The sequence below is a fragment of the Boleophthalmus pectinirostris genome, unplaced genomic scaffold (genome assembly GCF_026225935.1).
Source record: "Boleophthalmus pectinirostris isolate CB_2022bp ecotype Guang Dong unplaced genomic scaffold, ASM2622593v1 HiC_scaffold_16, whole genome shotgun sequence".
NCBI classification, from domain to species: Eukaryota; Metazoa; Chordata; class Actinopteri; order Gobiiformes; family Gobiidae; genus Boleophthalmus; species Boleophthalmus pectinirostris.
The window spans coordinates 11,625,851-11,914,208 of NW_026571095.1; the positions used below are offsets into that span (position 1 = coordinate 11,625,851).

Sequence of the window (288,358 nt, forward strand, 5' to 3'; positions counted from 1 at the left end):
GGTGATCTGGGGGACCAATTTCCAGTTTCATCATTAATTCATGTATCGTTTTTTTTTTTATTTTATTGCGAGTAATATACACATGTTAAGTCATGGTAAGTTATTTGCAACACTGCAGGGGACCTTGGTCACTGTCATACATGTAAAAGTAGGGCATTTGAACATGAGTTTAGGATGTTGCTTTGTGTAATATGAATGATCCCTCCCATAACCTTCCTCTGAGCTGATATTTGACAAATTTGAATCTTAACTTCTTTTTCAGCACCTAGGAGAGCAAACAGCTGTCACATGGGGCATCAGTGGTTTGAATCTGTCTGTAATAATAACAGCCTTGGAATGACTGGATCACCGCAACTTCAAACTGTAGAGTATCTAAAGCTTTAAAACAGTGGTTGTTCAATGGTCAAATATGTCACCATGTTTAACCAAATTACTTAAAAAAATAAAATAAAAAAATATGGGTTGTTGGTTTAACTCTAACTCTTGACTTCGAACTTCAAATGAACTGTCTGAAATGAATTATATGTATAGTGAGTGTGATGGTGTTATGTACTTTTGTGTGATTGCTGCTGTACTTTCCCCTGTCCTGCAGATGATTGGACTGAAGATGGAAATTAGCCACACTAACTATACTCTTTACATGTTTACATTTTAAATATTCATTATTATGTGCCGTCCCTTTACAAATAAATAAATAAATAAGACTAAGAAGGGTGAATGTGGGTATAGGTTGACATTATTACCTTATTTATATTTCCAAATTGTGTTGAAGTCAAAATAAGTCCACTGTTTTGTCTACATGTGGTTGTACAAAGTGTTTTCTTGTTTCATAATCAGGATGTGTGTGTTAGCATGCTAGTTGCACTGGTCTCCGTGAGCATGTGAAAAGTACTTTAAATCAAATTCATATTGCAGTGAATAATTAGGATGATCTGAATGCATAAGCGAGGATGAACTTTGGATAACTACAAACAGAACTAGGTCTGTTTTTCCACATTTTTAAGACAGTAAAATCAGGTTAAGTGTTGTACGTCATGCCAAGTGTTGTACATCATGCCGTGGATCTTTGCAAAGGGTGATGCCATAGAATACACATGCCCAAAAACATGAGACAGAAAAACAGCCCAATCAATCCAAGATGTGACCTTATCTTAATGATATAAACATGCTACTTTTATTTAGCCAAATGCCAGAGGAGATACAAAGCTGTTATTGTATCATTTGTTGTGCTCTGGTGCTGAGAGAAGTTCCTGTTTGGAGCTTTCGTTACAAATGAATGGCCATATTCAGGCTTATACTTTTCTCTGATCCCTCACTGTGTAATGTTTACAAAGCAGCTAAGGTTCAAAATAGCACTTACAGCAACATAAATGATTATTTTCAAACTAGAAGCTCTACTGTTACTAGTTGGATAACATTCTCAGTTGTGTGTTGAAGACGGTTTTAATTGGAATTGCTAAATACCATAAATATATTTTAAAAGTTGAATTCAAATTCTGTCATTTCTAAACCATTTGTCTACAGGCAATACTCTGTCTGCAAATGCATGTGATTTGGAGAAGAATTCAGATTTCAAGAGAGATACTGAAAGCTTTTTTTCATTTTTAAAGTCCGTAGTTATTACTAATTTACCTTATGTATTTCAAAATCATAATTATTCGTTGTGATTCATTTAGTCAGCTCTCCGAAACCATTGCGGAGTTTTGCTGTGACAGTAGAACAACCAGCATGCTAATGTTCACTTCCTGATTCTCTGGCAATAAAATGCTTTACAATTTGATGAAGGCCCCGGATTATTTTGACCTCAAGAGCTGCTTGTACAATATATCTGCTGGGGTAAGAAGAATATACTCAAACACATATGAAAAATACAGATCCTTTAAAAAGCCAAAATAAAATTTAAAATGTTTTATTTTTTTCAACCCTAATGCTAAGAATGAAGAATCTACAACATACCCAACACACACCCCCTCCCTCCGTCCCTACTTCAAACATGGGCCCACTCCGCTTTGCACTACAAAGCAAAACAGGCCATGCACATGTACAAGTGTGAAAATTCCTGAATAACTACCCGTGCAGCATTTTTAGCAATACTATTAAGCGCTTACAGATGTGGGAGATGTCTGAAATAGCAGGATGGGAGGTGAGGTGTACAGTTGCTCTTGCTTTTAACATTTTCTTGGAAGGCCATGTCCAATCAGCTGCCAACAAGCTCTGGCCTAGTGCCGCCTGGTAACAGACAACTCTACAGCGCTGCACTGGAATTCCAAACATTTAGTCTCATATGTTGGGGGAAAGGGGCTGATTTCCCTCCCCACCTGTGCATATTCCCCATAGCAGGAAGGAGCTGGAAGAGAGTGAAGGAATGCCGTCTAGGGTGACCACCTCAAACTGAAGCAAAAGAGGGGCAAGTGTTCATGTGGACGCTTCTGGCTCTTTCGACTCTGGCTCCAATGGACTTTACATGAGAAAATTGCCGCCCCTCTCTCTGTAACTGCTACAGTGAGCCTCGTCATTTTTGTCTTAAAATATTCCTTTTATTAACCCTCTCTACATGATCCTGGTGTTTTTATGTCGCTATTTTGTATCTAAAATAAATTCCTATTCCTAATATGGACCTGGCTCCAATTTCACCCCTTCATTTGACTGAACACTAGGGGCAACCAATCATAGTGCAAGCACTAGTTAATAAGGGGGCGTGTCCAGGTCAGGCTGTACTTCACTGCTGGAGGCTGGAATGGGAAGGTACAGGTACACATATGGTGATGACCAATCTGTGACTGCTGTGGCATTTAAAATCTCTGCCACCGTGGGTAATGTCTGCAGTCTTTTCCTCATTACCAGACAGCAAAGAGGGGTGTGGGGAAAAATTATGTATGGGTACAATAAAATGGAGCCACATGATGCAAGTATGCACCATTAGAGGCACCAGGAATATAGAAATTTGGATGGGCCGTGACAGAACTGGCTGAGTTTGTGTTCCGAACATTCTACGTGCTCCTTTCACGCACGCACACCCCTATAAGCCTGTGCACGCACATCACCCTTTTTAGTTTTCTCTGCGTTCCACTGTTCATTATGCAGCAGACCAGTGTCTATTTCAATTGCTCCCCATCGCACAGCAGACCCGCTGACCGCTGATGAGTTTCCACCGCTGCTACCTCTGACCACTCACATTTTCATCTCACAGATGTCCACTGCATTTGGTCCCACACAGGTGGATGTCTCACTGATTATGGAATACATTTATTGTCACATAAATGTTCCTAATGTTACCACTTTGCACACAGACATGGATTAAACCATTACCACAGGAGAGGGTGACTGCACGACCTACATTTGCCCTGCACAAGTGACTGATATGTGCCATGAGCGCACAGAGCAAGAGGCGCAGGTGTCTGTACAAAGCAGTGCTCATGTGCACTATACGTCTCTTAAACCACTGTACAAAGCTCTACCGAGTGCTCTACCGAACATACGAGATGTTCGTTTGCTCCACTTAATTGTCACAGCCCTGAGCTCAATGAATGCGTGCTGGGGTTACTGGGACCTCCCTGAGCAAAAAAAGCGAAGACCTGTCCACCCCCCATGAACTGGCACCCCAGGCGGCTGCCCTGTCTACCCATGCCTAGAACCACTCCTGTGTATACTTTATTGTCCCTGGAAATTTGTCCTCTGCATTTGATCCAACCTTCCATGCTAGGGGCAACCTGTCAGGAGAAGTAGGTGTGCAGCGCCAGACTTGAGCTAGTCTTTTACCTAGTGTTATACATTTTAGTTTATCTGCATATATATTACATTTTAGATCAGATCATGGGATGGGGCAAAGATAATGACACCAAGGTAAAAAAAAATAATAATAAATTGTATCAGATTGATATCATGATTCTTGCCATCGGAATCAGATTGAATAGCAATAGGTGCCAGTATATTACTTATATTACATTACAACCCTGACAGTCAGAACACTTAAAAAGTCTTGATTTCTTTGAGAGAGAAAAAAATCATGCTTGAGCAACCAAAAGAGGGACATTTGCCCACCCTAATGCCGCCAGCTGCACAGTATGGAGTATAAGTGTGAAGTGAAAAATGTACTAATATTTCTGTAATTGAACATAACAGCTGCCTGCAGCTCCAAACTTAGTTTAAACCAAAATTTTCCACAGTTTTAGACCCATTTGAACATATCAGCCACGCACCATGGAGCAGTGGACATCGGTTCCAGTTGTTAGCCTCGAGCGCCTCCATCTCTTTTAGTTAAATATAAACCAACCAGCCTCTGACGAAGTGCATGAATGCATGTGAGCTGCATACCTAGGCTATGCATTGGACGGCCTCTGTCTGGCTGTGTAATTACTGGAGTTTCAAGGTAGAATTTGACTGTTTCTTGTGCCACTTTAGAAGACTTTTAGAAGACAGCACATACGCAAGAGATGTTGATGTTGAATATAACTTGTTCCATCAGTGAATCTAGTCAGGTTTTCTAGTCTTCTAAATATGTGCATGGTGCAGATTAGAAAAGAAAAAAATACTGGAAATGGAATTTGAACAGTGGATGCCCTAGAACAGTTAGTTCTCAATTTTTTCACATGTAGGTTTACCTCCAAGGAAAATATTTGACTCTGAACTACCTGAATTAAACCAGATTTAAACTAGGGCAAAAGCTGGTTTAACAGAGAAACAAAATAGACTCACTTGCACAGCTTGAAAAATCTATTAACTCATCAATCAAAATAATAATAATAAAAAAAGCTATGTGACATTTCTAACCCTATATGTATGTCTGAATTGTTTAAATAATCACAAGTAATTACAGAGACGTGTTAGGGGGAAAGTGAAAACAGACATTTTCAAGCACTCAAGCCTCAAATCCAAGTCAATACAAATATACTCAAATGTGCTACTGGGCAACAATAGCTCAGATGGTAGAGCGTTTGTCAACTGGCTACAGGTTGGCAGTGTGATTCCAGCTCCCACAGATGAATGCTGTCATTTTGTCCTTGGGCAAGACACTTAACCCACTTCACCCCCTGCGGCTCCGTACACTAGTACATGAATGTGTGTGTGAATGGGTGAGTGGTGCCTTGATGTAAAGCGCTTTGAGTGCTTTGAAGGTGGAAAAACACTATATAAAACGTCACCATTTACCATTTAGGCATGGTTTAAATCTGAAATATATATATAATACGTCACTTTTAAGGTCTTGTACTCAATTTTTCCCATGTATTTGAGCAAAATGTTCCCACTACAGATGTACTGTAAAAGCAGCTCTTCAGTTCAAAGAAAGTCTGCTCTATACTAACAACATCAAATTATTAACTGCTCTATTTTCCGATAATCAGGAAGTATACATTAACATGCTAGTTGATGCCACATGATCTCATGTGAGTTGGTTACACAATTCAGTTTGACACATCCTTCTTGTCTGATAGCTTGCAATTATGAAACCAAAATGTGTATCAGACTGAGCAATAACAATACATCTTTGCTCTGAAAATATATATTTAAAATAGGTTTCTTGTATCAGGTAAAGTCAGGCTGACTACCTCCACTTGCACATTTCTTCCTTTAGTTTGCGTTCCTCCGTGGGCCACCCCCGGTCTGGCCTTGAGTGAGGTTTCAGGGGCCAGTGCATATAAAGAGAGGGGGTGTTACTGCAGTGACAGAGAGAAGCTCAAGAATCTACAGGCCAGGCCAAAGATCACACATTATAAGAACGCAGCTGGAGCACGATCCCAGCAAAGCTCATGTTCACAGCAAAAGTGGGTCCAAGCTTCATTTTTGTCTGAACAAATGAACAAAACAAAAAAGGTCTGTTCACTGAAGAAACATAGGAGTAGTTGCTGTATGTAACCCAGTCAATCACTTTTGGCCAACTTCTGCTGGAAGTCCCCAGAGCCAGGCTTAAACACTGGGGTGACTGACTTTCTCTGTTGCTGGCCCCAGACTCTGGAACTAACTGGCCCCTGATATGCCACTATTACTGACTTTGGCCCATTTAAATCCAGGCTCAAAACTTATCTATTAAGACTGGCTTTTAACACTCAGTGATGTAGTGGCACTTTACACAATCTGTTTTATTTCATAGTTGCTTTTATATTGTATTAATTTGAATGTAAAGTACTTTGGTCACCTTGAGAGTTATAAGGGGCTCTGTAAATAAAGTTTGATTGACTGACATGGTTAATGAAAAATTCTTGATTTGAAATTACTAAAAATTTATCAAAACTGACACATTTATTTAAGAGCTTTCCTACCCAACAAGTGTTTACATAAAGAAACACAGGCTCAAGAGGTGAAGGTGAAGTGCATTGCCCAAAGAACCAACAACAGTATAGTATACATACATCGGATCTGCCTGCGCTACCAAAAATGTGTATGAACTGTCAACAAACAGAATGAACATATATCTTATCAATATAAAATTGAGTACCACTTTATAATAACTACACATTAATGAATTACTTAATTAATATCCTAACCCTAAATCCTAGTTATTGTGAAGAAAATTTGATCAAAACAACCTTAACTTTGTACATGTGCCTACTACTGTATACAGTATGTTGTCTGGAACTTCAAAAGTACATGAGAGTGGGCACATATAGTGGGCTTAATACAGAGCCATGGCCATTATACCTTTCATTTAGACTAGTGTAGGCTGATTAAAGTCCACCATTTCCTCTGTATCTTTCCATACCATGTTACTACTTATGTGGGTAGTAGATTTATATTTTCTTTAGTAGCTTGACTCTTACCCATCTCTTAGATTGGTCTATTCAATCCACCATAGCTGCACAGTCTCTTCTTAACCATATGTTTTAACTTTGTTGTATATTGAAGGTCCCTATATTTTACAAAATTTACTCTTTTAAGCCATGTTTGGATGTTGTTACCTCATCAAAAACAGACCCAGAGTTGTATTTTGTGTCATTCACACATCTTTGAGTATCCGTGTATCATTTATTCATTAGTTTTTCAAAATAATACCAAAGATAAGAAAATAAAAAAATAACTCTTTTCTTCATTATTTGTCTCCAAAACCAAAATGGAAAAACAGGTGAAGATTTGTTTTTTTTCAGTTTTCGATTTTGTATTTCAATAAATAATGGAAAAACAGATGTCTGTTTCCCGTTTCCGTGACTTAAACTGCGATGTTGGACTTTTGCGTCGCATACGGACTGAACCAGGACTGAACCAGGATTAAAACAGGACCTAACCAAGACTGAGTGTCAGGACGGGCCTAGAGGTGCACCCGCGTAGACTCTCGGGTGATCAGGACTGAGACCAGGACCAGACTGGGACTGAGACCAGGACTGAGACCAGGACTGAGACCGGGATTAGACCAGGGCTGAGACTGGGACTAAATCCAGGACTGAGACTGGGATCAGACCAGGACCAGACCAGGACTGAGAGTGGGACTGAGACCGGGACTGAGACTGGCACCAGATCAGGACTGAGGCCGAGACCAGGACCAAGACTGAGAACGGGACCAGACCGGGATAAAATCAGGACTGAGACCAGGACTGAAACCAGGACCAGACTGGTCGGGACTGAGACTGGGACCAGACCAGGACTCAGACCAGGACTGAGACCGGTTTAGTCCTGGTTTAGACATAGTTTAGTCCTGGTTCAGTCCGTATGTGTTGCAAAAGTCTGGCATCGCAGTGTAAGTTACAGAAACGGGAAATGGCAGTTTTTTCCATTATTACAAAAAAAAACTTAATTTTTCATTTTAATTTTGGAGACAAATAAGGAAGAAAATAGTTTTTTTTTATTTTGATGATGCATGATACATGAATTAAAAACATACTCAGAACTGTGTTTTGTGTCATTCACATTCATTGAGTAATCCTTTATTATTTAGTCTGTCTCCATCTTCAAAGCTCAAAATGCTCTGTTCCATGTTGTGACGCCATGTAGTGGTAGTTTTTAAGTTAACAACTACCTTTTACCTTGAGGTCAGAGATTGGCAAGCCAAAGGCTGAAATGATCCAAATAATTCAAGTGAAGATGTATGGAGTTTAAAAACACAGTGAAGAACTTCCTGCATTACCACATGACATTGCATAGCTGCAGAGCACGCTAGCGAGCAGCTGATTTCTTTTTTCCATTTGTACTTACACATATCACAGTTTAAGAAAATAAAATTTGAGAATGAAGTACAGAGCAGTGGTTGAATGCCAGACTTTACCAGTGTTAGTGAAAAGGGAGTTGACCGGCAATACGGCGTCTTGAAAATAACCAATTAAACATTGCTCAAACATGCATGATTCATTCCAAGTAAATGGTGAGGAGAAATTACTACAACATGTTTTACAGCTGTAAAAAGTCCATTTAAAAGTCAAAAATATCAACATTTTCCATCAATAGAAATATGACACTGACAAAAACTATGGCAAAAATTAACACATTGTCCAATTACACTCTGCAGCCTGTTTCCTTCCTTCTACCCATACATTTCCATCCCACATAACTTCATCAAACTGAATGACAGGGAAGACAACGCTTTATGCAATTTTCTCTTTATAAAGTTGCGTCAATGTCTGTTGGACACAAAACCTCATCAAAAGTTGTGGAGGAGGCACTACCCCTTCATGTGAACTCTGCAATTTGTCTTAAGTGAGGGTTGTCTACAAGTCCAAGTCGCGGTTTTGGCGTTCCGCGTTTTATTGTTCTTTTTGTTGACCATTCATAAAAACAAGGAAAGCCATAATGATCAAACAGAGAGAGAACATGGTGCTCTTACCTCACAGACAGGAGGTTGTGGGTTCTATCCCCGGGGAAGCACATGGACTCCCAGACGGATTGGCAGCTCACAGTTCTCCCTTTAAAGAAGAAATGTGAGAGTTAATAGAGTTTTAATGATGGAAATATCTTAGAAGTAGAAGATTTACTTGTGAAGGATTTTATTATTTCAGTAAGTTGCACATTGAGAAGTTGTTCCATCTCACAATGACCATTTTTATGCAGCCACAAATTTGAAGAAGATTTACTCAAAATGTCCTTGTCTCTGTCAAAATGGAATTGGTCTAGTTGGGGTTTTTTTGTAAGGTTTTTGATGAGGGAGGAGGTCATTCTGTTTTCTGATTGATAATGAAGAATGAAAAAACAATATGTAAACATAAACATCTTTGGCATAATTTAAAATGGTTTTGTAATTGTGAAAAAAATTAATAAATACAAGTGTTACGAGGAAAATCAACATTGCATTTGCACGTTAATATACGTAAATAAACATATTCAACAGTTTTGGCTTTTCTTTTACCCCTTTCAATAGATAAAATATTTACTGTTAGATCTTTATTTGCTATGGCTGCAGTCCTAATTTGCCATCATTCTGAAAACCAAGGATAGAGTTTTGAAGAGTTTTTGATTACTACTATCAATAAAAAAATCTTTACAAGTTTGAAAACTATTTTCAAGCAATAATCTATGGTTTAGTCTCCGTGATTTACAGGTAATTTTAATATCCTATAACCTCATTAGACCCCAGGACCTTGTGCAAAGTTATGGCCTATAAAACTGAATCTAAATAAACAACTCATTTGGAGGCTCAGCCCAAACACAGTCACAAAGAGCAGTCATTATCACTTTATTATTGTGCCACCTCTCATTCCCCAGAGGTCACCACAATGCAATAGCCAGGCTGGCGCCACCTAGGGCCTCCGCTCAATTTCTTGTCTCTCCAGCGACTAGGTCAGGAATCAGAATACACTAAACGGTTTGCAAGAACCCCAGAAGTTGTAGACCATGCACCAGCCAATCAGCCAAGAACTGTGAAGCCGGCAATTACTTAGACACCACTGAGCATTCTGGTGCATTACATACATCTCAACCAAATAGCAGCAATTGGCTAAATAAATAAAGCACCTGCTCCTTCAAGCAAATTAATCCAATGCTGCAATGTCAGATGGTTTCCATGAAATGAAACCAGCTAATGAATAAGGCTAACAATGCAACATCTCCACATAGAACATTTATTCCATATTGCAGCAAAAAATTTGACTTAAAATGCCTTGTAGTCCTCATCTCTGTCACAAAGGATTTTGCCAATTTTTGAGACTATAGAGATTCTTATTGATTAAGAAATAGCCACAACTACTTAAAAACAATCATGAAATAACAACTGAACCTGGGATGCCTTTTTGTAAGTGATGGAGTGAGGAGCTCATTCTGCTTTCTTCTCTTAAATATATAAACAACTTTGGCATAAACTAAAATATTTTGTGTACTAGAATTACTAGAATAATTTGGATTATTTAAGTCCTGGAAATGTCAATCTCTATTCAACTAAAGGTAAAAGGGTGATGTTTACTTGCCACTACATGTCATCACAAGGTGGAACAGAGCATTCTGAGCTTTGGACATGCTGATAGACAAATAATAAAGGGTTACATAAATAAAACAAAACACATAAATGAAAATGAAACAAAACACAACTCCAGGTATGTTTTTGATGAGATAACAACATTCAAACATGGCTTAAAGTTCACAAGAGTCAATTTCACATAATATAGGACCTTTATGTAATGATACTACTGTCCACTGCCATGAGTCTCTTGATTTACTTATTTTTGTGTCATCTAATCTTAGACCTTCTGTTATGATGGCCTACAAAACTGAATCCAAATAAACATCTCATTTGGACGCTGGACCCAAACAAAGTTGTACTGGGTCACCCCTCATTCCCCAGAGGTCACGCCAATGCATGAGAAACACCTCTAATGGTAGCTCCGCACAATGGACAATTCTGTTACGCAACCTGCCCGTGAACTGAAGCCATCATACAGGGGCCTCAGTGTGGTCATCTGAATGCATCATCTATTTTTAGCACCTTCTATTGTTGTTGTGAGAGAGATGAGAGCAGAGACGGCTTTCTCATTAAGAGCACAGTGTAAAATGGTGGACCGTAGGGTTTTTGTGGTCAACAATCAAATCAAAGGTTTTCCCCCGATGGTGTTTGGATATGAGGCTGATTTGTCAGGTCGGGCTCTTAGAAGTGACTGTGGCAGAGTGGCTCTGGGCTGGGATGTGTGTGATACTGAAGACTCTCTGGGTTAAATAGGGATGTGCTTGTACTAACACTGGTAACAGCTATCGGCTCTGCTCCAGAAACATGCTGGATTTTTTAATCTCTGCATTTGAATTGAATTGCTTTGACTGGAATGTTCCCCTGTATGGCATTACAAATAACTTATCAGTATAGAAAAAGCAAGTGATGCAACCAAAGCATGTTACAGGTCAGATCTGCGGAAACTTTTGATGAAATCAATGCGATCAGTAAAATTTATTTAAGTCAATCTATGAGTTTAAAGCTTCCAACTGCAAGTTAATGAGATTTCTTTTTTTTACCAGTAGATGGCAGATGTGAAACCTGTTCCCCCTCCCCACACCAGTCCTATGTTCAGTTTCACCTGTGCTCTCTGCTCTTCTTGTCAGGCCAAAGCTGCCAGACTGTCAGACAAAAATAATGTAGAGTGAGAATACAACATGGGCAGGTCGACCAATCTAATTACAGATGACAGCTTTAATGCCATACTATGGAACATTCCAGTCAATCAATAAGATCTCCAGCAGCCAGACTGGTCAAAGTATTGATATTCTATTGAAAAATCTGCAGCTGTGTATCTCTAGTTTAGAGTGCAAAATCAAATCTGACAGAGGATTATATTAGAATTAACTGTAATTTAGCAGGATATTAAATTTGGAAGTAAATGGGCTAATAGTTAATATTTTTACTTTTTAAGCATTCTTAACAAACGTAACCGTTTTTCCTTATTAGTTAAACTATTACTACAGGTTTTTGTAAAATAGACAAATAGGCCTAGTTAAGCTTAACTGTTGAGGTAACAGCAAATAAACTAAATACCATCCTCCTCACCATGTTTTCGATAGTAAAGACAATTCTGTGATGAAATGCCTGTTCCCCTCTCCCTGTTATTAGCCCAGTGAAATACGGCCTCTGTGACACTTCCCCCGTGCTCTAATCACGCTGCGCGCCTTTTTGGACTTTCCCCAACCTCTTTTCTTGCAGCCCTGTGCGCACGGCTCCACTGCAGCGCACACACCGTAAATAACAGAGAGGAGAGGAGCACGCAGGCAGCCACCGTGCACTCCCCACACCTGGGTCCGCTTCCTTCCTGCCCTCCCCGGGAATTCTTCACTTCCACCACCTGCAGCACCGCGCCGGGCCTCCGCTCCCATCACAGCGGCCTGTCCGGGCTTGTGCGTAAAGCTGCAGGTGGTTACTGGTCTCAGGTCTATACGGTGTTACACGTGTAAAGAAAATTGGACCATGATGCAGCTTTAGCCTAGTCGTTTTGCATAAGTGTTTAGATTGGGACCAAAAAAAAAAAAAAAAAAAAGACTGGCATGAAGTAGTGAGGCTCTACTTGTGCAATGGTAGTGCCCTCTGCTGGCCATATGGAAAATGTTCCTTTTTATTTATTTATTTATTTTTTTTTTTTTATGTATATATAATTTTGTTGTAACAGTGACATGCATTAGACCGGTTTGCTTTTTCTTATAAATAAAACTGACATTAAATAGATTAGCATTGCCCAATATTGTTGTTATAGAATATTTTATGGGTATTCTATTTGTATTCTGGGTAGTTCTGAGATACTGAGGTAGACCATGCAATAGGGATGTTATTTAGTTTTTGCTCATATAAATCTAAAAACGTCTAAAAACAAATCTACAAAATCTTGCTAAAAGTTTATATAAGGTATTCAGGAGCAAGAACACATATATTTTGAAGGGGATGCGAAATAATTCAATTCAAAAATTTTTGACAAACATAATTACACATTTCACATGTACCTGCATATAATGAATAATATTACTTATACTATGTAAGAAATAATGACAATAAAATCCCATCTTGTTTCCAGTTTATTTACATTATATAAGATCAAACAACTCTTGGTCAATATACAAATGTTATCACAAGTTATTAACAGAGGCACAATATTGTTGAAGACGGTAACTGTGAGGTACAAAGAATTAAAATAACAATTGAATTTTATGACGGTGCCCAGTACAAAAGAATACATATGGCCATTATCACATACAATTCAGTGAGCAAAGATCAGAGGGAATGATGGGAAATGTAGTCCTGTCCCTGCACTATTGTATTGTATGAGTCAACCGACCTCACTTAAAAGCATATTAAAAACTAAAATGCATTGCAACAGTGTATATTTATATTTTGCAGCTGATGTCATCAACGTTCCCTGGGGATGTGATGTTAACTGTAGGCACTGCTCTGTCTGAGGCTTTGTTAGGCTTAAATCTGAGCTTTATTTTAACACAATTGATCAGAAAGAGCTTAGTTAGAACTACAACACGTGCGATAATTTGTGCTATTAAACAAGTCTCTCAAACAGACAGTCACAAGCTTCTTTAAACTTATTTGACAGTGTTGGCTAATGTGTTCACCATAGTAACTGTTGGGCATTCTGCCATAGACATATATGCAGAACACCCCCCCCCCATCACGAGCCTATGGGCAATACTAATACACTGTAAAAAATATATGAAAAAAGTTGTCTTATGTGTTCTTATCAAAAAGTACTCATTTGTTCTTATGTGTAAGTCAATATATTAGGGTTTAACTTTAAATATTTTTATATGATGCACATTCATTCAAACACATTACTGGCCGCTATAAAAGTGGTCATATTCACATACCATAACAATGACTGAGATGACAAGATTTCTTTTAAAAAAATCTACACGACATGATGGTTCAAATGATTCAGAAATAAACCTTTACATTGCATAGTATAATCCTGGTTTTATTGCCTGGAACGTTCCACAGTATGGCATTAACATTTCTGTGGATTAAAATGGTCATCGGTGAGGATTACAACCTACTAACAGTATCACCGGAACAGTTATAGTTAAAACATTTTAGATTAAATAATAAAATGAAAAAATAAACATGCAACAATAAATGGTTCTAGTAGCTACCATTAGAATATATAGGCAACAATATGTACAAACCAGTTAGTTTCATGGCAACACAACATTACAGAAAATAACAACTTTAAATCTTGAATATTTTGAACAATATAAAAATGAAGTATTTCTATCTTCAGCCCTGGATTTTGGCCCACAAGTCTTTTTTGCTTAGTCGTCCGCTCTACTTACTCTTATGTGACCCAATCATCACCTTGGAAACGAAGTTAACAATAGCGCTGGCGGGCTGCTCTGGGTCATGCTCCGCAAACAGATGACAGATATTGTCCGTAGAAGTGCCTGTTTTCCTGGCCACAAAGCCGAAGATTCTGCAAAGTAAAGCACTGTGGTTAACACTAGCACTGTCATCTGTGTTAAATTGGCCATGTCCTTTTAAAAATAGCTGTTAAATGTGAAATTATAGCAGAACAACACAGCAGAAAATAGTCGTTTACTTACTTTGCTGAGGGGTAGCCATCTACTTTCCACCTGCAGGAGTTGAAAATAGGGCAGTGATGTAATTTGGCTGTACAAATATTTTAAGTTGAAATATTTAAGTGATACTCACTTCCTGTCTTGAGGATCCAACGCACAGAATATGACTGTATTTACATTGTAGTGCCTCCGGAAGAAAAGCCTAAGACAAACAAACAAACAATAAAAACATCATTATTTCATTTCTAAATTTGTGTTGAGTTTTGACAGTATTTGACATCTTACTTTCTCTGGTTGTCCGTGAGTGTGATGCCCTGGGAGGACACTTTGAAGTGCACCACAGTGGAGATAACAGGAGGGTTGGCGTGCAGTGTCATGGTGGTGGCCTTCTGCACGGCCTGCGTGCCAGTCAGCGACTCCATCTCTACCGAGCCCAGGTACCACACATTACACGCTGTGGACAGACCATCATCATACATTCAGTTACAACAGACTAACATGCCATGTCACTACTAAAATGATTTTGATAATATACTGATTTTCAATACCTGCGCCTTGTTTTAACAGTTCAGCAGCAGAATTGGAGATTGATGGAGACGTACTCTCTACGACATCTTCTAATGGATCTAAACAATGAAAATTCTGTGATTAAATGTGTCACCAGTTGTTTTTTTGAGTCACATTTATAAGCCCATGGTGAATGAATAATTAGAACTATTTCATCATTTCATATTCACCTTTGTCTGGTATGATGAGTTTGCAGGGCAGAGCCAGAGGAGTGATTGAATGTTGGCACACTAATGCAGTTAAGCTTCCTATGTTAACAAAGACATACAAACAGAGTATTTGTCATTATACATGTTAAAAATCTGTCATTCGTTTACCAGTTTATTTCAACAGTGCCAGTGATGTTAAATAGAACATTTGGGTAGTCATGCCAAACCCCCACTAGAGGGCACTGCTGTAAGCCAATAGACCCAACACCAGCAGAGAGGGCACCAGACTGTATGGCCAGTGTGGGAGAATGGACACTCACCAAAGTAGGGCTCATTGGGACAACCCTTTAATCGGACTCCCTTCTGTGTACACTCAATCAGGAAGTGGCGCACCAACTCATTTGACAGATCACCTCCTGTCGAAAAGCATATACATATCTTAAACATGGTCCAGTGTATGCATTAACTAAAACTATCTCCTGAAATTTAAAGAGCCTGTTCCTAACATGTTTTAGTTTGAACTTTTAGCCCCGCCCACTCTCCAATCTCTGCTGACCTACTATGGCAGAGCAACAATGTTTCTGACTGGATGAAAACAGGTGACCCTGACAGTAACTGTTAGTTATTATATATTTTATTTTGATTAAAATAAATTAAAATCAGGTACAGGACTGTTAAATGAGAAACAAGTTAGTCCATTGGTTTTGTACTAGAAAGGCCTAATGGGATTATGAATACACAGAGCTGCTATGGGGGGCTCGGGGGGTTGAGTTAGGAATGCCTTGACACAATAGCGTCTCCTTAAGGTGGCTTGGGTTTCACACGCACAGGGATCGGAGCGTGAAGGAGCATGTCATGATGTCACTACAGGTGCCAGTGGGTCCAAACAAAAGGGCAGGTGGGAGAACTCCAGGGTGGGCTTGGGCAGGGAGGACTTAAACAACTACATGGTGATTGCTGATGTGGAAAATTCTCACTGGATCTGTTCAGTTAAGAGTAAACTAGCAATTATGGCTCCATCTGTGCATCATTTTATTGGAATCTAATCAACATTGATTTGATTTGGCACGATTGTCAATTCCCAAAGGCTGGAGTTAGATAATTTAGATAATAGAATGTTCTCTGCTAAGAACAAAATGTCCTGTCTTTAGACTAGTAGTTCCTCTACTTATTATTACGTATCAGTTCATATTTGAACCTTCGCAATTACTCAATTAAACTTTTATATTGGTTTGAATTGCGTTTCATCACTGGGGCAAATCAGCTCTGCTATTTTAAAGTAAGTAAGACAATAGCAATGGCTGTAAAAAGACCGTAAATGTTGGCTAAGAGTGTTATGATGTATAGCATTGCAACAGTGGACATGCCTGTAATATTTACTTTGGATTGTGCCTTATTGTTGTGGCTTGAAAGTGTGTTTATTTCTATAATGTAAGCATAATTAAAATGATATACTAGCTGTAATTGTTGGCTTGTTAAAGGACATTTAGCTATTAAAAAATAGAGTATTTTGTTTTAAATTGTTAATTGCTATGGGAATGGCCCTAATTTTTCATAATTCTAAAATCCATGTGGAACATTTGCAGGTTTTCTTATTCAAACTTCTTATTCAAATCGCTTTTACATGCCTTTTATTTATATGAAAATATGACAAATGAAAAGAGGCTGCATGACTAAAACTGCACCAAAAACCTAAAAAGCCTTTTCTGAAAGTCCCTGGATAGCACCTGATCAGGTTTATGTATGACAAAAGTTTCCCAGGAGAAAGTGGCTGGATCAGAGCTGGCTTATGGACCAGCACAGCTTTTGTTATGGGCTGAAACATTAGCTGAACATCTAAGACTATCGGGCAATAGGGTCTGCTCGCTCTGTGGCCTCCATGCCCAGGAGAGATGCTCCCACACACAAACACCAGGTCAGACTCTCAGGTTCCACCAACACAGTGGACTGAAACTGTAGTGGACTGAAACTGTAGAGGACTTTGTGTGATTTCAGGACATCTCTGCTTCTGGCCTACTGATATTTATGTATGAAATAAGAGGCAATTCAAATGGCAAAGACGGGGTATATATGCTTGGTTTGTTGAGTTGGTCTCACCTTTTTTGGTTTGCTGGAGAACAGAGGGTGGAGGTGTTGCCACTTTCATTGCCAGTCCATAAGCTCCTTTGAAAGAGTGACTGTCCCTCACAATAAATGAACCAGGCTCCTTATCCTTTAGAACTGAAATAGCTGAAAATATAGAAGAAGAAAGTCCAGTTTCTTTTAACATAAAAAATTTAATCTCGCAATACGTACAAAATTAATTAAATACTTAGTAGTTTAAATCTTGATGTAAGTAGTTACTTTCAAGGCCATGATTAATTGAATCTAATTAAGATTTCAAGATACTGCGGTGAAGAGACCGCAAGAACTCCAAATAATTTAAAGTAAAGAGAGGAGCTCAGAGCATTGCAGTAGAGGCTGCGCTGCTCCAGATTCATTCTGTTGGAAGTCTGTTTTGACTTCATTTTAACACAAGAACATAGCTCCAATACAGCAGTTACAGTCTCTCCAAGTGCAGTCTGAGCAAGAAATTACAGCACTGGCAGATATTTTTTAATAAAATAATAATATAATCATAATAAACACATCAAAATGATCCCTTAAATACTCAAACCAAGATTAATAGTTTGAACTGAAGTAACAGCAGCAATTATTTAGATAACAAAGCAGGCCTGTCACCATAATATCAGTTTATTGTTCAATATATGAAAGCTGGAACAATACACCTTTGAGCTCAGTATTTATCATGGGTACACTGTCTTTGCAATAGTGGAGAGATTTTCCCATAACTTCTGTGGCTAATTATTGGTTAATTCTGACATTTATTGATTGCAGATAAAGTTTTTTTGTGATACCATCTATTTATTGGTTGGTTTACTGGATTAGTGCCTTGTGACAGTGGCATAAAGTATTTTCAGTATTATAATTTATCGCAATATTTCTCTATATCAAACTATCGTGCTTCAAAATTCTGGACAGACCGATCACAGTTTAAAGAAACTATATTGTAACATACCTTGATCTCTTGAAATGTCAGGTTTGTACCAGAATTTGGATGTGTCCTGTACAAATTTGACTGTGACCTGCTTGCTCGCCAACACATCTACAAACAAAGAAACAAAAAATAAACATAAAAAATAAAAAAGTTAACTCCCATTATGGTTATGCATAAACCAATCAATCTATCACCTATGACATTTACCTGGCAGTGGTGACGCATTACCAGACATTTGCATGGAAAGATCTGGTAGAACATTGGGAAAGGGAATACTGAGTGAACTCCCGCTGTGAGGACTGGAAAACCCGCTCAGAGCTGGAGAGGCCGTGCCCAGAGAATGCTCCCCGTCCGACACCCTCTTCTTTTCGGGCAGGAGCGGAGGCTGGTGGTGCCCCTCCATGATCGTCAGCAGGTTCCTGTCTCTACCCGTGTTCGCCATCATAGTTGAGTCCATACCGTAGCTTAGCCCAGAATCCTCTTGTTCTTCGAAGCTCTGAGCAGGGCAGCGGCTGAGGGCGAAGTGGGCCATGCGACTGCGCTGGCTGCTGCGCGGGGAGCTGTGGCCATTGGGGGCCGGGTGGATGTGGGGGTGGTGGAGGAGAGGGGGTGAGTGGTGGTTGTAGTCCAGGGCGACGGCGTGATGGTGGGGGAGTGGGGGGTCTCGGGCGGAGGAATGGGGGTAGCTGTTCAGGGAGGCGTGGCGGGTCAGGGCTGGGTGCTCGGGCCAAGGTGGACTTATAGAGGAGCTGATAAGAATAGGAAAAGGATTAATGTAATATAGCAACAATTATTTATATATTTTTATATATTTTTTAAAAACTCTAGGCTAGGGATGCAACAATGTCCAAATGGCTCTGTATGACAATTACTTCCATCAGTACTATATGCTATGAGGTTAATTATGGTATTAATTACTGGAGTACTGTCAGTATTGTCAAAATATTCCAATATGAATTCTTTCAGCATATTTTTTTTGTTATATTCTTTACGTAAACAAAAGCTTTTAAAGGGACAGTCTGGAATTTTGAACATAGGACCTCATTTCCTAGTTAACCAGAGTGTTGGAGACATGTAGAGAAACTTTTTAAAATATTCCATCCAGTCCTTGTATTTTCAGAGGTCGCTGGTGCTAGACTAGCACATGTCAATGGCCATAGTTAGCCTGCCAGTAAAACAGTCTTACACACTCCACAAATCACACGACGCAAAACAATTATAACTCCAGACTGTGGATATGAATGTCTGAGTCGATAGAATAATTTTAGAAGTAAAACCAATCTTGCATTTGAAAGATTTATGTCTGAGCAGCAGTGAGTTGTACTTCCTGATAGAAAGCTTGGCAGCAGTGGACTGATATCACCTCTCACCTATCTTACCGGCAAAGTAAAATTCCGCTACTGCTGAGAAAAAAGTCCCTCAACATGCGACGATTCATGCAATACAAGGTTAGTTTTATTTCAGACATTATACTATAGACACAGACATTCACATCGACAGTCTGGTGTAATAATTGTTTTGCTTTGGGTGTTTTGTGGAGTGGGTGAGACTGTTTTTATTGGCAGAATAACTATGGCCATTGACATGCGCTAGCCTAGCACCAGTGACCTCTGCAAATACAAGGACTGGATGGAATATTTAAAAGATGTCTCCACACATCTCCAACACTCTGGCTAACTAGAAAATGAGATCCTATGTCCAAAATTCCAGACTGTCCCTTTAACATTAAAAAGTATCTTTTTTCCTCCTCCAAAATGAGAACTCTGCTCTCAACCACATGTACTGGCAGGATTGTCTCGGTACAGCTCAATAATTAAGACAAATCATATAACAAGAATTCAGTTCCTCTTTTAGTACTCTACAGCAGAAAAGATTGCATTTAGTAATAGGAACTTGCAATCTAACATAAGTCCATGGCAGGCAAAGCAGGTGAAGTGTCTTGCCCAAAAACACAACAGCACAACAGCAGTATGTATTGTCAGTAGAGGGGATCGTACTATCACCTTTTGCCATAGTGGGTGATTGTGTGTACCAGCTGAGCTGCTGCTGCCCTATACAGTGAAGCATTGTGGGTATAAGTAATGATAGGAGGGGCATCTTTGTACCTGTCTGTCCGCTGAAGTGTCCCGACGACAGATGTGGAATGTGTGAGTGCTCTGTGACAGCTGATGGAGGGCTCCGCCAAAGAGTCGACTTCAGAGTACCCCCGGGGCTCTGGGAACAAAGACATATTCAGAGTAAGTATTTTTAGCGTGTACAAATGTTCTGTGATGTCCAAACTAACTGCTTTATTATGGGGACTAATATTCCTGATGAGGTTATTATGTCCCACTTTTTACCCAAAACAAAAGAAGGAAAATGAATTATTTTACAGATATGTTACAAACTACATGAAAACACTGTGGTAATTTTTTCCACCCATCCATCATGTATCCATTGTTGTTAGCATAGAAAAACACACACTAGAACCACACCAGTAAATTCAACCTAAAACATACAAACTTCAGTGAGTCTAAGCACAATTAACATTTTTTATTGAGCCATTAAAGGTGCACTATGTAACTTTTCTGCCACGTCTCCTATGTCTCACAGTACGGTATTAACGTAATCTATCTGATGGAGAAGCACGCACGACACCACTCATGTAAGTTACAAGTCAGATCTGTGGAGAGAGGACACCACTCAGAGTAAAAATGCATGATTTTCAAGCTATTTTGATACCATGTTGAAAAAAAATGTAATTGAATACATGCAAGACAGAAAAGTTTAAAGATATACTGTGGAACATTCCAGGCAAAGAAATGATCTTTGCACTGAAACAAACAAGTGGCAGGCTCTCCATCAGAAAAGTTACATAAAAAAAGTTACATGACCCATTTAAATTAAAAGTACACCAACACACATTAATAACCATGACACTTTAGTCCTTACAATAATCCTTACAACCACGTCAACACTGATAAACTGTTGGAAAGTAGCCCAAAGAATGTCTTCCCTGTCTCTCCTATTGTGAGACATAGACACCGCAGTAACCATGGTAATACCACAAGACTTAAGCTAGCAAGAGGCAGCAGGGTTCCCAGGCTCCTCCAACTTTACATGTACAACTCATCCCTATGGCAACTTAAGAGTCAAGTTTGGAAGTTAAGTTTATGGTGGGAATGGTGCATCTCATGTGGCACAGATCCTTAGAATTAGCACAACAACAAATCTACAATTACAAGAGCATATGTATGTTAGATTTAGATAAACACAGAAACCATGAAAGCATTTTTGACCATGCATCAAAGCTGACAATAGGGGAACCAACAATGTTCTACCCAGGGCGTGTACCACCTTCAAACCACAAAAATGCTAAATGTATATATATGGCAGAAACGTAGACAGTAAAATCCTTCCACAAGCCAGGATTAAGGGTCAGGACTGGTTAGGAATCTCTCTGCTTAAGAATTTTATGGGGCTTCTTTGTTTTGTCTCAATTGGCCAAACTACTCAAAATCCTTTAACAATGTCACCATTATAAACGTAGAGCCACGAAACCTGGTATAGTGCATTTCTAATGAGAGAGAATCCACCATGAAGGTCAAAGGGCAAACATGAAAGAAAAAAAAAAAGAAAAAAAAAGTCTCTTTTCTCTCATTCTCAACTTACTCTGAATTTGATTGTTCTGTACATCACTTGAATCGCCAATGTGTCTTACAGTCATAGCACTGAAATGGTATGTACATTTTTTTCATAATAATTTTTCATAATTCTATTATGAAAATGAAATTAAAATGACTGAAAAAGCAAGTAATTTAATAAGACAGACACACAAACAAACTAAATTTCTACTCAAAGGAGCAATGAGTAACTTTTTTAGTGAAGGGTACACCACCTGTTGTCTCAATTGAGTTGTGATGTCTTGATTGCCCTAGCCCTAGATTATTCCACAGTATGACATTAACTAAACCATGTCCATAGAGACATGCAAATGATGGCTCCAGGACAAGTTACAGGTCAGATCTGTGGGTAGGCAACCTCACTCACATTACTATTGACCTTTGACTCGAACTAGAAAATACACACACACAAGTCCTGTGCTCAGTTCTCTGCTCTGGCTTCCTGTGTGAATAGACTTTAAAGCAGCTCTGCTTGTGTACAAGTCTGTCCATGACTGAGCACCAAAGTACATCTGTGACATGTTAGTGCCATATGAACCATCTGCACTCTGAGGAGCTCAGGGACCGGCCTCCTGCTGGTGCCCAGAGTCAGGACTAAAAATGGGGAGTCAGCGTTACAGATTCATGCAGCTTAAACCTGGAATAGTCTTCCTGAAGATGTGAGACAGACCTCTATTTTGACACTGTTTAAATCCAGGCTCAAAACAGTTTGGTTTAGCTGCATATGACTGAAAGGTTTTCATTTTTCATTCCGTACTCTTCTCTCTAATTTAATGTCTCTCTCTCGCTCTCTTTTTAATTTTATAATGATTATTTATGTTTCGATTTGTTTTTATTGTGATGTGGTATATCTTCTCCGAGTTACATAGTGCCCCTTTAACAAAAAAACTGACTACTAAATACTATAATAATACTAATGAGATATTCTTAGCCAATAGCAGTCTCAGAATTGCATGCATTCATTGAAAACGTTTGTAAAACAGTGTGATCCAACTTACATAAAATATAAGCTTACCGTGTTCACTTTTGTAGCCAAAGGAATGCATGTTGAAAGATGGAGTTTGTCTTAGATTAAATTCAGACATGTTTTTCACTGCAAACAAAGTTAAATATTAAATAATTTTCACAGCAGCAGTCTAAAAATGACACATGGGATAGAACATTTACCATAAGGAGTGGGAGGTGAGATGGGAAACGCCGGAGTGGGGGGAGTCATGTCACTTCCTGCTTCGACCCCACTATCTATGTCTGGACCCTGTGATCTGTAATCTGTACTGTCACTCCTGTACAACATGCTCTGAAAAAGAATAATACATTTTCATAGACTGAATGCCACCCACAAAAATTTAGCTAATAAAACCTATGGTAATGTGTAGTATAGGGCTGCAACTCTCTATAATTACCTAGACTCTAAAATATATGCTGGAATAATTTATAAAACAAAGACAGATCAATGAAAAACAATAAAGTACTTGTGAGTGAAATTTTAAATCTGCATTGTGTAACTATTCTGGATTAAGAAACACTAGAACAATTCTCCTAAATATATGATCAAAATATTCTGCTAAACTGCACTTATTCTAGGTTACAGACTTTTTTCATACGAGTGACATTTTAAAGCACACACATGCATTTTATCTGTATTTATTCAATTGTTCCAACCTTATTTGCTTGTATTTGTGTCCAGTTTTAGACGTACCTGAGACTGTGGTACACAAGGTGAGTATGTCCTCTGGCTCCTATAGTCCTCGTTCCCGGCCCACCCCGAGGTGCAGAATTCTTGGTGATCTGTGACATCGTTGTCCTGGCGACTCAGGCTCCGTGACACTCCCAAACGGCTCTCACTGGACTGGACAGCTGGTAAAGAACACAGGGAGAAAGAAGAATGGTCAGACAGTACTTATTCAAAAATTGAGTCCTATTTTGTTAGTATATGTGAAAAAGTTAAATAAGAAAATTGACTTATCACCTCTAATGGCATTGTTGTGATTATTTAAATTTGAAAGTTACTAAAAATTTATAATTATTTTCACAACATTGACAAGTCATGATGGGTGGTACATTTAGGTGTATTTTGTCATTTAATTGCCTAAATTTGATAAAGAATTTGTGCTTCTCATTCTCAGACATAACACTTGTACTTCGACTTGAGTAAAAAAAAATTAATGGTGTAGCAGTTTTCTTAGTTTTTATGTTGACAATATTAAATGATTTGAGCATTTGTGTTTTTTGTGCTGCCATTTCAAACACGAATTTCTCATTTGGGTGGTTTATTTTGTGCTTTTTTAATATTTTGTCTTGACAGTTATTCTTACTTGAGTAGTAGATCACACCAAATACTTTTTAATTTTACTTCAATCATTTCTTGGTCTACTGTAAGTAATATTTTGAAGTAGTACAATAGTATCTACTGTACCCAGGTGTTATTTTGCACGTAGAGCATTGGGACCACTTCAAAGGAGTACTTAAAACATGTCAAAATCCCATGATAAAAAGTTGTTAAAATAATTTCAGAAGTTTACATTCTCAACTTGTGCTTATCACACCATTTTGAAGCTAGTAGGTCAACAGTTTGTGAGATTGTCAATACAGATGCAGCCCGCAGTCGTGTTTTGAGAGCACAGCTGAAGAATGCTGGGAGGTCTTCTTTAGTGGAGGGGGGAGGTGAGTAGAGTCGAGGGGGCAGTGTTGGGAAGTAACTGAATACATGTAACGAGAATACGTGTCCTGAATACTAATTTTGAGGAACTGTATTCTGCAGGGAGGGGACGAGGCACATGTCATAAGATTCGGTCCACAAGAATGAGACAAGATGAGATTCTGATCAAATTTTAATAAATAAATTGTATCATTCAGCTCACAATTTTTCCTTTGCAGTTTTGTATTTATTTAATTGTAAAGTTTTGCTGTCATTTTAGCACAGATTTTTGGTATTAAAGCTTCTCAAGAGGAGTTTCTTAGTAAAATTAACACATTTTTTTTGATCCAAGGCAAGTGTAAAAATATGAGGGGAAAAAAAATCTCACAAGATTTTTCGCATGTGTGCACAATCTTATGGCAGTTTTGTCTTGCGAGATCTTGTAGCACGAGATGTTGTGCCAAGTATTCTGGTAGAGTTACTTTTTCATTTGGTGGTATTAAGAACAGTTACTTTTCTAAAAATCATAAGAATACATGGCGATACTTGATCACTCAATTAAATCTTCAAACTGAACAGAAAAATAGTGAGACAATATAAAACACTGCTCCTGTAGTGCATGGAAGTGTGATTTTTCCTTCTCTAATCAGCGATAAATAAATGCATAACAAAGCAAACAAATATACAGCAGTTTTTAATCCTGTGTTGCATTTTTTCACCACCATTGAAATGCAACCCTGCAAGAAAGTATTCAAAATATTCAGAATACAGTACTCTGATTGGACCATGTATCAGCATATGCTACAAAATAGATTTTAATGCAGGTATTCAGTATTCTATAACTAAATACATTTTCAAAGTATTCTTCCCCTCACTGGTCAGGGGAGGGGGGGGTGTCTAATGTTGTGACTGCAATGAAGAGTATGGCTACTCAGCACCAGGGTGTCACTCAGCCCTGAAGAATGCTAACGGTGCTAAAGCGCTAATGCCCCGGGATCATTATGCACATTGTCAGTGGCCAGTTGTACAGATGACACACACAGGGTCATACAGGATTCACGGTCCATGCCACTTACTCATATAATACGGTTGTCTTAAAAGGCGTTGTAGCAGATTTTTTTTCCAGTGTGTTTGAGAAAAATTTGTCTATAACCCCCGGTACAGATACATATTGTTTAACATACCTGGATTTTTGTTTTGTATCATTCACACAAGTTTAAAACACAAACCCTGCATATTTGGATTGAGTTCTTCTATCAAACGGAAAACACTGTTCCACCTTGTGATGTCATGTGATATCATGTGCTCCACTATGTTTTTAAACTCCATATAACTTCATTATAATAATTTGGATCATTTCAGCTCAGTAATTGCAAATTTGTACAGGACTAAAGGTAAAAGGTTAGCCAGGCTGGTGCCACCTAGTGCCTCCGCTCAATTAAATTTCTCTCCAGTGAGAAGGTCAGGAATTGGAATACACTAGACAGTTTGCAAGAACCCTGGAAGTGCGAGTCCAGGCACCAGCCAATCAGAGAAGAGCCAGAAATTCTGTGTTGGCAATGATTCCTGAGATTGTTTCGGCTTTAAATCCTCAAAGAGAATGTTTGGTGAATTTTATCAAGGGGAAAGACGTGATTGCCCTTCTTCCTACAGGATTTGGGAAAACCTTAATATAGTATACAGTTAGCCCCGTTAGCGGCTACATATGTCACGACGTCACGAATAGCAGTGATTGGTTAAATTAAAAACAGTACCCACTTACCGCCGAGCCGAGCGAACTAATTCCAATGCTGCGAGGTCAGTCTGATGAATCAGGCTAGTAAAAGGTAGCTGTTAATTTGAAAACTACCACTTCATGATGTCACAAATGTGGAACAGAGCATTTTGAGCTTTGGAGATGTAGACTAAACACGCAAGGTACTCAAACATGTGTGAAAGAAACAAAACACAGTATGTTTTGGATGAGGTAACAATATTCTAACATGGCTAAAAGCTCACAAGGATTATTTTTGCATAATACAGAACCTCTTCAAAACTCCATACTACATGTTGAGGCAAAGCTTTACATAACATATTTTGTAACTTGGGAAATTACGGTGCATAAAAAAAATGCCTGAGAAGAAATGATGAGGTGTTGCTCCAAGTTTAAGCAACAGGAATTGAAGAAGAAAAGAGGGTAAGTACGCTTATTGCTTTGCCAATTAGGCCAAACAAAACTTATATTTTTATATATATATATATATATATATATATATATATATATAAAATAAAAAAAACACAGTACGGGCCAGATAATCACGTTTTCACAATTTTCTTTCTATGTATTATATTTGATTCAGCACATCAATATCATAACAGTATAATTGTATAACTTGAAACTACCAACAACAAAACTCACAATAATCGTTTTCAATATATTATATATGTATGCTGGCATCACCCTTTTAAATGTCCAATATCACGAAAAATTTACTCTTGTGAGCTGTAAGCCATATTGAAATGTGGCTACCTCATGCAACAAACCCACAGTTGTGTGTGTGTTTTCAAGTTAAAAGCTACCTTTTACCCTTTATTTAATAGATAATGGAAATTGCAGAGCTGAAAGTATCCATATTATTCCAGTGAAGGTGTATGGATGAAGTTTAAAAACACAGTGGAGCACTTCCTATTCACCTTATTCCAGGTTTCAGGTTGTATTATTTTGAATGGGGCTGCCGATCTTTATCACAATTAAGTTCAATACATACTGTAAAGCCGTTTTAAAGCCAAAGGGAATCAGTGGAGTGCTGATTTGTTGGTGCACATAAGAATTTAATATTTTTCACAAATGAATCGATGTTATGTCATATTTATGATGCAAAACTTTCCCCAAATTCTCCACTGACATGAATGGGATCCCCATGAAACCGGAAGTGACACAACAAAAGCATGATTTAGGAGCACTTGGAGACAAAAGTGGGCAGGTTGGAATAAGGTGGGTATTCTCACATGAAATCACAGGGCAGAATAAAGTGTTTTCTGTTTGAGAGAAGAACTCAGCATAAATATGCAGGATGTGTGTGTTAAAACATGTTTGTACGAAACAAAACATAATTGCAGGGATGCTTTTCATGAAGTTACAATATTATAACAAATCTTTAAGTGCATTTCTAAGTTACTGAGCTACCATCACTGAACAAATTCCCAAAGCAGATCGTAAATGCATACGATTCACATTCTTCTAAAAAATATGTTTTCATCTAACAACTTATAATAATAAATGATACAGCTTTACTATCAAGAAAAGCTCTCATGACCTTAGCCTTGAATTCTATCACACAATGTCACTGAGCCATTATCTTTAACGCCATACAAACTTTTACTATCTCCTCTTAAACCTCCACAATTGTCCTACTTTAACTTCCTCCCGCCTCTTTGCTAATGAGTAGAGCAGCACTTTGTTTCTTGGAATGACTCGGAGTAGCTGATTTGCACAGACAGGCATGCCTTTGGAATCAAAAGGAAAAATCTTACCCTCTGGGCTCACTTGTACCTCTCTTGGAAATTCCTCAAGTCCTCCCTCTATTGTGGCCCCCCAAGCCACAATCACTGTAGTTTATGTAGTATGAACTGCCAAATTAAAATGTTTTTGCTTATTCTGAACTAAAAACATGTAAAAACATAACTTTAAAAAATAATGTCAAAATGTAATAATAGATTTCTAACTTTAATTTAGCATGGTTTAGTTTGGTGTAACACTGCATTTCTATCCTGGGTTCATCACCTGCTTATCTCCATGGAGACATTACTGCTTACTTTGCTTAAAATGCTTCAAAGTATGGCATTAAACTTCTAAATCTCCATGGAGACAAGACAGACCAAGTCAAGTCTGTGAAGAGGCGATCCCCCTGCTCCCAGTAAAAATGCATGTTTTCTGAGATATTTTTGAATAATAAAAATACCTATAATTCAATAAATGTAATACACTTCAAAGCCATACTGTGGAACATTCCAGACAAAGCAATATAATCACTCTAGAGACAAGCAAGAGGTAAACTGTCATCCCCAAAAAGTTACATCTAAACCTTTAGTCCACCTTTAAATATGCTGACGACAACTGCTCTGATTCTGTTTTGTTTCTTCTTAACCACATAGCTCCACAGACAAGTCCGGGCGGCCCCTCTCGCGCCGAAACGCACAGCAAACATCTTAAAAAGCTGGCAACAACCCTGCTATTTCTCCCAGAAAAGAAAAAAAATAGGTCTGCAAGGAGAAAAGGTGCGTTTGGTTACGAGAACAGAGACAAAGAAAAAGTGAAATAACTACAACGGAACTACTCCATTGTGAAAATATGCTAGCCTGTTGTTTAATTACAGCTACAATTTTAATAGACGTTGTTAGAGGAAATTGTGACTAATAGATTCCAGACTTTGAGGCTAGCTTACCTGTCTGCTGCGTGCTTTTTAGAGAAGCTTCATTGTTATCACCAAAGCGGTTGCCATTGGTGTATTTAGCGGATCCGTTCACATGCGAGCTCTCACTCCTCTTTAACACGCTGTTCTGGCTCTTCACTGGGACAAAAGTTGGGTCCAAGTCCATTATAAGTTGATTTAGCTGATCGATGGAGTTATCAATGTCCATAGTTAATGATTTGAACTCCTCATCACGTTTGTTGTTGTTGTTAATATTGACAGTTGCGTTTTCTTTCTGGGTAATCCTAATGGGATCGGTTATGTCTCTGGCTGGGGGTTCGCTGGTAGATCCTTGCTGCTTGTTGCTTGAAAATCTCTCATTTGTATCATCGGGCATGTACGCGATTTTCTGCGCGGCGACCATTTGCTGTTGCCGTACCCAGGATTGCGTGGAGTAGCTTCCCTGTCTGTAGACATGCTGTTTGGGCATGGCAGTACTTGGGTTAGAAGATGCTACAGAGTTACTTCTGGAAGTCATGCAAGCCCTACGATTGTCACTATACCCCCTGTCAAACTCCTCAATGGTTGGGTTATGGATGTGATTTGGGGTTTGACTCACATGGTCCTCCGCGCCAGGACTTCCAAAGCCATCAGATAATAAAGAGTTCTGGCTGCTTTTGTGACAAGAAGATGACAATGTCCCCAAGCTGTCCACGCTATGGAAGTCATGACCAGTATTCACCTCATCGTCCAAAATGTCCGTCTCCCTCTCTCTAGGACGCGGGTCTCCATTCATATGCACCTGCGCCGGAACTACCTGCTGTACCGCACTACCTGGATCATCCATCTCATCCAGGGAAGGGTCCTCTAGTCCGAACCCGCTCAGAAGGCGCTTCAGCTGGACCTTCTCCTGCTGGCTGGGGCCCTGGTTTGGTCGGATGGTACCAGATGAGATGGTGGTAGGTTTGTCTGCCCACAGAGAGGTACTGGACAAGCCTGAATCGCTGCTGACGGACAAGGCGTGGTCGCTGTGGTCCGGGCTGGAGGTGGCGGAGGTGGTGCGTGCCCCGCGACCCAGAGACGGCTCTCCTCCGCTGGGGTCTCGCCTCTTGTTAGCACCCTTGTCCTGGTTTAGAGCCGGAGCGCGAGGAGGGGCTGGAAAAAAAGAAGATGTAGCGCTTCGTAAATGCACTCAGCGCGAATGGGAACATATATTATCGTACAAAGAGACGACAGACATAACACGAAACTCGAGACAGCCCACCACCATTGACAAAGCTATGGACAAACCAACAAACAGGACATTTGTACAAACAAAAGACAAGAGACAAACACCAAAAATACAGTATGTAATGCATTCACTGAAATAGATAGAATTCAAAATATGAACATTGTCGTGTCTAATCATAGTTGCAAATTGTGGATTAGATTAACATAATTTATATGGTTATATTTGTTTTACTAGTGTTCCAATTGATCAGTTCTGGATTTGAGAAAAAAAAATGCAGTTGTAGTTAGATGAATATCAAAATGAGATTGAAGATTTGGCTCATGAATATTTTTTGCAGATATTTAAATGGCACTGGAGTCAATCAAAATGTGACTAAAAATCAAAACATTAACAACTTACCAAAATCTACCACAACTAAAAATGAGAATAAACAAGGTCTAAAATTCGTCAAACTTTAAAAACTGTTTTTGACAATAGAGTTACAGACATGCAAAGCAGACATTGCATTGACAAGAACTTAAATAACACCTGACTAACAAGTTCTAACTGCAGTCATATCAGTCATGGACAACCTCATTTGCTCTTTTCCATTTTATCGGAAAATCTGCTCCCCAGACACGCATGTCCTCCTCTTCCTATCCCCGTATCAGATGGCATAAAAAGATGCTGCGATTTCCGTGTGGTGCTAACTACTCCTCTCCGCAGCCTGACCCCGGAATTCCTCACCACACCGCGATTCAGCCTCCCCTACTCCATCTCTTCTGCCCTTTGACCTCCGGCATATGTCCAAACAATCTCCTTAATCCTCAAAGGTAACAGGAGAGTCTTGGAGGTTAGTCATTTTGAATATCCCTCGTGACAGCAGGAATCACAATACACTGCTAACAATAGATTGGACAAGATGGACTTAGGCTATGAAGCACTTGCCTTTCAGTTAGAGAGCAAGTATAGAAACCCACAACGCGGCGTATATGATTAAAGTATTAATTTTCCTTGCGTGGAATTTAAGCAGGTCAGATCCAGCGGGAGTATCTTTAACAAATCCTTGCATTCCTTCTGGCAAGCAGGTTGGGACATAGATGTTTTGCTAGAGCAATGACTATCCCATCTCTCCCTGTCAACGTGTGTCACTGGCTTCTTGTCCAGCAGCCCTCCCTCCCGCTCTCCTTAGCGACCACCCATTTGAAACAAAGTGCTCCTACCTTCGTTGAAATCTCCAGGTAAGAATACAAGATCAACTCCATGTTAGTAGCTGCAGCCTGAAAAACGGCGTACAAATGCATGGTTTGCACTGAGTGGATAGTGGTGAGGGTCAACTCTTCGGAAGAAGTTTGGCCTCTGCTCCTTCTTTCTTTCGGAGAAGGTGAGAGTATTTGCACAAAAAGGGGGGGCCTTGAGACTACCATATAAGGACAGAGGAATGTAAACAAGTGGGGCGGGGCTTAAGCGAGGGGGCGGAGCGAGGGGGAAGCAAGTAACCCGACCTCTTGCCCCGATTCGAGGGACTACCCCACTTGGGAGGAAAAAAAAGTAGAATAGAAAGAAATGGGGCGGCGCAGAGAATGAAAACAACATTCCTGTACCTCCAAGCTTTTAAGTCGTTTTTTTAATTAGACCAATTTTTGCCTTTTACTTGAAGAGCTTGGCAAGAGGCGGTGAAGGTGTGCTTTTGCCCCAACTTGTGTGTCATGAAATTACACGTCTCTCTCCCTCTCTCTCTTCAGCCTTGCATTATCAGCAACAAAACAGATGTGCTCCCCTCACCGTAACTCTGTTCTTCAATTGTTCTATGGGGGAATACACAAAGATTAACAAAAGCTGCGAATGGTTAACCAAGAATGTTCCTAATAGTGAACTTGGGAGAATGAGTCAATGCTTTTATACGGCAGTGGTGCGGTCACGGCCCTGGATAATCGGCCAATTACAGAGTAGAAAGACGTGAAATTGGAGAAGGTGCTAACTGCTCTAGTATCACAGGAGGTCGAGATGAGGACTGTTGTTTAACCTGTCAAAATAATTACCCTAGTTATATCCTCGTATGGTTGAATATATGAGGAAAAAATGCAATAACTTTATCTCAACTCACTACAAAGCTCAAAACTATTACTTTAATTTTAATACTTTTGGTTACTTGTTGACATTTCTCTTCTTGCGCTATTCTGATTATACTTCGCTGTTGCAACACTAGAATTCACTCACTGTGGGACTAATAGTTATTTATGTAGTACAATTTACCCAGAAATACTGCCAATGACAGCATAACATTATCATTCTCTCCCTTTTATTCACAGGATTCAGAAAGATGAAAAATGATGACCACTGTGAGATAACAATTTAAAACTAAATATTATATCTTTAAGAAAAAGTCCTCAAAATGTTGCATATAACAGGAAGCTGAAACCTGTAAATAAATAATAAAAAAGTGAAAATAGCATTACTTTTATTGATAAAGTAATGACTATAAGTTTTTTGAAATACTTTGATTAAAAACTCTGAATGCATAAGGTAAAAGAGGAATAACTTTAAACCACACAAACTGTTTGAAATGGACTAGTTCTGCTTTTTTTTTTTTTTTTTTTTAAACTTAACTTGAACTTAAAATTAAAAAAGCATGCCCTACTTTTGCTGTGATGAAATGGAAATGCAACCACTTTTAACTCAATCCATTTTTGGTTCTTTTGTGATCTAAAATCTGGTCTGTTTTTATTTAGATTTGAGGTCTTTTTTTTGGTTGAAACAAAACAGCAATCACCAAATCTGTAACTGTCGCCCTGAACATTTTAATCATGTGTTTTGAATATGAAAACTCAACATCCATTTCCCAGGCTGCCTTCAGTAACAGTTATGGAGCCAGCACTCATCCATTTGAGGTTTCCAAACTATGAATTACACATTTCCTCTAGGAGAGCATCTCACCAATACTGGCAGTGGCAGAAACTATCCTAGTATTACAACTATTTCCCATAGCTATCTGAGAATCATTATCCATTATTGGCTTTTGAAGTGGATTTTGAGCAATTACAGTTTTATATGCTGCTGAAATGATATATCGAAACTGAGGCTATGTTGTTGATTTTATGAGTTGTTTTCCAATAGGAGAATACAATTATGGGGGTAAAATGTATTCTGGGATGCCATGGAAATTACTGAGGGGTTTCACTAACCCAAATAATAAATGTTGACATTTTTGAGCAATGTTGTAATTTTCAACTTTAAAATAAAAAATATATATTTTAACTAAGTAATTCACAATCTGCAAAAAGAACATAATTTGCCTTGCCCCAGTATAGACGCATTGTACAAGCAACACATAGTTTAAAAATCTGTCTCCTGTGTGCGGTCTTATAAAGCACCGTCTTGTCCAAGAATCAGGGAGTGTGTCGTTAGCATGGTAGTTGTTGCAAGCATTACAATTACAGCTAAATTTTGCAGTTGTGCAGAGCGCTTCTAAATGTCTTAGAAAAAAAAAAGTCAGTCTTAGAACCTTTAACATTTACTAGGGATATAACAATAAAAGAAATATTGTGAAATCGTATCATCAAAGTTCTCACAATAATATCGTGGACCATCACAATATATCAAATTCCAAGTCTCTTTGCTTAAATTAAGAGTTATGATGCAGCAATAGCTAAAAAAGACAGAGAGAGCTACATAGACCATGATCCTTTGCTCCATTTCAGTGTAGACTACAAGAAGAAATAACAGTTCTAAGCACTTTTAAGACTTAGTTTTTTGGATTAAGTCTTGTCAAGGCATTTTAAGAGGAAAAAGTAGCATATTAACAGTTTTGTTAGCCTCCACAAAATATTGCAATAACTATGGTACTGTGAGATGTATATTGTGAAAATATACCAAGAGATTTGGATATTGTTACATTCATAATCGTGAGCCTCCCCACCACCCATTGTGAGCTTTCCCACAATATCGCAATAAATATCGTACCGTGAGGTTCATACTGTGGCGATATCTTATCGTGAGACTTGGATATTGTTACACCCCTAACATTTACACAATGCAACTGGTAATCAGAACAAGGCAAATATACTTAGCCTTTGAAATGATTCAGGAATGTCTCAAAACACAGCCCTATAAATGTTTACAACATTTTATTTTCACTCCCTAACTAAATTAAACAACCGCTGAGATCTGGTTGACAATAAACCCAAAACAACACCCAGTCTGGAAAATCTCTGCCTTCTATTCACACAACGGGATAAGCACACACCGTTAAGGAAAGCCATTGAAGTAAATTAAGTTTTCTTTTCACAACTTTAGCACTATAGTGGTAAAGACTTCCTCCACTGTGACGGACAGCTCCTCTGAGGGACTGGTAAGTAGATGTAGAATTTGAACTAAGCTCCTCTGTCTCTTTCCTCTCAGATGTTGAGTTTACATGACAACACAGTGCTGTAAATATCCCACATGAATGCTTCCGAAAGCCTGGAAGAAAGAAATGGCTGTTTTTTCGTTTGTGTTTTATCTTCTTTGATTCCCCAAATTGGTGCTTGAAAGTTTTAGTAGCGCAATTAGACATACAAAAAGAAAAAAAAATTGCAGTTCAATTCCATCCAAACAAATTGTAAAACTAGTGAATGGATAGTGGGAAAGGGTGGATCGGGCTCTATTCTGGGAGGCTGTTGTGAATTGTGTGGTTGAGTGGAGAGAGGAGACCGCAATGGGGACGTGAGGGCCCGGCAGGGTGGCTCTTAGGCACTGAGACTAGTATGTGTGTGTGAGTATTTATTGCCTACCGCGGACCTGACTCCCTTATGGGCACAAAAATCAGTTTCCCATGTCGTCAATCCTTTACTATTAGATATTATTAGATTAGCTGTGGGTAGAAATCGGTTAAGGTTAGGGTTTAAGTTACACTATGTAATGTTTGACCATTTGACCATTTACTTATCTATGGTGATAATCACGTAGCAGATGCTCCACTAGAAGGATTCAAGGTTAGCAAAGTAATAACTATGATTAAGGCTAGGATCAGACTCCAGCAAATAAATGTACGTCAATGTATCGTCCCCAAGAAGCCTAGAAACCCTAAAGGAGAATGAGTGTGTGTGTGAGAGAGAGTGTGACTACATGGGATGGTTTAAAGCCTGCCTTTTTATTTAAAGAAACAACAAAATAGACATGTCCTGAGAACCAACTGCTGCAGTCTGAGTCCAGCATTCCTTTGACTGTGCAGGCCTGGTGCTAAAACCTCTGCGCTTCAAGTTCAATTTGCTTTAAAACTAAAGGCCATTTCTCTCATTATTGGATACAACAAAAGCCACAAAAGAAAGACAATCCTGCAATAATGTCCCAAAGCTTTGTTCCTATTTTTTTATTACAACTGAAAAAAAACAAAACAACTGAAAAGTATTCTTTAGTAGTTCTCTGCTGCCATGACAACAAATTTACCCCAGATTTGGTAAGATTTTGAACACTATTGTCTTTGCATGCCGTATGTAGTTGTTGACAGTTTAGTATTTAACCAGTAAAAATCAAGACAATTGCTTCAGTATTTGCAATATGCAACAGTGTTATGACTCTCCTCGCAGTAGTAGGACCAGATAGCGCCTACATACATCCCCATGTTGTCTGGTAATCAAACAAGATTGCAGTTTTTATGAGCCTAAATAGAGCAATGCAATTATAATTCTAATAAATACTTATATCATATATTAAAGACGCACTATGGAGGGTCTGCCTTCTGCTTTTCTCCATGGAGATAGTATTGTTTACCTAAAATGTTCCACAGTATGGCATTATAGTGTATCTATGTATCTCCGTGGAGCCATCGGGCCAAGTTACATGTCAGATCAGTGGAGAGACAACCCCCCCCCCGACAATAAGAATAGATGTTTTTCAACAAATGCAAGAAAGGCAAGTTTAATATTATACTATGGAACATTTAAGGCAATGTAATGTTATCTCCATGGAGTCGAGCATGTGGGATACCCAGAAAAGTTACGTAATTGACCTTAATGGGCCCATACACTTTATTTTCTTATCTATGTTATAATGTTGTTTCCACATCACAGACATACCTGGAGTTGTGTTTTGTTTCATTGACAGAGGTTTAACTCACAATCCCTTTTTCTCTCAAACAGAAAACACGCTGTTCCACCTTGTGATGTCATATGGTAATACAGGAAGTGCTCCACTGTGTTTTTAAACACATACACCTTCAGAAGAATCATTTGTATAATTGAAAATCTGGAACTGCCAATCTTTACTGAACAAAAGTTAAAAGGTAGCTGTTAACTTGAAAACTACCACTTCATGACATTATAAGGTAGACAGACTAACAATAAAGGATTACTCAACATGTGTGAATGAAACAAAACAGAACCCCAGGGATGTTTTTGCAGAATTATACATTATAACATGAGTGCATTTTGCGTAATATGGGGCCTTTAAAACAATACATATTCTGGCCCGTTTTACAGCAACTACTTTTAATACACAGAATGAGTCGTGTGTGTATATATGATGCATGTAGCAGTTATGAATATTGCAGTATAGTGACAGTACCTTCCAGGTCACAGATGTTTTGGTAGGAGTCCCAGCGCGTGAGAGGATCTGTGGTGTTGTAGTCAACAATAACATCTGCCCCATTCTGCCACCTGTCGGCACCTGGAGCCAAAAAGCAACATTAGAGTAGCTACTGTATATAGATACACAGGAAGGAGCAAAGGCACTGTAAGCTGGTATTGTTGAGAAAGTAATCGGAGAGTTACAATGGAATTTCAGCCATCTTAAGTATGTTATATTTAGGATTTAAACTGCTTTTGCTGTGGCCAATTTAAATCCAATTTCCATTACAGCTGTGGTAAATAGCAGTGACTGAAATTACTGAGTGGGAGGATGAATAGAGCTAGGAAAATAAATGAAAAAAAGAGCAATGTAAAAGAAAAAAAAAACAGTTTGAGGCACCATTATAAAATTTTGAGCAACATTCAAGCGCAACTGACATGATAGAGGGATTGAAGTATGTCTACATTAAAGGTGCTGTAACTTTTAAAACTTGAATGTTCTGTTTTTCACGTTTTATTCTTAAATTTCCTCACTAACTCATTGTGAAAGCATACTAATTATTGACCAAGACGAGTTTATAGCCAAGTTTTTTAGGCCAGAGTGGAGTTCAGCCGTCATGGTAATACTAACAAACATTAGCATGCCAACAGTGCACTTTGTGGTTCTCAAAGGATAAAGTGCTTTATAATTGGATGCAGGCAACACACAGGGGTCTTATGGCTTTTAATAGGCCACTATAATAAGTTTTCTTAGTAACACAAGTGGCATTAATTTCTCAGCAGATTGGTAGTTAAATTTTTCTTAGCAGCCTCGCATCCTGTTGCTGTGCTCTTGAGCTAGACACTTTTTCAGTCCAAACCACATATGCAATGCAAGGAAAATACTTTCCCTCCCGTGGAGCCAGACCCGAGGCCATGCTGAGTCTTTGCCCAGTCTGTCAGCACACACTTCACACTACATTTACTCGTCTGCTGCATTCCACATCCCCTCTCACCGGGGGAGGGAGGGGGAGGGGTGACATAGGACAGCACCCAGGGGCCAAGGCCAAAACCCGATGTTCCCCCTTTCAATCACCCCAATGTAAGCAAACCTACCTGGGATCCTCTCTGGTCCCTCGGAGAAAACTAGTTCCACTTTACCGTAGTCCGGAAATCTTGGATCTAGAAGACAGATGATGTTTTATAACTGGTAAACTTGCTTAACATTTTGAGCATGTGAACTTTAACTAGCTGTTCAAAGACATGCAAATTAACAAGGGATTCTGATTCAATAGCCACTTGAGAATGAATGTAAGGTTATGCAGATAGTAGTCTGGCTTTGTATGGTCAACTCCAGTGGTTTAGTTGCACCTGTCATAATTCTAAAATTCCAAACTACATTCAAAAAGGAAAATGCTTGATACACAATGTACATTTCTGTAAGACAAATATAACACTTTTTTGACAATAACATGCAACTTTAATATTTCTATGTGGTGCTAACTAGGGGTGAGCATAAATATTGAAATATTGATATATCATATCATTTAATGTGATCGACATCGTGGGCTGCTGTATCGATATATTGCCAAAAGTATTATTTTTCGAATCGATTTGAAATATATCGCATTGAATCAAAAGCACACTGTATCAAAATATGTATAGTATCGTGACCTATGTATTGAGGTATGTATCGTATCGGCAACTTCTTAATGATCCCCAGCCCTAGTGCTAACATAAAATTAAGGCTGGCCCTAATTATAATTCTTTTAAAATTTTTCAGCAAAGGTCCTATACTTTTTTCAGTGTCTACATTTATTTAGTATTTAAATTAGTTTTAGGATCATTTAGTATGTGAGTATCAATTTATTTGACAACCCTACCTAACAAGATGACAAGGACATTAAAAAAGCATTTTATTTCCAATTTTTAAAAAAAATCTCGTTGTTGAGAAATGTGGCAGATCATTATTTTTTTTGTCTTTAACTTTCCATTATTGATTTTTTATGAGTGAAATTTACTGAACTTAATCACCAAATGATAAAATTATAGAACAATGTACTGTTATCCATTAAACTGTGTGTTTAAATCAATCAGTGTTTATATTCAAGGTTTGTAAATGCATTGAATGTCTGAATGGGAGTACCTTTATTAGCGTTCTCCATATCCTCCTTTTCAAACATGAGATTATAACCCTGCACAGCCCCTGTGTGGAACTGTAGTCGGAATATAACCTCACGTTCAGAGGGAATTTCACTTTTGTGGTAGCACTTGATCTGAAAAAGTAAACAATACAGTTATTAATATGCAAATATAATCTATAATAATATTATATAAGTCAAATGTGAGAATGTGTTTTTACCATGATATCGCCTTTTAGAAGCTGAGCCGGTTCTAGGGCAATACAAACTCTATCCCTGTGGCTTGGGCCGATATGACTGGGAACAGAAAGTACACAATTAAATACAGAATGAAATGTGTTGAAGGTACACTGTGTATCTTTTCTAATAGAAGATTGTCTGCTTGTCTCCATGGAAATGCTACTGCTGAAATGTCTCATAGTATGACATTAAATATCCATCTTTGTGGAGTCAAGCATGTGACACTATGGGGACAAGTTACAGGTCAGATCTGTGAATAAGTGCTCTTAAAATGCATGTTTTTCAAGACAATAATCAGTTTAATGCAATACTGTAGAACATTTCAGGCAAAGTAATAACTTCTCCATGGATATAAGCATCTATTTGAGCAAAATGTTAAAATCCCCTGTGATTAAATAAACGCAAGTTAAGTTTAAGGCAATACTCTGGAACATTTCAGGCAAAGCATTAACTTCTCCAAGGATATAAACATGTATTTGAGCAAAATGTTTCTACCCACCGTACAAATATATTATATAATCAGCTCTTGAGGTCAAAATAAGTCTGTTGTCTACATCTAATTATAGCGTTATAGCGTTATATCGTCAGAGAAGTTAGTTGTTGTTAGCATTGTTGTTGCTAGTTGCTGTTAGCATTAGCATGATATCAAAACTCCACTCTGGTCTCTGAAAGTTGTGAAAACAATTTAAAAACTAACCACAGTTAATGATTAGAAATCTCTGAATTTATAAAGTGAGGAATAACTTAACCTGCAAAGCTGTTTTTCATGCAAATTTTGTTAAACTTCAGTCTTAAAAATATACATGAGACATTCACTATTCACAGTGTTTTGAATGGAAATTACTGTAAGCCCCCTTTTACATAATAACTTTTATTTACTTACTAGATTGCAGATGAATAAACTGCCTGCATCCCCTGGTACACTTTGATATATGGTCGACACACTGAAAAGAAAAATAAATACAACTTCACAAATCTTGTATGTGGGAAATTTGCCAATGTTGTAATATTGTGTACACAGCGAGCTAATACAAAAGAGCTCTTGTTTTGAGAACCAACTTGAGAAAATTCTTATTTACTAGCTGTCATGGGTGGGAGTTTCCATAGGTTTTAATGGAAAGCCACAGTGAAGACTTCAGTAGCGTTTATGTAATCCTCCTGTACATGTGTGTGTGAGAGACACAGAGCTAAGATAAGTCCCCATCTTGTTTACTCCTCTGATGTGGTCACGTCTGGCTTCTCAAACAGCGCCAGTCCCAGTATTTTGGCTGCAAACTGTTAGCTGTGTAGTCAACAGAGCTACAGTAAATAGCTACAAGTTTCACCTCCGGCTGCGTCAAAGTTGGGTATTCCATGAAGGATAATGCAATGTAGGAACAGCGGGGAGGCGTTGATCTTCATCGAACCACTCAAGAGGCTGTTGAGTATCCAAACGTATCTGGAGAGGAGGAAAACAATGAATTACATAAAGTCATTTCCAAAGTTCAAAACGGCTACATACATTTTAAAGGGCCCATATAATGTCATTTTCTTATCTACTGCATGTTATAACGTCGTTTCCTCCCCAAAAACATACCCAGAGCTGTGTTTTATTTCATACACATATGTTTAACACACAAATCCTGCATATCTTGGCTAAGCTCTTCTCTCACATGGAAAACACTCGGTTCCATTTTATGTGATCATTCAGGAAGTGCCCCACTGCGTTTTAAAACTCAGTACAGCTTCACTAGAATAATATTTTAGCTCAGGAATTGCCCATCTGTACTGAACTAAAAGCAAAAGGCAGCTGTTGACTTGCAAACTAACACTGCATGACATCACAAGGTGGAACAGAGGATTTTGGAGATATAGACAAATACTAAAGGGTTACTCAAACATGTGTGAATCAAACAAAACACAACTCTAAATAGATTTTCAATGAGGTCATAACATTCTAACATGGCTTAAACTTCACAAGAGTTAATTTTGCATAATATAGGACAAACTTTACTCGAAGTACCACTTAAAAAAAAAAAAAAGATTTCAGAGCACAACCAGATTGAATTGAGGTCTAAAACATTATTCAAAGTCTTAAAACTAGGTCTAGACTAGGCCTGAAATGCATTACTGCTTTACCAGTTTTAAACAAGGACTAATCCACATAAGAACAAGAAGAATTAGCTTGATTCTAATTCAGTAAACATTGTAAGTGCAGAGGAATCCCTGTATACCACCAGAATAAGCCTATATACCACCAATGGTACACACCACAGTTTGAGAACCACCGATAAAGGTCAAACTAGGTAAAATGTTTCAGTTAGTAGTTTAAGAAATCTGTGTGCCATTAAAATGCTTTATTTAAAAAATTTACGTTGTCATCTTACATTTACGTCATTTCAAAATGCCATCACTTGCATCAGTTTTAATCAGCCTACCCTTTCACTGTTTGCTATTGTGAGACTATCTTAAAGCATTAAAGTGATGTTTGGTAATATTAACCCACTACTACCTACAATTACTATAGTATGAGTGTTTATTATAGTATTGTCTTCTGTTCTCACAGTTCTTTTCTAGTTGTTTAACATATGATAAGAACACAACTTGGTTAGGATGTCAATTGTCACCGAGGGGCCTCTTAAGTACTACAATTACCAACAGAAAGTCGGTTAAACACATGTAAACAACATAGAAGCCTTTGTATTGAATCAGGTGTGACACCACAAAAAAAAAAGAACTTGTGAATGGAGGCTACAGTACAGTGGCCCGGTCAAACAACAGCTTACCTAGATAAACAACCAGGGCGTGCGCATGTTTTGGGTGCTTACCGTTTTTGCGAGGGTGTCATCAGCGCCAAGACCTTATCATCGTAGTATTTCCTCATGGCAAAGCGGTCCAACGCCTGGTCAGCACTTCGGAAGAGAGAGAGACAGTGTTAGGGTAATTACTGTAATGTATGTGCATTTAGGGTTAGGTTAAGTTAGGTTAGGTTGCTTTATTTGTACCCATAGGTAAATTTGTTTTGCAGTTTGAGCAGTTGGTCCCACATTTCACATTTTGCTCATTCACGTTATAGACAATAGATGCATATGTAAAATAAAATACAGTGTTACAGTTAAAGGGACTGTACCCTGTGCATGAGATTTTTTTTTTTTTTTTTTTTTTTGAGTCACCATGTCACAATCTGCATGTAGGTCTGCAATATACAGGGCTACATTTAATGTCTAAATCGGCAACTTATGGATACCTTTTTATCGCTGATTCAATGTTTTTCATTGTTTAAAACTTGAATAATGCAGAGAGACACGGTCACTCAATCAACAATAAAATATCCTCATTAATATTCAATAATAATGGTCACATCCACCTTTATTTTGTGATTTACGAATAATTTCTATTGACTTGGGTCACGAAGGTTTGTGACTTTTAAAATATGGGTCCCCAGGAAAAAGTTTGAGAAACACTGAAATAAAGGACTACATTCTTAGCATACGCCATACAACTGTACAACATCTCACTCTCACAACGACCTCTTGTATATAGCCAAAATATTAGATTAGATTAGATTCAACTTTATTGTCATTACACATGTATAAATACAAGGTAACGAAATGTGGTATAGCATCTAATCAGAAGGGCAAGGACCAGTAAGTGATATATACAGTGTGCGCAGTATATACAAATAAACAATACAGTGTAGACTGTAGTGAATATATACAAATAAATATGGCAGTATGAACAGGAAGGAAATAGATATAATATACATATAGGCAGATGTATATTTGCATTGCATCCCTTATTTGACACCAGTGTCTTGCTATTTTTTGCTACTGTTTTGAATTTGCCATTACCATTTATATTTCTAATCTTTGTTATTATAATATATTGTGACATGGGAGCTACTGTATCTAAATAAATTCCCTTGTGGACCAATAAAGTTTATCTAAGTCTAAGTGTGTCATTAGCATGCTAGTTGTCATGTCATCTTTACCATCCATGACCATAACAAAACTCCACTCTGTCCTCTCAAAGCTGTGAAAAGAGTTAATAAACTAATTGTGATGAATAATTAGGATACTGTGAGTGCACAAGGGGAGACCGAAGAAAACTGCCACTTAACCATTTAACTAGTTCTGTTTTTCACGTTTTTTTAAAGACAGTACAAAACAGATACAGCACCTTTAACACCATCTTGAATCGCAACTACATAGACAAGCTCATGCATACAAGAGTGAAAGTAAGTGGGGAGACAAAGGCGTCCAGCGGAGAGGAAGAGAATGCTAGATTTAAGCAAACAGCGATGGGGGTCAGATGGAGGCGGTAGTGTGTGCTCAGCTAGCCTATTCAGACAACCCTAAAACCAACAAGGCCTTTTCATTACGGGTCTGCTGGTCTCTTCCTCCATTCAAAGTTCACCTCATTGTTTTGCTATCTCTTCCCCTACCTCTTGCTTTCACGTTCACCTTCTCGACCCCGTTATTCTCAGCGGGAAAAAGCAACAGGGGAAGTTGGTTGGTTGGTTGGTTAGGCTCGATGTGGCAGAGTGTGTATTGTAAGGGCACAATGATTGCTTTGTGTTGGAGGGATCTACATAGTGGCAACTCACAAGGTCTTCACTCCGAATGTTTGCTACATGTTGTGACTTAAGGGATTAGGAAGGATGCAGTGGACATTTTGTTTGAATGGTGATTGATACTAACATAGCCTAAGGATTTATACTGTGTCTTACAAATAATGTTACAAGTAGAAGAAGATATCCAAAACTATTACTCCTTTGGTTTTCTTTACTTAAAAAAAGCCTGTATCCATTACCCCCATGTATTTGATTAACTTTCCACTGAGTGTATAAAAAAGAATCAAAGTTTAGTTCTTAACTTCCTCCAAAAATGAATCATAACTCAAGATAGTTGGTTGATGGTTACATTATTTGGGTAATATAAAAAAAAAAACTGTTTGAGATATATAGTTAAAGTCCTTCATTACAGTCAAATATTGCAACTAATTTCACTACATACAAAAAAGTAGGCTGTAATGTAGAAGCCTGGCAATTTGAAAAACTCAATATTAATATAATTATGTTAATTCTAATTAGAGATAGACTGATATTTGTACTTTGTGTATCAACTATTGGCGTTAAATTGCCAGCACAGGCTGATATTTTGTTTTAGCTCACCTGCTGCCAAAAGAATTAGTATAAAGCTTTATTTGAACTTTTTACTACAAAAAGACAACTTTACACGTTACTACACAACTCCTTTTGTGGTAAAAAAAAAAAAGGGCTGTGGGGTTTGTGTAAGTTTATAGTAAATTTAAATTACAGAATTTGGAGAAAATAATCAAAATTGATCCTACATATCAGACTAAAATATCTGCAGATGTTATCGGTCATAGGTTTCACTGGACTCTAAACACTCAGTATCAGCATCATTCATTAAAAAAATTAAATAAAATCAATCTCTAATTCTAGCAACTGTTTATGCATTTGATAGCAAAACAATATGGCATGGATACCTTTGCTATTGTGACTTTAAGGCTTTGAAAATCTGCAGCAGCCATATTAAATTAAGTTGAAACACAATGCCCAGAGAATCGGAATAGGTTTTCTCAAAAGATGAATAGAGTCCGTGACACTGACACTGTGGCCAGGAGCGCTTACAGTAAGTCGCATGTTTTCATGTTTATTCATGAAATTCTATACAGGATGATTCATGGCCCATAGTTTGTGGTTTCTCTGGATTTCAAAGGCTCACTCTGAGTCACCTTGACCCAAAATTAAGAGGGGTAAATAAATCTGACGTGGTTACACAATGACTTTGCTTGTGGTCGCTGAAATGAGTCTTCAGAAATGCTGAGGGTTGCTAGGATATTCTTATAAACAAAGTAGTGCTGGGCAGTATGACAACACATTTATCAAAATGTTTTTGCAATTTCCAATTTGATTTTGTTTTGTCTTGCTTAAAAATGGCTTTCGATATTAATTTCCTGAACATAAACAATAAGACTTTTAATCACTGCCAACACAAAACATTTCAATTTCTTCCTCCAAATTTTTAACTCCGCTCAAAACCACATGCTTATAGTGACAGGTGATTGGCTGTAGACCCCTCGATTAAAACTGATCCAAGCATAACACAGACTATTAGAAATGACTAAATATTGTTTTATTGTCAGGGAATCAGGAAGTGTGTGCTTAGCATGCTAGTTGCTGTTAGCATTACTGTGTTATAAAAAGCGCTTATAAACTCATTCCTGTGTAAAATTACGATGCCCAAAATGCATAAGGTAAGTGGACCACTGCAAACCATTTAAACAGAACTAGTGGAGCTTTTTGCAATTTGAAACAGTAAAAATCAGGTACAGAGTCTTTAAAACCCATCATCTCATTTTAGTATCACAAAAACATTGAAAACATTGAAAACATTGTGGTTACCTGGCTGACACATCCGTGAAGTGGACAAATGATGATATGACTACACCAATGCGCCCCTTTCCACCCTGAAGAAGACACAATACCAGGATATGATTCATCTCATATAGAGTTACAGTATCTAAGCCCAGGAAAAATACTTTTGTTATTGCAGAACCTGAATCCTTGTTCTAACTTACCCTGCAATGTATAACCACCACATGGAGAGGGTCTGCATTCAGCCAGCCCTCCATGGCCTTGCAGATGGTACAGATCTTGTCCAGAGGTGGAGCGTGTTGATCTGGCCAACCAGTGTCTAGTGTCTTAAAGATAAAAAAAAAGAAAAGAAAAAAAATATTAAATGATGTTGTAAATAAGCAAATAAAAAGAAAAAAAAGAAAGAAAATGTTTGTTTAGTTTTGTCAAATGAATATGAACTTTTGGATGGATATTAAACACTGCACCAAAATGTAACATTCACTATAAATTGTAAAACTGATATATGTATATGTATATGTTCTTTTATATTTTACAAAGCACTTATAACAACAAATCAATTGATGATAATGTAGAAATAATAATAATTCAACATATCTCAGCATATTCAATTAGCGGTTTTACCATTTTACATACCTTGGGGTTCATTCTGGACAGATCACTCCTCCTCTCTGATAGGTTGATAATCTAACAGAAACACAGATGTTAAGTTTTGCCTTTAGCTGCACATTTATCATAATCAAACGACTTTCAACAGATAAAGATCTCCATTTGAAATTCCCTGAAAACTACCCCATGACCCTCTGAGTTCTGACAGTGAGTGCAGTTTGGGTTGGACACTGACCAGGTAATTATCGGCGTGTTTGGACTTGAGCATCCGGGTGACATCTTTGAGGTTGTGGGCGTAGATTTCCTCAGAGCACCCTCTCGGGAAGGACACGGCGATGATCCTCTCTGTGATATAAGTCAGGTCAAGTTCGTATCCCTCCTCCATCTTGACTCTGGGTCAGGCCTGTCAAATAGAGCCAAACACAGACAAAGATGTGGTTCACTTCAGTGGGAGCATTCACACGATTTTCAACACATTCGAGTCAATATTTGCTGGTCAAAGTCTGCATTGCATTACTGTTGAAGTTTCCTACAGATATCTTTAGAGTAAGTAGGACAACATAGGACAGTGGAGTGCCTTGTTTGCAAAGTGGACTGTTACCATGTATGTGCTTAGTATGAGTCATCTAAGATAGCGGGAAAGAAAAAAAAATAAATCTGTGCCTATAACAAATGATGTGCAGTTTTGTGCAGTAAAAGAGATTATAAAAGAGAATAAAAAAGTATAAGAGATTTGTAGGTTTAAGGCTCACCATGTAATTTTTAGCCAAAATGTAGACAGAAAAATTATGTTTTTTATATTTGGGATTTTTTTTATTGTACTGAAAATCTCTAAAAATATGCATCCTCACTTTGAGTGGACTTGCATTCTCCACAAACCTGACTCTTGGATCGCGTTCACCTGCTTGTTTCCATGGAAATAGTGTTGCGTTGGCTATAGAACTTCAAAGCATCTATCTTCATGGACAGTTTCAGCTTTCATGGAATCATGCAGGCGCTGTGCCATTGCCATAAAGTTACACAATGTTACTTTAATGGATATAAGAAGTTATAATTGTCCAAGAACTAGAAGGTGCCTAAGTAATAGACCATGTATTAAAAAGAGACTGAAATCTTTAAAAATGTGCAATAAATAAATAGAAACTATTTCCGATAATTTGTGACTTTGTCCATACATGTTTTAAATCCTAAACCTATTCAACCTGCGTATGATTCACCTTTTCTGTAAATGACAAAAACACTTCATGAGTGAAGGGTTAATCCATCAGCGAACTCGTGAAAAACAATCCGGTTCAAACCAGTAGCTGGAACGCCCACAGTGTTGGCATAGTCCTGAACTTGGTGAAGCCCAGAGAGCCAGTGTCTATCCAGGCCACAATACCACACCCACAGGCACGCACAACCCCTTCAGTCTTATCTAGTCATCTTTGGCTGACCTCTGCACTCAACTAATGCGCCTGGGCAAAACAACATGAGCTGTAATTACATGTGATTTAACAGAGAAAAACTGAGACATCGTAAGTTTCAAGTTTCTATTACAATTCTAGTGATGTGTCAGTGAAATGAATGGTTTGGAAAGTTTGGCAGGACTTGGTTATTCTGGATTCTGGATTAGGCAGATGGAAGGAAATGTTCACTGCTGTTATTATAAAATGAGTGGAGTGGGTGAAGACAGCTCACAGTTATAAGTCACTACATGGGTGTTTTCTAGTGTTATGAAACCACGTGTAATAAAATATTTTAGGACATGTGGGAAACTCCTACCAGTACAAGTATATGCAATTCATTTTTGGAGCCTATTTTCTGTACAGTTCACCACTTGCTTTTTTCTTCATGAATATGTCAGATCTGTGGAGAGGCAACCCTGCTTACAGTAAGAATGCGTATTTTGGAAGGTATTTTACCAATAAAAACATGTAGCTATGTATGCCATACTGTGAAACATTTCATTCAAAGCAATAATATCTCCATGGAGAGGAGCAGGTCATCTAAAGGTCAATTAAGAGAAACGTTCTATTGATTAAATTACTGTTTATCAATCCAGGCTTGGGACTGGCCCAGCATAGAACTAGAAAAGCACTCAGAGAGCGCAGACCTCCGCCAAGGACTACCCCCATTTTTATATAAATTGCGATAAAATCAGTCTTCTGGATCAGATCTGGATCAGCCTTTGGAATATGAAAGAGGATCCGATTGTCCATCCCTGAGTCAAATTTCATGGGGTTTGGTCAATGATTAACCGATATATTGAGAAACAAAATTTTTGGCCCCATTTACCACAATGTTAACTAAAATTTCAAAGTGATCCAGAATCCAGGATTTCTTCCGGATCACCCCCAAAATGAAATCAGTTCTTCCTTTTCCAACAAATCCTGAAAATGTCATCAAAATCGGTCCATAACTTTTTGAGTTATGTTGCTAAAAGACAAACAAACAAACAAACAGACAAACGCCGGCAAAAACATAACCTCCTTGGCGGAGGTAATAAAACACCATTATGCCAAGTAAATTTGCACTGCATAGTTATACTGCTGTTGGTGTGTCTTTTGGCAACACTTCACCCACATTGCCAGCATTCATTTGTGTCTGCATGGTAGCTGGTGGTACTAAAATTAGTAGCATGACATTAATCAAGTAATGTAATACTAAGGAGTGGATGAAATTCAGTTTTAAAACTTAAAAATTATGCAAAAAGGACGCTTGTGGATCTAGTAACAATACTGAATCGGTGCAGTAAATATTTTAATAAACAGACTGCAAAACGGTGTATCTTTGCATATTAAGCGATTACATAAATGACTTTAAAGGTGCATTGTGTAACTTTTCTGGTGGAGGATCCGTCATCTGCTTGTTTCTATGCACATTGCTTTGCCTAGAATGTTCCTCAGTATGACATTAAATAGCTCTAGCTCTACCTTATATTTATTCAATTACAGTTTGTTGTTTTATAGCTCAAAAGTACTGCCATTCTTATTGTGAGCAGGGTTGCCTCTCCTCAGATCTGATCTGTAACTCGGTCTGATTTGGTCTCCACAAAGATTGAACGGTTTAATATCATACTGTGAAACATTCCAGACAACACAATAACATCTCCATGGAGAAGACCATTTGACGGACCCTCCATGCACCTTTAACCAACACATTCCAGCTGCTACCAGAGATACTGTATCACCTCCCTCCTCCTCCTGAATAACCCTGATTGTTTGTTGTGATTAAACACTCCTCAGTTAAGAATGTCTGTGTCAATTAAGAGAAGGATAACTGCAGGCTATGAACCCAGCACTTCAGAAGGAGAAAGACCTACAGCCATAAAAGTGGAAGCAATCAGAAAACTATCCTAGTGAGCAGAGCGGGGGTGGTCTTGGGGGTCTGTTGAAACTAATAGTGGGTTTAGTCAATTTCCCTGGAAAGACAGACGAGAAGAAACACATGACTAATGGGGAATTAATGAACAGGTTGGCCAGTGCTTGATAGCCTAGTGCAGCCTAGAGTGTATCTCCAGGCTAGAGGCAGTGGCATGAAGAACGAGCTTTGTTGATGTTGTGGAAGTGTCAGAGTACTGTGCAAACTCATTATTAAAAGGGAGGGAGCTTAACATTTGACCCCTGAGCGACCTGGAGGTGTTAATCAATTTCCCACCTCTGGAATTCAGTGAGCTGGGGTTCAGGGGCTGCCAAAGGGGGTCTGAGTTTGGAAAGCCACTGTATGAAATGAAGCTCCACTCTGCTCTAGCTCCACAATATCCCATTTGGTGTCAAAAACTAAATTTTAACAGATGAAAACAAAGTATTAATTCACAACAACTAAAGGTCCTATATTATGCAAAATAGACTTGAGCTTTAACCCAAATTAGAATGTTGTTATCTCATCAAAAACATACCTGGAGTTGTGTTTTGTTTCATTCATATTTCATTGTTTGAGTAGCCCTTTATAATTAATCTGTCTACATCTCCAGTGCTCAAAATGCTCTGTTGCACCTTGTGATGTCATGTAGGGGCAGTTTTCAAGTTGCCAGCAACCTTTTACTTATTCTTCAGTAGAGATTGGCATTTCCAGGACTGAAATCATCCAAATGATTCTAGTGAAAGTTTAAAAACACATTGCAACACTTCCTGTATTACCACATGACATGACAAGGTGGAACTGAGTGTTTTCCATTTGAAAGAAGAATTCAGTCTAAATATCCAGGATTTGTGAGTTAAACGTGTGACTGAAACAAAGCACAACTCCAGGATGTTTTGAAGAGGAAACAACATTATAACATAGATTGGAAAATAGTGTAACATGGGCCGTTTAAGATTTGGACCAAGTTTGAAAATCAAGTAGTCCATTACTTCACCCAGAAGGGGAGGTAGAGCTTCAGTTAGCCTATTTAGAGTCAGACCTATGGCTACACTAGCAACTATAAATACAGTGATTGTAGTATGGATGTTCTGTACAATACTTTTTGAATACAGACTTTCTTTGTATTCTCATTTGTATGACCACAAAGAAGAAATGTGTTTGTATTTGTAATTGAATTTAATGCCACGTGGATAAAGTTAAACCAATCTCATTCTCATATGTGGCCAATTTGTAACTTTAAGATGTTGCACAAAACAGTCGCTTTTGTCTTGGAAACAAACAGTTTAAACCATGTTAAAACAATAGCTTTGATTTAACAAGGCCTATCCCGTCTCGATGAACCACCCGCAGCTCATATGGTTAAAGTTAAAGTTGCATAACGCAGCTGACTTTGTTGTTGTATGTAGTGGAAGAGTAAAAGTAGTTATAATACATCAAATTGGTAATTAAAAATAATTGAGGAGTATACTATAAGTATTTTTAGCACTGCGGTAACCAACAAGCTTCTAGCTCCTTCGGAGTACCTCTCACTTCTCCCAAAATGAGCGGCCTGCCCCAGCACGCACAAAAGATAATTGGCCTTTAATTTGCACCGACTTCTGCTTTTGTTCCTGGTTCGAGACAGGACTTACTAAGACGTCGTGAGCAGTGCCACCAATCCCAAATCCCCATAGCCCACCCATGGCACATGTAGAGTGGGGGCTGGCGTGGTGGGTACGTTAGGCCAAATGTGGTTGCCAAGTCCATTAGGAACAAGCGGGGACAGGTTTGTGGAGGTTGGGGGATTACAGCTATACGAGCCCTGCAGGTAGAGGGCTTCACGGATGAGCCACGTTCACACTTGTAAGGCCGCTACACTGTGCGCCCACTTCAAATGCCTGATGTTAAATTAGCCAGAACAATATCTGTACAAAAGCTAATCAGCCATTACTGTGAAGAGATGTCGAAGATTTAGGCAAGATTGGACAAGAACTATTTTTTAAGACTCACTTTTTTTTTTTTTAGTTTATATTGTTTTCTTTTTGAATGCTTTTTTTGGTGGTGGTGCAAGATGATATATAAAATCGTTATCTTTCCATTTGTTAAAATTTAAAACAGGATGAGCTAGTCATCCATTCCTATAAAGAGTCATGAAAGATTTAGGCAAGATTGGGCAAGAACATTTCAGACTCAATTTTTCACCGTATGTTTATATTGCTTTCATTTTGGATGTTTTTTTTTTGTTTTGTTTTTTAGTGGTGCACGCTGAAAATACAAAATCTCTCTTTCTTTTTTGTTAAAACGTAGAATAGATTAGATATAGCGTACTGAATTGTGGCTGATTTCATTTGAGTATGTTCAAAATGGTGGCATACTATTATGATCAATCCATTCTGTAAATTTTCATCCACTTGAAAATAAAATTGAGTAATATATCCTACTTCAGTTGCTTATGTAACTAGACATTAGTCATCAGATTATATCATACACTATACAATTTGTGGTATTTTGTGTCTATCGCTAATTTCTCCATAACATAGCCTATAATTAAGTCTATGGCATAATTCATAACCACTGCATATACCAAAACGTTGCACCACTGATGCTTCTCGCTTCTATTTTTGTAGCCCCACCCTCCTCCACCTGGCCCTAGCTGCTGGAATCTTCCATTAAACGCACGCAGGTGGAGATGAAAGCGGGAGGAGGTACCGCAACGGAGGTGCACGGTCTGGAAAAAGATAAAGAGCCTGGAAATCGAAAAACGCTGAAGGGTTAAGTCCTGGCCTAATCATGTCAGCGGTGATCTCATTGTTTTCATTTTCGGAGCCCATTGTGGTTGGAGTAGTTGGCAAAACCCTGCATTCTTCTCTTTCATAAATAATAAAGTTCTCCCCAGTTTTGGACACGCCACGGCAACCAAAACTATCCTTGTGGGGGTTTGTTTGTGTGTGTGGATGGGAACGTTGCTACATGTTCACAACTGTATTTTCCATTCGTCAATTTGGGTTGGCCATCATCGCACTGATTGCTTTTACATACTAGTGGAAACCTTCAAAGAAGAAATTAGAAGAATCATTTTGGTAATTGGTTTAATTAGCTGTCAGGAATTTGATCGCAATGTGCCTCAGAGTCCACATAATTAAAGGGAATATATTACGCTATCTTCTGCTCTATGTTACAATGTTCTTTTCTTGTCAAAAACATACCTGGAGTTATGTTTTGTTTCATTCACACATGTTTACAAGAACTGTTCCAAGGTGTTTTTAAACTCCACACACCTTCACTGGAATCATGTGGAAGATTTCAGCCCCGGAATTGCCAATCTCTCCTGAACCAAAGGTAAAAGGTACCTACTAACTACCGCTTCATGACATCACAAGGTGGAACAGAGCACTTTGAACTTTGGAGATGTAGACAAACTAATAAACGTTTACTCAAACATGTGTGAATGAAACTCCAGGTATGTTTTTGATGAGGTAAAAACATTATAACACAGCTAAAAGCTCACAAGAGTCACTTTTGCGTAATATAGGACCTTTAAACTGGGGACAATGAAAGTCCAGAATTCATGATATTGTTTTATTGCAGCCTATTTTGATTTCATACCATAATTATAGGTTCCAAATGACACTTATATTAGTAACAACACTAAAATGGTGCATATGAAAACAATATATCTATTCCTGCCATGTTTATATTGCAAAACTCATAGCAAAATTGCACCTAAATTGGTTTTAGGCTGTAACTTTTGAGTTTATGAATGATATGCTATGGCAACAACCACCAGTCTGTGACAGCTGGGATATGTTTATTGCCCATCAAAGTTTAATTGCGTGTCTGAAATGAACGTAGCTATGCCAACATACTGTATACTGAAGTAGAACAAGAAATACGCTGCAATATAATACCACTATAGGCCCATTTTACATGTCAAAGTAAATTTCTATATCTGGTACAAAATTCCGTTCAGCTCCAGTTAAGATTATGGCTTAAGTCACTGTGGGGTGATAAAGGCCAACCAACCCAGTGTGTGCAGACTTGAATGTGATGCCAATGGAAAGATCTGGTTCCATAATAATGTGTCTTTTTGGATATTAAATATATTCTGGAAGTACTTTTATTCCTGTGGTTAGAAACCCGGATAGTTCTCTCAGTGGGTAGGTTTCCTGGAGGCTCAAGTTGGCTTGGTTGACCTAGAAAGCATGTATAGTAGGCCAGTAGTAGGCTTCCAGTCAGGTACTCCTGAAAAATTCTCAGTTTAAAGGGTCCATATTATCCTATGTTTAATCTACTGTATGTTATATTGTTGTTTCCTCATCACAAGCAAACAGCCATGCAAATTTAGAGCTGTTCTCTCAAACAGGAAAGACCCTTTTCCACCTTGTGATGTCATGTGGTAATACAGGAAGTGCTCCACTGTGTAATAATAAAGGGTTACTCAAACATGTGTGAATGAAACAAAACACTACTACAAAACACTATTTTTGAGGAGGTAACATTATAAAATGGCTTAAAACTGACAAGAGTCACTTTTGCGTCATCTGGGACATTTACAATAAGAATAATTTGATGTAGCCAGATTTAAAACGATCTTATCTATACAACTAAAACTAATACCAAACCTAGATAGTAATTAGAAAAGTATCAATACAAGGACAAAATGTGACCTATCCTGAAAAGTTTTAGAATTGTCTTCATTTATATCAGAACCATAGAGAGAACATGATGATAATACTAAAGAAAGTGCTATTGTTCTGTGTTGAAAAAACATTCTATTGTCTGAAAAAGGAGTGTTTATTATCACTGTGGTATCGAAATTAGTTTTGAGTTTTCACAACTATAATATACTAGCCTGATTCATCAGCCGTTTTTTCTTCATAGAAACCGTGATCTGACCTCACAGCGTTAGAATTCGTTCACTCGACGGTATGCCGGTACTTTTTTTCATTTAACCAATCGCTGCTATTTGGTCATGTCGTGATGTAATGCGCTGCTAACAGGACTAACTAGTATATTAAGCTTTTCCCAAATCCTGTAGGAAGAAGGGCAATTTCCCCTTGATAAAATTCAGGGAACATTCTCTTTGTTCCGGCTTTAAATCCTCGATCTCGGAAATTGTTGCCAACACAGAAAGTATGGCTCTTCATTGATTGGCTGGTGCCGGAACTCACGCTTCCAGGGTTTTTGCGAACCATCTAGTGTATTCCGATTCCTGACCTAGTTGCTGGGGAGAAATTAAATTGAGCAGAGGCAGTAGGTTGCGCCAGCCTGGCTAATAATATACACAGGTTTGGCTCAAATCTAGTAAATGTTTAGTTTTATTCTTTTAACAGTCTGAAATAGTACTATTTGGTGGCTAGTACTAGTCACACACTACACATCAACAAGTTTGCAAGTTTGATTTTGTGTCCCATTACCCCACCAACCTACAACAGACACCTTCATCCCCCAGCTAGCTACTCCTAAAATCTGGAGAGGCCAAACCAAGCTCTGCAATGCGGCTTCAGCCATTAGGTGAAAGACGGGTCAAACAAGCCACAGTGCATCCAAACCTACCCTTAACCTTCTTCTAAACTGTTTGCCTGTGAACCTGAGAAACGCCTTGAGTGCCATAAATTCTCCAGGAAGTCCAGAGATAGCTTCGCGTCTGGAAAACACTAGTCCAGTTGGTATTTCGCTTTCACGAAACGGCCTTGTAATCACGGAGATACCATCGGTGCGGCTGGCTGTCCCAAATTGCTGTTTCAAATTACTGCTCAGTTTTGGCAATAGTGCGAGGCTCATACTGGAGTGGGATAGCATGTCCACGGTGACATAACAGGGTCCGGTTTAAGGGCCTGCAGGGGGGACAACAAGGCCACAGTTTGTTCTAGTCCTTTCCTGTCTGGGGCACCATGTGTTTACGCTGTGGCTTTGACACCCATTCACTGCACAAGAGCTGAAATAAACAAAACCAGAAGTTCTATAGAAAAGACCATAGAAGAGAAGCGGAGATGTAATACCTTTATAATACAACTGATAAGGATTGTGAAAAATTAGAAGGTGCGCTATGTAACTTTTCTGGTAGATGGTCCTTTCTCCAATGCTTTTCTGAAAACTTTTCTTTCTTGTATTTATTCAATTACAGGAGTTAAACAGTAACCTAGAACAACATGCATTCTTACTGGGACTGGGGTCGCACTTTGGGTTGTGTTGGTGGTGTTGCTTGCTTGTTTTGGTAATTATTCTTTTCTATCCTATACTGGACTGGATTGCTTTGGTGTTTGCTAGCCTTTGAGCTTGTTATATCTAATCTTGTAAATTTAACTGCTTTGACTTCCTTTCTTTCTATGTGTTCATCTCTGGATAATGGTTTACACATGTTAGCCCAATGGGACACGTTCAACTGTACATACTTCCTGTCTCGGCCTGAAAACAGTGGTTCCCAAAATATGGATCAAGACCAAAAATGCTACTTTGTCTTTCTAAATTTCTATGTTGACTTCCAGAATCGATCCTGAGCCAAGTAGCGATTTCCGAACAGCGATGATGATGAAAATTTCAGTGTTGATTAACTTTTGGATCATTCAAGTTTCCAATGAATCTAAAATGTCATCTCAGCCTTCTTTGTTTACAACTTAACTTTTCCGGTATTTTACTGCCCTGACTGAACTTTTGGAGATGTGTAGTGGCAAAAATTTCAAAGACAGTATGTTTTGCATTAATAGTAAAATAAATTATAAAAATAAAATGGTTTCTACACACAATTGCACTCTGTTTTGTATGAGGTGGAAGTATAGATATAAATCAATATTACACTAAAGAAGAAACATCGCTCTGTAAGAATTATTCACAATTACTGACACCATAAGCAAACTACAGGGAAAAATCTCCATTCTTCTAGTATGTGACCATGATAACATAATGTTACAGTGACAAAAGTAAATAAAAAAGAACTTGCTTCTAATTCCTTCAATATTTTAGTACAATAATTACAATTGTACTGTGACCTGAGTAGTCATCATTATCTATTAACCAAATAACGTTCACATCTTTAGTTGGAATATTAGATTGATAGATTAGAACAAGTGTGGCCATGCGATGGGTTTGTTGTTCATTGGGAAGTAGGCCATAAAATCCATCCAACAGAAAAACCAATTAAAGAGCACTGCATTTCTTACAGTACACCACACCTGCCCACCTGTCCAAACCTCTTTATCACTACCTCCATTCATGCGTTGTTCCACCTGCCTCTGTGATATCCTATCAGTGAAGAAGCCCTTTGAATCAGCAGACACTCCACATCGAGCTCGCATTAAGGCGTAGATACAGTTCTGACCTCTTTACACCAACAAAGCCCTAATTGCAAGTTTTGGACTGTTTTCCTAACTTTCCAAGCCTGTAATTACAGCCAATCTTGAAAGCCACCACTCTGCAAAATGTTCAACCTGCATGGCTAGTGTTGCTTGAAAGAGAAGATGGAAGAGGGTGTAAATTCAGGTGGGTGTTTTGTTTTTTTTTTGTTTTTTTTTTAAGTGGAACTGTGTAACCCCTAACCCTAACCCTAACCCTAACTTCTGTTGGTACCTTCTTTTCTCCATGTAGATATTATTGCTTTGCCCAGAATGTTCCACAATGCGCCGTCAGTTTATTTATCTTGCATTTATTTAATTACTAACACTGAACAATAGTTTTAAGAACATGTATTGTTAATGTGACTGTGAATGGGCTTGCCTTTCCACAGATCTGGTTTGTCACTTGGCCTAGTGATGCTTTTAATGTCAGAGACTTAAGACAAAATTAACTGATCCACAAGGGAAATAATTATGACAGTGGCTCACACATCAAAATATAATATAATAAAGTGCAACAATATAAATGGTAATAACAGATAGGTAGGTAAGATAGGTCAGTTTAAAGCCATATGGTGGAACATTCTAGACTAATTAATAACATTGGCATGGAGACAAGCAGGTACAAGCACCACAAAGTTACATAGTGCACCTTTAACGTAGAAATGAACGGAAGGAAGACCTGTTCAGGTAACTGTGATGTAAAGCCACTTGTACATGTCATCAACAATGGCTGCCTAAAAAGCAAGAAAGCACAGCCCCAGGGCCAGAAATACCACACACCAGCTGCGCCAAGAAAACCGCCTGTATCCCTTTGCTCTGTTTGCCTGTCTCCACATTTTATCCATCTCCAAACAAGCAACGTTTCTTTTGGATGTCCACAAACCAGAACCAAGACATTCCCAAAGAGTGGCTGCTCCATATGTTTCACATTAAAAAGCTCCCCAGAACTCCAAAGCCCACAAAAGCTACGTATACCCCCAAATTATAGTCACAACATAACTGAAGTAAGGCATTTTAAAGTTAAGAAAGCAGGTCAGATTGGAGTAACTCAAGCTTCTTACAATGATACTCTTGTAGCATTCAGAAATACCAGATCACTGCTAGGGGCTGCTTCAATGACTATGTTCTCTGTCTGTGAACTGCTGGCACAACAGTAAAGCTGTCTTGACTTCTCACACACACACTCCTGGTTTAAAAAGGACTACGTGCCAAGGTAAACACACAGGGCAATGCCACACACTATGCCCTTTGGTTTAATGAGCAATGAAATGAGATTGGGGCTGACGCAGAAGGTTTGATTTCCGTGCGTAAAGGTAACTTTGTAATCCACGTCGTGCGTAAATATAGGAAAAAGAACGCGTGGTTTAACTCCGATAGTCGCCTACCTTATAACTGTGAGACAGTATTCCGTTTCGTAAGAGTTGAATGGAATAGATGGAAGCAAAGTCCTCAGCCGTTCATTGTAGTATGCTGGAATGCTCGCCTCCTTGTTATCTAACTTCTTCCCGTTTGGTCCAAAGATGAGAGGCGTCGCTGCTACTACAGCTTGTCCCACCACTCCTAACTTTCAAAAACAAAGTTAATTGCTTTCTTGGAAGTGTTGCTGTTGTCTGTGCGTTTACTGCTCTATCTACCCGCGCACTTCCTTCAGTCCGAGCCGCTGCTGTAGCCACCACAAGTCCTGGCATGGGATACTCCTCCTCCCACTGCGCCGCCGGGGCTGGCTGTCTCCCATGGTCCCTCCCCCTTCCATCCATTGGACTTACCTCCCCGCTGCTGCTGCCCGCCCGGCCTTTTCTCTCCCCATCGCTCGCCATTTGTTCTCACCCTTTATCCTTATCACGTAGACGGGACTTCCTGCAGTCGCCACCTTTTGGACCCCCTCAAATTGGAGTAAATCCTCGTAAATCTGCTGTAGTATTATGGTCACTTCATAGTAAAAGTAGTAAGATTCTTCTCAAATGCAATGGACATGTCGGGAAAAGCTATAGGCTACTCCTACACGAGTTGTTACTTCAAAACAAAGTTGAACAGCGCTCAACAATGATTTAAATATTGAGATAAGTTTGTAGTAAGCAAAGGACATTTTATAGCTGCTAGTTTTAATATATTCCACTGTACATTTCTCCTTACCTAAAAGTCACCAAAGTAGTTATTTCCCATATTTCTAGTAATACAAAGTTAGGGTGACGTTATTTATTCCAGTTCACTTTACTATTGCCTTAATAAAGCAAGAGTAAAAACGTCAAAAATTCATAATGAACTAATATTTTGGATTCAGACGTAGAAATTCTTTATTAAGTTATTAGTGGTTATTATAAAGTGTTACCCATACACTACTCCTATTTATATCATTTCATGGATGGTATGACCTATACAATCTTGCATTATCCTGTCAGTATGAAGCAGACAAGGAGACAGTTAAATTTATGTTAGAAATTCAAAGCTTTATTTTCCAAATCATAAAACAGCATTTTATTTAATTAACTTGATGTATATTTCCTAAACATAAGCATCTACCATACATAATCATTATATATTCTCAATTCTTGCCAAGCTGTAGTGTAATAAAAAGATAAAATAACACAAATCTCTTGGTGTGTAAAGCTTATTCAAAACAAGCCCCTTTTTAAAAATACATTCTACACCATACATTAAAATAAAAAAAACAAAAACATTCAGCAATACATTGTTAAACAGCGATGCTACAAAAGTGTCATTAAAATCTTTAACACCAAATCACCCATATAGCAAGCAATTACACAAGTTAGTATATGAAAGCTCTGTTCTTTACATCATATCAAATCTGTTACAAAAAGTGAATTCAAACTGCATAGCACAAGGATGTCTTAGATACTGTTGTATTAATAGTGCATTAAGATAAAGAACTGTTGCTAAAGTTGGAGCTGCTGGTGTAACTAAAGGTGTATGTAGAGTAATCCACACTGCCTCTGCGAGATCCACTTAGGGAGCCAGTGCGAGAACCGGCTCTGGATCCAGCCCTGGATCCAGACCTTGATCCTGGGTTAGAAACATTATACGGACTGCTTATCCCTTTGGTCGACACTGAGGAAGCTTGCAACATCTTCATGCCATTGCTTTCTTCAACCATGCAGCTATCCATGGCATGTTTGTAGGAGATCTTGAGTTTGGTTTTGGGGCATGTTAGGTTCTTCTGATGGTTCTTTGTATCTTGGAGCTTTATGGCACCTTGTCCGTCCAGCCAGCCTTTGTGAATGGCTTCTTCAATGGAAATACGCCTTCCAGTGCCAGGTTCGATCAACCCTCCAGTGCAGTATTGGTACTCCAGGAATCTTTGACCAGCTTCATATGGCAGCCATGTTTCTTTAACTGCTTCTGCTGCAGACATCCTTCTCTTGGTTTTCACATCTTCAAATCCAACGTATGCTTTCTGTGCAGCTTTGAGCTTAGTGGCCATGCTGTCGTCAATGATGCCTTGATGAACTGCGTCCTGCAAGGAAAGCCTGTCACCAGTGGCGGGGTTGATGATGCCGCCAGTGCAAGCTTGGGCTTCGAGCAGTCTCTGGGCAGTAATCGTATCAACAATACCACGGCGGAGCGCTTCTACAATTGTGATCTTCTCCAGTGTTTCTGTGTCAAAAATAGCTCCTACGGGACTCTGGTCGTCAAACACGGCAGGCGGGGAAACTGTGATGGAAATGCTGTTGAAGCGTTTCCGTACAGTGGGGGAGGATGGAGCGGCTTGAGTGGGGCTGCTACAGGTAACCACGTCCTCTACAGAGCTAGCAGCGATGGTCATTTCTGTTCCACTGGTTCTGCTTGCGATCATATCAGCAAACTGTGTTAGCGTTAGCGTTCCACTGCGGTATTCCTCCAAATTTCTTTTCTCAATGACGCCGCGCTCCATACAGTCTTGGATGTCATACTGTGTTCCTGTTTTCCTGTCCACTATCACCAGGCGACTGGAGCCATCAGACCCCTTGATGGTAATTTCTTCCCATTCGCACTCTTGCTCAGACAGGTCAAGGAAGGTATCATAGTCTATGAGTTCTTTGTGATAGGCTTCCCTTACAGACATCTCCAACCCTGTGTCCGGGTCGACTATAACAACACGCCTTTTGCGGAGTACATTGGTGCGGCTCGTCTTTGTTGGCTCAACTTTCTTTTTATCTTTTAGTGGCAGCAGAATTAGACCAGTCTTTTGATCAGTAATGCACCTTTCTTTCAGTTGAAGATAGGTAAGGTTTTCTTTAGTGTTGGGGTCGAAGAAACCTTTTGTGTCATCTCCCTCGTAAGACAGGATCTCATTCATCTCTTTATCAAAATATCCTCTTTTATAGGCCACATCTACATCAATCCTGTGACTCTCTTTGGGGTCAATAATCCCACCACTGGCTATTTGGGCCTCCAGTAAGCGGATTCCGTGACCTTTTTCAATAAGTTCTTTTTCTATAGCTTGGAAGAGGGAGATTGTCTTTCCAGTGTGTGGGTCAGTGTATCCAATTACTGCCTTTTCTGCGGACAACAACTTATTTTTAAATTCTTTTCCAACCAGACCCCTCTTTGCAGCCTCTTCAACAGGGAGGAAGAGATTGTTGACTGGATCAACTATGAATCCAGATGCTGCTTGGGCTTCCAGGAGTTCTAAGGTGGTTCCTCTCATGAGCAGGCCTTCTCTCATCGCCTGATAGAAGGGCATGATTCTGTCATTGACCTCATCATAAATGCCTGCAATGCAAGTCGAACCATACAGATAGTTCTTGAGTTTGTCTTCGATATCTCTGCTTGTGAGTGTTCCTGCATTTATCTTCTGCAAATCTGTCGCGGTCAACAGTTCAGATCTTACAAGCTCATCAACGCTGACTTCACCTCTCAATCCTTTTACGGTCATAGGTTTGTCTGGGCCACGCAGCAAAAGTAAGCCAGAAACTGGTTCCACTGTGCACTTCTTTCTTAAGTCACTATAAGTTATCTTTGCCCCTGAAGAAGGATCAATGTAGCAGGCTGGCTTCTTGTTCAAAGCCCTGTACATATCTTCGTCAATCAGATTGCGATCCAGTGCCACATCTTTTGGAAGGAAGACACCTAACACGGGATCTATAATGCCTCCTACAGCCTCCTGAGCTTGGAGCAAACGGAGAGCGAGATCTTTCTTTATCCGTCCTTGTTTGCAAGCTTGGCCAACTGACAGAATTTTTCCAGAAAATGGATCTTTGAAGCCCGTGCTAGCCGCTTCAGCTGTTAGCAAGGTATCTCTGTCATCTGTGTCGACAATGCCCCTAGAACAAGCTGTATCAACTGGCATCCTCTCATTAAATGTTGGGTCCACCATGTAGCCTGTAGCTGCTTGGGCTTCCAAAAGCAGTATTGCACTATCAGAGGACAGGAGATTTTTATTTTTAGCTTCTGTGAATGGCATTTTTCCGTGAGAGCCAGTTGTCATGCCAGCAATAATCCCAGTGCCTTTAAGATTGACTTGGATGTCGATTGCAATCTCTTCCACAGTCTTCTTGCCTTTCAAAAGCAGGTCTAGGGTGTGTTTGCTGATGATGCCACAATCACAGAGCTGGTGGGCAGTGACTTTGCGCCTAACACCATCAAAGACTAACTTGGATGGATCGATGGATGATCCTTTCTCATCTGTTTGTGTCTGTCTGCACAGAGTGTCAGGTCTTTGCTGGAGTCTTTTGATTTCTCTTTCCAAGGCCTCTCTCCTTAGCAGCAGCTCAGATACCTCCTTCTCAGAACTCATGAGACGGCTCTTGTATCTCTCCTCCACAGTTCTCAGCTCCAGCATTAGCTTCTCAATCTGACTTTTCAGTGTCTGTCTCTCACGATCGCCCCTGTCTCTGTCACTGTTTAGCTGCTTAATTTGACTATCTCTCAGCTCGTACTGGCTCTTAATGTAGGTTAATTCCTTGAAGATGTTGTTCTTTTCATCCTGGAGCCTTTGCTTGTTGCGTAGCTCGGTTTCCAGACTGATCTTGATGCGGTTAAGTTCTTCTTCGGATCTGCTGCTGCGGCTTTTCTCTTGTTCAAGGAGTTTGATCTTTGCAAGCAGGTTGTCCTTCTCCCGAAGCATTTCGGTGTACTGACTTTGAGATTCATGAACCAAGATGGTAGTCTGCAACAAAAAGTAAAAATACAATCAGTTAAATTATAAAATTAATTTAAATCAAAGGTCATACTACTTCTAGCAAATGTGCAAAGCCCTTTCTTAGCTTGTCACCTTCCTGTTTCCATGGAAATCATATTTTGGAACATTCTCCATGGAGATAGATACATTTTGCACCTGACTGTGTAATATTATAACCAAAGGAACAGTATTTCCATGGAAAAAGGGAGATGGAGGCCAAATAGGATTCATTTAGGACAAATAGTTTTGTGGAAATGCAAGCCCATTTTTTCTGTGAAAATGTTACATGGTGGGGCTTTAATTACAGATATATCTTTATTCATGATATTATTCTATATATTATATATTTATATTTAATTAATTATAATAAATGGAATTAGCTTCACATGTTAAGGCAAGTCATTTCATCAAGTTAAATGTTATCAGTTTCATCCAAATACAAATTTAACATTATATGCAATGAGCAATGATTAATTATTGTAATGAATTTTAGCCATAAGGGCAGTTGGAAGACCAATATAAATTATGAAAAATAAACATCAAATATTCATAGGGTTTACAATGAATTGATGGTTTGAATTGTTTAGGTGAGTTACTGTCAGTGATTACACGTGCAACATGCAAAATGCCACCCACAGTGTGTCATTAAAACTCATCTACAAATTAAAGTGAACTCTACTCATGCCAAGCAGCAGAAATGAATTATGCTGAGCCATGGAGATGATCCGTCCATGCATTTTACAAGTACCTCAATTGACTGCTTTTGGATTTTGTCTATTTCCATTTTTAGCTTTTCCCTCTCCTTGGTCAGATCGTTGATGAGGGCCTGGAGCTCTGCCGTCCTCTTGGTGCTACTCTGAAGCTGGGTGTGCAGCGCCGAAATCTGGGCCGCGCTTTCTCCATCAGCCGCATTCTTTCTATTCTTCAGCTCATCTCTCTCCTGCTTTACTACTCTCAGCTCCTCCTCTAACCTCAACCTCTCCTTAGTCAAATTCTGTGTCAACGTTTTCAGCTTCTCAATCTCAATTGTGTATTCGTTCAGCAGGCGGCTCTTCTCCTCAATGGTTTTGTATAGGGTTTCATTGCGTTGGTTCAACTCCTGAACTTTCACCTGCTCTTGCTGCAACTTGCTTTTAAGCGCTTTTATCTCTGCTAGTGCTGCGGCTAACTCATCCTTTGTTCTCTTATGATCCCTTAGACTCTTCTCAAGTTCCAGTTTTAAGTTCTTCAATTCCTGCTCGTACTTCTTCCCCACAGTGGTCGACTCTATTTGGATGGACTTGAGTGATGTAATAGTTGTGGTGTGCTCTTTGCAGACTTGGTTCATTCTTTCTAGCTCGGCTTCCATTCTTTTCCTTCTGGTAAACTCCTCTTGTGTTGTCTTCTTCTGTCTTTCCAGTTCAGCTTCCATGTTATCTAGTGAGCACTGAAGTTCACGGATGCGAGTTTGAAGTTTTGAGGAGTTTTGTTCTGCTTTAGCCTTCTCGCTGCTCTGTTTCTCCAACTCTACTTTGGTGATACGAATCTCATGTTCTGTTACTTTCATCTTGTTAATGGTGTCAATGTAGGAGGCATTCTTGGCTTTCAAATCTGCTTCACTCTGCTTCAACCGATTCAATTCCAATTCCATTGCTCTCCTCTTTTTACCCTCCTCTTCTAGGTTAAAGGTGAGGATGCTTATTTGTCTGCTCTTATCCTGGTTGCTCTTGGTGGCTTCCTTTAATTTCAAATCATCTTCTTCCCTTTCCTGTACCAGGCTTCTAATCTGCACCTCCAGCTCAGTGCGGGTTCTGCTCTCCTGGGTGAATGCCGCCCTCTGCTGGTCCACCTCCTGCTCCACTCTGTTCTTTTGCTCCTCAATGTGGGCAATTGACATTCTCAGCCTCCTCAGCTCCTCCTCTACATCTCTCTTCTCCGCTGCCAGTTTCTCACATCGCAATTTCCATTCCGTAGCATCTTCTTCACGCTGCTGGGACTCCTTCAGGATGGTTGTCTTGGTCACATGGATTTGTGTCTCGTAAGTTTGCTTAAGTTGGCTAAGTTCCTGGTTGCACTGTGCTCTTACCTTAGACGATTCCGTCTCGGCAGTCCTGCGCCTTGCTGCTTCTTCCTCGAGCAGTATTTTCAACCTCTCCAGTTCACGTTCTTTATCTTTCACAGACTTTTCCAGATCAATCTTGGTCCAGTTCAGTTCTTCTAGCTCTTTCTGTCTTCTACGGACAGCAGCCTCATATTCTTCTTGTTGGCTGGTATAGCGTTCTTCAGCCAGTCTCCTCTTTCTCTTCTCCTCATCCAACTGGTATTTGAGGGTAGTTAGCTGGCTATTAAGATCTTGAAGTTGGTTTTGGGTTCTGTCAAGATTGTCCTTGGTAGCGTTAACTTGTAGCACGGTGGTGCTCTTGATTTCTTCCATAGAAATGAGCTGATTTTTGTATCCGGTGAGCTCCAACTTTAAACGTGCCAGTTCATCCTCCAAGTTTTTGTTTTTGATGTTACGGTCATGGAGATCATCTTGGAAACGTTTTAGTTCTTCTTCAAGCATTTCGATTTTGGTGTTTCTGATCTGTGAAGAGAAAAAAACAAACCAAAAGTGAATTGATTACTTAAATTGTGAGTACTCATAACTCAAAATGTGAGATTATATAATTATTTCAAAATGTTTGTGGTAAACCTAAAAGTGATGGTAAAACTTTATAGATGATAACACTTTATGAAAAGATAATTATTTAGATTTAGTACATAAAAAGTGATATAAGTAAATAGTAATTTAAAATATAGTTTTCATCTACATTTTTATTTTAATTATTAAGGTTTGACGAAGATTTGTAATTTTTTTGTTCAATAGAAACCATTCTTTATCTTTTTTTTTTTTCTAGCTGTTTTTATATGTATATTTTTGTTTGCTTAAACTATGAACATGCTGAAAATAAACCCTCGGCCATTTCAGTAGATCTCAAACTATAAGAAAAAAAATATTTTTCTTTTCAGTCCAGATCAAAAAAGTAGTGGGTTGAGAGAGTTGAAAGTAGAGGTATTGCTCTCAAATGTACTGAAGTAAAAGTAAATAAGTATCCAATTTACTTCAGTAGAAATACTTAAGAACAATACTTTTTACTTTTACTCCACCACTGATATACAGTAGTTTAATGGTTTAGATGAACACAGTACCTTTAGCTCTTCCATGGTCTTGAGCAACTCTCCAAGGAACCTGTAGTAGTCTCCAGAGCGGGTCAGTAGCTCTATGTAGCGAGCCTGAAGTTCATTAGCCTAAAGAAGTACAAATATCAGATATATCAAAATGTTACATCATTACTTCACAACATTACTGACAGAAGATATTGAACTGTCATACCTCAGTTCTCACAACAGATGCTGGGGACTGAATCATGGTCTTCTTGATGGGAATGTTGAGCAGAGTTTCCAGACCAGCGCTGTAGGAAGCAAGCTGCAGCTCATAGTCCTAAAATATAATATATCCTTTTATAGGTTTGGATCTCACATCTGATCATTTTGTATACTGATTTTTATTAATTAACCTTGATAGAGGAAGCGCAAGTGTCAGCATTTTTCTGCAGGTCCTCCACTTTGTCCTTCTTGCTTTTGATTTCAGTGTGCAACGTCTGGGGAACAAAATAATCCAACATAAATTTTACATATTCACAACATGACATATAATTTATCCTTGCATTATAATTGATCTGATCTATCTTGCATTTATTTAATTACAGCCGTACTATGGAACATTCCAGGAAAACATCTCCATTAGCAGAAAATGTCAATATGCTATTCTCTATTGGGTGCCACAATGAAAGAAAACCCAATATATGTGTCACCTAGTCACTGATCATAATATTATGCTTGATTAATGGATTGATGGGTTTCAGATGACATCACAATATTGCATAGAACAATAATATTAAATTGGTGGTTATCATATTCTAGAATGTGATAATATTCTACTCCAAAATGGGGGAAGAGTCAATTCTTCCTGTTGATTATATTGTGTTTTGCAGTATAATATCCAAAAGGTAAAATTCACAAATGTTGAACCTGATCATTTCTATTAGTTACTAGACCCAAGAACTCATGGTAACAAAAATCTGCCTTTTAACAATATTTATGTTATCTGTCCACATCTGTATTAAATACTATTAAATAGAATACAATGTTGTGATGTCATGTGAAAACTAGTAATACAGATGGGAGCAGCTAAAATTAATATTGTTGAAGTGCTGATTTTTGCTGTAATAGACTGAGGTCTTGGGTGTCATTAATTTAAATGATCATTTGTGAGTTTACATTTTGTATATTTCATGGCAAAATGCAATACATACAAATTCTGCCTCTTGCCCCCCCCCAATCTGGCAGTGTGACATAATCACATTCTGGAATCTGAAAACCACCTATATCTATGTATCTTCCAAACAATTCCCCCATGTTTTGTTTGTTGAGGTAAGCTGTTGCGGACGTGCCTTCTGCTGATTGAGGTGCTCGGTCAGGGTCTGGATGTCATTGATTTTAACCAGCTGCAGATTGTCCTGGCGCTTCCTGGCATTGTCTATCCACTGGTCCAGGGAAGTGCTCGTGTGCTGATAGTGCTTCAGCTGCTTCTCCTGCTTCTCCAGATCCCAAACTCTAAAGAGGAAGAGGAAGATGGAACATTCCAGGTTATTCTTAACTTTTTTACCACAAGTGACCCTTACCATCAAGGCTCCAAGGCTGCAACAATTAATGGACTCATTTTGATAATAGCGTCATCTATACAACCTGTTTTGTTTTTTTGTTTTTTTTACATTTTATTTTGGATAAGTTTATGCACTGAAAAACAAAGAAAACTATCATGCAGGTGACATGCCACTTCCAGAACTCAACTTTAATTCAAAATGACAAAAATAATAAATAATTTTAGATTTTCAGCATTCATAAACTCTGTTTCTATATACTCACTGTTTGGAAGCTTTTAATCACTATATTTCATTCTTTTTTGGCTGATAATGTGTCTAAAAAACTCTACTGTATAAGACAAATAATCATCTGAGTAGTTGAGACTTGTAATATATCGAATTACAAGACTCTTTGCTTAAATTAATCGTCATGGTGCAGCAACAGCTAAAAAAACAGAAGGAACTACTTAGACCATGATCCTTTACTGTTTCAGCGCAAACTACATGAGTATTAATTATTTGTATTAAAACAGTACCAAAGGCTTGTCAAGGCATTTGAAAGGAAAAAGTAGCATATTCACAATCTGGTTAGCCTTCACAAAATATTGTAATAAATATTGAACTGTGAGATGTGTATCGTGAAAATATTGCATCGAGAGAGTTGCATACCATTACATCCCTACTTGTGAATCAGTAAAGCTTGTCTAAGTCACATATACAGTAGAATTATCATTTTACCTGCTGTCGATCTGGGTGTTTATACGACGCCAGCGGTCAGTCATCTGGTTGACCAGGTCGGAATATTTGGACAGGTCAATGTCACACTTGTGGAAGCCATCAGAGACTTGGTTGTTCCAGTGCTGAGCCGTGGATAAATTGGACTCCAAAGAATTCAGCAAGTCTCTCTTGTGCTCCAGATCACCCTTCATTTGCTAGAAACAAAACAAAAACATAAACAATGATAATGACATAGTACTAACATGTGTTTGGATGTGGAGTGTCTAGAGGTGGGCCTTTTGTTAAAAACTGAAATCTAAAATCAAATTCATAATTTTTTGCAGTATCTCGATGACAAAATTTTAAGGATGCAAGAAAGACAGAAATGTGCTCAAATGTGCAGAAATATTACTTTATACCCTTGTTTGGGTGATTACAGTTTATTTAACAGTTTCAATTATACATGTGTTCTAAAAATGCATTTAAAGATTGTGTTTTTAAGCACTTTTTAAGCATTAGCACTAGTAATACAAGCTATATGCATCACATCAGCTGCATGCTCTGCCTGTGACTATGTGCGACTGCATTGTTCCTGTCAAATAAATCAATAAAATTAAAATAAAAAAAAAAAGAGTATCATGGTTTATTTTTCTCATTTAGGTCTGTTTAACTGCAACTACTGACTTTTGTACTAATTGTCTTATGCATTATAGTTTAGAATGTGTTAGTAATTCAGTTTTTTTTTTTTGATACAATTATGAATGCCATTTCAAATCTAATCCTTGTAATACACAAATATAAATGTAATACTGTATTGACTCATTGATGTAAATATAAACACATCGGCTAACCTTCAAAGTAGTGCGGTAGTTTTCGATCTCATTTGGGTCCAAAGAAGTGGTCTCCTTCTCGGTCAGACGAGCTTCATAAACTTTGATCACATCCTCAGTCTGAAGAAGACTCTGCAGCAGGGCCTTCAGAGCTGTCAGCCTGTCAGGACATAACAATATGATAAATTAATTATAGTGGATCCAAAGTACAACCTGAAATATATCTGTCACATGCTTCTCTGTACCTTTGCAGATAGGCGGAGTAGAGTCCCTGCAGTCCTCCAAGTTTTTGGTTGATAAATTCTAGTTCGGCTCTGAGGAACTTGGCCTGCTCAGAATCGGTTGGGATGCCCTCCAACTGTTTGATGATGCACTCCCGAAGGCGCAAGTAGTCATCATGCATTACGTCCAGGTCTTGGTGCACCAGCTGGAAAACAATATGGTGATTATGCTGAGCACTAAAGGAATCTTAATGGTATTTTGGATAGAATGAGTTTAAACAGTGTGATCCCACTGCAGCGGAGTGTATTTGCTTTGGCCAAATACATCACAGTCAACATAGATACAAGGGTTAACAAATATACAAAGTTAAAAAGTGTGTCATTTCATGAAATTGTTATAACAAATGTCTATCCCTAATAGTCCCATTTTGTTATGGTCCATATAGATACATAGTATGATATATTAATGTTAAATCAAAACATCTTAATTTGTACATGAATGAAGTACAACAGAAAAGTATTATAGTGGATTTTTATGTAATCACCGACATTAGACATTACCAACATTATTTATATAGTACATTATAGTGTATAGTTATACATAGTTTTATGTATAACCGTAGTCTTTTAAACTGAGCTCATTAATCCTAACACATACCGTAAAATTATGTGATAGTACAGAAGTTGTATACTCATATGATAGTACACACACATGTTAATGAGATAGTACCTGTAGTTTCTGGATGTGCACAGAGCACTCGTGCAGGCTGTTCTCCCCCGGGAGAATGTGCAGGTGGCTGGTCAGGTCAGTCTCAGCCAGCTGCAGCCTGTACCTCAGGTCGTGAAGGCTGTTGAGCAGGGCCATGCTCAGCTTGGATGTGGGAGGGGTCTTGACCACGGTCACCACGGTCTCCGTCATCTCTCTGGAAGTATCTGATTTGCATTTGACTTCTTCTTCGACTTTTTTACATTCTTCTTCTTGTTTGAGCTCTCCAGCTGCAAAAACATTTATTTCATTTATTTATTTATTTATTACCTCCACCAAGGAGGTTATGTTTTTGCCGGCGTTTGTCTGTTTGTTTGTTTGTTTGTTTGTTTGTCTGTTAGCAACATAACTCAAAAAGTTATGGACCGATTTTGATGAAATTTTCAGGATTTGTTGGAAATGTGAAAAGGAAGAACTAATTTCATTTTGGGGGTGATCCGGAAGAAATCCTGGATTCTGGATCACTTTGAAATTTTAGTTAACATTGTGGTAAATGGGGGCAAAAATTTAGTTTCTCAATATCTCGGTTAATTATTGACCAAACCCCATGAAATTTGACTCAGGGATGGACAATGGGATCCTCTTTCATATTCCAAAGGCTGATCCGGATCTGATCCAGAAGACTGATTTTATCGCAATTTATATAAAAAATGGGGGTAGTCCTTGGCGGAGGTCTGCTTTTCTAGTTTAATTTTATTTTTATGAGGTATACAGACAGAAATTGGTGGAAGAGTATGTTACTGAATTCATGAAAGTACTGAGTTACTGTTTTGATGTAACATATGTCTTATGATTTAGAGCAGTGCTTCTCAAAAGAAAATATTTGCCTTCACATGAGTACTAAACACCTAAACTAGTGCTAAACCAGGTCTGATAAAATCAACTCTTAATTAAGTTCAAACTAGAACTTTTTGCGTAGAGAAAACATTAAATAATGCACACAGATTCTGTTATCTCCATAGAATTTACAACTTCAATTGTAATCAAGCTTGCCACTCATAAATTATTGTGGTGAGTATGAAGTAAAAATAATTTTGGCAGGAGGAAAGTACAATTTCTTAAAGAACTGAAATTAAATCCTGTCCATAACTCCTCCCTCTGTGTACAAGCTTACTGTAATAGGGCAGTTGGATGATGAGAGTGTCGTAGTGGTTCTGGGCCTTATCGAAGTGTCCCTGGATGTTCCTCTTGTCCTCCTCCCCAAACATCTCAGAGCCCTGGCAGCTGCGCAGGAACTCCTGGTAGTGTGTTTCCAGTCTTTTGATGATACTGCGATATTCCTCGGGACGCATCTTAGACAACTGGGAAGAAAATAATAAATTATATCAATAAATGCCTTCATAATCAACACTTGTGGAAATTCTCTATTTTATAGTAAATAAATAATTTAAAAGTCATTAAAGGTGCACTATGTTTGCTTGTCTCCATGGAGATGCCATTTTTTTGTGTCGAATGTTTCACACTAAGGCATTAAATTGATAGATCATCATGGAGATGAGCAATATGAATGGGCAGGTATGTTTTTCACATTTTAGGGCAATAAACACACTTTTAGTCAAGTTAATGTCATAAAGTGGAACATTCCAGTTAGTGGGCACTTATTAGTCAAAGTTACAAAGATGCAGATTTATTTTCTGGAGAGTCAGAGGAATGTAGGATGTGGTGTACTGTATTATGTATAAAACTGTGTTGGCATTTTCATTATCAATTTCTCAATTTGGAATCAATAAAATGAATGCATATAGTGCATATTTTAGCCAGAAGGATCAGTTAAAACAGTTGCTCTTTTGCTCATACCATGCTCACAGTCAGGGAGTTGATGTAGTTGATGTCTTTGACACAATATTGCCATGAGATCAGACTCTTGATGTTGATGTAGAGCTGGTTCCATATGCCCATAATGGCCTCATAGTACTGCTCATTCCTGCAAAGAAGATGGCAAAACGTCGACTTAAAAAAAAGCTAGTAAGTTAAGTTGTTTTTAGTTAAATTTTCTATCTTAAAAGCTGATCTACTGTTATGCTGTATTTTCCTTACTTGTTTGCAACTCCAATGCTGAGTGGGTTGGGAGGTGGGATGAGCAGACACACAGATGGAATTAGCATGTCCAAGCCTCCAGGTCCAGTCACCAGCCACTTACTGCGCTGGGAGTTATCTTTCAGGATTCCCTCGTTTCCTTTCAAAATCCCTTTCTACGAAGCAAAAAAACACTAAATAAACATGTATTCAACATAAATTGCGTATGACAGGTTAGACTGCACATAGGTAACATAATAATTTTAAACATTTTATTAATGAACTTGCTTAAAAGGTGCTCTATCTGTATATTTAACACGAAAAACAGTAAGTAACAAAGAGTAAGTGAAATTTAAATGGTTTGCAGTGGTCCAAAGTTATTCTGACAACTCCCAGAGACCGCAGCAGAGTTTTGCCATGACGGTCAAATTAACAACGAACATGCTAACTGTACACTTCCTAATTATTAGACAATAGAATGCTTTCTAATTAGCTGCAATATTGTGTGATGATGACATAGGTAGAAGAATTCTGTTTTAGAACTCAAGCGCTACTACCTTTATTTACTTATATTTTTTCAAACTTTTCTTCACAAACTGCCACATGGCGTAAAACTATGATAAATATGATCAATATTTCCCACATGTACTATCCCACCAAATGAAGTATAATTACATAAATATGAAAACATGTTATATGCACATTAACACAATATACTGGTCCTGGACTTGTTTGTTACCTGGTCTTGCTTGAAGTCACACAGCGCCTGGACTATAATTGGACTGCTGCTTTTGTCCTCTGGGTTACGAGGCTTCAGACGGACAATGGTCTTGGATTTATTCACCAGGCTTTGGACTTGCCTCTTGTTCTCCATAATACGCTCTTTCTCCCTCTGTAGAACAAATGAGACATAAATAAAATGTTTAAGGTGATTCTAACATGGAAACAACTGTTGTAATAAGTGGAAAATACAGGAGCAGAAATTAAAAATATTTTCCTATTTATACAGATGTTACAAAAGCATACTGGTGAAAAACAGAAGTACGAGTACAGGCCCCCACAACCACTGAAACACATACAGAAGCCTGTTGAAGTTACACCTAAAAAGTAATGTTTTAATAGCAATTAGGTAAAACAAATTATTATTTTTTGTACATTTAAGACTGATAAAAAAGGCAGTTTCAGTGGATCTTATCACACTGAGAAAAACAAATTGATGGTTCATTGCATGGGGTGTTTAATTAAACTTGGTCGGGGCAGTGCACTTTCCTTTATTGCAAAATGTTGTGTTTATTCTGCTTGCTCTTATTATTTGCAGAGTAAATATTGCAAACAGTACCTCCAGATTTTTCAGCAGTTCCACCAGGTTTTCCATCGGGGTGTTTTTGTCACAGGTGAACTTGTTCCGGATCTTCTCGTCCTCCTTCTGCAGTTTGGTGTACGTCTCATTGGCCTCTTTGAAAAACTGTAATGAAAATCTGTGTTTAGAAATACAGTACCCACACATAGTATATGATATTCAAGGGGTAAAGGTCTAAAATGTTACCTGGCTATAAGCGGCGTTTTCTTTCAGATGGACATGGATGCACTTGGTAATTTGCAAAAGCCAGCTCCACTGAGTTTGTAGAGTGTCCATGTAAGCCTATGGAACAGACAAAATATTCCCAAAGATATTTTATTTGTCTATTTACTAAGAATAATAATTGAAATGATTAAATAAAATATATAATAAATAATAAATCAATAATATAATATGTAATTAATTAATTGAATCAACCGTACTTATTTTAATCACAGTATGATGCTATTTTGTTTCCGTAATTTTTTTTTAAATAAATGTATTAAATTTAATACACAATAATAATAATAATAATAATAATCTAACCAAAATAATATACTCTGTCTGTTTATTTCACATATTTTATCATTCAGAAAGTTTGATCGTAGCATTAAACATTAAACCGTAGCACTAAAACTGGCTGCAAATGCTGTATTTTATTTTTTTTTATTTTTTTTATTAGTTTCATATGATCTAAGCCATATCAGGCAGGCTTGTTTTACCTTATTGGTTAAAATAACTTGTGTACATTGTAGTCATAGCAACCCACCTCTATCTTATCTGCGGCTGGGTGGTTACTGGTCAGAAGTCCATCCGCCTTGACTTTGATTTTGTTCAGCTCCTTCTCTTTCTCCTCCAGATCTCTCATCAGCCTCTATGAGTACAAAAATATAACATTAGCTAAAAGTTCATTCAGGTCTATTTTATTTTTCATTTTAGCTGTAGATTCTCACTGAGTAGCTCTCTTGTTTCTTGGGGATGTAGTGGTCTATGTTTTTGTCTCCCCAGTCGAACACCAGCTCCTCCTCTTCTCTCTCGTTCACCCACATGATGGCTCTGGACACCTCCTCAATGATGTTCTGAAGCTCACGCAGCTGACTCAGGCGACTATGGGACATTTTCTATAGAAGATACAAAATTAGTATTAAAATTTACATAAGAAAAAATGAATAAATAAATGGTAACACTTAACAATAACTACACTGTAATTAGCCTTGATGAAGCATAAACAAAGACAAAGACTTTAACCCTACCTCTTAACCCATAATACCTTAATTAAGTAGTTACTAAGACTGAATCATTCTTAATAAATTATTTGCTCATCACAAATATATTAATTGTCCATGCTTTGTTAAGGATAAAAATGTATTCTACAGTTACCTGCAAACTGTCCCATTCTTGCTCCAGGGTGTAGAGGTTGTACTTGTCATTTCTCATGTTCTAAATTATAAATAAAATGATCATAAATAAACATTTCCACGCGCATATGTTGCTTTATTACATATATTGATATCGATTAGGGTCTGACCAGGTCGTCTCTGGCGGTCCACCTCTGGGCTCCGCTGCAAGGAGCTGTGGATCTTCTGGTGACTGGAGATCTGCTTGTCGATGGTGGCTGAGTCTTCCCCGAACGGAGCAGTTTCAATCATGCGCTGAAAGTGAAAAATAAAGCATGGATAATATTAAATGTACAACAAATACGGCAGCCCAAGGTTTATCTATGAAAAAAAAAATAATAACAATAAAAAAACATGTTGCATAAGCCAAGATATTGAACAAAAATGTGGTATATTTAGTGTAAGCATATAAAATTAATGATAATCATGAAATACTGAATTATCTCTGCTATCACTGCGTTGATGGTTTGGGTCAAAGTTATTATGGCAATAAAAAATAAGTAATTAACGCGACACTTTCTCTTCCTGTTCTCACCAAGCCACTTTATACTGGCCTCTCTGGCGTTTGTCCATAACCTCTGACATCAGTGTTGTTTACAGAGAGAGCTCCTTAACCCAGGTTAGGTTAAAATCTAAAATCTGTGCACACAATTACATGGTATTCTCATAATAAATACCTAAAAGGTAAATTCAGAGAGGAATATTATGATGTCATATGAAACTTAATCATTCTCTACTAATCTTTCCTAAGCAGTTATGGTTTTGGTTGCTCAATGGATACAGAATTTCAACCACAACAAGTGCATTATGGGTTTAAAAACAAAGCCCTGATGTTATAATCTTTTTTATGTGGAATTTAAATTAAAATTATAGGCTAATTTTGGTGAGTACTGTAAACCACAAAGAACACCACTCTATTAAATCTAGTACATTATATTGTCAAACCAAACTAGTACATATGCTACTTCGAAGCTACACGTCCAACGCCTTTCGCTTTGTGTTGTTCCTAACTTTGCCCTCTAGATGTCAGTGTACACCCTTATAACCGTCACTAGGCTGGAAACTATGCCAACTATTCCCCCCTTGTTCTCTGGGCAGTGCTTTTGATAAGACCTTTCTGTTGTGGAACCAGGCTCAGGCAGTCTCTGCACTTTGCACACACATTTTTCCTCCTCCTCTGCTCTCCGGGCCTTTTGTTCTACGGCCACTCCCTTCCTCCAGGCATACTTGGCTTCAACTACACAAAACACATGATTCTAACTTGTCCTCTTTTGAATTAGAATGTCTAGGTCAAAATGTTTGGTCTATGTTTTGTTTTAAGTCGAGTTACAGTGTAAGATAATGCTGTAGAAGGTGGGGTTAAGATAGTTGGGGATCAGGAGAGAACCGAAAGGGTGGGTTCGAAGGGTGAGGCCGTAGCGGTGACAGAGTGGTAGGGTGTGTTTTGGGTTGGGAGGGAGGGAGAGAGATAGAGAGATATAGAGAGAGAAAAAGAGAGAGAGAGGTAGAGTTAAGGGCGTTTTCCCATGAACGTGTTACAGATCGACTAAACCAGCCTGTCCCATAAAAAACATACTCAGTCAGAAGGGAGAATCAGATTTCAACACTCACTTTTGGTTTTGCTGAAATTATAATTCAAATTAAGGCAGGAGAAAGTACACGAAGAAGAAAAACCAAAAGAAAAGAAAAGAAGCACTTAAACTTGCACTGGAATAAAGGAAAACATGCACTGAAAAATAAATATATCATATACTTAAACAAGTCTAATTTATAGTATTAATATAGTAGTGGGCAACAACTATAACTAGAAGTACAACTTAATTATGACTTATTATGAATTATGACGACTACTACTACTACTACTACTACTACTACTACTACTGAAGTAATAAGCCAAGATCTTGCAGTGAAAATATTCCCATTCAAAATTTAGATAATGACGAATCTAAAATGCTATGCTCATTTACCGAATGCAAGCTTATGAAAAAGTCATGTAGTACTTTAGAGTACTTTTACAAAGCATACAATACCTACCATACAGTACAATTACTTCAACCCTACGTTTGTCCCTATCTCATCCTACTGACTCCATTCTCACATAGCAGCTCCCCCTGAGTCTCCCTTTTGTCTCAGGCCCTGCGCAGCCCGCTTGGCCTCTTTCGCTCACGGATCAGGTTTAAACTGTGTGTCCAGATGGTTTCAGTTACACCAGGTCAGAGGAGTGATATGCTAACTGCCCCCCTCCTCTCCTCCTTCCTCTACTCCTTCCTTCTCCTCCTCTTCCTCCTGTATCCCTTATCCTCCTTCCCACATACAAAAAAAAAACCAAACACTGATGCACCAACACAGACAAGTATTCACAGGCAGATGAGACTATTCGGACTGAGGTAACCAGCAGAACGGGGGACACGGCTCGCACCAGTAGTTTGCCAGACTTGATGATTGTGTGTGAGGATTCTAGCAGGGCAGTGGTTTTCAAACTGTGGTTCACGGACAGATTTACGTGGTAGTATGATGATGATGATTGCAGATATTTTTGATACCAGCCCTGGGTTTGTTCTCATTAAGTTTTACTTTCTTATAATTGACTTGTTACATTGCCAAATAAAGATTAAAGTTGTGCCAGCATAAAAAAAAAAAAAGAAGCTTGTCACGTGATGTTTAATAATCTTTTGAAAGTAGATTTTTTAGATTTTTAAAACATGATGTCAAAATTATTACATTTTAAAATAGAAAGTTAAATTGAAATGTTATAGTCAAAGGAACAACAATTCAAAGGCAGGTTAGGTATGAGTCAGGTTTGTGCAGGTGCAAGCCCGGTAACAATGAGGACACGTGTTGTTCTTTACTTTTGTCTATTTTGGAGCTAAAAGTTCTATGATGGGTTTTTAATTAACTACTTTAACTGCCTGAAGAAAAGTACATATTTACATAATTTACTTTATTGAATTGTTAATCTATGTTTGTGATCTGTCGCACTATTCAAATAAACCATAAATAAATAAAACATTTTGTTCTTATTCCTCAGCTAATTCTAGTTTTCTTGTACTGTAGACCTTGTTTAGCTTTTTATTGAGTTCAGTTCAGTTCAAATACTTCCTGGTGTGGATACTACAAGTTTTACCTTCTGTTGCGCGATCCAAGCCATGGCATCATTGAAAAGCCTTCCCCCGTCACCAGACCCAACGCTGGTCCTCTTTCTTCGGGTGCCCATGCCCCCTGCAAACTGTTGTTGCATGGATGCGTGCATGTACTGGAACTGTTCCAAACTGCGAGGCAAGACAAAACAGACAAAACAAACTATAAATCTGGGTGTGAATTGTTAGTCCCTGAAATGAATGCTAATGTGGCTAACGCTAAAAGGTGCCATGAGGCCAAGAATGCGGGTTTGTGCGAGTTGCTGCAAATGCGACACAGACGGGAAAAATTAACGGCAGCTGCTCAAATGTTTAATATCGAATGTGGTGTATGGGAAAATGCTGATTCAACAGTATTTAGATTGACAGGTTAAGTCAAGTGTTTTCGATGTTATCTACTATAATAATATTTTGTGCAAGTAGTTCCATATGCCAAGAGGTAGGATGTGAGGTTTGAATCGAGAAGGGCATCTGACATAAAATATATATAAATGGGTAAATACTGCATGCACAGAGTATACAGTAAGTCAGGTTTTTTTATGAGTAACAAAAGCAAAGAATAATGCCTCGTGACTCATGGCACTGGCTGAAATAAACCTTTAAACCAAATACCTTCCCTGATGCAACCTCCTATAATAGGTTTAGAGAGCACAAAATCTGATTTTAGTATTTCATAGCATACAATTTACGATTTTAGGATAGAAAAGATCATTATTTTTCTGTCTGTGTTAAAAATGCTTTGCCTAAATGTATAACAGTGTAGCTTAAATATGTCTAACTCCGTGGAAAAAAATGGATGCATATATTTATTGATAAAAAACGAATAATGAGTAAAAGTGATATAGATGGGTTTAATGCCCTACTGTGGAACATACCAGTCAAAGCAATGCATTTCCATGATGGCGAACCTCCAACCAGTAAAGTTACATAGTGCACATCAAGTATTCATTATGCTACTACCAAGTTTTATGTGTTTGTTATTATTACTGGGTGTGTTTCTTAGCCATAGGCATTGTCTTTAGAGTTTATGTAATCATGCCACGCCAAGCCATGATTACTACAATAAAATGGCAAAGGAACCAAGCTACTGGATGCGTCCTCTTACTTTTTGGAGATGTCACTTGGGATTCGCATTTGCTGTAGTTCTATGCCGCACATTCTGAGGTGCTCCATTGATTCTAGGGCCATTGCCATCCATTTCTCTGCTTCCATGGGCGGGCCACCCTACATAAAAGGACAAATTACAATTAACAACACAATCTGGTAATCTCCAGGATCTGTAATAGAAATGTGACCTAATTCTGAAATAAATAAAAAATAAAAAAAACTGCACACAACCCAAAAACAGACAAAGGGTTTATTATGGTCTACTTACACCCTGGAGGACGGTCTTTGCTCTTTGAAGATACTCCTGGCACTGATTTGTGAGATATATAGACCTCTGTTGGATAGCTTGTGCACTGAAAGTAGATTTTTAAAAAGTTATTAAAATAAATAAATAGATTCAAATTTGAAAAAGACATATAAAACAACAGTGTAAATAAATCAGTTTAGATATGTATAGTAATGTGTAACTTGTAGCAAAAAAGTCTTTATGATTATGTGCACGATAGTAGGTGAAGGTGTTACATTGTGGTTGGGGTCACCATGGGGTCATGATGATACACAACGCCGCCATTTTTCATGGTAAATTCCACTGTAAATTTAGAACTAGTGAAAACGTCAAGAGCCAGTGAAATTACTTGTAAAAACATGACATTTGAAGATGACATCACGACGGGAAAGTGGGAGTTACGGTTAGGGGTGTGTGCGAATAGTTATCTGCTCTGAATCAGATCATTTGGCAATAGTCCATGTGAAATCTGGATAAAAAAAAACATTGCACACAATTTTAAATGAGACTAGTTCTTATCATAAAAGAATGTGAAAAGGAGGTTTTCACTGGTAAAGTGGATCCACTGGCTCTTCCAAGGACGCCATGGCGACTGTAAGCTATAATCTTTTTTTTTTTTTTTACTCCAATTAACATAAAAACCAGTTGGATTGCATTTTGATTTCTCTTTGCCCATAACCATTACCTTAGTTTTTTTGAAAAATGTCCGGACTATGCTACATAAAAACACAGTACCTAGAGTTTTATTCCAGCTTTATCAAACTTTAGTGACTTCATTTGACGCACTTGCATTCCCCGAGGACACGTGAACGCAACAGGTGACAATCTTAAAAGTGTCCTTACCTGTGTACCCCTCCTCCTCCGCCCCCCATGCTCATCGCCATTTTCGGTCCGCCGTGGCCCCCTCCGTGCGCAGACGTCCGGGAGAAGGTAGTGGTGGCGTACCCTCCGTATCCGCCGGCGTCGTGGTATTCTCCGGCGTAACCGTTCCCACCGACAAAAACATCGTTCCGAAAAGTTGACAAATCCGGTCGAGAGTTACTCCTCTGTCCCAGCGTGGCCAGTTTGGGGTTCGAACCGTACATACTCATCGCGTTGAATTTGGTGAAGTGAAAGCCGTGTTTTTGTCGTGAATAGTTGTGAACTGCGCGTCGCCTCCTCCTCCTCCTTCTCCTGTTGCGCAGATAGTGAGCTCTGGAGTGAATAGTCGGAAGCAGCTCGCTTTTGGACTGAAACCACACCTTTGCTACAGTGTTTACGAAACAGCAAAAGCCTGTGTGATAGGACTGTTCTACGCCCGTCACTCACTCTGTAGTACCTGTCTATTTTAATAACGCTTTGGCACAAACTTAGAGACAATGAAATAGTTATGTGGGAAATGGTTAAAGAAAGATGGGTCACATTAGGTTACCAGCAGGTGCCTAACCTAAACTTTGTATCATTAACTCGAATATCTTAAAAAGAAATACAAATGTAACACATGTGCACAACTCTCCTTAATTCCTAACACATTTTGGACATTAAATCTTCGCGTAAACCTTAAAAAAACACAAGAATTCAGCCTTTACGCACAACGTAAATTCTTTTTCTTAGCCTACTTAATGCACTATTTATTACACTTCCCTTGCCTTATCTGTAAGTCATATTACTTTCATGTGTATATGATGCTTGGACCTGTCTGACTCCACACATAATATTTAACTTAAGATAGGAATTTAACTCAAACTTTATTACATGATATATGATACCGTGGACTATCCAAGGATTTCAGATTAATGATAAAGTAAGACTGTTGCCGTAGTGATTAACAATTTAAAACAACATATATCTTCTGAATTTGGAAAAAAATGATGAAAAGAATGTTGTATATAACAGGAAGCTGAAATCAGATAGTGATAAGAATCCAATTAGCAAAATGTCAGATACAGTCTCAGCTGTACTTTTGTGTGCTGTATAGAAATTATGATGTCAGTATCACTTCAAGCTATAAATAAATATATACAGTAATGGTTAATTATGTGTAAATATTCTGTCTGTTTACAGGACTGACAAACAGCAAGCACAAGTCTTCTCAGTGCAGGAAGATGCTACGCGGTCAAGTGAAGAATTTGCATCTGGGGTTCAACATTCTTGAGGTCAGAAGTGTCCCATTTAAGAGTTCATCCGTCTCTTCTGGCTGTAAGTTATTTGACACCACTTCTCTGCAACACTAAGCTCCATATCTTGTATCTTTCTCACTACATTTGAACCTATTGGTGACTTTCTTTTTTTTTCTTTTTTCACCTGTGTACCTGCTCATACATCATCAAGCAAGGTGTGTCTGTAAAAAAGTGAAAGGCGGGGAATGTTATCATGACGTAAAATGACGAGTTTTAAATTTTTTTTATGAGGATTCGCCACACGTACCCGGGCATACTCATTCATTTAAAAGTGCAGTTATAAATGAAAAGTACTAAAAACAAAACTCCATTGTTGGCCCTATAGTGTTTGGGCTTAAGGCTGTTTTGGAAAGACAACTTGAAAAATCACTAGGAAAACACTTGACACATCTACAGACAACGCCCCACGTAGGAATTCTAATAGTATTTCAAGATTATTCCATAAAATTTAGCTCAACTTGTCAACAGTGTATATATATGTATATATATTAAAACATTATGTGTATTACTGTGGCTAATTAAGTATTTTGTCCATATAGTATAGTTCTCAAGGTGGCACTAAAGGACCCACCCTTAGCATTTTTGTACTGTAATCCTTGTGCGTTTAAGGTTTTATTGTACGTTGTTTAAACAAAGCCGGTTGCAGGACAGAACTTGCAGCTCCTAACATCTTTTTTGCACGGAAAAGGGAAGGACCAGGAATTGTTGCCAAGATCATCATGTTAATTAGAGAGATTAAAAGTAAAAACATGTTTCTATTCCACAGACCTTGGCGAACTGCATTCTACTCTTGTACTAGCACACAATATGTAATTTCTCTAGAGGAGCGTCAGCCATTGATCTGTCTCCATGGAGATGTTATTGCTTTGCTTAAAATGTTACACAGTATGTCCATACATTTATTTACCTCCATGGAGACAAGCGGGTGACATCGCCGGCACAGGTTACAGGTCAACTTTGTGGAGAGGCGAGCATGCTATCTAGTAAGAATGCAAGGTATATCTAAGCAATAAAAACATGTGCAGTTAAATAAATGCAAAATAGATAGAGCCATAACAAGGGAAAAGTTACATTGTGCACCTTTAATTTAATAGTTTTTTTCCCGCATAACTCACAGTAAACCTCTATGTTTGATTTGGCCTTATGTAAACTCTAACAACAAATGATTCTTCATGGTCTTTTATTGACTATTATTGGTGCTATGGGTGACTGGAGCTTGTGGTAGATCATTTACTATCATAATAAGCATTTCATTGCTACTATCTCAGCAGGATTTTTCGATGTATTTATATTGAGGCTGGATAATAACAACGTATTCTAACCACAAGGGATGGGTAAATAAATTATAGGTTTTAGTGAAATTGTAAGCTAACAGGAAGATTATGTTGTCTTCATAGTTTCTTGTCACTCTCTTTTTCTTGTTGTGGGATACAGGGATAATGTTTGGTGCACTGTAAATTTTTTGGTGGTGGATCAGCCCTTGCTTGTCTCTTTGGTAATTATTTTGCCTGGAATGTTTCACAGTATGGCATTAAACTTTTATGGCTTGCATTTTTTCCATTTGGGGTGTTTGTATGGCTCAAAGATCACCTCTCGTTGACTTAGTGGCATCATCTGCTGGTCTCCGTGGAAATAGTTAGGTTCAATGTCGTATTGTGTAACATTCCAAGCAAAGAAACAGTATCATCATGGAGATAAGTAGGTGGCAAACCCTCCACTAGAAAAGTTACGTAGTGCCCTTATATTATACATCATAGCTACTACTATCACTGCTACTACTTTTGCTATTTGTCATTGTAGATAATTGCAGATGTTCAGTACATTGTCTGCTTGGATGATTTTCCATACTATTTTAGCAGAAAGGGGTGTGGCTCATCAGGTATGTCCCCATCGTAAGTGCCTTTCACTTTAACTTTTAACTTCCCTGCCATCTGTTTTGCACTAACTGCTACCAGCCCCTCTTTCTGCATTATTCACATGAGGCTTTTTTAAACCCACTATAAAAGCTCTGTCCTCTTCACCTAGCTAGTCAATATTTAACTTGATGTTCGACTTTTGGACTATTTACTTGTTTCCGGGTTGTTGTAGGATATAGAAATAAAAAAATAAAAAAGCAGACATGGAGAGCGACAGGGCCATAAAAGGTCGCGGAAGGAGGAATCTAACACCTGGTTGAGTGTGAGAAATAAAGTGCTAGGCTAGTCCCTCCAGTGATTCATAGACATAGTGATCTTTTGACATTAGCAGACACGCTCCTGATATCATTTCCAGACATGGTGGCTTACATCATACCCTGAGAGAGCACAGTCAAAATGCCTCACAGGTGCTTATTAACTGTACTGAGTCACAGGCAAGTGGCATTGTCGTGTTTATTGTGATTCATTCGACTTTCCAGCGTGGTGATGGTGAGGGATACTAGTTTCTATAGAGAATATTTTCTCTGCACGTACTTATACATTCGAAGTGAATCAGTAGGCCTACTTGAGAGTATATTAATAACTTGTACTAAGCTAACGAAAAACTAGTAGTAATAGTAGTGGAGGTCTGTGATGACTGTGCTGTAGGCAAACACAATAGTAGTGGTATGCAAAAAGTTTAGCATTTCAAGGAATAGTGATGAATGGTAGAAACTAGTACCTGCTGTGTTTTCTTGTATTACTATATTTGCATATTTTACATACACATTTATATAATTATATCATGTTTGACACCAGTCTCTTGTTATTTTTGCTATTTATTTAGAATTTATTATTACCATTTATATTTTTGCTCTTCCAAATATTTTCCCTTGTGGATCAATAAAGTTTGTCTAAGTATTAGAGGAGTAATAGATAACATAATTTAGGCTTGTGTTTAGTAGTAATAGCTGCATATATTGTATCTGCAGCAACAGTACTGTTTGTAATGCAATCACACTTTAATATTCTATTCTATATTCTAGTAGTACAGTTATAGAAGAAGTATACAGTTACTAGAAGTAGTAGTAGGGTGGAGTAGCAGAACCAGTATAGTGGCAGTGTTTATTGAAATTACAGTGTAAACTAACTATACTAAAAGTGCAATACTTCCTTAACCTTCTTTTACTCCTATCAATATGCAGTAGTTGTTGCTAAAAGGGACGTAGTCGTAGCCTGTAGACTTGAACAAAATATGGCTCTGAGGCACAAACATTAACCACTAGTAATAAACCACATTCCTACTAATGTGTCTATCTGCAAAGTCAAAGTGCATGTGTCAAACTATCCATGCATACTTAGAACATCTTTCTATGATAACTATTATCTCGACAACTTTAAGACCTTATACTGGATGTTATCTTAAAAGTGAGATTTTTGCAGCTGACCACACCTTAGGGCGGTGATTGTCTGCACCTCGTGTGTAACGAAAAGGTGACTTGTAGACAGAAGACTTAAACGTTCACACACACAGTCATTGCATGAGTCAGAGCACGAGGCGGGGCACCTGACACACCTGGTTGTTAGGGAGGAGATGGATAGGTGCATTTGAATGATACCGCATGGTTCAGAGAGGGAGAGGGAACAAAATGCAACTGACATAAAAGGGTTTCTGTTGGCATGCAGCCACTTGCAGCAGCAGTAATGCAGGGAAATGTGAATGTTTAGGAAGTATAGCTGATTATATAAGTAGTCTGCAAACATATAACTGTCGTTTCTGAGTAGGAAGAAAAACAATAAAGCAAAATAGATCCTAAAGGTAGATTCTTTATTAATCGTTTTCAGAATATGACTTTACTTTTTATATTTGAATGTCATAAATGTTTTTTATTGGTATTTTATGCTTTTATTGATAGGCCTAGACAAAGCACTGAGAGTGAATTGTATTGCTGTTGTTGTACTGCTTATTATCAACCGTTGTTGGGCATGTGGTTTTCTAGTCATCCACCAGGGGTCATCAGCGCACTTGGTAAAACAGTCTACCTGTTAGGTCGGCTACAACGACACATGAATACATTATTCTTGTTGAAATTATAATAATCATTGAGATTATTACTGGACTAATGAGTTGTTGTTTTTTTAAATGTGAAGGAACAATATACTTAATACAGTAAAGCATAATAGGCTATACGTGACATCTAAAAGTTGTATATTTAATTCAGACTGATATAGGCTATTATTAGAGTCACAATTTTTACATAATTATATCAGTACTGTTCGTACATTGGGGCCGTCATAAAAGTTCTACTTGATTCTAATACATGTAATCTTACGTTTCGTCCAGCAGGAGGCAGCATTGTTAAATACGATCTTCACTCAACGCAGTGGGAGACACATGGTCACATGGTCAGGTAACTAACAATCCTCAAAATAATGTTTATAATCACTTGTATTTGTCTCATCTGACTGTTTATTCTTATTTAATATGATTATGGTTATTTTTAACATTTGAGGTGGGTTCTCTTCAAAAGCCATGCATCTATTATCCCTTATTATTGATATCTTAAATTGCTTTATATATATTATGGGGTATTGGGGTATGAAATGCACATGGTTTAAAAAAAAAAAAAAAAAAAGTTTAATAATTGGGTTTATGACAGACTATATTGAGCCTCGTGTTTTACTCTGTAGTCCCAATCCTAACACATTTGTGAGCTGCTGTATTAAAATATGCTGGAGCAGAAAAAGGCGGTGGCTGAGCTTGTTCTAACAATGCCTTCTATTATTTCAAAAATACAGGCGTGCGTCTATGCGCAGTGGAGACGTTACGCGCAGACAACAACACCACTTGACAATGTAATACTTCTTCTACGGATATCCATAAAGGTAGACGCGTAGTATTTACAGGTGGCCATGTTTGGGTTGAGTCAGCTTCAGGGAGGTTTTATGGTCAGGTGAGTTACCTGTAGCGCCCTTGGGGAAACTCACTCGTGATTCCCAGGGACACATCGGACGGAGAGGGAATCACGAATGGATCACGCGACGCCGGAGAGGGCACCCTACCTCCCCCCTTCGCCTCCTCCTCCTCTTTTTGGCCGCAGTTTGTTTTGAAGTCAGCAACTAAACGAGGCTGGCTCCGGGCGCACGCGGCAGGCACAGGGGAAGTGCTTCCTGATAATAGAGAGAGGTGCGTCTTTCCCAGTCGAGCCGATTGACTGACTGCGCACACGCGGCGTTCACTGACGCATAGTGTGGAGAGACGACAGGGGGTAGCACTGCAAACCCCCGGCTTCTCCTCCTCTCCTCTCTCCACTCCTCTGCGCAACGGAAGAAGCATCTATCTGTCTACCGGCGTGGGGAGAAAGAACGAAGCACGAGACGAGAGAGAGAGATGGCCGTGGTGCAGTTAGACACCGGCGGGGAGGACCGTCAGCAGCAACCGGAGAACGGATTCGTGTCCCCGGAAAACTCGTCTTCGTCGGCCGGGCTGCTCACACGCATTGACGGTACCGTGCTGCCTTTTCTTGGGGGATTTGGGAAGTACCAAAAACAGCTGATCGTGCTGACATGGATCCCGGCGATTTTCATTGGATTCAGCCAGTATTCAGACAATTTTCTCCTGGCGCAGCCCAACAACACATGCGTGCAGCCCCTGACCAACCTGACCAACGTGACGAGCGCCGCCGGGTATGCCTCGCTCCTGGACTCTGCGTGGAGAAATAGCAGCAGTAATAGATCGTCTTATGCCTATGCCAATGGGAGTTACAGCAGCAGCAACGGCGGCCACCACAATGACAGTGCCAACATGCAGTGCAGGTGCAGTGAGTGGACGTTTGAGCTGCACACGGGGCTCGTGGAAAATGTGGTCACCAAGGTAAGAATCAAATGATGGATAAGACACCATTAAAGCCCTCCTGCTGTTCTGATGAGGAAAGATTGTCCTTATGAATAATTAAGAGAGGTGTACCGTCCACTAAAGCATTGCAATTTCCTATGCCATGCTTTTAATTCTTATAGTTCCTTACTAAAGACTTAAAATCAATGCAGTTGTATTATTACGCCTCCATTACTCACCTCATGCCATGACATAACACAGTGTAATTGACAGTCTAGTTGACATAACATTACCTTTCCCACATTATGTGTGAAAATACAATTCATGTCAACAATACCATGAAAATATTAAAGAACCCTAACGTTTTGCAACACAAATCAAAGTTTGAATGCTGAAAAAATCTTGAAAATAGCTTATGACATTTAAAAAGCTCTGGTGAAAACTCTTAACAGATTTGGCAAGTTGATATTTGTATTTTTGGCAAGATTTCAGTGGTAGTTCTTTAAAAAAAGTGTTGTCAGATACATTGTTAATACCATTCCAGTATTAAAGATCCCAACATTTTGCAACACAAATTGTAGATTCAGTGTTGATAAAATGTAACTAGAAAATTGCATATGACATTTTTTAAAAAGCTCTGGCGAAAGCTCTGCAGATTTGGCAAGTTGTTATTCGCGTTTTTGGCAAGATTTCAGTGGTAATTCTTGAAAAATTCTTGTATTGTCAGATACATTGTCGATCTCTTTTACATATAAAAAGAACCCAACACAAATAGAAGGGTGAAAGTGGTAAAAATGTAGCTGGAAAATTGCATATGACATTTGAAAAGCTCAGGAAAAGACTAACATATTTGTCAAATTGTTGTTCACATTTTTGGCAAGATTTCAAGAGCAATTCTTTAAAAATGCCCTCTAAGCTTATGATGTCAGCTACATTGAGTTACATATTGAAACTGCTATCAAACTTGATTATGGCATTTCATAGACCAGGAAAACCCCTCGCACAAGCAGCTGCAATATTCAGAGTTTGGCATTCTTAGTCTAGGTCATACTTGTATACAATATCTATTCCTGGTAATATTTGTATTTTTCTCTCACAAGATGCACAATGTTCACACTGAGAGAATCTGTCACTGATAATTAAGCATCTATATCCCTTTGGGCAACACCAAGTAACTTGCTAACAATGAGTCATTCAATCAGTAACATGTTAAAGTGCCCATTATATGCTGTTTTCTTTCTTATCTTTATGTTTTCTCATCAAAAACGTACCTGGAGTTGTTATTTGTTTCATCATTTTCATTTTTAACACACAAATCCTCCCTGCATATTTAGGTTGTATTCTTTTCTCTAACGTAAAACACCCTGTTCCACGTTGTGATGCCATGTTGTAATACAGGAAGTGCTCCACTGAGTTTTTAAACTTTACACACCTTCACTAGAATCATTTAGGCAATTGCATCCCTAAAATTGGCAATCTCTACCAACCAAAAGGTAAAAAGTAGATGTTAATTTGAAAATTGCCACTTCATGACCTCACAAGGTGAAACAGAGCTTTTATTTTTTATTTTTTTGGATAGATAATAATACAGGGTTACTCAAACTCGTGTGAATGAAACTAAACACAGCCCCAGGTATGTTTTTAAAGAGGTAATACCATTATAACATAAAGTTCCCAAGAATCCATTTTGTGTAATATGGGGCATTAAGTACACAGATACATGGTGCAATAGTTTTAGTTCCTATAATAGAATCAGCTGTTTTTAATGGACAATTTAATCACAAGAGCATTTGATTTGGAGCAAAGGTCATCCTGGTGCACACTCTTATGATAATGCAACACCATCCCTGACCAAACACCTCCCGCCCTCATGACCCTAACCAAACAAGAGGATCTAATCAGGATTTCAGGTCTGCAGAGTTATTTTTCTGTTGGGTGGGAAAATGAAATCTGCATCTTTTGTATAGAAATATGATCATTTCTACATGAGGCATACCAAACCAACTATGGAGCAATGTACAAATATCCAGCATTTTATAGAAGAATAACATTTATGTGGCTTTACTCAAAAGTTAGCCTATCCTGCCCCTATTTTTTCAAACTTTTTGTGGACATTTTCATAAATAACATTGGATATAATATGCTAGGTCTGGGGGACTTGACAAAAACAATATATTTTTTCTCTATATTGATCAATGCAAAATGTTGTATTATATTAAATTATTATTCAAATGTTTTCCAATCTCCTGAGCATGAACAGTACAGGGTTTAAATCACATTTAATGCAAAAAATACTAAAATTTCTTCTTTTCAACTCTGCTCCAAACTACTTGCTTTTAGTGACAGAGGATTGGCTTTAGATCTCTCTTTTAAAATACCCAAGCTTATCATGATGATTAGAAATGAATAGAGGTGGGACTAGACAAGGCACAAGATTGTGTCCACAAGAATGAGACAAGCTGAGATTTTGAAAGATTTGTAATTAATAAATTGTCTAATCCAGTTCACAATTTTGGTCTAACAATTTTTAAATGTCATTATAGTGTTGTATTTTGGAACTACAGCTCTCAAGGAGGTGTAAGTCACTAGCACGTAACTTTTTTTGTCCAGTCTAAAGGTAAACACTTGGAAAAACGTGTGCACAATCTCGTCGCAATTTTGTCTCGCAAGATCTTATGGCACAAGATTTAGTCCCATCCTTAGAAATGACTGAATCTTGATTAAAATTCAGATAATTGCACCACTTTATAATAAACATGACCAATTTTGTAGTTCTTTTTCTCTAACGGAATGCCCTTTCGATAACAATTCAAAGAGAATACACTCAAGCTTCACTCATCAAAGTCAGCCACACAAATCTATGATCTTACTGTACACAGTGGAGAGAGATAGCCCCGCGGCCTCTTTAGGACCCCAGTAAATTGTGTTTTAATCTGCTTCATCTGTCCCTTCTGAAGCATCCAACATGCCATATAATGAAACGTCTTATCACCAACGGTTTGATGTGAGTCTCTGTATATGTAGGGCCTGAGTAAAATGGGTGATACCAACAGCCTGTCTGCTCATTGCTGATAATATACCCAGTAAAAATCCAACATAAACTGCAGCTGTGGCATTTGAGCTGGCCCATTAGGGAGATGTGTGTGTGTAATTTGGTGGGTGGGGTGACATCACGACAGCCTAGTAAAGTAGTTAATACACAAGGGGTTTCTCGAGAGTCTACTCTGCAGCTGGACACGAGGTCATAAGGAAGCGATCTACACATGTGCAGAACTCAGCAAAGAAAAATACATATTTTATGTATAAGAAGTGGTGCCAGTACAGATATGTTGTATAAGCGGCTCATGAGGTCAAAATAAGGTCACTTGTGCTGTTTGCGTTTTATTGCCCGTTAATCTGGAAGTGTGTGGTTTGCATGCTAGTTGTTGTTAACATTATTGTGACAGGAAAACGCCGCTCTGGCTTTTGAAAGTAGTGAAAAGTGTAATTAGTCTGCTAGAAATGCATAAGGTAAATGAGGAATAGCTTTGGACTACTACAGATTGTTTAAAGTGAACTTGTTTTTCACGTTTTTTAAGATGGTGTGAATTAGGTACTTTTTTTCTATTGGCGGACTAAATAATGGACAATGTGCTATGATGCATACTGATGAGATTGCTCTGTTTAGAATACGCTGGCTTCATATTACTGGAGAAGACTACTTAAGAATGTTACACAACTTTCATTGTTAGAGGCTTATCCACCAAGAAAGGTGTATAGTAGTTGCTAGGGTAACTTTAAAAACATTAAAATTGACAGTAATCTTTTCTTTGTTAGTAAAAATGCATTGATTTGATTGTTAATATTAGAAAATTTTAGACAAAAAGCAAGTAAGATCCTGTAAGGCGCACAGTGTATCTTTTCTAGTGGGAACGGTGCATTATTTGGAATGTTCAACAGCATGGCATTAAACAGCTCTGTTTTTGATTTATTCAATTACAGGTGTATTATTTGCTAAAAAAATATCCCACCTGTAATGTAACCTGCTTGACTTCATAGAGCTGTGTACTTTAATGCCATACAGTGGTCCATTCCATGTAAAAGCAGAAACATCTTCTTGGAGAGAAGCATATGGCAGGTATAAAACACAATTTCTGCAGACAAAAATGAAAAAGTTCTTATACCATTGACAGAACATATTTTATTTTTAAAGTTCAATCAATCCAGAAGCTCAAAGGTCTTCTTAGAAATCCTCCACGGTATTTGCATTTGCACGTGGTATTCATTGCTTTTGTACAAATAACTCCAAATGTCATGTTGATAGTAGGAGCAGCGGGAGTACAGCTCCGTGACAGGTGCATGTGCAGAGGTGTGCGCCTGTCTGCCCCTGTCCTGGCCCTGACCCTTTCACTTTACTTCTGACAAGGTCGCTTTGGCAAGAATCACACTGCTATCCCCCAATGCTATGCTAACGGAATCAGAATTGACTCTCATACTCCACTCTCTCCCCCAGCTGACAGGCCATTTCTCTGCACACATAAACTAGGATGTGACGGCACCAGGAAGTGATGACTGTGCTGTTTTGTGCATGTTTGGATTGCATAGGCCTATGCACATGACTGGGCTTAGGCTGGCTCGGACATCGGATCCCTCAAAGGCGGAGGAGAGTGGCAACAACAATGAAATGTTGCTGTCAAAACCTACAATGGAGTCTGTTGCTCTATAGACCTGTAATGTGGAAATATTGATGACGGCTAGTGCTTATGCAATAACAATAAAAGCTACTTCAAAACAGGCAGGAGATGGGTCTAATCATATCCACAGACAATGCCTGCTAATTTGGACTGTTTAGTGGAGTATATCAAATTATCTTCATAATGTTTTTGTTTTTTTGTCACAATAAAGATATCAGACTTGATACAGATAATAAGGAAGCATGTATTCGATTCCAGGTGTTTTACTGTTCAAAAGTACCTTAAAAACATGCTTTCTTACTGTGACTGCTGTGAGATAGTTTAATGCAGTACTGCAGAACATGAGTCTGGGCACAATTGACAAACAAAACACTAAACTCTGTTAATCTGAAGCAAGGTAATGCTAGTGCTGTTGCAGCAATAGCTAAAAAAAGACAGGGAACTACATAGACCATGATCCTTTGCTCCATTTCAGTGTAGACTACATGAAGAAATAACAGTTCTAAGCACTTTTAAGTCTTTGGATGCATTTTAAGAGGGAAAAAAAGCATGTTCACAGTTTTGTTTGCCTCTACAAAATATCTCAATAAATATATCGTGAGATCAATATCGTGAAAGTATTGTATCGAGAGTTTTGGATATTGTTACATCCCTAATCGTGAGCCTCCCCTCCAAATCGTGAGCTTTTATTTGAGATTCATACCGTGACACTTGGATATCGTTACACCCCAAATAAACACAAAGAAATATCACCAGTTGTCCAGTTGTTTATTTATTTCGTGATAATAGTTTACATTAGACAAACTGTAAAGTCACATTTGGCATGAACCAATTAAAATGTAATGTTATTTTTAGAGCATGCTATATTCAAACTGTTCACTAAAACAATGGCACATTACAAGTCAGTCAGCAAAACCCCTCTCAGACTGTCTGTGAGATGTATGACTTCTGATGGAGGCTGCTGCGGTGAGCGATTGTTAGTGGTTAATGTGGAGGAGAGCCATTCTAATAGAGTGGGATCTCTCCTCGGGGTGCATGGTAATTGGACTGGGCCGGAGAATGAGACTGTATCATTAGTGGGAGCTTTCAGTGTCTTTGGAATGGCCACAGGACTTACAGGAAGCACAAGTGGCCTGAGATCCTCTTTAAAGTGAAGATTAACCTTTTCTCACTTCCCTGGTGGGACATTATGTATGCTTTTGAGCCCTTCATCTTCTAAGGGCAGCTGATGATACGGCATACAAATAGCAAGCCCTTGTGTCATCGCTGTGTGGTTTGAAGTGGCGAGTTAGGCCAGGGAATAACATAAAGAAATGGCTTAAGTATAAACAAAAATGTGTAATTGTAACTAAAAAATGAACCTCTTACATTACACAACATTGACTCTTGTGAGCTTTAAGCCATGCTATAAGGTTTTTTTTTACCTTCTCAAAAACATACCTGGACTTTTGTTTCAATTACACATATTTGAGTAATTTTTTATTATAAATTTGTCTTCATCTGGAGCTCAAAATCCTCTGTTCAACCTTGTAATGTCATGAAAAGGTAGTTTTTAAGTTAACAATTACCTTTAAGCTTTAGCTCAGTGGAGATAGGCAATTATCCAAATTATCCAAGGAGGAACACAGTGTTTTCCATTTAAGAGAAGAACTAAATATGCAGGCTTTGTGTGTTAAACGTGTGAATGAAACAAAACACAACTCCAGGTATGTTTATAATGAGGAAACAACATTATATGATAAATCCAATAGATAACTTGCATGAATACCTTTTCTTTATATATTGCTTCCTTAATAAGTATAGTATTGTGATTAACCAATTTTCACATTGTGTTTTGGTTTCATATCAACAGGAAACAAGCACGCAAAATTGTACAATATTTCAATTTATGACACTGTAGGCACCAAAGCTCTATTGTTTTGTCTTCAAAGGCCTATTTGAACCACCTACGTGCTTCCCCATTCACCTGTCATCTGGCTCTGCTTCTGCCAGTGGTCACCTTTGATATTGATATTTGTCACCTGCCATTTTTACATTTCAGATTGATGAAAGACAAATCCTTTTTATGTCCATCTAATTGGAGTCGAGCTGTGGTTCATATCGGATATTTTTGGAGTCGATAATGATGCTGATTTGCTGTGGTCCAAAGTTATTCCGAGCATCACAGTTATTCACCGTGATGAGTTTATAAGCGACTTTCACAACTTTCAGAAGCCAGAGTGAAGTTTTGCCATCACGGTAAATCTAACAACAACTAGCATGCTAACAGTGCACTTCCTGATACTCACAGAGACAGCTTAATCTATCTGGCAACCCCTGTCTATCTGGAACTGATATACCGCCCATCCCCAATAGTAAACTCTATTAATATTACTGAATATGGGGCCGCAATATTAATCTCAATCAAACTAAATCTCAGTTTGAATGGACACAATTAGCAAATCACAAAGGCTGCAGTTTTTGAAATACACCAGTTTCTTCCACACACAACAAAATGTTCTCTTACTGTGCATAAAAACTGCTAACTCAGTAGTGTAGAACTGGTCAAACATGTTACGAAATGTGATTTTTGCATTAGTTTGCCGGTTCATAGTTTAGTCATTCAAGTGTTTAAAGTTTAAAATGTGAACATTAGACTTACACAAAGTTTATTGATCCACAAGGGAAATTATTAGAACACAGTAGCTCACATATCACAATATATTATAATTACAAAGAGTGAAAATATAAATAGTAATAATGAATTCATAATAACAATAATATTGAAATAAACACTGTAGATCTAATCGTAATGAAAGAAATATCTCAGTTAGATATTTTGTCCTAAATTCTTCAACCCAAATTGAAAAACGTAATTTCAAATAATCCTGAATTGTACTGTATGACATGTTGACTCACTCTTCTCCATTGTCCCTCATAGCAGACAAACAACATATATTAGAATGTTTTTCACAGATTAGCCTGTACAGTTTTGTTGTATAACTTCATAGACGGTGTTGCAAGCGTCTGATAAGGCCAGGGCCCCTATCACTGTACTGGGGCCGGCTCACTCAAACTGTACCGTAGATGTGAAAGGAGATACTCTGCACCCTGTCCCCTCTGTCCTCTCTGCGCTGCTGTTTACCCAGCTGTTTGACCCCATCTCGCAATCGTTCCCCCACATAGGGATACATAATGATTTTTTTTTTTCCCTCAGAGCAATTTTCTGGTACTTAAAGATGACTATGTAACTTTTTGGTTCAGGGTCTGTCACCTACTTGTTTCTATGCATATGTCATTGCTCTGACTGGATGTTTAACAGTATGACATTAAAAAGCTATACCTTACATTTATTCAATTACAGCTGGTTTTATAACTTAAAAATATCTAAAACACTGACTGTGAGTGGGGTTGCCTCTCTACATATCTGACCTGTAACTTGGTCTTGTTTGGTCTACATGAAGATAGAAAGGTTGAATACCATGCTGTGAAACATTCTATACAAAGCAATAACATATCCGTGGAGAAAAGTATTTGACAGGTTATCAGCCAGAACGCAATGCACCTTTGAAAATTGAAACAAACAAACCAAAAAAACATCATTATTATAAGGCCACTTCCTTACTTTCTATTTTTATATGGAATAAATATAAGCCATAATATATAAGACTATCAGAGCCGGAAATTAGACTAAATAAAAGCATGTTTTTCATTTTATTTTGGGTGTTTTTATAGACCTATTTCACAACAGCCAGAAGTGCCACGATGTAGGGTAAAAGTCACTAATGTTAATGCTTTTCTATCTTTTTTATCTTTTATGTTTTATTCATGACCATTACATTAGTTTTGCTCAGGAGTAAAGGAGTAGTTCACTAATGCTAGTCCTTGTTAGCCTTTACGTTTTCATCTTTCTTACTTTGATAGCTGTGGATAAATTCTTCATGGACAGAAGGGTCTTTGTCGACCTTGTTGGATGAGGAGTTGGTGGGAAATACACAAGATATTTTGCCATAGAAAAGCATTAACGTAAGTTACCCTACATGTGAAAAAGGTTTATTGCACTGTAAAACAATCTTTACTGTGAGCGGGCTCGCATCTCCACAAACCTAACCCCATTTGCACCTGCCTGTCTCCATGGGAATATTGTTCATTTGGCTATAATATTCCATATTATGGCATAAGAATGGTTGTGATTTTATATTTCCATTCAGTCATTCATGTGAGAGGGCCACATATAGAAATTTACATAAATTTTACGACTTAAATATTGTATCATTGAAATATATGAATTAAAAACAAACAAACCCCTCAAACTTAATTAGTAATCAGTTAGTATAAAAATATACAGTACTATATGATATATGATATACTACACAGAGCACCTTTTTTGAGAACTATCTATATTACTACAACTGTTTGACCTAAAAATAGCAAAGCTTATTTAAACTGGTAATAACAGCTGGTAAAAGTTATCTGTATGAAAAGGCCATTATGAAAAAGAGTATCCACCATAGCAACTGTATTCAAATAAAGTCAGCCATGTTTGAAGAGCATTGTCATGTGACTACAGTTTATAACATTGATATTATGTTAAACAACCACATCCTGACGTTTTATAATCCTTTCTGAAAACATGGCCCCTGACAGTCACGCATAGGGAAGCTGCTTGTGTGTAGCAGATAAAGTTGTGTGCTGAGACTGTGATAAGTGCTGTTTTGTCAGTGGGTGGGAACTAGATTCTGTGTAGGTTTACATACCAAGTGACAGAACTGTGCCGTGGTGCGTTCAGCGTGTCAGCAAGCAGCCAGGAATAGTGGAGACTGATGGATGTGTGGAGTAGTTTCTGTCAACGAGGAAAACAGGAAGTGGCATATATGGGCAGCATGTCGTGACGCAGGGAAATGTCTTTATCATCTTTGTTACCTTGCCATCAGCCTGCCAACGGGACAACTAACTCTGGCACTATTACATGCTGTACTAACACATGTTGATTAATGTGCACTGTCCCATATTTGATAAATAAACATAAACATTCTTATTTTTTTGTCCAATCAGGCGCCTAGTTGGTTGAGATCCATAGAAACTGTCTGTGACTATCCCAAATTTGCTTGTCTGTCATAGTGTAATGTCAGAGTGAGGGGAGGAACTAAGTAGGTTAAGGTGTTTTTTATTCATTTGACCTTTTCGTCCACAAGGAGCCTTCAGGTTGGCGAAAATAGTTTCCATGGGTTGGAGAAATCTTAGAACACCGGTGTTGCCTTGTTGAGGAAGAACTTAATGCACATACGCTCTTTGTAATATTGTGTCCAATGCATGGATCTATTAGCCAGGCTGGCACCACGCAGTGCCTACGCTCAATTTCATTTCTCTCCAGTGACTAGGTTAGGAATCAGAATACACTACTAGACAGTTCGCAAAAACCCCGGAAGTACAAGTTCGGGCACCAGCCAATCAGCGAAGAGCCATACATTCTGTTTTGGTAACGATTCCCGAGATCAAGAATTTAAAGCCGGAGCAAAGAGAATGTTCAGTGAATTTTATCAAGGGAAAAGACATTATTGCCCTTCTTCCTAGGGGATTTGGGAAAAGCTTAATATACCAAAAAAAAAAAAAGTCATAAAATAAAATCAAAACTTCTTTATGGACACGATTGCTGTCAAAATGTCAGACACCACTTGTGATCTTATTGTGCTTTTCAATTTTAATCTGCTAGGGAATATACACGACATTCATTCAGACTGTATCTCCTTAACACAGACACTTGGTGAAGCCACTGTGTTAAAACTTACACTTAGATGCCACCGCACTGATGCTCTGTTGCTAGGCAGTAACTATGCAGCAATCTCCTTGTGCTTTTGCAGTCTGTCCCCCACTTTTTTCCTCCCATCTTTCTATTACCATGATTATATTATTTATTAGCCCATCCCAAATCCAACCATCATTCTTCCTTAGCTCATGCAGTGATGTGTAGCTCGGAGCAGTTTTCATCTTCCATAATGGGAATCGCTGTGGTGCACTCATCATTTCTGGCTGTACAATCATTTGCTGAACTGGCTTGGGTATTTTAACTACTTTGCTCAGTCCATTGAATTGTTTTGTCGGCCTAATAGATTTACATGGGTTTTAAAGGACAACTTGCAATTCATCACCTACAAATTAACGGGACGGGACTGACAGCGGGTAATAAAATAAGTGTAGAGATTGCAGGCAGCGATGATTGGACCTGGATTAATGGCTTTGTGGGGATGTTCTTCTGTAGATCATGTACATTTGTCTTGTACAAGCTCTGTTATGATGCTTTTGTTTGGATTTTCAAACCACAGGTAGACTTTGTACTTGAGAGTTATCATGGTAAACAGTAGGTGTAATAATGCCACTGTAGTTGTTTTATTTATGGTAGCAATAACTGGTAAATCATTTAATTATAGTAATAGAAATGGATGTAATCAGGTATGGCTAAGTGAAATGGCCAAACTTTTTTCATCAAGAGCCACATATCTAAACACAGACGAAGCAGAGGGCCGATCGAGAGCCATAGACTGGTGCTCAGTATGGTGAATAACTGAAATATGTGCATGTTTAACACGTTAGAATGAGCCATCATTCTTTATTCACACTAAATATTAAATACTAGCTTTATCAAGGTAGATTTTCAAAAGACTTGCAGTAAAAAATATTTTTTTTAATTGATGCAAGGTAATATGAGCCAATTCACCTGGAAGCCTGAGGGCCAAGAAAAATTTGTAAACTATACTCCATACCATGAAAATGATGCTTTCTTACTGTGGGTCGTTTTCCTCTTACCTGACCAGCCAGACCCTTCTACATTCGGTTCGAACCTAGAAAGGTCTGGAACCGGACCATAGAACGTGAAAAACCTACATCCAAACATGGGATGGTCTAACCATAGCGACTAATTTGTATAATGTATTTCTCAAATGTAAATGATTTCTCTCTTGAATAATCATGTATAATTCAGAGCAAAATATATAAATTCCTTGAGATATATAACTGTTTGCTTCTATTTTTCTTCTATTTTTTTGGGAGCTCAGTTGATAGAGCATTTGTCCACTGATCCAAAGATTGGAAGTTCGAATCCTGCTCTCGACATAAAAAATATCATTGATTGAGCGGTCAGATCCACTGTTCCATGCCACAAGCTGCCGGTGCGATTCCAGCTCCCACAGATGAATGTTCATTGTTGTGTCCTTGGGCAAGACACTGAACCCACCACACCCCTAGTGTCTGTGTACACTGGTGTATGAATGTGTTCGTGAATGAGTGAGTGGTTCCTTGTTGTAAAGAGCTTTGAGCGCCTTGAAGTTGGAAAAGCTCTGTATAAAAATGTGACCATCTACCACAACCATTTACTCTTAAACCGTCTGAGCAGGAAGAGACAGGAGAACCACTGGTCTTTGTAAAATTTGGTCAGAGCGTGTGGTTCTGGTTGACCAGGTGATGATAGATCTGGCCTGTAACTTGACCACATGCTTGTCTCCAGGGAACTAGATATGTAGATATTGTGGAACATTCTATCTAGGCAAATTCAACTACCCTCCACCAGAAAAAAAAAGTTTTTTTATTAATAACATAATAATTCAAAAATGGACTTTGATCTATTTTTACCTGTGTGTCTTTATTAAGTAAGTACATCAGCTTTGAACCTAAAAGTTACGTCCATTACACATTTATGCTTGTGCACTGTACTGTACTCAACTAAGACCTTCACTACTAAACTATTCATGACTTGGAAATGATGCCTTCTTGTATTCTGCTGCCTGTCACGACCACGCACTCTCTCCCCTCCACTCGCTGCCCTGTCACCACCTCCGCATCTGTGTATTCTTCCACTTACAGCTACCTTCTTTCACTTTTCTCTGCTCCTCCGCTCCCCTTTGGCCCTGGCTATTGATTGCACAAGAGGAACTAGTTTGCCTGCCTCAGTGTGTCTGAGTGCTGACAGTGATACTGAAAGCGTGAATGAGTGGCATGCCTGGATCATGTGATGGCGCCGTGGCTCTCGGTAATCCCGGAGCGTTCCATTCGGAGCTGGTCACTGTGGCAGAGGTCATGAGAGGTTAAAGCTTCTTAGAAAAAATGCGTCATAAATAAGGATAAACCTGCATAATATACGAGAATAGGGGAAAGTCAAATTTTTAGCTTTTTGATACTGATATTTCTTTTAGGTAAGTAGTTTACAGAAGTTTTGAGTTTATAGGTGTAATTTCCCAAACTGCATGTATTTCATGACATAAATCTATACAATGGTTATAACCAGGTTTAAGATTCTTGGTTCATTCTGTTGACATATTGTACAATAAAAAAAAAATAAAGTGAAGAAATAAAGTAAAAAAAATGAAATTAATGTTTGGGTTTGTTGAATAAGCAGATGGTCGGAAGTTGTTGAGTCTGGCCTTTTCAAGTCAGAGTTCAAATTGCTGAGTTCTAAAAATGGGTCAAGGTCACATCTCCCAGTCCAAGTCTGAGTCATTACAGTAAGGTCAGAGTTTTTTATTGTTATTACTTTACAAGCCAGACTGGAAGGTAGTAGGCCTGTCATGATAACACATTTTAACACTATATAATGCTATACAGAATACAGAAAGAAATCCAATAAATTATCATATTTAGACTACTTTGTACCACTGACGCAATAACCCGAAAGCAGGATAATCCCAGTTAGCTTTTTACAAAGTGAACATTGTAAAAAAAGTAGCCAGCAATACATAAATAGCTCAATTTAACACTATAGAAGTTAGTTCTAATATGTATAATGTGTTGTAGATGTTAATTATTTGACAAACTAATGCCTGCTAATGCAAAGAAAAGGGACACATGATATCTTTTGATCTTGAAAAGGTGTTGTTCTTTCTATCAGAGCTTGTATGATAAGTCGATTTAGTACGGGTATTTATTTTGACAGGTTTATTAGGTAGTATAATAATTTGAGCACTGTAACTATTAAAGGGACAGTTTGGAATTTTGGACATAAGGCCTCATTTCCTAGTTAGCCAGAGTGTTGGAGACGTGTGGAGACACTTTTAAAAAATATTCCATCCAGTGCTTGTATTTGCAGAGGTCGCTGGTGCTAGGCTAGTGCATGTCAATGGCCATAGTTAGCCTGCCACTACCCTTACCCACTCCACAAAGCACTAGAGATGCGCGAATTGCGGTTACAACCGCGGTATCCGCGGTTAATCCGCGGGTCGGGCGAATGACGTGACGAAAATTTATATTTTAAATTCAGGCGAGTGGCGGTTTAACTACTTAATAAATAAAAAAAAAATAAAAAAAGTTATTGTTAGTATTGTTACCTACATCTGAAAAGACGAGTCTCATTGTCTATGCTTGTAGTATGAAGTGTACGTCATGTCCTTAATTAGCCTATTTGACCTCGTTTTTATGTTCTGAAGGTTAAGGTTGTGTCGGGTTGTTGATGCCTAAGGTTTACGAGGCACATATTATATACAGTTTATTTTATTATTTCTAATTTATTTCAGCTGTTTGCCAACACGTAAGTGGCTATAGGGCCATATTTATTTAGTTATGCTTTTTTTTTGTTTTTTGTTTCGATATCAGATATATTTTAAAACACGCAGACATTATAGCGTACACTGCCACTCGGGGTATTTAAAACTTAAAGAAAGACCGATGGAGTGAGGCTATGACTTTGAAATAACATCGGGCAATGACAGAATGTACAGAATGTAACAACATCCAACACGAAGGCAAGAAGGTTCAAAAATAGCCTAGTCGGAAAACGTCAATTAATTAGCTGCGCAAGAAAACCAGGTAAGTTTGGGGTTGTTATGGACAATTAAGAATGTGAACATACACGCTGAGCGAATTTTGGAATAATGAGCTAAAGAGTTTGCATTTTTATCGAGGCTCCTTAGTTTGTTTGCTGTATGATTGTTCTAAAATCTAAAATCAATCGGCGGATGGCGGGCGGGTGCGGTTTTGAAAACCTTCGGTGCAAAATGGACAGCGGGCGGATGATGAGTTTTGTGTTGCGGTTGCGGATGAAAAAATAGCCCATCCGCGCATCTCTACAAAACACCCAAAGCAAAACTATTATTACGCTAGACCAGAGGTCGGCAACCCGCGGCTCCGGAGCCGCATGCGGCTCTTTAGCACTCCCCTAGTGGCTCCTTGGAGCTTTTTCAAAAATGAGTGAAAATGGAAAAGGAATGATTTTTTTGTTGTTGTTGTTTTAATCTGGTTTCTTTAGGGGTAAAACCCTCGTTCATCTCTGCTCATGGATCTGATCCATCAGCTGTGTGTGCAAATGCAAAGACATTAAAAGTGTTTCAGCAGAACAAACTGAAGCGGGGGTGGTGTCCGGTGCCTCCACCTGAGAAGCGCTTTCCTCAAAAAAAAAAAAAAAAAAAAAAAAACAAAAAAAACACGTGCGCAGACGGACCGCTCAAAACACCATACAACAAACCAAACGGGATTCACGCTTCTGTCCGGATGCTGCACCACCTCGGAACCAGCCGCGGTCGAGCGCGGAGGACCGGAGCAGCCCGGACCTGTGGTCCACAGCGCATTCTGGCTTTTCCCGCACAGAACCAGCGCACAGAGGACGACACGGAACCGCTCGAACCCAGTTCTTTGCACGCTGGTCTTGCTCGAAGCCTCCAGACAATCTGACCAACACTGGACCCCCAGCCCCGTCTTGAGGAGCTGCGCGCTGACTGCTCCCGTGTGTTTTGCGCTGCTGCCCGAGCTCAGAGCTTCTGCTCCAGGCTGATGTTGCGTACAAAGTTCTACATGCTGCTGGTTTATGAGTGCTCCTGTGCACGATCAGAAAAAATACGACTGCTGCTCTGAATATTTCCATCATCGTCGTCAAAGCAACAGGTAAACGTCGGTCGCACTTTCAGCGCGTCAGCTCCTAAAACTCCGTTTATCTCAGTTTACACGCAAACGTGAAACCGGAGTTTTTTTAGAAAGATTCGTTTTTCAGAGGCGAATTCACCGTTTGCGTGTAAACGATGTGAACAAATGAAGGAAAATGTCTCTGTTTTTAAAAATACCGTATACGTGTAAACGGGGCCTAAATGACAAAGGAATAAACACTAACCACTTGATTTCAGTGGCTACAGACGGCGCACCGAGTATGAGAGGGTCGCAAAAGGGGTTTGTGTAATCATGATGCTCATTTTGTATTTGTAGCCTACTTAGTCATTTTAATAGTCGGCTTATATAGCTAATATACTGACAGCTTATGTTGCCTTCATATTAGGCTTATATAAGGCTTTTAATTTTTTGCGGCTCCAGGCAGGTTTGGTTTTTGTTTTTTTGGGCCAATATGGCTCTTTGAACATTATGGGTTGCCGACCCCTGCGCTAGACTGTCGATGTGAATGTCTGTGTTGATAGAATAATATTTGAAATAAAACTAACCTTGCATCGCATGAATCGTCGCATGTTGAGGAACTATTTTCTCACATATCAGTCTGCCGCTGCCAAGCTTTCTATCAGGAAGTATAACTCACTGTTGCTGCTCAGACATAAATCCTTCAATTGCAAGTTTGGTTTTACTTCTAAAATTATTCTATCAACACAGACATTCACATCGACAGTTTGGTGTTATAATAGATGTGCTTTGGGTGTTTTGTGGAGTGAGTAAGACTGTTTTTAGTGGCAGGACTAACTATGGCCATTGACATGCGCTAGCCTAGCACCAGCGACCTCTGCAAATACAAGGATTGGATGGAATATTTAAAAAAGTGCCTCTACACGTTTCCAACACTCTGGCTAACTAAGAAATGAGGTCCTATGTTCAAAATTCCAGACTGTCCCTTTAACTTGTCAAGTCCGATTGAAAGTCCAAGTCCATGGTCCATTAGTTCGTGCCATCTGATAGGACTGTAACTAATGATCCTTTTAGTAGTCAGCTATAGTCAGCAAAGTGTATTAATGCTGAAAATTTGAAACAGTGTATTATTTTTTTATATTTGATTTTGTAATGCAACTGTCTTTTCAAATTGTCCAAATAGCTACTAAGATTATCGAAATGCTAGATTATTATTATAATGATTCTATTTTTAGTCAGTTAATTGTTATGGCCCTACACGTTCAAAAACAGCTGTCATGTCAAAATCAAACTCTTATAAACTCCAGAACATAAACTCCAGAACGCACTTGCTTACTGACTAATACTCAGTCATTTGTGAGTGAGTGCCTCATTTTGAGCTGGGATTTTTCCACTGTGTCACTTCTGTTGATGTGACCAAATTAAAATCCATTTCCCTCTGTACCTGTTATTGCTTTACACCTGCATGCTGAAGATAAGCTGTGAACTTCTCTAATCAAACCAAACTATGTCCAGATGTTTACCCTGCCTCATTACCATCCTCCTGCAGAGAATGTGTGTAATTGTAACTGTAAATAACATTTAGCAAGTTAACAGTGCAAGTAATTATGGTTCACTCTGCCTGGATAACATAAGCATGGGGATATTGTATTGCTTGTATTGAAAGGTCAAAAATCATTAAAACGCATATCATATTTCACCTTTTGTACCTGATTGTTAGCATCTTAAAATGTGGAAAATCAGCACTATTTAATTTTAAATTATTTGCAGTCATTCTAAATTTATCCTCATTTACTTCATTCATTCCGACCATCCTAATGATTCACCGGGATGAGTTTATAAGCACTTTTCACAACTTTCATAGGAGAGTTTAACCATCAGGCTAATGCTAACAACAACCAGCATGCTAATGGCTCACACCCTGAGTCTTTGATTGACTTTATAATCAGATGCAGACAGGACACTGTGGACTTATTTTGACCTCAAGAGCTGATAATGGGGCAAGCAAATTTTTTTCTCAAATACATGAAATATGCAAAACTGAAACAGAAATTTTACAGTTTGTTTGTTTGTTCTTCTCCACAGTGGAGTCTGGTGTGCGACTCTGCCTGGAAAGTCCACATCGCAAAGTTCTCTCTTCTGGTGGGGTCCATCTTCGGATACCTGGTGTTTGGGATCCTAGCTGACTGGTAAGATTTTTGTTCAGGTTCAAAGTAATATATTTATTTTTATGTGTTTAATTTGGGCAACTTGGTCAGAAAAAATTATAATTAATAAAAAATCATATAATCAAGATATCGTAAATGAGTAGGCAGAAGATAAAACCTCTCTTACATAACTGACAAAAAATGATAGCTGTTTACATTTTTGTAACCATATATTATTATTATCTTCAAATTGTGTTTAGAGGAGAACTCTCTTCTGAAATGGTAAACATTAACTGTATACGGTCCTATTATTATGAAAAAGGAGGTTATGCGACTATCTAGTTATGTCAGAGCAGCCTCACTTTGAGTGTAGCTAAGACAGTAATAATGTAATATAAATGCATACAAATCTAAGCCAAGACAAACTGCTCACAAGATCACTTATGTGACCAGAATAGTAAAGCTGTGATCAATTGTATATGTGTGAATACAAAATATGTACCGTATTTTGTTTCACTATCCTATATATACATTTTGTATAATGCACATTTAGAAGTCAAGGTTACAGCTAAACAATGTAGATGATAAAAGCCCAATCCCAGTTCTCATTTATACCCCTGCCTCTTCTAACTGGGGCTGAGGGATGAGGGCTGAAAATACAGCACTTGGAATGGGACTGCCATAATGTTGCTCTCAGGTTTTTATTTATTTATTTTTTTTGTTTCTTTGTTTTTTTTGTTTTGTTTTGTTTTCATTTACCAGAACTCAAGAAGAGAAACAGGATACAGTTCCAGGCCCACTCGTCTTTGTAAAGTTTTGTCAAAGCTTGTTGTTTTGGCTGGTTTGGTAATAAGGTGTGGGCTGTTATTTTTGAATATATAACTGAGTCTAATTATGTATCTTTTATGATCATAATATAATATAAGCCTAATGTTGTACTTAGGTTAATTAATTTATTAATATTTATTTATCTCATGAGAAAGGCCTGTTGTAATCCAGCAATATGACATTTTGCAAGCTCAATGACACCATGCACTCTGATGATTACTGTACTGATTAGAGTGTCTGCCGGTCCAGTGTTTTTCAACCTTTATTGAGTCAAGGCACACGTTTTTTATTTACAAGTTTGGGATGCCATGTAACTCATCAGCTGATTGGACGATGAGAGCTCAGCAGTCCCACCCACTTTAAGTCTGCTCTGGTTTCGGAATTAAAATGTCCAATCATTTTTATAGACTTTTCGAAAAATTCATTCATATATCAAGAATTCAAAGATATCATGGAGGCTAAGAAGCTTCATGGTAACTATTATCCATAATGCAGTTGTTTTAAAGGTGCATTGTGTAACTTTTCTTCTTGTTTCTGGAGCGAGATTGCCTCTCCACAGATCTGACCTGTAACTTTAGTCTGGTTTGGTCTCCATGAAGATAGAAAGGGTTAATACTACACTGCGAAACACTCGAGACAAAGCAATAACGTCTGCACAGAGAAAAGCATTTGACGGACCCTCCAGCAGAAAAATTACATAATGCACTTTTCAGTCCAAAAAGCACATGTAAAAAAAACCCCACAAGATTCTGCGAAATTTTTTAATAACTTGGTGGTTTATAAAGTTTCAGAAACAGATTTAATCACCACATAGCTGATTATGCTTGAGCAAGCTTTCAAACATTTAATATTATTTTTGTTTCGGCATGTCTAATGAATGAGAAATTTACTTCTGGAACCAGGGGGTGGGCGGTCACTGTTGAGCACCATGTCCTGAAACAAGGAAAGCCAAATCACAGTTAAAGTATTAAATATCCTTTCTCTTTGTGTGTTTGTGTTTGTGTGTGTACAGGTTCGGTAGACACCCAGTCCTCATCATCTCTGTGCTCTTCATGCTGGTGTTTGGACTCACTGTGGCCTTCTCCGTCAATGTGCCCATGTTCGCCACACTGAGGTTCTTTGAGGGCTTCTGTCTGGCCGGGATCAGCCTGTCTCTCTACGTGCTCAGTAAGTCCTGCACACTTCACGCACTCACTCAGGATACAGAGCAGAATACACAAATAGGCGGTCAAAATTCCAACTTAATGTGTTGAAGTGTGAAGAACCTTCAGTTTGGTCCTACATGTCTTCATTAGTGGACTTCAAAGATGAGTTTTGACATTAATGTGTTGCTTTAGGTGTTTGGTATAAAACTGTTACTATTACCATAAAAACTTGACATGAAAATGTCAAGTAAAAGTTAGTTTACTTAAAGGTTTTTGCCTTGTGGAGGTGGCACATCACCTGCATAATTCCATGGAAATAGAAAGTAAAAAAATCTGTGATACATTTTAAGCCATAGAGTGGAATATTACAGTAGAGGAACAACATTGCCATGGAAACAAACAGGAGGAAGCTCTTCTCATGGCCAAATAAGAGGCATATTTGTGGAGATGCAAGTCCATCACAGTAATGATATTTTTGCCACAATTTTCAGTGCAATGACATAACCAAAATAAAGAAAAACATCCTTTTATTTCAGTTTATTTTTGGGCCAAAAAGCTACATACTGTTACTTTAAGCAAAGACTGATTCTTTTCATGTGTTGTCACTCACTTCATCTTTTCATTTTGTCGGAACTAAAATTGTCTTAGTATTATGTTTTTGGTGCTATTCCTAATGTAACAAATAGAGTCTGTTGTGAAAGTTGTATTCTCTTTGCCTGGAAGCATAATCTCATTTTTTTCCTCTCTGGAGAACTATACTTAAGAGATGATGTTCATTTGTGCAGAGTATATGGAATAACCCCATTCGTCATGTGAAAACACACTGCTTTGTCTTTGTATGTATTTGCTTCAGTGTTGCATCTAATTCACCCATAAGCCACACTGCAGTAAATCAGCCTCATCAATATGTACCGCAATAACATTTCCCACTATCAGCATTCACATCCTCCTCTCTCCAATCAAAAAGCTCTTTGGTTTTTAATTGGCATTTCTAGCTGTGGGTTTAGCGCTTGGCCAGAAGAAAGATGTGTGATTGTGCAGCAATGACCTCGTAACATTTATTAAGCCGGGCATTGTAGCGTGGATACATTTTAATTATAGAGCCACTTCTAGCATATTTTTTATCCAGTGGACTGGTTGATTTGGTATTTAGATGTAATTGCTTAATGGATAATCACAATAATTACTCTACTTTAACCAAAAAGTAAAACTGTCTTTTTGCTTTCAGTGTCCTGTTTATTTGTGACATTTTCACAGTTTTAAAGATATAATATAATATTTAGTTTTGAATTGCTTATTGCTATGGCAGAAGTGTGTGTGATCCATGGTTTTAATTCTACACATAATACTTGATATAGTAGGGATTTTGATACTAAGGAATAGACTCAATACTAGGGTGGAGCATTTGCCCAACTTTTTGAAAAAATTTTGAAAATCAATCTGTACCTAGTTTTTTACTCTTGCCAAAGTAAACTTCTGTGAAAAATTTCATGAAATTCTGTTGATGTCTACTGGGTCCACCAAGCCTCTGAAGTTTAGTGCCTGCAGAAACCTTAAATCTGAGCTGAAAAATCTGTTTTTCTTTTAATAACATCCTTATCCTTCCTGTAAACTTGGGTTTACCAAACCCTGAGCCATACCTGTCATTGGGGGACACACACTCGCTTACTCCACTTTTTTTTATACAGTCTATGATCACTACAGAAAGAGTACAAACTTTCTGTCTCTCACACTCACCTTGACAACATTTTCATATCTTAGAAAGTTATGAAGATAGAGAAAATTGGTACCAAATGATGCGCAATAGCAACATTTACATTCAACTTTCAAATGCATTATTTTTAAAGTTATTTGAGAAAAACATATTTTTCTGCAAAAGCCTTATGGACACTGTTAGGGTGGAACTTGAGAGGCTTGGCGGACCCAGTGGATATTACTCAGTTGTGCTAATATTCCACAGATTTTCTATCAATTGGTATTGTTACATTTTAAAATTGGGTACAAGTTGAATTTCTGACACTGGGGCAAAAGGTGCACCCTGCTCAATACTGATTCTGATACTATGATGAAATTACTATTACATTAAATAATAATACTTTCTTTTCTATTACTACGTTGTCCAGGTAGGTTCCATAGTGTTCTAGTCTATGTGCTCTTATAATAGTTCTGATACAGGTTAAGATCATTCTAAAATTTAAGGAAAGGTTATTGATCTTTGAATGTTTCTTTTTTAGTATTGATATTTGCTCAAATGAATATCTAGTTTCAATATTAGTTTTAGTATCGTTAAGCATATGATTTTTTATACTTTTGACAACCCTACTTCTTATAAACGTACATAACTCCTAAAAGCAATTTGGCCCATGTGGACAGAGGTTTAATAGAGGAACAAGGGTACAGTGACAAACGCAGCCCTCCTTCAGTGTCCTTGTCATCTTAATTTAGCCCGGCGTGTATATCCTGAGAGGCCCCATTCAGCTGCTCTTTGGTCAGGAGCACAAAGAGAGACACAAAGTAAATCGGGGACATTTACTCCGCTACTGTTTACTGACGAGAGCTGAATGACCCTGACATCAGCCCACCGAGTTCACAGCCTGTTCCAGCGTTCAATCAGCCATGTTGAGTTTTTCAGTATCTATTGGAGCAGAATGGTTCTTTTATAAAAAATGCAGACATATTGTGCTTGTGTTTGTGATATAGTTAGAATCTCTGGCACCCATGGATCCTTATGTTAATTTAGACATTTGAAATTGTAATATTAATCTAAAACAAGTTAATAAAAGAAACAAGTCCGCTGTCTGCCCAGTGGGATCCGACGTTGCTGTAGACATCATCATAACAAAGAGTCACTCATTAGTTAGCACCGCCTATGGATCGCTGCACATCACATTAGCAAGTGAAGAATGATGATTATTGTTTTTTTTATTTATAATTACTAGCTTGTTTTGTGAAAATAGTAGAACAGTTGAACATTCTGGACTCTTTAAGTTTTCATTTTTTTCCATAGGTGTAGTAAAACTGTAGCCAAGCTGGTGCCACCTAGTCCCCCCACTTAATTTAATTTCTTTCCGGCGACTAGGTCAGGCATTGGAATACACTAGACAGTTTGCAAGAACCCCAGATGTTGTAGGCCACGCATCGGCCAATCAGCAAAGAGCTGTGAAGCCATGACTGGGTCAGTTTTGTGGTACAGCACAACAGTAAACAAAGCAGTCGAGATGGATGTAGATGAAGCCATACATTCTGTGTTGGCAACAATTCCCGAGATTGAGGATTTAAAGCCGGAACAAAGAGAATGTTTGGTGAATTTTGAAGGGGAAAGACGTTGTTGCCCTTCTTCCTACAGGATTTGAGAAAAGCTTAATATACCAGTTAACCCTGTTAGCGGTGCATTACATGCGTCATGACCAAATAGCAGCGATTGGTTAAATAAAAAAAGTACCTGCCTACCTTTGAGCAAACGAATCCTAATGCTGCGAGGTCAGACGGTTTCCACAAAGTGAATCCAGCTAGTAAAACTGTAGCTCTGTAGAAAATCTGTTATAAACTGCCTCAAAACCTTTAGAAATGAGCAAATTGGTTATCATTATTGCATATATCCCTAAAAATTGTGAGCAAAAGTTCGGAGTCACCTTCTCATTCAATGCTTTTTCTACATACAGAAGTAATCGATTATATGAAACAAGATATATGGAATTATGTACTAAAGAAAGATTGTTAAATATTTTTTGACAAAGCAAACAGATGGCTGTTCAGTATTTGGTTACAGTTTATTTAACTGTTACATAATTCCATCCATCTTACTTCATATATTTGATGGATCCTGTATGCATATCAAACATAGAAAGCAGTAAACATATAGAAAAAAACATTGAATGAGGGGGTGATTCCAAACTTTTGACCTATATGATAATACAAATGCAACATATAGTCACTTTTCTCTGATATAGGCTCACTATTTTTAGGTATATATGCAATAACCTGACTTAACTAGTAGTGTAACTAAACAAATAGCTGATCTGATAGTTTTTTTTTTAATGCCAAATCATCGTCTTTTTCAAAACCACTTCTTTTATTTCACATTTCCCCATCTACCAAAATAGTAAAGACATTGGAATGCACAAAGTTAGTACTTCCTCTGACTGCTCAAAACGTACTATCCACATAGAAGAGCTACACCCATTATTGATGTATTTCCTCACAGCCTGTGGCCTTTGTCCCAGTCAGCAGTACAAAGGTTGACTTGACAGATTTTCCATAGGTTTTTGTGTTGCCATGCCCGCTCCTGTCTGATCATGTGTACCAGTTATCACATGATATTTTCCCAGCATGCCTTGTGTATATTGACTAAACGCTACTACAGCCGGGTCCTGAGAAGCACCACTGCTCGATAATACATTACTGCTGCCAATCAGTTGTTTCATTTTCAAGACATTTAGATAAAAGCTCAGAGTTGCCGTTATGTAATAAGGTTATAATTTTTCTTGGCAGAACTGGCTGTGCATAGATGATACACAACGTTAAATATATAACTAAAATAAAAATAAAAAATGAGTTGTCATAATAAGCAGATGACTTGTGTTGTTTGTAAATAACCCATATTACGCTATTTTGTCATCCATCTTATAATGTTGTTTCCTCATCAAAAACATGCGAAGTGTTGTGTTTTGTTTCATTGACATGTTAAACAAATTAATGAATGATACATGGATTATCAAAATAAAACCAAAAATAATAAAATTAAAAAACAACTATTTTCTTCATTATTTGTCTCCAAAACCAAAATGAAAAAAAAAAAAAAAAAAGATAATGATTTTTTTTTTTTTTTGGATTTTGTGTTTAAATGAAAAATGGAAAAAACAGTTAACGCCCATTTCCCATTTTCGTGGCTTAAACTGTGATGCCGTATTGAACTGGGACTGAACTAGGACTAAACCAGGACTAAACCAGGTCTAAACCAGTACTGAGACTGGGACCAGACCAGGACCAGGACCAGGACTGAGACCAGGACTGCGACCGGGCACAGGACCAGGACTGAGACCGGGACTGAGACCAGGACTGAGACGGGAACAGGACCAGGACTGAGACTGGGACCAGACAAGAAGTGAGACCGGGACTGAGACCGGGACTGAGACCGGGACTGAGACCCGGACTGAGACCCGGACTGAGACCGGGACTGAGACCGGACTGAGACCCGGACTGAGACCGGTTTAGTCCTGGTTCAGTTCTGGCTTAGTCCGGCATCTCATTTTAAGTCACGAAAACAGAAAATTACTATTACCTGTTTTTTTCCATTATTCATTTAAATTCATAATCGAAAAACTGAAAAAACAAATCGTTATCTGTTTTTTTGTTTTCTTATTTTTGATTTTATTTTGAAAAATTAATAAATGAATGATACATGGATTCATGTTCAACACACAAATCCTGCATATTTAGGCTGAGTTCTTCTCTCAGACTAAAAACCCTCTGTTCCACCTTGTGATGTCATGTGGTAATACAGCAAGCTCTTCTCCCTGTTTTTTAACTCCATACACCTTCACTAGAATGATTTGGACAATTTCAGCCCTGGTATTTCACATTTCTTCTAAACTAAAGGTAAAGGGGAACTGTTTAGATAAAAACTACCACTTCATGACATCATCAAGGTGGGACAGAGCATTTTGAGCTTTGGAGATGTAGACGGATTCATAATAAAGTCTTACTCAAACATGTGTGAATGAAACAAAACACTGTTTTTGATCAGGTAACAACATTATCACATGGCTTAAAGCTCACAGGAGTAAATTTGGCGTAATATAGGACCTTTAAAGTTAATATGAAAGTTGTAAGTGTTCATAAATTATAATAAATAATATGCAGTCTGGAATTCAAAGCAGTATAATCTTTAGTATCTCATGATTGTCAATTTTGTCAGCTAAGTCCCCTTGGTGACTTGGTGGTCTGTCTTTTATTGACCAATGAGTGTTTGATTTGGTTTCGTAATTTTCTGTTTGTTAAATCAACAATTTTGTGAAGTCTTACAAGGTGACCATGTCAACAGAAACATACACAGTAAATGTCAGGCACCATGCACACGTCCATTAATCTTACAAAAGAAAATATGATCTGTACCAGAATTAGAAAGTACACACACACTCAAAGTACACAATACATTCCAGTACTAGCTTGGCTCCTTATTAAAACTGACATGTTCATAAGAAGTTGTTAATAATGTTCTTCCATTTTGACCTTTTGACTGTTTGCTTAGACTGGCTCTACTTGTTATCTCTTTGTTTGAATGTGTTTCCTATGTCTAAAAGATCCTGTTTCAGCTCTCTGCCGATTTTGTACTAAGGATACGATGTGTTTTCTTTAAGGTGCATCATGTAACTTTTTGGTTTGGGGTCCATCACCTGCTTGTTTCTATGGAAATGTCATTACTTTGCCTGGAATATTTCACACTATGATATTAAACAGCTCTACCTTACATGTTTTAATTTATAGATGGCTTTATAAATCAAAAATACCTAGAAAAACAGGCATTCTGACTGACTCTCCAAAGATCTGACCTGTAACATGGTCTGGTTTGGTCTTCGTGAAAATAGGAAGTTTAATGTCATGCTGTGAAATAAAACAATAACATTTCCATGGAGACAAACATTTGATGGACCCTCCACCAGAAAATTTACACAACGCACCTTTAAGAAATATACAAGAGATAATTTTTGGTCTAGTCACCAAGTTTAATTTCCCCAAACAATGCAAAAAAACTTTATTGCAATTGTGCTGGGATTTGATTTTTTCGATCTGATACATGGTGCAGCTCTAATTTGAAGATACGATGACATACGATTTCTCACAGAATTAAATTACATAGTTCATACCCCGTGTTTAGTTTCAAGTGCACCTCTTGAACTGACATGAGCCTTTTTCTCATCTCAAGTGCTGTCTCCACCACATTACACAATTCAAAGCGGTCGAATGCTTAATGCCTTTATAACATTGATCTACAGAGAGCAGACCTGCAAATATCACAGCGACGCCCATAGCTATAGCCAGTCATCTGATGCACCAGTTATTTTTACTCTATCAATGCACAGTGGCCCTTTTAGCCTTTTCACTATAGATACACTGTAGGACTGTACCACTCGGTTTGTGGGGGTAGAGTGTGGCTTATACATTGTTATAACTGGAATAACACCCTACACAGGAGTTAGCTGAGTCATACTAACTAGCTGGTATAGTATTCGTGTGCTAACCTTTTGGGGCAGGACCATTGACATGTATCTTTACACAAGCTCACGTCAGTCAGCTGCAGAGTCTTTTTGTCTCGGACAGATATGAAAACACTGCCACCAGCCATTCTTCCTTTAAACACACTTTGTATTCTAATTACCGATGAGTTTGTAAAACGATTTTGCACCAGTGTAGGGTGTGTTCTGTGACAAATTATGACTGCTATTCATGGTATCTACAATTAGCATAGCTTAAATTTGAATAATAGCTTTCTTAGACATTGAGAAAGGAGATTTGTTATGTTCACGCTATACCTGAGGGTTCAGTTGCCTGGACAGCCCATACAGAACATTGAAGAAGTTAAATCCAGCAGCAGCGATCATTTTTTACCACATTTATTTTCTTAGTTTTTGTCTTTTGCCAAAATTTTTTATTATTTGTATTTGACATACAAATCTGGCTAATTTAATCAACCAGATTATTATTTTATTTTAACTTTATTTAGTATATTTAGTTGACAAAAATACCTACTTATAGTCATTGAAAATAGTTTAAGTCCTTATGATTACTTTTGACTTTAGTTTTTGTTTATAGTTTTGTTTTAGTCAGCATGACATTGGGTTTACTATAGTAATGATGGTTTCATATGCAACAAAAATGCACTAATAATCAATAAAAAGTCAAAATAAAATAATCAGTCTAATATTATACTTGGTTATATTTTGGTGAATAGATTCGCTTTTCCAACTATAACAGAAACATTTGTTGTCATTCTGAGAAAGCAACAGAAACACACAACAACTGAGCAGTTAATCACTTTCTTTTAAACTATTATCTATTGTATTCCACATTCCTTGATCAACCCGCACAACACCGTTCAGCTCTTTCTGTTTTCGGCTGAGCACTTTCTAGGTTTTTCTTTGGCGTTGGCAGGTCTGTACTCGTCCTGGGTGTGTGTCAGTCACTTGTCTCCTCCGCACTGAGACATACTGTTCCATATGCAGACAGTACCACCATCACGTCACAGCCACGTGCCTCGCATCTTAAACACCACTGAGCACTATAGCCTACATTACTCTGTCTGCTTTGCTCACTGACCTAATCAAGCCTCTGCACTAGTTTTGCCATTGCCTCAGGGACATAGCTGGATCACCTGGTCATCTTTCAGGGGATGTGCTAAAATAACAAATGCTTGAGTTGCTATGTTACGTTCTGATTTGTCTAGGTTAAAGGGCCCATATAATGCTACTTTCTGATCGATGTTTTAATGTTGTTACCTCATCAGAAACGTTCACAGTTTCACACTTTTATCACACAAACCCTGCATGTTTAGGCTGAGGTCTAATAATAAGGGTTTGTTTGATTTGATCAGTGAAAGTGCCTTGGGTTGTGTATGATTTTTTTTCTGGGGCACTAACTGAAATAAAGGTATATTTATTGACCTTTATCTAAATAGCACTGTGTATCTTTTCTGGTGTAGGGTCTACCATCTGCTTTTCTCTGTGTAGATGCTATTTCTTTTCCTGAAATGATTCACAGGATGGCATTAAACTTTTCCATCATCATGAAGACCAAACCAGGCTATGTTAATGATCAGATCTGTGGAGAGGCACCTATGAGCACATTCAGAATGCCTGCTTTTTTGTCTGTTTTTTTTTTTTTTTCCCCCATGTTAATAAAATAAATCACTAGCAATAGAACACTAGCATGATCAATCTTGTATTAGTGACACTGTATTTTTAAACAATAAAACCATCTGTAATCAAATACATGTAAGGTAGATCTGTTTAATGTCATATTGTGGAACATTTGAAGCAGAGCAATAACATATCCATAGAAACAAAAAGGTGATGGACCCCTAACCGAAAAGTGACATGTTGCACCTTTATCCAGAAAAAAATATTTAGAATTTTCAGGTCGTGTTAAGATAAAAGCACAAAGCTGTTCTGTTATTAAATTGTCCATCCATGCAAATTGTCAATAAAATAAAGAGTAGCAATAGAAAACTGGCATAATATATCTCGTATTTCTTGAACTTAAACTTAAACTGAACAATATTTTCTCACAAAGCAGTTCTGCCCATATGATGTTACTCATAAAATAAAGCGTAGCAATAGAAAACTAGAACAACAGATCTTGTATCTATATTTTTTCTAGGTAATAAGTGAGCTTTTTTCTTTTTCTGACAACTCAATTCTGTTTTTATTTCATGTTAATAAAATAAATCACTAGCAATAGAACACTAGCATGATCAATCTTGTATTAGTGACACTGTATTTTTAAACAATAAAACCATCTGTAATCAAATACATGTAAGGTAGATCTGTTTAATGTCATATTGTGGAACATTTGAAGCAGAGCAATAACATCCATAGAAAAAAAAGGTGACATGATGCACTTTTACACAGAAAAAAGATTTGGAATTTTCAGTAGAGTCCTGACCTACTGTGCATGAGAAACTGAAGCAATATATCTCTGTTTTGGATCTACAGGTGATGTTATTCCTGCTTCACAAAAATGCTTGACTCATCTCCTACAGTGCTCTTCAGGTCAGCTTCAGGGTCTTCAGCTGGTGCCACGTTTACAGAGTGTATAGTTATAGTTGTGAACCTTGGAAACCATTAAATAGTGTTATTCTAGCAACCAACCTAGTAACCAAATATAAAACTGTTCAAAAATGTTTGCTGCTGTGGTAGAGATTATATGGAGGAAGATTGCAGCATATGGTGGAAATAGCTGGAGAGGAAGAGATAGTGCAGTTATGTGTTGTAGAATAAATTTAAGTAGCCCAAGTTTCTAAGAAGAGGCATTAGACTAGAGTGATGACACAGGGACCCGGAGATATGAACCCTCAATGGGGAGTATTATACCTCAGATGACATAGGCCAAGATAACAAGGTGTCCTTGGCACAGCACCCTAGTGCGTTTTTCTGTTTTATTTTTACTCACTGTAGTTGTAGTGCTGGGTAATATGCCAAGAAAAATCCATCCTTGTGAAGATCTGCAATTTTGGTAAACCTTCTGGAAAGCTGTGATATATATGTAAGTTTTTTTGTTGTTGTTGTAGTTGTTGTTGTTTTGTTTGTTTGCATATTGCACACCCATATTTGTTGTATATTAGTTGAATTCATCTTCTTGTCTCATCATTTAATTTATTCATTAGTCTGGGTTTATATAGAGCCTTTCGAGACACCCAGAGAGCTTTTAGAGCATTATTCAGTCATTCCAGACTCTGTGGTGGTAAGATATTGTAGCCACAACTGTCTTGGGGCAGACTCACACACACCACATTCATACTATTATTGCTTTGTTTAAATCGCATTCTACACTTCTACACTTCTACTACATTAAAATGGCCTATTTTGCATTTATTCAATTACATGTGATAAAAAAAACCTTAGCAACATGCATTCTTACTGCGAGGTCTATTCTCCACGGATTTTACCTGTACCTTGACCTTGTGGCATCTCCATGGTGAAGTTTAATGCCATATTGTGGAACACTCCTAGCAAAGTGATCAGAGACAAGCACGTGGCAGTCCCTCACTTGAAATGAACCAGTTTGGATCACTTGTCTGTTTTAAGGTTGAGAAGAAGTCTTTTCTCAACTACACACTGCCTCATGAACTCTAAATTTTTGCGTAGTCCCTGTTCCCTCTCTTTGACATTAGATTTCCGTGGAGAGCCTGTGATCGCTGATATATGTCTCCCTCTGCAGTCCTCTGTTTAGTTGGGTTTTCCGGGCTGCGACACGCTGGTCTTCTTTGCTGTTTCTGCCTTGTCGTCTGTAATGAGGAGCTATCTCTCAGCGACGTCCCCCGCTTTCCCCCACATGCATTCATCTCAGACACGCTGACGAGACACAAGGGATGGAACGCTGCGATGGATGCTGCAAGTGTGTTTTGGGTGCAAGGGTTGTTGAATTGTATTTGTGAGTATATCTGAAGAACAAGTATTGAATCTTAAACTGTCAGGGGAGTGCAACTGCCGGATCTGGGGGAAAAAGCGGGAGACATAAGGATATATCTGTGTGACTCTGAATTGAAGATAAACAATTCCAAGGTTTTATTAAAAAGGGGATAGTGCTTAATTATTGAGATTGTCTTTAACTATACACCACTTGTCCTCACTGTACTGATAACGGCAATATTGACCCAAAAAAGGCAAATCTTGATATATTTTTTTACTTTTCCCAATAAAAATATTCAGACAATATTATGCCACTCTATCAGAAATGTCCCAAAATGTGGGTGTAAATGTCATTTAGGTAACGTAAGTATCATACTTGATAGTAAAATTAGCCACTACTTACTAGGGTTGTCAAAAGCGACAAAAGTGTCAGATATTAATCAATGCTAAAACTAATATCGAAACTAGATACTAATTTGAACTGATATTGATACTAAAAAAGTCACATAACTGGACCAAATTGGAGTTTTATCAGAACTAGAGTAAGACCACATGGTATAATAAACAAATACTATTATTATGTATTGAAAATGAATAATTTTGCCTAAAAAAGAACTTTTACAATGATCATTCGGGTATCAAAATGGGTATTGAGTACTGAGTTGATTCTTTAGTATCAGAGTTGAGTTTGAAATTAAGTGACAACTTTGCTACTTACTAGTATATACTCAGCAAGATGGCCTTATTTTGCTTTAAATCTGCTCCTTTGACGACCTTGTTTTTATGATAGACAATGCACATTTCAAAACAATTGTAATATTATTTATTACTGTAATATTATTTTTTTCTGATATATTCTTATGCGAGCTGAGCTGTAAAGTACTATATAATTCATTCCATAGACTGCCTGTTGTTTATGTACAAAGCAACAAAAAGGATTGAGAGGATAGCAATTTCTCTAAGAGTTTTTCAGAATATTGCTTAGTCTTAAGAAAATATAATGCAGCAATAGAAAGCTGGCATAATAAATCATTTATATATTTTTTCCTGTTGAGATGAAAGCACAAAGCAGTTCTGTTATTAAATTATCCATCCATGCAAATTGTCAATAAAATAAAACACTAGCAAAAGAACACTAGCATAATATATCTTGTATTTCTCGTTGATATGCGAGCAATATTTTGTGACAAAACAATTCTGTTATTGTTATTAAGTTATCCATATGATGTTATTCATAAAATAAAGTGTAGCAATAGAAAACTAGAACAATAGATATTTTATATATTTATATATTTGGTAATAAGTTAACTTTTTTTAATGACAAACCAATTCTGTTGTTATTCCATGTTAATAAAATAAATCACTGACAACAGAACACTAGCATGATCAATCTGATGTCAGTGACACAAACAGCATACGATAAATAAATATCCAAGTGTTTTGTAACTGTTATTTAACGTTTTAAAGGTGCACTGCGTAACTACTCTGATGGAAGGTCCACCACCTGCTTGTAGTCAAATAGTATAACTGAATTAAACTGTAATTTTGTGACACTGAGGCTCACCAGGCCCTGTCATCCCCTCTTACAGTTTGACGAATGTACTCTGCTCTGTTCCTCCACAAACAGGGTTAAAGTTCTCATTTGTGCACACTAAGCTGTTCCTGCGCAGACTTCCTCCTCCTCCGGCACACGGTCTGACACAGTTCTCCCTCCATCTGTTTTTCTCTGCACCTCTTTTTCTCCGTAAACTCATCAACCTGGGTGACCTATTGTGCATGTTTTCAGTTTACGTGTGACATAACTTTCTTCTGTCACACCACATTCCTGAGTGAAGTCCTGCATCAGCCCTTTGAGCCTTCTCTGATGAAATACGTTCTCCAAAGTGAACTGGTCGATATACGATCGCAACAAATATTTGGGCCATAGTTGGAACGCTATGGCTGTACCTGATAAGATGACTTTATGCATAGTCATTAATAGGCCTGTCACAATAATTACTGTTGTTGATGTATTGTTTCAGTATTAACGTTTAACACAATATATCACTACCAATATATCACACTTCTAAATGTCTTATCATGACAGGCCATATAAATGAATTGTAGTTTTGTGCATGTTGGGCAATGTTGGGAAAAACAACACTCAGGATTAAACTTGCTAAACAACTCATAGTACGTATAATTCTCTAGATATTCTATTTTATGATCTCACATTTAAAGCTGCATTTCCCAGCTTGTTTTCTTGTAAACAGAAGTTTGGTTTTTTGGGTTTTTTTTTTTTTCTGTAAGTGTACTGTAAAAATAGAAACCTTTGTGTCAACAGTCTCTCTGCACTATCCTCATCTAATTATAAAATATTTTATCTATGCAAATATGTAAGGAAGTACTGTGTAACATTTCATTGTGTAAAATGAATACTATGAGTTAAAGGGTTTGTAAGAGCTGGAGAGAAGTTAGAAAAATATATATCTATGTTTGAAAATCAAGTGTCCTTTTAACTCCTATAATTATTGTTGACAAATTGTGAGGTCTTGAGTGGAAGCTTGATAATAGAGTTTGAATAGTCACTCTGTAAACTTATGAGTTATTTGTCTGGCATTTAGAATAGTTGGCAGATTAATTCTGACATTGTTGTGTTCTTGGGCAAGACATCTACCCTCATCCCTAACCTTGTCACCATTATACATGTTCCTGTCTGTTATAAACCAAGACAGGCCAATGAGGTTCATTTGGTCTTCTGATAATTTATGTTATTAGGTTCTTTTTTCAGACCAAGAGTCATACTTGACAGTTTCGAGGACTCACTAGCGTCTTCTTTAGGGTGGTCACGTGAGGTTTTGGTGATGTGGTCAACTGATTTATACAGGTTTTTGTCTTCTTACTGGAGGAGGGAGGACGACAGCGCCATCTGCAGTCCAACTTCCTCAGGACAGTATCCCAGGTATGTGAGAGTATAAAAGCCCCCTTGTCCCGGTTTATAGCTGGTATAAATCCTGGCATAAATCAGCTGACCAGACACATCACAGCAACATCACGTGACCACTCTGAGAAAGACCGCTAGTGACCAGTCGAACTGTCAGGTCTGAAAACAAACTCTTGGTCTGAAAAAAAGAACCTAATAACATAAACCAAGACACTATCAAATAAATACTGTTGTCATCCTCATACACATACTTATATTGTAATAAATTCTAGTTACTCACATGCCGACATAACAAGGCTAGTTAAACGACTTGTTAACTTCTGCCATGCTCTCAACTATATTAAAATGAACTGTCATCGAGCTAGCATCCAAGTGCCTTCCTTGGCATGCACATATCACATTCACATATCTTAGTATTACCCCTCTGCTCTTGAGTTGCAGCCTGCTCACTCATCTCTTATGCACAGATCAACACCGTAAATTGCAGATGTCATTTTAAAATATCAGATTAGCCTTAGTAGATTTTTTATTTGCTAAAAGCTTAATTTACTAGCTAAATTTGAAGATATTGGGCACATTTAATGATCTGGTATTACATAAAATGTACTATTCTGAGCTTTAAGTCATGTTATAATGCCATTACCTCATTAAAAATATACCTGGAGTTGTGTTTTGTTTCATTTACACATGTTTGAATATTCCTTTATTATTACAGAATGAGTGAATGAAACAAAACACAACTCCAGGTATGTTCTTGATGATGAAACATTATAACACAGAAAATAGTGTAATATGGGCCCTTTGACTCTATTCTCTAATAAGAATCTTGTTTGTTCTTTTACCTGTTCTACTTTTGACATGTTCTTCTATCTGACTCACTAAAGATTGAGGATTTTCCGACCTATTGAATGGCCTTGAACACAACATGGCTCATTGGCTCCTAATTAAGACAGTTGTGTTTGCTGACAAGGGCACACACAGTCACTCTGAAATACTCATTATTGGCTTGGCTTTGACTGGTCAGCAATGGATCTTAAAGTGCGTGTTACAGGGTTTTATGTTTTTTTTTTTAATCATTACTTGCGTTGGTGGAATAATGCCTGTGGTTAACCTTCATTATAGTTTACATTACATATAGTTTCCATGAGTCTAGTGGCAGTTTGTGAAAGAAAAGTTGAAAAGACAATGTACACAAATACAGGAAGTATTAAGATCTAAATCCCTGTTTCATCGTTCATTTGTTTTTCAAAATAAAACCAAAATTATATAATTATTATATATTAATAATTTTCTTCATTATTTGTCTCCAAAATCAAAATTTAGAAACGGATAATGATTAGTTTTTTCAGTTTTTGATTTAGTGTTTAAATGAATAATGGAAAAAAAAAGATAACGGCCGTTTCCATGACTTAAACTATGATGCTGGATTTTTAAACTGTATACAGACTAAACCAGAACTAAACCAGTCTCGGTCCTGGTCTCAGTCCCGGTCTCAGTCCCGGTCTCAGTCCCGGTCTCAGTCCCGGTCTCAGTCCCGGTCTCAGTCCAGGCCCTGGTCCCGGTCTCATACATTTTTCTGACAGATTAAACATTGATGCTGTTGTTGCATCCTTGGGCAAGACACATCACCCACTTCACTAGTGTGCACCTAGTTTCTGCGCACACTGGGATATGAATGTGTGTGAATGGCTGAGTGGTTCCTTGATATAAAGAGTGGAAAGGTGGAAAAGCGCTATATAAAAATGTGACCATTTACCATTTAACAAACAGGGGTGCGATCATCTATGTTTGTTAGTCTAATCATAACTATTGTGTAATTTAGACAAGTTATGGCCCTTGTTAGCATTATGGCTGACTACATTTTGTATTTCACTGTTCTTTAATGTCTTTGTCATGTGTATGGACTGAATGTTATGTCCTGTTTTTTGCCTTGCTTGGACAACAAATGAAAAAGTACAGCATGTAAATGGGCCAGAATTAGCCATGCAGGCACAAACACATGTGGTTGATTAATGTACACTGTCCCATATTTAATAGATAAACATAAACATGGTTGCTAGGTAACAGTTATGGAATTACCGCTAAGTTTGTCATATCTGCGGCTCACATGATTTTTATGTCCTACTCAAATTGGAAAGTACAATTATGATCTTTACCAAAAAAAAACCCCCAAAAAACAAAAAAAAAACTGTATAGTAAAAAACATTTTCAGTGCCGGGAAAATAATTACAATTAATGTTTTTAAAGGTGCACTTTGTAACTTTTTGGTTTGGAGTCCGTCACCTGCTTGTTTCTGTGGATATGTCATTGCTCTCCCTGGAATGTTTCACAGTATGACATTAAACAGCTCTAGCTTACCGTATTTTCCACACTATTGGGTGCCCCACAATCCAGCGCGCCCTGTACACGAATCCACTCGGGTGTCCCAGCATGACTTCAGTAAACTACAAAGCCGCACTACCCGCAGCGCATGCAAACACACACGGAGCAGACAGTGACCGCACAGCGAAAAACACCCGCAGCCACACTCACCACTCCATGTGGTCGAGGAATGGAACAGAGGAACGAACCGAAAAAGCGAGCACAATGTGCCACTTCTAGACACAAGTCACTGCGAACACGCCAACAATCCAGCGGTCCCAGACAGCACCCTCCCTACACGCCACAATTGAACAAAGCCAAGAGTCACCGTGAATGCGCCAAACAAAGTCCAACTGACCCATCTAACTGTTGTGTTTTGTTTAAAGTGAGGTTTATTTGCGAAAAAGTTTGAAAATAGACCATTCTATGACAGTGCGCCTTATAATCCAGAGCACCCAATAGTGCGGAAAATATGGTACATTTATTAAATTATAGGTGGTTTTATTGCTCAAAAATACCTAGAAAATCAGACATTCTGACTGTGAGTGGGGTAGCCTCTCCACAGATCTGATGTGTAAGCAAGGTTTAATACCATACTGTGAAACGTTCCAGTCAAAGCAATAAAATCATCATGGAAAAAAGCGTTTGACTGATCCTCCACCAGAAAAGGTACACAATGAACCTTTAACATGTATCTTTACCTTACTATTTTACTTCTTTTCAGTTTCAGCTCTTGTGTAATCTTCCTCCTTGTCCCACAAAGGAGTTCCAGTGGATTGAGGTCAGGACTGGACACAGGCGGGCGGGCCATGCAAAACGCTCAGCTGCAGCTCCTATAGCTAATATAGTGGCCCACTTTGCACAGTCTGTATTGAATTTATAGCTCCATAATCGTCCCACTGTTAGTCATAATATAGTGGCTCACTCAATTTACATAGAGAGATGATATGTGGCAGTTTAGTGTTTGGCCATATGGGTGTCAGTGTGCGGCAGGATGGCCTGTGGGTTGGGCTAATGCACATTCAGGACGTTTAGACAAGTTGCAGAGTTGCTGTCTCTCCCCGCTCTTCACCCCTTTAAAGCAGTGCCAGACGTACCATGATAACAGTTGAGTCAAGAGTTGAGACAAGGACCATTGAAAGAATTGACAATATAAACCACAACTATAAAAGTGCATTATCTGGGGTTTCTACCTGCTTGTTTTCATGGCGATGTTATGGCTTTGTTTGGAATATTCCACATTATTGCTTAAAGATCATACAAATCTGACTCTTGTGAGCTTTAAGCCTTGTTAGAATTCTGTTACCTCTTCAAAAACATACTTGGAGTTCTGTTTTGTTTCAGTCATTCCATGTTTGAGTAACTTTTTATTGTTAGTGTGTCTACATCTCCACAGCTGAAAATGCTCTGTTCCACCTTGTGATGTCATGAAGCGGTAGTTTTGAAGTTAGTAGATATATTTTACCTTTTGTTCAGTAGACATTGGCAGTTCCAGGGCAGTTCCAAGTTACCTAGATGATTCTATTGAAGGAGTTTAAAAACACACTGAAGTACTTCCTGTATTACCACATGACATCACAAGGTGGAACAACATTATAACATATACCAAAAAACTGGCTAATATAGACCTTTTAAACTAATCTGTTTGCATTTATTCAATTACAGGTGTTAAAGTGCTCTTATGGTTCATGCAATATTGTACAACATTCCATGCAAAGCTTTAATATCTCCATGGAAACAAGCAAGTGGTGGCTGATGTACATTCAGAAAGGTTACATATACCTTTTATTTGTCTTTTTGCTCCACACATGCAGCATTCACTGTTCACCCTGAACAAAGCACAATGTCTAAATGACATACCTGACATAGCAGAACAGGTCTGACTTCCTACAACAGTCTTCTATGTAACTAGTCTGATGGCAACAATAACAATGCAGTTTTGGTGCTTTGTTTACACTCACACCATGTTTACAAAGATCCTATATATTATGTACTCTTGTAAGCTTTTAATCATGTTATCATTATAACATGATTAAAAGCTGTTGTTACCTTATACACACGTGTTTGAGTAATCCCTTAGTATTAGTCTGTCTGCATCTCCAAAGCTCAGAATGTTCATTTCCACTCTGTGATGTCATGAAACTGTGTTAATTAAGTTACAACCTTTTACTTTTTGTCCAGTAGATATTGGCAATTCTGGAGCTGAAATTATCCAAATGATTCTAGTGAAGTATATGGAGTTTTAAAACACAACAGAGCACTTCCTGTATTACCACATGGCATCACAAGGTGGAAAAGAGGGTTTTCTGAAGGGTTTGTGTGTTAAAATGTGTGAAACAAAACATGACTCCGGGTATGTTTTTTTGTGAGAAAACAACATTATAACATCAGAAAATAGTGTAATATTGTCACATAGAAACAGGGGGAGGACCCAAAATGCAGGACTGCTGTAAAAGTTCTTTAATAACGAAGAAAGATCTAAAAAGCCATAAATCAAAAAAATTCAAAATTCAAAACTCAACTGCCGTGACAAGAGACAAGACGAGACTCTGACAGTGACAAATACAATGGACCAACAAAGAGTAGAGGAGAATACAGGGTATAGATGCACAGAGACAGGGCAGGGCAAACAGACAGGAAGTAAAACTCAAATGACAAGCAGACAGGACTAATGTCAAAATAAAACACGAAGGGCATGCAACACTACAGGAAAAGATGCACCAAAATAATCAACAATTACAGAACACGAACCATGACAAATATGGGCCCTTTAAGTTTTTTAAGTTATTGAAAAGTACAGTATATCCCATTGGAAATTGTAGTAGAAATAACTGTTGACTTCCAGATCCTTGCCTGCTCTTTTATCAGTGTACCTGAGTTATATAAAGCACTTACAGTGATGTAACTGCCCCATAGGCATTTTACACAGTCACTCACCTGGGGCAGAATTAGAAAAGATATGCAGTGTTGAGAATATCACTTACTATTCTAGTGCCATGGATTACATCTTTTTATATCATGACTTTTCAAACCTGAGGCACTGTACCTTTTTTTTTTTTTTTTTTTTTTTTTTTTACAGTCTTGAAAATGTGAAAATCAGAAGTAGTTAATTTTAAACATTTGCAAAGTTATTCCTCACCTACCTTATGCAGTTTGAGTGTCCTAATTATTCACTGTAATGAGTTTATAAGAGCTTTTCATCTGATTCTTTGAGTATATTTTTATGTTAACATCTATACAATATATCTGTACTGGAGTAAAACTAATGTTGCTCAAATACACAGAATTGTATGGGGTTTTTATTGGTGTTGTAGGGTGCGGCTGGCTGAACCCTGTCCTAACTAGCAGAGCCTCAGGCAGACACAGCCCGCGAGATGACCAGTTTGTTGCTCTTGTGCAATTTAGATTCAAATTTCTAATTTTCTTTATGTGGAAAAAAAGTTAATTACAGCACTTTTTCTTTCCTTTTTTTCTTTTCAGTGTATGTTGTTGTATATAAAATCTCCTAATGCTGTAATTTAGGTGTCTGAAATCCATGTGTTTCTTCCTTCAGTTAGTTTTAAATATTTCAGGTAAATAGTTCAGATATTATTTCTTGTTGCAGGTTTTATATCTCAAAAATATCTATTAAAACAGGCATTCTGACTGTGAGCGGAGCTGCCTCTCCATAGATCTGACCTGTAACTTGGTCTGATTTGGTCTCCTTGAAGATAGAAAGGTTTAATACCATACTGTAGGGGTGTAACAGTACACAAAAGTCACGGTTCAGTACGTACCTTGGTTTTGAGGTCACGGTTCTGTTCATTTTCGGTGCAGTATGGGAACAAAATGCATAACCATTTGCTTGTTATTTATTGTGTGGTTATTAAACCAGCAATTTGTTTTAATATTATACAAATGGGAAAATAAAATAAATGCAAAGTGCTGCTTGGTAATACTAATAACTTAAATAAAATATTCTCAAATAAGCAACAAATGTATTTAATATTATAAAAAATAAATTCCTCTTAAACCGTGGCACAACAACCATTGTTTTGCGAAAATTCATGTGGTTCGGAGTGACGTAATCAATTTGGGGGACAGTTGTTGTCAAGGCTCTAACTATAAAGTGCCGCGGGAAGCACTGCCACCCCAATCACGGACGAGTTTCCCTTGTGAATATTAAAGATTTGAGTCTTCCATGTAGCTGCACATGTTGTGGCAGAATGTAAACACACACAAATTGCGCAAATTCACTCTTGCACAGCTGCACACCGAAGTGAACTTCTCGTACCAAAACGGCTCGACACGAATACATGTACTGTTACACCCCTACTATACTGTAAAACATTCCAGCTAAAGCAATAACATCTCCATGGAGAAAAGCATTTGACGGACCTTCCACCAGAAAAGTTACACAATGCACCTTTAAGAGTAAAAGTTAAAACACCAATCAGCAGGAGGTTTATTTCACACAACCTTGGGCTCTCTGGAACAAATGACCCCTTACGTTCCCCTAAGTGCTGTAAACCACCTTTAAAGAAAAAAAAAACTGAAAGGAAAGAGTGATTTCCCAATCCTGTACTCTGACTATCACAGTTATTAAGGCTCCCCCCTCCCCTTGTGTGAGTGGTCTAAAAGGTCATGTGACCATAAAAGGTCGCTGCATTAGCCTGTGGGTTCAGCTAAGTGCTCATAGCGGTCAGACATTCTTTTTTTCATCTTTGGAACAATAGAATTTCTCAGACACTTTCTCCTAGTCAGCGAAACGTACAAATCTTCTTTAGAGATTATAGTACTAATCGGTTACATGCTTTGGTGATGTCATTTAGGCTGCACTGCCCCTCACTGCTGGTATCTTTGGTAACAATATTGTATGGTAGATGTTTACTGTTTTTAAATTTTGTTTAGAACACCACATTTTGGGCCAATTCTAAAGTCATCTTGTCTCCATTCACCCAAAATGTATCGTATAAAGTTGCGCAGAGTAACTTTTTTTTTGTAGAGAGTCTTGTTATTGCTTAACCTGTAGTGTTCCACAGTAGGGATGCTCTGGTCCAGCTTTTTCAGTTTGAATACCGATTTTGATATTTAATTGATACCAGTGTAGGGAAGGAAAATGGCACTTATTTTCTTAAAAACAGGTGACTTACTATACAAAAGATTCAAGGCCCAATCAAGATATCAATAAATGCAATATAAATAAGTTCAGTGCCACTGTGGGACTCTCCTGGCAAAGCCATAATATCTCCATGGCAACAAGCAGGTAGCAGACATCCTATCTAAAAAGTTACATAGTTAGTAGTGTAACAGTACATGTATTTGTGCCAAACCATTTTAGTACGGGATGTTCGGTGCACGGCAGTACACGAGTGTATTCACACAATTTGTGTGTGTTTATATTCCGCCACTACATGTGCCGCTACACGGAAGGCTCAGCTCTTTAATATTCAGGAGGGAACTCGTCTGTGGTTGGGGTGGCAGTGTTTCCCGCAGCACTTTATAGTTATGGCAACCAAATAAACAACAAGCAAGCATTTTGCTCTCATACTGTACCGAAAATGAACCAAACCGTGACCTCAAAACAGAGGTACGAACCGAACCGTGATTTTTGTGTACCATTACACCCCTATACATAGTGCATTTTTAAATATATCTTTAAGATCTGTAAGTTAGTTAGATCAGACCTTTAGTAAAGAAATGTCTTACTTCATAAACTTAGGGGACCAACATTGGTGAAGGGCATTGTATATTTTTCTGTTGTTCTTGATTCACATGGCATTTCTCCCTTGTTCTAGGACAATGAAAACACAATATAATTATATCCAGAGCTGCTTTGATGTTATATCTGTACTGGGATAAAATAAAAATTGGGTACAGCCCCTAAGGTTGTTGGTGTAGGGGTAGATTCAGATTGATGTCAGTGGGACAGAGGCTGCAGCAGTGCATTGTGGGGATGCTGATCTAGTGGGATGGAAAGGATTAGGGTCAGCAAGAATAAGGAGCTCAGATGTAGCATTGTGCAGCTCTACCAACTCAAAGTACACGTCACTCGATTTAGATCTACAGAAGTCTGTCTACAATTTCAAGCTCAAAGTGCCACAGTTTAGCAGCCCTACTGACAGTAAGTCCCCATAGTGCCAAAATAGTCCCAATGCTCATTTCTGTATTTACTAAGCAATGGTGCCCTATTCACTTCCACTTGAAAGCAGGAAGTGGGGAGTCACAAAGCAGTCACATGACCCCCTCCCCCCTTCCCATCATCATCACCTGATTGGTTTCCCTTGGCATGCATGGCAGTTGTCATCAATGAATGTCATAAAAAATCCAGCAGAAAGTACCAGTGATGCCAGCTGGCTGAAATAAGTTTCCCTAGTCCAGCAAACTCATAATTGTAATTGTACTAATCGATACTAAAACTAGACTCATTCAGTTCAATACAAAATCCAAAACAAATATGACATAAACAGGACAAAATCTGAAATACGTAAACAGTTTTCGAGTTAGTTTTAGTCAGTCACATACTAACATAAATGAAGTATGATTATTCTGTGTTGAAAATGACAAATGTTGGTTATTATCATTTTATCGGTATCAAAATCGAATTTGAAATTGCAGTATCATCCTTCTCTCTCAAAGAAAACAAAGGTGATACTACCAGACTAATTTACAGGTCAATATAGTTAGTAATACTTTCATGAGCATTATAGATGTTTAGGAAAAGTGTTTTTGCAGGTAGCAGGTCAGACGTGAAATACACCACATATACAACAGCTCTCAACACTGGCACCATTTTCTAACACTTTAAAACAGTGTTTGTTTGACAGTCAAATATGTCACCATGTTTAACAAAATACTTTTTTTATATTGAGGAGTTGTTGGTTACCTTTAAGTGTCACTTTTTTTTTAAGAGAGAGAGCTTTACATTCTTTAACAATGGAACATATAACATTTGTGAAATCATAATAGAAATAACCACAGCAACAAAAAATGAAAAGGAGTGGGAAGAAGAAAGCTTATTTAATCCCACCCCACTCTTTTAATCTTAAACAATGAACTATCTTTTGGATTTTTCAGACATTTTGTATTAAACTATATGAATTATTTACAAGAGTGGAAAATGAGTAACTGTTATAGCTTGGTAGAATAACATAAGGCTACCAACAACCAATAGTTTTTCTAATATTATGACCATTTCTCTATATACTGTGACCAGACCATATGTTTTTATAACAACTTGAATTTACGTTTTGGCATTTCTTGAGATGTGTATCCAGACTGTTCCAGAGATTTACACCACATACAGACACACAGAAACTTTTATGAGTAGTTCGAATATTGAGCAATTTGAAATTTCCATACGCTCTAAAATTATAAGTTCTCTCTTTCATTTTGAACAAGCTTTGTAGATGACTTGGTAGTAAATTTTTACATGTTCTTAATACAAGTACCTGTGTATAATATTTTACAAGGTCAGGAATGTTTAGGAGCTTGGATTAAATTGGAAAAAAAAAATATGGGTGTGTCTAAAAACCATCCAACTTCATGGATAATTCACAAAGCTTGTTTCTGTAATATAATCAATGGATGAAGTGTGCATTGGTAAGTGTTCCCCCACACTTCAACACAGTATATTAGGGGTGTAACGATATCCAAGTCTGACAATACGATGCAATATTTATTGTGATATCATGGGAAAGCGCACGATTAGGGATGTAACAATATTCAAATCTCTCTGTACAATATTTTCACGATATACCTCTCACGATACGATATTTATTGTGATATTTTGTGGAAGCTAACAAAACTGTGAATACACTACTTTTTCCTCTTAAAATGCCTTGACAAGACTTAATCCAAAGAACTAAGACTTAAAAGTGCTTAGAACTGTTATTTCTTCATGTAGTCTACACTGAAATGGAGCAAAGGATCATGGTCTATGTAGTTCCGTCTGTCTTTTTTTAGCTACTGCTGCACCATAGCTCTTAATTTAATCAAAGAGACTTGTAATTCCATACATATTGTGATGGTTGGATATTTCGGTTATTGTTACATCCCTACAATATATCACTTCAAATGAAATTAAGTTATAATGGTATAATGGTATTATATTTGCTTTTGTGTGATTGTTGCTGACTGTTTAACATCATCATATTTACATTTTAAACATTCATTAATGTGTGCTGTCCCGTTACAAATAGAGCTAGTAGATCAGCGAAAGTGAACTTATTTTATATTCAGACCACATAGAGTAAAACGGTTCCCCTGTATCTCCCTGCAGTTTGTTCTTTCTGCTCATTTTAGTGCCTGTTCTGTGCGCATGACACATTCTCCATAACCAAGGAATTCCAATGCCATGCTGTTTGAGTCCACTGAACCGTCCCTGCTCCTCTCTTTCTGTGGTTCCCGCTCTCTCTCTTTGTCTCTCACCCCCCTCCCTCTCTCATTCCCCCCTCACCCCCTCTCCCTCCATCTCCCGGGGTGAGCTGGTTCATACACTGTGCTTTCATTGCCTTTGTCATTCCAGCTGTGATAGTGAGTGAGAACAGAAAGCATTATTCATGTCCTCACAAGGGGGCCACCGCTAATTGAAATTCTGCCCCTTTCCTCCAGTCGAACGGAGCAAAAGTGCCACTGTATTGTGCCTGGCCCCTTGTCACCTTGAAAGCCCTGGCTGGAGACATTCCTTCGGAGCCAAAGTGAACAAAGATGTGAACTAAAAAGGTTTACCAGAGCAGGACATTGGGTTTTCTTATTGCTAGTGAAGGGTAGCTATTTGCTGTGTGTGTGGCGTGCATGCTAATCGCAGAGTGAATGAATTGGTGCCATTCGAAAAGACAAGAAATGAGCACAACGGAGGTCTTTTATAGTTCCCCACAGCCGCCCACAGCCTCTGCACATCCACTGTCTGACTAAGTACTATACAAGAGCTGACCTATTGCCATTGGCCTGCAAAATGTTTATCCTCCTTGATTTTATTATACGCAATTTTCTAATTTAATATTATTTCCTCATCAAAAACATTCCTGGAGTTGTGTTTTGTTTCCTTCACACATGTTTAACACACAAACCCTAGTAGTTCTTTTCTCAAACTAAAAACACTGTTCCACCTTGTGATGTCATATGGTAATACAGTAAGTGCTCCATACACTTTCTAGAATTGTTTGGATAATTTCAGCCCTGGTCTTATCAATCTCTACTAAACAAAAGGTAGCTGTAAAAACTAGGGATGTAACAATAACCGAAATATCATGATATCGTATCATCAAAGATCCCACAATAATATCGTGGACCATCTCATTATATTGAATTACTGGTCTCTTTGCTTAAATTAAGAGTTGTGGCGCAGCAGTAGATACAAAAAAAAAAAAAAACAGAAGTAACTACATAGATCATGATCCTTTGCTCCATTTCAGTGTCTACTACAAGAAGAAATAACAGTTCTAAGCACTATTAAGTCTTGTCAAGGCATTTTAAGAGAAAAAAGTAGCATATTAACTTTTGTTTGCCTCCACAAAATATTTCAATAAATATGAGATGTATATCGTGAAAACATTGTACAGAGAGATATTCTTACTCCCCTAATCGTGAGCCTCCCCACCATATTGTGAGCTTTCCCAGGATATCACTATAAATATCGTACAGTGAGGTTCATACCTTGACGATATCGTATCTTGAGACTTAGATATCGTTACACCCCTAGTAAAAACTGTCACTACATGACATCACAAGGTGGAACAGGGCATTTTAAACTAAAGGGGTTCTGTGTTTTTGTTCATCACGTAGAAGTATTTTTAGACCAGTTTTAAGCCTGATAGACTTGTTCTAGTTTTAGTTTGCTGGTACTCAGAAAGCTGTACATTTTCTGGTGGTGTGAAAAGCTTCAAGACCACTGAACGAGAGTTGGAGCAAATAGACATTTTTGTGTTGTCACTTGAGTATTCACTGTGGTTTAACCAAATCAACATTTTGCATCCAGTTTGTTTACCATTTTCCAGCCAGACTGTTAGCAACTGCCTCGCATCTCATAAATCTGAGAGCATTTACAAATATAACAATTTCTAAACATTTGCAAGTTGGTATTCCCAGGCTGTCACAGTGGGAAATGTTGTTATAAGACTTTTGTTCTGAAATATGTTGACCGTTCAAAGACGAAATGTTGTGTTTTGAATTGTCCACTGCTATAGCAACAGTCCTAATCCAATTTTTTTTTTTCAAGCAAACCCATAAATGAAATTCGATCTCATTTTCATCTAGAAGGCATGGTATGTCATAAATGTTGTTTAAGGGCTCATATTATGTAATTTTCTCATCTGTTGTTTCTCCATCACAAACATAGCTTTAGTTGTGTTTTGTTTCATTTATGTTTAACAAATAAACCCTGCATATTTAGACTGAGTTATTTTCTCAAACTAAAAACACTCTGTTCCACCTTGTGATGTCATGTGATAATACAGGAAGTGCTCCACTGTGTTTTTAAACTCCGTACCCCTTCACATTCAGCCATGACATTGACAATCTCTACTGAACTAAAAGCAAAATGTACCTTTTAACTTAAAAACTACCACTTCATGACATCACAAGGTGGAACAGAGCATTTTAAGCTTTGGAGATGTAAACAGAGTAATAATAAAGTGTTACTGAAATGTGTGACTGAAATAAAATACAACCCTAGGTACCTTTTTGAGGAAGTAACAGCATTATAGCATGACTTAAAATGATTGTGCACATTTTGCATAATATAGGACCTCTAATGAATGTATTTGTATGATTAAGCAGGATTTTTTTTTACTTTCACTCTACACATTGGAATACTGATGATGTATGTTAACAACAGATTGGTGAAAGGTTATTATTACCAAGAATAAATCTCAATATTATTTAGCCCTCTATTGCTGCACAATATGGTGGCCAGACCCGGATTAACAAGGTTTACTGGGCATTCATGTACATATTTGTTTTACTTTATGAAATCAAATGTGTCAACAATGACCAAATGCTACTAAAAGGGCTGGGATGAGACACAATTTCAACAAGAAGGGATGAAACACAAGAACAAGCCGAGACAAGATTTAACATAATTTCTAATACAGTTTTCAATATGTTCGTCAAATTTTTTTAATGTATTTGTTTTAATTTTGGTTTTAAAGTGTATTAACCAGCTCTTCATAATCCTGGTGTTTTTATTTCACTGTTTTGTGAATAAATTCCTATTCCTAATATGGACCTGGCTTCAAATTCGCTCCTGTAACCACAAGCATCATGAGCTTCGTTTGACTGGAGCCAAGTGCTATGGGTGACGTCATACTCCTTTAGTCCACTTCTTTATACAGTCTATGGATGTAACTCACCAACACTTAACCCTTTTTGACCAATCCAAAATCATAAGACCCTCTTCCTCGTGTGCAAGATCTTGTGACCCTTCTTTCAGAACAAAAGCATAGATGTTAACGGTCACATTGTCATTTCCTTTTGTGTTGCAGGGATCGAGCTGTGCCTACCCGGCTGGCGCTTCTCCATGACCATGGTGGCTAACTTCGTGGTGCTGGGCGGTCAGCTGCTGTTGCCTGGGGTGGCGTACCTTTGTGGAGACTGGCAGGTCCTGCAAGCAGTGATAATCTGCCCCCTGCTCCTCATGCTCTCCTACATCTGGTGAGAAAGAGGCTCTGTACAGCTCATACCTCATTTTAACTGGTACATTGGTACACAAGTGAAGACAAGTTAAAAGACCGTAAAATCAATAGACACAATGCTTTATTTGAACATTAAGTGCGGAAAGAACACTGCACAAAATGTGGCACTATAATGTACTACAATATATATCGTTATATATGGTTTATATATATATATATATATGGTTCATTTGGTGAGAAAGTAACACCGACACACAACTCATTTTGACATTTAAATCTGTAGACAAGTAAATGACATTTGACACCATTATATTAAGAAACTGTCAAAAAATTCTATTCAACTATTGATTCATTGACAGATTTAAGATAGGACTGCCTTTTAGTCACCCTTTCATGTTTCAGATTATATCCCGTAATTCTATAGGCCAAAAATATGGAATAATTATAAAGGGAGGCAGGTCAAAATTATACTTATTTTGCGATTATACTGATAAACTGACAAATTATAATTAGACATATTTGCATTTTTTTGCAATCCGGATATAGTATTTTTTTGGGTTGACAACCTGATTAAACAGAAGACAATGTTTATTTTGCACATAGCAAACACTGCACAAAATGTGAAGCTGCTTTTTTTCCCCCTGCATTATACTGGTCTTTTGTAGAAAGTAATTGAGTTTGTAGTCATTTCAGATCCTTTATTTCAGGGGAAATTATCAAAATACATTTCAGCAGGAAAATATCTGTTTCCATCAGTTTATTCTGGATTCTAAAAATCTGTATCTGTTGATCTCTACTAATAATGCACCCCATATGGGAGTATGACCTCATCACTTTGTGTCCTGATGAAAGCCACATGTTCAACAACAATCAAAGCCGTACTCAAGTTACCATTTAAATAACTAGGGGATGCAGCAATTTGTGCTGACAGTAAATTTGAGAAAAATAATATTTGCCAAACATTTACCAGAAACCAGAATTGTAAAATAGTAGTTCGAGAACATTTATTTATAAGATGTATTTATGTTAAAGGCTCCATGTTAGACTATTTTCCTATTTATGTTATGATGTTATTTCCTCATCAAAAACATACTCCAAGTTGTGTTTTGTTTTATTCACATTCATATGTTTAATACACAGATCCTACATATTTACAATGAGTTTTTCACTCAAACAAACCACTCTCTTCCACCTTGTGATGTCATGTGGTAATACAGGAAATGCTCCATTGTATTTTTAAACTCCATCCACCTTCAGTCAAATCACTTGGACATTTTTAGCCCTGGCTAAAGGTAACTGTAGATGTAAACAGACTAATAATGCAGGGTTACTCAAGAATGTGTGAACAAAACAATGTGAAAACAACATTCTAACATTACTAAAAGCTCACAAGAGCATATGTAATATAGGACTTTTAAAGGCAAATTTTCTCCACAAAGTTCATGTCATGTCTGAACTTAGATGACTTATGAAGCTGTTCTTCCCCTCTGGCTTTAATTTGCTGAAACTGAAACAAGCCTGACAAACACTGCATAGAGCGTCTGTCAAGGCGATAGTTGTTCTTGCACCATAGCGTTCTGTATTATACAAAGAGCTCAAAGCACGTGTGACTAATGGATAATACTGCATGTTTCAAGGAAGTATTGGCCTTGTTTTTTTTTTTGCATAGGCTTCGCTGCATGTAGGCACAGTGTGGTTTATGCGCTGATAAACCAGCTGACTTCAGTTTACACACATACAGCTGATGGGGCTGGGAAAGCACTGCATGTAGTCGGAGTTTGCTGATTTGTAGAAACAACTTAAGGGCATAGCACTGTAAGGTGATAAGCGCACTAGCGATGATAGCTGTTTTTGTTGGAAGGTAACCGGATACTCTGAGATGAAAATGTTATGATTAGCATGACATGACCGCTGACAGGTGAGGTTCATTGTGGCACTTTGTAATAGGCTCAAACAAAATCCAACAGGAACAAGGAACACGTCTCTCACAAATAACATTAATGTCAATACTCAACTGAAACTCCTAAACAAGACCATGAACGCTCGTATTAACAAGCAATTTTGTATTATATATATATCTTTGTTTATTATTTATTAATTTTTTTCAGACTTCTTAAAACTTCCATCTTAAAACGTTTTTTGGCAGTTCTTGCGAATGTGTGCATTGTGTCTCTGAACTGAACTGAACATACACGTAGAACACCCCCAGCATGACATGTCTGCAAAGTATCACTAACATAAATTATGTTTGTTCTGAAATATGTCAACTGTGGTGTTGGTTATTCATGGGTCATTTGTAGGACATTTGACCATTCAAAAAGGGAATGTTGTGTTTTGAGTTGTCAATTGTCATGACATTTATTATAATTTTACATCGAACCTATTCATAAACTTTGCAGCTGATGTTATCGATATTCCCTGGGGGTGTGATGCTAATTGTAGGCACTGCTCTGTCTGAAGATCTGTTACTCATTTTTGTTGAAATGAAACACCTAAACAGGAACATAAACTCTTGTATTGATCACAGGCTCCTGAATGTGTAGTTTAAATCCTTTTTGTATTTTTTCTTGAGATTTCAGACAATCTTAAAACTTTTTGACAGTGTTTACTAATGTGTGCATTGTGTCACACTGGTAACTCCTAAACTTTCCACCTTTAGAGATACATGTAGAACACCCCCAGCGTGATGTCACCTCAAAGTATCAATGATATAACAGCAGATCGGTCTGCTATTATACATGCTGTTGTGCACTTTTTGTAAATATATTTTTAAAGCATAATACACCCTTGAAAACTTTTACCAACTACGATAACTGAGGTAAAAGTACCTGGTTATTTTTGTCTGTACTAAAACAGACTGTATTGACAACATGTATAGACGTGTATCCTATAAAACATTTAGCTGTCTATTGCTGCATAATGTGATGGCAAGAACTGGATTAACAAGGCCTACTAAGCATTTATGTCCGTATTTGTTTAACTTTATGAAATCAAATGTGTCAACAGTGGCCCAATGCTGTCCAAATAATAGCTTCCATGATACTAACCTGTGCCCTGCCTTTTCCAGGATCTTCCCTGAGTCACTGCGCTGGCTACTTGCCACACAACAATATGGCCGCTCCAAATGGATCATGGGACATATCGCCAAGAAGAACCGAGTCAACATGGAGCTGGACGCGGACAACATCCTCACAGGTACCTAGAGATCCTTTAAAATGTCATGCCACCTTGATGTTTAAGAAGACCGGAATGGCGGCATCTGGAGGCAAAATGAAGCAGATTATTGGTTGTTTTCAGATTCTACAATATGTTGATGTCCTGCTCCCAGATTAAATTATACAGTGCAATGAAATATCCAAAAGGTAAAGTCACAAATGCTTAACCTGTTCATTTCTGTTAGTGACTTGACCCTCCTTGCCATCAACCTGCCAATGGGTAAATAGTAAATAGAAATAAACCCAGGAACTCACTGTATTACAACAAATATATACATTTGAACAATCATTTTCTGTGTTAAACATTACTGGACTAAAGAATATTGTGATATACTATGCAACTCTGCAGTAGTACATTTTCAAATCAAGGACAAATGGTTTTAAATGCCAATAAGCATCATTCAGATACTTTTGTGTAAGGATAACACTTAGATTGCTAGATTTCTACAACATTAGGAGAAAAAAAGCATCATTTTACCTTGTTTATTTAGTGTCACAAAAAGTATAGTTTGTGATAAAGTATGTAATATTCCTGTAGATAAAATGGTGTCAACATTTCTGTAAAAATTTTTCCAGTAAACCCTAAAAGTCAGGATTTTACCTTTTATCAGTGTTTTCACTTACTAATTACTATTGCTCCTATTAAATAAGTAAATAATGGAAAATACAACTATATATGCATGTACCTGAGTGTTTATAATTTACCAAAACCACCTTGATTTTTTAATATTTTGTGATATTCTGGGATTAATCCAGGTTTCTAAATTGAAAATCCATCATGTTCCCCTTCACTTCTGCCTCAGTTCCAGAATTTAGAACATTTTTGTTTACAGTTTTTTTAAGTGTACATATACACTTCTCCTCCTCATATTAAATCGTCCCCAGCTGCCTCGTTCCACAAAAAAGGGTGCTCTTACAAGGTTATAGCCATATTCTGTCTGGTTTCTATGGTAACAGGCCACTCTAGACGTCGGAGTGGGTGCTGAGCATCACATTACAACACTTTAGGAGTCTAATTAATGATGTTACAGCCCCCGTGGGTGGGTCTGAGAGGTACGCTGGAGCCCGCGGCAGATGGACCCCGGTCTCAGGCTAATGGACGGTTAGCTCACACCTGTCACTGTAAGGAGGAAGGAAAACAAAAGAAAACAGGATGGTACTTGAATAAGATTAGGCCACACCGGTCACGGTCTTTCTGTTTACAAAGGAGGATTGTCAATATTGAAACAAAAACTAGTTCTGAAACTTGAAATCAATACTAAATATATATATCAGTACTAAAAAAGCCACATTCACAGGACAGACATGAACCTTTCCTGAATAGCTTTAGAATGATCTTGATCTTGAGCTGTATTAGAACAAGTTTAAGAGCACATAGACTGGTGTGTGCCCGTGGACCACTATGAAACCTACTTGGACCACTGAGAGATTACAAAAATATAATGCCTCTTGTTAATATAAAAGAAAGTACAATTATTTAATGCTGAAAATCCATTCCATTGTCTAAATAAAGAGTGTTTTTTTATTATCATTGTGGTATCAGAATCAGTACTGAGCACTAAGTCTATTCCTTTGAAACAGACTTTGAAATTTCAGTATTGTGACAACACTATTACAAAATCATAATCATAAGTGTACAAGTTGTGGTATGCAGGCTGCCTCTAGTGGTAGATGGGGCCCACTGCAGTTTGAGTATTTGTTTACTTTATCAATTTTTTTGTTGCATTTGTTTCAGTCAAAGTTTTTAACATTTTAGCCATCATTTAGATCTGATATTGTCCAGGTATAGATTTTTGGTGGTACTCAGATTACCAATTTTTTTCATAGGTGGTGCTGAAAAATTTGACAACCACAAGATTTTTTTTTTTTTTTGATTTTTTTACTGCCAAGGTACATATTTGTCTTGCCACATAAAAACTGCAACATAGTGCTAGACAATAAAATAATATAAATAATATAAAAATACATCAAGAACATTACATTTTAAATAAGTGTCAAGTTGCTCACATAACTTACACATAACACTTTTTAACCTGGCTGTTTTGGCTCAAGAAAAAATATCCCTTGGGGGCTATATAGTTTATCTACAGTAATCTAAATTGCCAAGTCATATCAGTAATGATTTGTAATTATGTTTTAAATAATTAATAATATAAAATAAGCAATATATTCTCCAAATTAAGTTAAGAAACAAAACTCATCTGCAATCCTCAAATAATTCTTCATCTACACAGTCTTTTGCATCTTTTTTTACGTTTTATTTTGCTAAATAAAACCAACCAACTGCACTTTCTGGCGCTGTCTTAAGCTATCAAGTTTCTGTCTAGTTTTCCAGCCTCATATATTAATATTAATGGTTCAGTTTACAATATTTCCCTCTTTATAAACGTCTAGACAAAAAGGGGTGAAGTGAAGTGTATTGCCCAAGGACATAACAGTATGCAGTACTTTCAAGCAGAGTGTTTACTGTAAAAACTGTCTCACTAAGCAATAAGCAATAAGCAGTTGTAACTCTTGCCATGTCTCTACTGTTTAAAGCCAAAACACTACTTCCTTATATTGGAAAATCCTCTCACCCACTCCATTTGTTTCCACATACACTTTTTATCCCTTGGTTTAAAATAACAAAATTAACTCTGCCAATTCTGGAGATTTACCAGGAGCCCACTCATTGTAAAATTGCCTTTTTCCAGCCACAACTTGCTGATGCTGTTGATGAGAAAAGTTCATTGATACTAATTCATTCTCTTTTAGAAACTGTTCCAACCCCTATCATTACGGAAGGACTGAAAACATGATCAACTGCACAAATCCAGCTCACCTTTTGTAGCTCCAACATACATATTGAGTTAAAATAAAGTGATTAAAGGCCCTGTATGACACAAAATGCATTCTTAGGAGTTTTATGACATGATAGAACAGTAGCTCTGTACCTTGTGATGTCATGTAGTTTTAGTTTTCAAGTTAACAGCTACTTTTTACCATAAATTCACTGAAGATTGGCAATTTCAGAGCTGAAATCATCCAAATAATTCGAGTGAAGGTGTGTAGAGCACTTCCTGTATTATCACATGATATCACAGGGTAGATCAGAGTGTTTTTAGTTTGAACACAGCGCGAGTGTGAATGAAACAAAACACAACTCGAAGAAACAACATTAAAACACAGATAAAACATAGTGGAATATAGGTAATTTAAAGTCCAACTTGAGTAACAAAGCTTTAGACAGAGCAGTGTCTCCAGATAACTTCACTCCCGCTGAAGTAATGTTGATGACATCGGCAGAAAGCTATCAATTCATAATGAAATGATAATGAGAGTGTATATTAGCAGCGGTGGAATAAGCATCGGTAATTTATATGGGCATGACAGAGGATAGCCTTTTTGTACCCAAGCCAAAGGATCACTGGCAAAGCAAAGCAATACAAGCATAGATAACCTTGAGGCATTGCGGAGGAATGCTGTCACATGCTTGAGTCAACATGAACGTGCATGGAGAGAGAGAGAGCGGCAGAGCTAGGTTTGTTTCCACGGCAACACATCAACATTCGATGCGGTTTGATGTTTACAAGCGCACTCAGAGGTGTAGCCGTGCGCACAGAGCGTTTCAGCTTTCCTCAAAACACTGTCACACCTGCTGAGCAAATCATCTGGGAGTTAGTCACATGAGAAAAAAACAGTATTGTGTTGAAGGTGACGGGTTTTTTTGACCGGGTTAGAAATACATAAAGGTGGATAATTTCATGCTTAGTCGATACCAAAAACGTCAGGATTCACATGACTCTTAAGTGGTTGATTTGGGTGTACACTGGAAAAACTACCTCAATTTGTGAATGATTCCTGTTCACATTTAGTCAGATATATAGCTTCAAAATTGTTGTCATTGTGTGTAATTGTAAATGCAAGTTATTCCTAGTTGTTTCAATATTGAAGGAAATTATTTTTGTCCCTTTTCGAGTTTAATTTCTGTGATACGTTGTGACTAGTGGTGTAACAATATCCAGGTCTCACGATACGATATTGTCACGGTATAAACCTCACAGTACGATATTTATTGTGATATTGTGGGAAAGCTCACGATATGTTGGGGAGACTCATGATTAGGACTGTAACAATATCCAAATCTCTCTGTACGATATTTTCATGATATACATCTCACAGTACATTATTTATTGTGATATTTTGTGGAGGCAAACAAAACTGTTAATATGCTACTTTTTCCTCTTTAAATGCCTTGACAAGACTTAATCCAAAGAACTAAGATTTAAAAGTGCTTAGAACAGTTATTTCTTCTTGTAGTCTACATTGAAATGGAGCAAAGGATCATGGTCTATGTAGTTCCCTTTGTTTTTGTTTTTTTTTGCTTTTTGCTATTGCTGCATCATAACTCTTAATTGACTTGAGACTTGTAATTTGATATATTGTGATGGTCCATGACAATATTGTGAGAATTTTGACAATACGATATCACGATATTTCAGTTATTGTTACATCCCTAGCTGTGACTGTAAGCTGTAACAAGCTTATCAGTAATGAGAAATACATTATTTGCTAAATTGGAATAAGGGGTACAAATATTTAAAATGTTATTTTACATAAAATGTTAAATGTGATATTTACGTAGTTTAAGGTACAATCACTTATAATAACAGTATAAAAGTGTTCTTGTGCCAATTTAAAAGGCCTGAACTATATTTGTGGAAAAAATGTGGCTGAAAAAAATGTGAATGACTGAAATTGCCTATATATTTCATAGGGCATTTTGTTAGATAAGAACCATAAGGAAGCAACTGCCAGGGACCAACAACTGAATCCAATCAGAAATGTTGAACGTCTAATCAGTGCGATGTGGAAACCACTCTCTGTAACAGTATCAGACAGTGCCTCTGTCATGGAACAACATCAAAGTGAAAGAATGGACGTGCCTAACATTTACTCTGAAACGTGTTCATCACTCATGGTTCAAAACTGTGTACTGACCCTTTAATTGTGTACTTTAAATTAGCAGACAGAGGCCATATATCACCTGTTTGTTATAACACATTTGTTGTTATTTGTTTTATTCACAGAACTCCAGCACGCCCTGCAGAAGAAACCCAAGAGGACGTGTATAGTGAAAATGGTGGGCACGAGGAACCTGTGGAAGAACATCGTCGTTCTCTGTGTCAACTCGTACGTTTTTTATACCCTTCTATTATATATCCACAATCACTGTAGCTTTGTACCCTTTTGTTGTTACTTTCAACTCTACCTCCTGCGTGCGTGGCGAGGTGGTGCCAGTTGGACGCCATTTTGTGTTAACCTGAGAACTTTTTACAGTGACGATAAGCTCCTCTCACCACTTCTCTTTCTCTCCCTGGCCGTGCTCAGCTCCTCTTTTTACATCTCCACAGGGATCAGTCCATTTCTGTCTGTCTCAATCCGTGCTCCTGAGCGCTCGCTGCCAGTGTCCGCGGCTCTGTTCAGCATCAATATTACATGAGCTCTGTCCTTATGAAACATTAGACCTCCAGAAGACAGGCTGGACCAGGGCGTGGGCAAGATCTGTGGGTAGATGTTGGAGTAGCAGAGTATCATAGGTAGATAATGATTAGAAAAAAAAAAAAAAAAAAAAAACACTAAAATGGGGGTTGCAGTAATAGCTTTAAAAACGATTATGTATCTCTATCTATCTGACCCAAGCTGCACTCACAACACAACTGCGACTAAACCAGCTGTCCCCACCTTTTTTCTTGTAAGAACTGGTATTAAGCAGAAGCATTTTTTCAGGGAGCAAAATCCAGCTCTTAACCATAATGTCTGAATACTCATGTTTGCTGTTTACAAAGTTAATTTGCAGCGTATTTTCAGAGTAAAACACATAAATATGATGTAACTATAAAAAGAAATACAACTATTACACGACTACAGCCCTAGTAATAATCAGGGATAAAATAATGTTTGCTTACAGACAAAGTGAACACAAATTATTAGTGATGGATTAAGGATTTTTTTTTTTTTTCTTCAGCCAATATCCAATATTTGTCTTGCTGATGTGACCAATAACCAATATTTGCTGATGACTAGTGATTTGCATTTTAGAAGAAACACACACCAAGAGAACTGGTGGTCAGTGAAAATAACATTATGAGTTGATTGTGTGTCTGATCTGTGTTTGTGCAAACATTATACAACAGAAATATCAGAAATGATCAAATGTTAGTCATTAGGGGTGTAACGATATCAAAGTCTCACGATGCAATATCGTCACTGTATGAACCTCATGGTACGATATTTATTGCGATTGGGGGAAAGCTCACGATTTGGTGGGGAGGATCACGATTAGGGATATAACAATATCCAAATCTCTCTGTATGATATTTTCACGATATACATCTCACGATATGATAGTTATTACAATATTTTGTGGAGGCTAAACAGCTGAAACTGTTAATATGCTACTTTTTCCTCTTAAAAATGCCTTGACAAGACTTAATTCAAAGAACTAAAACTTAAAAGTGTTAGAACTGTTATTTCTTCGTGTATTCTACACTGAAATGGACGAAAGATCATGGTTTATGTAGTTCACTCCGTCTTTTTTTAGCTATTGCTGCACCATAACTCTTAATTTAAGCGAAGAGACTTGTGATTCGATATATTGTGATGGTCCACGATATTATTGTGAGAACTTTGATATACGATATCACGATAATTTCGTTATTGTTACATCCCTATTAGTCATTCAAAACACAAATGTGGCATTAAAAGACATTATAAGTTAGTGTACGCCGTGTGCTGGTCCAAAGCCTGGCTAAATGGAGAGTAGTTTTGATAGGACAACCAATGTAAAATATTGACTCAAAAGTGCATACTGCATAGGAGACACATTTTATATGGCAGGGTTTCAGATAACAGATCACACTATTGAACTGAGCTTTCAGTTATGAAAGGGTTAGAGAGATTAGATTGAATTATCTGATAGGGGACAGTGCAATGAAACACATAATTAAACATCAGTACAACTCCAGAATTAGCCAAAAGAACTTTTCATCCCTTTCATTACATTAATTTTAATGTAATGTAATGAGTGCATGAACTTTTGTGAATTTTATATTAGATGATTTATGAAAATATATAACTGTCTTTTGAGATATATTTTCCCCACATTTTAGAATCTATAAACAAGCAATGTTTTTTATGATAGCAAACAAGTGCATTAATTTTTATTGACGTTCTAACCATATAATATATTCAATCAATTTAAGTACTAAAAAGATGCGCCATTGTGAATTATTCAATATATCAAGGTTAGACAAGACCTCACTTACTGTCATGTATTGATATAACATCACATTACAAGTTCAGTTCAAGTCAGGCAGTGATGTAGAGCACTTGAACACCAACCTGAAAGTCTGAGGTACGATTGCGTAAACAAGCAACATTAACCCAGAAATAGGAAAAACAAAGCAGACTCATGCCTTGTTATTAATGCATTATCTTGGGCCACTGTATGTATTTTATTGTATGTGATGACGTCATACATACAAATTTTTGTATTAATTACATTGTACTTTTATAAGGAATTTCTAAATAATAAATTTTAAAAAGTGAACCTGATCATTCCTTTTAATGACTACACCATATAACTCCCTCTATTACAACACAAATCTATGTTTTAATAATATTGCTTTTAACAGCCCCCCAGCTGCATGAAATATTATTGGCCTATCGGTTTTATTTGACATTCAGTAGGTCAAAATTAATTAATACAGATGGGACGGCAGCCAAAATTAATATTGTTAAAATCCAAAATTATGCTTTAATACAGGGAGTTCTTGGGTTTAGTCAGTAATTGAAAATACCAGGTTCAGTATTTGTGAATTTACTTTTTGGGTAAATAGACTTAGACTCAGACAAATAAGACATAATTATATAACTGTATACGTACAAGTTAAAGTAAAAATAAATAATAAGTACTAAAAGTATCTCAACTATTTACAAGAGGTTGTAAGGAAAACGGTGCAAAGATAAGACATAGGGTTATCTGTTACATAATGGTGAATGGTGAGTTGTTGTAAAGTTGTATGGAGTATGGCATGAGTGTAGTCCTGTACCTCTCATCATTTCATGGTTAAATACAATGTAATTAATAGTTAAAACTGGCCCTTATTGCCCCCAATCTGCGAGTATGCCATCATCATATACTAAAATCTGAAAACTACCAATAGAATGTTGTGATGTCATGTGAAACAATGCAATGAACACCATTATGTACTTCTTCGTTGCAGATTAACCGGGTATGGCATCCACCACTGCTTCGCCCGCAGCATGATGGACCCCGAGGCCCAGGAGACCACCATGTTCCATAACTTCTATGCAGACTACTACACAATGGCTGGCATCGCTGTGGCCTCGTGCATGGCCCTGTGCCCGGCGGTGGGTCTGATGGGCAGGAGAGGAGGTCTGCTGATGTTTATGATCATCACGGCTCTGGCTTCTCTGCTCCAGCTTGGCCTGCTCAACTGTGAGTACACACTATATATACTATGTGCTATTAGACACTCTTTGGCTATACATCACAATAAAAGAGACCGCTGTTGCATAATCGGTCTGAGCTTTGGGCTTGATAGATTATGTTAGCAGAAGAGAATGGGGCACTTTAGACAGTATAACAGTATAAGTGGCATTGTTACAGCCTTTTAACTGTAGCATTAACTAAATGTCATCAGTTTGTTTGGAAACTTGGTGATAGGAACAGTGAGATAGATGGAAAAATCAATACCAACTCAAACTCCATGTTGTGTCATAATCCTATATCTTGGCCGAGGCTGCCAGAAAGTGTGTGTGGTAGCTTTTGTTGTAGAGCGATCCTAAATGGTTAGATGCACTACAGTGGCACATTGTACAAATGCTTTTTTTTGCATATTCTTTTGAAATTCAAATATTCATGACTTCTGGTCATCTATTTTTGCCCTCTGCCTGGGCCTGTCACCATAATTAATATAACGACTTATTTGTTCAATACAGTACAATGCTATTGGGGGGTCAGTATTTATCGTGGGTGCTTTCTCTCTTGGCAATTTTTCTGCAGCCCTGTCAAATGTTATTTATATATTCTGGAAGAAAAACTTGACCAGACAGTATTCAGTACTGCTCTAACCTTGCAGCTTTTATCTATCTTAAAATACTTTGTTAGTATTCATTTGAAATAAAAGTCATGCTACTAGCTAAGGTCTGAGCTGGAGGACAGGTCAGAATTCTATGGTGGATTTTTAAACAGTTGAACTGATTGCAAATATGTTGACCTGGTTTATGGTTATTAATTTTTGCCCGGTAATTACAGAGATATTAAATACAGTCTAAAGGCACCATTGTTGTCAGTTGAATGGATTTGAGATTAATATTGCAGGTTTGTGGACCTAATCCTTAACACATAATGATGAGGTTCAGCATTTGTGGTTTTCTATTTTGAATATTTCTTTCACGAACAGTAAGTCTTCCATAGAGTTACTTAGGCCCTTGCCCTCCATTTGAGGTCAGGACATCATCACACTCTAGAATGTGAATGAGACCAGTCCTATTGGAATAAGAGTTCCTGAAATGCCCTCTGTAAATGAATAGCGCTGACAGGAGATAGTGCGTGGGGTTAATTGTGTGGTCAGACATGCTCGCAAACAGCTGTTTTAGTCAATATGTTCCAAAACTCTCTGTACACGAGCCGAGGTTTAGTCAATGACAAATGAATGTTACTTAAAGTTTAACTCTTAGCCACTTGGTCTATTTTAGTCTGTTTTTTGTTTTGTTTTTTTTGTTACTTTGTTTTTATTAGTTTTAGGTAACATTTCAAAACATACAAAAAAACAATATAAATCAAATACAATGTAAGTCTGGAGTCACAGGTTCTTTTAAACATGCATTAGGTAATAACATTTTAATGTACTATGTTGTTTTGCTGGTGTCATTTATGAATGCATTCTACTTTTCCCATTGCTCATTGTATTTGTATCCTTTCAGTTTAAGATTATGTTTATTTTTGTCAGTTTTTTAACTCTATTTTATTTACCTGCTTTTAAAGGTTCTATATTACACAAAATCAGCTCTTTAAGGCATTTTAGAATGTAACCTCATCAAAAAACATACCTGGAATTGGGTTTTGTTTATTCACACATGTTTGAGTAAAGCTGCATCATTAGTCTGTCTACATATCAAAAGCTCAGAATGGTCTGTTCCACCTTGTGATGTGATGAAGTGGTAGTTTTCAAGTTAACAGCTACCCTTTATCTTTAGTCCAGTAGATATTGGCAATTTCACCACACAACATCACAAAGTGGTGTGTTCTGTTTGAGATAAGAACTCAATATACAGGGTTTGTGTGTTAAACATGTATGAATGAAACAAAACACAACTTTGGGTATGTTTTTGGTGAAGAAAAACATTATAATATAAATCACAAAATAGTGTAATATAGGCCCTTTACTGAATGCCCTTTTTATTCATATTGTATTTTATATTTGTATTTTTACTTGTATTCAGTAGTTCTACTTTGTGCCCCAGTTTGGTCCAGCTTGTCTTAGTCATGGAAAAACATCATTTGCATTAATGCTGAGTGTGTGGGGCAGGAGATATTTTGGAAACAGAGATCTGGGTGTTACTGTATAACTAATACTTCTTCTGTTTTCACACAGTGCTTGGGAAATACAGTGGCCATTTGAATATTGGTAAGAATAACTACTTCTATTTTTTGCATTTGTTTTTTTTTTCATATTTGATAACACTTGTACTACTATAGTTCATTTTGTAGTGGTCCAAAGTTATTCCTCACTTACCTTATGCATTCCAAGCATCCTAATCCATTATACACATCATTATAGAGACAGATTTTGTCCATATACATGCAAAAATCGACTCTCTGGACTAGTTTGCTTTGCAGGCAAGATTTGACTTGGATTGCAGTATTTCATTTGGCCTCACAAGCCTTGCAGAGCTCTAGATGTATTTACAGTTAGCTTTTACTTATTTATCTCCTTCGTGTTAAACGGGGTGAGTCGCTTTGAGAAGAGAATTTCACATCTGGCCTCCTTCCAATGTTTATCAGACTCTTTATTTCCCTCTCACTAATCCCACTGTGGGAAGAGGACCTGATCTACTCTGAGTGATCAGTTTTGAATGCAGACTTTTTAACTTTTCTCGCCCCGAGAGATGCTGCAGGCTTTGTTTGGAATGTTCCGGCTTTAAACATATGTGTTTCTATGAAGACTTGCTAGTGACGCAACTAAGTCAAGCTATAGGTCAGATCTGGGGAGGGTCCCAGTAAGAATGGAGCAGTAATGTGCAATAAATAAATGCAATCTGGATAAATTAATGCTATACTGAGCAACAACATATTTATGTAAACCAGCAGGTAACTGGCAAAGCCTTCAACAAAAAAGTTTCATAGTGCACCTTTAAATCATCCTATTACAGGGAAAGGGAAAGCAGTAATGGCATTATTCAGTCATGCAAATGTAGCAATACTTGATGAGGAAGCGCATAGTGCACAGTATCTCAAAGCAAGGCAGAAGTTGTATTGCTGACCTCTCTCTTTTTAAAATATGTGTACTCCATATAGTTTCATGTTTCTATTTGTGATGTTTAAACCTAAACCTGTATATCAGTTATAATAATAAATACAGTAAAAAGAGCTGAAAAAAAACAACAACAACAAACAGTATTGATTTTCGCACTTTTGGACAATCAGTCAGTCTACATCTTCAAATATCAGGATTCTGGAAAAAAAATAATAATGATAAATACAAAAGAATATTGTATAGATACAAAAAAATTATAATAATAAAATAATTTTTTTTTAATTGGGACAAAATTCTAAATTGTGCCTTTTCTGAATATTTTCAAAAATTGTCTTGATAAATATTAAGACTACTAGCCAGGCTGGCGCCACCTAGTGCCTCCACTCAATTTCAATTCTCTCCAGCGATTAGATCAGGAATCAGAATATATTGACCAGACAGTTCGCAAAAACCTCTGAAGTTCAAGTTTGGGCACCAGCCAATCAGCAAAGGGCTATGCATTCTGTGTTGTCAGCGATTCCCGAGATCAAGGATTTAAACCCAGAACAAAGAGAATGTTTGGTGAATTTCATCAAGGGGAAAGACGTTATTGCTCTTCTTCCTGTAGGAAGGATCTGGGAAAAGCTTAATATACCAGTTAGGCCCGTTAGCGGCACATTACATACGTGACTACCAAATAGCAGCAATTGGTTAAATGAAAAAAGAACCCACCTACCCACCTAAGGTGAGATGGTTTCTATGAAGCGAAACCGACTGATGAATCAGTTTATAAGACTATGACAATTCTATACTTCTATTGTTTTGGTTTTCTTTGTTTTGTTTTTTGTGGTATCAAAATTTGTATTACCTAAGCATTCCTTGGAGTTACTATTTCAGTGTTCTTTGTACATTCTGTAAATTTGATATAGATTAGAAATAATGCTTGTCACAGTGCTATTCAGGGTTTAATGCTAATGTAATGCTAACTGCCCTGCTAACATTACCAGTGCTGTGTCTGCAGATAGCTCGGGTACGCTGAACAAGAACTTCTCCATCGCCTTCTCCATCATCGGCATGTTCTCGTCCCACGCCGTCAGCAACCTGAGCATCTTCTTCTGCGCCGAAATCACCCCCACTGTCATCAGGTATCGCTCCGTGGGCTCTCAGGGCGGGGGAGAGGGAGGGGAAATTGGATTGTGCTTAAGTGGATGTAGTATGCCCTTCATTCATAGAGACATGGACAGGCTCAATAAAACACAACAGGCAGGGAGATTAAAGCTGCGTTCCATGTGTCCTTGCAGCTCGGATTGGAGTTTCTGGGTTTTAGTTACCAAGTCGGACAAATTATGAACAGTTATGTACATTAAAAGCATTGTAGTTTAAGTAACTTGTATAAAATTTGGGTCAGATGAGGCATCTACTATTAAAGAAAAATCAAATAACGTTACAGATTGTTAGCCAGGCTGGTGCCACCTAGTCCCTCCACTCAATTTAATTTCTATCGAGCGACAAGGTCAGGAACCGGAATACACTACACGGTTTGCAAGAACCCCGGAAGTTGTAGACTACGCACCGGCCAATCAGTGAAGAGCCGTGAAGCCATGACGTCAAACTCAAGCGCCTGTCTGGGTCCCTTTTGTGGTACAGCACAACAGTAAACAAAGCGGTCGAGATGGATGTAGACAAAGCCATACATTTTGTGTTGGCAACAATTCCCGAGATCAAGGATTTAAAGCCGCAAAACAAAGAGAATGTTTGGTGAATTTTATCAAGGGGAAAGACGTTATTGCCCTTTTTCCTAAGGGATTTGGTGCATTACATACATCACGACCAAATAGCAGCGATTGGTTAAATAAAAAAAGTGCCTGCCTACCGTCGAGCGAATGAATCCTAATGCTGCGAGGTCAGACGATTTCCACGAAATGAAACCGGCTGATGAATCAGGCTAACAGATTGTAGCTTTAAGGACAACTTGAATAAATAAATGTTTCTTATTGTTGTAAATGTATTCTATTTATAACTTGTCAAAAATCTTCGCTCAGATAACTGTTAAAAGTTCCTAAACAAATAAAAACTTTTATGTAAGCGCGCAGCCGGTATGCAATATGGCTGAATGTGACAGGAAGGGCATCTGCCATAAAAAGCTGTTAAATCACCCGAAACAGTTAGTACCTGAATGGCATAAAAGAATGCATTATGTGTACTTACTGCAATACTTTTGTTCTAAAGCAAGTTAGAAGTAAAGTAGTGCTTTATGCAAGGTGATGTCATACCAAAATCATATAGACAGAGACGGATAATGTTTTAATATATTAAAATCCCACATAGGAAACAATGTATGTGGCTTATTCTTCATATAAACAACCAAAGAAATTCACATGTATGAGAAAATGTTATGGCAAGTGTTAAGTTTCACATCTTGAGGTACTCTTGTGTTATTTAATTGCACTTCATATGATACCAGACACTACAGTGAAACATTTATATACCAAACCCATTACATCATAACATTCCAACATTCTTACAGACACTTTAGCAGCTCCACCTCTTGTTAAACCATGGTAAGAAATCACAGATGTTTCATGACTATTACAATCCTGCTGTCAAAGCATGTATGAAGGCTGTGTCCCTAGAGAATACAAGGCCTAGCGTGGTGAAAACTCCCTATCTGTAATTATGTAAAAATTGCCTGTACACATGCTGCCATCTGGTGGTGAAAGAGGGTTATAACTCACAGGACTGCAGGAAAAGGGAGTGCCTTTGTTTGTAGTGCAGCACTCCCTGGTGCTATGTGCTTAAATGACAGGGGTATGACAAGAAGCCTGAGAGATCTTTCCCAGTTTTCTGATGGTTTCAAGATGTTGTGTTGAAACAGTATAATTGGATGCATTTTGCCTTTAATTAAACTAAATGATTATAACGCAGAAACAGATGATTTACTGGTGGCTTAGCTATAATATTTGTTTATAACTGTAACTGACATTGATTTGTTTTCCTCTAGGGGTGGTGGTCTCGGTTTGGTCCTTGCGAGCGCTGGCTTCGGCATGCTCACCGCCCCCATCATGGAACTGCACAACCAAAAGGGCTATTTCCTCCACCACATCATCTTCGCCTGCTGCACGCTCATCTGCATCATCTGTATTCTGTTGCTACCGGAAACGCGCTACCAGCCCCTCCCGGAGACCCTGGCTGACGGCGAGAGCTACACCAGGCAGCCTCTCCTCCACCCGCGCAAACCCGGGGAACAGCGCCTCCTGCTGGGCCAGGCCGAGAGCAGCAGGGACTACACCCGGGTCGGTGTGGGGGACACGCCTCTGCACGAAGCCGCCGCCACCGTCGTCTCCACCATGGACTCCACTGCGTCGTCGGCTGTGGATTTGACTGCCGAAGTGCCCGTTTTCATGGAAGTGCATCCGAGTATATCTGAGCTTAAGAAAGACCCCAACGGGCATTCTATTTCCTCTTTGTCCACGCCTATTGCAATGGGTAAAGACGCGGTAATTCACGCTAGCAAAGAGCATTTATTGTCTTCCACTCCTCTGCACAAAACATCTCACGTTACAGACCCTCTTTTAGCCAGTGCAGAGGAGCCCCCCACTATAGTCTTGCATTCCCTGGGGACACAAGCGCACTCCGATCTTCCTGAAGTCAGCGAAACTAGCTTTTCTCCAAGCAAGGAACCGGAAACGCAACCCTCGTCCTCGCAAGAGCCCTCCTCTTCGTCGCCCGTGCCTCCTCGCTCGCTGATCTGCACCACACCTGTCATCGAACCCCCACCCACTTTCACGCTAGAGTCACCGGAACTGGCTCAAGATGGCGAAATTGCACTGAAATCCGAACCTGCGCCGACAGACGAAACTGCGCCGGCGCCCGCACCTTCGGATAGCTCTCCCGGTCCTACTATGCATGACAGCGATGCCCCAAAAGACTCTGAAAATATAACCACTACCGTTAACATTCCAGACATACATTTAGAAATAATAGATCAATCCTCAACTGGGGAGTCCACTTTAGCCATTTCTCAAGAAGAAGACCCCAGCTCTTCTTGCGTTAATGATGTAATTTCCCCAGAAGTGCCCCCTTCACCTCCTCTTCCTCTTCTTCCTCCCACTGACCAAAAAACGCTAATAAACTCATTCACTCCCCCGCCCCCGCTTGAACACCCTGGCCCCATCCTCCCAGTTACAGACATTGTGAACTCTTCCCCTATGCTAGAAACAACAACCCAAAACGGTACAGACATTGTTCAGGCCGAGCCCGAGTCAACCGCCTCTTTAGATCTTCTCCCTCCTCCCCTCACGGATTCCACACAGGCAAACCCTTCTTACTTTGAAATGGACTGCACCGTCTCCTCCCCCATAGACTCTGGTGTACGTTCAATACGGGACAGTGCCAGTACAGAAAGCAACATTGTGGCCGGGGTGTCACCTTCTTGATCTAGTGTTTGGTTGCACAATGATGCTTTGTGTTTTGGGGACTTGGGAGACTAAAACCATGCCACACAAAATAACAAAAAAGCAAAGAGGAGCATAAACTGGCAGGCACTTAAAACACATAAGACTGTTTTGATGTTGAGGAGTCTTAGAAATCTGCTGTATGTTTCTTAATGTGCCCATTCCTTCAGCCAATGAATGACCGTGGAGACAGGTTTGATCTAGAATTCTTATAAACGAGTGTTGGTGTGTATTGTACTTTGATATTGTTGTATTGTTTAGGCTACTTAACATAATTACGAGGAAGTTTAGGAAATCTGAGAGGTGAGATATATTAAAACTTTTCTGATGCAGGGCCAACTACATGCTTGTTCCCACAGATATTATTGCTCTACTTAGATTAAAATATTCCAGAGTATGGCATTAATCTTCTCTATTGTGGAGTAAATAAAATGGAGACCAGGCCAAGTTACAGATCGGCGGAGAGGCGAGCCTACTCACAGTAAGAATGAAAGTTCTCCAATAAAAACACAGAATTGGATAAGTGCCAGATGGATTAGTTTTAATACATACTCTGGATTATTCTAGACAAAGCAATCATATTACTGTGGAGACAATCGCGCGGCAGGTTCTCCACCACAAAAGTGACATGGTATGTCTTTAAAAAGTGTTTAAATTTACTAGCCAGAAATATTTGATCACTTTTATAATGTTTTTGGTCTGGTATTAAACGCTGTACTAGGAAAAGTCTTACATCTGAACCTTTAAAATTCAAAACGTCAAATATTTGATGCTCACTGGTGCTATAAATAAGAATAATGAAAAATTAGGATTGTTGCCATAGCGACCGACAATTTAAAACAAAATATTGGAAGTGAAATAAGTGGAAAGTCCTCAAAATGTTGCTCATAACAGGTAGTTGAAGTCCTTGAATAGACTGTGCTCGATGCTCTCTGATACCCTAGGTTGAGACAGTATGTATGCCCCATGTTCTGGGTTTATTGACCATGGATATTTTATGTTCCCAGATTTAATTATAAGACAAACCTGTGTACATTTACTGTTATACCAAGTGACACTTTTGAGTAAGACTTCAAAGAGTATATTACTTACCAACACTGCTCGTTTTAGGAATTACTTAAACTTTTGTGGAAGACCAAATGAGCGTTTTGGGACTTGCAAATGAGAGTGCCAGAGGCTGGGAGTTTATTTTTGGAATAAGTCATTTGAAATCACCAGCCTTTAAACTATACTTTGACCAATGGTGATATCTGTCATTTTAAAAATCTACAATAGCCACAATCACGTCGTGTGGGACTGGGGGGATCACATGCAAAGAGAATTCTAGTCAGCGGTACATTTTTAACCAACGTTTGTGTATATTGCCTTACCTTCTGAATGTCTGAGTATTTCTAACAGTACAAAGGTAAACAATCGAATTTACTTCATGCAATGCCAAAAAAAGAGACTATGCTGACCAAAATTGTACATGTAGAAATAGTGCCAAAAATCAGTTTGTTACAGTAAGGAACTAGATTCAGTATTTCCTTGTTTTGATCATTTTTTTCCCCTTGCCATAACATTAACTATAAACCGACAATGGAATGGCCCCTGTTTATAAAACTGAAGGAGCAATTTCAAGCTTACTAAATGATTTATTTTTTATTATTGTATATGTTGACGCAATGAATTAGCCACCAATTAAGTTCATACATATTTCAGTATTTTAAAACTCACCTTTGATGTGTCCTTACATGCATTACTTTCAGTATTTGTAGCTCTTCATTTGAATTCCAACATTTTCTTTGCATTGGGGTCAAATTCATGAGCATAATGGTGATAGTGTCAGCGATACAAATTGAAGTAATTTTAGTCGACAAGATGTGATCTCAACATTGCAAAACCATCTACATACTAACCAAATCATAACGTGGTAAGGTATCGTAAATAATGTATAAGTGGTGATTCAAAATGCATAAGGAAGGCCAATGATATTTGATGTACATGCAACATTTTGGTACATAACTTGTGTCTTGACTTGTAGTGAGAAGCAACTGTTTACAGAAATTCTCATTGATTCTGATAATACGTAATAATAACGCTGTACTGTACATTTATGAAGCCAATAACGGACTGTCTTGTCATTTCAAATGTGATACACAACTTTTCATAGTGCGTTGCATAGTACGTCATTTAATCCAGGGAGTTTTTAGCGTATATTTTTAATTAACACACTTATTATTGTTATGGTACTCAGCAGGTGCTTTATTCAAGTAACTGGTTTTACTCAAGTCAGCTATGCACTGACATATGCTACTTTTAGCAACTGAACCTTGCCTAAAAACTAGAATACTTAATCAGCAAACTTCCATATTCAACCACATGTGTTTCATCTATATACACGGATCAAGTTTATAATAATATAATGATCACTGAGGAAGTGATAGTGTGTTCTTTTGTATCACAAGTATGACTCGGTATGATTAGGTACTGCATATTTGGAGTTAAGGGGCCTGTACCTGATTTTAATTTTGGAATCGCAAAGATACTTTACATCATGCATTGTGTGGTAAAAGGTGCTAAATAACAAAAAAAAAATCTGACTTTAAAATATCATCTATTCATTTTATTTTACATTGCATTTTCTTCAGTCATATCTTATCCAGAAGTTACTGACAGGGTCACCTCTTCATCCAATCAGGCACATTGTTACTAAGAATCATGGAAAACAAACTGAGATTATCTAGACATCTGATTCTTGCTGCATTTTCAAGTATATTTTCGAGTATCAAATAAGTAAATCATAGACTGAGATGGGAAAACTAGGAGGAAACAAATGCATGATACTGTCCTACACAGTTGTTTCTGGGTCAAGGTGCAATATCGGGAGAGTAAGGACTAAGTGGGCGGGTTTGAAATCATCTACAGGCCCCTTTAAGGTTGACTCATGTAGTTCCTATCGACAACGTGGTCATAATATTTCGCTTGATCCGTGTATATGCTATGCTGCTATACGCCACAAAGCACAAAAATGCCCTGCGATGATGTGATGTCAGATCTGTTTGTCTGGACAGCAAAAAAGGGAAACTGGATCAATATTTTAAAACATTTTAGAACATTCATATTTTAATCTACTTCAGGAACAGGGTTTTGACACTGGATTTTTAGCAGAATCTTGGAAAAGAGAAATTTTACTGCGGTGGTCAGTAGCTTTGCATTAGTCAAACTGTGTGTTGTTTGTGAATGTTGATATTCGTCTTAATGTGTAAACTAAACAAAAAAGTCACCAAAAACCTCATGCAAAAACAGTATGAAGATTTTAACAGCACAAAGACAACCAGCGCCCGTGCAGCTGTAATGTAAGGGTGGCTGGGAAAAGTTACCTTAGTAAGCATATGGTTTCAATTAAATTCAAAATGTTAAGCAATGTTGACACCAGCGTTGACAAGCTCCTATGAACTGTTGGGGGAAAGAATACACTGGTTTTGGAATGTGTAAATACAGTAACTATTGTTGACTGGAAAGAGCTTGGTGGTCTCTTATAATAAGCCCCATTCACACATGCAGCCTGACCTGGGAATTTACCTGCATTTTGCCAGAACAGAATCATGTGTGAACAAAGCCAGAACAGATTTTCCTGCATTTTTGATTTGGCAATTTTCTGGGTAAATTTCTGGGAATATTCAGGGACTGTTTATGTGTGAATAAACCCAGACAATTGCCAGGACACTCACTTGGTTGCCTAAGTTAAGTACATAGTTCTCTTGTTTACCAGCTTGATTTCCTGGTTACACTAGTGGCGACGTTCCCTTTACGTTTATTTTAAAGTTGCACCGTGTAACATTTCTGGCCGATCATCAGTCAAATATTTGTTTCCATGCAGATGTTATTGCTTTGTCTGGAATGTTTCACAGTGTTCCATTAAACTATTCTTTCTTCATAGATACCAAACTAGATCAAGTTACAGTTCGGATCTGTGGAGAGGCAACCCCGCTCACAGTCAGAATGTTGTTTTTGAGCTATACCACCTGTAATTTAATAAAAGTAGAGCTGCTTGATGTTATACTGTGGAACATTCCAGGTAGAGCATTCTTATCTTATCTCCATAGAAACAAGGGGGTGACCAATCTTCAACCAAAAAGTTACACAATGCTAAAGGTTCAGTATGAACAGAACAGACCCGGTAATGTTCTGGGACTGGTGCATGTGTGAATAGGGGGCGCCGCTGAGTGTTCTGGCATTTTGGACCCATCAATTTACTGGGACCTTTGTGTGAATGGGGCTTAAAGGTGGTGTTTTGGAATCCCCAGTGCGCACATTTCAGGTTTGCTTCTTTTTAACCGTACTACTCTCCACGGGAGACTTGAATGAATGTAAAAATCATTGATTGTACCATTTGTAATTCCAGAATGATTGGTTCCATGTTTTTATTTTATTTTAACATGCATAATGCACTTGTATATAAGCCATACATGTTGTTAAAATAAACCACTATTTATTGATCAGCTGTGGATTCTGCATGTTATTCATTGTCTTAATGCATAATCATTGCTATTCATGCTACAGTTTAAGCAGAGTAATCGACACAATATTGTTTTGAATAAGTCAAAACCATGATGATATTTAAGGTCAGTAAACCGATTATGACAAAACATTAATCAATCAAAACAACTTTAGTGTCACAAAATTGTATGTAGTATTTTTTTTAAATATTAAAATCCATAAAAACGCCCTAACTATGTCCCCATATTCAAGGTCAATATGTTCAAATCAAATATTGCTTTTAATGGTAATCATAATGCAGATTTATTCTTTTTCTCTCTCTTTTTTCTTTTATAAGAGAAAAAAAAGAGAGAGAGAGAGAGAGCGAAAAAGAATGAATCAGCAAAAAAGAAATTAGACATGATTGTTTTAATTTGGTGTTTTGCTTTCCAAAACGATTATCCAATCAGAAAGCAGAAAGCCTCACATGAGTCTCTTATTGGGTGAGAGTCCAGATTTTTTCAGTTTGAACATAGAATGCCTCCATGATCCGAATCCTCACAACCTACACCCCGCTCCTGCAGTGCTAGTGCAGCCTTTGCAGCTCAGTGACAAAGCATGTCTTTATCCCTTCACTGATATCGCAATAAGTGGATATATTATACTAGATAATTGATATAGGTGGTTTATATGTGATTTTATGATTGAACTTGAACATGCTGTGCTATAGATTGTCAGATAGATTGAAATGAGGCTTAAAAATCCATAATTAATTGAGAGTGAACCCCAGAAAAAGTAATATTTGTTATCTGGAGAAACTAATGACAATCCTTAAATAAACACATCTATAGAGTATTCCTGTGCTGTTCCACTAGTGTTTTTTTTCCCCTTTTTTTTTTTTTTTTTTTACAGGAAAAACAATTCTTAGAAACTGCAATCCTGTCCATTTTACTCGAGACCCTAACCCTTTTTTCCACACCCCCAATAACTCTGGTGCTCATGAAACAGGACAAGACAAGTTTGTTTGGTCAGCACTATTCATGCTCAACGACGGCTTGCAAATGCTTTATTTTTCTTGACAGTTTGCTCAAACGGTTGGAATTTACAGACAGACGTACCTCTTTCCGGACTTAAGAGAAAAGCTGCGTAATTTGTCTTTTTTGTCGCCATCCTGGGTGAGGTCATGCAGCAGGCAGGGTGGAGGAGAGATGATGAGACTGCATGATTCTGTGGACCACTGCATCAAACCGGAGCACTCCTATTGGCTAAGAACGGACCGGGGATGTTGAGATGCTGCAACGTCATCTGACCACAGCGAGGCGTTATACTTGGGCTATCTCACCGACCCTACGCCAATGAAACGTAGCTGTTCCCGAGACATAACATCGCAGAAGCACGTTGACTCGGCGGTGAAGACACAAGAAAGCTAGTCTGTTACAACAACAACTCCACCATGAGGGAAATCGTGCACATCCAGGCCGGGCAATGCGGGAATCAGATTGGCGCAAAGGTAGTGGCACGGTTAATTAATAATACCATGCGTAAAATTGAGATTAAAGATATCTTAACATATGCTATTACGCCACTTGAAACTAACTCTTTCGAAATATATGTTTTTGTAAACTTTAGCCAGGTTTAGGGCGCGGCAAGTTATGCAGACATACCCTTTTTGATGCGTAAAAGAAATGCGTAATGAAGCAATTACGCAATACGATTAAACGTGTCCTTTTGCTAATCGTGAGCTATATTACACGAAATAAACGACTTTTAACTTCACTTTTAACTTCACTTTATCTTATCTTTTAGTTCTGGGAGGTGATAAGTGACGAACATGGGATAGACCCCACCGGCAGCTATCAAGGTGACAGTGAATTGCAGCTAGAGAGGATCAGCGTGTACTACAATGAAGCTTCCGGTTTGTATTTTTTATTTCTAATATTCCATTGCCTCCGTGGCTGCTCACATCCTTTGCATGACCCAAACTCGTCCAAATGCTACTGTATTTGCTACTCTCACGCCATTAAGTTTAACCTACAGGCCTTCTCATTGGCCTAAAGGAGAAATGAGGACAGGGAAGGTGCTCTAACTGCTCTGTATCTGTCTCCTCTTGTGTGTGTCTATAGGGAGCACAGGTACCTGCAGTCTCAGCCTTCTTCACCTCACCCCACCACCAACGCGTCACCTCACTGTCTGACTTTAATGGCGTGGCATGATGAAGGTCATAGTAAACGTATCTTGTATTACGTTGGCTGTGCACAAAAGGATGGTCATACAAAGTGCTTTAATATGGAGTAAGAAAGCTGTCAAAAATATTCGTGCGCATAAAATAGAAATCCGTGCGTATTTGGGAAATCCGTGCATATTTGGCTGTAGTTGCGCATAAAATAAATATTTGTAAACTCTCAAATGAGTCCAGTCGTACATAAAATATATTGTGTGTATTTTATCCATCAGAATACGAATTGAAAAATTACGACGTCATGAATTACAATCACGAAATGAAAATTTACGATTACGCTTTCATCAGTACGAATACGAATTCACAGACGGAACTTTACTGTCAAAAATGCGTCATCACTTCACAGACATTATTCATCGAGCAGAAGAAACATCGATCAAGATCAAGACTGCGCATGCTCAGGTTTGTAGCAGAGGGTAAAAACAGTAATGGCACAAGAAGCTACAACAGCGACCAACAATTGTGTTAATTAAAATCTATTGAAAAAATGTCTTGAATTCGGGAACCGAACGCTGCTGTATAATATTGTGTAGAAACACCTCCTTTGCACGGGAAATTGCACCTATATGTTAGATAACATAGTGGTAGCCAGTTGGCTAACATCCGACGTAACGTTATCCCAGGGCTAATTAGCAAATATCAGGTTCTCTGTATGTTTAGATTAAAACATTCACGACTACAGCCACAGCGAGCATCAGTCAGTCTTAACTTCAGCTGCATTTCAGACAATGGGTTATACATGAGTTATAATGGGTTATAATTAGCAAATCCATCCACGTCACGGTGACGTTAAACTTCCCGGTAAATACTGTAAACATACCAAGGTGTTGCCTGTAAACACGAACATTAATTGTTGCTGGAAGCTGCATTAAACTGTAATGTGTAACATTTCATTAGCTGTGACGTCTGTAACCAGGACAGTTTGGTAGTGTTTGGTGTAAACTGGGACATTTCAGCATCCCGAGGAACATTTGGTGGCATTTCATGCGAGAAATGCAGCGACTGACTGATGCTCGCTGTGGCTGGAGCCGTGAATGTTTTAATCTAAACATACAGAGAACCTGATATTTGCTAATTAGCCCTGGGATAAAGTTACGTCGGATGTTAGCCAACTGGCTCCACTATGTTATCTAACATATAGGTGCAATTTCCCGTGCAAAGGAGGTGTTTCTACACAATATTATACAGCAGCGTTCGGTTCCCGAATTCAAGACATTTTTACAATAGATTTTAATTAACCCACTTGTTGGTCGCTGTTGTAGCTTCTTGTGCTATTACTCTGTTTTTACCCTCTGCTACAAACTTGAGCATGCGCAGTCTTGATCGATGTTTCTTCTGCTCGATGAATAATGTCTGTGAAGTGATGACGCATTTTTGACAGTAAAGTTCCGTCTGTGAATTCGTATTCGTACTGATGAAAGCGTAATCGTAAATTTTCATTTCGTGATTGTAATTCATGACGTCGTAATTTTTCAATTCGTATTCTGATGGATAAAATACACACAATATATTTTATGTACGACTGGACTCATTTGAGAGTTTACAAATATTTATTTTATGCGCAACTACAGCCAAATATGCACGGATTTCCCAAATACGCACGGATTTCTATTTTATGCGCACAAATATTTTTGACAGCTTTCTTACTCCATACTTGAATCGCTTGCTGAGTAGACAATGGGTGTCTCTACTGCTGCTGGTCATTTAAAGTGTAAATAATGGGGCACTGTCATTATCACTTGTAAAGAGCACATGTTTACCTACACTTAACGATCCTATATTATGCACAAGTGATCCTCTTGAGCTTTAAACCATGTTAGAATGTTGTTATCTGATCAAAAACATTCCCAGAGTTGTGTTTTGTTTCATTCACACACATCTGAGTAACGCTTTATTATTAATCTGTCTACAACACAACGGTCTAAAACACAACTCCAGGTCTGTTTTCATGACAACATTATAACATAGAGTAATATAGGTCCTTTAAATAATAAGCAGATCAGTTGTTATTTATACACTCAAATTTGTATTTAGAATAGTCTGTGCATCTTTGAATAATCTTTATTCTCCTCTATTCATGATGTCATTGTTCCAGTCTACCCACCCTTTTCACTGTTACCGTGATCTGCAGTTAGCCATAGGAGGGGCCGGCAGCATGTGGTCACTTTGTTGTGATGACGTTACAGTGACTTACTGTGAAGGGGCAGGCAGGAATTGGCTGATAATGCCTCCTTGGGATCTACAATTTTTTAACCCAGACGTCAGCAGACTTGTTTCTTTAATTAAGTTAAGTCAATTTAAAATGTCCAAAATATAAATTATAGTAAACAAAAGCATGATATGTCTTCTTTAAAGACACATAGCAAGAATATGACTTGTGAAAAACCCAAACTTAGGTTAAATCTTTTCTAAATGAATAAGTAATAATAATGACATTGCCCGCAGCTGGATGTTTTTTGCATGTTAACAATATAAGACAGGTTACATAAAAAAAAAAAAAGGTGATGATTTCTGTGTTAGACTGGACATTGCCAGCTCAGCACTTTTACTCGGTCTATAATAAACAGTGCAGCAGCCATGCAGAGGCTGTACCTGGAAGAACTGGGTTAAGACCGAGCGATGTCGGGGGAGTGCACCAGCTATGAATGGCCTCAAAATCAATGTAGACCACTGCAGTGCTTTCAAACATTTTCACAGCACTCCAGAATGTGTAGGGAAGTACATTTTAAATCAGTACTAGCTCTAAACCAAAATTTAATCAGGTCTAAGCTTAGGCTGCAAAGAGTTTAAGTTTGTGACTAAACTATTACTTAAATATTCATTTTTATTTAAGTATCACTGTTAACTGTTATCTATACTGTACAGACTCTAAAACTAAATACATTTTCCAACCAATACAGATGCGTTATTAAACCAAAACAGCATAAAAAGTATAAGGTATTTTAATTTTTTCATTTCACAATATGATTTGTAAATATTTTAGTCTTTCTATAATCCTTCAGTCACCATATGTTACCTGGTCTGGTTAAAAATGTATTTAAAAATGTCAGTGTACAATAGAAATAATTGTGTCTTAATTGCGATTAGCTCACTAATTGAGAATATAATTGCCAACAAGTCAACTAGTAAAATATTTTTTTTCTGTTGTAGCCCTAAACCAAAACCATCAAAATACTAGATGATAACAACAGTAAACTGGGGCCTTAATTACAATCACTACGACTATAAGAAGCCCATGTGTCTTTACTATCTGTATTTCTTCTCCTCTCTTTTTCTGTTCAAAGGCAGTAAATTCGTCCCTCGAGCCATTCTGGTGGACCTGGAGCCTGGGACCATGGACTCAGTTCGCTCGGGTCCGTTTGGGCAGCTGTTCCGACCAGACAACTTTGTATTCGGTGAGTGCACAGTGAGGCATTTTGTGGAGAAAGACACGCTGAATTCATTTGTGTCAACAGTACCTTGTGACAGATCCAATAGTACTGCAGCAGTGTACATGCAGTTGAGTACAGTACATACACACCATTAAACGTTAGAGCTGAATGGTCTGAAAATAACATAATAGGCCCCATATATAAGGCTATTTTCTGAACTCTGTTATAATGTTTCCTCATCACAGACATATCTGGAGTTGTGTTTTGTTTCATTTGCACATGTTTAACACACAAGTCCTACATATTTAGGCTGAGTTCTTCTCTCAAACAGAAAACACTCTGTTCCACTTTGTGATGTCATGTGGTTAAACAGGAAGTGCTCCACTGTTTTTTAAACAAAAATTACGTCTACATGACATCACAAGGTGGAACAGAGCATTTTGAGCTTTGGAGATGTAAATAGACTTAATAGAATGGATTACTCAAACGTGCCTGAATGAAACAAAACTTAACTCCAGATATGGTTTTGAGGAGGTAATGACATTCTCATCAATGTGGCTTAAAGCTCACAAGAGTCATCTTTGTGTAATATAAGACCTTTAAAATTTGTTACTAATACTGAACAGTCAGGATTGTTAAAATACAGACTTAGATGTAATCCATAATGTACAATCAGCTGTTTTTTAAGAATGATTCAGGCTTACTAAGTAAGTAATAAAGAGGTTAGTGATAGGAGTTTCGGTTGGGATACCGTTACCAAGCCTGAATCATTCTTAATAAACTTCTTATTGATTATGAATCAAGTTTTGTCGCTAGACTTCATGTGTTTTTCTTCATGTGAGTCATGTGTTATTAAGAAATGAATAAGTATAGCGACATACTTCTTGATTTTAAAAACCCCAGCTGATCACTGAAAACTAGAAATGACTGAAACTCGATCAATAGAGTAGAGTAAATGTACACATAGGTAGTACAAACTGCAGTGCTATGTCTGTGTACAGACCCATATACAGCTGTGTCAGACCAAGACAGCTCCAGCAGTGACTCAGCAAAATCCAAGTCTGTGTAGGGACTGCTGCAGTGCTCATCTCCAACAAGACGCAGCAGAGAAAGTGCTTACAGAAGACTTTCGTTATGTCAGGAAACACACGAAAATACTTGCCCTTGCTTTATTGTACCAATGACTAATAGTGTGTCTGTGTCTGTGTGTGTCTAATAGCAGAAGTGTGCCGTGTGCAAAAGATGCGTCTGTGCCTTTGCTAGTTTGAAAGATGAATAGTGAGTTAGGGTTAAGGTGAAGGTTAAGGTTAAGGTGCACTATTGTCCCCGTGGGGACATTTTTCCCCATTTTTGACCCATGTTTCAACTGCAGCCTACTCCAAAATATGAACCTCTGTGATTTGTAACAGAGCTGTGAAAATATCTATTATCATTAACTACTGTCAAACCTAGATATCCATTTGAAAGGTATTAACTCTGAACCCAGACCTTTCTTGAATCATTTTAGTATGCTCTTGATCTATATCAGAATGTCAGTGATTTGTATAATGCTTGATAATGGTACTGGAGTGTGAAACCAGTAAACAACACCATCTATTCTTAGCAATGCACTCCCGATTAAAACCAGTCACACTAACTACAACAGTTTTCTTTATAATATGTAAATCACAAAAGACTATGAGAGAAGAGAACCTTTATTTGTCCCACAGTGGGAAAATTCAATTTTTGCATTGCAACGTTCAAGAACAGCAGACTATATACAATGAAGAATAACATAAACTATTTAAAATTTACTTAAATCTAATCAACCTAACTAGAAGAGCAGAAATACTATGAATATAGTTAAGAAGCAAGTACAATTAAAATATGAGGCTAAAACACTATTATGTACAATAAGTTCCTATGGCTATGGTTATGCAGTGTACAGGAAATGAACAGAATAAACAGCAGGTAAAGTGAGTTCATTGTATTGTACTGGTGATGATTCATATGTTACTGTTTAGCTATAAATCCTTTCACACATTCCTGAGCACACATTGCTTTCTAGTGTTTGCTAGTAGCACTTGTCCATTAAGCTTCCATACATCAGAGAATCGTTATATCGACTCAGACCTTATCTCCACAACCACACTCAATCTAGCTAGCAGGTAGACCGATCATAAATGCTTAAGTGCTTGTCAAGTTCCATCTTTAATGTGATATAGTGAAATGAATAGCTGAGATGTTTGTGTTTTCATAGGTCAAAGTGGAGCTGGGAACAACTGGGCTAAAGGCCACTACACGGAGGGCGCTGAGCTGGTGGACTCGGTTCTGGACGTAGTTCGTAAGGAGTCGGAGAACTGCGACTGCCTGCAGGGCTTCCAGCTCACCCACTCTCTGGGAGGGGGCACGGGTTCCGGCATGGGCACCCTCCTCATCAGCAAGATCCGCGAGGAGTACCCCGACCGCATCATGAACACCTTCAGCGTCATGCCCTCGCCCAAAGTGTCCGATACCGTGGTGGAGCCCTACAACGCCACGCTGTCTGTGCACCAGCTGGTCGAGAACACAGACGAAACTTTCAGCATCGACAATGAAGCTTTGTACGACATCTGCTTCCGCACGCTCAAACTGACCACCCCGACCTACGGCGATCTGAACCACCTGGTGTCCGCGACCATGAGTGGGGTCACCACCTGCCTGCGTTTCCCCGGGCAACTCAATGCCGACCTCCGCAAGTTAGCCGTCAACATGGTACCCTTCCCCCGCTTGCACTTCTTCATGCCCGGTTTTGCCCCACTGACCAGCAGGGGGAGCCAGCAGTACCGCGCTCTTTCCGTGCCCGAGCTCACCCAGCAGATGTTCGACGCCAAGAACATGATGGCGGCCTGCGACCCCCGGCACGGTCGCTACCTCACCGTGGCAGCCATTTTCCGCGGCCGCATGTCCATGAAGGAAGTGGACGAGCAGATGTTGAGCGTGCAGAACAAAAACAGCAGCTACTTCGTGGAGTGGATCCCCAATAACGTGAAGACCGCCGTGTGCGACATCCCTCCTCGCGGCCTCAAAATGTCCGCCACGTTTATCGGCAACAGCACTGCAATCCAGGAGCTGTTTAGGCGCCTCTCCGAGCAGTTCACCGCCATGTTTCGACGAAAAGCCTTCCTTCACTGGTACACCGGAGAGGGCATGGATGAGATGGAGTTTACCGAAGCTGAGAGCAACATGAATGATCTGGTTTCCGAGTATCAGCAGTACCAAGATGCCACGTCAGATGAGATGGGAGAGTACGATGAAGATGAGATGGACGATGAAGAAGAAGTTCGTCAAGACGTCCGCCATTGATCACAAACCCACGACTTTCGGAATATCGCAAAATAAACATCTGTGGACTGTGCAATAATTAGCAAAAAGTGATTGTATGCAGTATTACGAAGAAGCCTAACTGTTAAGCATTTATTATTTTAAAGGTAATTCAACATGGCTGAAGTGTAATATTTAAGCAAGTGACTGGTTCAAGCTTTGCCAAATTAACTGGTGTCTTGTCTGCGATACAGTTTTGTAACCTTCAGTGAACATGTTCTCTCTGTCAAATCATGTGTCAAATAAATCAGCAAAGTTCAAAACTGACCAATTTGGTGTTTTCTATTTATTTATTTTTTGGAATATTTGGCGACATCTCGTGGGAAAATGTCACAATCATCTCTAAACACAGAACAAAGCAAATCCATGACTTAACCAGGATTAAATCAGGACTATAGCAAGTCTTAAAAGAACACTGCTACTTTTCTGGTTGAGGATCTGCCTCCTGCGTGTTTCCATGGAGATGTTACTGTTTTGCCCAGAATGCCCCATGGTGTAGCATTAGATCCTATGCCAGCTTTGTCGTGTCTTGCTCGTTTTATGAGACAGCAGAGAACAGAAATTTGTCTTAATTAATGAGGAATGTTGAATTGAATTGAACTTCCCTCTTTATAAAAATAGCTAAACTCCCTTTCAGTTGCTTCCACAATAACTGGGTTGTTTCTATTCTCATCAGATACATCATGACCTTAAACACAGAAACATAGAAATGCCTAAAATGCCTGTAATTAAATAAATGCAGGATATATGCAATATTGTTTTCATGGAGGCAAAAAGGTGTCTCTCCCAAGTTACATAATGCACCTAATCACTTTAACTAGGCCAGTAGAACGGGCGTGTTTGTTTACGTAGTCGGTTAGATAAATAGATACAGAGATAAATACTGCGTTTAATCATTAGTCCATTCTTTTGTAACTATTGCAAATCCCAAATGGTGTTCTTTAGACAGAGGACACGCCCGTAAAAATGATAAGCTGACAGAGGACTTGAAAACTTGTCCATCTTCCTTATGTGGCTGTGTCAGACCGGTATGTGTGTGTGTGTGTGTGTGTGTGTGGTGAAATTTGTGAATACCGTGACGTTGTGGGGAGGCACAGAGGTACACGAGGCGGTTGACAATCAGAACAGTGTGGAATCAGAACTCATGTGGACACACCCTGGTCATGTCACGGTTGTCAACGCAAGAATTTTCCATGTGTCAGATGAAATGTACTGTCTGCACTTCCATGTCAGGAGTAAAAGCACTAATCTTACATGTAGATATGATATGAAAAACAGACACATCATTTCCGCATTTGAATTAAAGGAACTGTGTGTAGTCATGCTCTTTTTATAGGTATTTTTTTAGATGCAATCACATTTGAATCTGCAGATAGAGAACACATAAAAGTTTTCTTCGCGTATGGACAGGTCATGCCTCATGTGAAAGATCAGAACCTCCAGAATTCACTCACTGAGCTGCAAAGGCTGCACTAGCACTGATTAAAGATTGAGTGAGGATTCAGAGTCCTTTTAGGTCTAAATCAGCTAGATTGCAACTTTGAAAATGACAGCTCAAATGCGAAAATACATGGTCTGCATTCACTTCTCATTAAATGTTTCTTTAAACAAAATTCAATTGTAGTGATTTGAGTCTTTATAGTCTTTATAAACATTGTGTAAAGGTTTTTTCAGAGTAAAAGTGAAAAATAATACTCACTCAACATTAGAACCTCTTTTATTTATTTTCAAATACATCTCAAAGATTTGTTTTTAAGCATTTCATAAAAAACAGCATTAAATCCCAAACCAAAAATTATCAACAAATGTGAACTTTCAGCATTTATTCCCATAATATACAAAAGATCTACCTGTTATTTGCAAATATTTAAGCACACGCATATATAGAAATATATTTTACAAAAGAGTGCATTAACAGAAACAAAACAATACCCAGGTTACTAATAGAAGTTTGTTTGGTATCAGTCAAGATTAGTGATTCTTGTTCATTTGTGGAAAATACTTTTGGCTGTGCTTCATTAAGAGAAAACTTCTTTTTTCCCAGCAGGAGCACTAAAAAATCTAGATAATCTTTTTTGCCTTGATGGTACCTTTAACAACAACTAGTATGCTAACCCTGCACTTCCTGATTATCTGGACAGTAAAATGCTTTTTAATTAAATGCAGACAGCAGAACAGAGCAGACTTATTTTAATCTCAAAAGCTGCTTGTACTGGGGCAGGACAATTTTCCTCAAATACATGGTAAAAAAATCTGGTAAAAGACCTTTGATAAACTTTAATAAATAAACCATGCTTTATTACGGCCAATTAAGCTATTATAAAGTGATACCAAAATGTGTTTAGTATTAACTCCATTTTGCATAGAACAATGCAGTATAAAATAATGTTGTAAACTATTAAAGGCAATCTCTGGATATACAAAAAAGTGCAAAAAAAAGTGTAGTTAAAGTCATGTTAGAACAACTATTTTTCCATGTGTGATTCAAAATATTAACATCAGTCCACCGACCTAAACAACAAGTAAAAACTGTACCTGTACAGTACTTTTAAACATGACAGTTGCAGTCTTTAGCAGTACAAACGAGAGGTCACCAATCAGAGTGGTGTGGGGTGGGGATAATTGGTATGCCCCGCTGTAGGTCTGACTGGTTTGGCCTGTTGTTTATGTGGGAGTTCCTTCACAAGTACTAGGGCAGTAAATACAATGTTTTAGGGCGAGGACCAGTGAGGGACACTCTGACTGAATGTCCTTAAAGGAACTGTATGTAGTCGGCATTCTGAAGATGTTAAAAAACACATTAAAATAACAATCCTAAGCATTACAATAGTTACCAGTAAAAGCTGTATTTGATTTGTTTATCTGAGGACACAGTTAGTTCATGTTTATGGAATTTAAAATCAAAATCATTCATTTTTGCTATGAGCCAGCTGAAAAACCAATACTGCAATGATAATGTCAAGGTTGCAAAAAAAAAAAAAAAAAAGACCCAAAACATAACAAAAACACAACCAAAAAATGGCAGCAGTAAAACTGTACTTATGGTCATCATAGCACACAGCCAGTGAAGTAGCATTCTAAAACAGTGTCTCAAAATGTGGTGGTACACAAGCTCCTTCAGGTGGAACTCTACCAAATTTTTAGTTCATTTTATACACTTTTTGGTTTTTCTTTAGATAAATCTTTGTTTAGAGTTACAGTAGAAATGTGTAATCCAGTTTAAGACCTAGATTTGACCTTGGAATAATCCTGTTATAAAGTATTTCAAGTTTGAGTGGCACTGTTCTAAAATATTCTAACACATTGTGACAAACTGACATTGTGGATACAGCAAACAAAGAACACCCTATGCCCTGGATTCTCTAGATTCAGTGACTGTGACTTTCTTATGTTGTACAACCACTCTCTGACTGCCTGAAGCTTTGGGCCCCGATGTCAGCGCAAAATCCTCCACTGACCCCGTGGAACCCGACAAACCGCCAACCACGCTCTGCACATTCACCGACCCCTGACCTGTGACCTCTAGCCCCTGACCCGACGAGCCATGGCGGGAGAGAACGACGCGCTGTCCGCCCTGCTCCGTCACCCCGCCCTCCTCCACCAATATCACCTGCTGCTGCGACCTGGAGGAGCCACCTTGGCCCACCTGCCCTACCTGCCGATCCACTAGAACCACGCCTTGAGATCCTTGCAGACCTCCCACCTGCACCAACCCTTGAGTCAACCCCACCTGCCCCAACCCTTGAGTCAACCCCATCTGCCCCACCGCAACCTGCCCCACCTGTCCTACTGTTTGCTGAGCACCCCCTGCCACCAGCACCACCTGCGGGTTAGGCTCCACCATGTACATGGGCGTGGCTGCGTAGTACATGGCGGGCTGCTGGATGAGCAGAGTCTGAGTAGGCACCTGCACGTGTACATTGGGCCGATTAGTTTCCGTGTGCCGCTCCTGGATCAGGGTGGAGTTACCGGAGGTCACGTGGGAAGAGCTGACGTTGACGTTGCTCTCCCTGTCGCGGATGGTTTCGGAGTGCGTGTGGACGTGGGTGTGCGTGGAGGGAATAACCGGAGACACGGGTTTGGGAGGGGAGATGGAGAGCCCGGTGTCCACGGTCTCGGTTACGATTTCAGAGCCCTGGCAGATTTCGGCGAGCTTTTTGAACTTGGGTCCGAGGTCGTCGAGGAAAGAGAGGTCATTGTCTTTCTCCAGAAGACTGCAGCAGCCCACCGAACCTGTTGGTGACGCCCGCCCCTCATAATCGTACACCAGAAATCCATCTTTTTGTTGGTTTTGCTGCGATTCATGACTGGATTTCTGTAACGCAGAAAACATCAATGTGTTGAGAAAAAATCTGTACTCATTTATTCTTGTCATGTTTTAAATGCACTGTCCTGGACTTTTCCTTTTTCCTTTTACTTACTTACTTACTTTACTACTCGTAAAAACATGAAAAAAACAGATCTGGTTAATTTTAAGTTTTAATTTCAAGTTTGCAGTGTTCCAAAGTTATTCCTCTTATCTTATGCATTCCGAACAAACAAAATATTCACCGTTATGTGTTTCCCTCTGATGGATTCAACATTTATATTAATCTCACTGTGTATGTAATGGTAATGTAATATTCACTTTTGGTTATTTAATCATATTATAATCAATGTATCAATATGTGCACTTAAACAATTCTGTTTCTGAGTATTGCAGATTTCATGAGTTTGCAGAAGGTCACGAACTCCTGTCAAATTCAATAACAGGAAACATCTTGGGCGACCATTGCTTAAGGAGGATAAACTAAGGAGGATGAAATGAGGAAGGGCAGACTGACCTTAACTTTGGCCTGAATACTGTATTGAAGTGTTATTTTTGTGTTTCCTGTAAGCAAAAGAGGAACTACTATCTACTACTATCTAACTACTATCCTTTAATGTTTAATGTTTTGCATGTTCCCCCTCCCGTTCTGAGAGGAGTAGTTCCCATTGTAACTAGGGGTCCTAATATTGAATAAAAGGCGTGGAGAAACGAGAGAAGGCTTTAGAGGGTATTAAGTGAACAGCAAGTTACATGTAACTAAAGCTCTTCTCTCGGTACTCCCTCCACGCGTGTAAAAGATATTAATCTCTTGTCTTCTCTCCTGTTATTGAATATTGAGTATAGGTGTAAAGGTGAACCTATCACCCTCGTTTGTGGTAATGCTAACAAACACTAGCATGCTAACTGTGTTCTTCCTGATTATTAGACGGTTGAAGCAGGCAGTGGACTTATTTTAACCTCATGAGTTGCTTTTTATACAAAATATCTCAACTGGAGCACGGCAAATTTTGCTCAAATGTTCAAATGGGAAAAATTCGGGTACAGACCCTTTAATTCAACCCAGTACGGCAACATTCCACCTCTTTCTCAAAAATGGATTTCAGATGTTTTTTAATATCTTGCAGGAATAAAAATGTAATCTCTCTAAGCTTCAATTCAGCTCCAACGCACAAAAAAATTCAAAAGAGGCTGTACTAACATTAAGTCCAAACTGGTTGACGTTGTTTAACTAGCAAAGTGGAAAGGATTAAGGACAGACATACACATTTAAACAGCATACTAGATTCACATGAACCTCGCCAAACACGCTGCAGGCTATGTTTCTTATCACTTGCAATGTTTCAACTGACAATTCCCAATTTCTCCTAAATAGATATGGACAATATTGACTCCTTATCTAAATACTTACTTATTTTTATGTGGATTCTCCTAACTTTTGCAATCCTTTTGATGCGTGCTAAAATGTACCAAAATGTAATGTAATGTAAATTTTCAAATTTTGCATAACCTCAAAACAACACATTTCTTCCCCTTAGAAGTATATGGTTCTATCTAATGTTTTTGCCAAAATTGAGTATTATATATTCTTGTTTCTGAATACCTTCTTCAAGAGTTTGGTAATTGTTTAGGTTTATATTAGCAAAAAAAAAAAAAAAATCCTTCCTGATTCCATTTTCTCTGTGAGTGGTCAAAACTTTGAGCCTCAATATTTCTGTAGCTACCGAGAACCCAAATAGAACCATATTCTATTTACACAATTTATATTATTTTAACTTTTACTCACATTTAAATAATACTCTCCCAGGAAGTTTTCGGAGAGGGCCATGCCGTCAAATGCTCCAGCACCAGTTTGGGTCATGTAGTGCTCGTGTCCGGTCAGCGTCCCTCCCTGAAAGTGTTCCCTGTGCCCATATCTGTTGAAGTGGCTGTACTGGTTATAATCGTCCACGTTCTCCCTCCATGTGTTTGTGTGCATGCCTCCTCCAAACCCTCCTCCAAACCCTCCTCCTCCTCCTCCCATGGTTCCACCTCCGCTCAGGGTGTTCACGTCTTTAGTGACCACCCCCGCGCCACCATCTATCTCCAGGGGGGCGGTGAGGAGCGGCACGTCCTAGAAAAAATGAATATGCAATGGTTGGGTTTCAGATAATGTCATAATATTAAATAGTATAGTAGCGTGAGCTATGATATTTATTTTGTCACGTAATGTTGAAATGTTGAAAAAAATATTGCAATGCATTTTATTTTATTTTTAAAATTTAACCCTCTCCAGGCAGACGTTGCAGATTTGCAACAGCTAAATGCCAATTACCTACTTACTCCACATCCATATTTTATGAGCTTTTTTAACTCAGGAGCCTTATGTCCCATCCATGCTGATAAACGTGGGCGATGCAGACTGTGCAAGAATGGCTACACGCAAACGGCCTGTCAGAAGTGCAAAATACTTTTTTTTTTTTTTTTTTTTACAAAGAATAAAAAAGTCAGGATTGTATATTACTACCCAATATTACAATTTTCCCCAAATATCAGATTTTTCCTGATACTAAAAATTAATTTGAGCCTGAGAGGGTTAATTTAAAAGGATGCAGCACTATTACGTACAATAAGTGTCTCAGACTATTATTATGTATGATCCACCATATGGACAGGATAAATAGCAGGTAAAATGACAAATGAGGGTAAAAAGAGGCAAAAAGTGTAATTTGTTAAACTGCTGATTTTGTGATTAAGTTGGCTAAAAAGAATAAGAGTTGAAAGAATATCGTTGTTGTCGTATATGGTTATTTTGTTGATGTCTTTAGGTTCACTATGTAACTTTTACAATAATGTGAATGGTCGCCACATGCTTGTCTTCATGGAGATGCTTTGAGGAACGTCATTAAAATTATCTGAGTTCATAAAAACAAGCAGTTGAAACCACCAAGCCAAGTTACAGCTCATATTGTGGAGATTTGACCCCACTCACACTTTTCAATGTGTTTTAGCAGTAAAATAATCTGTAACTGCATTATAGCCATATAGAAAAAAATATATATATATTTGAATTAGCAAATAATGTGCATAAATTATGTACCTTGTCTTCTCCTTTTCCCTCAGTGTGATATGAAATAAGCTGTTGTTTTGTTTCAAAAGGAATAGCCTTGAAATCTCCTAGAGCAGAGGCCCCTCCACACAGGCAGAACAGCAGCAGCAGAGGAAGCACTGAAACACACAATACAATACTTGGTTACTGCTAACACTTGTGGACTGTTTGCACACAATATTTACTGGAATGTCCCATCATTATTTATATGTTGCAGAAATGTAAATGTAATTCTTTGTTCTGATATTCAGGAGAAGGACTGATAATCAATAGATTTTTTTAATAGAGCGTAATTTTAAACTCCACTTTATATATTAAAAAATCACCATGTTGTCTTTTGATACTTGATACTTTTGATACTTTAGATTTTAATAATAAGTCTAATTTTAACACTAGTTTTAGTAACAACAATTAGAAACGTGTAAGTACTGAGATGAATGTATAGTTTAGTGTCTGCAGAAGTCTGTTATGTAGTGCAGATACACAGCAGGAAGTATCAAATGTAATATCCTGTCATTTAAAATAACGTAATGGGGGAAATTAAGCACACCGTTAAAACTTCTTCCCACTCCTTTTCGAACAATACATAACATACTATTATATATTTTATGTAAAAAAAAAAAACTAAAAAAAAACTTGTTTTCAACTCTACACACCCTGAAGTCAGCAATTATCCAGATGACAGCATCTAGTTACCTCCGCCAAGGAGGTTATGTTTTTGCCGGCGTTTGTCTGTTTGTTTCTTTGTTTGTTTGTTTGTTTGTCTGTTAGCAACATAACTCAAAAAGTTATGGGCCGATTTTGATGAAATTTTCAGGATTTGTTGGAAATGTGAAAAGGAAGAACTGATTTCATTTTGGGGGTGATCCGGAAGAAATCCTGGATTCACTTTGAAATTTTAGTTAACATTGTGGTAAATGGGGCCAAAAATTTTGTTTCTCAATATCTCGGTTAATTATTGACCAAACCCCATGAAATTTGACTCAGGAATGGACAATGGGATCCTCTTTCATATTCCAAATTGAAAGATACAAGACAAATATTTATGGAAAACACAATTAATATGAGGGGGACTGTAGTCCTTGGAGGAGGTCTGTGCTCTCTGAGTGCTTTTCTAGTTATTTTTGTATTAGATAGATTAGAAAATCCATTCACTTTAACTGCAAAAGAGGTGCAAAGAGTTGTTGTTTTTCTTATCTTATCTGTGTAGTAAAATGTATTTTCATATTTAAGTACAAAAACTCTTATTCCATTGGTAGAAAATTTTACTTACACGTGAAATTTACTCAAATCATGATAAAACCTTCTTAATTCAAGTCATCTTAACTTGGCTAGATTTTAGTGTTTGCAGTGTATTTATGTGAATTACACCTAAGCAGCGTTCCTTTTGCACATACCACAGCCCACCCCGAGTCCCACCTAGGTCCCGCCCTTCTCAGTTGCGGTCTCCCTGTTACAACTTGCATGTTACGTTGCCATGAGAGAAAGTAAATGACTCTTAAGAAAACACAGGTTACTCACATAGTAGAAAGAGCAGGCCTAGCAGCAGCGCAAGGATACCCCAGGGCCCGAACTCCACAGTCTTGTTGGTTCGATGTGTGCAGGTTTTTGTATTCTCCTCACAAGTGCACACAGACACATCCATCACCTGCACCTCTCCACATGCTTTGCCCTGCTGGTCTTTTATCTCCAGGGCAACCTTGTAATGACCGGGCCAGACGTTGGAGTGTTCCCTCAGAATGACAGTAGTTTCTGAAAAATGGACAAAAAAGAATATATTGATTAAAATGTAAGCAGTGTTTTTATATGATAGGAAATATAATTCTATGTTGCGTCAATTTGTCTATGTTCTGGTTTATTTTGTTTGTTCTGGCTTTGCATACATTTTTTATAACCACATAAGTAGAAGCTGGAGATTAACTAATATTGCATAGAGCCCAGGTTGGCACCCTAGTGCCTCCGCTCAATTTCATTTCTCTCCAGCGACTAGGAATCAGAATACACTAGATTGTTTGCAAAAACCCCGGAAGTGCAAGTTCAGGCACCAAACAATCAGCGAAGAGCCATATATTCAGTGTTGTCAACAATTCCCGAGATCAAGGATTTAAAGTTGGAACAAAGAGAATGTTTGGTGAATTTCATCACCTGCTTCCTATGGGATTTGGAAAAAGCTTAATATACCAGTTAGCCTTGATAGCGGCGCATTACATATGCGACTGCCAAATAGCAGCGATTGGTTAAATGATAAAAAGTACCCACCTACCGTCGAGTGAACAAATTCTAACACTGCAAGGTTAGATGTTTTCTACGAAGTGAAACCAGGTGATGAATCAGGCTAGTATACAACATCACATCAAAAAATTCTAGAGATTCTTGATTTCTTTTATATTTTTAGAAGTAAATTTGAGTAGTAAATGTGCACCATGCAACTTTTTTCACCACGTGCTTGTCTCTATGGAGATATTTATTATTTCCCACAGTATTTCATTAAACTTCTCCACGGAGAAAAGCCAGTAGTGCCACAGGATCAAGTTACCAGTCAAATATGTGGAGAGGCAACTGTACGTTTGCAATAAAAACACCTTCATCAAATGTGAGATAGATAAGTTCAAATTCCAACCAAAGCAATAACATCTCTAGGGTAACAAGCAGGGTACATAGTGCAACTTGTCAATGTTTTGTACCAGCACATATACATAAAAAACTGTTTAATTTAGCTGCAGTTCTGTGCATATTTAGCCTATGACAGATTTCCAATGGTAATAAAAACTAATGATGGAGTCTATTCCTGGAGTGACATGTTCCAGCTTTAATTTACGACCACCAAGATAAGATGTGCAGTTAGGCCTGTCACTGTAATTACTAATTCAACTTATTCCATATATGAAAGCTAGAACAGTATATTTTGGGGCCCAAATTTATCATGTGTACAATTTCTTTTTAGTTATGTTTCTGCACTTTGATAAGATTTGAGCTGACAAGGGCTGAATAAATTAGCCAGGCTGGCACCACCTAGTACCTCCGCTCAATTTCGTTTCTCTCCAGCGACTAGGTCAGGAATCAGAATACACTAGACGGTTTGCAAGAACCCTGGAAGTGTGAGTTCAGGCACCAGCCAATCAGCAATGAGCCATACATTCTGTGTTGGCAACGATTCCCGAGATCAAGGATTTAAAGAGAATGTTTGCTAAATTTTATCAAGGGGAAAAACGTTATTGCCCTTCTTCCTACTGGATTTAGGAAAAGCTTAATATACCAGTTAGCCCTGTTAACTGCATTACATACGTGACTACCAAATAACAGCGATAGGCTAAATAAAAAAAGTACCCGCCTACCATCGAGCAAACAAATTTTAACGCTGCGAGGTCAAACGATTTCCACAAAGTGAAACCGGCTGATTAATCAGGCTATGAGTAAATAACTTCTATAAATATAATTATTGGTTCATTCTCTATTTATTTGTTACAGCTCAGGCCCTTTAATGATACTGACTATTTAAAAATGGTTTACTGGGATTATCTTCATTTTAGTAACATACAATAGTTTCAATATTTCTTTGTAGCCATATATTGTGCTTCAAATCTTCAAAACTGTTATTGTGACATGCCTCTGTGTAGTGTCTTGGTAAACCTGCTTGGAGAACCATGATTATATGATGAAAACTTGATACTATAATCATCAAACGTGACTGAACCTGCTAAACCGATGGTAGTTAAAATAGTAGTCTGTCTTACCATTGAAAGGCTCCACAGTCCATTTTCCTCCTGTAGTTTTAGATTCAATGATAGTGAAAACAAATGGTGCTGAGTTGGGGAATTCGTCTTTATCGACGGCCGTGGCGTAAACAGATGTGTCCTCGAAGCACATGGTCTGTTTGGTGACGGTCAGCTCTGGGCAGTGGTCATTGAAGTCCTCCACTTGAATTGCAATGGTGCCGGTAGCAGTCTTGGCTGGGGAGTCTAAAATATGGATAATATTATCACTATAAGTTACTACTACAATAGTCCCAAATACTACCAACACTATTTCTCAGATATTATTACATTTATTCACACACTAGAATTAAATGTTGCTTGGTGTCTGTACAACTTTTTAAGGTCCTATATTATGCAAATTTGACTCTTATGAGCTTTAAGCCATGTTACTGTGAAAGGAGTTAATTTATGGAATAGTTTTGACAAAGATATAAAAGAATCAAGTACAATGATGGCATTTAAAAAACACAGTTCAATGTGTATGAAAAACGAAACTAATTTGTGCAAGATTTCAGTTTGCAATTGATTAATAATTGTGACTGAAATGTACTGATTTGAACTGTTTTAAAGTAACTATCGGTGTTGATGTATTGTCTGGAAAAGGGAAAAGAGGGCAGATAACATAAAATGACTCTTCTTTCTGCTCCTTTTCATTCATTTCTTGTATGTTTGATGTTGTGACACTGTTAATGCTTTTTTATACTTCATCAATGAAAAAAAAAAAAAAAAAAAGTTAGAATTATTATATTATATATTAGTCTGGCTCTATCTTCATAGCTCAAAATGCTCTGTTCCACCTCGTGATGTCATGAAGCGGTAGTTTTCAAGATAACAGCTACCTTTTACCTTTAGTTCACTAGAGATTGGCAATTCCAGATCTGAAATCATCCAAATGATTCTAGTGAAGGTGTACGGAGTTTATAAACACAGTGGAGCACTTCCTGTATTACCACGTGGTAGTATCACAAGGTGGAACAGAGTGTTTGAGAGATGAACACTAAATATGCAGGGTTTGTGTGTATAACATGAAACAAAACACAACTCCAGGTATATTTGTGATGAGGAAACAACATTATAACATATGAGCCCTTTAAAGTATACATTTATTTTACTTACCGTTAGTGATGCAAATAATTTGAGCATAGTAGGTTCCATTGATCAAGTACTTGGACTCCCGATCTGGCAACTTATTCAGCTTAATGTCAGCTGTATTCTCATCAATGATCAGCCAGTTATCCTCATCATAGATCTTCGCATATCTAAAACCATTCAATAAAATAAAATTAGTCAATAGCCCTCTGTAACATTTCTAGCGGGTGGTGAGAGTCCGCTACCACCATGTAGATGCTTACCTTCCTTGGAATGTTTCACAGTATAGCATTAAACATACCTGTCATGCAAATATCTAACCTTTACGCTGGTGTCACCTAGTTAACCCCAACGAAGATAGATGAGTTTAGCAGATGAGTTTTCCAGACAGTGCAATACCTAGGCCTGTCATGATAATTAATATTTCGACTTATCGTTCAATATATGTTAAATGGAAGAATACTTTTAAGGGGCCAATATTTATTAGTTATTTTTCTGTACTATGATGAGATTTGAGCTGTAGAGAGTTGAATTATGAACTTCTACTCATTATAGAGACATACTAACTACTTATGTGTTGCATTCTGATATTTATATTAATTAATTTATTTATTTATTTTACTGTAATATACGTTTAGAGTAGTTTTAGCGGGAGAATTCTGCTTTATGATTTAGTTTCGATATTTTTATTTATCGTCTATATTTACTTCAGCAGTATATCACGCTTCAAAATATGACCTAGTGCCTCCACTCAATTTCATTTCTCTCCTGTGACTAGGATTCGAAATACACGAGACGGTTCACAAAAACCCCAGAAGTGCGAGTTCGGGCACCAGCCAATCAGCAAAGACATTCTCTGTTGGCAACGATTCCTGAAATCAAGGATTTAAAGCCGGAACAAAGAGAATGTTCAGTGAATTTTATCAAGGGAAAGACATTATTGCCCTTCTTCCTACGGGATTTGGGAAAAGCTTAATATACCAGCTTGGTTAAATAAAAACAAGTACCCGCCTACTGTCAAGCGAACAAATTCTAACACTGCAAGGTCAGACGGTTTCTACGAAGTTAAACCAGCTGATGAATTAGGCTAAGCAATACCATCTCCATGGAGACCAGCACGTGGTGGACCCTCCACCGTAAAAGTTACTACGCTATTTTGCATATTTTGTACATACCTGACGTTAGTCGCTATCAGCCCTGTGTCCGTATCTATGGCAGCGTATCTACTGATGATGGAGTGGAGTGTCACTTGTGTACGGTCTTCTGAAATGGCCACTACTTTGACACTTGGCTGGAATTTGGGGCCTTCTTTCTGGTTGATCACATTGATTTTGATTGGGTATCCTTTCCCGGCTCCTCCTCCAGCCCCTCCTCCAGCCCCTCCTCCTCCTACTCCTCCTACTATCACCGCACTTCCAAAGTTGTACGACGCTTTGTTGCGCACAGACACTTCCAGGTTGACGACTTTGAGTTCTTCATAGTCAATCGACTGTAATTAGAGTTGTAAATAAGGTTGAAAAATGTGTTATGATTATTAAGAAAAGAAACATTATATATTTTTATAATTATTTATGATTACTGACACCATAAACAAACAACTGTCAAATTCTTAATTCACTTTCATTCACATTTTCTAATACAATATGTGACTAACTATAAGAAATCAAACTTAAGTTAATGTGAATATACATGGCCAGGTAAAAAAAAAAAAAAGAACTGAAATCACTTAAATTTGCTCAACTTTTTGTGACCTAAATAATTACAATTTAAAGTAGACCAAATATTCCCATAATTAAATATTAAAGGTGCAATATGTAACTTTTTGTGGTACAGACAAATTACATGCTACACTCCACTTGTTTGTTTCCATGACGATTTATATTGTCTTATCTATGTATCTAAACATATCGATCTCCATAGAGACAAGCTGCTGATGCCAGAAGGTCTAGTTACTGGTCAGATCTGTGGAGTTTTCCAAGTTTTATAGAAATGAAAACATCAAAAACGCTACATATTCCACCTTTAATAATGAATTAACATTTGCAATATTTACCTTCTGAATCATGATTATTCCCTCATTTGTTTTTGGATCCGTGGTAATGGTGAAATAGCCAGCCTGGTTTCCGTCGGTTATCTCATAAACAGCCATCCAGTTTTCAGAGTACATCATGTCCAGGTCAATCGCTTGAATCCTCAGCACTTCCACATTCACTGTATTTTCCTCCACACTTGCCTCATACTAGAAGAGAAATCATTTCTCACAACAAAGCCAATAATAACAGTTTTTTTTTTTTAACAAAATGTAGAAAACAATGACTTACAAATTCTCTTTCCAGAGTGGGAATATTGTCATTTATGTCCAGAAGTTTTATTTCAATTTCGCCCGTTCCCACATTTGCTCCAGCTGCACCATTCATATCAGCAGCTCTTATGGTGAGCTTGTAAGTGTCTTTAGTCTACAGAAGACAAACAGATGAGCCATTGCATTAGACATATTCATATTACACTATTGATACTTTGCAGCTGATGTAATCAACGTTCTCTAGGGCGGGGTGAGGCTAACTGGAGGCACTGCTCTGTCTGTGAAGCTCTGTTACTCAAGTTAGATTTTAATGAGTTTTGTTTTTACACAACTGACTTAGGTGATACTGCAACAGATGCTTACACAAGTCTTTCTTAAATAACATTACAGTCACAACTAGAGATGTAACAATAACCGAAATATCGCGATATTGTATCGTCAAAGTTCTCACAATAATAGCGTGGACCATCACAATATATTGAATTTCAAGTCTCTTTGCTTAAATTAAGAGTTATGGTGCAAGAGCTAAAAAAAAAAAGTCAGAGGGAACTACATAGACCATGATCCTTTGCTCCATTTCAGTGCAGACTACAAGAAGAAATAATGCTTCTAAGCACTTTTAAGTCTTAGTTCTTTGGATTAAGTCTTGTCAAGGCATTTTAAGAGGAAAAAGTAGCATATTAACGCCACAAAATATCGCAATAAATATCGTGCTGTGAGATGTATATTGTGAAAATATCGTACCGAGAGATTTGGATATTGTTACAGCCCTAATCGTGAGCCTCCCTACCATATCGTGAGCTTTCCCACGATATCGCAATAAATATCGTACTGTGAGGTTCATACCGTGACGATATTGGATTGTGAGACTTGGATATTGTTACACCCCTAGTCACAACCCTCATATTGATCTCAGTTTGTTTAAATCCATTTTGCACTTTTTACTTGAGCTTTTTAACAATCTAAAAACATGTCACACTGTATTTACTAAAGTGGGCATTGTTTCACCATGGGAACTGCTGCACATTCCTCCATAGACATACTAGTAGTCAGAGAAGTATCAATAATTCGTATGATTCATAAAAGTAGCTGACCTCTCTGTCCAGCGTAGTCCTTCGCACTATGACCTCTCCTGTTCTTGCATTTAGCTCGAACATGCCCCCGACATTACTCTCCTGCACAATACTGTAATGTATCTGTGAGTGGAGAGAATTTTCTTCATCTGCGTCAGTGGCGATCACCCTCATCACAACGGTGCCTGAAAACATTGAGTGAAAAATGTGTTTAGAAAGTCTTCATGAAATTATTTTATTTAGATTTATTTAGATCTTAATTGTCGTCTTACCAATTGCACTTGCTTCAAGAACTGAGCCAGTCTGTAGTTTGATCACAGGTGTACAGTCATTCTGATCCAAAACTTTGATAGGAATGGGGATGTCTTTTTCTGCACGGGTTCCATCGCTAAATCTTGCCTCACCTAGTAACTAATACAAAAAAATATGTGTATTAAGGTTTTTTTTTTCTTCTTTCTATCGTTTTTAAAATACAGCATGCAACTTTCTGGCGGTGGTATGTCCCCTTCATGACTCCATGGAATTAAAAAGTTAAAACCACACTCTGGAACATTCTCCAGGGATAGATATATATTTTTATGCCACACTGTGCAACATTATAGCCAAAGGACCAACATTTCCATGGAAACAAGCAGGAAGAGGCACTTCACCAGGCCATGTAAGAGTCAGGTTTGTGAAGATACAAGCCCGCTCACAGTAAGGATACATGTTTTCTAAGTTTTTCAGTGCAACACAACCAAATAGAAAACAAACAAAAAAAACTAATAATAATCATGCAAAACATGTTATTTTTAAATAATTATTCCACTGTGCTTACTTGATAGGAGTCAAATTGTTCTCTGTCCAAAATAGCGTAGATTCTAACATATCCCGTGTTAGAATCAACGCCAAATACATTAAATGGGTACTCGTTAACACCAGGGCCACGTAGTGAATAGAAGACTTTTGTGAAATTTTCTTTATCCGAGCGAATCTAAGGAAATAAGAAAAAAACATTTTGTCAAACGAGTAAAACACAAGACATTTCTGTAATCCAAACTATGAGTCAAATGAGTCATCATGTCTGTGAAATCGAGTTTGATGCATCACCGTAATTCTAAAAAGAAAAGATTTTATGGTTATTGACAACATAACCCAACTATTGAGAACTTCTTAATTCACTTTCACTGACATTACAATATGTGACTAGCTTTATGAAAATTAACTTTGAACTGAAATGACAAAATTTTACTCATAATATTTTCACAATTATTTGAACTAAACAATCCAAATATTTGATAAACCAAATAATCCCCAAATTAAATGTTAAAGGGCCCACATTTTCCTAATCATAAACACAAATTATTTTCTTTAACAGAGCAAATCTAAGGGAATAAAAAGGAACATGTTGTCACACAAGTAAAAGACAAGAGTTTTATGTTATCCAGCCTGTTCCGAGCTGTCTAAACTATATGTCAAATGATTCATCTTATCTGTCATGAAGTCTGATTTGTCTGTCACCTTAAGGCAACACATTACTACACTCAACAGGTGTACTATACAGACAACACTGCTCATACAATATAAAGGTAGAAACATGCCATCTCCATCGCTTTTCCCAAAAATACAAAGGACAATAACTCCCACATAGCAAAAAAAAAAAAAAAAAACAGATCTAGTTTATCTTACACTAAAGAGGGACTTCATCTTAAAGGCACATTGTGTAATTTTTCCGGTGGAGGGTTTTCTCCCTCTACAGATGTTTTGTCTGAAATGTTTCACATTTTGGTATTAAATCTTTCTATCTTCACTGAGACCAAACCAGACCAAGTTACAGGTCAGATCTATGGAGAGGCGACCCTGCTCAGAGTAAGAATGCCTGTTTTTCTAAGTGTTTTTGAGCTATAAAACCACCTGTGATTGAAAGAATGTAAGGTAGCACTGTTTAATGTCATACTGTGGAACATTCCAAGCAGAGCAATGACATATTCACAGAAACAAGCAGCACCAGAAAAGTTACACAATGCACCTTTAATCTCTAATTCTGATCAAATCCAGGTCACCGAACAGTCTTTAGTCCACACATTTTAAGATGTTAAGACTAGGCCTGTCACAATAACAAACTTTGAAGGGCAATACTTTGCTGAAGAAAACATAGCATTCCTCCATGAAATATATATTAAAACTCATTTATGACACTGATACAATAATCTTAAATCTCTCTAAATGTGCAACACTGTTAAAAAGTGTGAGCTGCAATAACCAAAATGAGGCTATCAAAATGAACAACTTAAGACTTAGTTTCTATCTGTGATTCAGATTTATCCAAACATTTGCAGCTCAAATTTTGTAGTAGAACAGAATAACTAACAAAAACTTGCCCATCAGTACAAGAAAAAACAAAAAATGGTTGTTTCAGCTATCATGTACAGAACCATAAATCGATATAGAAATAGTTAAGGACCCATTTTCACCACTTATTTTCAGCTAAAAAGACTATAAATTGCAATTGTCAGAGATTAAAACTTTAAAACAAGAGGCTAAAGAACATATTCATTTTTTCCCCATTTATTTCTTAAAGGGGGTTTCAGATAATCAATTACATTTTCAATAGCCATCGTCTTAGCCTATATATAGCCCACAATGAGCTACTTTTACGCATACCAAATCCAACGTGTCACTACGCCGTATTCCAACACAGCAAAAAAATTAATCAAAAAAGTACATACCCTGGCAATGAACTCAAGTCCCCTGTAGTCAATGTTCTCGTAAAGCCTTCTGGGAGCGATGATCCACTCGGCATCAACAGGAAAAAACTAAGGAAAAAATGTATACGTAAGTTAATTCACGTAGCGCGTAACCAGAAGTACAATTTGTAGCCGGTAGCAAATACTTTTCGAGAGTGTAATTCTTACAGTTTGATTTTTCCATTTTAAATATTAAAGTCGTAGCAAGCAGCCCCACCTGCCAAAATCCCGTTAACTCGCCTGAATAAATTTGGGGCGTAATGCGTAAAATTCGTACTTACCATTAAAATCAGAAACAAAAACCTAAATTTCGGACAGTTCGCCATCGGTGCTGGAAGTCTGTTGGGTTTACGTGATGTGGAACTCCGTTTGCTTTATGCTACACACTGTCTATTGTTGCTTTGGGCACAGACTTTGACCCTCTACTGGAGCAAGTACGAACTTAGTCAGCTATAGGCGGGTCCTTTCTCCCTGCCTGCTCGCTCACACTAGCTTTTCCTGATAACGGAGTCAGAAAGGTGGGGGTCCACTTTCCACGCCAGTGCATTGCTGTCGTGTTTGTGTACAGTCTATTGTTTTAACCTGAAAGGACAGAAAATACAGGTGAAGTGGCTTAAAAGCTACTAAAACGCCAAACGAGAAAAACGCGCGTATTGGGAGGGGGAAGCGTGTGAGAATTCCTGCCAGAAAGAAGATCCCCTGACATAATTAAACAAAGATGTGCTTCTAGACAGGCTCAGACTAACTCATAACTTTATTTTTCTTGTATTAGACGTGAACATAGTAGTAAAGGTCTATTTTTATCTGTATTCTTCTCTCCCCCGTGTAGAACTTCTTTGGTGGCTGTGAAATTCCTTTGCAGTGCATCCCAGTTTCTAGGTGAACCACTCGTAAAATGAAGCGAAGTACAAGCGCACAAATGGGGCAGTGTGATGCTTCTACACATCAAAAAGGGTAAAACAGACTGATATCAGCACACATTGGTTTGAGTTTGCGTAACCTGGATACAATCAGTGGGAGTGGCCCTTATCTTATGCATTTTTCATTACTTCGTGCATAATGCATTACGGAACCGGCCTTGCACGTTTGAACCAACATTTTGCACACTTTTAACTGTTTGATTATTTAAGGTGCAATTTGTCACTTTTCTGGGGGAGGACGCGCCACCTGCAAGTCACCATGGCGATGTTACAGGCTACATGTAATCTAAATACTACATAAATATGCGCACAGATATTAAATTATCTCCATGGAGACAAGTAGCTGCTGCCACCAGGTGTCAGATGAGATTTGTGAAGAGGAGTGGGAATGTTTTCCATGTTATTTCTGAGCAATGAAATCACCTATAACGCAAGATATAAATGTATAAATGCAAGATAGTTCAAATGAATGCCTTATTTTTGAGCATTCCAGGCAAAACAGCATTATCTCCACAGAGACAAGCACCAAAGAAGGTACATAATGCACACAGGCAAGCACATAAAACACTGGTGAGAACTTGGTTTCACGGCATGACTCATTCTGATAGCAGTTTGACCAATGATAAAGACATAGGCTCAACTGAAAAAGGGTAAGTAACAGAGTCCTTTGGTTGTTTGCCATGACAAATAGTCAGGCCAGGCAGGTGTGAATGGTCAGTGTGTTAGGATATGCAGCCAAGCGAGTCATACTGAGTTGTGAGCTGGGTGTGTCTCCCAGTGTGTGTCCACTGAAGGATAGGTGAACAGTTTCTGTCAACAGCAGGTGGGGAGGGAGACACGCACCAGTTATACGCTGTTGGTCCGACTCCTACACCACAACTGGTGCAAAGGTCATTTACTACTAAGTAACTATGGCAGCGTAATAAAGCACTATCAAACAAGGTTCTGCTTATATTACTGCTTCCACTATGATTTCTAATACCACTGTCTTCTACTACTACTATCAACACAACAATGCTACGAGTATTGATTGAGCTCCCAGCCTTCTATTGGAGTAGAGTCTTAAAGTTGCATTTTGTAACATTTCTGGCAGGGGCTCTGTCATATGCTTTTGTCCATGGAGATGTTATTGCATTGTCTGGAATGCTGTAGTAAAGACTAGCTTTTTCCATTTGAGGCAACTGGCAAAGATAAAGCCATCACTTTCGAGGCACCATTTTGAGATTTTGATCTAGGCTTTTGTCATGACAAGACTGGATTACCGCAATGCCCTCTATGTTGGCATAAGTCAGCTCGTACAAAATGCAGCTGCTCATCTTTTAACTGGTTCACGGAAATACGACCATGTGTCCCCAATCCAGTCTGCCCTTCACTGGCTCCCTGTTTGTTTCAGAGCGGATTTTAAAATACTTTTATTTGTTTTTAAATGCCTTAAAGGCCTTGGCCAACAATACCTTGCTGACCTGCTGGTGCCATACTCTCCGACGCGTTCCCTCAGATCTGCTGACCAGGCTCTGCTCGTGGTTCCTCAGTCCAGAGGGTTAGAGCTTAGAGGAGACAGAGCATTTTCTGTTATTGGGCCTAAATTATGGAATGAGTTGCCTATTCACATAAGACAAGCTGACTTTCTTCTTGCTTTTAAATCACTTCTTAAAACACACTTGTTTTCTTTGACTTTTCACTAGTTTTGAGCTTTTTTACTGTTCAATAATTGTTGTATATATTTTTTCATTGTATTATGAGATATATATAAGGAAGTGTCCACAAGCATTCTGACCAGAACTGAAGAAGCACCTTGGATGAGCTGGGAAAAGTATTCGACCAAATAAACTTTCGTCCAGTCGAGAAACTGAATTTCTCCTTTGCCTTGTATTATACATATGTTTTTATCATTGTGTATCTTTCGTCAATTTTTATGTTTTTAATAGTGCTTTATAAATAAACTGGATTTGGAATGTTTCACAGTATGGTATTAAATCTTACTATCTTCATGGTGACCAAACCAGACCATGTTACAGGCCAGATCTATGGAGAGGTGTCTCCATTCACAGTCAGCATGCCTGTTTTTTCTGGGTATTTTTGAGCTATAAAACCATCTGTAATTGAATAAATGTAAGGTGGAAGTGTTTAATTTTATACTGTGGAACATTTCAGGCAGAGCAATGTCATATCCAAAGAAACAAGAAGGTGACAGACCTGTGTAATTTTTTGGTTACTTAACTCCTAACCCTAACCCCTAGTTTTATTCTCTGGCTTTTAACATTGCATGAATTGGTGGTTCTCTGTGTCTTTTATTTGTTTGACTTTGGTTATCTTTTATTTGATTTTATACAGTTTTTTTTTTTTTATTGTTTTAGGACTATTATGATCAAATGTTAAAGTTTCACTTATACGTTTTGTTGTTTATGATCTCTGTGCAGCACTTTGGAAACTGCTTTGTGTGTAAAATGTGCTATAGAAATGGAAAGTGGATTTGGATAATATATTGGATATTGGATAAATATTACTGGTGGCTTAAAATTACTAGAACCCTATATGAGTATTTTGAAGTGAGTGTTCATTACTCGCACTAATATATAACACTTTAACATGGTTACACTTTTTGTATTAATTTTTATGTATAGGTGCCTTTTGTGACTTTTTATTTGCTGAGTCCCCTGCGTGAAATGTTATTGCTATGCTTAGAAAGTTCTAGACTATGCCATTAAATGTTTCTTCATGGAGACAAGCGAGTGATGTCACCAGGCCAAGTTACAGATCGGATCTGTCAAGAGGCAAGACCACACAGTAAAAAAAAATGCATCTTTTCTAACACTTATAACTGAATAAATATCATATGGATTTGTTTCGTGTGAACATTCCAGGTAAAACTTTCACATTCCCAATAAGACAAGCACGTGACAAACTCTCCACCGGAACTGTTACTCAGTGGAGCTTTAAAAAATACCCACATACATTCATGAAAACAAATCCCAGCACATTTCTAAAAACATATTCACGGAAAAAACATTCATTTGGTAATCCCATTTTATTAATTACATGGTTACCGCCCTGACATGTTGTGATAGAGACGGTTGAGTTGATTCACGCAGGGCCGCATCACAATTGTCAGACGAAGATTCACGCATTAATCACTCATATCATTTTCTTTTTTTTTCTTCAGTGTCAGCACATGGCTCACCCAAATACGAACACTCCTGTGACGTGCCTATCTCTGCTGGAGTCGAGCCACAGGGAGTGGAGCAAGGGAGGGGCCCGGGAGAATTGTGAGAGACTTTTTAACCTCCAACACAAGAGCCAAACTGAATGTGTAAAGCTCATAAACTTTTACTAATGTCACTTAATATCATGTCTTTCTGTTATGGATGAATGCTTCTCATCTTCCCGGTTATGTTTTGTTGTCAACATGCGGCTTACGTGTGCATGAATCAACAAATCGTCACCTGTCTGTTCTGAAACTTGGATTGTTGTCAAGAAAAATCAGAAAGATGTAATTAAGGTTATCTGAGGTCATGGTGTGAAACATCTTGTACCCAAACGATTCGAGGAATGTGCAAGATGTGTTTGTTTAGATAGTCTATGTAAGCCTATTCTTTACCAGCAGAATTTAGAAAAATACTGGAATAACAATCAAATAAATCAAGGTTTATTTAAGTTATAACATCTACAAACAACGCTACTTTCTATGTACAATTGTAGCAGTACAGTTACAATCATGACGACTAACACTTACTTTACTTCTTTACTTTTAAATATGTTTTACTACAACTACAACCATCCATGTAATTACAACTGTATTGCCCTACAAATACAGAACGCGCAACATCATATTTGGCCAAAATTGAGTTAATGTCAGTTCAGGAGTATTTGAGAGCTCCTTTATTGGGAAAAATACTGAGCTCAAAATTTACCTTTGACCCTTATTTGTCAGTTTGTGTCATCATGCAAAAGGCAAAAGGTAGTAACAGTGTATGTCAGGAGTCTCCAACCTTTTTCCTTTAGTGAGCTACCTTTACAAAGCTACAGATGTCAGTGGTCAGAAAAAATGAGCATATATAACAGCCATAATACACCTTAGATGGGGAACAGGTTAGATCTCCATACAACTTAAACTATTATCCATTTATTAGTGCACAATGTTAAACATCAAAATGATCGATTTACAATCATAATTAATTCAGTTTTACTTGGTCAGCACAGTATGTGTAATCAGAAATCATTTGGAGAGCTACTGGCAGCTCCCGAGCTACAGGTTGGAGACCCCTGGTGTATGTTTTGTTTATGATTTAGTTAATAAATAGATTTTATTTTAAAATCCAACCTCTTACCTCCTTTTTGTTGCAGCCTTGGCACAGAGTCTTAGCACATTAAATAATAAACCTTTGTATTCAATTATACTATTTTTCCACATTATTATACTCTTTAAAGTGAAAGTATTTTGGTATTTGTTCATACTGTACATACTATACTGAAAATTAACTTGTCATACTGTCAAACTGTTTGACTAATATCAGTTTCTGCCTTTTGCCTTTTGCACGACTCCTTATTTTTAACTCATGATACAAAGGCAGAGTACAGGAACTGACAAATAAGGGTCAAAGGTCAATTTTGAGTTCAGTATTTTTCGCATACAAATATTCTTCATTATAGCAACTAGTTGTCAAGTATTGGGGGCCCTACCTATTATACTTTTGTCTGGACAAAACAGAAACTTTGAAGTCATTTTTCTCAGTTTCACACTCAAGGTAAGTGGTAAGTTAAGGTTTTTTGCCTTTGTAGGACTGTGTACTTCTTAGATCTAAGTCTACAACTACTATCACTGCTACCACTACTACTGCACTAACTATTACAGTATCACAAAACCTTTCTGCTCAAAGGTCATCTAACTACTGCTGATAATACTGCAAGTATGAATGACAGATACCTTATATTGTCAGTAATTCTACTACTATACGAACTACTATGACAACTATAGGCTACTTTATACTACTTTTAATACCCAAATACCACTGACGTACATTGCATTTTCATTTTTTGAAATTTTTTCCCCTGATATTATTATAAATTATTATTTCAAAGGGAGTTTCACATAATTTTTCCCAATTTATTTAACACATTTTTCAAACATTGGTTAAAGGTTGTGATTACTGAAAAGAAAAGTACCTTGAAGAAAACACATTTTGCTGACAACTGACTCTCCTCCACAGATCTTGCCTGTAACTTATTTCGATCACATCACCAGCGTGTCTCTACTGGTAAGTTTAATGCCATACTGTGGAAAATGATTGGCAAGGCTGGCAAAGCAATAACGTCTTTCCAGACAATCAGGAACCAAACCCATCACTAGAAAACGTGCATAATGCAGCTTCAACTAAACTAGTAAATGCTAATTAGTATTTTTGCTTTGTTCATAGGAGTGTCACAAGAGGTCATTCTGCTGAGTCTCTTTCTGTCTGTTTCTTCTCAACCCTCCCTATCTTAATCATCTTGGTCCTGCCCACTATGACTCCCATGTGCATGCTCTTCCTGTCATTTTCTTCACCTTTCCTGTTATGACCCCTGCAGAAACAACTTCACAATATGTCTCCATTCTCCAAAGGTTTAAGTGCACATGACAGGCTAGATTATACATTTCACTGAAGATAACATCATTTTATTTAAGAATTTAAGTAAAAAATCCTGCCTAGTTTTTCTAGTTTTTAAATTTTGTTGAAGTTTCTCATTTTACTACCTGGTTGGACATTGACAGTAGGTAATTCCATAACTGTTACCTAGTGAGCCAAACAAAATCACAAAGTAGTTATGGTAAAACTAATCAAAATAAATAACAATACATTTATTCTGTTAAATTCAAATTTAAACTCAGAAAAACACTGAATTGTCTTAGCGTTTTGGATGGAATTTCGGTGTTAATGACATGTTAGAGCTCATTGCTATTCCTGTACTTTTGCATTTTTCTTCACAACATTTTCTCTACAAATTGCCACTTGACTGTTGTAAAACTATTATAAATATTTACCATGGGTTTCCAGCCAACCCCAGCTGAAATTAGAAAAATATAAAGACATGCAATTTGCACTTTAGGCCATTGAACTCATGGAAATGCATTGAAGTAGTGACTGGATTTGTCCTGATGAGTTTGAGGAGTTTTGAGTCTTTTCCAGAGAAATGGTCTGGTCTGGTGCTCTACATTCTTGTGGTGTTTGTGGAGGAGCAGAGATAGCAGGCTGTGTCTGTCATAAGCTTCAGAAATCAACATGAGATAGAAGAGGAGACAGAAGAGATAGGGTGAACCACATGCTAAACATACATAGGCGGAGAGGATTTCACACAGTGGATATTATCGAAACGTAAGCAGTTAGGGGAAAACAGGTTGTGGTCCCAAAGCAAAAACAGACATGTGACATTTTTTAAAAGGTGCACATGTCACACGTGCACATATTTTTGTGACAAACTTCATTATTCCCTTGCAAAGTTAGGCAATGTGGGATAAGAAATATTACTTTATATTTATGCTCATTAAATAGTTAAAAAAAAATCTAAATCAAACCATGTGATCTACTTGACCATTATTTAACAGGAAGCAATCAAATAATTAAATGGTTTATAATGATTTATATAGGCTTATTCTAACATTAAAGGGGCAGTTTGTAACTTATCTGGTGGAGGGTTCACCACTTGCTTGTCTCCATGGATATTTATAAGCTGATTACAAGGTTCCACAGTATGGCATTATACGTATTAAAGCAATGTTTTTATTTACAAAACTTTGAGCCCTAGCCAAACTCATTTTCACAAACTCACTTTTACATCACATCCCTTTAAAACACATGGGTTAACCATATCCTCCTGAGACCCATTGATTTATGTCCTTTGTAGTGGACACTGAGTTAACCAATCTATCTTTTAAGTGTTTTGAGATAGACTCTTAATGGGCGGACTAGGTCCTTCTGCCTAAATAGGGCTGGGGGATTATAGGGAATTATCATGTCTAGGATTAAAACAATAATAACTCAAGAGAAGTTAGTTTGTGGATGCACTATGATTAAAAAAAAAATACATTAAAAGGGGGTTAAAAAACTTTTTGAGGTAACTGTAGACTGTGTTGTCAGAGATGTTTGTCATCAAAAAAGTTGTTTTTGTTCGGTTGTTAACTTCTCATGGATTTAACACCAAAATGTCCACGGCGTCCATTACAGAAAAATTATGAATAAAAATAAAATGAACAAAATGTAAATGCTAAGGTCTTCTTTTACCTCCAAATAGATAGAAAATCACCAAAAATATGTATATATTGCAATACACTTTTTTCTCTTTGGGTCCCAGGAGGACATGGCTTCGCAAACACCACTTTTCTCACGTCACAAGGTGCAGATTTTACGCTTTTTTTTCACTCAATCACTTCTGCATTTACAATATAAGCACTGGAGAATGTTTCCTCCTGCTGGTGGCTATGAGCACTGCACCTTCAGACTTGAGTGGTTGGCTCAGTTCAGTACGGGACCTCTCCTCGCTCCAGAGCAGTAGACAGCGGCTGTTGCTTCCCACAAGGAGGTACTCTCTCTCTGGGTGGGGCAAGGGCAGGTGCGTACCGACTCTCTGCTTGTACTGACAGATACGATTGTCCTCTCTACTTGCAACGTGTTTACTGAGCGAAGGACGATTGGAACTACCTGTTTTTTCCGTGCGTAAAAGTCGACCGTACGCCCGCTCCGCTGATCCCCAAAGCGAGCCACAGCAAAGAGACGAAGGGTGCTCTTTGTATCCGGAACAAACTCCACCAAGTTAGCTTTTAAAATGGCGAAGGGAGTATTCTTACACATCTGCCTGTTTGTGGTGAGTATAGGCACCGCTTGTGTCTTTCATGGATTCAGTTGACGCGTAGGTGAATAGTTTTAAGAGCAGTTTTTCTTTCTACTTTTCAAGGTCTTATCATGTGTTCAAGCATGTTATATCCCCCCAACGCTGCATTTAAACGTTCCATATAAATTACCTAAAGGAACAAAGGTAACAACAGGTAAAGTACTATTTTAAACTACTGTATTCAGCTGCATTTCTCTATATTCCCGTGAGTAAGCGATCACTAGCTGCGATACATGCCTAATTCTGCTTCTACCGGCTATTTCTTTTCCAGTTGAAGTTGTAGACTGCGACATCAACTCTCTCCAGCTCAGTTGCAGTGATCCAGATTTCATAATTGAAAATAATGAAGTAGTGACTGTTACGACTGTATACGTGAGACCCGGCGCGAGGAAATTTTCTGTGGTGGCTCAGGACGACGCTGGAGTCGAAATCGAGATGAAAGTTTTCTTACACCAGAAACCAGAACGCGATGTAAGATAAAAACTTTGGCTGCTTTTACGTTTGTCCTGGTTTGATCCTGGTTTAGTCCTCATGTAAACCTGGTTTAGTTCAGCTTCACTTCTGGTAGTCCTGGTCCATCTCTTAGTGTCAGTTTTGGGAAGTAATGTACAGAGAATACGTATTCTGATGAGCCTATACTTTTGATTAACAGAATACAGTTACTTTTCTAAAAAACAAAGGAATACGTTACGGTATTTGATCGTGTAGTTTAGGCTTCAAACTGCACATAATCACTGCTCTTGTGGTGAGTAAAAGTGTGATTTTTACTTCTCCGATTAGTGATAGGAGATGCTGTAAAAACATTGAAACCTATATGAAGCAATGTTGCATCTTTACAGTATAATTTTAATGCAACTTGATTTAAAAGTATTCTAAGTATTCAGAATACAGTACTCTGATTAGACCATGTGTCAAAATATATTACAAAATACACTTTAAAACAGGTATTCACTCTTCTGTAATCAAATATATGTTCAAAGCATTCTTCCCTTTACTACTTACAGCACAGTTTACTTTAGCTTTTGAATGGTTTTACACTCATGGGTAGATCTACCTTCAACCTACATCTTTTCCAGTCTGTATGCATGTGAAGTGTGACTGTTGAATATTATCCATATATACCTGTGAAATAAACTAATCTAACTAAAACCAACAGCTATTTAATCATAATTTTGATGTGCAAAGTGCGAACGCAGCCTTGTACTTTGGTAATACAGATGCCATTTTCACACTAACCTGTTTCTGGGTTAACAGGAAAATCTCCTGAGACGGTCCAAAAGGCGCTGGAGCCCTCCTCCTTTCAACATAATTGAGAATGATAATGGACACTTCCCAAAAGAAATCGAAAGGGTACGTTGAGCTTAGGGCCTGGCAATATCAAATCTCAGTACATTTCACTATTTTTTACTTGTTTTGTTACAATTTTTTTGTACTTTTCACACATTTTTTCTACAGCACGTGGTATTTACTACATTTACTAGTACGTGCTTCTTTGATTTATTGCTCCAAAGGTGTACATGTCTTAACTGGTATTTAAATCTCTTCAAATCCACTTACTTGAAACCTAACGCACAACAAAGCCATAAAAGGACAGAGGATGTTTACTTAAGACAAGTCATCATTTAAATTTGATCATATTTTTGTTATTCTGTGTCTTGTTAGATTGTGTCCGATTCAGAAGCGAAGTATTCCGTGTACTATACCCTATCCGGCCCTGGGTACAATGAGCATCCCGTGGGAGTCTTCAGTTTTAAAGAAAATGGAATGCTGTCTGTCACTAAGCCGGTGGACCGCGAGGAGTTCCCATCATTTCACGTATGTGTAAAGAGTAAAACTGCACTGGTTTTCCTATGTGTGAACTATTAATTGCCCACCACTGCAATTACTAGAGGTAGAAGTATGCAAGTAAAAGAGACCGACTGCAAAAGTATTATTGTGAAGTGAAAGTACTCTCAAAATTTAACCAGGAAAATAATCCCATTGAGATAAAAAGTCCTGGCCAAGATGCAGCAGTTTAACACAGTTACAACAAACAACAATACAATGCAATACAATAAGGAACTATACTACTACTACTTCTCCTGCTACTCCTACTACTAACACTAATACTATTCTCTATATATTTTGATTGTTATATATAAAGACCACTTACTTTTACTTCTATTTTTTGTTGACTTTGCCCCCAGATTTAAAAATATTGGTAATGTCATATATATTGTCAGTTTACAGTTAGTAGTACCTAAGTCAAAAATTAACATTAGAATTGTAATTTTAATAAATAAAATAATCTTAAAAACAAGCTGTAACATAACTTTTTTCCCTCATGTATTTTTAAGATGATAGTCAATGTATACAACAAACTCACCCAAGTCGCAACAGATGATCCGTTGGACATCTACGTCTTCGTGGACGACGTGAATGACAATGCCCCGCAGTTTTCTGGATCTATGGGTTTCTCTGTCCCTGAACTGTGCAGCAGAGGTGAGCTATACAAATGTACTGTTATTACGTAGCTCAGGGGTTCCTCAACCACTAGGCCAGGGCTCCAAACATCTTTTAAAATGTGTTTTATTGTCTACCACCACTTGACTACGAACCCGTTTTGTAAATAAGTCTCATAAAAATATCATGAGCTGCCACAATATAATGAATTATAAGCTTCTTTGCGTAAATGTATAGTTCTGTAGCAGCAACAGCTCAAAAAGCAGAGAGACAGCATAGACCAGTGACCAGTGGCTTGTTATGGCATTTTTAAAGGAAAAGGTTGCATTTTTACAATTCTTTCACATTTTATATTTTTTATATTGCATTAAAACTGCTTTGTGAGATTTTCATATTGTCATATACCTATTATTGGCTCCATCTGCTTCCACTGCTAATTGTTTTGTCTATTTGCAGGCACTGTGGTTGGTAAAGTCAATGCCACAGACAGAGATCTGGCAGGATCGGACCATGTAGCCATCCGGTACAGTCTGCTGTCCAGCACTGACCTGTTCACCATTGACCCTCTCACTGGGGTCATCTCCACTGTGTCCACTGCACTGGACAGGGAGGTGAGTCAATCCACATTTATTTACAATTATATAAAGGAAACTAAAATACATTTACATCTTCACCACACACGTAAAATACCACCTACACTAATTACTTGCTTGTACTTGACTTCTATGAGTTTAATTTAATAATATAGAGAGTCAGTTCAAATAATATCAAAATATACAAACAGGATGAACAGTATACAAGCTTTACCCATTCTGCAGGAAAGTGACAAGTTAGACATTTAATGTTTAAAGTAAATATTACTACTATTGCTACTGCTACTGCTACTACTACTACTACTGCTACTGCTACTGCTACTACTACTGCTACTACTACTACTACTACTACTACTACTACTAATAATAATAATAATAATAATAATAATAATAAAACCTTCTTGCATCTTGTTCACTGTGGCCGCACCTAAGAGAAAAGTCAAACTGTTAAAATTTCACTTCTCCAAAATGTTTAAATATATAAAATTGATAAAATTTGATCTTATAATGCACAAATATTATTTTTGTAATTGTATTGTCTACTTTAGACTAAAGACAAGCACTTGGTGACAATTCAAATCAAAGACATGAAAGGAGCCGCCAACGGTCTGGCCACGACTGGTACTGCAACCATCATGTTATCCGACATCAATGACAACCCTCCAACCTTCAAACAACCATCTGTAAGTAGCAATAGAAAACATCAGCCTTTTCTTGCTTAAAATTAAACATGTCTTTATCATGAATTTTGTTCTATTTTAGTTTACAGCAACAATTCAGGAAAATGAAGCGGAAAAACTCATTCTCCGCATTCCAGTCGATGACAAAGATTTGATCAACACTGATAACTGGTTTTCTAAATTTATCATCACTAAAGGAAATGAAAATGGAAATTTCAGAATTGACGCTGACCCTAAAACGAATGAGGGACTCCTGTATGTCATTAAGGTAATAGTAACTATCTACTCAGTTAAATAGTATTCATGGATTTTAGCATCTTGCTTGTAGATTCAATTTTGAGTACTTTCGACTATTAAAGGCACTTTACCTGATTTTACAACTAGTTCATTTTGTACTGTTGGAGTGGTTCAAATGTACGTGTTCCTAGCATCCTAATTATTCACCGTGATTAGTTTATAGGTGCTTTTCACAACTTTTAGATGCTGAGAGAAGATTTGCTCCAATAGTAATGCTAACAACTCCTGTTTGGGGCAAGACACATTTTATTTTTATTACATGAAAAAAAATTATACAGCTCCTAAAGTCATTCAAAGTAAATTACAAACTGACGGTTTTCCATTACTCCATGAAACCCATGGATAAACACAATAATTATTTATGTATTCATTCATTTATTTTTTGTTTTTCAGCCATTGGATTTTGAGAAAACTCCAACAGTGACGATTGAAGTCATGGCTCAGAACAAGGCTAACCTGAAGGGAACTACTGCCCAGTGGCAGACCGCAGCAGTGAACATCGCAGTTACTGATGTGGACGAGGGCCCCGAGTTCATCCCTCCCATCAAATACCTGACAGTCAAAGAAAACACCCCCAACGGCACTGTCATAGGAACCTACACCGCCCTGGACCCCGAGACCAAAAGCAGCGCTGGCATCTTGTAACTATTCCTTTGTTACATTACGTAGATCAAATTGTACTTGCAAAATGTTGTTTAAAATGCATGTGGCAGGTTTTTAATGTTATTATTAGCTGGTTTAGTGGGATAGTACCTGCGGTGAATTATAGTCATCAGAGTTTACATGGGTTGGGTGGGAGTTTAGGGGGAAAAAGGTGAGAAGAAAAGTACAAAAATACAGGTAGCAATGGGTTGTTAAAACGTCATAACTAACATGTCATTTTTTTACCCTTTTTTACATTATGGTTGCTAAGTAACCGTTACAAAATTAATATCTGCTGCTTATGACCAACATGGAAGTCAAATTATAAACTTCACCAAAAAATAAGGATTTATCCATTATGCAAGCCAAAAAATAAACAACATAAATGCATGCATAAGCTTGTTTTTTTTTTAATTCTTATTATTATTTTGGTTGTGTTAATTGCACTGAAATACCTGCATCCTTACTGTACTTGCGTCTCAACAAAACTGACTCTTATTTGGTCTGAAGGGTATGATTGTCTCCATGGAAATTTAGTTTCTTTGGCTGTAATATTCTACATTATAGTGTAAGACTTATACTGTAAGACATATATCTACCTTTAAGTAGTCTAACCTGCCATATGCACTTAAACCATTAGAGGGCAGACTTGCATCATGTATTTCCTAAGCGTCTCCCTGTCTTGTTCTCAGGTATTACAAAGTTACAGACCCAGCTTCGTGGATAAATATGGATCGGGTCACGGGGGAGCTGAAGGTGGCCAACACGATCGACAGAGAGTCCAGTTTTGTGCAAAATGGTCTCTACAACATCAGCGTGAGGGCTGTGGATGGTTGTAAGTACACTATTATATATGACAATATGATAGAAATAATAAGTAGGGGTGCTTTTAAAATGATTTAGTCCTAATTTGAGCCCATTTTAGTTCTGATATGGACATGTTTTGGTCCTGCTCTAGTCCTGGTTTAGTTCTGATCTATTTCAGGTTTAATTTTGGGCTTGGTTCTTGATCATTCATAATTTTAATGTGGTGAATGTACAAATGTAAACACACCCTTATTGTCCAGTCTGAGGATAGTTGTATGGCTGAGTGGTTAGCAGTACTTGCTCTTGGCATTAAGGTTGTGGATTAAATTCTGAAAGTAGATTAAGGTTAATTAGAAAGCAAAATAAGACCATATAAAGCTTTCTACACGTTTTGGTCAAAGATTTTACCTTTTCATCAAAATTGTATTACTTTATGGTATGGTATTATTATTATTAGTCATGATAAAAATAAAATCTTCTTGAAGTTTTGATGACTACAAGAATGACAAATAGCAATGGTGGTTTCTGTACTATAACATTCTTTCACCACTGGCAATTATAAAAAGGAGTTACATTGTGAATGGTTGTCTGTTACTGGAACTTTGTTGTTTTATAGGTCTTGTATTCTATTTTAGTCTTGCACCTTTTACATTATTATATTATGTATTGTATAAGAAGCACTTGGAGCCAAAGTTCCACGTGCATGTTCTGCACATATATTATCAAGTGTTTTATTGTCTGGGGATCAGGAAATGCATGGTTGCATACAAATTGTCGTGGCAGCAAAAAAGTTGTGAAAAGTTGTGAAAAAGTTCTTATAAACTCCATCCATTTTTTTCTGCTGAGCCGGGTCATGGAGGCAGCAGGCTAAGCAGGGACTCCCCTTTCCACGGATTTCCTTTCCACCCACACTTCACACTTCCTTTCTTATAAACTCATTGTGGTTAGTAATTTTGATGCTCTGAATGCACAAGGTAACTGAAGTATAACCATGGACCACTTGAAATCATTTAAAATGAATAGATTCTGTTTTTCACTTAGATCCAGCGCCTTTAACACTGCTCACTGTAATTCCACCTTAGGGACACAGTTCTATATTTCTCTCAATATTATGCATTTATCTGAATACATAGCTGGCAGGAGTTCTAACTGGTTGGGCGTGCTCACATTTGAACTAACAAGCATTTTGTCCAAACTTGTCTCTTTCAACAGAAATCTCCATTTACTCTCACAGAACACTTTCAGGTGTTTTTCTTATTTATGAGTCACTGTATTTTTAAGCACTGGAGGTATTCAATCAGAATGTGTTTGTATCGGATATGCTCGTGGTAATGGAGATCTGCCAAACAAAAGTATGACGGTAGATGACACAAGTGTATGTTAAGTCCTGCGTTATTGTTGTGGCACAGCTCCACCCTGTTGGTATGTGTGTGTGTGTGTGTGTGTGTGTGTCTGTCTGTGGCCTCGCCCTGGTTTGTGTGTCACGGATGAGCTCACCAGTCTAAGGTGTGAGCATTTGTGCCCGTTCAGATGTTCTGATTTGGCAGAGCACAAACTGGGCTCTGTGCCCATCCCTGTTGTTAACAATAAGGGATGCAAACGGTAGACATGACCATATATGGGTGTTCCTTATGTTACAGTAGTATATTTAGGTTTTTTTTTTTTTTTTTTTTTTTTTACAATAATTCATTTTTGTGATATATTTTTAAAGGCGTTTTAAAAGCTGACAACAACTAGGTTGCTAATCCACACTTTCCGATACTTGGTACAATAAACCGCTTTTTATTTAGATGCAGGCAGCACGTGGCTGATTTATATTTGTACTGCCTTAGACACAGTTTGCTCAAATAAATGGAAAAAAAATACTCACTCTTAAAAATACAAATTTTTTATATGTTATTATATTACAAAATATATAAATCTTAATGTGAAATATTCAGACTATACACTGGGGTACAGATAGCAGTAAGCAAGTGAAATGTAACACAATACACACATTAAAATGTAATTTAATAACTATAGCCTATACTTCTCTGTATTACTTCAGCTTCCAAGTCGGGCATGGGCACAGTGGTTATCATGGTGGAGGATGAGAATGACAACATCCCAAAGCTTCCCACAGGAGAGCTGGTGCTGTGTGAGAAGGACGGGGAGCTGGGCTCTGTGATGCTGGTGGCAGAGGACGGGGATAAGGCCCCATTCGCAGAGCCGTTTGTGTTCTCTCTGCCCGAGGACGATGGCAAGTGGACCGTGAACAAACTCAATGGTAAGAGGCAGTAACAGTACAATTTTTATTTATATTTATAATCCATTTGTAATTGGTAGGGCATCAATTAATTGACTAAATGGAATGGAAAGCAAAGTAAAGTTATTAGGGTCTCACACAAAAACTACTACATAAGTGCTAGTAAGTATCTTCATAATTGAAATAAATCCTTATTACCTTAACATAATAATTAGTCAAATCATAAGGTTTGGCCAACTAAGACTCTGACCAATTAATCAACTGAATGACTAAAGAACTATAGCCTTTGTAATTAGTAATACAACTAAAAATAAATAGCCTACAGGAGCCTGTAAATGCAAAAATGTAAATGAGTTCTACTGTTATTAGCATTACTAGTCATGTAGTTATTTAAAAACCAACCTTGACATAAACTTCCTGTTTCAACATTTTCCAAAGAAAAAGAATATCTGCTTAGCAGGGCTGGGCAAGATGACAAAAAATGAATCAAATTTTTTGTATATGTTGGTCAATCACAATTTTTTTCACAATTTTATTTTATTTTGTCTTACTTAAAACAAATGAATAGAGACAACACAGACTTAGAATCAGCCATTTAACACAGTTTTCTTCCTCTTAGTTGAAAGTCTGATGTTATTATATATGAGTATTAGATCTACTATAGTCAACAGTAGTATATCCATACTGCTGCTACTGTTTATTTAGTGTTTTTGATGCTGTCACTTTGAGGTAAACAAATATAATGAGATCTTGCACTGCAGCAGTGTTGAGTTAGTCAGTGTTTTTCTCTCTCTTCTCAGACACTGCAGCCATACTCCAGCAGGTGAAGGAGCTCCACACAGGGCTCCATGAGGTGGATGTTCTGGTGACTGACTTACAAGGCTCGGGTAAAGTCCAGACGGTGAAGGTGAGGATCTGCAGGTGTGTGAATGGAGTATGCCCGGCCACCAAGTCCTCCATCGTCATGGGGCCCATGGGCTGGCTGGCCCTGCTGCTGCCTCTGCTCCTGCTCCTCCTGCTCCGTGAGTGCCACATACTATTTTTGGCCAAGTGTATGTTAAAATTCTGACTAGATGACTTAAAAATAAATCCAAGAACTTGTTTAAAATGCCAACACTGGAATTGCTATAAACTGTCCCTAGTCATGAGCTGCATTAGATTTGCCAGTTTGATATATTTCTGTCATTATGAAATTAAATCATTAATAACAATTGTTTACTTGGTATTCTCAAATATATTTTAGAGGCTCTATTTAACAAAAGTAAAAACTTGTGACTAAATTTAGTGTCTGTATCCCCAGTCTTGCTCTTGATCTTCCTGTGTGTGACCTCACATCAGAAGTTGCCGATGGACGACATGACGGACACTGGCGGAGTTCTGCTCAAATCCAACACTGAAGCTCCCGGAGAAGAAGTGGTGAGGCAGTATAATGAAATCGCAGTTTGAGTTGGTGCAATTATCAAATATCAAAGCCTATATTTATTAATAATAGAATGTTCTCTGCAATGAACAAAGTATTGCATATTTTTATAAAAAAAACTCTTGACCTCTACTAACATATTTTGAAATATATGAAAGCTCTCTCTCAAATGTTAATGCTCCTGGAGTAGTTTACAATGGGCACTCTACAGAATCCTACTTTTTAAGCAGAAAAAAATCATGATTAAATGTTTCCTAGTCCATAACACAACATTCATATTTATTTAATGCCTGAAGTAAGTATTGGCATTTTGTTTTCTTCCACAGGACTCCAGCCTCCTCACTGGTCCCACAATCATAGTCGACCCAGCAACCAAAGGCTCGGTCAAAGACTTAAACACCGGCTGGATCGGCAACAAGAGCACCAGTTCCATGCAGGAGAACGGCATATACAAGGGCAACGGGGTCACCACAGATACGCAGTACTTCACTAACTACGACGAGCAGTATGGCATGCAGTACGGGGACGGGCATCTCCTAACCAGCGGCTTTGACAGGCTTGACAACAGGTTTACCCAGGACGCATCCCTGCTCCACACCTGGCAGACTAACGGACGCTACTTAGACCAGGTAAAGCTTTAGCATGGAGAATGTATTATTCATAAGAACAGCACGATAAGGTTATAATATTAAACTTGAAAAACAGTTTGCAGTGGTCCAAAGTTATTCCTCACTTACTTTATGCATTCCGATCATCTTAATTATTCACCACAATGAGTTTATAAGTGCTTTTCACAACCTTCAGAGACCAGTGCAGAGTTTTGCAAAGTTAACAACTAGAATGCTTATGTGCACTTCCTGTTTATTAGAGAATAAACATATTCTCAAGCTCTGCTTATACAGTGTATATGTTCTGGGGCCACGACTAATTTTGCTAAAATACATGGTACAGGTCCTTTTATAGTTTAATAACATTGATATCTATTCTCCAGTGCAATATAATCTCACCTTGTACCTAATATTTCTCAAAATCTAGAAATAATATCTCTCAGTCAGTGCTGTGTAATAACCAGGAGCCCGTCACACTTGCTCCTTAATCATATCTCTACTTTATAAACATTGTGTCCTTTTTTTCTCCGTCTTGCAGAAGTTGTACTACATGGGAGCTGAGGACGAGGGTCGCTATGCCGACGATATCGTCCATGCGTACGGTTTCGAGGGGGTGGGCTCAGCAGCTGGCTCGGTGGGTTGCTGTAGCAACTTTGACGAGGAGACCCTGGAATTCTTGGACACGCTCGGGCCAAAGTTCAGAAGACTGGCAGATGTGTGCTCCAAGAGATGAAGACGCCAAGATGCTGGGGACAATCTGAATGTTTTGTAATGTAGAACACGAGAGGAGAAATTAACTTTGAGAAAAAATGCAAGAGGAGTTTTTTTTTTCTTCAAGTTTGTCCGATGGATGCTCTTAAAGAATGGATTTTCTACTGATAACAGCTGCGGTAATCTATGTGTGTGTGTGTGTGTATGTGTATGGATTTGGGCTGTTTAACATTGAAATCATTTTAACAATTGCAAAAATACTCAATTTTAAGATTTTGGGTTCTTAAAGGCAGGTTGTAGATTATATGTTTATTTTTTTTAAGGACATTTGTTTTGGTTGCTTTCATAATTTGATAAAATTTATAAGAGTTGAAAGAGAAACTGACAATTCTAAACTATGGATGAGGGACATTTGAAAAAAACAAAATCTCAAAAAGTCAGTTAAAACATATTGAATAATTATGTTGTTGAGTCTACTAGTGGTGCTTTGCTTTACTTTTTCAGCCGCTTTTTTATCACTACAAAAGGAGAATGTATGAAGTGCGTTTTGGGAATGAATGGACAATTTTCACTTTTCACTTATAAAGCTGTGGTTTACTCGTAGTTATCTGTATATATGGTGTATATGTAGTTTTTGGCGTGATAGCCTAATAATTTGGAAAGCTTTTGTCATTGTCACACACTCTTTTAATTAGTTAGTTGTTGCACTGGGCATTTCTTTAGTTGACCAAGACTTTCAAATCCACAAACTATCTGTGAAATTCAAAATATTATGCCTTCTGTCTACAATCGTGCCCCAACAATACTTTTTGATGCTCTAGTGAATCCAAATTATTTAACCATAGTTATTTATGCCAGCTGCTGAGACAACAATCTGTGTGCCAATTTTCATGTGGATAGGCTCCATAAAAATCAAGATTTTCCATAAAACGGGTCAAAACACAAGCAGACAATTCAACTGCACCGTTTAAACAGTGCTTTCCCTCCATTTTAAAGGTGCACTGTGTAACATTTCTAGTGGAGGGTTCACTACCTGATGTCTCCATGGAAATGTTATTGCTTTGTCTAGAATGTTCCACAGGATAGATTAAAGAGAAACCGAGACACAAGCAGGTAACAGCACTAAGCTACATTACAATTCAGATCTGTGGAGAGTCGCATCTATTCACAGAAGGAATTACTGTATTTTTGAGCAACAGAAACACCTGTAATGAATAAATTTATGTGTAATGTTATACCATGGAACATCCCAGGCCAAGCAATAATGTCTCCATGGAGGCAAACAGGCAGCGGAGCACCCACCAGAAAAGATGCGCAGTTTGAACTACTACTTTTTACTTTTATATGTGCTTAGAAATGGTCAGATCACTTGAAAAGCTACAAGACTGCTTATTGTGCAGGCCTATCAGAATGTATTTTGTATAGTTGGGTTTAATACGCTGGGAATAAGATTAACACCACCATGATGTTGTTTGTACCATAATATGTTATTTCATCCACATTTCTTTGTTGTAGTATTGTTGAAACTTGCAGCGCTGGGATCTAGCCTTGTTTATCTGTACACACATTCTTCACAGGGCGTAGTCGCGGCCTTGTCACCCAACAGCGTTGCAACATTCCTGCAGTAGCAATGTTAAAGTCAGCACAAGGACGTGAACAGAGGAGGGAGGGGGTGTTAACCACTCTGCCGCTGCCCAGTTTTAGATTGATACTTTGCAGCTGATGTCATTAATAGGGAATACTGAAGGGGTGTGAAGTTTACTGAAAGCACTGCTGTCATTAGTTAGTCAGCAGTAGCCAACAGTGTCATGTTCACCTTTTGTGTTTTGTTTTTTTGTTCTCGTAATGATCACAGTCTCCTGAAACTGCTTCCAATCCATTTTGCGTTTCTTCTTGAGTTTTCAGCCAATCTTAAAACTTTTTTGTCTGTGTTTGCAAATGTGCTGTCATGGAAACTGCTGAACTTTTTGGCAATAGAAACGCACGTTGAACACCCCAGCGTGATGTCACTGCAAAGCATCAATAGGCTGCATTCACGTTGTAGAATTTGATGTCATAATTTCAGATAATGGGTCAGGGTCTGTGTAATTCTATGGGAGATTTGCTGTTTTTGAAAGAAATCGGACAATATCCAAGTTGAACCATCTCATTATTTTTAGCTCCACAAACCTGCAATATTAATCTCATGGCTTAAAGTCCTTTCAACCAGCAACAATAATGGATTTGAGGGTGAAAAATGGCACCTTTTTCCGAGGCCGTTGTGAAAAATGACTTAACTTTTGTTTATTTTTACTCACAGGGGTCTTGCCAGTTTTTGGTTCTAACAGATTTTCACCGTAAACCAATCAACAAATCTGCAATCTGAAACAGTAAATTCTTCGATAGAATTCTGACCTGTCCTCTGTGATTTCACGTGAACGCAGCCTGTTCAAATCAAACTACATTATGAGTGCTATTTTATGCGTTTACACAAATGACTAATGAGAGAAGTTTTTTTTTTTTTGCAAATAAATTAATATAGAATGTTGTTGGATTTTTTTGTATATGAGCTGTAACTTGATGTACTAGAGATTATGTCTTGGATTCAGTGTTACAGAATTGCTTTTATAAATATTTGGCTTGTAAGCGTAACAGTTTCGCGTGATCTTTTGCCTGTACTTTGGAACAAGATAGAACAGATAGGGCAACGTATAATCCTGTATTAGTGTGGCACAGTGTGGTGAATGATCTACAGGGAGGGGCAGGCGGCTGTTTGAACAATGACAAAGAAAGTTTTGTTCCCAGGAATCAACCTCTTAAAGTAGTGAAAAAAAAAAATAAAAGTAAATTAAATTGCAGGTTATGTTTTAAAGGTACCAGAATCGCATGATCATTGGTTGCCAGTGCCTTAACCTGTACACACGCTTTTCTTATTCTCAGTATATGGATTTTATAACTCATGTGAAAGCTCAGAACCTCCAGAATTCACTCACTGAGCTGCAGAGGCTGCACCAGCACTGATAAATGATTGACTGCAAGTGCTGGGGTTTAAGTAGTAAAGGGTTCAGACCAGAGACAGTCCCTTAAGCGTTAAACCAACTGGATTTCAACATCCTGAGAACCAAAACACTACCAGTCAAAAGTTTTAAAACACCCACATTTTTCCAGTGATTTACTGCAGTTCAAGTCATGCAAGTCCAATGAATAGTTTGAAATGGTGCAAAGGTAAGAACTGAACAGCCAGACGTTAAAAAGTGTCTAGCACAGTCTCCAGACTTAAACCCCATCGAGCTGGTTTGGGGTGAACTGGACAGAAGAGTGAAAGCCGAGCAACCTACAAGTGCCACACATTTATGAGAACTTCTAACAGACTTGGGAAGAACTTTCTGAAGAATATTTGATTTCTATTGTAAAAAGAACAAGCTACGTGTGTGTTCAGCTGTTATATCTGCCAAAGGTGGACACTTTCATGAATCAAAAGTTAAGCATATGTTTTGGTCAACAGTAAACAGTAAAAAACTGGAAAAAGTGTGGTGTTCTAAAACTTTTGACTGGTAGTGTATATTAACAACTTTATCATCATGTCCAGTTTTTTGTAACATGGGAACACAGATCGGTCAAGTTTGTGTATTTTAAAATGTAAATCATATGAACAGTTACTTAAAAAACGAATGATAAAGTAAAAGCATTTTTATTTAAACTGCATAACTTTTGCGTAGGGGATGCACAAAAGTTATGCACATAATAGCTGCCCCTGAAGGTTCCACAGTATTTCATAATGCATTAAAATTGTATATTTCCATGGACTGGAGAAGAGCAGGTGACACAACCAGAGTGCTTTGTAAAAAAGAAAATAACATGTTTGAAGACATAAACGCAAGGTAAACAAATTGAATGCCATGCTGTGGAAATTTCCAGGCAATGCAATGGGAGATACTCCACCAGGAAAGCTACATAGTGCACTTTTAAGATTATTATTGTTAATTGTTAATGACTAAGCAACCAGGTTTACCAGTATGTTTACATGTTTATATGGGCATTATACCAACACACGTTAAAATGCAATAGCCATAGTATTGTAATCAGGGGCGGACTGGGACCAAAAAACGGCCCTGGACTTTTTTCCCCCACAAATCAGCTCACGATTGGACGATCCGCCCCTGATTATAACAGTTTTTATACGCTCATCTAGCCTAATTGCTTTGTTATATGTTTGAAACCCAAGTTGCTTTCTTTCACTGTCATAAATCACTCCAGTATAACTAATTTTAGCACTATAGCGATATAATTACAGACTTTACAAAGAGGTCTTGAGAATTGTTTGAGGTTTATAATAGATGACAGCACAGAGCATCGCAAATTCTCGGAGTGAAGTTGGTCTTTTGGCGCGATGCAAGCCACGAATCTCGTTAAAAATACAACAACATCGTCCGCGCAGATTACGGCTACAGCGGTGTCACAATTATCGAAGAATGTGAACGAGATGCGAACAAGGGGGCCCTTACCGAGTCCCAGCGGGGCCAATTAGAACCATCCGGAAAAGTCACTGGGAATAATGGAAATAAGCAGTTAACCTAAAAATGCGAGGAGGCCGTCGCAAGTGCAGATGGTAGCAGATAGTTTACCAATAAATAATGTCGTACTCCATTAGACAAGCGCTCATAGACTTATAATGGGGGAGATAGGCTCATTCGGGTGTTCTGCTATTTTGGGGGCCACTCTGGATTGGTGGAAGGAATCTATTGGTAAAAATATTCATGGTTAAAACATTGCACACACGTTCTCAAGCGTCATTTTTTTCTCCTTGTAGATACATACTAAAGGTTTCGTATGGGCCTACATGTTCATCCTTACTTATATGAATCAATATTCTAAACACAAAAAACAATCTGTATGTTGAGTAACAGATAGTCCACCACACTTGCCTTATTTTTCTTCACTCCTACTAAATATGTAATGTGTTTTACAGTGTAACAGTACTCTGACTTAAATGTTTAGGTTTGTATAAGTCTACAATTGACAAAAACAGTACTTTTACGCATGTACTTTTTCTGCTATACACACACACAAGTATATATTGTCGTAGTGCACATGTCCACTAGATGTCGCTGGTCCCCTTTTAACAATTTAAGATTTTCTAGATCCCAAATTATCATCAGAACAACCCCAAATGTGTCGTTAAAATATTTCCTATATCAACTTTTTGGAAACGTTTTACCATGTTATAACATTTTTATCATCAGCAACAAGTTGATATGTCATTTATGCAAGTGTAAGTAATCTAGCAATCTCTCCTATGTCACCCATGCTTCCACGTGACAATTTTCCATAAATATAAAGAAGAAGGGTTTTGTTGTGACAGCACTCTGAAGGGGAGGTGACTTAGCGTGGAGAGGAAAGGAAGAAAGGACAGCAAATATAGAATTTTCCAAACCGTAAAAGAAAGATAAGAAAACAAATAAACATGGTAATCTAAATATGTTAAGTTAATACCCCAGAGAAGTGTAATACCCTCTAATTTTTAATAAAGCAATTCATCTTAAATGAGAAATGCACAAAGAATGCAACATTTTCTTTCAATACATTTCTTCATAGGCTCATACTATGTGAAATATGCCATATGTGGACATGGTGTTGACAAACGCATGACTGTTGAAGACACATCATTCAATCTCACGCTTCCATGGCTTTTGCATTTTCACACATTCTGTCCCATATGTCCAAACCCAACCAGCGTCTCTATATAATGTGCTGCACAGCCTGATGCATCTGCCCCTGCATATGGCTCAACCCGGGGAGCTCGCCTGGGATCTACAATACACACTTCTCAAATACTTTACCAAGATGTGAGTTTGGTTGCTGTTGAACCTCACTGAGTTCAGATGGGTGTGATTGACAGGTGGATTAGCCAGTTTGGGAAACACATGGTCCGTGTGTATCGACAGAAATATGGCTACTTATGAGGAAAAAGAGAAGGAAAAAATATCACAGGGGACTGAAAAACATTGTAGCTTTCTGCAGAATCAATGAGCTCTAAACTTTGGAGGTGATAGAAATGTTATTCTGATCAAAATAATAGATGATCAGTGAGCTCCTTGGGTTAAGATGTGTCACTGGAATAAGCAAATGTGATTGGACCGTTGTGTTAAAAGGTCAAATTTACTCTTGTGAGCTTTAAGACTATAGGCTATAATGTTGTTACCTCATCATAAACATATCGTACGTTTTCTTTCATTCACACATTATTAGTTTGTCTACATCTCCAAAGCTCAAAATGCTCTGTTCAACCTTGTGATGTCAGGTAGTTGTAGTTTTCAAGCACAGTGAACCACTTCCTGTATTACCACATGACATCATGAGGTGGAACAGTTTGAGAGTCTTTTTGAGATAATCCAAATGATTTGTGTGTTAAACATGTGTGAATGAAGCCAACGATGTTCAGTTTGTCTTCTTACTTCTTCTTCTGTTCTTAAACTTCACTAAAGTGTATTTACCTTGTTGACATGTTTCGGCTGCCCGCTGCAAGCCATCTTCTCTTGTGAACAACAAAAGGAATGTGAAAAGGAAATATCAGGGAGACTCATGAGAACACAAAAAGACAAAGCAGAGCAGGAAAACCTAAAATCTGCCAAAAAATCAGAGCACTGTAAAAGAAATAACCACATTATAGATTGGGACGGGGCACGGGTCATTGCATCGGAAAATAACAAGTTTAAACGTTGGATCAAGGAGGCCATCGAAATCAGGAAACAAGGCATGGACAGCATTAACCGTGATGACGGAGCGTTCCTCCTTTCACACACCTGGGACACCCTCCTCCAGAGAACACCGGGCGACGTTAGGTGTGGTCAGTTCGAGTGACCTGGCAACGCCTACAGAAAGTAACATGAGCTGATATACAACACATCACCACCAACACCGGTGACAGTTCTGAAGATGGCTTAGAAGCTGTCACATGTTACAAGGTAAATACACTTTACCGGTAATAACCTTTGAAAAAGAACCCAAGAAGTTAATGTGCGAATGAAACAAAACGCAACTCCAGGCATGTTTGTGATGAGGAAACAACATAACATAGATCAGAAAATAGCACACTATACTATCAGCCCTTTAAGCCTGGATATTATTCTGAACTTAGCAGGCACCTGGGAACCATATAATTAAAATATATATATTACCTTACCATTCAATCAAAACGACACATTATGAATACTTATATAATTATCAAGTTCATCCTTAAAGCAAAACATGTGGAGCTCTGTATGTCCGGACTTATCACTCCAAGTCACAAGATGCAATTAATTCTAAACCACAAGCGTGAAATTAATTTATTGCTTGTAATTAGTTTTTGGCATACTGTGAAAACAATTTCCCCAGATACTCTATTTTTTATTTATTTTTTTAGCACTTACTGAGGACACACGATTGTCACTGTAAGATTCCAAAGAGGAGTGCTACCACCGAAGTCTGCCAAGTCTCAACTTTGTACCTCAGTGCTGACCTCATCATGTCAGCGAGTTAAAGGGGAGGTGTGAGATACTTGCGCCGGGGGGGGAATGAGGTGAACTGGCAGTCTATAGTTCAGAGTCAGAGTTTTGTGAATAGAAAATTGAGGTTACGAATGAGCTATGGGAGCCTGGAATGTTCCACAGTATGGCATTAAACATAGCTATGAAACTACAGGTGCTAAAAATACATTCACACTTAACATTTTTATGATAAGATGAGACAGACTGCCTCTCCACAGACCAGACTCCACGGTAACTTGGCCTCGTGGTGCCATACTGTGGAACAAATACAAACATACAGGTGGCTCACCATGCACCACAAAAGTTACACAGTGCAGCTTTTATTACCATTTTATTTTATTTTGTTTTGTTTTTAATACTACAGTTTATGTTAGCTGGGATTTTTCAAGTCAGATTTTTATTGTTTTATTATATAAACACTCAGTGACCGTTTTTCTGTTTTGTTTTGTTTTTTTCCCCATTGTTCTTGAGACATGCACATCTCTATTTATTTAAATTATGATGGAAACTTGTCTTATTAGTTACTATAAGTAGCCTGCTAGAACTGAAAGTACTTTTTTTTTGCTAGTACAATTACATTTTTGTTTACATCCATTACATATGATTATTATTATTTGTCTCATGATAATTGTTTTAAAGCAAACTACTCTCATTTAATGTCATATTGAGAGAAAATCAGATTGCTCTGAGACCTCGACCATTAGTGGCACTGAGGGCAATTGGCTGGGGTCCCCTCCAGGTTTTAGGGGCCCTAGGCAGCTGCCCACTTTTGCCTAATGGTCGCGCCGCCTCTGTAAACACTACACTTTGTTGTGATTTAAGATCCTATTTTTTTATTTTTATATTTTAATGACTTTTTTGAGCTTTAAGCCCTGTTAAAAACACATCAAAAGCACAGATGGAGTTGTGTTTTGTTTCATTCACACATGTTTGAGTTTCTCTTTGTTATAAGTCTATCTGCATCTCAAAAGCTCAAAATTCTCTCTTCCACCTTGTGATGTCATGGAGCGTCAGTTTTCAAGTTAACAGCCCTTTTTACCTTTTGTTCAGTAGAGGCTGGCAGTTATCCATATGATTATCTGTCTTGCTAGTGCAAAACAAAGCATTTTTCCTTTCTTTCTACAAAAACTAGGGCGTTTATACAATTTAATGTCAAGCGCGTTGCATACTTTTATACCAAAGACTTCCACTAGATGTCACACTTCCCTCTCCGGTGAGTGGCTTCATAGGTCACAGTATATTTATATCAGCTGGCTCTTTTCAGTCAACACTCTTTGTCTGTCTTTCACACGTGGCATAGAACACCTTTGCTATAATTAAGCTGTGATGCATGGCCAGCTAACGCCAAATGAAATGCTATGACAGTCCGTGGCAGGAAGCAGAAGGCTGAGGAATCATAGGTTGCGCACTCTCCCATCACCACTATACTCAGACAGGGTTGCCAGATTTTCAGAGAGCAATAAGCGACCAAGCCTTTGAAAAAAAAAAGCACAGAACATGAGACCCAAGCCCTAGAAAAAGAAGCCCCAAATAGAAGCAGCGAGTCAAAGGCGCACTGTGTAACTTTTCGGGAGAGGGTCCGCAACCTGTTTGTCTCCATGGAGATGTTGATTGGTTAAACTGTCTATAGTGTATTAAATGAATCTGTCTTGCTTTTATTCTACTACAGGTGCTCAAAAAACATAAATTCTTACTGTGAGCGGGGTCGCCTTTCCTCAAATCTAACTAATTTGGCTTCAAAGTCTCCATAGACATTCAAAAATTTATAACCATACTTTGGATCATTCAAGGCACATCTCCACGGAAACAGCAGGCGACAGACCCTCTACCAGTGCATTTTTGAAGAGAGGACTTTCAATGCGACAATTCTTCATAAATATATATATGAATAAAAAAGACATGATACACAAAAATACTCTACAATTTCACAAACCTGTGATGTGCAGTAGTTTCATTAGGGCGATGCTGATTATAATGTGATAACGCTGTGTTAATTTACAACATTAACAGCTTGTATTCTCAGTCATAACCATCGAGCGTATATGGTCATTACTGAGTCTATTAATGTGAAACAGAACTGAAAAAGGAGCAGAAACACTTCTTTTATGAGGTGAAAATGCCACCCAGGAACAGGCCGCCCAAAATACAACCTCAGACTCTCGAAATGTGCGAGCAAAAGCCCAAAGTCGCTGTAAAGAAGCAGACTTGGCAACCGTGCCCTCTGACTGACAGCATATCGCCTGGTTGTGCACTTATATGTGTCTAACTGGAGGCGTTCGCGAACATGCGTGTTGTGGCAAAGGCCCTGTATCAGCGGTAAATGGTCTATAGAAGGTTTCTGTATGTCAGTAACACAAGGACATCTTGGTAGTCATGATATTTGAATTACCTGTACTAGTATGAGCTAGTGATGGGGTTAAAGGAGACCAATGTTGAAATGTATATCTTTTCCTATTCTTACAAGGGTCAGGATTTGAAGGCTGGCATCTTCACCGTATATTACAGAGCCCTGATTATTATTACACTTCTCTACACTGTTCTGAATTCCTATAAATAGTTCTAGCTGAAGTATTTCTCATGCAGTCTATTTACAGGCAAACAAAATTCTTCAATGTGGGTGAACAGGGATGCTTATCTTTTCTCTTTGTCCTTGGCCCATTTTTCAGTCTTTCATGAAAATGGTAATAGAATGTTCAATCCCGAATAAATATTTTGATTATTGTAGAGCACATGCTCAGTGAAAACCAGGGACAAATGTCTGATTGTACACATAAACAAGAGTGTGTGCGTTTATCTGTGTGTGTGTTTGTGTGTGTATGTGAGTGTATGTGCAGGATGTGGAAACATTTCCCCAGCTGAGTGGCCCCGGGCCCTTCCACTATTTGCTCACAGATCAAAAGTGCATGTCTGTCAATAAAGACAGCAATACCCCACAGTTTTGTAAGATCTAAAGCGAAGCAACTCCACTCACAGAATTAGAAATAATAGTATGATTTTTAATAACATAAAAATTCATTCATGCAGCGTGTATGCTATCCCAGGGTGATTTAGTGCAACAGCCTTCATTGGTAGTGGAGCGTGGTGGTCTGAATCATACTGTTGTATCATAAACTTCACCCACTTATGTGCATGGTTATATAGAAAGTTTTCTTCTATGACCATATGAAACTGTAGCCTGATTCATCAGCTGGTTTCACTTCGTAGAAACCGTCTGACCTCGCAGTGTTAGAATTCGTTTGCTCGACGGTAGATGGGTACTTTTTTCATTTAACCAATCACTGCTATTTGGTAGTCACGTATGTAACGCGCCAAAAACAGGGCTAACTGGCATATTAAGCTTTTCCCAAATCCCGTAGAAAGAAGGGCAATAACGTCTTTCCCCTTGATGAAATGCACCAAACATTCTCTTTATTCTGGCTTTAAATCCTTGATCTCGGGAATCGTTGACAACACTGAATATATGACTCTTCACTGATTGGCTGGTGCCCGAAGTTGCACTTCCAGGGTTTTTGCGAACTGTCTATTGTATTTTGATTCCTGACCTAGTCGCTAGAGAGAAATGAAATTGAGCGGAGGCACTAGGTGGCGCCAACCTGCTAATAAAACTGAGGAGTGAATACAGAGTATGCAGTTTCTCATTTAGGTTGCCAGTTTCACTACTGAAATCCAGGTGAGTTAAAACGTAAAATGCCTCTCTCTGATCTAAATGGTCACTACCTAAAGCCCAGCATCTGCAGACCATCATCACTCAGTGCAAGTGCAATCTCTGAGTTTTCACATGTGGCCTGTCCATATACTGAGGAAAACGTATACTGTATGTGTCCTCTATATACAGTTTAAGACAATGGCAGCACAGTTTTAGTAGTTTTTTTTGCAGCTTATACCTTGTGTTTAATAGTTAGCCTTCAATAAATTTCTATATGGTGGAGCTGTGTTTATATAGTTTTGATCCAGTCACTGCAGTTCAAACACTGTATCTCTGAATCAGCTCACCTCTTAATCCATGAAGCAGGGCGTCAGACTGTCCTTTATGACTTACACTATCACTATACACAACAATCTCTCCACTGTCCATAACACTTTTCCCCACACACTGTACATGTGCCATACACTTATATAATCACACATTTATATAACTACAGCTGAAATTAGCCAGAATAAATCATAAACAAACACTCAGAATAAATCAGGCTTAATAACTTAATACCCTACATCTCCTAAACCAAAACCCATAATTAAGTTATTACTAAGGCTGAATCACTCTTAATAAACTATTTGATTTTCATGAATGAGTCTTTGTGTATTCCTTATTATGGATCTAATTAATGTAGTTATTATAAAGTGATGTCCGTGTCAAAGAGTGATCTCGTCAGATGTCAGAAGTTAAGGGCCTGGTTAGTTCTGAGAAGGGAGACTGCTCGGAATTCCAGATGCCACATTGGGACACCAGTGACAAAAACGGCGGTTGTGTCCTTCGACAGGCCACTTCTCCAGCATTGCGTATGAAAATGATGTGCCATGTGGTGGTCAGAAGGCCAATAGTTCAGATTGGCAGCCTTGCTTCTGTCAGTCTGCCTCAGGGCCTTACACCTGTCTGAAGGGAAGAGCTAACTACTCTGAAACTAACACACCCTAGTTGTTCATAGTGAGGACTAGGCCTATATTTAATTAGTTAAGCCCATTAAACTGTGAACAGTCGCCTGAGTCATATTTAGCATAAACGGTCCTTCCCCAAATGAGTAATCTTGCTCCTTTTAGCATACAGTCTAGCCCTGTTGTTTTCTTTGTTTTTGTCTGAAGATGGAGTTATAAATGATTGACAGGTTGCAGACCCCCATTTCTGTTCAGATTCAGACTGTTATTATAAAGTATCCGTAGAAGCTATTGATACATTTCCTCTGATGTCGCTCCACTTAAACTTACTTAATATACTTAAAGGTGTACTGCACAACTTGTCTGGTGGAGGGTAGGATTTATTTCTTAGGAGTGTTTCTGTCTCAAAAATGCATACATTTTTTCTGTGAATAGGGGTAACTCTCCACAGATGTGAACTGTAATGTAGAGTATTGCTGTAACCTGCTTGTCTCTGTAGTGATAGATAAGTCTATACTGTGGAACATTCTAAACAAAGCAATAACATTTCCATGGAGACAAGCAGGTGTCATCCACATGTCTGAGTAACCCTTTATTATTAGTCTGTCCACCAGAGGCGGGGACTTGCAAGTTGTGACTTTGACTCGAGTCAGACTTGAGTCACTAATTTTAGGACTTGACACTTGACTTGATAAAATAGACAAAGACTTGGGACTCAACTTGGACCTGAAGGTCAGTAACTTGGGACTTGGCTCGGACTTGAGGCCTGTGACTTGAGAAGACTTGGTGCTTCTCCTAAAAAATATATATATTTTTTAGAAAATACTTTTCTCTTTTCAGTTGATAAAGTGCTGAATTTTACAGAAACAAACTGGAACATATCCCACTCACTTCTGTTTGGTATTCTGGATGTAACTGTGATATGTTATCCTCAAATGTACTACAGTAATATACAGTGATATAAAGTACAATTCAGTAAAATAGAGGGAACTACATAGAACATGATCCTTCTATTTCAGTGCAGACTACATGGACAAAATAACTGTTAAGCACTCTTAAATCTTAATTGTTTCTGTTCTGACCGTAATAGTTTGCACTAAGATCTTGTCTAGACATTTAAAAAAGAAAAATTAGCATTTGTACAACTCTTATATAATGTCATAAATAAATATACCATGTCTCTTTAAGTACAGTTTAGTTTAAAAGTCATATAAACAACAAAAATCTAAGATGTATTTGGCACTTTGGTTTAAAGACTTGAAATGACTTGAAGCTCAAAGCAGACGACTTGGACTTGAGTTGGACTTATGGGCCAGAGACTCAAGGCTCGACTTGGACTTGCCTGTCTTTGACTTGGAACTTGACTCGGATTTGAGGTCAAACACTTGAGACTTAATTGAGATTTGCAAAACAACGACTTGGTCCCACCTCTGCTGTCAGCATCTCCAAAGCTCAAAATGCTCTGTTCCATCTTGTGATGTCATGAAGTTTTCACATTAATAGCTATGTTCTACCTTTAGTTCAGTAGTGATTTCAGTTCTAGGGCTGAAATTATCCAAATGGTTCTAGTGAAGGTGTCTGGAGATGGAAAACACAGTGGAGCACTTGCTGTACCACATGACATCACGGTGGAGTGTGTTCTGTTTGAGAGAAGCTCAGCCTAAATGTGCAGGGCTTGTGTGTTAAACATGTGTGAATGAAACAAAACACAACTCCAGGTCTGTTTGTGGCATGGAAAAAACATTATATCATAGATCAGAAAGCAGTGTAATATGGGCCCTTTAATAAACTCTATTACTGCATTCAGGGCTGCTCTTCCACACGAGCTTTCATCTGCTCTCTGCACACAAGTCTGAGTCAAGCTGTGAGCCCCTTCTTCATGGCGCTCTTCAAAGTCCCCTAGTACCTAACAACCTTATCCCCGAACAAGCCAGGGAACGCTACTGTGTCTGTGTAAACCTCCATAATGAACAGAAACCATATTATATTTGCCGTCATCGGCCTTTGACCTCTGCTTTATTGCGCTTTAATGGTGGTGCTGAAAAGACATGCAGGTATCCTCGGTGGAAATAGTCTATATTGGAGTGGTCAAACGCTGCCTTTTATTGGGTACAGTAATGAGTATAGGCCAGCTCTGTCACTCACGGCGGCGGCGGCACTCAAAAAGACAAGAAGCAACTTGGATGAATGCGGGAGAGTCTCATTAAAGCAAATAAGATGAAAGTCGAGCGATCATCTGGCCGTGTTTGCTGCTATTTTTGCAGTTAATGACGCTGTACCTGATTTTTACTGTCTTAAAAACATTAAAAACAAAACTAAATCATTTTAAACTGTTTTCAGTGGTCACAAAGTTGTTCCTCACTTACCTTATGCATTTTGAGTATCCTAATTATTCACAGCAATGAGTTTAGAAGCTAGTGACTATAAAACTAACAACAACTAGCATTCTAACCAAGCATTTCTTGATTTTTGGACGATAAAACAGTTTGTAATTAGATGCAGACAGTATGCAGCAGACTTATTTGGATCCAAGAGCTGCTCATAAAATATTTCTGTTCTGGGGCAAGACAAATTTTGCTCAGGTATATGGCGAAAAAATGTAAACATCCATAGCAAGCCCCATAAATTTCTTATGATATGATAAAATGTAAAATGTAAAAATAATACAAAAATATTTTTTCAGGGAGATAAAATTATTTGCGTCATGATTGTGTGAACATGTCTTAGACCCGGGGTGGGCACTTCTTTTTATTCTATTGTGGAGGGCTGGGCCAAAACTCAATTCTGCATAATATTAACTGTATTTCTTTATAAAAAGTAGTAAATAGCATTATTTTGATGAGCTGGTAAGACTAGTAAGAGTTTATAAAAAAGTAATTTAAATGCATCTTTATTCCATGCATGAGCTAAAATGATAAAATATGTTTATTTTGTAATACCAAATTATCTTAAAACTGGCCGGTCAGAGTCAACCAAAGGGCTGTAGGTGGTCTGGGAGCTGGACAATACCCAGGTCTGCCATAGACTGTGTACAGAAGTGGCCTTTGGGTGTGTGACTTCATAGCTCCAGTCAAATGAGACTCATGAGGCTAGCGGTTATAGAAGCGAATTTGCAGCCAGATTTGGGAATAGGAATTTATGTATGGGCAAAATAGCAAAATAAAAACACCACGATCATTTAGAGTGGGTTAATACGAACATCTGAAGACCAAAATGACGATGCTCACTTCAGTGGTTACAGAGAGAAGGGCAACAATTTTTCAGTACAGGGTCTATAGGCTCTATTCACACTTACATCACAAACCAGGAAGACGTTTGGAAACCTGCGATGACAACTTCCGGTGTAGTTACCGACGCTGGCCTCGCCGACCGACTGCGATATGTATATATGATATGATCAGTGGTAAAATGAAGACTGCATATGTATGTGCTGTTTGGAATCATCTTGAATTTGGCACCTCATCTCTTCTAAATTGCATGTACCCAGTGTGCTCAGAGTTGTGCGTCAGTGGGGAAATTATGAAAATTGAGGTATGGTTGTAATTGTTGATTTGCCGAACATAACTGAAAGCTACAATCACTGGAGATGAAGAAAACCAGGTCATTTTCATTTTTTTTCTAGATTTGGTCAGAGAGCCTGCCGTGAAGTTGTCATTGCATGTTTCCAAACGTCTTCCTGGTTTTGACGTAAGCGTGAATAGAGCAAATTGGAGTCGATGGAGCTGAAAGCGCCGCCATGAACACTATTTGTAACATGGCGGCTACATATACAGATATTTTTTCTCCAAATTGGGAAGGAAACATAGCCACTGTACAATAAAACAAACTGGGTTCAATTAAATGGGAAAAATAATAATTAAGGAGAACAGATGTTTTTCCAGAGTTTTTTTCTACAGCCTTTGACTCTGATGACAGGCGAACTTGAGCGTGTTCTGTAAATAGACAGTTGTAAAATGTATAGACATTTTACAACAACTTGCATGATTTTTCAAGGTTTTTCAGGTACATTTTTCAAACGTCAAAGTGGCAAATTTGAACAAACTGCAAAAAGAACAGTTGTAAATTTCTACGGTGACACTAACTTGTCAGTAGTGTAAATATGATAGATAGATATAGACAAGATATGACAAATATGTGTACAAACAGATTTATGTAGGTAAGCCAATCACAGACTCTCTTAACCAATCACTGATCCTCACCGCAGCAGCAGAACCAAAAGCTTCTTCAACCTCTCCATCTTTTTTATTATTTATTTTTTCTTCTACACCACAAACCAAAGTCAAATATAAACTAAAATATGTACATGTGTTGGTGTCAGCCAATCACAGCTTCTCTTCATTTCCCTCTTAACCAATCACTGATCTTTGAAGCAGCAGCAAAACCTAAAGCCTCTCCAGCCTCTCTATCGTCTTTCTTTTATTCTTTTTTCTTCTACACCACAATCCAAAGTCACATAGAAACAAAAATATGTTTGTCTGCTGCTATCAGCCAATCACAGCTTCTCTTCCTTTTCCTCTTAACCAATCACTGATCTTTGACACAGCAGCAAAACCTAAAGCCTCTTTAACCTCTCCATCTTTTTTATTTATTTATTTTTCTTCTACATCACAAACCAAAGTCAAATATAAATTAAAATATGTACATCTGCTGCTGTCAGCCAATCAGAGCTTCTCTTCCTTTTCCTCTTAACCAATCACTGATCCTCACCGCAGCAGCAGAACCAAAAGCCTCTTCAACCTCTCCATCTTTTTTATTGATTTATTTTTTCTTCTACACCACAAACCAAAGTCAAATATTAACTAAAATATGTACATTTGTTGGTGTCAGCCAATCACAGCTTCTCTTTCTTTCTCTCTTAACCAATCACTGATCTTCGTCGCAGCAGCAAAACCTAAAGCCTCTTCAACCTCTCCATCTTTATTATTATTTTTTTTTTCTTCTACACCACAATCCAAAGTCAAATAGAAACAAAAAATATGTTTGTCTGCTGCTGTCAGCCAATCAGAGCTTCTCTTCCTTTTCCTCTTAACCAATCACTGATCCTCACCGCAGCAGAACCTAAAGCCTTTCAAACTCTCCATCAACTTTTTTTTTCTTTCTTTTTTTTACACCATTGACCAAAGTCACTTATAAATGCAAAAAGTCATTATTTATGTGAAGAAAATTGCATTATTTTTAAGTGGATATGGCTCACAAAAGTTAACTTTACATTTTTGCGTGAAAAACAAAAGCGCTAAGGTTAACGCTCGCTCTTAATCGGTGCGTCAGTTAGAATGCTAATCAGGCTAATCAGCAAAAACAGCAAAGGTCACTCTTAATCAGAGCCGTGCGCATATGTTAAAGTCACAGCACCTGAACAAAGAAGAAATTAAGATTTATAACGGAATTATGAGTCGAATATTTGTAGTATTTTTTTTTTATAGAATGTTGAATTTAAGTTTTAAAGATTTTATTAAGATTAAGAAAAAGAAAAGAAAAAATCCAAATATATATGTACCATTTACAAAGCTTTAACGATCATTACTATCAAATGTGTGAACAAAAAGGTTAGAGTTTTGACATTACATTTTCCCTCGGATTGCTTCCTAATCATGCTAATTGAATAAACGTCCTTGCTCCTAATTTTACATGAATTACCATTTAAGTGGCATGTCCAGTGACAAGAATAATGAAATGTGTGAATTTCATTTAGTTCTCAAGAAGATGGTATTTTATGGTGCTAAGAACTGAATGGTAATAGGTGTTCTTAATTGTGAATAGAAGATTAGATTTAGTTTTTTGTATAGTTCAGATTTTGTTACTTATCCAAATCATTTTAAAAGGTTGACAATATTTTTATTCCGACCACAATAAGGGCAAAGCAACAAGATCACCTCAGTTCCCTGGCGTTAAAAAAAAAAAAAAAAAAAAAAGACTTTAAACGAAATCTGTCTAATGGTTCTTAGTTCTCGTTTATATCCACAAGTAAAAATACTTTATTTTTAGCTAGAGAAAATGCAACTGATCTCAATTTGTCAGTGCTGCTTTTACAGTGTCCTCTTTGGGGGAAAACACAAAATGTACTCAAAAAAGTCCAGTACATCAACCTTAGGCATACAGTCACATCAGTCACACCATCTCATTTAGTTTCTTTTTTTTCTCTCTTTATATTACTACCTTCAACATTTTATACATAAGGAGAAATGTAGAGAAGAAAAAAGTTAAATTACAACTAAATATAACAACAAAATAACTGTATTTAAGATTCCTCTAAGTAGTCATCCTTTGCTTTGTTGACAGCATTGCAAACCCTGGGTCTTCTCTCAATGATCTTCATGATAAAGTCTCCTGAAATGGTTTTCACTTCACTGGTGTGTATGGTCAGGATCGAGAAATGCTACAAGTATAAAGTAGTGATTAGTGAAAAACTAAAAACTTTTGAGTTATTTTGGGTTTATTTTAACTACATTCCATATGTGTTCATTCATACAGTAGTTTTGATGCCTCTAATGAGAATCTAGCATGTAAATAGCCAGGAAAATACTCAAAACTAAAATGGAAAGAGTCTCTAAACTTCTGACTGGTAGTCTAAATACAGTGTATATAAGTGTGAATATATGTATGTATAGTTATCTCTAATATACTGGATTCAGCTCAATGCATTTTCATACATAGTATCTTGCCATAAAACCTTCTATCTTGTTGCCATGGGATGCAGCAGTCTGAACATCACAGTACCTCCGTCAGACCCAGAGCAGAGAGCTGATTTGGGGTGTGCTTCTGTGGCCTGCCGGGGTATTAGGGCTGTGCAGAGGCTCTCAGCGTGAGCCCCTCACTGTGGATCTGTAGGACCACCCTCTGAGGCAGCACTGCCTCTCCTCCTCACCCAGCGCCTCCAGTGTGTGTGCATAAGCCACTGGAGTGGACTACCAAGCCCTGCCTGACTCAAGGTTATGCCCTGGTAGCCACACTGTCTTAGTGCGCACTTTAATTGGGCGGCTGCACATTTGACTTCAGGGGAAGGTGTCAAAACAAGAAGGCTGTGAGCTCTGAGGCTCCAGCAAACCAACTGGATTTATACAGTTATTGCTAGAAGAGAAAAGTAATACAATGTTTGGTAACTGGACCATATACTGTTTAAAGAAATGCACAAAGGGAGTGTGACAACACCGACAGTGTTCAGCTCCAGCAGCACCTACAGAAACCAAACTTCCCAGTCTTGTACTTAACAACATTTTGACTAAACGTACAGAAGAATTTTTGATGTCTAATTCCAAGTAGAAATGTTACATGCATTTTCAGTTAGATCTAGTTTATTAAAAAAGTAAATAAGATATCGAAAATCCACTCTGTATATTTTTTTGTATCTAATATGTTGATAGTCACATGAAGGAGTTTCATACTAGGAATAAGAATTTACTCACGGAAATACTGTGACATAAAAGCACAAGGATCATGTAGAACGGGTTAATACAAACATTTTTTGAGACAAAAATGACAAGGCTCACTGCAGTTACAGAGAGAGGGGTGACAATTTTTCAATGATAAGGCAATTGGAACCAGAGTTGATGGAGCCAGAAGCACCCCCATGGGCACTTAGTGTCTGGTTAGTGGGTTAGCTATGTCCATTTATATATATGGTCTATGAACTGGACTTTGTAATGTTAGAGAATATAACTGTACTTGTAGTTGTACTGTTCCACCTTCTGATGTTATGTAGTTGTAGTATTCAGGCTAACTGCTACCTTTTAGGAAACTCTGAAGTAGGACTTTAAAACATCCAAGGGTGCCTCAGTGGTTAAGACAAACCACCTTGCACATGAGAATGATGGTAACAGGTTCAATATTACTTCTTAAGAGTGAACATATGGGTTTAGAGGCCTGATCTATATACAGTATGTTATTTCATTTCAAAGTGTGATGTAGGTTGACCGTGAGTGGGTTGGGGTTCAGTGAGTGAGGTTTAAAAAAAAAACACAGAAGAAAAAAAAGGAGGTAAGTAAAAAGCAAACCACACCAAAATGTCTTAGGGAAAGGTGAAGGTGCTGAGTGTTCTCATGATTAACAAACTAGCCTGTTTGTTACACAAATTTGGCATGAAAATTGCCTTAAATAGGAAGATAGTATTAAAATCCCATTCCTTCTTTAGCTGAAAAGAAATTGGAAATTCCAGGGCTGACCATCCGAATGATTCTAGTGAAGTTGTGTGGAGTTTAAAAACACAGGACATCATAAGGCGGAACAGAGAGTTTTCTGTTTGAGAGAAGAACTCAGCCTAAATATACAGGGTTTGTGTGTTAAACATGTGTGAAAGAAACAAAACAACTCCAGTGATGTTTGTGATGAGGAAACAACATGATAACACAGATGCTTGAACATCCAGAGAGCACTCTTGTGTTCTGTTAAACCTGGTGTGTGAGGGAGCCATATGTGAAAACATATTGTGCAGTGTATTAATATATTGAATAAGAAAATATATCTATATCTATCTCTCTCTCTCTCTCTCTCTCTCTCTCTCTCTCTATCTATCTATATATATATATATATATATATATATATATATATATATATATATATATATACTGTGTCAGAATCTAAAATTCAGATACCAGCCTTGGCATCTGCAACCAAATAAAATTTCACATTTAAAGGTACAGTACGTAACATTCAGGAGGAGCAAGATTCAATGGAAATAGAAAGCTGAAATCATACTTCAGAACATTTTTTTTGCCATATCATGGAATATTATAGCCAAACAAACAACATTTCCCAGGAAACAAGCAGGAGCAAGCCTGTCTCAAAACAAATGAATATCAGGTTTGTGGAAATGCAAGTCCGCTCAGAATAAGGATACATTTTTTTCTGTGATTTTTGATGCAATAAAGACATCATGGCCTCATTCCACAAAGAAAAATATTGTACTAACCAACAACCCTTAAATCTGATTACACTGAACTTTTGCTGAATTCCACTTTCTCTATTTTTACACCTCAACTCAACATTTTAAAGTATTTTTGGAAATTTCTTGATTATTCTGTCAGACTTGAAAGCTGTGTTGTCAGTACAGATGAGTGCGGTGGCCCCAGCGGGACAAAACACGCACGCAGTTGCTCAATACGTACGGCAGGTGAATTTAAATAAACGTTTCAGAGGCTGTTGTAAAATAAAATCAATAGAGCACGGCCACAAATCTCTTACTAAGCCCTGTGACCACTTTGTTGTTTATTTATACCAAAGTCTGGCCAAGTTAAACCACACCAACAGCCCTTACATGTCGATCTCTTTCATGTTCTAAGACCCAACTCAGAAGACATTTTTTATATCCACTAGCAGCGCTGCAGAGGGAATACAATTTATTGATTTGCTGTCAGGCTTGGATCAACATGGGCCTATGAGGGGGCTAGCTACACAGGAACACAGGCAGCGTAGCAAAAATAAAGCAGCAAATGATGATGTGCACAGTTAAAAACACTGGATTTGACCGGCCACGGAGTGCAGCGGGGTCTGAAGAAGTAGCCCTGGACAAATCTACTGTGGCAGGGAACCACTTTTGGATTGTACTGTACAGAAAACTAGCGCTGCTATAATGGAAGTGTGATGGAGTGGTTAAAGCGTCCATACTACACAGTTTTCTGAGATATGTTGTATTGTTGTTTCCTCACCACAAACATACTTGGAGTTGTGTTTTTAGCCTGCAAGCCTGCGTATTTAGTTTTTCTCTCAAACAAAAACTTTGTTATGTCATGTGGTAATACAGGAAGTGCTCCGTACACTTGATCAGGGGTCACCACCACTTGAACTGGCCCTATGAGACAGTCCTCAAAAGTTGTCCTGGCCTATTTTTTAAGATTACTTTCTGGCAAATAATAACATGTCTGCATCTTGTATTTTGTTGATTTTTTTTCTTTTTTCAGTTTAAAGTATGATATATAGATGAAGTGTTTGTATTTAAATAATTATATGACGTATTTACATTTGCCGCTGAATTTGCCGCCGAATTTTTATCACTTCACAAGCTCGACATCAAACAGTGACAATCAGCACACGCGCAGAGTTCTGTAGTGCAGTTAAGGACAGCAAAATGGTGAGTGTTAAAGTTCGAAAAGTTGACAGAGAGTGCTGAGTTTTCAAAGAATAGTGGACGACCGATTATTTTTTTTGTTCAGTGTAAGGACTGTGCATGCAGTTTGTCTGATATGTAAAGAAAGTATGGCGGTTTTCATAGAATATTATGTGTCGTCATTACGAAACCCACTAACTTGTGAGAGCAAACAAGAGAAGACAGGATTCGGGGGCTGAAAGGCGAACTGGCTACTCAACAGCATGTATTCCTTTCTGCCTATCTGACCCCGGCCCCCCATCACAGTCAGGAGCGATAATGTGGCCCCCAGAGAAAAATGTTTGGTGACCCCTACACTAGATAGAGATACACTAGAATAATTTATATCAGTGTTTCCCAAACTTTTTTTCTGGGAACCCATATTTTAAAAGTCACAAACCTTTGCGATCCAATTCAATAGACATTATTCATAAATCACAAAATTAAGGTGGATTTGACCATTATTGAACATTAATGAGGATATTTTATTGTTGACTGAGTGATCGTGTCTCTCTGAACAATTTGTATTACTCAAGTTTTAAACAATGAAAAACAGTCATTGGACCAGCAATATAACAGGTATTCACAAGTCGCCTATTTGGTCATCAACATTCAATTGAATCAGCAATACTGGAACAAAATAGTCAATAAAATAATTACAAAATGGTTAGAAATGATACCAGACATGTCTTAAAGGGACAGTCCAGGGTTTTGGACATAGAACTTCATTTCCTAGTGAGTCAGAGTGTTGGAGACGTGTGGAGACATTTTTAAAAATATTCCATCCAGTCCTTGTATTTGCAGAGGTCACTGGTGCTAGGCTAGTGCATGTCAATGGTCATAGTTATCCTGCCACTAAAAACAGTCTTACCCACTCCACAAAACACCCGAAGCAAATCTGTTATTACGGCAGACTGTCGATGTAAATGTCTGTGTTGATAGAATAATGTTTGAAATAAAACTAACCTTGTATCGCATGAATCGTCGCATGTTGAGGGACTATTTTACTTTGCCGGTAAGATAGGTGTTAGGTGATATCAGTCCATCAATGCCAAGCTTTGTATCAGGAAGTACAACTCGCTGCTGCTGCTCAGACATAAATCCTTCAAATGCAAGATTGGTTTTACTTCTAAAATTATTCGACACAAACATTTACATTGACAGTCCGGCGTAATAATTGTTTTGCTTGTAGCAGGATAACTATGGCCATTGACATGCACTAGCCAAGCACCAGTGACCTCTGCAAATACAAGGACTAGATGGAATATTTTTTTAAAAGTGTCTCCACACGTCTCCAACACTCTGGCTAACAAGGAAATGAGGTCCTATGTCCAAAATTCAGGACTGTCCCTTTAACATTTCCACATTTCTAATGAGATAGGTGGACCTGTCTGTGTTTTTGAAGCATTAAGTCTATTTCTGTGCTTTGGCTTCATTTTTGTGAGCACAGAAAATCCCTATTCACACATATATGTAATAGTGAAAGGAATAAGCATAGATATACTCTAGCTCCCTCATGAGTCAGAACTGTATATTGCAGACCTACATGCATGTCGTGACAAGGCGACTCAAAAAAAATGTCTTGACCTGAGAGTCGTGACCCAGTCTTTGAGAAAAAATGATTTAGTTGACTTTAGGCCTAGAATCGCCAATCTCGACTGAACAAAAGGTAAAAAGTAGCTTTTGTAGTAACTTTAAACCTACTGCTTCATGACATCACATGGTGGAACAGAGCATTTTGAGCTTTCGAGATGTAAACATACTAATAATAAAGGATTACTCAAACATGTGTGAATGACATAAACCACATTTCCATTTCATTTAAGTCAATTTGGTATAATATAGGACCTTTAAACTGAAGAAAGAAACATATACAAATACAAAGCTGATAGTGTGTGTTGGAATACCTTGAACAGAAAAAAAAAATACTGTTGACAATTTTAAGGATCCACAGTCAGGATTTGAACCACCAACCCTAGGTCCTGAACACTACAGTGCCACAGAAGATCCTAGACTGATGGAGCTGTTGGTTTAAAGTTGGTTTCTCTGCTCACCAAATCAGTTAAAACTTGTGCCAGCAGTGAAGCATGCTGGGTAATAAAGCTTGCAACGGTCAAGGGCAAGTGAAAAAGTGTTCAGAAATACATGTTGAAAAAGTTGTAGTTACAGTATCTGAAAGCAGTGAAATACAGCAAAGTTAAAAAAAAGATGAGACTTGGACTGAGATTTAGACAAACTCGGGGGGAATTATTTGGACACAATAGCTCACACACATCACAATATAATATAATATAATAAAAAAAAAAAGAAAAAAAGGGTGATTAAATAAATTATAAATGGCAACAGTTAAAGCTTTAAAGATCTTTAAATGAGTTTGACATGGGAGTTTGAAATAGGAGTGAAGGCCATTACAAGAGAATTTGCCCGATTTTGGCTGCGATTTGCTTCTCTTCTCGTCTTTGTGTGCGATTATGAAGCCGCTGCACTCTGCTCTTTCATATCGTATATGGTAAAAGACAATAAAACTGAGCATCAGCTGCAAATGGAGTTACAGACACACAGGCACAAGACACAAAGTCAGTATAGTGAAAATAATCGTTACTCAGCTCTTGTATAGTTGTAAAGTTAAACTGCAGTATTTTCATTCATATTATCCATAGAATGTGTCCTAATGACACCCACTCCACAAAACGGAGCTGTTAATCCAGTTTGAAGCATTTTTTAAACGGAAAAAGGCAAGAGTAGTTCCTCACGTATGTCTGTTTATATCCATACAGCTCGTGGATCGGGGTGAAGCTGCAGATTTGTGATAGTGACTCTACTTCCAGTGGACTTTATCGCCAATTTTTTATGTTTTAAAAATCATGTATTTGAAGTATTCCACCACATTTCACAAATAATAATAACACAGTTTTGTCTTGTATCTAAACTAGAAGTACAGTGCTCTGATCAAGTCTCAAAGTGAGTGGTTTTACTGTGAACAGGAAACAGCTGACGTGATCTCGCTCACAGTATCCCGCTGGAGTCTTTGTGATTGGAGATTTTAAGTCTCATAAGATTCTTCTTGTGTCTGGGGTGTGCGCTTTTTGATGCATGTTTAAAAATCCTGTAGTGTGTGACGGCCTTTAATGAACAGTACATTTCAAGTTTAAGTAATCTGTTGTTTATTTTAGAGTATATGCTTCAGAATATGGTATCCAATAGACAGACGTATTTTCATTAAAGTGAAGGGTAAATAACAGTTTAATTTAAAAGTGCATTGTGCAACTTTTCTAGTGGGGAGTCCATCACCTGCTTGTCTCTATGGAGACTGTGCTTTGTTTAGCATGTTCCACGGTATAGATTAAAAAAGACAAATATAGTCTTGAAGAATAGAAGCGTAATGAATAAATGCCAGATAAATATGCTTAATGTCATAACGTGGAATATTCCAGGGAAAGCAATAAGATCTCCATGGAGACAAGCAGGTGACAGACCATCCAACAGAAAAGTTGTGCAATGCGCCTTTAAATGAAAGTTAAAAGAAAACTATTAGAATTACTAGAGTTATGTAAAAATGAATAGCAGCCAAGGCATATTCAGTTCAAACAAAAGATTTTCAGTCAAAGAAGACTTTTCTGTGTTTTGGCAGAAAGGTGAAAATACTAGAAGAAACAATGAATTCATCCTTTGTGTACTCACTCAATAAATTCAAATGACCTAAACCAAGGCTAACCAAGATTTAAACTGGAACTACATTATATTGGACAACAGCGGGGCTGAGGTGAAAGTTCTGAACAAACAGTACCAAATTTTCTCTGAATATATAACTCAAAACATGAGAAGAGGCAGGCCTGTAGGCTTTTGGCCCGTAGCTTTATTGGCTTCAGCAGTGTAGATGAAAAGGAGTGAAGAGACATTTGAACTGCTTACTCTCTGGTCTGAGGGCAAATGCTGTTTTTACTGCAGCACTTTTTCATAATACACTTAAGTGTAAAACGTCTAGGAAAAAGATGACTCTATAAAACAGCATTATTTTGAGTTGTATCTTTGTAATGTCTGTATTCATGGAAGTAGAAGAATCTCAACAGTACAGAATGTACAGACTGAAATACTTTCATCTTGTCAAAACTCACTGTGACAATGTCTCTACAATCTATCATCACATTCTCCTTTTCTTTACTTAAAAGGCCCATTATACGCTATTTTCTGATCTATGTTATAATGTTGTTTCCTCATCACAAACATACCTCGAGTTTTGTTTGGTCACATTCACACATATTGATTTTATTTTTTTATTTTATTTTTTTATTTTTGTTTGAGCAAGGTACATTACAAACAAGGATGTGTACAGGTGCATGTTTCTGACCATTTCTGAAGCTCAAAAGGAGTCGGCTGAAGTTTAAAAAACTTATCGTGTAAAAATTTAAAAAACTCATGCATACATACATACTTACATACATACATGCATACATGCATACATACATACTTACATATACATACACACACACATACATATACATAACACATATACATAAATGCACACATATGTTTTTGTTTATGGTTGTACAAAAGTATGATCATAATAATAATAAAGAAGGCACTAAAGTTTATCATTTATGATCGTACAAAATAAACAGATAAATATTGAACACAAAAACCCTGCATATTTAGGCTGAGTTCTCTCAGATTAAAAACACTCCGTTCCACCTTATGATGTCATGTGGTAATACAGGAAGTACTCCACTGTGATCCATGGGGAAATTTACAAAATTCCAAGCTCTACTAAACTAAATGTTAAAAGTAGCTGTTAATTTGAACACTACCTCTTCATGACATCACAAGGTGGAAGAAACATTTTAAGCTTTGGAGATAGACACACTAATAATAAAGGAATAGTCAAACATGTGAATGAAACAAAACACAGCTCCAGGTATGTTTTGAGGAAGTAACAATATTATAACATGGCTAAAGCTCACAAGAATCCATTTAGCATAATATAGGAGCTTTGATGTGCACCTACATTTTCCATAGTATGCAATATTCCGTCATGCAACATATATCCCTCTTTAAATAAAGCCCCCTTTTAGCCAACTCCTCTCTGTTGTCATTGATCGTAAGCTCCACATCCCAGAATCAGTCCGGTTAGAGTGAGTGGCAGGTAGACCAATGATGGAGGAAGAGAAATCGATGCAGCTACGTTTGGCAGTCATGGCTTTCCTTCTAACCTTTCCTCCCGCACACCAGAGGGTCAAATCAAATCCTTGTCATCAGTCGTCTCTCCGCGCCGGGAATGAACTGATCTTTACTCTGAGAATAGACATATGCAAAGTCAACACGGTGGTTTGATGGTATGGAGTGTTATGTGGATGCAGATGGATAATATTGTTTAATAATATGTTAATAGATACATAGGTGGATGAAAAATGCTAATATTTGTTAGCAGCTGTCATGGTGGTAGTGATTTTGTGTCAGGGTGAGCGATATTGATACTATCACATTGTCCATCTTGACATTAAAGGGCCCATACCTGATTTTTTCCCTATGTATTTGAGCAAAATCTGTCTTAGCCCAGTACATATATATTCTACAAGCAACTCTTAAGGCCAAAATACATCTGCTGTATACTGTTTGCATTTTATTATGAAGCGTTTTATTGTTCGAAAATCAGGAAGTGTACAGCAATCCTTAAAACAAACTCTGCTCTGATATATGAAAGTGTAAAAAGCCCTTATAAATTAGTTTAACTTAGTTTATTTATTTAATGAGACCAAGAGGGTGCACAGTATACATTAACCTTAACAGGAGAGATGCATTGTACCAGGTTGTAGCACTAGAGCTCATTTCCACCTGTAGTCCCTGGGCAGGTTGATGTTCATAAAATCAAACATACAAAAAGAATGTCTTTAAAATAACCGGAGCATCCTAACAATTCTGTATCATCATTCACACCCAGTTCTCTCAGCATCATCCTTAATCGAAATCCTCATTCAATTCATTCACTCCAGAACATCACGCTCTCTCCAGACACTCATCAGTCCACATTATGGGCACAGGTTTGGTTTGAAAGGCGCCACTGTTTTATCCAGGCTGGTGCCACCTAGTGCCTCCGCTCAATTTCATTTCTCTCCAGCGACTACGTCAGGAAATCGGAATACACTAGATGGTTTGCAAGAATCCTGGAAGTTGTAACTCAAGCGCCTGTCTGGGTCCCTTTTGTGGAACAGCACAACAGTAAACAAAGAGGTCGAGATGGATGTAGACGAAGCCATACATTCTGTGTTGGCAACAATTCCCAAGATCGAGGATTTAAAACTGGAACAAACATCAATATTTAGTGAATTTCATCAAGGGAAAGACGTTATTGTTTTTCTTCTTACGGGATTTGGTGCATTACATACGTCACAACCAAGTAGCAGTGATTGTTTAAATAAAAAAAGTACCCGTCTACCGTTGAGTGAACAAATTCTAATGCTGTAAAGTCAGACGGTTTCAACGACATGAAAACGGCTGATGAATCAAGCTACCACTGTTTCGCCAGGTGTGAGAAAGTGCCATAGTTTATACATATGATCAGCTCTGTTGGTAACATGTTCCACTAACAGACGGCCACACATGAAAAGGCTGAGTTTCCAAATGCTGTCCTGCGTTTGGGGATCGCACAGCGGATCGAGTGGTTTCGGGAGGTGGTTTCAGAGCTCAGAGAAACAAACTGTTTTAGCGGAGGAGCACCAGTATCATGGATGATCTTAAACCGTGCTCACACCAAATGCGAATGGCACGAACAATGTGAATTGATCAGCGCGATTTGCACGTTTTGAGTGGTTCGAATAGGCAAAATGAGCGGCGCGAATTTACAAAACTGGCTTTAACGCGTAATTTCTCAAAAGGGAGGAGCTCGCAAAATTCGCCAAAGTTGACATTTTTGATCTTTCTGTGAATATTTGCGTCACATCAACCAATCAGGAGCCTTGTTCTGATAGTGATGTATAATGCTGAGACAGACGTGAACTCATATTTTAAGACAGTAAAAACCAGGTACAGTGGCTATAAATAAGAATGTACTACAAAGTTTGGTATTGATTCCTAACACAAAACTGTGGATTGCCCATAAAATCTATGTAAACATGTGTAATGTGCATTTGTCCTCTGTGAAGACTGCTATCCTCCCCTTAAACCCTCACTTGAAGATGGATTAAAGAGATAATGAGATTTATTATGTTCTGATAAGCATGTCATCAGAATGGAATGCTACATAAAGAGGATTAAGATGAATATGTGGATGATCGTAATCTTATTAGTTCTGGCCCTTTCATTTTCTATTGCCAAATTAGGTGTTATAATAAAATACATCTAAGGATCAAAACATCCTCACAGCAGGTTGCACCAAATTCTTGGCTCTTTCCTGAATTCATAATAACAGTGCATTAAAACATATAATTGACACAGAAACCACAGAGAAAAACATGTTTATTTACTGACCTCAAGTTTTTGTCTGTTGTGTCTCTTGGGAGTGAAGCTTAAAATCGTATGCCATATGTAAGACCCTTTCATAAAATTCAAACTGTTCCTACTTCAGCTGTGGTTATAGCCGACACTGATTGGGTTTAGGTAGTGAGGGTTTAGATCAGAAAGAGTCCTTTTAGGTTTAAACTGACTGAATTTCAGCATTGAAACTGGCAACCCAAATGAGAGACTCATGTGAGGCTCATTTTGCTTTCTGATTGGAAAATTGTCCTTAGCCAAAACACTAAATCATAATGAAAACTGTTTGCTCATCATGTTTATTTTTTTTTGTCCTTTTTATCAGTTATTATGATTGTCATTAGCAAATTGCTTCTTGATTGGTGTAAAAATCATTTATATTTACAACAGGTACTACCCCACCAAAATAAAGTAGCTATGACAGGTCGGAATACTCATTTTACTAAAACACACTTAAGGTAATTATATTTAAGAATTGATTAAAATGTTCAAACATTTTTCCTAGTTGGAAATCATGATGTCATATTAGGGAATTCCATAACTGTTGCCTAACAACCAAATTATATCAAACAAAATAATGATTTGACAAATAAAAATGAAAGAACATTGTAAACTATATTTAAACAGTAAAAACAACAACAACAACAACAAAACATGTTTCTTGTGTAAATTGTGCCACACTTTTGGATCAAATTCTCACTAAATTAAAATATTTTTCAAATTTTCTTCAAAAACTGCTTCTTGATTTGAATAAACTATCATTTACATTTACAACAGGTATTATCCCACCTAATTAAAATAGCTATGACAGGTTGGAATACTCATTTTACTAAAACACACTTAAGGTCATTATGTTTAACAATTTATTAAAAATGTTCAAACATTTTTTCTATCTGGAAATCGTGATGTCACATTAGGGAATTCCATAACTGTTACCTAACAAAGCAAATTATAGCAAACAAAATTATGATTTGACAAATAAATTTAAAAGAAACATTTTTAATGTTGTTGAAATCATGTTTAAAGAGTAAAACAACAACAAAAAAGCATGCTTCTTGTGTAAATTGTTCCATAGTTTTGGATTGAATTCCTCGTAGTCTCTCTAAATTACGATATTTTTCAAATTTTCTTCAGAAACTGCTTCTTGATTTGAAGAAAAAAATAAACTGTAATTTTCATTTACAACATGTATTAGCAGGTATTATTTTAAGAATTTAATCAAAAATTTAAAAAAAAAATTTCCTCGTTGGAAATCGTGACATGACACTAGGGAATTCCATCACTGTTACCTAATAACCAAATTATATCAAACTAAATTATGATTTGACAAATAAAAAGAAAAGAAAAGTCCTTAATGTTGAAATCATGTTTAAAGAGTAAAAAAACAAACAAACAAAACATGTAAATTGTGCCGCACTTTTGGATCGAATTCCCCTTTAGAATATTTTTTCATCAGAAACTGCTTCTTGATTTGAAAAACAAAAAAACAAACAAAACAAACAAACAAAAACAAAACAAAAAAAACCCATAAAAACTATCATTTACATTTACAACAGGTTTTGCCCCAGAACATTAAAAGAACTATGACAGGTTGGAATACTCATTTTACTAAAACACACTTCAGGTATTTTGGAAATCGTGACATGACACTAGGGTATTCCATAACTGTTACCTAACAACCAAATTATGTAAATTATAGCAAACAAAATTATGATTTGACAAATAAAAATAAAAGAAAAGTCCTTAATGTTGTTGAAATCATGTTTAAAGAGTAAAACAACAATAAAAAGTCAATCAGTTGTGTGAAAATTTTGCTGCACTTTTTGGATTGAATTCAGTTAGTCTCTCTAAATTTTTCAAATTTTCTTCAGAAACCGCTTCTTGAATTGAAAAAAAAAAAAAAAAATCATTTACATTTACAACAGGTATTATCCCACCAAATGAAGCCAAAATTTAAGAATCATCAAAACCTGCCATATACGCTTTAACCAGATTTACTGCAAGAAACCTTCATTTTCTGCGAACAAACATGGACTAACCCGAAAGGGAGAGTGACCTTTGCGGGGTCGCGGCTCCCTTTAAGATCCAATGACTGCGTTACTAAGCCAGTGTGATTAATTACTAACAGGGCCCTGAGCCACAGAGCTGCCACAGATGACAGCTTCTGAGATAACATTTCTTATCACTGACCTCCATCCCCTTTTATCATACCGCACATGGCACTCATTTGGAACCTGCTTATTGAAGACGTTAATGGAGCTATTGTTAAAATGTCGGCACGTTTTTGATGTTTTTTAGCGTCGGACCTGGCCACCCCGGAGCAATAATAATACATTAGAATACAGAATTAGAATTTCAATTGAAGTTGGCGGAAGAGAGTTTGAGTGACAGGCGGTGGAAGTAGGCTTGCGTTGGTTGATAGATTACTCATAGCATTTGCTGCTTGAGATAAGATATAAATGTGGCAGATGTCTTGTACCAGATTTAGTCAGGAACAACATCACAGAACAGATGAGGTATTTTCTGCACTCACAAATATCAAGTTAGATGTAATAAGAGAGACCTCCACCAAGGCATTAGCTTTATTCTCCAATGCTTACTTTTTCTCAGAAGCGCCAGAACTAGATGTTGGATTACGTTAAACTTTATTACTCTGGATTTTCAGAGCTGTAGACTATAAAACTGGAAGCATCTAAAACACTGCTATAGGCTCTATTCGTGCTTAAGTCACAAAACCGGAAGATGTTTGGAAACATGCAGATGACTACTTCCTTTGGGCTTTGTTGGCGATAGTAACGCTGACAAAATCTTGGAAAACCTTTTATAAATTGCCTTTTCATTTGTGTATTATAATTTGTCAAATTAAAAAACAAAAGATGAATTGTAGAGTTCCATTATGTTGGGTAGATCAACAGTTCTAACCAGCTGCCTGTAAGTGACACTGAACATGCAATTAGTCAGTTCCCCCATGGAGAGCTTTGGCAGGTTGTGAAGACGCTGCTGCTGAATCCATGGTTTTCTCACATGCCCACTGTCAGTAACTACACCGGAAGTCGTCATCTGCATGTTTTCAGCATCTTCTGCTAAGCGTGAATAGAGGCTATTCTTGTGATCTCCAAACCATCAAATCTTTTAGTGACCCCTAGTGGTTGGAGGTAATATTAATGCAGCAAGTGAACATACAGTATCAGTATTTTTTTTGTATTATTATTATTATTATTATTATTATTATTATTATTATTATTATTATTATTATTATTATTATTATTATTATTATTATTATTATTATTATTATTATTTATTATTTTATTTATTTATTATTATTATTATTTTTTTTTTATTTTTTTCTGTATGCGTGTTTAGTTAAGTCTGTCTTATTGTGGATGTGCTGGGTATCCAATCCCTTAAATTTGACAAATTATAAAAAAAAAAAAACAAACTAATGCAGCAAGTGAACATACAGTATCTCAATGGTGAAGAATGTAACATTGGATTTTCTTACTAACATTCACAAAATGTACCATTGTGTTTGCTGTATGACTGTAATACATGGCACCCGTGGATCATGGTATAATTTGCAATACTGATCTAAAATGACTGACAGTGGGGTCCCTGTCATGGTCATTTTAAATGACTTTCAATAAAGTGATGCAAAAATATATGTTGTATGGACATTTTTATTATATTTATAAAAACAAAAACAAAAAAAGTGAAACATTGCTTGTGAATGTTGTGGCTCGGAGGCTTGGTGGTAGGTTGTGTGAGGTCAGGAGCAAGTCTTGAATATCAAAAATGGCTAAATGTGGAGTTACAACAAGTTAAAACTTACCAATGGCGGAGTATTGTCTTCCGAACGAACCTCACCTGGCTTAAACTGGTTCTCAGAGGGAAATTTGAAAAGTGGAGAGTGTGTGGGGATGTGCCTGGTTTACAAAAATGTATAGTTTTATATTCTGAGAGAAATGGCGGGGATTTGTATAATTGGATGTTCATGTTTTTATTGATACGTGTGTATTATATGTGAATATTTATTTTAAGGTATGATTTATGTCTCATTGTAAAAGGGGTAGGACTAATTGGTCACCTGAATTGTTGATAGTGGCCATAGGGAAGCTGTCGGCCCTTTTAAAAGTTTGACCAATTTTTTAGTCTGAGGATGTTGGTTTCTCTGTGTTATTGGAATAAAAGCTGCCATGTAAAGAAACCATCCTGGGCTGTGGTTCTTACACTGATGCCTCCAAGAGTGCTTGGCCAGCTGCAGTGACTTAATAAAAGAAACAACCTGACTTCCACATTCGAAAAATAGGGTGCCCAAAAGGAGCTGACGTTGCTGTAAATGTCATCACAACAAAGAGTCTGCACCAACCTATGGACAGCTGCATATCACGCTAGCAAGCAGTGGATTTTTTGATGACTATGCAAAGGTGCCTAATCCTGCGCATATCTCAGAGTAAGAAAAAATGGAGAATGAAGTCAATTCAAAGCAATGGTTGTATGCTGGTGAGAACAAGGATTGACAATATGCGTCTTGAGAATAAGTGATTAAGTACTGCTCAAACATGCACGAATCACTCTAAATACAACTACGGATGCGTAAATGTTGAGGTGAAACATCGATAAAAGCTTTAAAAAGTTGATTTAGGCCTACTTTAAACAAACGTTGTGCGACTTTCTGGAGGCAGCACCTCACCTGCCTGATTCGATGGTAATAAAAAGCAAAAATCAGACTACGAAACATTTTCCATGTAGATAAATGAGTTCTATACGGTGGTGCTTTAAGTTATGATATTCCAAGTAGTAACAGCTTCTTTAAATGTAGATCTAGTATGTAAAATCAATATGTCTTACAGACCCAGATGCTGCAGTCAAGCCATATGTTACCAGCAAATGGAAATATGGAAAAATCACATCACTTACTCTGTCTCCTCAAAATTACAACAAGAATTTATACATTAATAACCAGAAAATCTCTTATGTCAAAGAAATATTACATCACGACCAGACTTTATATAAGGCTCATCATTTTGCAATATAGAACTTGGAAAGTAGAATAAAGGTGCCAGCCAGGAGAATTATAAAAACTTCAGAATAATTTTTCTTTCACTAAAAATACACTCTTTTTTTTTCACAATAGCAGGACATATGGTCTCCCGACACTTCCGACAGGCATGAAATCAAGAGACAAAAATATGGCCTTAATTAATTCCCAATACAATGGTGATCAAAACAAGAGACAAGGCTCGAAAGTGAACGCGTAAATGGGAAATTAAGGCAGCGAGCGGGCTCAAATGGACCTATCCGGAAGCCTTCTAAATGATGTTGTTGTCTCTGTGGGATTGCGAATGGTGACAGGCGAGGCATAGAAAAGGCTGAGTCCATAGGCAGCCAGTAGCCATAACAATAGGGAACGGGGCGCATGAAGGTTGCATGTAATTACAGCTACCCCCAGGCTTAATTAGGTCACCCTTAAGTGAGGACTGCATGCTCTGTAGTGCTAGTCTAGTGCGTGTGAATATTATCCCCTATGGATGCCTCATAGGGTCAAGGGCATGAGCCACCGTCAGGAGTAATGCAGTACTGCTAGCTTTTCTAATTCTCACTGTTTAACTTCACTTGGCTGCCTGATGTTTCAGTTAATAATATATTTTTAAGAGTCCATATTACGCTATTTATGATCTATGTTCAGTGTTGGGAAGGTTACTTTTAAAATGTATTCCCCTACAGATTACAGTTTACCTACCCCAGAATGTAGTTTGTAACGTAATCCTTTAAATTACTTAAGGTGAGTAACGTAATCTGAATAAATTGGATTACTTGATTTGCTGTAGAGAAGCAAAGACAAGGAAACTGTAACATAAGATGTTTTGTCCGCTAAAAGACAATAAAAAGCCCAGACTTTAACCGTATTAAAAATATTATTGATAGAAAAGGAGACACGTCCACGCAGCAGGTTTTAGTCCTGTTTTAGTCCTGTTAAATCCTGTTTTAGTCCTGGTTTTAAACCTGTTTTAGACCTGGTTTAGACCTGTTTTAGATCTAGTTAAGATCTAGTTTAAACCTGGTTTTAGTCCTGTTTTAGTCCTGGTTTATTCCTCGTTTAGTCCTGTTAAATCCTGTTTTAGTCCTGGTTTAGACCTGGTTTAGATCTGGTTTAGATCTAGTGTAGACCTGGTTGTAGTCCTGTTTTAGTCCTGGTTTTAGACCTGTTTTGGATCTAGTTTAGATCTAGTTTAGACCTGGTTTTTGTCCTGGTTTATTCCTGGTTTAGACCTGGTTTTAGTCCTGGTTTAGTCCTGGTTTAGACCTGGTTTATTCCTGGTTTAGACCTGGTTAAGATCTAGTTTAGACCTGGATTAGTTTCTGGCAATGAGTGGAATTACAAAAAAAAGCCCAAAATGTGAAAACAGGAAAATACCGCCATGTAATCCATTTATTTCAACAAAGTAACTGTAATCCAATTACCACTCACTTAAACAGTAACTGTAACCGAATACGGTTACTCATAATTTGTATTCTGATTACGTAACTCCGGTACATGTAATCTGTTACTCCCCAACACTCTCTATGTTATAGGCAAGGCAAGTTCAAGTCATACACAAAGTAATTCAAAGTGCTTTTCAGAATAAGAAATACATTAAAATCACAATAAAAACAAATCGAAACATAAATAATCATCATAAAATTAAAAAGAGAGAGAGACATTAGAGAGAGAGAGGAGTACGGAATGAAAACCTTTCTGAACTGTACCTGCCAAGAACAGTTTTGAGCCTGGATTTAAACAGTGTCAAAGTAGAGGCCTGTCTCACATCTTCGTGAAGACTGTTCCAGATTTTAGCTACACGAATTTGAAACTCTGACTCCCCATGTTTAGAGTGCGAGATGGTTCATATGGCTCTAACATGTCACAGATGTGCTCGGTACTCGGCCATGGAGAGACTTGTACACAAGCAGAGCCGCTTTAAAGTCTACTCTCTGAGCCACAGGAAGCCAGTGCAGAGACCTGAGCGTGGGACACATGTACACGAGTCATGACCTGAGCTGCAGTGTTCTGGATGTACTGCAGCTCGGTTGGAGAGGCCAGTGAGCAGGCCATTACAGTAGTCTCATGGATTAGTCTCTCCAAGTCTGCTTTAGACTGTATACCTTTGATTTTTGCTATGTTTTTTTAGATGGCAAAAGGCTGCAGATGTTATTGATTTGATGTGGCTGTGAAAGTTCAAGTCTACCGTCATTACCCCAAGATTTCTAGCCTGATTTGAAGGCTTTAGAGAGACAGACTGGAGGTGACTGCTGACATAATATTTAGTTATAATGTTTTTTCTTCATCACAAACATAGCTGGAGTTTTGTTTTGTTTCGTTCACATGTTTAACACGCAAACCCTGCATATTTATACCAGGTACTTCTCTCAAACAGAAATCACTCTGTTCTACCTAGTGATGTCATATCGTCGGTGTCGGCGGAAAGGGGGGGCATTTGAGGACCGTGCCCCCCTTGCTGCCAGTGGTGCCCCACCCCCCAGCACAGGCCGTTATTGTGACTATTTTAAATGATTTTGATTGGCGCAATTCACTTCGGGCTGAGGGCACAAACTTTAGCGCCCAGACCAATGACATCACAGTCTCTGTTTATTTAGTGTAATCTGATTGGACAACTGTCCTGTCACTCACGCCAACCTGCTGCGTCAGCGAGCAGCAGCTTCACGATTAGCGGCAGCTGCTACTTTAGTCTCAAGCTCCACACAGGAAGTCGTGAGGAGAGACCAAAGACACACTGACAGACCCGCCGCCGGGACCCGGGGCTGTTGCTACCGCTGCTGGGGCCGGGACATTCGCCGCCGGGACCCGAGACAGTCGCTGCCGGGGCTGGGACAGTTGCCACCGGGCCGGAGCTCTCGCTGCCGCCGCCGGGGCCAGGCAGAGGATAAAGTCTCTCCACCTTTGCCCGCTCGTTTCTGGGTGTAAAAGTCTGAGCGTAGCGCAGAGGCAGAATTCTACCTGGTGTCCTGGTGCTGATATGGACTGGTGGAACTTTCAGATTTAAGTAGCAAGTGGGATTAAGTTTTAGTTTAACAAGCAGCTCGTGCATTCGGCTTACGGACCTCGCGTCACGGACCTGACTGGACCGGGATTTGGACCAGTTTCATCTCTTCATATTGGACAATAGACTTTTGGAGACAGAACCAGTAGAACAGCGGATAGAGGAAACACTCTGCTTCAGTCTCTGGAGAAGGTAAGAGGCTGGTTTTCATTAGTTTGCGGCAAATCGGAAGATGGAGCCTCACAGAGAAATAGTGTTATAGTTAAATAGTGCGTAAATGAGCTGGTGGGTGCGGTGGAGCTGCTCTGGTTGTTCTGTCGTGTGCTGTAGGAGCGACACTGATGTCGTGTGTTCATGTTGTGACCGTTGCCTCTTATCTTATTGTAGTTTTGCTGACGTTGTTGGGTCTGGGTGTGAGTGGCGTGTTACGTTGTGTTGTTTCGTAAAGTTTTCGCGTGGCTGTTCATTGTGCTCTGATATAGTTCAGCAACTAGTAACCAAAATATTCATAATATGTATTTATAATTTTGGTCTTGATGTCCCTCCCAAAAATTATACCACCATTTTTTTTTTTTATTTCTTTTTTTTTTATATCGCACATCAGGAGAAGTGTGTGGACGGCGTGCCCTCGCGTACCACGCCCACTACAGCCCTGGTGCTGCCCGATGCGTGGCTATTTCTTGCCCGATTGCTTCTTTCAGTGATGTTGTTCAGGGTGTTTTTGACGAGGCTGTTATTTAAGGTTTACAACCAGTGGCAGGCCTTTATTGTTTTTAATAAACCTCAACCTTTTATTATTGTCTTATGTGCGTATCATCTACCACACAGCCTCAACAACTATTGCAGCTAATAATAATAATATTCATAATAATGATAATAATAACAACACATAATTAGCCTAATACTGTTAAATAAAAATGTGTTTGATAGTATTTCTGCTGTGTATGACTCCACCGCGTTAAAATATTTCTCAAATGACAGTGCCCCCCCTGCTGGTGACCCACGCCCCTCCAATAGATGTGCTCTGACGCCGACTTAACTCCATACACCTTCTGTAACTGGGTGGTTAGCATGGAGACTATATTTTTCCAACCGTAATGCGTCCGCAAATGTACCCACCTGTGCGTGGCTCCCAGCGTCACTGATTAGTAACTAAAAATATGTCTGCATGCCATTGTCGGGGCTTTAGGCTCGACATCAGCCGGTTTCACTTTGTGGAAACCATCTTACCTTAGAGCATTAGAATTTGTTCGCTCGATGGTAAGCGGCTACTTTTTTTAATTTAACCAATTGCTGCTATTTTGTCGTGACATATGTAATGCGCTGCTAACAGGGCAATCTGGTATATTTAGCTTTTCCCAAATCCCATAGGAAGAAGGGCAATAATGTCTTTCCCCTTGATGAAATTCACCAAACATTCTCTCTGTTCCGGCTTTAAATCCTCGATCTTGGGAATCGTTGCCAACACAGAATGTATGGCTCTTTGCTGATTGGCTGGTGCCTGAACTTGCACTTCCGGGGTTTTTGCGAACCGTCTAGTGTATTCCAATTTCTGACCTAGTCGCTGGAGAGAAATGAAATTGAGCGGAGGCAGTAGGTGGCACCAGCCTGGCTAGTACGTGTCACATGTAAGTAGCGAAGCTGTTTTCCTGAAAATGTCCACTGTTAAAAACCTGCCCTAATGCGTTAATTGTGGAATCTGGATTCAAAGTGCTGTGTGGAGTAGGTGGTGACGACGGACACTCCAAACACGCTCCGAGCCCCATGTAGCGTGCCCCCCTCCCCCTTTTAAATTCTCAGTAAATGACTTTTTTGTTGTGTACCTGGGGTGGTGGTCGCTAATGGCCTACCTGAAGTTAAATTATTGTTCCCTGTGTAACAGATTGCCACTGCTGCTTTATTCTTGCTCTTTATTCTTATTCCTACTGTTGTGGTTTATTTGATGAATGTTGTGGGACAGGAGCTGAGGTCTTGGAGGGAAATGCAATATATGGCTGGGTTCTCAGTGCAATGCAAGGTTAGGCCTCAGGGTTGGCACAAGTCACTTTAGCCCAGATAGGCCCCTTAGCACAAGCACTTTTACCATCTGGAACTCTATGCACTTTAACTTAACAAAGCCCACCTCTAATACCGTTGCACACACACTTTAAGTTTTTTCCATTAATGCTTGGTTTGAGATTACGAAATGTGGTTTGTTGTGTTTAGTTAGGGGTGGGTTGAATCCTGCATTTACAATTAAATGTTGAGTTGTTAGCTGTGTACTTATAAGAAGAATGTGTAGAAAATTATTTAAAGATGTGTAACTTTTTATACCACATTGCCCTTGTCCTTTTATTTTATGCCAGAACAAATTGTATGAGTAGTTAATAAGAGGATCCAAACCACTCGGTTATGCTTCACTAGAATCATTTGGATAATTTCAACTCTGGAATTGCCGGTCTCTACTAAATAAAACATAAAAAGCTTCATGACATCACAAGGTGGAATACAAATGAGCCTTAGAGAGGTAGACAGACTAATAATAAAGTATTACTCAAACATGTGTGAATGAAACAAACCACAACCCCAGGTCTGTTTTTGAGGAGATAACAACATTACAACTTGGCTTAAAATCCCAATAATCAATTTTGTATAATGTATGGCCTTTAAAATGAATTATGTATGCTACTAAACTGATCTGAAACATCTAGATGGGCATATTTAGGTTTGTTTTGGAGTTCATATTTATTCACTTCAGTAAATAAAACCAATATGACAGCAGATGGCAAAAAAAACTATCGAACCATTATGACCATCTATTTCTTGTGGTTTTCCAAATAAATCAATTCTGGCGTTACATGTAGAATTCACTGAGTCCACTTTGACGAGGCGGGCAGATGGTATGGTTTGGCAATGCAACAATGTTGTGATTTGAAGTTATTTTAGATCAGTACTGTAGTTTACACAATGTTACATAATTATCTTGGTATATAACACATTATTACTAAATATTAGATCAAATCTCTTACACAGCATAAAACACACTTTGTAAAAACTACATATCTTGTTCACAGTTTCATGTGTAAATAATTCCAGCATCTGCATTGCTCGGGTTGTAACACTGTAAAGAGCGCTGTCTCTGCCAACAGAATACAGACACAAACCTTAGCAGGGCACCGGGGAGGAAGGAGCCGCCAGCAAAATATGTATTTTAGACTCCAAAAGGAGCCCACCTGAAAATCAATGTCAGACATCAATGTCAAGTGCACTCTATATTAAGGATAGTTTTACCACTTACCATGCTGCCAGAGCCGTCCTGAAGCAGGCTTTACTCCGAGGAGAGAAGTGACAAGTCTAGTTCCACATCCTTAAACACATCTGTTGTTTATGCTGTAATTATTATTCTTACATGCATAGTTATTGATATACATAATGTTTCTGGTTATGGGGTTTCATTACATTGTGTTAGCTCAAATAACAAGTGTATTGGCTACTAAAAAGTACACTCTACACTAGGGTGGTTCTTCAAAGCATGGTAAAAAATAAAGTTTCCGATAACCTCGATTAGAACCCTGCATTAGGTTTTAGCATCCAAAAGATGATTTAGGAAGAAATTTGATGCAAAAGGAGAAATTTTAGAGGTTGCTCAAGCTGCATGAAGTTTCGGCATGAAGTTTTGAAGTTCCGGCAAATGATTTGGTATTCCTTAAGAAGCTGTCACAGTATGAAAATTCAGTTGTCAAGAAAGCAGCCATAACAGCTTTGGGCCAACATGTTTGGTACTTGAGAGAAGAAATGGTTTACCTGGCATTCTTCAACTCCAGTGTGACAGAAGAACAGAAGAAGCTGACGGTTCACAATACTATGGAAAAGGAAGGTTCAGAGGTTCCACCAAAGTGACGTGATGCCCTTAATCAAGCAGATTATGAAGGGAAGCAGATCAGTGATTTTTTTTCTCCACCACCAGGATGCGTTTCTTCGAAGCTCTTGATCTGCCAAAAACATTTTTTAACAATTCCCCAGCAGACCGGGCTGCTGACTTTCAGAAGGTTGCTAAAATTGTGCATCCCAGGAAAGTTGACAATGATGTTGCTGAAAGGGGAAGGAAGCTTATTCAAGATTTTAACTGTAGCCTAACAAAGAATGAAGATCAGAAACAGGATCTACTAAGTTGTCAAAGAGCACAGGCACATCTTTTGTGATGCCAACAAAGCCACAGTGGAGCTGGACTTTCTACCCAACTTTTATAGACTTTCTAAGTAAGTTTTACGCAAGTTTCAGTTTGTGTTTGCAGAGTAAATGCCTTATTTATTTGGATGGCTATGTTATAGTATAATAGTCTGATTCATTTTGATTCAGTTTGTGAAAACCGTCTGACCTCGCAGCATTAGTTTATTCACTCGAAGGTAGGCGAGTACTTTTTTTTTTTTTTTTATGTAACCAATCGCTGCTATTTGGTTGTGAAGTATGTAACGCTCTGCTAACAGGGCTAACTTGTATATTAAGCTTTTCCTACGTCCTTTAGGAAGAAGGGCTTTCCCTTTGGTAAAATTCATCAAACATTCTCTTTGTTCCGGGTCTAAATCTTTGATCTCGGGAATCGTTGTCAACACAGAATGTATACTTCTTCGCTGATTGGCTGGTGCCTGGACTTTCACTTCGGGGTTTTTTTGCGAACCATCTATAGTATTTTGATTCCTGACCTAGTCACTGGAGAGAAATGAAATTGAGTGGAGGCACTAGGTGGCGCCAGCCTGGCTAATAGTATAGGCCCTATAGAACAATTTTCAAATGTCTTGAACAACCGAGCAACTGCTGCAATATTAATCAATTTGCATAAAATTTGGACCCAAAATATTTTGGCCAGACATGGAACCAAATACAGGAGCCCTAGAGAATCTACAAAAACAATGTTGGACCATCCTAAGCTACAGTTAAAAAAAAACATGTTTTAAGGCAGTGTACCTGATTTTTGTTATCTAAAAAAAAAATTTGAAAAAGTTAATTTTGTTCATTTCAGAAAGTTTGCAATGGTCCAAAGTTATTTACCACTCTGAACATCCTAATTCTCACCATGATGAATTTATAAATAGATTTCACAACTTTCCAGAGCAGAGTTTTATCCATCATGGTAATGCTAACAACAACTAGCATGAAAACTGTATACTTCCTGATTACAAAACAATAAACCATTTTCTAATCAGATGCAGACAGTATAGAGAGGACTTATTTTGACCTCAAGATCAACCCACAATAGTTGTGTTTATAGGGACATGAGAAAGTATATGTATAATTAATTAAGATATGTGTAGCATGTCTGTCAGCACCCAGTAGTTAACAGCAGAAGCTATTTTAAGATGTCGTCTCATTGTTTATCTCTTCACCAGAACAGAACATACAGCCACTTGAGTTTATGTCTGTTGTGACGCTCTGTTCAGACTTATCTGCCTTATCTCTAGTTGCAGAATAGAAAAAGCTTAGCATCATTTTGTTTGTTTTTCCGAATAACCCCAGTGTGACTTGTATTATACAACAGAGATAAGAGCCGAGCAATCACACAGATAAAAGTTTACAAGAAACATTGTTCGTATCAAAGTGTTTCGATATAGCTTTAATAAGAAAAGTGCAGTTAACCGAAAATGTACTGAAGATAAGTTAGCTTCAACAAAAAAAACCTAATATTTTCTTCTTTGTGTCTTTTGATGGTACGATTTTGTGTTGTTGCTACTATGCTGTTATTAACTCATGTCTGTATGTTAAAAGCGGTGCACTGATACTTGTAACAACACAGTGGGGGTGTTCTACATGGATCTCTAATGGTGGAATGTTTAGGAGTCATCATGCTGACACTATGCAAACACCGTGTGACTTAGGGTGACCGCGGGCATGTTGGGGTTCAGCAAGTAAGGTTTAAAAACACAGACACAGTTTGCTTTTTTTTTTTGGTTTTCAATTGCTACAAAAAAAAAAAGTGCAAGCGCAAAAAGTCCAGAGTGCAAAATGGAGGCAGGCAGCAGTTTCCTCTCCAGCAGCAGACCACAAAATGATGTTTGGAGGCGCCTTTATTAGGACTGATTGGGTAAAACTACAACGGCTAAAACAGCTTAAAATATTGCCCTAACACTCCATAAAACAAACCCAAAAGCAAATAACTATTAAAACCCCAACTATATACATAAAAACCCTAAAACCATACACCAAGAAAACTTTAAAACCCTTAAACCAATAAAACACCTAAGCTACTACCACTGTACAATATAATACACTTGGTCCAGACCGGAACCTTAAAAGCATTTAAATTAAAACACAGTAAACAATAGCACATACATCCACACTTAAAACATTCCGAACATATATATTGCACCATATATATTGCACTACTCACTTTAAAAAGGTAAATAGTTAACTCTTCCAGACCTAATGGCAGTTTTAGTACATTTGTCCTCGCCTGTTTTTTTTTTCTTAATTTTGCTATTAAAACTCCCCCTTCTACCCCCTTGACGTGTTATACATCCTTTTTTCAGTACAACCTTTTATTTCGCAATCTGCATGCTGTTGTCCTGTCATATGGCTGTAATAAAAGCTACAGGACCAGAAATACAAATGAAAAAAAAAGAAAACGGAAAATACAATTCACACTCTTTTTATTTTTGGACATAAAAAAATGCTTAATTTAGGGCCTTAGCTACAGAAGTGCAATATATCAAGTCTGTAAGTAAATTAAAATATACTTATTGCCCTCAAAAACAAAAAACAAAGTGCAATGGCTGCATGACTTTTCTGGTGCTAGTCAAGTCACATCACTTCTTGCATTTTCATGTTGTTTATTACATTTGGACTGAAATAAACCTTTCAAATAAATATAACAAGGGATGCGCAATTATGCTCAATTTATTTGAGAAATAACTGCACTTGGAGCAGCTTTTTCAATTGAAACGGACATAGACGCTCAGAGCAGTCGAGCATTTTGACTCACTACACTGTTTGGCAAAGTTTGGGCCGATCAAAATGGATTGAGAGCATGCGTTTGGTGGAAAGCAAAGTTCCTATTGGACACTCGTTTTCCCAACATCATCACGCAGCATGTGTGTGATGTAGGATAATGCCGGAAATATGCTCAGAAAGCTGAAATGGTCCGCTTTTCAAGGGAAAAAATGGAATCCTGTGCCTCAGGATTAAAAGCGGTAAAAAGAAAAACAATTGGTTTTAAAAATGTATTTATTATGTGGAATGTCTTTTGTAATATGTGCAAATATGTTTAACGTGCTGTGTGCTATCAAAAGTGTGGTGTTTTAAAGTGTCTTAGCAAAGGGTGAAGGTGCTGAGTGTACTTATGGGTAATAAACCGGCCTCTTTGTTACACATAGACAAAAAAGTTTTAGGATTGTCTGAAAACTCCAAAATACAAAATGGATTTAAGCAACACATTTTCAGGAGTCTGTGATCAATATGAGCGTTCATGATCCTCTTTAGGTGTTTCATTTTCAGCAAAAAGGTGAGAGTGACTGACTGCAAAACTATTGTCTAATTCTAACTGCCTTGTGACTGCAATTTTATGTGTGAGAGACTTGTTTAACAGCGCAAAGTGGCTCACCTGTTATAGTTCCAGCATCTTTATCATCAAATTGTGATGAAATTTGCATAGATTAAAGTCTAATAATGCTTCAGACGGAGCAGAGCCTACAGTTAGCATCACACCCCCAGGGAATGTTGAAGACAGCTGTATCAGTTGTGGAATCTTGGGGGTGACAGAAGCTTATAGAGCAGTCCCCTTATAACTGGGTGTTCAATTCAGTCTCTGACCAGTGCAAACGCTGGTGTGCCCTTGGGAAACAAACATCACCCACTCTGCCATAGCTTGATGGTTCTTCTTGATATAATGTTACTTACTGCGTGTACAAGAAAAAGACACAAAAAGGAAGCAGAGCAAATAAGTACCAAACAAATCCTTAGTTCAGGTTACAGGACTACAACTGTGACGCCTTAGTGGAGGTCCACATTGCTGAAAATGGCTGAGTTGGGTTTTTAGGTCTCCACATTGAAGGTCTTTTACCCAGTTTTTTTCCCATGTATTTAAGCAAAAGTACAGATATGTTGTATAAGCAGCTCTTGGGGTCAAAATAGGTCCACTGTGTACTGCCTAGTGTTGTTTTTGATCTCGATACTGGCCTTGGGTCTGTTTTTTAAATTTTTTTTTACGATCTTGGTCTTGTCTCAGAATCGAGTGCATTTGGACTCGGTCTTGAAGGCGCTTGGACTCGGTCTGACACTTGTTAAATGTGATCATATTTCATTACGGCCGCTGCTGTCAGCAATAAACTTGTACTGGTGTGCGGTACATCTGTGTTTGTCACGATGTGCATTTGGTTTGGTAAATGCACTGCAAAAAACAATATCTAGGTAAGTTAAAATGACTTAAATTAAGAACATTTTACTTTATTTGAGTAGATTCAACAAGTAAAATTATCTACCAATGGAATAAATGTGCTTTTCTTAATTTAAGCAACATTTGATTTTGTTTATTATTTTAAGTGAAAAAAGTTGTTCTTTTTCTTGTTTAAAGTGCAGCAAGATGTATTTTCATATTTTAAGTACAAAAAGCCTTGTTCCACTGACAGATAATTTTACTTGTCAAGTGAAATTTACTGAAATCATAATAAAACTTTCTTGAAATGATCTTAACCTTGGCTAGATTTTTGTTTTTGCGGTGTGTGCAGAGAGACTGCTAAATACCATTGCAAAACCAGTAGGAGAATGTAACTCCAGTTAGGAATTTGAAAAAACTGATTTAAAGTTCCTACCAACTTTATTCATTTTGGAACAGTTTTCTGTAAAGTGCCAATGGAAGTTCTCTTAAAAAAGGGCTTCTCAAACTGTGGGTCAAAAAAGGGGTGCAGAGGGTTTAAATGCAGTGCAGTTTGCTTGTGTTATTTTAAGCTTAAATTAACATTTATCAGATCAAATGAAGCTAGATTTATACAAAACACTGATGTATAAATGTGCCAAAATAACTGTAAAATACAAATAAATGTAGAAAATAACAAAGTTGGTCTCGAGGGGCTGTGGTCTCGGTCTTGTCTCAGTTACGACCTTTAAAAGTCTTGGTCTTGTCTCAGTCACGACCTTTAAGTCTTGGTCAAGTCCTGGTCTCGGGACCCTGTGGTCTCGGACAGGTCTTGGTCTCAATTAGAGCGGCCTTGACTACAACACTACTGCCTGCATCTAATTATAACAGTGGAAGTGCACTGTTAGCATTATGATGATGGTAAAACTCCGCTCTGACCTCTGAAAGTTTTGCAGAGCACTTATAAACTCATCACTGTGAATAATTAGGACGCTCAGAATGAATAACGTAAGCAAGCATTAAATTTGGACCACTGCAAACTGTTTTAAACAAACTGACATTTTTAAGACGTAAAAAAACAGGTACAGTCCCTTTAAAATATGTCTACTGTAATGTCAACCAAGAATATTTTTTGTGATACTTTGACACAATAAAAATAATAATAAAATATGAATGCAGATTTCATGCATATTCCAGGGACATTCCACAAACAGACACAGAAAACAAGGACTCAAAAATGCTGTCCTTCATTATGCTCTGAATACTTTATAGCCGTTTATTTATTTATTTTTTTTTATGGGTTAAAAAACTTGCCGCCCACATCGCTGGAACACACTTACTATTGTGTATCGACTTTTCCAACACTGTCATCACAGAGAAATGGCTCCGGCTGCTTCATTTAATCATACTCAAATTATTCCAAGGTGACATTACAGCTTGCGTTCTACATGTTTCTGTTTTCCTCCCGTATGCAGCTTCCATTTTTCATTGTCATTTAAAACTGTCACCCCTTTGTCCCTCTCCTTTCTAGCTGTGTCCTTGATGCACGCACCCGCCTCTTCCGTTTATTATTACAAGGCTAAAAAAGGTAAAAAATCTGAGAAAAGCTAATGATGTTGTCGCTAATTACAATTCTATAAATATGTCCCATGCTGGCAGTGGTGGAAAGTAATAAAGTAGGAGCAGTAAAGTGCTGTACTTAAGTATACATTTTAGGTATTCTGTACATTACTTAAGTAGACTTTAAAATGTATACTTTTTACTTTTACCTCGCTACATTTGAGAGCCAATATCTGTACTTTCTACTCGCCTACATTTTTCATTTCTCTACTTGCTGAAAACGATGAGGGTTTATTTTTAACACATTCTTAGTTTGAGCAAATATACAAATAAAAACAGCTAAGAAAACAACAGAACAAAAAAACTATTGTTTCTGTTGAACAAAATTCAGCACAAATCTTTATCAAAATCACTACAACTGAAACTTTACAAGACCTCAAAAACTGCACAAAATACTTACATTTTTATACTCTTGAAGTACATTTTTACGTTTACTTCAAGGTGTACTGAGTAACTTTTTGGCTGAGGGGGCCATCACCTAGCCAGGCTTGTGCCACCTCGTGCCTCCCCTCAATTTCATTTCTCTCCAGCGACTAGGTCAGGAATCAGAATACACTAGACGGTTTGCAAAAACCCTGGAAGTTGTGGACCATGCAGCGGCTAATCAGAGAAGAGCTGTGAAGCCAAGACGTCAAAATCAAGCGCCTGTCTGGGTCCCTTTTGTGGTTCAGCACAACAGTAAACAAAGCGGTCGAGATGGATGTAGACGAAGTCATACATTCTGTGTTGGCAGCAATTCCCGAGATTGAGGATTTAAAGCCGGAACAAAGAGAATGTTTGGTGAATTTTGAAGGGGAAAGACGTTATTGCCCTTCTTCCTATGGGATTTGGCGCATTGCATACATCATGACCAAATAGCAGTAACTGGTTAAATAAAAAAATATACCCGCCTACCGTCGAGCGAACGAATCCTAATGCTGCGAGGTCAAACGGTTTCCACGAAGTAAAACCGGCTGATGAATCAGGTTATCTCTCACCTTCTTGTTTCTCTGCTTTGCTTTGAATGTTCCACAATATGACATTAAACAGGTCTACCTTACCTTTATTACATTATAGATAGTTTTATAGCTCAAAAATACCTAAAAATAAAGCATTGTGACTGTGAGCATGGTTGTCTTTCCACAGATCTGACCTGTAACGTGTGTGGTTTGGTCTGCATGAAGATAGAAAGTTTAATACCGTAATATAAATCATTCCAGTCAAAGCAATAAGATTTCCATGGAGAAAAGCATAAAAGCATCTTCCACCTGAAAAGTTACACAATGCACCTTTTAAGTAAATTTTTTCATGTGATACTTTTACTTGAATATCTTTTGCTCGAGTATCTGTACTTTTAGGTAAAAAAATTCCGTACTTCTTCCACCCTCACATAACAGCCAGGTGTATGATGAATAGCGTGTCCTGTAAATAGCCATGTACATAAAATACTTTTACTACAGCAATTTTTATCTTCTAATTGCATCTTGAAACACATGTTAGCATTCATTCAAGCTTCCTTCGTGCACATAATAGCCTTTTTTTTTAAAGTCTCTCTCTCAACGCTCCTGCTTGTGCTTTCATTTAGAGCAGGTAGTTCTCTATGCAACGCGCTCTCGAAGCCCTATCGGTAAATGCCTAATGTGTTTCTTTGTCCCTCATCCTGATTCTTTTCTCCATCAGTATTCATTTGGTGAACATTACAGCTTTGAAAATGTCTTCAGTTTTTTTCAGTGTGGTGGATAAACTGCAGGTGGGTTGGGTTAACTGGTCTTAGCACAGTGCAGTAGAATCGTGACATTGTTGTGAGCTTTTAGTCCTGTTATAATGTTGTTACCTAGAGTTGTTGTAGTTATTTCTGAGAGGAGAACTCAGCCTAAATATGCAGGATTTGTGTGTTAAACATGTGTGAATGAAACAAAACACAACTCCAGGTATGTTTGTGATAGGGATGGGCATTCGATGAAATTTTCTTAATCGATCGTCGGAAGAATTAACGATCGATTATCGATTAATCATTAACGTTTTTATATTAAAATGATCATCATTATTATTACTATCTGCACTACTAATCTGCATAAATAAATTCAACTTTACAACATATAAACCGTAACGACTCTAGAGCCACATCAATCCGTTTGACATTATTAATTATTAATGTGTTTAATTCATTTTTGCGCAACTCTCACAGAAACGAAACTTAAAACCGCATCGCTAATTTGCATAAACTCAGCGAAGATAAAACTACAGCTCTTGTGTCGCTGATGCGGTCAACTTCTGTCGGATTAAAAGACATGATTCAGTGGAATACAGGTTAGTGTGACCATATTTGCGTTTGTCAAAACCAGGACACGTACGGGGGAGGGGAGTGGGGACTCGTCATCGATATTGCGCGACTCTCACCTGGTAAAGCTTTTTCCCACTGGACACCGAAACATATGTTCCTGCTTTGTTCACTGTGCACATGGACTCCACACTTGTCCCGAACGCAACGGAAAGCGTGGACTTTCTTGTAGAAGTCATCGTTAAATACGCATTTGTGCTTCGGTACGTTGCAGACTGACCAAATGTTTGTGTTTGCTCGCTCCTTCTGAGTGCAGAGACACATGTACAGACCTCTGTTTGGTCACGCTACGCACAGCAACCTACATTCGGTTTGTCGATTAAAATTAACGTAATCGACGAAATTCTTAATGATCAATTATCGATTAATCGATTAATCATGCCCATCCCTAGTTTGTGATGATAAAATATCATAGCATAGATTAGAAAATAGCCTAATATGGGCCCTTTTAAGGTGAAGTGAATCTTGCAATGTCAGTTTCTAAATGTACACTGTAAGGATAGAGTGCCATATTCTCTAATAGTAAGAACTAAGCTGGTCTGATCAGAAAACATCATAGTCCAGAGAGGTTAATTTGGTCTTCCAATAATTTATGTTACCAAGGGTTTGTTTTCATATGTGACAGTTTGGACTGCTCACTAGCGTCTTCCTCAGAGTGGTGACGTGATGTTGCTGTTACGTTTCCGGTCAGCTGATTTATACAAGTTTTGATGCTGTCTTCCTATCAGAGGAGGCAGGACGACAGCGCCATCTGCAGTTCGACTTCTTCAGGACAGTATCCCAGATGTGTGAGAGTAAAAAAGCCCCTTCGTCCTGGTTTATCGTCCTGTGGCCACATGGGATTATAAACCTAACCCTAACCCTAACTGCCAAGTATGAAACAAACTTGGTCTGAAAAAAGAACCTAATAACACAGAAAACATAATTTTTGGCTCAAACTATAACACTTTATTAGCCTGATTCATCAGCCGGTTTTACTTCATTTCACTTCATAGAAACCGTCTGACCTCGCAGTATTGGAATTCGTTCGCTCAACGGTAGGCGGGTACTTTTTGTCATTTAACCAATCGCTCCTATTTGATAGTCACATATGTAATGCACCGCTAACGGGGCTAACTGGTATATTAAGCTTTTCCCAAATCTCGCAGAAAGAAGGGCAATAACGTCTTTCCCCTTGATAAAATTCACCAAAAATTCTCTTTATCCTGGCTTTAAATCCTTGATCTTGGGAATTGTTGACAACACAGAATATATGACTCTTTGCTGATTGGCTGGTGCCCGAACTTGCACTTCCAGGGTTTTTGCGAACCGTCTATTGTATTTTGATTCCTGACCTAGTTGCTGGAGAGAAATGAAATTGAGTGGAGGCACTAGGTGGCACCAGCCTGGCTAACACTTTATACAAACTTTATATGAACGTTGACTCTTTTCAGCAGAAAATAAAATCTGTAAATGAAGTGACAGTTTCAAAAGGAGCCATCTGGACACATTCTAACTTGGACCATTCATTACCTGGGATCCAGAACACACCCCTCTTCAATACTTTACATGAAAATAAAAGTCTGGTCGAAGGCCGGGGGGGCTGGGGGAAGAAGGATGGTCACATTGTATTATTGTTAATATTATTATTTTTCTTTTTCTGTGACATCTGATTTATGTGCACAAAAAGTAATAAAAAAAGAAAAAAAAAAGAAAAGAAAAGTCTGGTCAACTGTGAATCTCCCCAAATTCAGATTGCGTGATTGACAGGTGGATTAGCCAATCAGACACACACATCGGCCATGTGTATCAAAACAAACATGACTGCTTAAAAGGAAAAAGACCATCACAGTGAACTGAAAAACATCTCTGCATGAATCAATAACTGCACAATCACGTTGGGAAAGATTAAGGGGTGAGAGATTTGCCAGTTCCTGGATAAATGAGGGAATACATCAACTAAATAACCAATGTTAGTGTGCAACTATTTTCAAGTATTAAATGGGCAATCTTCAGTAATCAAGTTTAATGGATTTACCTGATGGAGAACCACTTTTAGGTGTTGATGACAGGACAGAATACTCACTTTTTGGCCACCACCAGCTTTGGCAAATCTTTAAACTCTTAATATTAGTTGTCTCCACTTGACACCGCTGAGGCCACCATTTATACCTCCACTCCAAAAGCAGCTTTAATAGGAGTCCAGAAGAGGGCCTGCTGAGAGCCCTCTCCACTAATGACATGTAATGGTTTTTAATTAGGCTGCAGTTTGTTCAGAAGCTTCTGAGAACATCCTGTATATAACGGGCTTTGAACTTTACATGTAAATAAGAAGTTATTTTTATATCTTAATTGGTACAAGTATCACTAAATATTACAGAGGCCATGCAACTCTTTTCATAATTCTTGCTCTAGTACACATATATTGTCTTGCAATGGTGCAAAGTAACAAAGTGAAAACAACTAGAAAAGCACTCGGAGAGCACAGACCTCCGCCAAGGACTACAGTCCCCCTCATATTAATTGTGTTTTCCATAAATATTTGTCTCGTATCTTTCAATTTGGAATATGAAAGAGGATCCCATTGTCCATCCCTGAGTCAAATTTCATGGGGTTTGGTCAATAATTAACCGAGATATTGAGAAACAAAATTTTTGGCCCCATTTACCACAATGTTAACTAAAATTTCAAAGTGATCCAGAATCCAGGATTTCTTCCGGATCACCCCCAAAATGAAATCAGTTCTTCCTTTTCACATTTCCAACAAGTCCTGAAAATTTCATCAAAATCGGTCCATAACTTTTTGAGTTATGTTGCTAACAAAACAAACAAACAAACAAACAAACAGACAAACGCCGGCAAAAACATAACCTCCTTGGCGGAGGTAATAATGCTGTACTTAAAGGTATCTGTACTTTATTTAAGTAAGTTACTTTCCTACAGTTGAGAGCAGGTACACTATCTGTACTTGATACTCTACTACATTTTTGAACAAGACTGAAAAGTAGAAGTATTTTTTTTTACAAGAGGGGATTTAGTTGTAACACATTTGCAATTTGAGCAAACAAAAACAGACAAGAGAAAACAGCTAGAAAAAATATATATCAAAGTGTTTCTGTTGAACAAACTCAACACATTTGAAGTTTTATTAAATCTGAATATCTTAATATTTTTACTTTTTACTCTTTAAGTACATTTTTAAATTGGTACTTTAGGTAGATTTTTTTCATGTGATACTTACCTTTTACTTGAGTATTTTTTGCTCGCTGTCTTTTACATAAGTAACAAAAGTGAGTAGTTTTTCCACCACTGTTGTATTGTATGCTGTCTGCATCTATTTATATGCATTTTATAGTCCGGGAACCAGGTGTGTGTTGTTAGCATGCTAGTTGTTTTTAGACAAAAAAGCTAGTAAAACATACAGAATGTATAGGAAATACTTATAACAGTATCACTCTCCCCTACATTTTATGTTACAGTTCTTTTATTTGGTTAAGTATACTTGGTTTAGTGGTTTTGGTCTTGTTTTGTTTTCTTTTTTTTGCTCTTTTTTAATTAACTGCACATCACCCCTGTAGCATCTATCTATCTATCTATCTATCTATCTATCTATCTATCTATCTATCTATCTATCCATCTATCCATCTATCGATATATCTCTCTATGTTGGGAAAAACTCATAACAACAGACTGTACATATATATAACTAGACATAGTTACCCTGCTAAACACACTTTCCAAATAGGAAGTGTTCATGGAGGAGCTTCCGGCTCCATCGACTCTGGTGCCAATTGACTTTACAATGAAAAATTGTTGCCCCTCTTTCATTTTGGTCTTAAAATGTTCATATTAAACCACTCTATGTAGATCCACAGTGTGAAAAGACAATAAAATACAAATGAAAAAAAAAAAACACTCTATGTGATCCTGGTGTTTTTATTTTGCTATTTTGTCTGTAAATAAATGACCTATTCCTAATATAGAACTCAACTCTAAATTCACCCTCATAACGGCCAGCACCGTGAGCTTCATTTGACTGAAGCTGATCACTATGTGCGACGCCACACAACCTTAGTCCACTTCTTTATACAGTCAATACTTATGTACCTTATACAGTCTCTACTTATAACATCACGGTAAATAATTAGGATGCTAGGAATGTGAGGAATAACTGTTTCAAATTAACAAGTTTTTCACAATCAAAATTAAGTACAACGCGTACAGTAATAAACTGCCACAACCAAATTAGACTTTCTATTTTAGCCGTGCCATTCCCGTAAGCCCCGGGCCTGCCTACTTAAAAGCGAAGAGTGTTCCCTTTTTCCATCACTCAGCACTTGACTTTGTACAGTAAACTCTGAATCCAGTTGAAATCCTTAATGCTAACAACCTGCCAAGTCATCTCAGCGTAGTTAGTCTTTTACAAGCCTACTACCCCCACAGAGGCTGGTAAGCAGAGTTTTTCTACAGCTGAGGAGAGGTGAAGTGTGGAGTGAAGGATTGTGGGATACTGTGAGTCAGCGGTGGAGTGGATGGGGGCTGGGGCTGCCTGATAAAGTTACTATTCTTACCACAACCTTCAATAGATCAGGCTTGTCTCACTGCTTTACATTATCACAGCACTATCTTGACAGCTGCCAGAAATTCCCTAGTGGATGATTTGAAAGCTTTTTCTTTTTTTTTCTTTTTTTTTTCACGAGCTTAAAGTGGGCCAAAGAGGAATCTTAATCAGACGGAATAAAGATGTCATTTATTTATCGTCAAATCTTTGGTTTGGTGAGTCTGGGACAGCTCTTTCTTGCATAATCTAAAGAGGAGATAAGTAGAGAAGATAAATTTGTTATTTTTTCGTCCAGACTGGAGTGAATGAACAGAATGTGTCTAGGAATTCTCAGCACATCTGTCTATTGTCACATTTTGAGTATTTTTATTTGGATAACGGAGGTGTTATATTTTTCTCTCTTAAAGCGCCCATATTGCGTTATAATGTTGTTTCCTCATCAGAAACATACCCAGAGTTGTGTTTTGTTTCATTCACACGTTTAACGCACAAGATTCTGCATTCTGGCTGATTTCATCTCTCAAACCAAAAATGTGGCAATAGAGGAAGTGCTCCACTGTGTTTTTGAACTCCAAACACCTTCACTAGAATCATTTTGATGATTTCTGCTTTGGAATTGCCATCTCTACTGAACAAAAGGTAGCTGTTTCCTGAAACACAGTCACCTCTCGCCTCGACTATTGCAATGGCCTGCTCTATGGTTCGCCCTCTAAACTCCTCAACAGACTCCAGTACATCCAGAAGTCTGCAGCCCGCCTCCTCACCCGCACCACCTCCTGTTAACACATCTACACCGGCTCCTTGTCCCCCAACGCATCCAATTCAAGCTCCGATCAGCTTACGCCAACATTCTGACCCCCTCCACCAGGACTACATCAGAGACTCATCCACACTCCCCATGTTTAAAAAAGCCCTGAAAACTCACCTGTTCACTGCCTTTAAATCACTGCTTCTCCTGTTTATCTGTTTCTTTCATATGTGTTTGTGTCTGTCCTGATCTATGTGTCATGAAAAGTGCTATTGTTATAGTGTTATGTATTATTATTATTGCTGCACTGTGCTGTTAAACTCCATACACTTTCACTAGAATCATTTGGATATTTCAGCTCAGCAGTTGTCAATCTCTACTGAACAAAAGATAAAAGATACCGGTCAACTTGAAAACTAACTACTGCTTCTTGACATCACAAGGTGGAACAGAGCATTTTGAGATTTGAAGATGTAGACGGACTAATAATAATGGATTACTCAGAAATGTGTGAATGAAACAAAACATAACTCCAGGTTTGTTTTTGAGGAGGTAACAATATTATAACATGGTGTAAAGGTGCGCTATGTAACTTTTTGACTTGTTTCAATGGATATGTCACTGCTCTGTCTAGAATGTTCCACAGTATGACATTAAACATCTCTACTTTACATTTATTCGATTACACATGGTTTTATTGTTCAAAAATACCTTGAAAAACGGGCATTCTGACTGTGAGCGGAGTTGCCTCTCCACAGATCTGACCTGTAACTTGGTCTAGTTTGGTCTCCGTGATGATAGAAAGTTTTAATGGTATACTGTGAAACATTCCTCCACCAGAAAAGTTTCACAAAGCACCTTTAAAGCTCACAAGAGTCAATTTTGCGTAATTTAGGACCTTTAAAGGAATGCAGTGTAGTGCCATAAACTTTTAGTTGAAACAGACCTGAGCTCTATTAGACCTACTTCTCCACCCTTCCTCCACTTCTCCTCGACACTGTGGTAAGTGCAGCCAGCTCTCTCCTGTTTATTTTTACCTCCAGCAGCTGTATCTTGTCTGTTCTGATGGAGGAGGCCGAGGAAACTCACACACAACCCCCTCAATAAGAGCAGTGAAAACAAACCCTCTGCAGTCTGCTTTGTGTGTGGCCTGTCTGCAGCTCCAGGTCCTTACAATCAAAGCACTAGGGCTGTCAAAAGTATAAAAAATCTCATAGTAATCAATTCTAAAACTAGTATCGAAACTAGATACTCAAACTTGTATATGCCAAGAGATAATGGTGATATAAAAGAAACAATTTAATATAGAAAAGCACATTCCATTGTCTAAATAAAGTGTTTTAATCATCATCATGGTATCGGAATCAGTATTGAGTATCAAGTCTAATAGTATTGAAATTTAGTTTGAGATTTTAGAACAACACAAACAAGAACTCTCATTCAACCAGTAACTTTCCATATTTGTTGCTGCAGTGCATAATAAGGAATAAGATTAAACTGAGATAAATTAAACTAAAGTTAGTAGTTAATAGTTAACGTTTCTGTACTCATTTTCATTCAGCCAAATTAGTTTTTTCCCCAAGTACAGATATGTTATAAGCAGCGCTTAAGGTCAAAAATGAGACTGTTGTCTGGGGTCTGAATCTAATCTGAATCTGAAAGTGCTGTATTATCTGAGGCTACGTTTATAAGATTGTCTGAACAGAAGACACAAAAGTGGCGTCACGTTGTCACTTTTTATTCTGTATTTAGATGAGCCTTTTTGGGAGGAAATCTGCGTGCATACGGTGACGCAAAAGTATGTGGAATTCGATCGGGTATGCATGCCATCTGATCATGTTTGTTTCTGTGTACTGTATGTATGTGACGTAAATGCCTACCTGACGTGAGCAGATCTGACCAGAGTTTTTCACCTTGGGCAGTGTAGATGGAAACACTACGACGGAGAGTATTCAACTTTTCCACTCTGGAGGGTGGTTTCAGATTTTTGCAATTTTAAGCCCCCAAAACAGCGTCACAATCTAAACGAAAGTCACCTCTGATAAAATATTTTGTCATTTTTACCCGCTAGCATTCTAGTGTAAACAGGCCCTGAGAATCTGCAGGTTTGGTGTTAGCATGCTAGTTGTTTTAAGTTTTATCATGATTTCCAAACTCTGCTCTGTCCTCCAAAAGTTTAAAAAAGCTCTCATAAACTCATAATGGTGAATAATTCGGATGCTAGAATTGCATTTGGAAAGTGAGGAATAGTTTTGGACTGCTGCAGCCATTGGAAATAAAATAAATTAGTTCTGTTTTTCACAATTTTATTGACAGTAAAATCTGGCACAGCACCTTTAAGCAACATCAGAGTGTGACTAATAATTTGAGATTTTCAATTTGCTGAGTCTTTTATTGAGCAAGTATTTACTTCATCACTGCATTAGCTTCATTATTTTGTATAATTTCTACCGTAGTCTTTTCAATCAATCTGAAATACACAAACATCTTACAGTTTAAATCATTTTCAGTCCTGTGCAGGGTTTGTCCAAAGCCACAAGGGGTCAGTAAAAGATCAAATTATGTATTTAATTGGTAGACGAGGCCTTTTGTTACCTCCTGAACTAAAAGAGTTCTGTTTTAAGTCTTAGTCGGGCTACTTTTAAAAGTACAACATACTGGCTCTTGAGGAAATCCTAAAAGTATTCTTGAGACGGTTCACATACACTGTTTGAAAAGCCTGTTCTAAAAAGTCTGTGAGTCATGCGCGAGGACGCTGTGATGAAACACAATAGCTAATGGCTCCCCCAAAGGCAATTAATGTGTTTTTGACAGAAAGTATGCTAACAGTTATTATAAGTCCAAGTCAAACAGCACCAGTACTTGGACACTTCTTATTAACGGAAGAGAAATACAATTCTGGCCACCAGTCAAATTGCCTTTGCTTATTTCAAAAGCATTTGGACCACGGCTTTGTTCCAGCTTTGACACTTGCTCTCCAGTTTTGTCTCACAAGGAATTCCCCTTAAAACTGCAGTCCAGGGACTTGATAATGGATCCAGCAGACGACCTGCAAGAAATAAGAAAGCCACAGGCAATTAAGAGAGGTGCCAGGGAAGCTGTAGCGCACTCCATTATGTGTGAGTGTGGTCCGAATTAAAATCTAATTTAAGGTGGCACCCAGATAAAAAAGTGTGTTTCGTTTCTTCAATTTGCACAACTATTCCATTCCATTAGACATGTAATTTCTGCTCATCAGACACTGGGTGAAACCGGTGCCCCAGAGGAGAGCTTTTTCATTTAAAGTAATTAGTCCTGGGAACAGGGATGAGCGTGCATACGTGTGCAGTGTCTGTATGGGCGAGCGGAGGACAGCAGGGAGAGGCACGGGCAAGCAGATAAACGCGCTCCTCTTGTTTAGTAAATTAGATTTCAATTACGGATTCAGGCCTTTATCTGTCTGGACTTAAGGGATATTTGTTGAGCTTGTAGGACTGCAAGATTCATCTGTCACCCTACGAACACTAGGCCTTTTCTGTGATCGGCCCCAGACTTCACCCTTTTATTGATACTTTGTAGTAACATGATGCAGGGGGTGTTCTACATGCATATCTACTGACGGAATGTTCTAGCCTGATTCATCAGCCGGTTTCACTTTGTAGAAACCATCTGACCTCACGGTGTTAGAATTCATTCGCTCAACGGTAGGCGGGTACTTTTTATCATTTAACCAATCGCTGCTATTTGGTCGTGACGTATTTAATGCGCCGCTAACGGGGCAAACTAATATATTAAGCTTTTCCCAAACCCCATAGGAAGAAGGGCAATAACGTCTTTCCCCTTGATAAAATTCACCAAACATTCTCTTTGTTCCGGCTTTCAAATCTCTGACAACACTGAATTTTTCAGACCAAGAGATTGTTTTCATACCTGAGAGTTTCGACTGCTCACTAGCGGTCTTCCTCAGAGTGGTCATGAGATGTTGCTGTGATGTGTCCGGTCAGCTGATTTATACAGGTTTTGGCGCTGTCTTCCTACCGGACACGTCACAGCAACATCATGTGGTATGAAAACAAACCCTTGTTCTGAAAAGAAAACCTAAAAACCTAAATTATCAGAAGACCAAATGAATCTCATCGGACAGAATGTACGACTCTTCGCTGATTGGCTGGTGCCCGAACTCGCACTTCTGGGGTTTTTGCAACCGGTCTAGTGTATTCCGATTCCTGACCTTGTCTGAAAACACAAGAAAAAAATGCAAAGTTCGAGCACAAGCAAAACAAGCGTTCATGTTCATCCCTTTTCAGTGTTTGATTTTCAGCAAAAACTTGATAATGACTAACTGAAAAACTGTTGGCTTGTGACTCTAATTATGTGTAAGAAACTTGTTTAACAGCACAAATCATCTCATCTGTTGTAATTCCAATCAAGTCACACTGTGTTCAAACAAAGCTCAGATTAAAGTCTAATTTAAGTAACAAAGCTTTTCACAGACTAGTGCTTTCAGGGAATGTTTATGACGTCACCTGCAATTAAAATAAAATCAATTAAAAACACCCCTTCAGATAGTGCTTTTATGTCTTTGACTGCTTTTATTGATTTCATTTTCTATTGCTAATTTTAGTATTTTTTATTGTTTTTATTGACTTTTTTTTTTCTATATTCCAAGCAATTGATGTTGTTCTTTCTCTGTGCAGCACTTTTGAGTCTCTGTGTTTGTTTAATGTGCTATACAAATGCATTTGGGTTGGAGAAATTGCAGTTTAAAAGGACAGAATTAGCAAATCGCAAAGAACAAAATATTCTACCTTATGAAATATGATTACTTTATTAGTTTGTCAGTTCATATTTCAGTCTTTTACTCAATTCTTCTGTGAACTTTGAACAGAATCTTATAACTGAAACATAAATCACAAATCCAGGCGCAATACAAAAACCACAATTAAATATATTCCCTAAATTGTTCCATATTAGCTATCCCGCTGAAGTAAACAATGCACCGTGAACACACACTTTCCCTAGTTGGCCCTGCACATCTCAGCCATTATCGTGTCTAGTTAGAGTTTTTGCTTCGTGTTTTTCCTGCTGAGATGGCCTCCTCACTCACAGACCTTATTAGGGTGACTCACCGCGTGGATGACCGCACTGGAGCCTATTTACCGCTACCCAGAGGCCGAGCGGGCAGGGCAGCCTTGGTGGGAGGTGGTCAGCTGATTTTGTTCTCCTCTTTCTACTCAGCTCCACCAGCCCCTGCTTTGATTGTAATGGCGCAGCAGCACTCTTTGTATGAGGTGCCACGTCTTGGGATTTAAAGGGAAAGAAAGTAGAAAGCGGAGAAGTAGTGTAAAGGTCCTATATTATGCAAAATGTACTCTTGGGAGGTTTTAGTCATGCTATAATGCTGTTACCTCATCAAAAACATACCTGGAGTTGTGTTCCCTAAGAACGCTATCCCCGGGGAGAGCAAGCGGAGACATGAGTGCGCTCCCGTTTCCTTATCTGCAGCGCCCCACGTGCCGAACCCTTTCGTTACCAAACATACATTGAACTTCATTTTCCATAACCTCTCCAGCGTGTTCTGCTGTGAAAAAAGCCACGTTCAGACTGCAGGGCTTAATGCTCAATTCCGATTTTTTTGTGAAATCAGATTTTTTTGCGAGGTCGTTCATATTTCCAAATAAATGCGACTTGTATGTGATCTCCAGTGTGAACTTTAAATGGCCCAAAAGTGTCCCGCATGTGCACTGGAGGACACGATGACGTTCAACCGCAGCGAGCGTGCTCTGTGTTACGGCAGTTGTCCAAACATGGACGCGAGCATTGAGCACCTGGAGATTTTAAAGTTCCTCTCGTACCGGAGCCAGAACATGAACAACGTACTTGTTTTAAGGAGCAGATTGAGAAGGAGAAGGACGAGGTTTTTGGCCGTGGCGTTTTGTGGGGCAGTGGCAGCAGTGTCCGTTGAAAGGAACTTGTGGATGTGGAGACGTAGCCAAGAGTGGTGAGTGGCGATGTGTTTCGCTTCAGTGACACGGAGTTCATTAACAATTTTCACCTACTTCAGTGCCGAATAGTGACGTTTGTGGCTTGTTAACGTGTAGGTCGGATTTGGGTCCCTTCAGGTTGCAATCTGAACGTAGCTTAAGGGTGCACACTTAGAAGCTCCAGTTTTGCCCATCCAAACCATTCTAAAATTCGCGGTGCCGCTTTCTCCCTCCCCCCTGATGCTTTCTGGCAAACCCAGACACATCTGTACCAGTAGATTAAAATCAGTGTTTCCCCAATTTTTTTTCTAGAGACCCATATTTTAAAAGTCACAAACCTTTGCGACCCAAGTCAATAGACATTTAGACATCACAAAATAAAGGTGGATTTGACCATCATTGAACATTAATGAGGATATTTTATTGTTGATTGAGCGATCGTGTCTCTCTGAGCAAGTTTTAAACAATGAAAAACAATAACTGAACCAGCAATAAAAGGATCCATAAGTCGCCTACTTAGACATTAACTGAAGCCCATTTCTTTTTCTTTTCAGCATGCAATTGAACCAGCAATATTGGAACAAAACAGTCAAAATAATTACAAAAAGATTAGAAATTATACAAAACATGTCTTAACATTTCAACATGTGTCAGAACTGTATATCGCAGATCTACATGCAGATTGTGACTAGGTGACTCCAAAAAAGTCTCTTTGGGAAACAATGGTTTAAATCCACCAGTTACGCGGGTTTCGATGGTCATGTGAGCCATGAATAATTGCATAGCCAATTATTCATATTCTCTGTGTATTTGAAGTGTTGTATGTGACTTACTGATTTTGCACTAAAGCTATTGTCCCTGTGTAACTTTTGGCACATGAAATATTAGCCATTTAATAGTGGAAATGGTGCAAATACATTCCAGTGAATGTAATGTAATGTGGGAGGGGCAAATGGGGGTATATAGGTGCACTCTGCAGCTCTAGAGTCAGTATTGTCGAGATTACAGTGGAGAAAACTTGCAGTGAGTGGAAAGAGAGCGAGCGAATGACAGACTTAAAATGGGAAGTCTACTAAAAACTGTTTTTTGTTTGCCTCTAAATTTAACCTTTTAAAGAAAGAACTACCACTGTAAATAATTTTCATGCACTTTTGGCACCTTTTTGCACTGTGGGAGAGTACAATAAACCCAGCTGAACCTGAGTTTCTTGAAAAATCCCACCACTGAGTCATCCTTTATTATGATCTGTCTGCATCTCCAAAACTCAAAATGCTCTGTTCCACCTTGTGATGTCACAAAGCGTTAGTTTTTAGGTTAACAGATACCTTTTACCTTTTGTTCAGTAGAGATTGTCAACATCAGTGCTGAAATCATCCAAGTGATTCTAATGAAGCTTCATTAGAATCACTTGGATGATTGGATGTATAGAGTTTAAAACACAGTGGAGCACTTCCTGTATTACCACATGACATCACAAGGTGGAACAGAGTGATTTCTGTGTGAGAGAAAAGCCTAAATATGCAGAGTTTGTGTGTTTAAACATGTATAAATGAATAAAACACAACTTCATGATTTTTTTATTTTTTTTATTTTTGGCAAGGAAACAACATTATAACAAAGACAGAGTAATATGGCCCCTTTAACGTATAAAGTTTTTGTTTTTTTTATAGAAGAGCAAAGAGAAGTGTTTATAGGAGAGACTTTAAGAGCATTGTCACACTCACACAGTTCACTTTGTTGGCCCCCTGAGGTCAGATTTGTGACTTCGTAAGCACTAAGCACCAGTCGCTTCAAAATGGAGCGTGGATGCTTCTAGCATCAACATGAAAAGGGGATTTGAACAGTAGTAGTGGTCTGCAGGCTGGTATTGTGGATGGAGTCATTTAGGGTCTAAGCACAAGCAATTTTGCCATATTAAATAATAATCATTGCATTTTAATTTCAGAATAGGATTTCTGTGCCTCTGGAGTTGTTATAGAAATAATTATCACATTACTCTTAATGTTCAATGATTTGAAAAGGATTTACACGGATAACTCATTTACCAAGGCTTGGGGAAAAGAACAAGCTTATGTTAAGAGTGGTTTATGCATTTAACATTTGGTTTCATTCAAGTTGTAAACCATGACACGACAGTAGAAAATGTAAAATTTTAAATAATTTGCAAATGAAATGTAGCTCTTTGTGGAAGTACTATGCAATCCAACATTCATATGGCCATTCTTTTCCTGTTTATCTATCTTTCATTTATTTAGATGGTGAGTCAGACTCATCAGGCTCATCAGGCTCGTCAGGCTCGTCAGGCAGGCCTGTGTTTCCATGGCGTTCTTCTTTCAACAAAGATTGCAGTATATCATTTGGACAACATGGTACAACAATTTTCCTTTTTTTCCTCTAGGGTACTACAAAGAAAGAATAACATGAGGTAGAGTGTAGAGCACACCCTTGATTAAAGAGACAGTTCGGAATTTTGGACATAGGACCTCATTTCCTAGTGAGCCAGAGTGTTGGAGAAGTGTGGAGACACTTTTATAAATATTCCATCCAGTCCTTGTATTTGCAGAGGTCGCTGGTGCTAGGCTAGTGCGTGTCAATGGCCGTAGTTAGCCTGCTACTAAAAATAGTCTAACCCACTCCACAAAACACCCGAAGCAAATCTATTATTACACCAGACTGTCGATGTAAATGTCTGTGTTGATAGGATAATGTTTGAAATAAAACTAACCTTGCATCGCGTGAATCGTCGCATGTTGAGGGACTATTTAATCAGCAGCAGCGGAATTTTACTTTGCCGGTAAGATAGGTGCTTGGTGATATCAGTCCGCCGCTGCCAAGCTTTCTATCAGGAAGTACAACTCGCTGCTCCTCTCAGATATAAATGCTTCAAATGCAAGTTGGTTTTACTTCTAAAATTATTCTATCGACACAGACATTTACATTGATAGTCTGGCATAATAAGAGATTTGCTTTCGGGTGTTTTGTGGAGTGGGTAAGACTGTTTTTAGTGGCAGGATAACTATGGCCATTGACATGCGCTAGCCTAGCACCAGCGACCTCTGCAAATACAAGGACTGAATGGAATATTTTAAAAAAGTGTCTCCACATGTCTCCAACACTCTGGCTCACTAGGAAATGAGGTCCTATGTCAAAAATTCTGGACTGTCCCTTTAACGTGTGGCAATGTGAGTAACTTTGTGAAGTAATATGGGCCATCTGGCTTTTCTGAGATTTTTGACCACTTGAATTCTCTTGTAATTATCTTTACGATTTTCAAAGTCTTGAAGTAATTTTCTTAATTTTACACATAAATAACTCACTTTATCTTGAAAATTCTAGCAACCGTCTTGGCTAATTTAAGTTAAATCGGCTTTTACTGTATAATGACATGTGTGGCTACTTAGCAAAAGAAAAGCCACAATGCTGTCACTGAAACCTACTAAAACTGAGGCCCAAAAACTGCCTCGCAACATTTAACAGTCACTAATACATGCCATAAAACTAATTCAAACCAGCGGCAATAAAACAGCTTACAACAGAAAAAAAGTTCTGTCCGTGCGGTCAACTCCACAAACCTAAACTTCCTGCCTGATGCCTGCAGCTCATTATTTCTTGTCTTCGGTGCTGCTGTCTCCTGTCTCCATTTCGTGCCTTGGATTTGACCTTTGAACTTTGCCCCTGAGCTCGACAGGCATCTTTGGCTGTGTCCGAAATCGCTTCATGCCTGATAATGAGTACAGTTGATTCTCAATAGACAAAATGAATGTAGAAAAAAAAAAGATATTGTATAGTGAACTTAGAAATGACCACCACCATCTTGTTTATGCGACTTCCTAACCTCTTGTGTTTTAGAATGCATGATGATTTCCAGAACAGATGCTTTAAAATATGAGAAATATAGCTTGGGAAACATTGTGACTTATACTTTTATAATGTTAAGAATGCAAAAGAAAAAAAAAAAGAAAAATCATAATCTTTTCTATTAGACATATTAGGAAAATTCTGTTCTGTGTTTGCTGTCTACCTCAAGCAACATCAAGCTCCAATTCACACATATTGTAATGTACTACTACTACTTTGCAGCTATTGATCATGCTGGGGGTTTCTGCCTTTAGGCCTGGTGGAATGTTTAAACCAGGGGTCTCCAACTTATAGCTCGGGCGCTCCCAGTAGCTCTCCACCACTTTCCAAGTAGCTCGCCAACGGATTTCTGAAGTATTCCACTGTGCTTAATCACAAAAATTGTATTAATTACATGCCTGTTACCATTGTACATGTATCACTTTCAAGCTCAACTTTATGCACTAATAAATGAACAGTGGTTTATGTTTTGTGGTCATCTAACTGTACCCAAAGGCTCGCCCTCTTTCTTATCATTGTCTCAATTTCTTGCAACTATTAAAATGAGTAGCCCTCTAGCTGTTTCATTTTGTAAAAGTAGCTCACTGGAGGACAAAGGTTGGAGACCCCTGGTCTAGACGTTACCATAGTAACACAATGGATGCATTAGTAATACCTACCAAAAAAAACTGTGTGAAACTCAAGAAAAAAGATAACATGTATTTAAACAATGCATTTTCAGGTGCCTGTGATAAGGGGTGTGCAAAAACATTGAAATAACGATATATCAGGTCATTTAATGTAATGATACAGTATCGATATCTTGGACTGCTGTATCGATATCACCAAGAGTATTTTTTTGGTGTATTTTGTAAAATTATTTTCTTACAGCGCTACAGTTTATGCAACAAATTTGACATATTCACTGTTTTGATGATTAAAATTTGTGTGTTTCATATTCACTTTGCACAAGAGGTGATTTAACAAAGACTTTTATTATCACAACCATGATTTAGCCTTTATTTTTTATTGAACCATACCAAATCGTTTTGAAATATACCATATTGAACCGCAAGTGCACTGTATCGAGATATGTATTGTATTGTGGCCTATGTATTGATGTATATATCATATCGGCAACTTCTTAATGATACCCAGCCCTACCTGTGATCAATACCAGCGTTCGTGGTTCTGTTTAGGTGTTTGATTTTCAATATAAAAGGTGAGCGTGACTATCTGAAAAAACTGTTGGCAAACTCTAGCTATCTTGTGACTAATTGTGACAGAAATGTGAGAGACTTGTTTAACAGCCCACATTATCTCATCTCTTGTAGTTTCAATTAAGTTGGTTCTTTCAGGTCAGATTGTGTTCAAAATAAAACAATTTAAGTCTAACTTGCTAATAAAAATACAGTATAACATTTACCTTAAACATTTGATTGACCAATGTCCAAGAAATGTGTTACTCACTTACTTACTTGCTCTGAAGCACAAGTAAATGCTTCAAAGCTATGAGTTTTTTTTTGGTTTTGTTTTTTTACCCAGTGCAGTTGAATGCTAGCCTGATTCATCAGTCAGTTTCACTTCGTAGAAACCGTCTGACCTTGCAGCGTTAGGATTCGTTCGCTCAACAGTAGGCGGGTACTTTTTTCATTTAACCAATCGCTGCTATTTGGTCGTTACGTATGTAATGTGCCGCTAACAGGGCTAACTGGTATATTAAGCTTTTCCCAAATCTAGTATGAAGAAGGGCGATAGCGTCTAAATCTAAATCTAAATCCTCGATCTCGGGAATCGTTGCCAACACAGAATGGCTCTTCGCTGATTGGCTGGTGCCGGAACTCGCACTTCCAGGGTTCTTGCAAACCGTCTAGTGTATTTTGACTCCTGACCTAGTCGCTGGAGAGAAATGAAATTGAGTGGAGGCACTAGGTGGCACCAGCCTGGCAAGTTGAATACTTCTCCTAGTCTACTAACGTTATTGCATTGCACAAGTCTAGCAACAAGACCACAGAGATTTGTCCCCTTAAACATAACTAGAGATCGATCAATGCATGTTTTTCAAGGCTTATGCTGATACCAACTGTTTAGACTAGCAACAATATTAACACAATATTTTTGGGCCTATATGTAGGGCCAATTTTAATCATTTTCCCCAAACTACTATATGCAATTTAAATTTAATACAAACTCACGCCAAAACTCTTTTTTTCCCCACACAAAATAGCTGTAATGTGTAGTCACATTTGGTGCTGTAACCTCTTTGTAGTAACGTATAAGCTTTGTGTATTTTCAGACAACATATTGACCAAGACTGGTCCATCTCTAACCTTAATCTTAACCTTAACGAGTTCCCGGGTTAAATGTACTTTGAAAAATCTATTTAATTTGGACTAGGCCAGCAATCCATTTTTCCTGCGTGCATGTAAACATAGTGAGTCTCTTTCAAGATGGCTGTCCTGATGCTCTGACTTCCACTGATCAAAGAATTCGTCTAATTGCCCCAAGTCAAGTCAAATTGAAAAGTAAATCAAACTATGAGTACCTCGCAACAGTAACCGCCAAAGTTTGACAAAAATTTGCTGAAATATTAGAGCCTTTATTACTGCCCTTAGAGCAGTAATAATAATAATAATAATAATGATCGAAAGTAGTTGTGTGTTTTGTGTTTGTTTGTGTGCTTTGTGATCGGGTCACAATTTGTTATGGTTTTTGACACGTTGCTGGGGCTTTACACTGAGACACATTTATTTGCCATTTTGTTGGCTCTGAAAAATGAGTGCAATATTTTGGGAACAACTTTCTTTTGCAAACACGTTGAAGTGTTTTGATCAACAGAACTGTTCGTGTGAAGCAAAGCACTTGAGAAAATAACCCATAAACCATCAGGTCTTCATCCACATTTTTCTCAAATGCAAGACAGAAAGAGGACAAGGCTTGGGCTGAGAGAACAATATGCTCAAATAACACTTTAGTCTTATAAGCGCTCGTGCCCTGTTGTCCCATGCCTAGGACCGCCTCAGTTCCCATGGGTCTGTCCTCACACAGTTCTGTCCTCACAGATTGTCCTCACACAGGTTGTCCTCACACGGGTCTGTCCTAAGACACTGATGTACACACCATCTGGCACATTTCATTACATTGATTTTATTTTATTAACATTTTTATTCAGACTCAGCTGTGTTTGAACAAAAATACAGTTAAGTCAACACATGGGTGAATAGGAGCATGACGAAGACCATGTCCTATTTTAAAGATATTAGCCTAAGACCCCATCCACACTAGTACATATTCGAGTTGTTTTCATTGTGGATGCAGTGTTCGTCCACACTAATCCGATGGAAAACGGCTCCAGAGATGGAACAATCTGGTGCCACCAGCTCCCACAAATTCATCTGATCTGGCACCGTGTGAATACCTGAAAACGTTGATACACTGACGAAGCGTGTATGCGCCGCGAAGTAATTCACCGCCAAAACGCTAAGAGGCTAGAATATATCTCCATTCATACTGTATATACAGTATATGCGTATGACCTGCAGTTTAACATGACCCATCTCCAACGCGATAGAAGCACGGAACAGACACCTCTCTGTCATAGAAAGAACACTCATATTCCACTGAGTCGTGTCCTTTAGTCCGACAGAAGCTGAACTGCATCAGCGCACTATAGCGAGCTGTTTTTTGCCATGCGGTTTTACAATTAGCCATGCTGTTTTAAGTTTAATTTCTGTAAAATGTAAACAAATATGCACAAAGCTGTGTGGATAGGGAAGGATTGCGGACACAGAAACGACGTGTCTGGATACAGTGATTCGTTTCAGTGTAAATGTAACCTAAATACTACCAGTTCATGACATCACAAGGTGGAAGAGAGCATTTTGAGTAGACAGGCTGATGTAGGGTTACTCAGATGAAACAAAACAGAACTCCAGGTATGGTTTTGATGAGGTATAAAGTTCACAAGAGTCAATTTTGAGTAATATAGGACCTTCTTTTTCATTACCACGACATCTACTATGTTTCAGCTAAAACAACTGCAAACAAAATTAGCTTATTAGCCAGCATGTTTGATCATTTTGCAGTCTCTTAACTCTGTAAAACATGTTCGAAAAGCTTTTGCAATTGCCACAGCCTTCAACAGTTACAATTAATTTTCCACTTCGCTTGATACATTATACCACATGAAGTACAATATTAAACAACATGTAATGAGATGTAACCCAAACAGTACTCAGAATGTAGAGCAATTTATAACGTTCACACCTGAACCTGAAAGTCCATGTATCAGTCAAAAAATGTAAGCCAAATATCCTGTGCAGATCTTTAATACCTGGACAAGTATGTCTTATTTAAGTGTAAAATGATACGTGACCCCCTTTCACTGTTACGTGCCAGCTCTGTGTCACCGACTGCATCCACGAGTACTGATATCTCTGTACTGAGAGGAAGCTCCATCTGGTCTGTGACTGTTTCAGCCCCATCGCGTTGCCGTGGATCTCTCCCATCTCCCCTATCTGCCACACCACACCTGCGCTACAAGATACTCCCCGAATCTGTCTTCTTCTCACCCAACTTGATGTTAAAGAGAATTCCCAACTGAATTGAGCGCGATGTCTAAATGCTGGGAGGCCTGACCCAGATACAGTACAGCTCCCCCTACAGTTACATGACTAACTCTCTCCCCCGCTTTTGGGTTAAAGGAAAAAATCTCTCATGGGGATAAAGAACTTGGCTAAAACTGTTAGCGCGAGAGAAAAATGCAGGCGTTTGCTAAACAGTGGAGTGATTGCACCAGTTGTTCAGCAAATGTGTTTTTACACTATATAATTATGGTAATTATAGTAATGCTCCAGAAAGCCTATGGGAGAAGAATTGCTTTCATTTTACATAAATGGGGGTAAGTTAATGGTTGAAGTCTCACAGGTTAAAATAGGCAGCTCTATGGAAGCATCTCATGTATGCAAAAACACTTTATGGAGGATATTTGGATGTGAATGTACTAATAATGCTAAAGAATTTCTGAGAGAAAGAGAGAGACAGAGAGGGAGAGAGAGAGATGATTGGGGAGACAATTTAAAGTTTTTAGGCTCCAAAACTTGGGGGAAATATTTAAATAGAATAAGACAAAACAATACAAACAATTTCTACTATATTATTTTAAGGTGAGACACTATAGGCAAAACTTATTTTTTTTCTATTTCTTGTTTTGTCTCTTAGAATACAAACTTTCATGTGGAAACAACAAAATGGTCCACTCTTCAAAGACAGGTTTCTCGAAATGCATTTCTCCAAAAGAAATTTAAACCTGACTCCATCTATTTTTGAGATTCTTGTCCCCAAAATTGTCAATTTAGACAGTTTTTACACATAAAGTGTCTTATATTTATATGAAAACATTTTTGTTCATCTAAGTAATCTACATCTAAACTCATGCCTGATGGTTTCTTATTCACCTGCCGTGTTTCACCTTACAGGAATGAGCTTTAGGGTTGGTGGGCGGGTGCCATTTCATGGATTTGCTGGATAGTTCTAGCCTGATTCATCAGCCGGTTTCACTTCTTGGAAACCATCTGACCTTGCAGCATTAGAATTCATTCTCTCAATGGTAGGCGGGTACTTTTTTTATTTAACCAATCGCTGCTATTTGGTCATGACGTATGTAATGCGCCGCTAACGGGGTTAACTGGTATATTAAGCTTTTCCCAAATCCCGTAGGAAGAAGGGTGATAACATTCATCTAACATTCTGTTTGTTCTGGCTTTAAATCCTCGATCTTGGGAATCATTGCCCAACACAGAATGTATGGTTCTTCGTTGATTGGCTGGTACCCAAACTCACACTTCGGGGTTCTTGCAAACTGTGTAGTGTATTCCGATTGCGGACCTAGCCACTGGAGAGAAATTAAATTGAGCAGAGACACTAGGTGGTGCTAGCCTGGCTAGGATAGTTCTGCAATTCACCAGGAATGGACTGGCAATTTGTGCATTCTTCAAAAGTCCAGAATGGCTGTCCGACTGTGGGTCGATTTGTGGGGGAAAAGACCATTTTTTGGTCCCAGTCCACCCGTGCCATTCACCTGACAGCCAGTCAGAAAACTCTGCTGCACTTTGGTCCTGCTGTGAAAATGCACCTTGCCCAAAGGTCTAAAGCGTCTTATTATATCAATCATTGAAATTAAAATTTTTATGATTCCCACAATGCACCTGGACCCATAGAAGCTTGAATGGTTCACAGTCTGAATACATCTTGATTCTGAAACTCGTCTTTAGTGCCATTTGTGTCTTTGAAGATTCTATGCATACAAAGTGTTAAATACCTTATAATAAAAAAAAATGTTACCTTTCTTCTTTAAAGTCTTGTGTAATGCAGGTTTGCTGGTCTTTCTACAAACGCATCCTAAGAATGCTTTTTGCCAGTGGAAAAAGTCCTGCTTCACCTTGCATGACTGCTCAGAAAATGTAAAGATATTCTCATCTGATACGTTAACAGCGCTGCTCGAGGTCGCTTCTGTAGAAACTTTTGTCCTTGCGGCCAATTTGATATAAACTCAAGATGAGAAAAGTACAGTGTAAGTGGGCGCCTTTAAATCCACCCAGGCTGGTCACAATGAGAAACGCCGCGGCTAAGAACGGGCTCATTTATCAACATTAAGTCAAATAAGGAAGAGACAGAGCGGAGTGGTGCCGGAGAGGGCCTGCTGGAGCTGGGGCGACAGAGGCATTTAAAGCAGACATCACTTCTCCATAATGACCATGTCTCTTCTTCTCTGCTCAGACTAAACGTACAGCTGTCTCTGCGTGTTACCCCGATAGCCCTCCCAGAAAAACAAAATACTTTATGAGATATTCCTAGCAATTTAAAATGAGACAAACTAGCTGACAACCACAAGTTCAATTAAGGTACAGAAAAACTTGTGCTCTCTGTTTAGATTCTTTGCTCACACATAATGAACTCCCTGCTATTATTTAAAGGTGCATTATGTAACTTTCTGGTCCACCTGCTTCTTTCTATGGATATGTCATTCCTCTGCCTGAAATGTTCCACACTACCTAATATTTATTACAGTACATGTATTTATATATATATGTTTACAGCTTTCAATCCAGTTTAGTGCAATGCCCCTTATTCCATACAGTTTGAGTTTTTTGAGTAGTATAGAGTGGTTAAGAGTGTCAAAAGATTTCTTTAGATTAATGAAAACACCCACAACATACTTTTTATTATCTAGTGCGTTGGTTATCTCCTCCACAACATCCATAAGTGCCATTGTTGTTGAACTTTTGCATCTGAACCCATACTGACTCTCATTCGTTATTTCTTGTTTATCTAAAAATGATTCCAGTCTATTATAATATAAAAAAAATAAATATATTGTGAGATATTGTGCGTATTTATATTGTATTTTAGACAGTTCAAACCATAATATTCATCCAAAACGACTTAATAAAAGAAACAACGGTATGTAACAGGAGTGCTGCATACTGTCAATTCTGTGTATGACCACGTAAAGGTCCTACATTACACAAAACTGACTCTTGTAAGCTTTAAGCCATGTTATAATGTTTTAAACTCCTCAAAAACATACCTTGAGTTGTGTTTTGTTTCATTCACATAGTTTTGAGTAACCCTTTAGACCCTGTTTACACTGAAATGAAGCCGCGTATCAGCGTATCAGAAACGATCTGCGTCCACACGCGTCGTTTCTGTGTCCGCAATCCTTATCCACACAGCTTTGAGCATATTGGTTGACGTTTTTACAGAAACAAAACTTAAAACTGCATGGCTTAAGCATAAGCCATGAGCGCTCAAAAAACAGCTCACTGTTGTGCACTAATGCAGTTCAGCTTCTGTCGGACTAAAGGACACGACTCAGTGGATGATATGTGTTCTTTCTATGACAGAGGAGTGTTCTGCTGATGGTGAGTCTGTTCTGTGCTTCTATCGCGTTGGAGATGGTTCATGTTAAACTTTTCAGGTCATACGCATAGAATGTATATATGAATATGCTAGCCTCTTAGTGTTTTGGCGGTGAATTAGCTACTTCGCGGCTCACAGACATACATCAGTGTATCAGTGTTTTGAGGCGTCCACACAGTGCCGGATCAGATCTGTACTCAGATGAATTCGTAGGAGCTGGCAGCACCAGAACGTTCCATCTCTGGAGCCGTTTTCAATCGCATTAGTGTAGACGAACACTGCATCCACAACGAAAATGACTCAAATACTTACTAGTGTGGATGGGGACTTGGTCTGTCTCAGCTCAAAACATTCCAACTTGTGATGTCATGTTTTGGTAGTTTTCAAGTTATCAGCTACACATTGCTTTAGTCAAGCAGAGATTGGCAATTCCAGGGCTGAAATAAACAAAATGATTCTAGTGAAGGTGTGTGGAGTCTAAAAACACAATAGAGCACTTCCTGTATGACCACATCATCAAGTGTTTTCTGTTTGAGAAAAGAACTCAGTCTAAACATGCAGGGTTTGTGTGTTAAACATGTGTGAATGAAACAAAACACAAGTCCGGATATGCTTTTGAAAATAACGATTACTCAACTTCAAAAGGATAAATAAGAACTGGAAACAATTACAACAAGATTAAAAGCTCTCGAAAGTCAAATTTGCATAATAGCTCTCTTTTAAAGTTGCGCTGTACAACTTTTCTGGTCGAGGTTACACTACTGCTATCACTTCGGCTGGGTTAGTGTTGCCAGGAATGTTCCACAGCATGGCATTAAACATAGCTATATGGCATTTATTCAAGTACATGTTTTTATTCATTGATATACATGTATTCTTGATCTATTGGGTTTAGCTGCTTGTCTCCATGAAGACAGAAAAGTAGAATGCCAGGCTGTGGAACATTCAGGCAACGCAATAACATATTCATCAAGGAGATCCTCCACCAGAAAAGTTACACAATGCACCTTTAGAGGGACAGTCCAGAATGTGGGACATGCTGTTGACAGGGTATGTGGATAGCCCATTATCGTACAGTACATTCAAACAGCAGCTGATATAGTGTGCTTTGGAGTAACTACATACATAGATCTTTATTCATTTTGCCTTTATGTAGTGAAAAATAGATTGAGAATGAATGCAACTTATTGAAATGCTTAATCTTGCTCAAGTAAAAATTAACATTGTTACAGTGTTATATGAGCAACAATAGTAGAAAGTAGTATTAGCAGGTGCAGTAGTAGTATCTTTTGTAGCAGCAAGTGGTTGTAGCTATAAAAGTAAAAGTATTTGTTGCAAGTTGACTGTTTTTATTTTTTTTAATCTCCAATTAAAGAGACAGTCCGTAATTTTGGATACAGGACCTCACTTCCTAGTTAGCCAGAGTGTTGGAGATGTGTAGAGACACTTTTAAAAATATTCCATCCAGTTCTTGCATTTGCAGAAGTCGCTGGGGCTAGGCTAGCACATGTCAATGGCCATAGTTAGCCTAAAAACAGTTTTACCCACTCCACAAAGCACCCAAAGCAAATTTATTATTACGCCAGACTGTCAATGTAAATGTCTGCGTCAATAGAATCATTTTAGAAGTAAAGCCAACCTTGCATTTGAAGGATTTATATCTGAGCAGCAACAGCGAGTTGTACTTCCTGATAGAAAGCTTGGGAGCAGCGGACTGATATCACCTAGCACCTACCTCACCGGCAAAGTAAAGTTTCGCTGCTGCTGCTGAGAACATGTGACAATTCATGCGATGCTACATTTTATTTTTTTTACATTATTCTATCAACACAGACATTTACATCAGTAGTCTGGTGTAAGATTTGCTTTGGGTGTTTTTTGTGGAGTGGGTAAGTGGCAGGCTAACTATGGCCATTGACATGCACTAGCCTAGCACCAGCGACCTCTGCAAATACAAGGACTGGATGGAATATTTAAAAAAGTGTCTCCACGTGTCTCCAACACTTTGGCTCACTAAGAAATGAGGTCCTATTTCCAAAATTGCGGACTGTCCCTTTAAGCAATGCTGACTAGAATAGAAATACCTTGTTTTTTTTTTTTAATAGAGCTGTTTAATATACTCATGCAAGTCACTCTAAACATCAGTCAAATGAATCCTATATGGAGGCTTTACAATCCATCTCCCCTCTGCATACTGACACTTGAGTAAAAAAATGATCACCAAAAATAAAACATAATAAAAATGGTGGTTGGGGGCAAGAACAGCGCACAGGGTGGGGGTCGATGCCTATATGACTGTGGGGGTATATGAATGTATAGGTGCCTGTGACAGATGCGCCCGTGGGTGGTGGGTGATCGGGGGAGGATGTGATTTAAGGCATTCTGCAAAGAGCTTTCTCAAATTCCTACGCCATGATACTGACACAGGCTTAAGATTAAAGCTCTTCAGGCTTATCTTGTATTGTTTCATGTGCTTTAAAGATGTAAATTCTTTCCAGAGAGCAGCTCCAGTAGATTAGGGGTAAGTGGTGTGAGGAAGTGTAAACGAACAATGCACACAATAGACAATGCTGTTTGATATAGAGAAGCAAATGGCTTTCATTTTATATTTGATTAAGAGCTTTGAAATCCACTAATAAGCATTTACAGTAGCTGCTTTGACATGTGCTTGATAGAATGAGGCTCCCACTTAAGAAAATGTGAAAAGCGAAACAGAAATTTATACAAATAATGCAACATGTACTTTTGTCCTGAGCTTTAAACAAAGTCTCACTAGCTTACTCAAAGTTGTGTTTTAGGAGATTTATATGCACAATGCTGTCTTCTGTCTTGTGTTTAAGGCTTTACTATTGTTTTTTGCAGTATAAAGCAGTGGTTCATGTTTTCACCCACAACATTTACTGCAGCTTTGCAGAAAATGTACACACTGATGCATACATTAGGCCATATCAATGCTGTAAGTGCCCTCCCATGTGACCCTGTTGTGATTCTGCTTGTGTTATCTTACATTTACGGTATTCACATGTGGTTTTACTAAGGAGAAAGAAAGAAACATATGCATTCTTACTGTAAGCGAGGTCAACCCTCCATAGAACTGAAGTTAAATGCCATGCAGGCACTATGCACTGGACTATTCTACTCAAAGCATTAGGGCTGCAACAATGAATCGACTAATCAAAACTAGTCAGCCATAAAAAATAATCAGTTATATTTTTTCATGCATGCTTAAAGACATTTTTATAAAAATACAGTAGCATTATTAAACGGTAAAGCTCCTTTAGACACAAAATTGACTCTTGTGAGCTTTAAGCCATGTTAAAATGTTCTAACCTCTTCAAAAACATACCTGGAGTTGTGTTTTATTTCATTCATACATGTTTCAGCAACTCCTTATTATTAGTCTGTCTACATCTCCAAAGCTTAACATGCTTTGTTCCACCTTGTGATGTCATGAATGAGTCATTTTCAATTTAACAGCTACCTTTTATGTATAGTTCAGTGAAGATTGGCAATTCCGGGGCTGAAATTATCCAAATGATTCTAGTGAAGCTGTATGGGGTTTCAAAACACAGTGGAGCACCTCTTGTATTACCACATGACATCACAAGATGGAGAGTGTTTTCTTTTTGAGAGAAGAACACAGCCTAGGATTTTGCGATCCAAGGCTGTGTGAATGAAACAAAACACAACTCCGAGTATGTCTGTGATGAGGAAACAACATTACAACATAGGTCAAAAAATAGCATAATAAGAGCTCTTTAAATTTATTATAAAACACCTTATTTGGATCGCATTCTTTGTTCTGGAGGTTAGCGCTGTATCCGTGTACTGCTTTAGCCCGGTCAGGTGGCGGGTCTGCTCATGTGACAGTGGCAATATGCTTACCTAGCCGTGATTAAAGGTCAACTCTTCGCTTTGGCTCCGCGCAGAAGAGCAGAGGCTGGGGACCTGACACCAGCGCACCGGCGTCATGGCTCCTCTGCCCAGGACAATCATCTCTCTCACCCCCACGCAGCTCGCCGAGAGGGCACAGCCAATAAATCACAGCTGTCCGAGCTGGAGGTAGAAGAAGAAGAAGGCTGTTGACAAGTTCAGGAGGGCCATGAGGTGCTGTTCACGCAAGGTTCAAAGGTCAAAACAGCACCGGCGGGCGAGCGGACCAGACTCTTGCCCAGGCCAAAGCAGAACTGCACGCTGCACTGAGTAACAGCATTATTTCTTATGTTATGCAGGTTTAAGCAGGTGAGTTTGTTAAAGTAGCTCTACCATAGACTGTGTATATACTGTATTAATGGACATAGCTAATCCAGTAGATGCCAGGTTCCAAACAGGAAGTGTGCATGGGGGCTCTTCCGGCTCCATCAACTGGCTCTCTCTGGAACTGCTGCAGTGAGCATGGCCTTAAAATGTTTGTATGACCCTAGTGTTTTTATTTGCTATTTTGTTTGGAAATAAATTCCTATTGGCTCCAGATTTGCTCCTATAACAGCTAATATTGTGATTTTCATTTGACTGGGTGACGTTACACTCACCTAGGGCGCTTTCACACTGCTAGTTTGATTATTTCGTCCACACCAAGCAATAAAATTGTTATTATGTAGCATAGACTCCAGTGTGGTCCGAATTCATGCCTGAAAACAAACCAAAATTGGTAAAATTTAAGTTTCATCAGTGTTTATCTTCTAAATAAGCGCCCATCTAGGGGTCAGCCCAAAGTTCCCCAGGAGCACTGAGTTCGGGCAAAAGGGGTAAAGACATGGGGGCACTCACTGCGGTGTTGTGGGGGTCCGGTCCTCCGAGGGGGTTGGTCATATAGGTTCAGAGGTGGTTCCAGACAGGGTCGAGCAAGACCAGTGCGCAGTGGACTGGGTATGAGCGGGATCATGCCGTCCTCTGCGTGCTGGACCTGTGCGGCGAAAGCGAGAATGCGCAGTAGAGTATAGGTCTGGGCAGGCTGCTCCTGTCCTCCATGCTCGAGGATCGCAGTTGGTTTCAAGGTGGTGCAAAGCATCAGCATAAAAAGGTTCCCCAATGCCACTGTTACACCACCCACACAAACTGGGGGGTAACAGCGGTACCGGGAAACATAGGTACACACCCCCAATTCTGACACACTATGGAGCGACATGTTTGCACATTGGTACTCTGATCTTCATATGTTACATTATCTGTATTGGCCATTGTTGGCAAAATATCCAATTCAGGAATGAGTCTGTGTCTGGACAACAATCTTTGGTGACTCCTATCGGAGTCGCCGGCATACTTGTTTGAGGTCTCTGTTTCTTGATCAACTATAATTGAATAAATGCAGAAATAATAAATATGTTTAACGGCATAGTATGGAAAATGTCAGGCAAACATTAACATCTCCATAGTAATGGACCCTCTCACCAGAAAGCTTACTTCGCCTTTATCCAATCAGCCAACTGTTTTGTATTATTATATTTCTATATTTTATTTTTACTCCCTTACATATACAATTGCATACTTGTGGCTTATTTTACAACAGTCTCTTGCTATTTTTTGCTACATATTTTGATTTAGTGATAAATGAGCTCCTGTGTCCAAATAATTTCCCTTGTGGATCAATAAAGTTTGTCTTAGTCTAAATCTAATCTGTGCATTAGGTTTACTCCTTGTATTCTGGCGACACACTTAAAGAAGTTTATTATGAACAGCTAAAGCTTCTCATTTAATAAAACAACTCACTTGAAATACAATGGCAGAATATTTCAGTCAGGGCTGTAGTTCAGCGCTATAAAAATGCAAATGGACTTATAAACGCCGGCACAACAAAGATGTAGCAGATGTCAATGGTCTGTCTTCTGCTTTCATTTAAAAACGCATTTCATCCTCGTGTCCTTGTTATGACAAAAGCTTAAAAGCTTTGCCAGATAATTGCACATTTGTTTGATAATAAAATGACAGCAATTAACCGCTGCATGATTAAAAAAGAAAAAAAAAAAAAAGAGATTAACGTTAAAGCTGCAATACCAGTGGTTCAAAATCTTTCGTCGTTTACCTTAAGCAATCCTCGCGTCCTCAGTATTCACTGTGAGTTCATAAGCGCTTTTCCATGACAACTATTATGCCACTTCCTGATTATCAAACAAATGCGTCATAAGGGGGCATAAGTAGCTTAGTTTGTCCACTGATCTGAAGAAATGCTGTCTTTGTGTCCTTGGGCTCGACATTTAACCCACCTCATCCTGTATGAATGGGTGGTTGAGTGTTTGAGTGATTCCTTTGAGTGTGACCATTTACCATTTACAATTTAATTAGATGCAGACAAGACTCCGCATATTTTGACCTCAAGAGCTCTTCTGCTGCTTATAATCAGTACTGGGGTGAGACAAATTTTACTCAAAAACAGGGGGGAAAAAATCTGGTACATGCCCTTTAAACAGTAACCCGCCATTTCCGTTTAATTTTTAAGTAAATTGCCTAGTCATTGATTTGATTTGAAGAAAAGCAAGCATCGCAAATGAATTTTGGGCCCCAAAATAAATTATGTTAATGAAACTGTTTGAAAACTAATTCCCGGCTCCTTCTGTTTCTGATTAACATTTTTGTCTTTTTTTTTGTGATGGGTTCTTATCAGCAGCAGACAGTTGGAGATAATGACTTGCCATAACACTTGATTGCTTCTAAAGAAACACTAGTACAGCTCCTTCAATCAATATCCGTCACGCTGGAAGACAGAATCTGACAGTTCGGCGATGGGGGAGCATTATGGGAGTCACGGCAGGTGGGAATGCAATTAACACCAAGCTGGTAATGATGATGGTATATGTGAGGCTGGGGTATGGCTTGAGGTTTGGGCTATATAGGAAAGTTTATGTTAAGACATGTATAGATTATATTTTTTTAAATAATAAATGTTGTAACAGATCACTAGATATGAGTGTTTGAAGAGAGGGAAGTCATAGCCTCAAACCAAACAAAATGAGACACAAGAGGGGCATCTAAAATTAAAATGTAGATGGTTTTAGTTGTTATAAAACTAATTCTGGTATGAACATCTGGTTAAATGAGATGTTATGCAAAATCGACTTTTTGGAACTTTCTACCAGCTTTGGCACCAAGTCGTCGTTTTGCAAGTCTGAAGTAGGTCTCAAGTCTTTGACTTCAAGTCCAAGTCAAGTCCCAAGTCAAATACAGACAAGTCCAAGTCGAGTCTCAAATCACTGACCCATAAGTTAAGTCAAGTTGTCTGCTTTGAGCTTCAAATCATTTCAAGTCTTTAAACCAAAATACCAAATATAGCTTAGATTTTTGCAATTTATATGAGTTTTAAGATAAATTGTACTTAAAAGTCATAGTATATTTATATATGAGTATTTACAGAGTATATAAAAGTTGTAGAAATGCAAATTTTTCCTTTTTAAAAGTCGTGACAAGATCTTAGAGTGAATCATTACAGTCAGAACAGAACAAATTTAGATTTAAAAGTGCTTCTCAAGTCTTCTCAAGTCATAGGCCTCAAGTCTGAGTCAAGTCCCAAGACAATGACCTTCAAGTCCAAGTCAAGTCCCAAGTCTTAGTCCATTTTATATCAAGTCAAGTCTCAAGTCCTAAAAGTACGTAAGTAACGTTGTTCCCTCACCAAAAACATGCGTCTTATGTCACACATGCATGTTTGAGTAATCTAGCGATGTCTCCCTGGCCAAACGATTCTATCCAGTGTTCAGTCCTCAAGTTTATGTCTCACACTAAATTATGCTCCCACACAAAAATGTGCAAAATTATGCAAAAATGTATGCTCCCACACAAAAAATTTCACCAAAAATCATGATCCAAAACAATAGTGATGCGATTTGCAGCGAAATCCTCACTAATTGTAAAGTGATAATGCTCTGAAGAGGGAGTGACTTGGCACAAGGAGCAAAGGGAGGGGGAACTCAGGGCACCCAAAACACAACTGAAACTGCTTTCGCCAAACATAGCATTTTCAAAACATTGCAGGTTAACATGGTGATCTACATATATAGAGAGTTAACAATTAATACACCGAAAAGTGCAGTACTCCCTCTTTATTATCAATAAATATACATAAAACAACAGGGCTTAGCTTTTGAGACCAACCTCATTTCAGAAGCTAAGCCCAGTTGGTTTAGTTTAACTTAATTGACAATATCTTAATTCAAGATGTCTCAAAATTTGCTTTTATTTACCCCCTCTTTAAACAATAAACAGTCTTGTAAATTATGTATTCATTTACTTAAATAACATGTTAAACTATTTTCTGATCTATGTTATAATGTTCCTCATCAAAATCATACCTGAAGTTGTGTTTTGTTTCATTCACACATTTTCAACACACACACCCTGCAAATGTAGGTGGAGTTCTTCTCTCAAACAAAAAACACTGTTCCACCTAGTGATGCAATGTGGTAATACAGGAAGTGCTCCACTGTGTTTTTAAACTCTGCACACCTTCACGAGAATCATTTGGATGTTTTCAGTCCTGGAATTGGAAATCTTTACTGAACTAAAGGTCAGTGGTAGCTGTTAACTTGAAAACAGCCGCTTCATGACATCACAAGGTGGAACAGAGCATCTAGAGCTTTGGAGGTGTAAACAAACTAAAAATAAAGGATTACTCAGACATGCGTGATCTAAACAAAACACAACTTAAGTATGTTTTAGAGGAAGTAACAACACTATAATGTGATTTAAAGCTCACAAGAATCAATTTTGTGTAATATAGGACCTTTAACAGTAAACTTTTAACAGTAAACTAAACTAATTTGATTTTCTGTTTTGAAACTGGGACTTGAAGCTATTTATTTGAGTCTGGTGTGGTGCCATTACAGAACTGAGTGTGAAGACAAGACGTTTTGAATGGTGACCTCATTAATTCATGATCAATTTGTTATCCTGAAATGTGTTCCAATCTGGCAAGCTCTTTTAGAATCACCTCGTCAGGGCTTAAACCTGGCAGTAAAATTTACAGCAAAACCGAAATTATTTAAATTTTCTGGATGGCATGCAGATGATGTATGCTAGGCTAATAAAAATGTGCAAATAAGTTTTTCATTTCTCACAGGGTGACTTTAAAAGGAGACATATTTATCACGAGCATATTTCTGCAGACAATTTTGTAGACATTAATATCGCGTTCTTCACAGTCAGGGTGATTTTATCCTAAGGTGCAATATACCAGCATGTTCTGTACTGGCAATGACAGCTGCCAAGACTGTAATATGTAAATGTAAGGATTTGGCACGCATTACATTGTACCCTATGGATGTGTACGGCCAGACCCAATATTAGATATGAAACTTTATAGCGAAAGAACCACATTTACTTTGCTTTACTTTAAAACTAAAATAAAACAACTTATTTTTTGATGGATTGACTAAATTCCATATTGTAACTTTGCATCAACATTCTCAGGGGATGTGATGCTAACTGTAGGCATCTTCTGTCTGAAGCTTTGTTTGACTTTAATCAGATCTTTTTTAACGCAATCTGACCATAAAGGCTTGATTTAGTTGGAACTACAGTAGGCTAGATGATTTTTTTTTGTTGTTGTTAAACAAGTCTCTCACACATAAAATTAGTGTCAGAGTTAGTCCTTCTCAGCTTTTTGTTGAAAATCAAACATCTAAACAGGATCATAGACCATACCCTACCAATTTTATTTATAAAGCACTATAAAAACTTTACAGCTGGCCAAAGTGCTATACAGTCGTCCCTCGATATATTGCGGTTCACCTTTTGTGGTCTTGCTGTTCTGTGGATTTTTTGTGTGCAATTTTGTCTGTTTTTTACAGTGTAGGAACATGCATTGTGTTCCTCCCCCTGTGTCCTGATTGGCGAAGGAACTGTAGACCATTATCGATCAATCTCCACCGTGCCTTGTCTCCTGTACAGTACAGAATGCGTTCAGCTGCCAAATTTACATAAATGTTCAAACTCTAGCAGTGAGATTCTGGAGACGTTTTCTCCCCAACAAAACCAACAATGTCGACGAAACTTTCTGCACCGACAAAGGCTCCTGTGGTCACATCCAAAACGCAGAGGAAGATGTAACCATCGCACAAAAAGTTGGACTTCTGGGCATGCTGAAGGAAGGTAGAAGTTACGCGGCTGTGGCAGAGTCCTGCACCGGGTCTTGTATGTTGCTGAAACGGGCAGGGTTTAATGTTCTGGAATTTTATGGGCGGGTATGCGGGGGAGGGAGTGCCGGTTAGACCTCTGCGCCAGAACACCGGTCCTTTCTCCTGCGGTCACCCCCGAGTTCATCCTGACAGTCAGTCCTGGTTTAGTCCTGGTTTAGTCCTAGGTTTTTAGTCCTGGTTTAGTCCTTCTGTTTCAGTCCTGGAATCAGTCCTAGGTTAGTCCTGGGGTAGTCCTGGTTTAGTCTTGGTTCAGTCCGTGGCGTATGCAGCACAAACGTTTAACATAATCTTTGGTTAACGGGCGGATGTGGTGCTGTGCTGCATGGTGCAAGTCTCCAAAAACTGACCTGTGCAGGACTCTGCGCTGTAGGGCTCCATTACGGAATAAATTAATCTT

The 288,358-nt window shown here is 38.1% G+C and overlaps 6 protein-coding genes across 10 annotated transcripts; 3 read left to right on the top strand and 3 right to left on the bottom strand.

Annotated features, from left to right (window-relative positions):
• Positions 1–12,881: 12,881 nt before the first annotated feature.
• LOC110159466 (tensin-3) lies at positions 12,882–58,283 on the bottom strand. Of its 2 annotated transcripts, XM_055151711.1 has the most exons (28): positions 58,240–58,283; positions 57,991–58,169; positions 46,183–46,350; positions 45,975–46,025; positions 45,542–45,664; positions 45,366–45,430; positions 41,764–41,847; positions 40,282–40,394; positions 39,840–39,900; positions 38,938–39,013; positions 38,722–38,851; positions 37,692–37,757; positions 36,595–36,696; positions 28,875–29,996; positions 23,512–23,669; positions 22,980–23,109; positions 22,828–22,905; positions 20,256–20,364; positions 18,358–18,899; positions 18,172–18,258; positions 17,211–17,342; positions 15,434–15,529; positions 15,135–15,212; positions 14,946–15,023; positions 14,683–14,851; positions 14,531–14,599; positions 14,422–14,451; positions 12,882–14,291 (listed from the first exon to the last, which is right to left on the bottom strand). In XM_055151711.1, exons 3-28 carry the CDS (start codon positions 46,330–46,332, stop codon positions 14,147–14,149), a joined length of 4,044 nt encoding a protein of 1,347 aa, XP_055007686.1. In that variant the 5' UTR covers positions 46,333–46,350; positions 57,991–58,169; positions 58,240–58,283; the 3' UTR covers positions 12,882–14,146. The 2 variants fall into 2 exon arrangements, with proteins under 2 accessions (XP_055007686.1, XP_055007685.1); XM_055151710.1 differs by having other exon boundaries at positions 57,991–58,276.
• Positions 58,284–59,031: 748 nt separating this feature from the next.
• On the bottom strand, positions 59,032–80,693 carry LOC110158163 (desmoplakin-A). The gene is given in 25 exon segments (XM_055152113.1): positions 59,032–62,711; positions 63,472–65,286; positions 65,892–65,990; positions 66,076–66,183; positions 66,260–66,343; positions 67,196–67,358; positions 68,126–68,319; positions 68,956–69,094; positions 69,180–69,361; positions 69,886–70,151; positions 71,036–71,222; positions 71,719–71,845; positions 71,959–72,113; positions 72,677–72,829; positions 73,277–73,402; positions 73,484–73,579; positions 74,046–74,150; positions 74,230–74,397; positions 74,657–74,716; positions 74,805–74,817; positions 74,819–74,928; positions 77,798–77,942; positions 78,916–79,034; positions 79,186–79,270; positions 80,047–80,693. Coding segments are annotated over 25 exon segments (8,178 nt in total). The 5' UTR covers positions 80,295–80,693; the 3' UTR covers positions 59,032–59,480.
• Positions 80,694–85,650: 4,957 nt separating this feature from the next.
• LOC110158117 (solute carrier family 22 member 23-like) lies at positions 85,651–158,385 on the top strand. 4 transcript variants are annotated; one of them, XM_055152117.1, is made up of 10 exons: positions 85,651–85,668; positions 104,651–104,754; positions 106,553–106,707; positions 134,558–134,726; positions 137,775–137,902; positions 142,992–143,094; positions 146,190–146,425; positions 148,587–148,619; positions 150,469–150,592; positions 152,449–158,385. In XM_055152117.1, exons 3-10 carry the CDS (start codon positions 106,593–106,595, stop codon positions 153,881–153,883), a joined length of 2,343 nt encoding a protein of 780 aa, XP_055008092.1. In that variant the 5' UTR covers positions 85,651–85,668; positions 104,651–104,754; positions 106,553–106,592; the 3' UTR covers positions 153,884–158,385. The 4 variants fall into 4 exon arrangements, with proteins under 4 accessions (XP_055008092.1, XP_020778209.2, XP_055008090.1 ...); XM_020922550.2 differs by lacking the exon at positions 85,651–85,668 and adding an exon at positions 86,083–87,131; XM_055152115.1 differs by lacking the exons at positions 85,651–85,668; positions 104,651–104,754; positions 106,553–106,707 and adding exons at positions 116,756–116,945; positions 117,621–117,833.
• Positions 158,386–159,551: 1,166 nt separating this feature from the next.
• Positions 159,552–167,564, top strand: LOC110158922 (tubulin beta chain-like). The gene is made up of 4 exons (XM_020923489.2): positions 159,552–159,872; positions 160,169–160,277; positions 163,886–163,996; positions 166,212–167,564. The coding sequence occupies exons 1-4, from the start codon at positions 159,816–159,818 to the stop codon at positions 167,294–167,296; spliced, it is 1,362 nt and encodes a 453-aa protein (XP_020779148.1). The 5' UTR covers positions 159,552–159,815; the 3' UTR covers positions 167,297–167,564.
• Positions 167,565–169,013: 1,449 nt separating this feature from the next.
• LOC110157533 (desmoglein-2-like protein) lies at positions 169,014–186,094 on the bottom strand. The gene is made up of 14 exons (XM_020921884.2): positions 185,935–186,094; positions 185,636–185,722; positions 183,745–183,900; positions 183,200–183,338; positions 182,949–183,112; positions 181,874–182,008; positions 181,606–181,791; positions 180,728–181,041; positions 179,580–179,722; positions 178,443–178,667; positions 176,230–176,460; positions 174,700–174,827; positions 173,407–173,733; positions 169,014–171,629 (listed from the first exon to the last, which is right to left on the bottom strand). Exons 1-14 carry the CDS (start codon positions 185,977–185,979, stop codon positions 170,661–170,663), a joined length of 3,249 nt encoding a protein of 1,082 aa, XP_020777543.2. The 5' UTR covers positions 185,980–186,094; the 3' UTR covers positions 169,014–170,660.
• Positions 186,095–194,046: 7,952 nt separating this feature from the next.
• dsc2l (desmocollin 2 like) lies at positions 194,047–207,512 on the top strand. Its single transcript, XM_020922809.2, has 16 exons — positions 194,047–194,409; positions 194,500–194,590; positions 194,708–194,907; positions 195,691–195,786; positions 196,099–196,251; positions 196,773–196,917; positions 197,335–197,489; positions 198,020–198,154; positions 198,234–198,419; positions 198,842–199,089; positions 199,783–199,925; positions 201,945–202,163; positions 202,943–203,164; positions 203,443–203,558; positions 203,889–204,191; positions 204,709–207,512. The coding sequence occupies exons 1-16, from the start codon at positions 194,371–194,373 to the stop codon at positions 204,901–204,903; spliced, it is 2,646 nt and encodes an 881-aa protein (XP_020778468.2). The 5' UTR covers positions 194,047–194,370; the 3' UTR covers positions 204,904–207,512.
• Positions 207,513–288,358: the final 80,846 nt, after the last annotated feature.

Coding starts and splice junctions, on each gene's coding strand:
- LOC110158117 (XM_020922550.2), top strand. CDS start 86,649: ATGGCCGTGGTGCAGTTAGACACCGGCGGGGAGGACCGTCAGCAGCAA. Junction 104,755..106,552: donor TTTGGGATCCTAGCTGACTG/GTAAGATTTTTG, acceptor GTGTGTGTACAG/GTTCGGTAGACACCCAGTCC. Junction 134,727..137,774: donor CTCATGCTCTCCTACATCTG/GTGAGAAAGAGG, acceptor TGCCTTTTCCAG/GATCTTCCCTGAGTCACTGC.
- LOC110158922 (XM_020923489.2), top strand. CDS start 159,816: ATGAGGGAAATCGTGCACATCCAGGCCGGGCAATGCGGGAATCAGATT. Junction 160,278..163,885: donor GTACTACAATGAAGCTTCCG/GTTTGTATTTTT, acceptor TTCTGTTCAAAG/GCAGTAAATTCGTCCCTCGA. Junction 163,997..166,211: donor ACCAGACAACTTTGTATTCG/GTGAGTGCACAG, acceptor GTGTTTTCATAG/GTCAAAGTGGAGCTGGGAAC.
- LOC110159466 (XM_055151711.1), bottom strand. CDS start 46,332: ATGGAGGAGGGATACGAACTTGACCTGACTTATATCACAGAGAGGATC. Junction 45,431..45,541: donor TGGTGGTTATACATTGCAGG/GTAAGTTAGAAC, acceptor TGTCTTCTTCAG/GGTGGAAAGGGGCGCATTGG. Junction 15,213..15,433: donor TCCCAATGAGCCCTACTTTG/GTGAGTGTCCAT, acceptor TTGTTAACATAG/GAAGCTTAACTGCATTAGTG.
- dsc2l (XM_020922809.2), top strand. CDS start 194,371: ATGGCGAAGGGAGTATTCTTACACATCTGCCTGTTTGTG. Junction 199,090..199,782: donor AAAAGCAGCGCTGGCATCTT/GTAACTATTCCT, acceptor TCTTGTTCTCAG/GTATTACAAAGTTACAGACC. Junction 202,164..202,942: donor GACCGTGAACAAACTCAATG/GTAAGAGGCAGT, acceptor CTCTCTTCTCAG/ACACTGCAGCCATACTCCAG.
- LOC110157533 (XM_020921884.2), bottom strand. CDS start 185,979: ATGGCGAACTGTCCGAAATTTAGGTTTTTGTTTCTGATTTTAATG. Junction 181,042..181,605: donor GAATAATCATGATTCAGAAG/GTAAATATTGCA, acceptor CTCTAATTACAG/TCGATTGACTATGAAGAACT. Junction 173,734..174,699: donor AGGGAAAAGGAGAAGACAAG/GTACATAATTTA, acceptor CATTTTTTCTAG/GACGTGCCGCTCCTCACCGC.